This window comes from Accipiter gentilis, chromosome 8 (assembly GCF_929443795.1).
Source record: "Accipiter gentilis chromosome 8, bAccGen1.1, whole genome shotgun sequence".
In the NCBI taxonomy this organism is placed as follows: Eukaryota; Metazoa; Chordata; class Aves; order Accipitriformes; family Accipitridae; genus Astur; species Astur gentilis.
In genome coordinates, this window is record NC_064887.1 from 35,651,500 (window position 1) to 35,873,110 (window position 221,611).

Sequence of the window (221,611 nt, forward strand, 5' to 3'; positions counted from 1 at the left end):
TGATGATGATGCTGAGTTTATTTTGACCTGTCTGAGATGACGGCCTTGCCGCTTCCCCTGCGCTTTTGAGCTGTGACCCAAGTGATGTGAAAAGTGATGGTGGTGGGGTTTGGGGTTTTTTTTTGGGGGGGGGTTGAGGGGGTTGTCTCTTCTCTGGGGGGGGGGGGGGGTCCCCATGCCGTTTGACACCCAACCCCAGAAGATCCTCAGGTGGCTGCTCTGCGGCTGAGCGGGGGGATTACATCTCCAAAGAGGGACATAATCGCGAGGGGTTTTGGGGAGGAGATGCCAAGGGCGGACGGGGGGTCGGGTGCTGAGCCCCTGCAGGTCTCTGTGCTTGGGGGCGATGCTGAGCTGCGTGGAAGGGCATGAATCCTCCCCCAAATGGCTTCAGTGCCCTTATGCTCTGCCCTGAATCCCAGCGGCACCCTTGCCCCGAGGGTTTGCTGCAAGAGCCCTGGCTTGGAGGCACCGATCAGCCCAACCGCAGCTCTTGGCCCAAAAACGAGGGGTTCGGAGCAAAGAAGGTACCAACTTTATTTCGACCGTGGACCACGGACCTTGTTGAGGACGGGCTCTCGCAGCCTGGCCCTGAGCCCTGGCTGCACAGCGGCACTGGGAAGGATGAGGGTCAAAGGATGAGATGTAGCAACTCCCCAGCCGTGTTGGGACAGATTTTGGGGCTCCAGGGTGGGGTTCAGTGAGAAGCGTTGAGGAAGATGCTCGTTGGCATTGCTCTTAAAACTGTTTCCCTGCTCCCCACCACCTCCTAAAAAACTGAGCTTTTCACATCACTGAACGCGTTAGGGTTTGGGGTGTTATTTTTAATCCCAAGGTTTCCTGGAGTCCTTTTGTTTTCGTACACCTTTATTATTATTATTATTATTATTAAGATGATGTAAATCAGACATTGCCGGGGGGGGTTGGTTTTGTCGGTTTGCTTTTTTTGTTCTTGCAAAGCCCTTACTATCCCTTGTAAAGATGATCCAGTTGTTCTGAGTTGCTTTTTCTTTTCTATTCCCCCCCATCTTTTTTTTCTCTTCCTAATGGATTCCAAATATAAAAAAAAAAAAAAAGAAAAACCCTAAAAAAAAAAAAAGACTCTCTGTTCCGACCTGGTTTTGAAACTTTAAGCTTTTCTGCTTCTGTAAAGAAAAAAAAGGCCTCTGTCTTTCTGATCCCAATTGAGACTTTTATGTTCTATGACGATACTAACAAGGTGTAGGTTTTACAGTTTCCTGATTTGTACTGGTAATGCATATTCCAAATAAATAGTTTCTTTTGTTGCAAAAAAAAAAAAAAAAAAAAAAAAAAAACCTGAAACCAAACCTGGCGTATTTTTTGGGAGGAAAAAAAGGAAAATGAGATACCCTGAGGGTTTCCCCCATGAGGATGTAGGGGGCAAGAAGGGTTTGGGGTGCATTGGGGGGGGGGGGGCGGGGGGGAGTGAAGGCAATAGGCTGATGCTGGGACCTGCTCCTGGTGGCGTGAGCTTGGGAGCCGGGGGGATGTGATGCGGGGGTGATGCCTGATACGCAGCATCCCCACGGCTCCCGGTGCCTGTCCCCATGCCTCAGTTTCCCTGGACACACGGATTTGTCCATGCGAAAAACATTTTCAATCTTTCATTTTCATTGCTTGTTCGCTGCTTTTTTGGACTTTTTAGTGCACTTCTTTCCAAAAAAGCTAGTATGGGGATTTTTCTTTTATCACACCCAGGATGGGGCGGGGCTGGGGAGCAGGGGAAGGGTTGGTGGTTTCTTGTGTTTTCCTGGGGATTTTAGTTTAAAAAAAAAAATCTTTTTTTTTTTTTTTAAATGTTTCTGAGCAAAAAGTAATTTTAAATTTAAAAATAATTTGCAATTTAAAAAAGAGCCTGTGCGTGGGATGAAAACCAGGACAGCTCTGCCACATCCCCAGAGATGGAGGTATTAGATGAAAAAGGGGGCAGCAGGAGAGGGTGGCTGCGATTCTGGAGCTGGAGAAAGGCGGGCAGGATCCCTGCCACAAACCCCTCAGACACCCCACAGGGACCAAAGCGGAGGGAAAGAAACCCCCGGGGCGGCAGCACAGGGATGCTGGAGCTTGCCTGGAGCTGCCGCCCCGCTCCCCCATGGATTTCTTGTCAATGATTATTCAATCTCCAGCCTGACCTTTCTCTTCTAAATAACACGGCAATATCAGCGCAGGCCAGCCTCCAGCTCCGGCTGCAAATTAACTGTATCGCTCTCCGGCAGGAGACCCGAGGAGCCCCCCGGCCGCCACGCTGCCAGACCGCCCCAGGAATTATCTCCCTCCACCGGTGCTTTCCTAATACCAGTTTAAATATCATCTTGCTCCCAGCTGTTTAATTCTAATAAATGTTCATCCTGGCTCCAAACAGAGAAATGCTAAGTCTCACCGGGCCCCGATGAGCAAATCGCCCCAGAAAGGCAGGTGGCAGGAGGTGATGCTGGGAGGAGATGGGATGGGATGCTCTCCGGGCTGGGGGGGTTCCTGGCGCGCATCCTTTGGGTGCCGGGCTGGGTTTGACCATGTCGCACCTCTCCCAGCTCAAGTCTTCTCCTGCCCCCTGCCCCCTCCCCCCCCCCCCCTCCCAAAAAAAGACGATTCTAAGGTGGGAAGAGGGCACATGCAGCCTCCCAGAGCAGTTGGGGGACTGGTGGAGGAGCCGTGCTGGGTGCAGCAGCATCCCTCCCTCGTTGGCTGCTGGTGCCCAAAAGAGAAACCAAATCCACTCAAACCAAACTGGATTGTTTGCATTTGCCTTGCTTTCATCTCCTTCCCCGTCTCCGCATCCACACCTTTTCCTTCTGCTGGTGCTGCCCATCCTTTTCCCCCTTCCACTCAGTTACTATCAATGGGATTTTTATATTTTTTTTTTCCCCATTTGGGCAACAAAGTTCAGCCCTGGGCAAGAGCAAACTGAGGGCAGGGTCCTGCACTTTTTTCCATTTCATACTATAACACTTTAGGCCAAGAAGTGGAAAAAAAGACATGGTGTGCACCAGGCCCCACGGATGCCCACGGCAGAAGCTGCAAAAGGCTTTCAGCGAGCGGAACCCCACGGCTTGGTGGCATTCGGATGCCCTGGGATGCGCCAGGTCCCCTCCCCCGGGGCATGTCCTGACCCACGCAATGCCTCTTGCAGCTTTTTCTCCCCATGGGCAGCTGCCAGCATCTCCCCAAGCCCTGCCTGCCGGGCCGGGGTCCCCCCCACCCTCCCTGCCTGCTCCCACCCATCCCCATTCCCAGAGCTCCAGCCAAGATCCACCACCATCACCTAGGCAAACCGCTGGCATGCGAGGGCTGGCGAAGCACACCCCAGTTAATAATAATCCTTCCAAACTAACCGAGGGGTTGGGAGGCATTAAAGTTATAGTTTGCAGTAAAGCCCCCGTCCGTTTGCTGGAGAGTTTAATATACGGCAGGAAGTTTCGCCTATAAAAGGCGAGGGTTATGTTTTTCTCCAGTTCACCAGGAGTCTATAACTTACGACCTCCATAAATGTGAGTGGGTCTCGCAAGTCAGCCCATCAGTCTTTGGAGTAATTCTGCTTTGTAGTAAAATATTTTACTGTGCCTTGGATGCAGGCAAGCCCCCCCCACCTCCCTGCCGGGTGGGCAGGGGGGTGCTGCCCGTCCCTGGGTCCCCCCTCTGCCTGCACCATGGAAGATAGTGTGGAGGGGTGATGCTGCCCATCCTTTGGGCATGGTGGGTGTAGGAGCCTAGAAAATAAAATAACATAGAATAAAATAAAATAAAATAAAATAAAATAAAAACTACCATGCCCACGGGCATGAGCTATTGGGAATGTGTGCTACACCTTTTAATTATTGCTAATGAGGTAGAGTTTTAATAGCTTTATAGTGGAATTGCAGCATCCTTCTGTGCGCTGGCTGTTCAAGGTGCCGATGCGGCAGCGCTGCTCTGGGGGCTGCGTGGGAAGGGGGAACCTCAGGACTGTGGTGCGGGGTGCTCGGTGCCGGGAGAGGAAGAGGATGGAGAAGAAGGAGCCCAGAGGAGGGGGCAGATGGATGGGCACTGGCTCAGCATGGCCACAGGTGATGGCAGGGCTGGACCGAGACCAAGTGGAAGAAATATATATCCAAAAAAAAAAAAAAGAAAAAAAGAGGAATGTCATCACCTCCTTGCCAGGTCTCCCATTCTGTGGGCCACCAAAATGCTTCGTTCACCCCCAAAATCAACCCCGTTTGCCTGCAGCCGTCGCTGGCCCCAGGGCAGGGCAGCTGAGAGGCGCTGGGAGAGCCCAGCTAATTAAAAATGGAAATGAACGACGGGGCCCCAGGGCTGCTGTCGCCTTGCAAAGGTGCAAATTACAAGAGGGGTTTATTGGCAGCTTCTCATTCAGCGGCGAGTCCCCATCGGCCCGCGGCCACCGGCCTCGCAGGACGGGCAGCCCCTGCCTGCCCCGCTGCAGCCTCCCGGCAGCTGGAAGAGGTTTTTGTCTTTCTTCTGCTTGAAGCAACCTCCAGAGCAGCAGGGAAAAGGTGGTAGAAGAAAGGCCAGGAGAAAATAAAGATTATTTAAAAAAAAAAAAAAGTTTCCCTGATTTTTGGTTTGGTTTTTTTCTTCTTTGTTTTCTTCCCAGTCCTTTGTGGGAAAACAATTCTGCAAAATTAAAAGAGAAAAGAAACATAATCAGAGGCAAATTCTAAAGCAAATTACAGAGGGACTAAAGTAGCCCAGTCCCCCCCGCTGCCAGCAGCACCAGCCATGCTTGAGCCCAGACCAGAAATAACTGCTCCATCCATCACTGCATGGCTTGGTGGCATTGGCCCCTAAATATTCAATATATGCTTGGAAACACTGCCCTAGCTCGACCCATAAAATCCAAGCTGCAATGCAACTAGCACAGAGAAGAAACTAAGGCCAGTGGCTTTGGGGTGACCCACGCAGGCTACGTCCACGGCAAGACCCCGACCGAAGCGGGTCCCCCTGTTCCTTCCAGAAATGTGCAGGTTTTGCCCAATTCTCTTGGGTTTTGGGGTGATTTGGAAGCAGTGGGCGGCGATGGCAGGGACTGCTGCAGCGTTTGCCGAGGGCCGCGCCAGCGATTCTCCCACTCGCTGACTCAGCTCCAGCGCGGCTCCCTCATCCTGCTGCTAATTAGGCTCCAGCCTCTCATCTTGTTAATAAACTTCCAGTTCATTTGCATACAAAAAAAAAAAATAGAGAGAGAGAGTGAAAGCAAGCAGCTCGTTTTACCTTCAACATGTGGCTAATGCTTATTAAAATATTTAACCTTTTATTACGATGCAGAAGCATCTGTTCAGGCTGGCCCGGCGCAGGCAGGTGCGGTACAGCACCAATCCTGCCCGCCAGCGTCTCCCAGGCAGCTGCCCAACAGTGAGACAATGCTGCTATAAGGGACACCCTATGGAGGCTCCCCACCAGTGCACAGCTATTGCAAGCCCACGGGGTGATGGGAAGATGCTGCAAAATACAGGGAATTTCAGCTCCTGAACAAAAACTGTGTCCGTGGTTTGCAGCGCTTCCGGAGCCTGACAGGGGCATTAAGTGGGTAAATCCCATCGAGCTGCCTCAAAACTTGTCCTGTGGGCCATGTGCAGCCATTGCACATAATGTCTTTCCCAGCTGAACAAAAAGGGGCATGCTAGCGAGATCCTGCTCCTATAGAGTCCCCTCTGCTATCAAGACCCCTTCTCCTAATGAGACACACACCCCCCCCCAAGCAAGACCCCCTGTCCAGGGGCTGCATTTCGGCATCAGACCCCCCACCCCGGGTGCTGGACCCTCACGCCCCAGCAGCCCCAGGAAAAGCACCGACACCACCAGGGCAGAGCCCAGCATCGCAGGTGCGAGCAGGATTGAAGGTGAAGCTGCCATCCCAGCTGCGACCACGCAGGTTATTTGCTGACGATTAATTAACCCGGGACTAAGAGGTTTGCGAGGGAAGCGGGGAGCGCTGCCTGGAGCCCGGCCAGCACGGGGCTGGCGCTGAGACGGAGGGTTCGCCGCCGCTGCCAGCTGCCCGGTGCCGAGCAGGGGTCTCCAATAAATCACCTCCGCTTCCAGCGTGGCTGGGCTTGTGGAAAAGTCTGCTGTGCAAAAAGGCTGGCAGCTACACAGCTGTGACCTCTGTATGAAATAGAAGACATAAATATAATCATCCATATAATGTATTTACACACATATGTGGGTGTATGTATATAGGTAGAAGTGTCTTGGCAGTGTGCTAGCTCGGAGGACCTGGGACTTGTAATCCCGGTGAGCCCAAGCGATGCATTTCATGCTGGGCAAAACCAGGAGGGGACAGTCGTGCAAATGAAGGTGCCACCACCACAGAGCTCCTCCGAGCTCCAAGCCGTCCTGCAGCAGGTTCAACAGCCACCACGGCCGGTGCCACTGGTGCTGGGGGGCTGATGACATGCCGTGGGACACCCTGCTGCCAGCAGTGTCACCCCTCAGAGGCGAGGTTCCTCCCTGCGCGGTGCATGTCACGATAGCATCGGTGCTCTGCGACGTCGCTGGTGGCACAACCTGGTGCGGAGGAGCACGGGGACGAGCCCTGCTGCTGCTGCCAGATGAGGGGTTTGATGGGGGGACATGGTGGGCTCGGAAAGGCTGCGGCTGAGCATTTTTACTCACACGCCAGAGGAAATGGAGAGGGACAGGCACAATTCTGAGCCACGTAAACCTCGGGCTAGTTCCTCCATCCCTCTGATTACAGGCAGCGGCAGCAGCTGAGGAGTTTGCAGGATGTCGGGTCTTTGTGCTCGCTGCGGTGCACTGAGAGGAGATGGCCCCGTGTGTCCCAAGGACATGGCCGTCACCTCTGGATAGCCACGATGCTCCTCTGATCCTCATACGGAGCTTGAGCACACAACGTGTTTTTGAAGCTCTTCCCCATCAGCTGAGTGACCCCTCTGGGGTCACCCAGCGTTTGGCAGCACTTCCCTGTGTGGGGCGATCCAGCCATGCTAGCCCTACCCACCCACCCACCCACAATTGTTCCTGTGGCTCAAGACCCACTTTGCTCCCGATCAGAGGAAAAGGTGTTTGAGGAACCTCCCTGGCTCACTGTGAAGCAAAGTTAATTAAGCTCTTTTTGGTATATTAGTGGAGGCAGCCTTATTAGAGATATTTGGCACTAATGATATCCATGTATTCCACTCCCATGGAAAACTACATTTAAATAAATGGATATACAGTTCAGCTGCTACCATGTCTTCAACCAGCATTTCCCTCACATTATACAAACTTAACTGGCTCTGAAGTCTGTTTTTTTGGTTTTTGTTTTTTTGACATTTGCTGACAGCCCACACCCTCCCTTCATTTAGCCCTGGCCCCTTGCTCCTGCCCAGCTCTCCGTGGGGAGCTGAATGTGAGGATGATGGTGCTTCCCCAGCTCTCGCACACACCCCCCAACACCTCACCAAAGTGAATTTGGGCCAGTTTAAAGGCAGAGATGAAAAACCCAGCCGGGCAGTCATTTCTGCTTGTCTACAGGTGGTTTTTCACCATGGCATGAGGGTGCCCTCGAGTACCTTCACTCCCGGGGTGAGAGGCAGCACGAGGACATCACCCGCGCGGCTGGGGGTCCCAGAGCCGTGCTCTGACCACACTGGTGTTTCAGGCTCTGAGGATACAGCCGGCAGATCCTGACCCACGGCCTCAGGGTGAGAGAGCGCCTTGGCTCACTCCCCCAGGTCGTTGGTGCTGTCACCTTAGCCTTGATCCCTAGTTATTATAAGCAGGTTTCTTGCTAAGCTCTGGCTGCCAGGCAGGGGCTGGAAAATGACGCTTTGCAGGGATGTATCCAAACTCCGATATTAGACCGGGTACCGGCACCTCGCAGCGGCTAAGCGCTGACAACAACATCGCCCCTGCCTCCTTTCAGACACCTGAAAGCTTGACGTGCGCTGGAAGGGGAAAAAAAAACCCAAACAAACAAAACACCCTGGCCAGGGGCTGGTGAGGAGGTTTTGAAGCTGATCACGGCGGAAGGCTTGTGGGGAGCATCCTGGGAGGCTCCCGCTGCGCCAGGCCAGGTGGAGGGGTGCCCACGGGTGTACCTGTCTCGGGCGATCAGGGCTTCGGCCTGTCTGCCGCACGTCCTCTGAAGGTCATGGGGGCTGTCCCTGTCCTCGGGCTCTCTCCCGGCTGTGCAGACGCTGCCTTTTGTTGGGAGGTAATAGCTGGTGTGTGACTGCAGCAATAACTCTTCCTCCCTTGCTGCGCTTCTCGGCGGGATGGCTGCGGCCAGGGCTGCTTCTCTGGGAGGCTGATCCGGGTGTCCCAGCAGCGTGGCCGTCTCGCCTGGCTTTCTCTAAGCCATTCCTGCTGATGGAGGGCAGGGACATTCTGCCCCATCCTGCCAGAGCGGCGGTGGGGGGGGGGGAGAGATGCTGCACCCAGCAGCAGAGCAGTGGGAAGCAGCTGGAAATGGGAGCACCGAGCCAAATGCAAACCGGGACCACGCTGGTGCTGCTGCGAAGTGGAGAAGCAGCCTGTGTCCTGCTGTGGCGTATGGGAACGAGGGCGTCAGGAAAGGGCACCTTGCACTGTGCCACTCTCATTGCAGCAGAGCCCGCCAACCTGTGCAACCTCTTGCATCAGCGAGGTGGGGTTTCATCCGGGTCTCCCCTTCAACTCTTGGTTGGTGTCAACCAGCCCAAGCACAGCAGCGTCCTGGCCAGGGCGCAGGAGGGTACGGATGCCCAAAGGGACGGGTTGGTGTCACCATGGCTGTCACAGGAGCTGTGCATCCGAAACTCACCTTCACATCTTGGTTTATCACACGTGGGCTACCGCCATCAGCATGAGCCCTCCCAACCCACGCCAGCATGAAGCTTCAATGCCAAAGGAAATCTTTTCCAGGGGTCCTGGGAAGAGCCAACGCTGTCAGCTGCAGCACTGTCTGCACCGGTCCTGAGGTGGCAGGATGATTTTCTGGCCACAAAGCCCCATGACCACTGCCACCACTCCCACGCTGGGCACCTGCATCTCCAGCAGCAGCCCAGACCCTTGGCAGTGGGACGGCCCCTCTCCCTGCCCTTTGATCCCCCCACTGCTGACAGCTTCCCCGAGGATGTTTTGTTGGCGGTGTCACCCTTGACCATTAGTTCTTCACGCATGAGTATAACGTGACATCTCTGATGCAGTGCCGCCAGCAGCCGGCGACTTCAGGGAGCAATTAAAGCCGAATGAGTCACTGCGGGCAAGAGCATCTTTGACCGCACATCTCCACCATCTTCCCAGCCTCACACCACCCTGTCTCCCCAAACTGCCCCAAAATGCCTTTTCCCCACCTCTTGGGTTGAGGCAGCCAGAGGAAAAGTCTGTAGGATGGGCAAGATGGATTCAGTGGGTCAGGAGCCAGGTCCGGCATCAGCACAAGGTGATCCATCCCCAGGCACGGGGCTTCGGGGGCGTCCCGGCTCTGTCTCGGGGACCATGGCATCCTGGTGGGCTTGATCAAGATCTTCCCCGCTCCTGCTCACGTGACGTCATTATTTTAAGACCAGGGAGGCCAAGGCAGTGGGTTTTTTATGCGATTAGCTGCCGAGATGAACGTTAATTAGTTTTCAATTTCCATAAAGTACCCCACTGACAGAAAGATTAGTTAAACCTGCTCACGGCTGTGGAGGATCACTCAGAAATTAGGAAAGGGTGGAGGAGGTGAAAGGGAGCAGGTAAGGGAGGGAGGGTGGAAAAGGGGCTTCAAAGCATGTCGCCGAGCTTTGCAGGGCAGGGAAAAGCAGCAGGACTCCTCCAGCTGCCCACGTGCAACATCAGGGGTATAGATATGTGATGAGAGGAGGGGAAAAATGAAATCTAGAGATATTTCTGGGGCCAGACCCCACAGAAAAGGTGTGCTGCTCCGCCAGGTCTCTGCTCATCCCTGCCTTGTCCCCTGAGCCACCTCACTGGGCAATAGCACCCAGGGCAAACACAGCCCCCAAACTCTGCGGATGGGGCGGTCGTGTTTTGATGCTTTTGTGCGTTTTCCCCACTTCACAAAACTCCCTCCAAAGTAACACCCCCCCTCTGTGTGAGCCGGTGCAACCCGGGGGTGCTGCGGATCTGCCACGTGATGGCCGTGGAAGTGAATTGCAAATGACATTTCATTAACGGCTTGAATAAAGCTGTTTTCCCTCTTTTCTGCTATGCCCAAAAGCGACGGTAATCTTTCGCACAAAGTGCTCTTCAAACCCCAAACTAATCCAACCGAGCTGGGCCGGGGGGGGGCTTTTCTGGGAGAGGGTTTGACCCCTGCATCCTCTCCTCAACAACACCTGGCTTTTGGGACAGAGCGATGCTTCTTGCAAAGGGGAGGAAAATAGTGGCTGAAGAGGGGCAGACGCACAAGGAGGGGGTGTCCATGCCCCAGAGCAGGGCAGGAGGATGCCCAAATGCTTGTGGGGCAGATTTGGGCTCCTAAAAGGGAGGGAGAGCAGCTCACCTTGGGAAAAGGTATTTAATGCTCGGGGCAGCCCAGCAAAGCGCAGCGGAGGAGCAGCCACGTGCTGTCGGGTCGTAAGCCTGGGATGTTCAGCACATGTTTGATGCCGGAGCCTGAGCGCAGCTGAGTGGGGACGTCGAGGCATCGGCAAACCCAGCCAGGATCGCAGCACACCTCTTCCCCGCTGCCAGCTTCAGATCCACAGCACCCCCGGGTTACACCGGCTCACACGGAGTGGGGTGTTACTTCGGAGGGAGTTTTGCGAAGGGGGGGGGGGGGGGGGGGAAATGCACAAAACCTGCTTCGATGGGAAGCAGCAAGCGCCAGCGTTTCCCAGGCTGCAGATCCCAGGCTGCATGGCCCTTCGTCAGGGCCGTGCCCAGCCAGCCGGGGGGTGTCGGGCAGCGGGAGGGAGGGACGGGGCCGCTGTGCCCTTGGAGAGCACGGCACGCAGCTGGGCACCGCGCGGCGTCCCTGCCACGGCCCCTTCCAAAGCCAGCTGAGACCCCGGGCGCCTGCTCGGCACGCCGCGGCGGGGGGAGCGCTCCCCCAGCCAGTGTCCCATGGCACCCACCCAAAGCACCCCCCCAATCACCCATGATGGGGGTCCCTAAAGCCACGACCGTGATTTTTTTCCCCCCATGCGGCTGCAGGGACCCCACTCCGCGACCCACGAGGCCAGGCGGGGGCCAGGGCCCCTGTCAGGGCGAGCGGCTGCCGTCCCCGCTCCCGCCTTTGACGTTATTCGGCTGGACAGAGGGATGTCTGGGCGAATCATTTTCAACGCTTTTCCATATTCATAATGGGCTAAATATAGGGGAGCAAAGTGGGACCTGGCGGGCAAAGCCCTCCCCGTGGTCAGAGCCGATGACTTCTCCGCCGAGATGAAATGCCAGCGTCAGCCCTGCCGCGGCCCCGGGGGGCACGGGGAACCGTACCCCGCCAGCCCCCCGACCAAGACGCAGTTGTTCGGGTTGTTTTTTGTTGGGTTTTTTTTGTTGTGGTTTTTTTTTTTTTTTTTAGCTCCCAGTGGTCAAATTCAAAATCACGTTTTCAGCCAGTCGAGGGACTCAGCAGAGCAGCCCGGGAGGGGGTCTGCCGGCCCCAGCATCCCCTGCCCTCCCCCCAGCCCTCTTCTTCATTAAGCGAGAAGGTTAATGATTTCAATTAGGGAGAAGGCAAGCAGCTAAATGAGTATAAATAAAGCTTTTTCTGAGCCGTGGCAGGGAATGGGCAGGAAGGGTGTGGGGGGAATGAGAGCTCATGGGACTGGTGTGGGGCTCCCATGGGAAAATAACCACAGCAGGAGAAAATGCCGCCCGTCCCGTCAAGCCAGGCCCTTCGCTGGCCCCAGGTTGATGCGCTTAAAAAACCACTAATGACTTTTGCCCCCACACCTACCCTCCTGCAGTTCCCTGAGGAATAGTCTCCGTCAGTGGGACCCTGGCTTTCCTCCAGCCCCAGCAGAGCCCCACTTACTCACTGGCCCCAGCAGTCCTGAGCCATGCCCATAGCTGAAGCTGTCCTCGGCTTGATTCACACTGAGAAAAAAATACTGCAGAATGTTAAAGACAGTCCCATGTTATGGAAAAAGGTCCTGGCTCCCCACTCTTTCACAGGGCCCTCACAGGTCTAGCAAAACTAGCACTTACTGTACGCAGAAAAGACCGTGAATAATATCGAGCCCGGCAAATAGTATTTGTGGTATTCTGGATAACTTCTAAATAAAGTTTATTCACCAGTCAATCTGCTGGTCTCCCTCACCAAGGTGTCCCTGCCTGTTTGTGGTGAGGCATGGAAAGGCGAGCCCTGGGCAGAGCATCCCAGTGGGGTCCCCACGGCGGGAGTCCTGGGGGCTGCCCCTCCTTGTCCCCACCATGTTAACCACCACCGTTGGTTTTCTGGTTTGACAACAGCTCCCATGCCAGTTATTTTTTTCAGCAGGTACCTGCAAGCCTGCAACATCTGTTCGGTGCGATGGCTCCTGGGGACAGAGGGAAAGCCCAGGCTGCAGTGAAGGTGTGCGGCTAAGTCCTAGGTAGTCATGGACAGGGGTGCAATTTTGGGAAGCAGGTGTAATTTATTGCCCTGCTGTGATTTTGCGATTCAGTGTGAGACGAAGTGAGAAAAAAAAAGGAGGGGGTTTCTGTTCTGGGGTTTGAATTAGCATATTTTGGGGCATCTGGTGTTTGAACAGCAAAGTGTGTCCCTTCCAGCACAAATAGATCAGCTCCTGCGTAGGACTGGCTTAGCAGAAACCTCAGAGCTTATGCTTAATATGAGCAGTTTCACTGAATGCAAAGCAAGAAAGGTATAGGAGGTTGTAAGTGCAAGTATGCGTGTGGCTCCTTCATGCCAGAGCTCAGAAACACAGGCACAAATGCCTGAACCTGCTAGAAACAGCCCGTCAGTCCCTTGAGAGGTTTGGTGCAGGTAGGTCTGCTGGTGTCTCAGGGATCCCAGAGCACCTCTGCTTTTTTTAAGCCAACCAGCACTATACCAGCAGTGGATTGCTCCTGGCATAGAGGTGGAGAAAACCCCGGATTTGGCTCACCAGCAGGGATGGGAATGGGTTGTCAGGCTGGCATTGGCCACTGAGGCATTTGCAGGGCTGTGGGACGGTGGCGGCAAGAGGACGGTGGTGCTGCCCAGCTGCTGCGATGACAAGTCATGCCCTCAACAACCTCCAGCACATTTTTCCCTTCTGAGAAACTCAGCAGTATCTTTTCTCTGAAAAAAAATTTATTCTGTGGCTCATGGAAAAGGTAAGATAAGGCACAGCCCCCACACTTGAATAGATATGTGGCTATTTTAATAGATGAGGCAATAAATAAACCCAGTAGAGATTTTTCAAGTTTTCATTCATTTTTGATGGAGAGAAATTATTCCTTTTCCTCCATAAATATAAAAAAAAAGTTCTTACTAGGGAGCTGGGAGCTCCCAGCACAATTTCCAGGTCCCCCAGCTTCACCCCATGGCACCCAAAGTGCCTTTTAAAGCCCTGGCTCTGGGAACTGAGGGCTTAGGTGAGAGTAACTTGCATTAGAAATCAACCACGACAAAGTTTCCAGCTGTCTGGTGGAAGATGAAAGCCAAGCACCCTAAAAGCCCCAACCCTGGGAGGAGTTATTTTAATTATGTTGATTCATTTACAGCATGCACTCTTTAAAAATAAGCTTTTTAAGCCGATCCCCTGATTTTGGAAAGGCTGAGTTCGGCAGCACGGGGTGGCCATGCCTGTCTCCTCTTTTAAGTGTCAAACACAGACACATCTCAAGAGGCTTAGGGAAAGCAGCTCCCTTCTCTGCTGCGCTGCCAGCAAGAACCTTCTCGGTGCTGGCCGCGGCACAGCAGAGTCCTGAAACTCAGCCCCGGACCTCCAAAATGCCTTTCAGTTCACCTCTGAGATACATTTAGTAACTCGCCTTAATATTGATGCCCTCCATACACATCGCTGCTGAAGGACTCTCGGCCTTGACCAGCATAATTATATGTTCAATATTAACGGTCTTCATCCGTCAAAGCTCGCCAGCGTGTGCCTGTCCTCATCCTGTGGGGCTGGGCGAGTGCTTCACTGTCCCCAAATGCCACCCACCACCCCTCGGCAAACCCTCTGGAGAAGAATCCAAGGATGGTTTTGAGCTCAACTTCCAGCACTGCTTTAGGGGTTAGACCAAAACAGAAGAAGGTGCCAGCCCCTCCATTCAGAAACGCTCATTTCTCTTGACTTGTTACCTTCCTACCTGATGGACCAAGGAAGCACCAAGGTGGCTGCTGGCTTTGGCCAGACCAAACAAGACTGATACTTGATGGCCAGAAGACCTGACCAAAGAGGACGATGCAGCTAAGGACCTGCAGCCATACCTCAAGTGGCATCAGGAAAAGACAAGGAGCCCTTCTTGATGTGGCATCCTGCAGGCTTGGGAGACCTTTGAGGAGCTGCAGATGGCCCCAGCCATGGAACCCCAATTTATTCTTCCCCAATACCTTCAGCTCCATGAGACCTCGCTTGTTTTGAGACACACTTGCTAAGCCTGGGCAAGGGCTGGGCTATGTGGTGGCCACAGAGAGGGGCCCAAGAGCATTCCCTCCATCTCGTGCATGAGCCCCTCACGTTGCACAGAGTGAGTTGTGCCAGTGATCTTGTCCAGGGAAGTCACGCCATTACCATCAGCAAATCACAGCCAGACCAGTGGCACGAGCATCCCCTGTGCCAGCTGGGACCCCAACCCACTGCAGAAGCTCCAGGGCAGGCTCCAGGCAGGGGCTGCCATACCTGGCACAGCAGTCTCCATGGGGATGGCAAAGCGAGATAAAAAGGGTTTTTTTTCTAGTTGATCCTTTACGCTATTAGGGCCTTTTCCTCTGGGTAAGCATGAAGTCTGCCTCTTTCCTGGCTGTTATTAAAAGTCAGGGCTAAAATCCCTTTGGGAGTGGGGAAGGCAGATAATCCCCGCTCCTCTTGACCTTCTTTCCCTCCTCACTTTGCAAGGTTATTGCAACTCCCCAGCAGTAGCTGCTCTACATGATATACTCCTTCCCCTCAAAAAAAATTAAAAAAAAAAAAAAAAAAAGATATTTGCACCCCACAGGAGCCTTTCAGCTAGAGGGGTCCCTGTAGCCAGAGCCAACTGCTCCCCGAAGTGCTTCATCACCCAGCCAGCGTGCTTATTCCTCACCCCTCCATAAACAGCAGCTACAGAGTCAGCTGACAATATGCATCTTAAACTTGCTAGAAGGGCAAAAGAGGGGGGGAAAAGAATAAGGGGGGGGGGGGGGGAATATTGCCTTAAACCACCAAATTTCTATCCTATTCCTCCTCTGCAGGATAAACAGCTAAAAGCAGTTTACTCTTCTCTTCTCCAGTGTCACAGACATCTGTCCCCAGGGCTGAGAAGCCGCACGATGAATTCCAGCAGCGGAGGGGATTTTTTGCCTCTGCTTTTAAAAAGCCCCCAAACTACAGGGTTTACACCAAGAAAGCGCTGACGCAGCCTTCGCTGCCACAGCTCTCACCATGCGGGGGACGCGGGCTGGGGAGAGGAGCCACGCAGGGAAGGGAGAGCTGTGGATGACCAACCTCCTGCGTTGGGATATATGCCTTCAGCGGCAAGGCTGATCACTTATATCGAGGCTGATTTAGGGCTGGGGCTGTGGAAATCCCAGGGCTGTTGTTGGGCGGGTTGTGCGTGGCTCCAGCTACCTCTAGTGGAAAGCAGACAGAAGCGGCCACCCTCGGCTGCACAACTTCCACATCAAGGGCTTGATTTACTCCAAGGGGCTTTGCATCCACCTACTCGGAAGTCTTACGGCAATATATAGCCGCAAGAAACACTTCAACCCATCGGTCTCAGCCCAAACGTAGATGTAGGTGACTAAGTCTAGCAATTGTCCTGATTTTGGGTGGCCTTTCTCTTCCAGAAAGGCCAGGACTTGCTTATCCCACATGGTTGGGCTGGGCGCAGAAGCTCCACGTTGTTTAAGACCTCGGTGAGCTGCTCCCGACAGCCCCAGCATCTGGGGCATCCCCTCAGCAGAGCAGCCAGGGGTTTTTGCGAGACCACAAGCAGGAGCAGAGGCCCGCTTTCCCACTACGTGGCATGGGTGACTCGGGCCCCTGAGGTCTGGCAGGGCTCTGTGACATCCCTGTAAGGACACCCAGCAAGGCTGGGCGCAGAAGGACGAGCATCTTCCTCCAAGCATGCTGTGCCATCACCAGCCACTGAGACACGCTCTCAATTAGCATTGCAACCTGGATATAAATTAGGAAAAACAGTGCTCGGTAGAGGAGCCTTCACTATCACCATTGCAATAAACACACTCTCCCTGCGAAAGTGCACAGTTGCAAAGAGCTGACAAAAACATAAGGGATGAGCACAACCAGCTTTCATCTGCTAGCAAAGTGCTTCGGTGGCATATCTGTGCCCAGGGGAGAGGCCTCTCCACTGGATTTTCTAAGTGTAACCCCATGAAGACCAAAATCATTTATTGTTCCCTTCCAGCCTCAAAAACTATTGTATTTTCCACGTGCGTTAAAGTGATTTTATTTCAAAAAAAGAGTTACTTAGTCACATGAATCCAGGAGCTAGCGCTTTTCAAAGGGTCCCCAAACTGACGGCCCTTAACAACAACAAAGCAGCAAGAAAACAGCTACAGTCCAAGCAGGGGCCCCGCTCCTTGACTCCCTAACACCACACAGTCCCACACCCAGAAACAACTGCTGTAAAGTACACACAGCTTTTAAAATTATGGCTACAGCCTATAAAGAAACAGAAACATTTTTCAGTACCTCCAGCAAGCTCTGGCCTCGCAACCTTGGGGTCTGCCTGGGAGACACCTCTTGCAATAAGCCTGGGGCAGGCAGATGGAAGGAGTGGCAGCTAGTTGCACCCGAACCAGAAACAACCTTTTTCATGGTCTTCTTTGCACTGTCACCCAAATGCAAGGGGAGGAAGCAATGTCATCTCCCCCCAGTTTCCAAAGTCCCTGAAAACAGTTGCAAAAAATGGTTAACAAGCTCTAAGTGTTAGGGACAAGTGGGGCTGATGGGAAGGATTAGACATTAATGAGAGCCATCTTCCAAAGCATCCATCACTCCGCTTTCACGAGTTTCTTAATGTGGTGGGAACTCTGCCATGGCTGGATTCCTTTTATTTAAAGCAGAGATAAAAAGCTGGAGAGGTATTAATATTAATTAAGAGACAGACATTTGCAGAAACTTTCTTTACCCCACGTCACACCCAGCTCTCAGTCCCACTTCAGGGAACAACCAGATTTTTTCCAGAAAGAACTAAATTGTTCTGCAGAATTTATGAGGCTTTGTCACTTCTGCTGGGACTTTTATCCCACAGGGCAGGAAGCAAACGCTGCACCAGATGAAAGCTGCTCGCAACCCAATTCTCTGTCCTGGGGTGTGTTGCAAATGTTTCCATTTTTCTTGAAATTCCCTGTGGAACTTCTGAAACGGGGAAAAAAATCCTGCCCTGATGCTGAAATAAGGTCTTAATTTTTGAGAAGCAAGAAAATAAAAAAGTCGGAGGGAAACGACTTTGGTTTGCACGCTTGCCTGGGGAGATGTGGCGAGGGGGAGCTCCAGGCATGGGGTAGGCGCTGCTCGATGGAGCCCTGCAGTGGTGGTGGGGACATGTCTGGTGGGACCTCCATTCTGGGGTAGGGTATGGACCAGGAGGACACGTGCAGGAGGTTTCCCATCGCAATGTGGCGCTTGGTCCTTTGCAAGTCACCCCACGGTCCTCGCTGGCTGCAGGAGCGTCAATTCCCAAGCCCCTGGGACACCACGGTTTTAATTGATGGGTGGCAGAGCCACCCAGCGCTGGTCTGCAGGCTTCACTTTTCGCTGCCGTTTGTCTCTTTAGGTTTTTGTCAAACCCTGTCCTTGATCTGTGCAAAACGGACTTCTCAGCCAAACGCTGTCTCAGGCAGCCATCTCCAGATGACAGCGAGTAAACTGATGAGCTGCAGTTGGGAATTGTTTAAATGAAATGATGCCCTGGAAGCACCCAGGCAGACGTGCCATACCTGCGCCACTGATAACAGATGGGGGAAAGCGAGAACCAGGAGATGCTGCTTCTCCATGAGAGCACCACGAGCCCCAGGTTACCCCTCCTGATTTTCTGTATCCAGCTTGAAAGAAGAGGGAAAGCAGAAGGCAACTGCTGCAGTTAGCACAGGCTCTTCTCTCCATGGGTGTCCATGGGGCTGTGGGGGTGTCCTCTATGTAACCAGGTTTGCCAAATCTGGAGGCAATCCATGCAAAATCCATTGCAAGGGAGAATTAGGCTAGAAAGTGGGTAGCATCACCGTCTCCTTCCCTGCAAGTGTGGTCAGACAGACACTCCTACTTGGTGTGACCCCTCCTGAGAGGCACTTGAGGCTGCAGGACCCCAAGGCAAGCACGAATTAGCGCCAAGAGAGCCACAGAGCAAGGTGGCCAAGACAGGAATGAGCTGCCCTATAAAAACTGTCCCATTGCTTTAAAAAAAAAAAAGTGAGAGAGCTCATTATTTAAGCAAGCTGAGGATTTTAGGTGAAAAGCCTGCTGGATGCTCTAAGGCAGAGCTAGCCCCTATATTAATTAAAGGGGTTGGAATAGGGGCGACACTGGGGGAGAAGCAAAGGCAGAACAAGGTGGTGTGAAACAGGGAAACTGAGGCACACAGGCCTGCTTCACCCTGGGCTAACCAGGGTTAGTATCCCCCACCCTGCTCGCGTTCACATTTAAGGGATGAGAGAGCAGGAATGCCAACATTGTGGGAGACCTGCCTGTTAAACATGATGGGCAAATCCTGCCCAGGCACATCCCCATTCCTGATGCCCCCAGCAAGGACCAGCAGAGCCCAAGAGGACAGGAGCCCCCTGCACAGGGAGAAGTTGCTTCAGGCTGGTAGAGGTCCCCCCTTTCCTCTTGTCCCTCAGCCGGGGACCACACACCCCAGGAGCAGGCAGAGGAGCAGGGATACATCGCTGCCTAATTTTACCCTGCTGCCTCCTTGGTTGCCTTGAGCGCAGCTTCAGAAATAAAAATTGGGGGGTGGTGGGGAACAAAACCCAAAACCCCTGACTTTGTAACCTTCTGGAAAACTTTTCACTGCTGAAACAATGCATGCATGGAAGAGATCAAGAGCAATAAATAAAAATAACTGGCTCAACAGGGCTGGGGGGGGGGGGGGGGGCGGGGGCTCGAATTTGCAGCCGGAGAAAACCTAATTATATGGTCAGAGATGAAGCAAAGGGCTGTGGGTTGGTGGGGCTCCTGGCAAGGCAAGGACATGGCCCCAGGCCCTGTCCTCCCTGTCCTACAACCCATCTGTCGTTCGGGTCTCGGCCACGAGATGGAGGCTTCTGCCCGCAGAGAGGAGCGGAGACAGCCCCCGCAGAGGCCCCAGAGGTCCCCAGCCAGTTGTGGGGTCCCCAGCCACTGTCCCCATCTCCTGGGGACACGCCGGGGCTACCCCGGCACTGCGGTGCTATGGGGATGGATTGGGACCCAAAGCATCCCCGAAGGCGACTGCTGCATCCTTGTCCTCTGTCCCCCAAGCCAGGCCGCCACCACCACTGGGGTTTGCTGCAAAATCTAGTTGTTTGACTCTGTGGAAAGCTGGAGCAAACAGATAGGAGGGGGCTTCTTACTCCCTCCCCAGCACTGTTGCCCCCCCCCCCCAGGAACAGGCCAGGCAGGCAAAGGAAGCTGGTGTGGCCAACCCCCCTGTGAGATGCTCCTGGCTGGGGGAGAATTGTCAGGAGTTTCAGCAAGATATTCCCAGGAAAAAAGAAGGAAAACAAAAAAAAAAAAAGAAGGTTTCAGCAAAACTGTGACACTCCCCACTTGGGATTTTTTTCAGCTGGCTAGCAGGGAAATTGGGAATAAGCAGTCTGGGTGGGTGCTTGCTATTCCTGTGCCTTTTTGGTGAGCCAAATTGGAACAGCAATGCCTGGCTTCTGCCATGCATGCCGAAGCAAACAGAAAAACACCCCCAAAATCCCATTTTTCTCAACATGTTTCTGCAAAAAAAAAAAAAAGGGCCTGCTCCCTGTATTATTTAGAAGTTGCAGGTTTTCCCAGGGGGAGGGGAATCCCCTTTCCTGTCTGCCTGAACCCCTTGCAGCTGCAAGCACAGACCCCGTGTCTCCTTGTCCCCTGGGGTGCAGGCGAGGTGCCTGGGTCTTGGGGTGCCCAGTTTCCTATGGATGCTCGAGCCGGGATGGGATTGTGGGGGTGTTTTTCTGTTTGCTTCGGCATGCGTGGCAGAAGCCAGGCATTGCTGCTCCAATTTGGCTCACCAAAGAGGCACAGGAATAGCAAGCACCCACCCATTCTGCTTTTTCCCCAATTTCCCTGCTAGCCAGGGAAATGGGAAGGCATCCCATTGATTTATAGGGTAGCGACATTCTTGCAAGGGTAAGAACAAAGCGCCCTGCCTTTCCAACCTCTTCCCTGCAGTGGCCAAAATCCGACGGCATTAACACTTGCTGGTGGCCTGACCCATCATCCCGCCATCCCATGGATGGGACAATGTGGCATAAAGGGACAGCGTGGGGACAAACGCCCATTGCCACCCTGGCGGGGCCACCGCCCCCTTCACCTGGGGCAGGCTGCCGTCACGGCCCTGTGGCGGAGGTGATTAATTAGCAGTGCAGCGGCAACGAACATGTGTCGGCCTCCACATCTGCCCCTCGACAGCAGGGCGCCATAAGCGAGGTGTCACCGCTTTCCCGCTCACCTCCTTCCCCGACGTAATCGGCTGCGACATCCGCACCAGCTGCTCCAAGAGGCAAAAATGCCGGCCGGTCCCTGCCCAGCACCCTAACCATGGGCAGCCCCTGCCACGGCAGTACATGGGTGCCTGGAATTGGGTCCCCGTGGTCAGGGGCAGCCTACGTGTCCCTCCCATCAGGTCCCTAAAACAAAGCAGGAGAGGACCAGAGCCGGGTGAGCAGCAGCCATTCCATACCCTGGTTTGCCAACCTTTGGATGTCAGAGGAGTTTGGTAACACACTGGTTTCTCATGCTGCATTAGTGATTAATACAAACGTTAATAGCATGCTGAGGGTGATTGGTTCAGCAAAGTCATTTGCAGCTGCTGTTAGATAGGGTGGGATGATGAAAAGTATTTGGAGCCTTTCAGCCAGTGCTCTGCAGGCAGAGGGATGGCCAGCACACACCGCGCTGGTAACTAGCATGCACAAAGACAGGGCTTTTTATCCTTAAGAAATTTTTAAGGAGCTGATGGGATAAGTCCTGCCTTTGTTATCCCCATGCGAGTTCCTTTGTGGGATGCACCAAGATCTCACCACTCCTGGTCATTCCCTGTGAAATCCCATCCTTCCCCCAGCTGACTCAAAGTGGGAAAACTCCCTGTTAAGCATCATTCCCCAGTTTCCCAAGTCAGGTCTCAGGAAGGGCTTCCCACAAGCTCCGCAAGCAAGGCAGCCACCGGTCCCTGGCTCAGCCTCCCCATCAGGAGCCCTCCCCACTGCAGAAGCCTTCATCACATCCCTCTCCTTTGCCTGCCTATTTTCACAAAACTTGTAGGAACTTAATTATCTTTGAGACTTCTCCCCCTGTCAAAACAGGCTGCAACGGGCCAGAAACCTTCAAGAGATAATAAAGGGGATGGACAGGCGGTGAGCACGGGAGCACCGTCTCCTCCGCAAGCAAGGTCAAAACTATACCTCCCTCCCACCCAAGCCCTGGGCCAAACCCAAGCGCGAGGGCAGGGTGATCCCTTCCTCCCCGACTCACCGCTCCCGTAGCCACAAGTGGGAATTGGGAGGACGAAGAGGCGAGAGATGCTGGTGCCGGCCGTCAAGCAGCGGGCCAGTAATAACCTCATTATGAGGCTGGAGATACTAGGGGCGGGGGGAAGAGGGGGCAGATGCCGTCCTTCTGCCGCCCGTGCACCACCGGCAGCTTGTGGAGCCAGTAAGTTGTCAGCCCGTCTCCTGCCTCTCACCTTGCTTCTCATTAGCTCCCTGCCGTGCTGCTGCACGGGCAGATGGGGCAGGTCCCGCGTCCGCCTGCCACCGCCGTGGCGGGGGGGTGCTGGGGAGCACCGGCTTCTTTGCTGCTCCCTGCCATGTCCCCTTGCTGTCCCGCTGCAGGGCAGAGATGCTCTCCCCGGGGCTGGGTGGGAGCACGGCTGGTCCACATCACATTTCCCAGGTTGCAGACGGGGGGCTGCACTCACCAGCTGCCTGGCCGACGCGATTCCACCGCGTCCTGACGTGCGATCTTTCTGCCGGGAGGGCAAGCTGGAAGCAGGAAAGCTCTCGCAGCTCTGTGCGATGCAACAGCCTCGGTGGTCCTTGTGGGGCCAAGATGCTCGAGGCGCCCGGGCAGCTTCACAGCATAAGGCAGCCAAGCCCATGCCCTAGGATGAGGGGACATCCCACTGCGAGACAGCCTCGTGCTGTACTTCGGGTGTCCAGGGTGTTGAGCGCAACAAGTCACCTTAGGGAGCGAGGGTGCTCTTGGGGACCCCCAATCCCCATCACCTGCAGGATGCATTCCCTGCCAGAGCAAGGCAGAGACATCCTCCAGCAACAGGAGCCAGAGCTCTGGGGTACTGCCTGGGCAGCCCCAAAGTCAGGAGGGGGACCAAGAGAAACACCAGCAAGGACAAAGCCAGAAAGGACAAGCACAAGCAGAGGGAAAGGGCTGTGAGGCTGGTTGATCTTTTCCTCCTAGATCCCATCTCCAGGAAAGGGGCTTCTGCACAGCACCCCAGTGTCCCACACACCTCCTATCTTTCCAGGGTGAGAGACACATCTCCTGGGGACATTGCCTGTGCTTTCCACAAGAACCAAGCAAAGAAAAAAGCCCCTGCATTTGTCCGTAGTGAGCAAGGCTTCCAGGCTGGATGGATATTCCCAGCCAGAGATGTGTTAGCTCTCTCTTGAGAGTAAGGGCTCCCCCCATTTCATACCAAAGTATCAAATTGTTTAGCATCTCCAGCAGGCCAGATCCAACAGGATCATCGCCAGTTGTGGTGGTTTCTGCTCCCCGCTTCCTATGGGGTCACTGTTCAGGGCTTTGGCTCCCAACACCCCAGCATAACCCACTGCAGCGGTTCTACCAAGGTGACAGTGCAAGACCCCCAGGCCCATGTGCCACAGGAAGGAGAACCTGCAAAAAGCATGGGCGTTGTGTCCAAACCTAAGCACCCCGTGGTGCTTCTTCACTGCCATTGAGGACTTGCTTTGGTGATCTGAAGGAAGATCCCTGCGCAGCCCCTGGGCAGGAGGGAGCTGCAGGAGGGTAATGGTGGAGCCACGTCACCATGGGGAGAGATGATCCCATGATCCCATGTATTCCTCTAATCCAAGTGCCTAAAGCCTGAGCAATTTTATCATGCTCAGGTTATTCAGCCACCCTGATACCATCTTTGGTCTTGGCTACACAGCACCACCTGGATCAGAAGGGCCAAAATACTGAATTTAGGTGTTGAAAGGAGGATGGGGGGGACCCCTCCACACCCTTGCACTTCGCCTGCCTTCCCACCTTTTCCTGTGGCCAGCTTTTTCTGCCAGTCTTTACCAGAAAGGTCCAGCTCTTTTTCTAACCACAACAATTTCTCCCTCCCCATGGGGGATCTGCGTGCTGCTCCTGCTGCAGCGACCCGCACAGCCCAGCACAGCTTCTCCGGGCTCCTGCATCCCTCCCAGCCATGCTGGGGGCTGACCCTGCTCTTGCTGCAACCACAGTGGTGGCCACAGAACTGAGAGTGGTGCCCCAAAATAGGCATCCTCAAGCTAACACTTGTCTAAAGCAGCATCCGAGTTCACCAAGGATGAGCCCTCCCAGTTGTTCTAAAGCAAACCAGGACACGTCTGCAGCAAAACCACAGCAGCCCCAACAGCAGCCATCTGCCAAGGCGTGACCGTTCATGTCAGGAGAGAACCTGGCCGTGGAAGTGTTGGGCTTTTTTTCCTGACCTTATCGTGCACTCAGATAAAACCAGGGAGCCTTATTTGGAGGAGGGGCACAAATGCCCCCTTGGTGCCCTCCAATTCCCTCACATCCAGCCCGCAAAGCCAGCTCAGCCCTGCCAGCCCCTCATGTCTCACAAGCCACTGCAGGGACACCCCAACCACCAGCAGAGCTGAGAAAACACCTCTGCCCCAGAGCCACCATATTTATTGAGGTCCTCAACCCCACGGGGGGGGGGGGGGGGGAGGGAAATGGGGGGCAGCAAGCCCTGGCTCAGTCCAAGGGCCAGAACCCCAAATAAGCAGCATTTCCATGCTAATTGGGGCAGAATGAGGCTTTTTTCCTCCTTTTGTCCACCCAGGCTGCAATGCAAGGCTTTAAAGGCATGCGGTACCTGTGCGAAGTGGAGGGGGTAGGGGTGTGTGTGCAAGCGTACAGAGCTATTAATTAAAATTGCTCAGTCAGATGCTATAGAGAGATTAGTTGTCACATTGTGTTAATGGCAAGCTTGGCAACGCCGCGAGAAGGGGCAGGACTGCCCGCCGTCCCCTCAGCTGTTCAAGTGCCACGTTTATACCCAGCCAGAATGACTAATTGGCAGGTTTTGTCAAACAGAAGCCCCCTTGTTATTGGGAAGAGATTGGTGCCTTAATGAAGGAGAGGGAGGAAGGGGGCACACGGGTACCGAGCTGCCGCAGCCACCTCCAAGGCACAGGTCCCACAGGGAGGGACAGCAGCAGTCCCATCCTCACGGCAAAGGGACATCAGGAGGCTGGAAAAAGCCCAGAGCCATGGGATGGCTCAGCACCGGGTTCTTCACCAGTGCTGCAAACCCATGATCATCCCCACAGCTGGGCCCCAACGAAGTGGAAATGTCTTCCTATGACCCCCAAACCGCAGGGGATGAGCACAGTGCCAGGACACCCTCCCTCTGCAGTTCACCCTCCTCAGCAGGGAGCAGATTCTCTTTCATTGGTTTCATTCCCTGCCTCCTTTTTCTTGCTACAAGGAGGAAGGGAGCACGGAAAAAGGCTTGGAGAAGCTCCCAAATGGCAGCTCCAGGAGGGCATTGCAGTCTCGGTTGCTGGAGGATGCTCGGTGCAGGCTGGGCAAGCACAGAGCCTGCCCTGCCTTGCATAAGAGCATGGGGTAAGAGGCCCTTGGTGCCTGCTCTAGCTGTCATTTCTCCCCTTCTTCCCTACTGAGGTCCCCCTCCAAATTTCTACACCCAAAATTAATTCCTCTTTGTCATGGGAAGAGCTCCTAATCTGGGCCCTCTGTCCTCTTCCTACCAGCTACAGAGAAGTGCTGAGCTCTGTGCCTGAGCACAGCCCCTAGCAAAGCTTTTAGTGAACGCAGATGTTGGTGAAGCAGAAAAGCACAGAGATATTTAGTATTGGCACCGCAACCTTCAAAAGGCTTAGCTACAGTGGACAATGTTTCTGCCCTCTGATGGCCAGCCCTACCCCATAGGAGTAGGAACCAGAGGAAAACACCCTTCTCCCCATTTTGTAGAGGAAGGAAACTCAGATGTGGAGCCACAAAGCTCTACAGGTGTCCAGCACCTGTAGATTTATGTGCCTTGAGATCTTGTCCTAGTCGAATTGACAAGGTATCCCTTGGAAAAGTGATGGGTGGAAAACTAAGATACAGCATGACTGTACCACCAAGGCCAGGGGCTTGCCTAGATGTCCTCATCCAGGTGTTTGCATGAGGTTTTCAATCTGGTGATCAGCCCATTTAGCCTAACCAACCTACATACCACAGGTCACCATCAACACCATTTGCTCCCTGAAGCCTGGAGGCCAAATTTGGGTAGGATGATACTGTGGCTGGAGATGCAAAGATGCCCACAGCACTGGTGTCATTCACGCCTTCAAACAGCCTGGCCCTAAACAGTTTTTAGGAGGTCACTACATAATGCCTATACACAGTCCTACAAGCCATCTCCCTCAGCCCCAGGGTCTACTTGCAGATGACCAATCCACCTGGTGTGTTATTCCTTAGCACTGCTCCAAGACAGTTCACAACAGAATACATACCGTCTCCATGTACTTCCCCCTGCTGCTAGTTTCCTATTTTAGTATTTTCTAACTTTACCATTTCACAAATCCTTACTAAGCAAATTTCTATGAGTTGCTCATTGCCCATCAGCAGAGACAGTAAGGGAATGTGTCCTGAAGACTTTGCTTCCTTTGAAACTCAGACTTCTGCAGACTTAATCTTTTGTTCCCAAGATATCATACCGACCTGACTAGACCCAAGCAAGGAAAGCATTGCGTTGGACTAGAAAAACCAGTGCCAGACCCAAACTTTTCTTTTGTGCTCTGCTTTTGACCAGTTTAAGTCATGCACTGCCATCTCCCATGCAGCAGTTACCTGTCACAGAAGACACTTTGTTCATGTATTTGAGGCCAAGTTCTAATCACTGAATGTAATAGGGCAAGATGAGTGATAGATTGACACAATTAATTTCTATGTTCCCGCTAGTAACATTGATTTTGGGGCATTCAGTCTTTACAAGTCACTGAACGCAAGGGAAAACCTGGCTCTGATCTTTTCAGTAAAGGTCAAAAGGGTGCTCAGATCTTTGTATGGGAGCTCAACTGTTCAAATGCCCTTCAGGGTTTTGAAGTCTGCCCCCCTCATGAATCTAGGAATTGCCTCTGATTGCATTTGCTGAGGAAGGACCCGCTGAGAAGGTCATGTGGACACATCTGTGGTGCTACTTGAACACTCAAAACTTTCCCGAGCCTGTCCATTTACAGAGCACATGCAGAGGTCAAGTTCCACTCTGTTGATATTCTAAAGACTGGCTCTAGCACTCAGTCCTTTTTCATCTTGATCTGACCGGGGGCTGATGGTGACCAGCTCTCCGATTTGTTCCCACTGTAATAGCCCTTACACTGCCCCACCAGCTCTCACTAGCAGAATGTCTATCTACCCTTACCATCCCAACCCAACTGGAAGGACACAGGTCTCGTGAGAGCAGTCATGAACAATCAGTTAGTGGATGCATGGGAGATGGGTCCCACCCGGCCTTTACACTGCTGAAAGATGCTCAGAAATGAACCAGTGAGGAGGAATCTATTCTAGCCCTGCTTATGGCAACACTGGTTATGTCCTGGCTGAAGGTTTGGGGCCTCCAGTTTGGGATCTAGCCTGATTTGTCTCCAGGCAGAGAACTCCACAGTCCTGTGATGTTCAGTGAGAGAGTAGCAAATGTAAAATTCTGTTAAAGCAGCCTGTGAAGACTGGTTTCATGGTTCATGCCAGGGAAGCATATCCCAGCTTCAAAGAAACTGAGGACAGAGAAACTACTAAGGTCCACACAGTTTACAGCCTCAGCCCCTCTGAGGCAAACTCAGATGTCTGATGTACCCTCCCCACACGCAGTCTTTGTGACCTGTATTTCTCCAACCCTCCTTTCTGTGAGCCCAGCATGGAGTCTTATTAGGAGAGCCCCAATCCCAAACAGGTGACCCACCACCATCTCCTTTCCCAAATCTCTATCTAGTTTCTCAGACCCCCACTGCCCTCTCAGCCTGTTAGGTGTGTGCCTTATTTGCAGCCATTTTCCCACATCTCATTTTTTACACAAACATCTCTCTTTTGAGACAGAACAGCTTCTCAAAGATGCATTTTCTTCTTAGTGTAGACATGCATGCAGATGCATGCCCACCACGCTACTCCACCACGCTACTTTTTGAAAGCAAGGACCCCAAGTGGGGAAAACAGAGTGCTTTAAACACACTAGAAGGTTAAATCCAGTAACAAATGGAGAAACAGGTAATTTTCAAATCCAGCCTGGATCTCTTCTTGGAGCGTTCAGCACAAGCTGCTGGGCTCACCAATCTGCCAGCCAAGAATGTTCCGTGACTCCATATCCCCCCAGACCTTTCTCTGTCCCCAGGCTGCCCAGTTCTGCCCCATCCTTTCCTCTCCACCCCTCCTCCATGCCCTGCTGTCAAACAATGCCTGTCCTAAGAAAACCACCCCACAAGCAGGTGAGCGACTGCAACAAAGCAGCCCTGCTATGCACGGCATCCCCGCTCGTGAGCCAAGCCGGGAGATTCACCTGTGCGGCCCAGACAGTGAAGAATTGTTTGGAGCAAAACACTGTGCAATCAAGTGGAGATAGCAGAGGCAATGGGGTCAGGCAGGCTGCCTGGGGCATCTTTCATCTCCGACTTCAGGAGGTGGGGTGTAAAGTGCGCACTGGCCAGGCCCAAGGTAGGCTCAAAGGCAGCCTTGTTCTGCCAGCTATCTGCCATCTCTCTGATGTCACACGTTTCATTTGGGCAGCTCACTTCAAAGGCCCCCTTCTCGTGCTCGCTCCCTCCCTCCCCTCGCCCCTTTCTCTCTTCTGGTTTTGAATTTTGCTATTGGAGGGATAATAGCACAGCTTTCCAAAAAGCATTTTGCCGTACAAAAAAAAAAAACCCAAAACCTCAAAGATGCTTTAAGGAGCAGCTGCTCAAGTTAACCCAGTTCAAGCAGGGCAAGGCTGGGACAGCCACTGGGAAACCAAGATCTCACTCTCCTTCCCTTTCAAGCTCTCCACAAGCAACAGCAAATCTAGGCCTATCCTGGCTCCCCCAGCACCCCAAATCCTCCTCCACTGACAAGGGGCTCCCCATGTATCTGCATCCACCATGCATTTGCTACTGTGACCTCAGTGTCCTGGCTCCTGCCAGCCACGCATGCAGCCCCAAGCAGAGGTCCCGTTTTCCCTAGAGTTTCTAGGGCAACAGTAAACCCCTCCTTGAACCATATCAAACACCACCTCGGCATACCCATTGCAGCAGGGTACGCAGCATCCACCTCTACAGCACTTGCTGGGTGCCTCGAGGCACGTCCTGCAGGCAGAAGGCCAAAATATCAGCCATGATGTGTTGGCCATGCCAAGACAAGACATCTTGCTCAGCTGCAGCCTCTTGTTGAACAACTGTATCTCTGCCAAGCTACACAAACTTGTCCAATGCTGCACAAGAGAAAGATGGCATTTCAAAAGGCTAATAAGACTCTGGATGAAAGTTGCCTACTGGGAGAATGTGCATCCCAGTATGTGAAACTTAAAGAGCAGAACGTATTCAGATACAGTCAGAAAGACCCTGGCCAAAAGCCATTTCCAGTTTTTGTCCTAAGCATGCAAAAACTCCTAGGCCTTCAATTAAGTACTAGGTGACTTCTGGGTTTTGAGTTTAGGGAGTTTGACAAAGGCAGTTTCAAGCTTTTTTTCCACAACTGGAAGCTACGCAGTATTGCAAACACCTTTCTGCACATACCACGTTTCTAGAAGCTGGGGATTTAGAAGGTGAAAAAAAGCTGTGGAAGGTGTGCTGGTACCCAGCAGAGGCCCAGGAATGCTGGAAAGAAGCTGTCTGAGTTGCACCACCATACAGTTACCCACATCAGCACACCCACCGCCACGCACCACCCCCTTCACATGGCAGCCACTTCACCACATGGACATTTGACAGCTATTCCTTGGCTCACCTCTACACTGATGTTTCAGTTTCAGTGCCTGTAGTGGGAAAAGGTGCATCCAAATTCAAAAGAAAGATGCAAAATTCAGTATAAGGAAGAAAAGGAAAAAAATAAAATAAAAAAATCACACCTCCTCCAGACCCACCAGCCTGATGACCCTTTCTGGGGTGCCTGGACTACAGGCCATGACTTCTCTACTTCAAACCAAGCCTGCCTGAAGGGCAGCTAACAGCTTGTCTCACTTGAGCGATGCTCTGATCCTAGCCATCAGACTGCACAGGCGGCAGCCCCCGAGGGTCCCCCCCAAATCACCTTGGCTTTTGCTTGCACCCCGACACCCTCCTTTGGACAGGCAGGAGCCAAGATTTGCTGCTGCCCCTCCTCTGCCTGAAGGCTGCTGGGGGACCTCCAGCCCTGAGCCCCCTCTCAGCAGGGCCTCACCCCATGGGGAAAAGGGATACAATTTGCATCAAGGAAGCAGTTTTGAGGCCTTTGGGAATATAATGTCAGAAATCCCTAGAGGTCATTTCTTAATGCTGACAGCTCAGAGAGGCAGAACTACCCTGTGTAAGCAGCAGCCTTTGCTCCCCAACCCAAGCATCCACAGGAGGATTTAAGGGACTCGCAGAACTTACTGGCAGGTATTAAAAGTTCACTGGGGCTGTAATAGCAATCTGTCAGCCTGCTGCTAATCCGTCTTGACAGAAACTTTGTAAGAAGCTGAAGCGTGTTAAATAGTCCTGGAGTTTAAGCAGAGCAAATGCAAGGAGGGTGGTTTAAAGCAAAGGCTGTTTTCCTTGGACCTCTGACCAAAAGCCCAAGGGCCAGCTCAGGGTTTGACTCTCTAAACGCCTTCTCTCCTGGAAGAGAAAAAGGAAAGACACCTTTAGAAAGCACCATCACCCAGACGGCACCGAGGAACACCCTGAGCACCCGATGGGCTCTCCTGCGGGCAGCTGGTGCACAGGCAGTGGTGCACAATAGCGGCTCTGTGCGCTCGCCCGCGCCCCGGGAGGTGGGGGACAGCACACCAGAGGGGTGCTCGCAGGGACCATCTGATGCACCTGCGCTCACCTTGGAGTCAAGAATGCAAATAATTCACATCTGCAAATCCTGGGAAACCCATTAGCGCTGAAACTGGATCCCTTCACCCCGCAAGGGAAGTTTGCCCAAGTCCGCACGCCACTGCGGTTTTGAGGACGGTTTTATCGGCTGGTTATCACAGAGCCCTCAGTCTGGGCTGCGTCATGCAGGTGGTGTGTCAAGAGCAGTATTTTGTGTCCTCCAATCCACGGATGTTAACAGACAGGACAACCAGGTGCACCCTTCCAGGAAAAGCAGCTCAGCGGGTCTCTCCCAGGACAGCCAGCCTGCTGCATGAATGGCACACCAGTTACCCACCAGTATGCAGCACGCCAAAAACACAGCTCAGAATAATAGGACTGCAACCTGCCTGGGACTGAAGGACAGCTTACCATCACGCTCTGACATAAAGGTGAGGCTTCCAGGTGCACTGTAGGTTTTATTAGGGACCAGCAGCTGAGATGCTGCTCCAGTGGGTTCCTGCACCAGCAGGACTGCAAACACATTGCAGGAGCAAGTTTGTGTGTGTTGGCACTGCTCTGAATATTCCCCGCAGTTGGTTTGCTCCGGAGCAGATGGCAAAGTTTCATCACCATCTCTATATTTCACTGCTCTATTTCCCATGGACTTCCCAAGCCCTTTTGCCTTCTAGCTAAGGGTCCTGCTCCCTCACTGAAGCATCCCACGCAACAGAAAGCCCCACCAGAAACAGTTATCATTAGGGTGACTCAAGACATCTACCCAGAAAGAAGCTTGCACACTGTTAAGCTCTCAGTGAGAGCCTCCTGAGGACTCTTTCAGCTTCACGTTCACTAGACCTTGCTGCCAAGAGAGGGGTGGAGGGCAAGACCTTCTGCTAGAAAGAAGAGCAAAGGACTTTCTCTTAATGACCCTGCCAAGACGCCAGCCACCTGGATCGGGGGCCAATAAATAACAGCATATCTCTGACCCATTTTGGCCAGGTATCCCAACAGAGGGAAAGAATGAGCCAGTAGTAGTAATGCTCCAGCACATCAAGTGTACTCATGGGTCTCAGCTCAGCTGAGCAAAACCCATGGGGTTCCTCAGGCAGAGAAACCTGTTGGCCAGAAGGACTCTGTAGCAGCCCAGCTACTGGGAAGCCTGATCTTCCATGGCTTTGTGCATCCCTTTGGTGGGCAGCCACAACCCCTGCCTCACACCTCAGCTGCAGATGTGACATGGGTAGCTGTGGTCACCAATGCAATTCCTGAAGTCCAGCAAGGGCAGTGCTCAGAATGAAGTCTCCCCACAAAGGGCAAGAGAAGTAGTGGACAGATTTATAGACCTCTTCAGCATCCCTTTATGCAAGACCCACAGAAACCTATTTTTTAACTTATCAAAATTGGCAGAGATTAAACAACTGCCCCAAAAATCATTTTGGCAAGGAGGTGACAGGCCAGGCACTTGCATAAGCCTTGTCTAAGCAGAAAAGCAAGGTAGAAACATTTGCTGAGAAAGAAAGAAGAGCCACCACCAGCCTTGCTGGGAATGCAGAGTGGGACCTGTAATAGCAGCTAAAAAAGGGAGTACATGTCCTGGGGAGTTGGGAGCTGTGGTATAGCACAGGAAACTCAACACAGCATTAAGATGTCAGCAAGAAAGGGTAGATGCAGACCAAGTAATCTGCTATAAAGCCCTTAGATGCAGGGACCCCACTGACTTATTCCTTAGGAAGCACCTTGAAAAAATCCCAGAGGAATACACAAACTGGCATTATCATTTTTTTCCAAGCCCTGCTTCCCCCCCCCAAGCACGTTGTCATCGTCTTCGCAGAGTTGCTCCCAAGTAACCAGATCCCCCCCAGCCACAAAGCACCTACTGTATTCGTCCTGATGCTATCGGGGGGGGGGGGGGGGGGGGGGGGATGCTGGCTGGGTGCATGCGGTCAGGCAGCACCTAAGCTCGGGTGGCCCAGGGCTGTGGGATGAAACAAGACTCTTCCTCCTCCCCCAGCACTCCACAGCTTTGAGGCCATCACAGGGAGGGCTGAAAATGCAGCATCTTCTCTGCTTATTCATATTTCATGGGGAAGCTCTTCCCTGCCAGCTCCAGCCCTGGCTAATACACTCTCCACCAGGCGCTTCTGTCAATCCCTTCACAAAAGCCAGCACTGCCGCAAACATTTGTTAGCTCCTCACAAGCTCCTGGCTGGAGGTGAGCTGGTCATACTAACAGCAGATTTTTATTTCAAGGAAAGGAAAAAATAAGCAAGTTGGGGAAACAGCTGTTAAACTGCAGGAATAATCAATTAGGAGGCAATTTCATCATCTTGAATAAGCTTACTTGCACTTAAAAGCTTTCTGAACTAAGTGATTAGCCTCTAATTGATGGGAACCGTAAAGCCCAGGAAAGAGGCAAAGCAGCTCAGTTTGTACAACCATTTCTGGGGTATGGCATGGGCTATGGGTCCCACCACCGCTGCCCAAAACACTGCAGTGCCTTTGAGGATAGCATCTGCCTTTGGGCTTCTTCCTGGGTCTAACTCCTTGACAAAGACTCACTGATACTTTTCTCTGGTTTCAGTGTCCCTTCCCCATCTCACACTCCCAGGTAACCCAGTGTGACATGGGAAAGACACTGGTCAAACACCAGCCATGCTGTTCTCCCTCCCTGCCACTGGCTGCAGCAGCCTGACCATGCTCAGCCAGCTGGTGCTGAGAATTGGCCCCATTTCTCATACCTTAAATTTGAGGATCAAAACAGGTTTTCAGATGATTGACAATGCCTCTCCTTAGGCCTCCTGGTCACCCATGGTGGGGCTGCTCTTTTTGTCTTAAGAGGGAAGTGACTGCCTCATCTTCCCCAAGCACCCTGGTCCCACCCGCAGCTAACATCCCCCCTTTTTAGATGATCTGCTCTGCCACATTTACTGCCCTTTAACCACTGTGTCCTGCCTGAGCTTCTCACCCTGTCTCCAGCTCTCCCACCCCAGCCTTTGTTGAAGAGCTCCCTGCAAAGGCAGTCTTCGCCCCATGGGATGAGGCTTCACGTTCCCCAGCCCCCCAGGTCTTCTGCTGGCAGCACTGGGATGTCACCGCTCCTTCCTCACTCCTCCACCTACTCCAGGAGGAGACAGAGCAGCCAACAGTCAGTTATAGCTTCTGGCAGGCTCCAGCTAATCCTTTTGGAAGAGTTTCACCAGTCTCCTCTTCCCAAACTCCTCAGGGGCTCTCCAGTTACTTCCCAAATACCTACATGCACTCACTTGGCTGCAGAGCCAAACCCTCCAACCCTGGGACACCAGCTCAAGGTTGTCAGGACAACATAATCAGCCACCCAAGGCACAAGCCTTACACTACATCTCTAGTTCCATGATCTCATGCTATATTTTCCATACGGTCCCTGCCTCCTTCAGCAAATGGGTGGTTGCTCACTGTTTCCCATCTCCTCCTCACTTGCTGTGCGCAGCCTCAGGGCCCTCCGTGCTCACATATTATTTTGAGCTTGTGTTGAGCACAGACTTGTTTCCTCGCAGATGCTCTCAGGAAAGCACAGAGAAGCCCGAGGCTCCATGGATACCTCCTCTCACAGCCCCTCCTCTCCAAAGCAGATATTATTGCATCCATACCGCAAGGAACAGAGGCAAGAGGAGAGCCAGAGCTGCTGGGGGCCAGCCAGTTTCAGAGCACTGATCCAAGATACCAAAGCTCAGCTCTCCAGAGCACTAATCCTGCCCAGGCTCTTTAAGAGTCCTAAATAAGAACGGTCAGAAAAGGGTCATTAGCTCTTCACCCCACTTGAAGCCACCAGGTTGGTAAGGACCCCAGGGTACTGCTTGCTGGGGTTCACCACCCAGCTCCCATCTCTGTGCCACAGGGCCTGCCTGCCTCCTGCCACAGGTATACTTTGCCCTGTAGACCATGATTCAATCCACCAAGCATCCCTCTGAATGAGCCCCCTGTTCTCAGGGTCATCAGAGGAGAAATCTGATCTCCCCTCTGAAGCAGCAGCTCAGAGGGCCCGAGGCGGTGGGAATCTGCTGTTCTTCACCGAAAGTGCTGTCAGTATTTGATCACTTGGAGTGTTTTGACATGGTTCGCAGTTGGATATGCTCGTCCTCAGTCTGTGAACTTATACACGTCAACCAAGCAAGCACATGCCAGCCTCCACATCACTGTCTAGGAGGTCTACAGCTGACAAGATAACCTTTTCATGACCAACACATTGCCACTCAGAGGAATGGAGACAAGAATTTGGTCTGATCTCCAACAAGATAAGAAGCTATTATTTACCATTTTTACACCTGAAGAACTTCTAAACCTTTTCCTGCCTTGCCATTGCAAGCCTTTACCATTTCATAAAGCTTTCTTTAAAAATGAACTTTCCATGCGTACGATGGGCAGCAGAAGAAAAGACTTAGCAAATGCAAGTCACAGATTTGGACAGCTGGTGTTACCTGGGATCTTGCTCACAGACCTACCATAAGGCCACGGCACTCATCCTCGGTGGTTTGAGCCCTATCATGTGTCACAAGACAAGCGTTTTCTAATGATGGGTGACATTTTGGGCCCAGAACAGCATCAGTGTAGATACCAGACATCTGGCAAATGATTTCACTCTGGAAATGTGACAGAAACAACCAAAGCTTTGGTCTTTTCCCACCAGAAAAGCAGCATTTACTACCTCCCATGCCCAGTTCCAGGGAAAGACCCTGCCTGTGGATTCCCTGGGATTCGTGCCCTCTCCACCTCAGATGTGCAGAAAGATGACCCGCTGATGTGAGTACATCAACTCTCCCGTAGGATCTTTTCGTCTATCAGTGCATGCCCACATCACACAAGAGAGCAGCCCCCAAACTCCCTGTGCAGCAAGGGGCTGGGGAAGTGGCTGCGCACTGGGATTCACACATGGGCCTCCTCACTGCACCAAGCTCTTCTTTGCTAGGAAGCTGTCCGCTCTGGGGTCTCCTGGTGCTTACATCTCAGCTGGCAGGAGCCAGCACAGCTCCACTGACTTGTTACATGCTGAGCCAGGCCATTTTGAGCAAGGCAAGGATCCAACCCTTCAACTGGAGGTGGTTTTCCTAGACAGCATTTGCTACCAAGGTGACATGCTTCCAGGAGGATTGCTTGCTCCAGCTCCTATATCTGCACACTACAAGGTTCCCACAAATAACTAAAAATACCATCAAGATTTAAATCTCCAGGTGCAAGCCCAGCCAATACCATTTTGAGTTTCACTCCAGTCTGCATTTGCCACAAGCTCCCGTACCATCCATTCACAAAGAGCAAGTTAATTAACATAATATCACTCAGAGCTAGCTCGTTCCTGGCTATCAGTATCATCTAATCAGTGTCCTCAACTGAAAAGTAATCTCTGACTCGATCTTTCCTTGGCCACCGAGCAGTGCCTGAACAGAAGGGGCTTTGTTTTGAGTCGCTAGAGACACGAAGGTCAGCTCCCAACCTTTTCCTGGCATTGCCCTTGCCTTGGAGAGCAAAGTAGAGCTTGTTTTCATGTCAGACCTTGTTCTTTTCTTCCTGGTTTTGACAAGAAGATATCATTTGTCCTAGGGAGTCGCTCCCCAAGCTGAAAGTGGGCTTAGACATGGAGCACAATATGGCAAAGAAGCACCATGAAAGTACATCCCATGGGAGGGGGCCAGTCCTGAACATAACAAGCCCACCACCCAGGGACATCCAACAACCCACCTGGCCTGACAAGAAGTCATCTGCCATGCAGCGACTCCATCACCTGCAGAAGATAAGGCCCAGCCAGTTTTGCTTTGGCAGGATCCATCCACACCCTGAAGTAAGGCACAACAGAATATGAAATCCAGATGACAGGAGGACCCACATTTGCTACTGCATTGCACAATTGCAAGCTGGACTTCTGTTCAGGTTGTCAAGCACACAGGCCAACTTGCAGAAGGAAGACAGGTTTAAGATCATGAATTCTGCTCATTTTACTAGACAAAGATCCACCCCTCCCACAATACTGATCCTTCCCCAAAATTACATACTATATATAATAATTTTATACATACACACACCACATTGAAATACTGTTATTAGAGCATGCCATTACATTTTTGCAAGATTTTAAAAGTAGGCAACTAGTCTTTATGACATGGGTTTTATGGGTGTTATTTTGGGGGAAGCAATTTGGTTAAGTGTAAATTGATAGTTAGGCTGATAGAAAGCCAGACTGATGTAGGTGAACATTTTTCAAATATAAGATAGCTGTGGGTGGGGAAGACAACCCTTTTATCTTTAAAAGATTAAAAAAACCCCTTTAAACATGATGCTTTAAGGAGCATCCAAGTGAGGGGAATTTTTAAGGCAATTTTAATAACCATTAATGAAAACATCCATTTTTCTATTGCAAGCTTGAGTGGTGTTAACCCAGCCATTACCTACAGCTGGATCCTACAAATCAGACTCATGCTGGCTTCATGGGTCACAGCAGTTCCTCCACACCACACATACTCCACCTCCCGCAGACCTGCCCCCTTCCCACAAGCAAAGGGCATTTCCACCTCCAGCCCCAGTGACCATCAGCCTCTCCCCAGCCCAGATCCCCTCTGCTCCCCTAGCACCAGCCAGCATTTCTCCAAGACCACCAAGCTCAGTGACAGAGAAATCTCAAGCCATAACTTCCCCAACCTGTCCATACCAGGACAGGTCCAACCCTTTTCCCTGCTGCTGTGGAGCCCTCCTGTGCCAAAATCCCAAGCTAAAAGATAGGATTTTGCCTTTTCACGGCATCCACCCAGAAGTTGGGTTTGGAGACAACCAGATAAAAAAATTATGCTTAGCTAGCATTAAAAATACTAGTACTTATAACAGGTATCACCCTTGTGCTTTGCAAGAGTAAAGTACACACAAATACCACAGTCTCTACAAAGAAATTCCCCAACACATAATTCTCTTGTAGAAAGAGCGAGGGCTTTAGAAACACAGCAAAATTAGCGCACAAGCACCTACCCTGCTGTCCTTCACAAGATCATCTCAAATCAGGCCAGGCAGCTTCCTAGGGCACATCTTGCCACCTCCTCCCAAACTCAGGCAACCTGTGAATCCTGCTTTTACAGGGTTTTGCCCTCCCTCCTGCAACACCTTCACCTGGTGACTCACTAATTACATCCCAAATGAGCAAGCAGGCACAGATGAGATACTTCTACTGGAAGAGAAGACCTTGCAGCTCAGTACAGCTTATTTAATTCTCTATGGAAAGCCTTTTCCATGTTAGTCATTTCTCCAGTCTTCTTTATGTGCTTTTTCAGCTCACGTTTGAGGTGACAGAGGCCAGACAGGGCTCAGAGATGTTTTGTAATCAAAATGTTATTGACCAGAGAAAATAGAGCCTGTGCAGTGATTAAAAATAAATCTTCATTTTGGGGAGCAAGGGGAAACACTCAGCTGCAGGATGACCAAGAACACAGTCCCGAACAGTTTGGGTCAGGCTGGCTGCCCAGCACCCTGTCCCAAGACATGATTGGGTGACTGGAACAAACTGGACACTGCTGGGCTGGGGCTGCTGGGGGGTGTTGCAGCAGTTGCTATTCATAGGGTCAGGTGCCATGCTCTTCTGTCCTGAAATAGAGCAAAACCTCAAACCAACCCAAGAAATCCAGGCTGTTCCTAGGAAACTACAACTTGCAAAATAAAAATCGCAAGTTTTCTTCACACAGTCACACTATTTTAGATATTTTTTTTCCTGCAGGTTGGACTTGGAAAACATTTTATAGCACAGGAACAGCAGAGCAGTGACCGATGAAGGGCAGGACGGAGAACACCTTATATTGAACATCTCAGACAATGAGTTGTGGATCCCCATCCCCAATTTGGTGGCATCAGCACATATTCATGGAACCTCTCCATGTCAGGGAGCTGTGATGAGAGCAACTCCTATTGGGAAATACCCACCCGCGTCTTTTAGGCAGTCCTAACATGGAGTTGCCCATGGCTCTGCCATGGAGGGTTGGAGTTCATGGTGAAGTGATAGTCCAGGTGAGAACACTTTTGGGGTAACCTGGCCTGCAGAAATGCTTTCCCACTCCTGGAGCCCCCTGGCCCTGGAGGAGTACAAAAGCCTCCCAGCCATGCTTTGTTCAGTGAGCTGAGATGGCAACCAGGGATGTGAAGGTACAAATGAGGTCTGCAGGGCATTTTAAGCCAAGAGTTCACACGTTCAGGAAAATGTTTTGCTAGTAACCTGGCTGTCCTGGCTTCTCCAGCTCTCCTTCAATGCTAAGAGCATAGAAACACTTTGGGCAAATGTAAACATGAAGCAGAGTTTTCTGGTGGTACAAACACACATGAGCCCATGCAGAGAGCTGGCAAACATACAAACCAGTTTCCTTTTTCTCTTTTTCCCCATCCTTTCTACAGGATCCCTCCTTGTTGTAAAGAAGGTTGCCTGGTGTCTGGCCTCCCTTCTTCTTTCGTCATTTTGGCTGGGAGTCATCTCCGCTGTCTGCAGATGTCTACAAGTTGGTTGTTCACAGCTGAGCTAGTCCTGCACAGTCCTGTTATGCTCAGTGGAGAGCCCTAGCAAGCCCCTCACTGCCACCTCAGGTGGGACCAGAGATAGATGTGTCACCTTCCAGATCCACCCATCTCTGTCTGCTGGCCACGAAGGACTCTCAAGGGCCAGTTTAAGTCTCAGACAAGAGAATATTTTGTATCGAAAACCCAAGGACCAGAAGCTTCCCCCACAGTATCGCTATACCTTACCCAACACCTTGCTGACTTTGGAGAGGATTCAAACCCTTCCCTCTCTGAGTCAAGGGGACACCCCACACAAGAAAAGACCAGGCTTTTTTTTTTTTTTTTTCCAGAGATTTTTTTGTCTTTTTAATTTCATCTTGGTACGCGATTTCTGACAGTGTGTCAGCATCTCCCGCTGGGTCAGCCATCTCCGGACCCTGCTACATTCAGTGTCAGATCGTATGGTGGCAATGAGCCAGTGTTTTGAGCCTCACAGTCACTTGCATGTCTTTACAGGTTGTCGCTTACATCATTTGTGAACAGCAGCACAAAAGGACACAACGCATGAAAACGAGAGTGGGGATGAGGTGAGGGTCAGCGAAAGGCTCGACCCTAAGGAGAATTTTCCCCAGGTTCCCATGGCTTCTGCAGGGATGAACCCAAGCGTGGGGTGGGAAATGCAGGGCTCTCCCTCCTTTCTCCTTCACCCAAGGGGTGGCGATACGGGCTGCGGTGTTTTCCAGAGCCAGGACAGCAGTTCACACTGGTCTAGCACCCGTATTTGAGAGTACAGGACGGGGTCCCTGGTGGAGGCAGGCTGGGTCCTGCTGTGGGAAGGAGAGAGGTGATGCAGAGAAGCATGGCTGAGCCCCGACGGGCTGGGATGTCCACCAGCTCCAGCAGCGTTGTCCACCCTGCACCGACCTCCTGCACGTGTCCAGCGGTGGGGACAGGACCTGGCCACCGTGCTGTCCCCATCGATCTGCTGGCAGAGAAGCAGGTCCCTGGAGCCACCCCTGCATTTGGTTTCAACCGCACCTCAAAACCAGTGGGGCAACCTGAGAGCACCAAAAATAACCAACCCCAAAACCCAAACGTGTTGCCTGAAATGAACTGATGTTCCTTCCCTGCCACTGGGCTTTTGCAACCTAAACATAACGTTTATAAAAAGTAAATTATTTCATCTTATAACTTAAGTGCATTGAGTATTTCCTTAAATATGGTTCACGCTGAAAATAAAGTTACTTTTGCTGTACAGTAAATTTCTGATAGACTTAGAAATAAACTTTGTTGATACAATCTGGCAGGTGTGGCTGTGTAGTACACCACCCACAGCCACACGGCTTTGCACACACACACGTGCGTGCCCACACACACACACATACACACACAGCCCTGTCCTCGGGGACAGGGACAATGTTAGGGGTTTCTAGCTTTCTATAATCGCATGGGAACATCTATCTTAAAAGTCCCTGTGTTTAAACAGCAAGCGCTCAAGCTGGTCAAGGGAACAGAGGGAAAACCCCACAGTGAAATTTTCCCCGTGCTTCCCCAAAGCGTTGTCAGCTTTTCAAATTTCAAAACCGGGCTGATGCTGTGGGCTGTCCCCGTGAAGATCAGCAGTTTGTTCTTTCTGACACTCCGACCGAAGGCGGCGCGGAGGGGATACGGCACCGGGATGCTCCCACGGGAAGGGTTTCCCCCTCCCCCTGCCGCAAGGAGAAATTTGGTTCCCTGCTTGAAATTTGAAAATCCACCAGCCAGCTGCAAAAACCACTCCTGTCCCTAATCCTAGGCTCCTAAGAGAAACATGAAACTATGCAACCCATAACTTAACTCGCTCCTTGGGAATCCCAAGCTACAACATATTGTTTGACAGCATCCCAGCAGTGTCGCTTCCCCCTCCCTCCCAACCCCGGGGGCTCTGCAGCCCCTCCTGGGACAGCGCGGCAGCTGCCCCGTGCCGGGGACCACGCCATGCTCAGGAGGTGAAGTAGGAGTTCTGCATGGAGTAGAGGTGGTCGATGGGGTTCCCCACTCGTGCCTGGAGTGGCCCCGCGTCCGCTGTGGCAAGGAAGCAGTCGCCCAGGTTGCTCAGTGAGGTATCATCGCTATCCAAGTCGTGGAAGAGGGGCTCGGCACCTTGGGAAGCAGGGAAGGAGCAGAAGGGCTTCAGAGCCTGCTTTCTCCTCCAGCACCTTGACAGTCCCTGGTACCCCGAGCTTTTGCAGTGTAAGGATTTAGGGGTGAGGGGACCGCCACCTTCCCAGAAATCACTGCATCCCCCACACGTGCCCCTGCCACGCAGCCCACCCCCCACAGCCCAGCATCTCTTTGAAGGAGAGAAGGCAAAAGGCAAACCTCAGAGCCTTACCATAGGGGTGCATGTGGTCTCCGGGCATCTGCGGTGGGGTGAGCCCTTGTCGGAAGGGGTCGGAGCCGTAGACGCTTTGCTCCATGCCCAGCAGCTGCTGGGGTGGGGGCAGAGCAGTGTAGGGGTTCAGCATCCCCTCCAGACCCACGCTGCCACCGCCGTTCGCCTGGGCTGGAAGAGAAGAGCAAATCGGTGGTGCAGTCTGGCTGCTGCTTTTTGGGGGGCCCAGCTCCCTTGGGAAGCCTGGAGAGGGCTGGGAAATAGGGAGACCTTGAGTGAGGGGCGAGTGGGGTGCGAGAGGGGTACCTGAGCTCAGGCGCTGTGTGTTTTGCTGATCCTGCTGCTGCTGCTGCTGCCTCCTGGCAAGCTTCTTCATCTAGGTGAGAAGAAGGGGTAAAACCAGGGTGAAATCCTCCCCTGGCGAAAGCGAGGAGGCAGAGGACCCCCAGCACTGGCCGCTGGTGGGGGGCTACCCTTTGTACCCACCTTTGCTCGCTGGTTCTGGAACCAGACCTGCACTACGCGGACGCTCAGTCCCGTCTCGGCTGCCAGCGTCTCCCGTACCTTGAAGAGAGGAATGACAGCGGCACCTCAGCCCACTCAGCTTTTCAGGGGGACTTTAAGAGGGGGCAGAGCAGCCAGGGCAAGTGTTTGCCCAGCATCCAGGACATCCCAGGGGCTGGAGGCAGCTGAGCATGGGGGTTTCTCCCCATACCTTCCTGCAGGGCTTGGAAGAGACCTCAAACGATGCCTTGAATGCCCTCCGCTGCTGCGTGGTCAGGATCGTCCGGGGTCTCTTGGGCCGCTTGTGATCCTTCCCATCCTCAGCGCCCTTCCCCGAGGCTTGGCCCATTTTGCAGATGCTGTCCTCATCATCACTTTTGCCTAAGGGGGGTGAAAAAAACCCACAGGTCCTTTACAGACAACGGGCAGCACACATTGTTTTCCAGCATGTCCAAAATAATCTGGGGGACTTAAAACAAGCTGGTGTTGGTGGGGATCTTCTTGTGAATGTGTGTGTGAGGAGCTGAGGTTTGGGGCTGGCTGCCCCATGGCAGCTCAGAGAGGGGGAGAGGTGCTGTGGTTCATAGTTTGGGGCTGCTCAGCCAGCAGATGTGCTTTTGGTTCTTCTTTTCCCCAACAGTCGGAGCAGCTGCAATGTGAAACCCTGGGACATCTGATTTTCCCTCCATCAGACCCAAATGCTTGCCTGCTCCACAGGGATTTCCTCCCAGACCACAGCTGGGGACACATCTGGACAGAGACACACAGGTCGCATCCACGTGAGGGGACACGGAGGACCACTGTGCCCTGGAGCTGTCCCCCAGCCCAGCTGGTGACCAGGCATCTGGTCCCTCTGCCCAGACAGCCCAGGCTGGGGGAGGTCAGGGTGAGCAGAGATGCTCAGAGATGGCAACGCATTAGCCAAGATCTCGCAACCCCCTCCTGATTTGCCCTACTATGGAGGTCAACTCCATTTAGAGCACAGACATTTAATCACAAATACAAGGGGTGCCTTTTCACCTATATTTCCCCCCTTCCATCGAGTTTGAAATCTCCCTGGACAGAAGCCCAGGCTGCTTCAAGCTTCACCCCTCGGGTACTCGCTGCAGTGTGCTGCTCTGTTGCGTTCCCAGGCACTGGTGCGTATCTCCCTACTGCTCTCCACCGCTCAGGACCACAGGGCCTCCACGCAGGAGCTGCTCCGGGAAAGCAGGCACCACTGCCCTGCCTCTTACCAGCCCTCCTCATTTACTGCATCGCCACCGTTTTGATGACCTCGCTTGCTCTGCTCGCGTGGGAGGGCTGTAATGCAGGTTTGACAGCACAGGTCCTTCCCTCTCATGAGCCGTAAATCACTTACAGCCTTTTCCAGAAAGTTCCTCCACTATCCGTTTGGGAATTGATAATGGAGCTGAGGTGCCGGTTTGATGCAGACCCAGGCTGCAAGGCGGTGCTTGGCCCAAGCTGCCGTGTCTCCGGGAGATGGGGATGTACCAAGGGGGTTGTGAGTCTGGCTCAGAGCAATTCATGGCAAAAGCAGGTCAGGTCAAACCCCATGGCAAGAGCTAATCATGGATCACACACATCAGAAAAATGTACATCCAACGGCAGCCCAGCTGGGAATGGGGAAAGACAGGAGCAGATCTCTGGGGCGAGGGGAGGCAATGATCCCAGCAGAGGAGCGAGGATGCTCTCAGGTACCAGTTACCTCTTCCCTCCACACTGCTGGGCTCTCTCCTGGGCTCACCAGCTGATATGGAGACCTTCCCTGTGTTGAGGGCTGGCAGGGCTGGGACAGGGAGATATCTTCACACTGGCAGTCCCCAAACAGCCCAGAGTTGGGTGCTGACCCCGGGAGCCAGAGCCTCGCTGCTGCTGCGAGCTCCCCACTTGCTCATGGCACATCCCCGGCATGCCCACAGCAGCAGCGGCAATGAGAAAGACAAACTGCTGTTTTCTTGCATGTCCCGACGCGAGGGATGTAGTAATGCAGCAGGTCTGAGAGCCCCCGCGCTGGGAAACCTCCGGGTGTGGAGTCTCTGATGGCTAATGGGGCTGAGCAGCCGCTGCCACTGCCTCCTTCTCAGTGCCAGCACAAGCAGGGTCTCTGCTCTGCTGAGCTGCCTGCTTTCCTGAAACCTGAAGAGTTTAATTTTGATAGAAGGGTAGCGATTTTTACAAATATTGGGAGGAGGAATGGCAACCAATGGAGACATTTCGGTGCCTGAACCCCTTTGCACCATAACACGAGGTCAGTGCCCCAATCCCCTCCAGTTTGGGAGGGGCAGAGCCTGGCAGCAGGGAGCCAGAGGCTCATCGACTCCAACAAGCAAATGATGCTCAAAACCCATGCCAAGGGGAAAAACCCACTTGGAGCAGCCCCTCTGAGCCCTCCCCCCCCCCAACACCTGCTCCCCAAATCCCTCCCAGTGTCAAAGGGAAAGAAGGAAAAGCGAAGCCGGATTTGGTGGGGTATTACTTTTAATTAACTCTCCCTTTCAAGCCTTTCCCCACCAAGGAGGGGGGAGAAATTAATGAGTGTCTGGGGCTGCCCCTGACGTCACCTGGGAAGGGGCCGGTGCGATGGATATTGTGCGGCGTGCCCTCGGTCCGACCCGCCGAGCCCGCATCCCGCCGCCGGGGCCAGGACATTCCTCGCTCGGGAGGATTTAGGGAGAGGAGAAACGTTAGGACGCTTTTAATTGGAAAGCGGGGTCCTCTTTCAGAGGGGCTTGTTTACTTAGGCTGGGCGGCGGAGGCTCGGGGGAGGCAGTAATTGAAGCGAGGGTTTGGGAGATTACAGACAACATATGGCTCGCTTTTTATCTGCGCTTTCTCATAAAGTGGCCTTTGGTGCGCGGCGGCCGGGGGGAGGGAGGGCGGGGGGCTTCAAAGCAGCGAGGGGGGGACAGGAGAGAGGCTGGACAAGCACATCGTATGCTGCTGGTGAATGGCATCCAGGAGCAGTGCCGGAGCAGGGACCCCCCTTCTGCATCCCCCAGAGTGGTGGTGGGGTCCCCACGGGAGATGCAGCGGGAGGGGGCAAAGCCGCACCACACTGAGCATCCATGTGGGGTGTGTACCTGGGCTGGTCCCCTCCGTGCCGATGTCCCCAAAGCCATGAGACATCCTGAGACAAACTGTTGGTGGTCACCAAAACCAGGCAGGGACGGCAGTAGGGCTAAGCTATGGAGTCTGGGGGAAGATGGGAAGCGCTGGGACCCCCCCAGGCCAAGGGCTGCCAGGGGTCCCCGGGGGCTTCGGGTTGGGTTTTCGACCAGCCAAGGGGTTGCCAAGCCCTTTTGACTCCCACACTGTCCCTTCTTGCATCCCTCGGGTCTCAGCTGGAGTTTCCACTCAAGTATTTGCCCTGGAGGTTTTTGCTAGTTGAAGCTCTCGGTTTGGCTGGAGCCCCTGGCAGCGGGGCTGGACCATGGGCCGATGAGTCGCTGGGGAGGAAAAGCTCCCCAACCTTTCCCAAACTGCCCTTTTCCCCCACTAGGAATAAACCCAAAGCGTTGTGGCCAATTCACTTATTTTCCTGCATGACGTCTCCTCATTGGTTCCTATTTTAACTGAAAGAGTCTGTACATCCCAGAAGGAAAAAATAATAATTCTTCAATCAATTAAGGACTTTCCCAGGGCTGAGGCAAGAGCCAGCGCCAGCGTGCCGGATCCTGCACTTTCCTGCCTCTCCAGCTCCTCCAGCTTTGGACCATCACTCACCAGCTCCCTTCAGCCACCTCCTCCCATGGCCTCACTCTTATTTTTTAAATATCATCACCATTATTTGGGGGGGAGGATTTTTTTCTTTTGAGTGAGTGGGGCTGTAGAGCTCGGACAGAGCCAGCCTCAGGCAGTGCTGCAAAGCAGCCAGCCTCTCGCTGCAGAGGAGCACGATATTAAAGAGAAACACAGGCTTTGGGCAATTTTTGCTCCATTCCCACTGAAACCACCCCTGTACCCCCATGCACCTTCTCCCAGAGGCAGCATCGCCTGCGCCCGGTGGTAAGCACCAGGCTTTGCCATGTCCGTGACCTGCCCCGCTTCACACCTTAACAACCCCCTCCTAAAAGGGCTCGTAATGCTGATTTCTTTTTTTTTTTTTTTTTTTTTTAATCCAGTGCTTTGCTCTAGCAGGGAAAAGACAGGGTCCTCCCAGCTTGCCGGCAGGCCTTTCCAGAGCCCGGCATTTCGAAGGTAAATCTTTCCCTCCACAAAGCAGGTTTTTTTCCCCTGATGATGGTTTTTAAGAGGAGCTGAGTGACCGAGGCGCATGGCGTGGGGCCATGCAGCCTCAGGAGGAGCAGGGCTCTGTGGGGACGGCGTTAACACGAGGATTTCTGCTAGCAGATCATTTCCACCCCTCCCCCGGCCCCCATTGCTGGGTTTTCTTACTAAATTTGTCTTCCTGGGAAACATTCAGATTTTATTTGCATTGACTGTAGATACATATTTTAATGCTGATCCGATGCTCTGGGCAACCTAACCTGGCAGTGACACCCTGGCTGGAGCAAGATGCCAGCCCCCTGCCCACCTCCAGCTGTGGTGCCATCACTTCTGCAGCCCCCCCCCTTGGCTCTGCGCTGTCCCCACAGCGTCACCATGGTCTGCAGTCTGGCTCCAGCCATCAACTGCCTGGGAAGCTGCTGGGGACACAAGATTTGCAGGGCCCCTGCTGCCAGGTCATGTTTTAGCCCCATGCCTCAGTTTCCCCTCGGTATTAAAAAGGGTGGCCACAGCAGAAGGAGCTCACTCCTTGTGCTCAGCCTTTCCAGAGTCCCAGGTGGGGACGGTAAGGCACAGAGTAGGAACACAGATGGTTTAGCCCAAGGTAGTCAGTGGGATGCTTGGGACCGTAATTTTTTTTTAGGAAAAACCTCTCATTTCCCCAGGCAAAGAGGTGGGAGATGTCACCTTCGGCCAGCACTGCTCTCCCTTCCGTGCCTCGGGAGGGTGTACACCCCTTGGGGTGGGGTGTGGGTGTCCTGCACAGGCCAGGAGCACACACCCTTACAGAAATGAGCCTAATGAGACGGGATGGTCCCCAGAGCATCCTCCAGCCCCACAGCCCCTCCGCTGCCGAGGTCCCCGCTCACGCCCTTGCCACCGAGGTGGGAGAGACTCTGGCTGGAGGATGCAACAGTGCTGATAGAGCTTTCCCCTTTGGACCACGGGGCAGAGGTTCAGGGCAGCGAGCCCAAACCTCGCCTCCAGACCCCACCACGCTCAAGGGGGCCTCGGAGCGGGACCAGCCAGGGAGACGCTGGGCGCGGGCGGCCCCTTACCAGAATCCGACAGAGCCGGGCTCACCAAGCTCAGCAGCTCCCGCTCCTTCTCGTAGTCGCCCTTACAGAGGAGCTGCCCCTCCTTCAGCACAAACTCGTCGCCCTTCTGCAGGCGCCGCTCGCAGACGCAGCAGCAGAAGCAGCGCAGGTGGTAGACGCTCTTCTGGGCACGCATCACCAGCTCGCTGGGTGCGATGGCCTCCAGGCACCCGGCGCACTTCACCGCGAAGAGCCTGGGGGAGTAAGAGGAGATCCCGCTGGGACGCCCGGCAGCACTGCGGCTGCACCCGGCGGGTGGTGTGGCGTTGGGGACAAGGGATGGGGCACCCGTGGTGGGCAGACGGGCATCGGCACAGGATCGCTGCGTCACCCCGTTGGTGCTTTGATTGTGTTGAGGGGCTGGGCGCCAGGGTGCTGGCACCCTGCAGCGACACGGCACGCGCTGCAAGCTTGCCCTCTGCCAATGGCGGATGCTGCCTTTGGGTCAACTTTGGCATTTTTGGTTGACCTGTTACCAGGTGCTTACCATGAATGCAGTCAAAGGACAGAGACCCAACGTCCGGACGCTCCCGGTGAAAAGCAAACAGGTGTCAAACCCAACAGTCCAGCTACCACCACCACAAGGCATGGGACACCCCACATCTACATGAGCATTATCAGGCCAACCCTACATTGTTCACCTGTCTCCGGCTCACACCCAGATGTAAGGAGATGCTGGAGACAGCAATGGGAGCCAGCGAGCTCATCCATGTCTCTCAACAAGCACCTGCAGAAAGCATCTGCGCAGTCGGTCACCCCCAAACCACCCCGTCCCTCTGGCCTAGGTCAGCGGAACAGCCCCGTTTCTGCTTGCAAACACATCAGGCATGTCTAACATATCATAACAATCTCCATGGCAGCAAGTTTTGGATTAAGGCTGGTGACAGACTGAAGACTTGATGTGTCAAAAGGAAAAGAAAAAGCTCAGCTTGTTCTTTGACATTGATGTGACAGTGTTTGAGGCAGCCCTAATTGTACAGTTCCCAGGTTTCAACACACTGGCTTTATACTTAAAAACCAATAATAATAATAATGACAGAAATAACACTTTAGGTTGAAGCAGAGCTTTTCTTGCTCTGAATTTAAATGTCCCTACCGAGAAGCTCAGTATGATCAGTGATTTAAAGTTGGGGAAACTGAGGCGAGCAGAGTGGGGGTGACAGCATCAGTGTTGGCTTGGGAGGACTTGGAGGCACCTGGAGCTAAACCCTAGGCTGGTTGTTTTAAGTGAACGGGATGTTTCCCTCAGTAGAGATGTTTGAAGGTACCAAACCAGAACCTCTTTGCCACCCCCAGATATCTGTGGTTTTGGCTTGAGCCCCACAAAGAAAAAAAATCACTGTTTACCCAGCCTTGTCCTAAATATCTGTGGGAACTGGACTTTATTAGTCCTGTCTTGATGACTTTGGCCCAGAAAGAGAAGTCAGAAGTCAGCACACATCCTGCAGAGGTTATCTCCGAGCATCACCCATGTCCTAGCCCGGGGATGCCCCAGGGACCCGCATGGGGAGCACTGCACCCAGCCTTCCACTGGCCCCACATAATTCCCACCTCCATGGTCCCTGTCCCATGTGTCATCTCTAGGGGAGACCTGCGGGACCAGGGGGCTGGCTGGCTGGGGAGGAGAAGGGCAGCCCTGCAGCCACCAGCTGGCTTTCAATCCTTTCTCTTTATTTGGCTGTTATAAGAAAACACATAGGGAATGAAAAGTGCTGAGTCAGCCCCATTCCGACAAGGAGAGGACCAGACGTATGCAAAGCCCTCACAGCAAAACCATCAGAAAATGGGGATAATTTTAAAAAGTTTTTGTGATGAGCTCGATAGCCCATAAAACAAGGAGACGGGGGGCAGAGCAAAGCACATGCGGGTCTGTGCCCCAGAGGTAGCTCCCAAGGCAAAGGCATCCCTAACACCAGAGATGCTGCTGAACAAAAGCTCCCCAGCAGCGAAGGGGCATGCATCTTGCTGCAGCCCATGTGCAGCCTCTGAAATCCCCGCCAGGCTTCATTTCACCTTTTCATTTCACCGCTTTAGTTGCCCAATAGCCGATAAACAAGATGGTCAGCTGTGCAAACCGCCGGAGGGGGACAGGCAGGCTCTGCCGCGTAGGCAGCGAGCCCGGGAGAGTCTGCAGCAGCTGGTCACATCTGTGCCCGTCTCTTCAGAGATCAGGGCTTGCCTGCGTGGAGCCAGCAAGCCCTGGCAAGGCGGCACATCCCACCGGTGCGAGGAGGGCAGATATGTGCAGGAGCAGAGGATAACGCCTGCCTCCCCACGCCGACGGGCAAGGTTGGCCATAGAGCGTCACTTCCCGGTGCCCCGCTTCATGGCTGTTGAGCGCCGAGCTCTGGAGGGAAACAGCTGCCCGCCAGATGTGCACACAGCTGGCAGGGTGCCAGGGCGCACTGCCACCCTGCCAGCGGTGCCTGCCAGCCTTTGGGGCTGGGTGTCGAGGGCTCGAAGGGTTGGGAATGGAGCCGCCAAATGTACCCTGATTATTGGTGTCGGCTCCCTCCCACTTTAGGGTCCTCACACGGACGCTTCATGCCGGCACGTGGGCTATGCCCGCTCCCTCCCAGGTTTTCCCAAAACGGTGGCAGCAAGCACAGGGATGTGGTGCAGTGCTCTCCCTGTGCCAGCCAAATCCTTAGTGGGCTCAGCAAATTGTACCATCCCCCAAGAAGTAGGAAAGGGGTGTTATAAAGCTTTTATAAAACACTATTGCCACTACAGAAAGTGGAAAATCATCAAATAAAAGGTGGAGGTTAGGGAGTTTATAATTCCAGATAATGCCATTAGTAGCTTTTATTTTTGTACATTCAGCTTTAATTTCCAAGGTTTACATACAACTGTCTGTCTCCTCTAAGATGTATGTATTCCCAACATCCCTGTGACTGCCCTGGGAGGACAGGGATGTATATTCCCTTGAAAGCATCCCTTCTGAAGGGTCATTTTTTTCTTGTTCCAGCTCTGAGAAATGCAGGCTTGTGTTAATATTTCTGTAGTCATTTCGTCTTTAATTATGTCTCTTTTATGACAAAGTGGAGGCGATTTGTATTCATCTGGTAACACATTCTCATTCTGTTTAAATGAAGTTTAAGCCCTACCTGTTGGGATTACTAACTGCTCTCAGTAATAAAATATTGATAAGCTATTACGTTACTGCTATGTAATCTTCACAAATGAATGTGCCCAAAATCTCTATTTCCAGGGCACTGATTAGAGAGCCATAAACCTTTTGTCAATTAGGCACAGCAGCACCAACCGAGCGATGGATGTTTCTAAGCCCAAAGCGTGTTGCAAAACAGGAAGGTGTGAGATTTAGGTAAATAGCTGCCTAATATTAGACACTTAAAGCCGTACGCAGGTCGCTGAATAGATGACTTTACTTCCAAACTGCTGAGTCCCCAACAGCTTCCACTGATGGATGCCAGACGGACCAAGCATCTTTCACTGCCCAATGCAGGAGTTCCCCATCCCTGGGCAACATGAGATGCAGAGAAATTCCCATAAAACCTCTTCCACAGTACAAAACCGTAAAGAGCTCCTTATAAACCCACAATAAACCCAGATCTTAGGCACTAAAAGGTCAGAGGCATAAAAACTGCAGCATACCACAGGTAGTAATGGGGAGAGAGCAAAGGGCATGGCTGGTGTCCCAGATCCCTACAGCCCTGGACCAGCCCTGGACAGTACCAGCTCCCCTACAGGGACTGGGGAGGAAGAGCATGCACAGATAACCCCCACACACAAATAACCTCATGCATGGATAACTCCACACATGGATAATCCCACTCAGAAATAATCCCATATAGGGGTAGTCCCACAAAGGATAACTCCAGCATGCACACCCCCTGCAAGGCTAACCCAGCTGAAACACCCCTGGTCAGCCTGAGATGGGGCTGAAGGAAAATTTTCTTCCAGTGCCAGATCTAGCAATTAATTTAACATTTTTTGCCCGAGTAAGACACACAAGCCTGGATCCAGAGACGTTTTCTTCCACCTCTGGGATCTCCAGCTCTGGGCCCAGCTCCCTCCTGCTGCAAGCAGCAGGCTGCAGAGCAAATGCCATCTTTTCTCCTCTCTCTGCCTCTTTGTGCCTCTCTGCAGCTGCAAAGGGGACTTTGAGATTACATTTCTCTACAGGAGGCTGCACAGAAGAGAAGAAGGACAGGCTCTGCCTGGGGACTTCAACAGGTTTTAAACCAAGAACAAATTACCAACCCCTAAATTGCAATGGGAGTGCCTTCATTTTGGCCATCCTAGGGATGCTGTGGGCTTTAGTTCTCGGTAGATTTCATTTTTTTCCCCTCTGTAGCCTGGGGCTCAAAAGCTAAATCAGGCCTGGCTGGCAGCCTTTGGGTTTGTTTAACCACATATGAAGCTGGCAGGCGTGGGGCAGGGCACCGGACAGGGTGACTCTGTGATGCTCGGTGGAAACCCGGCCTGCCACGGGCAGCTCAGTAAAAGCCACATCGAAGCACCGACAGTGAATATTTGTAAATGAAAACTAACCCACCCAGCTTCAGAAGAATTAGAACAAAAATATGGTGATGGAAGCCATTTTTATCACGACACACAACCTTTTGTTTCTGATCTTAAAAACGATCCTGTCCCTGTATTGATTAATATGCATTAAAGTATTTTTTTTTAAGTTTTGGTCCCTTTTGTGACAATCCAGTTTTGAAACAGAAAGGTGGTAGTGGTGGGTTTCAAGAAAAATCTGGAAACAAAATATTTTGTCATTTCCCAAACTGCAACATTTCTGCTGGAAGACCCCCAAGCGAGCTAGCCGGCGTTACAGACATCCCCCCTTCCCCCGGGACACAGCCCCACTTCTCCGCGCAAATCCTCTTCCTCGAGAAAGCGGTCCCACACCTCTGCTTTGGGGTTTCCCATCCGCCCGGCATTGCTGAAACCTAGAAATTTCGACACGTGGCCAAAGCCACCGCTGGGGTGGCACGTCCTATCCCTGGGTCATTGATGGAGGGGGAGCGGCACGGGCAGCCCGGGTTTCCCATCGGAGCTCCCATCCACTCTTTCTCCCTTTATTTTGAGGTGACAGGCTGAAAGGGGCTGTGATTGACGGGCGCTTCCCGGCTGCTGTCTGTCTGCGTGCGCCGCATACAAACACGGCCCTTCGAAGCCTCCCCGGGGAGGGGGCGGCGGGTCAGGGACGCCGATATTAAATACTGACGGACAAATCTCAAACGCCGCGCAGAGGCTTGGTTCGGGCGGCGTGTAAGGCAAGGCAGCTCTGCCAGGCGGAGGGATGCTTTCCTCCCCGCCTGCGCCAGCCTGCCCCGGGGATGTGGTGAGAGGGGCAGGGGCAGTCCCTGAGTGACCCCGCGGGCTCGTGGCCGTGGGCTGGGACGGGGACCGTCGGCACCGGTTCCTACGAAGCAGTGCAGCGCTGCCCTGCTCGCCTCCCTGCCCACAGCAGATGTATCCGCAGGGATGCTGGGTTTTCCAGCGCCTCGGTGCAGAGACCTGACCAACTCATCTCCCGCTCTCACCACGGCCCAGGAGGAGACTGAGCAGACCCCGACAGACTCATCGGGGGTGCAGGGAGCTCCAGCCCGGCCACGCTCACAGCCATCCCCAACTGATGTGTCTCTGGAAAAGCAAAGCCGTGAACCCCTCCGGAGCCGTGACCTTGGCATGGGGATGAGCTGATGGCCACGCACGGCATGAGGGGCGCGGGAGGAGGCTGGCGGCGGCGAGCCGCAGGGCTCTGCGGGGAGCGAGGACGCCGGATTGAGTTGTCTTGGCACTGGGTCATCTCCTCACTCACTGTCACTCATCGGAAGGCGGGGGGGGGGATGGCAGCACCGAGTCCTCGACGGGCTGGCAGTGGAAAAATGCCAGTTGCTGTCAACCCTGCACCCATGGCTTGGGAACGAGTCGCTGTCCTCCTGCTGCTGGGCTCATGTCACCCCTCGTGGGGCACGGACCACTGCCAGGAAGGAAGGATCACGGATGCACCCCCCCACCCTGTGCGCGGTGCCCACGAGGGCACCCCCCGGCCGCGGCCATGGGGGGACCACGCGGACCCTCGGCCCCGGCAGGAGTGGTGCCGAGGCCATGGGAGCGACTAGGAAAAGGCTGAGTCCATCTCAGTGCTGCGTAGAGCAGGCTGGCACGTCCTGGGGATGGGGAGAGCTTTTCGGAGGGCAACCCGGCACCAGCAATCCCGGGGACCTACAAACCCACCCCAGGTCTCCGGGCTCCCAGGCTGACAGAAGAAAGCACCCTCAGCCACCCCCAAGCTCTCCGGTGGGACCGAGAAGGGATGTTTTCCCTGGGGCTGTTCTCCTGACCCTTCCCCAGCTCCCGGCTCCCTCCCCCCGAGGCGGACAAGTGTTCGCTTTACTGCCTGGCAACGGGGCCGGGGCTAAGCTTGCTAAAATATGAGTGTTTTTTGGCTGGAGTACCAGAAGGCTGCAGTCCTACAGAGAGAAAAAAATTGAGCACTCCATGCCATGGCTCCAGAAAGGGGGAGAATTAGGTTTCACACCGAGCAGGCTGGACCATGGCATTCTTTAGTTAATGCTTAACAAACGCCCAAACAAAAGCAGCCAACTTCGCTGCATGTTTGTAAAATGTATTCTCAGCAGATTCGGGTTTATTGGAGAATTCACTCGCTTTGCAGCAAGTGGCGTTTTCCCCTTTTTTTTTTTTTTTTTTTAATTTCCCTTCTCCTCCCTCCCCCCAGCTCAAGCCCTTCTCATTCCTGCTGCCTGAATGCGTCTTCCGATGCTTCAAGGGGACATGGCAACCGGGCTGAGATGGGCTTATTTCATCCCGGGGGCTGATGTGAGCTCGTCTCCGCGGCCCCGGGGTGCGAGCCCTCCCCGGGGCCCAGCCAAGCCACTGCTGGCAACCGGGGACGGGGATTCCAAAAAGCCAACCTTGGCCTTTTTCAAACCCACCCCTGAGCGGTTGGCTGGTGGCTGTGTTCTCCGAGAGGCTGGGGAAAGCGAGGAAGGGAGGTGAAGCCTGAAAGTCCTGCTTTTCACCTTTCTTCACCTTTCTTCACCTAACCCAGCTCTCACAGGGTCCAAACCCGATGGTCCTTCCCCATCCAGCATCCTGCTCTGCCATGCGTCCCAGCCCTGCACACCTCCCGGCCTTGGAGAGCCCGTCACAGCGGTAGATGCCAACAAGCACAGCTTGCTTTCAAATGCAGAGCCGCTGTCAGGTACAGCCGGGCATGGAGAAGGGAGACTGGGGTGCAGAGGAGGGGGACAGCCCTGTCCAGGGACTCCAGAGGCTTTGGAAGGGCTAAATTGGAGGGTGCATGCATGGGCATCCTGCAGGAACATCCCTAAATGAGCTCCTGCCCTGATGCTCACTGGCACCTAAGCAGGTCCCACATCCCCTCCCGGGACCTGGTGCCACGGCAGAGGACACCAGTGAGGAGGGACATGCTGGGGAGGTGGGGGCAAAGAGGAAAGAGGGGCAGCAGAGGAGGAGGGCATTGGCACTGGGCTGTTTAACCCTCCTTCTGCTACACGTGAATCATCCGAGCTTTCCCAGGAAAGGGCACCTTCATCCCTGCCTCCTGGATGAGGTCCAAAAGCGGTTACTTAACACACCCTGGACCCTCCAGAGACCACGCCGTGACACGCAGGGGCACTGCTAGAATGAGAGGGTTAAATAAACAGACAAACGAAGCCTTCCAAGCAAACAGCCGCTGCCAAAATACACTAGCAACCCTCAGGCCTTCTCTACACCAAAATAAAAGGTCAAGCAAGTGCATGGCTTCTAAGGCTGCTTTAAGTTGCTCTATTTCTGATCAAGGACATACTAATAAGACTTTCACCAACAAGGTCCTATAGGAGCTGACGGCTCTGGGTCTCCTCCAGGCTCTCAGGGAGTCTGAGAAAAATCCACTACTGACTTCAGGAGCAGCCAGAAAGCAACCTCCTGGGCAAGGCCAGAAGAACAAGACCAAAATGCTGCTTTTCCTCTCCACTTCCCCAAAGGCTGCTGCTTTTTGTGTCCCCCTCCCTCCATAACAGCATGTAGCATTGGGCAGGGAGCTGGCCCCACCACAGCACTGATCGAGCATCTGGTTTTGGAGGCAGAAGGGACACAGGTGGAAGGGAGAGAGGCACACACAACGCTGTGTCCAAGCCCAAACACCATCCCAATGGAGACGACCCAAGGATTGATCCTCTCCAGCCCACGGCACGGCAGTTCCGCATCCCGGCCGATGCATCTCCCACCAAGCTGAATTTCGAGCAGCGACCCCCTCCCCCCCCACCGTGCCCTCAAGAAAACAAGGATAATTGAAAAACCACAATATCACTAGTCAAATTTAATATTGAGAGTGAGTGAGCGGGAGCCAGAGGTCAGAATTAATTACACCCCACCATATTTCAGCACGCTGCTGCGGCTCCGTGTCCTTTCCTTGGGGAGCAGCGCTTCCACAGAGAGGTCGACAGACATTATTAGAAAGGACTGATTTAAACGTACCCCCAGGAGCTTTTCAGCTTGTCTCTTCAGAGCCTTTGTTTGTACTGAGATTAATGGGGAGGCAAATGATGGAAAAGCAAAGTCACCAGGAGCAAGAGGATGTGCCATCGCCACCACCACCCGTATTTGGCTGGCTTTGTAAGCGGGGCAGGAATAACTAGGAAAAAGGAAATGCTGTTCTTGTCTTTCGTTTTGTGGGTACAACGTGATGATCTTGAAACCTTTTTTTTTTTTTTTTTTTTTGCTTTCCAAGAAACGGGAATCCTGGCTAAAAAATCCTGTGGGCTGGTTTTCCTATCCCCTCGAGGATTTTACACACCCACTGGTTTTTCGACATGCTGTACCACCGTGGGGGAAGGAACAATTTTCATTCTGTTCCAGCTTAGGGTACCCCCTCTTGCAAGTCATTGTATTTGCGTCTGAATCTTTTGTAAACCTCCCGTGATGGAAAATGAAAACAGAAACAAAACCAAAAATTAAAATCTTTCTATTTTCCATTCCAAATTTCAAAAGGAGGGTTACAAAAAACAAAAGAAAGGAAAAGAAAGAGCGTTGATATCAAGCTGAGAAACCTCCTTCCTCAGGGACAGCCAGCATTTGACCGGTCCCAGCCCTGACCAACCTGACCCAGTGTCCAAGCCAGCCCCGCTCCCAGCAGAGGAGCGATGCCGTACTGTGATGCCGTAAATTTACAACCACCTTGTACCAACAGGTTCACAAAGGGATCAGGAAAATCCAGGGGACCAAGTCCACCCCCAGCCTGGTCCCACAGGTCTGACCTCATGCTCAGGACGACCCAAATCCCCAACTGCCCAGGGCCACAGGGGCTCCCTTGGCTTGTGGGGGGCTTTCCTGGAGCATCACCACTGAGGGCAGTGTGCGTGGATGTGCGCTGGGTCCAGCCCCGACTCTGAGGCTCCTGGCTGCTCTTGAGTCTCCTAGGCTACAATCAAGGCTTGCATTTTCCTTTATTAAACAGAAAACCTATGTTCCCCCCAAGGGCTCGCTGAGCATCCGGGGACGGGGCCGCGGGAGCCGCCGTTTCCCAGGCGTTTAAAATTCACGGGGCGTTCGTGCCGACGTGCCAACGCGGCAAACTCTCATTAGGAGGCGGCCAATATCCTGTCGAGCTTCCCGGTGCTCCAGCAGCTATAAAAATCGCTCGGCTGTATAAAAACTAAACAGAGTAAACTAAGCCGGACATAGAGACCAGCTGCTTTGGTCCGGCTCGGCAAACACGAGATCCACAGGAGCACACCGGGCGCTGCCAGCGGGGAGATAGCAGTCTCCCGGCTGGGTTATTTTTTGCCTTATCTTTTATTTCCATGCGCCCCAGCTCACCCTCATGTGGGGTTTTGCATAAATATCATCTGCGCGTGTTGTCAAGTTGTTGGGATGGGGTTGGGTTTTTTTTTTCAAAAGCATTTCCACAATGGGAAGCAGCTGTTGTGGTTAACAGGCTGCTCCGGAGCAAAAGCTGTGCTGCACATCGAGATATCTCAAAAGAGGCATCCTTCATTCATAGCTCCGTGCACTAGAGAGCACTATAACATGTGTTTCGATGAAGTTTGTTAACTACTCGCCTAAACAAGCGCGCTGGAAATGCCAGAGGAATATGCTCTGGAATGAATGGAAATATGCATCTAAAAAGACATTAAATTTAAGCCATCTTTCCCCCCCCCCCGCTCGGCTGAGCTCATGTTGCAGCTCTCTTTTAGCGTGTGCTCTCAGGCTGGGGTTTCGGGAGAAACAAATGCTCGGGGCACATTTTGCAACCTCAGCGGCACCCGAGACAGGGCTGCAATAACAGATGACGGTGCGCGGAGGGGGTTTCTCGTGCCATCGGTGGTCCAGGGACACATCGGCAGAGGCAGCCCAGCAATGGGCAGCCAGGACGGGCAGCTCACCCACAGTGATCCCGGCAAGCGACCTGCTCCCAAATGACATCTCATGCGTGGAGAAGCAGAGCTGCTCTGCCTTTTGTGGGTCTGAGCATCAGCTCCCCAGAGGTCTTGAGCATCCTAGAGGAGTTCAGTCTCATAATAAACAGGGATAAAACCTTGGGAAAATTTGATGTGTTTAAAATTCACTTCCTTCTCTAGAGCTTTTTCCTCTTCAGTCTGGGGAAGTCTGGGAGGGAAGTCTACGTTTTCAGCCAACAGTCTCTTGAAAATTCAGTATTACACCAATGGAATCCAAACCTCCTTTTGATTTCTGTGTAGCAACTACATTTCATGTTGGCTTCAGTAGCCACAAATGCCCCCCAAAAAGGCTCTGATTGATGCCACTAAACAAGAAGCAGTCTCAGATCCTGACATTAATTAGAGGGGTCAGTATCCGTCACAGGGGGAAGATGCTCAGAAGGCTCCAAACTGACCTGAAGGTGCTCAGCACCACAGCTGGTTGAGAGTTTTCCCATAGAATAATTTCCCTTCCTTCTACTTGCTCTATTTTATATGTATGTATACACACACACGTGCGCACACGTGTGTATATACATTATATGGGTTTTTTCTGAAAAATCTTTGTTTTCCACAGAGTTTTTTCAATTCAGACACAAACCCAAGGGCACCTCTCTGGTTCAAGTCACTTGGGTACCGAAAGGCTGCACCCAGGGATGCTGAGCAACCTGCAAAAGAGGGACCCTGGCACTCTGCTCCTGCTTGGCAAAAGCCCTGGCTGGATCCCATCTCACCACTCCCTATCCAAAACATTTTTCTGGAGCTTTTTGATCTGAAAAAAAATCTCTTTTTTTTTTTTTTTTCCTTAACCATTTTGATTTTCACACCAAGGCATACCAAGGCTGAGCACTGACACACTGGGATTTCCTTCCAGACACAAACCATTGATGCTCTGCCCCACAGCACTGCTCACATCCCACAGCACCCACAGCCCTCCTGGTGTGCTCCCATCACTGGGGCACCGGAGAAGGCTGAGCGGGGATGTGGGACCAAGGAGCAGAGACCCCTACAAGGGGGGACAAGGGTGCAGGGACAGCCCTGTCCCCTGTGGCACCACCGAGCTCGTGCTGTGGTTGTGGTTGCAGGGGTGCGGGGTCGGTGCCCAGCTTGCCGAGCTACCTCAGACAGGTTCCAGCGGGGCCGAGGCACCAGGATGAGCTTTTGATGGATTAGACGGTAAAAGCAAACATGCTTTCTCTAGGAAACAGGCTCCTGCCGCTCGTCTGCTCAGGGTTATCGCAGTGTCGGGGGCCGCAGCCCTTCCCAGCAGCCTCCGGCAGCCGTAGAGGCAGGATATTACTTTGTTGCTTATTCATTTTATTGCTTCTCCTTTCTAAATATTTGCTTGGCAGGGAAAGGATTCCCTTTACACAGTATCTGTTTTTACAGGTCAATTGAATTTCTGGCACTCTCAATCCCTCTTTCCTTCCAATTGCATTTGCAAAACAAATATTGATTGTACCAATTAGCTGCGAACCCCTCGTGGAAGATGGCTCAACGCCTTCAGCTGGAAGAAGGCTCTCCTGGCCCCAAAGCATGTGCTAGTAGACGGAGCCGGTGGGGACGGGAGCCCACAGAGCGGCAATGTCAGGGCAGGGCTCTGCAAACCCCCAACAGGACCCTCCGGAAGACAACAGCAAAAATGATGTTGCTAAACTTTCCGGCTAGAAGGCAACATCTTTGAGGGGTATTAAATTAAAGCTGGGTTGTCCCCTCACACCTGAGACAAGTGTAAACTACCCCATGCCTACCATTCACTCTGGAACCTAATGACTGCAAACAAGGGAGACCACAAATGCCACCAGCAGCAATAACAAATGTGGCCAGGTAGTAGGTTAGATCCATTAATTCCCAAAGCCATCCATCCCCAGCAGAAGTCTCATTTATTTCACTGAAACACTAAATGCACCAGCTAATTGGGGCAGGGGTGGGGTAAGAAAGACACCTCCCTTCTGCTACTTAGGTGCTGGGGTGTCCCTTCTAGTTCTACTCTTTTGCCTGGTGTGTGATAAGCAAGTGGCTTTGGGCAGCAGCGTGGACACGCTTCTCCTGCCTGTCCCAGCAATATCTGCTCTCCGGAAAAGCTGGCAGATGCCTTTTTTTTTTAAGGGAGGGACTAGACCCTGATGATAAAGGAGTACACGCTGGGGTGCTCAGCCACAGAGCAAAGGACTGCGATGACACCTTCTTGCAAAATCACATCCTTTAAATAAAAAGAATTAAAAAATAAATTAATTAATTTAAAAAAGAAGGTTTTCCCCCAAAATGTCTTTAGGGTTTGCCTGTGCAGTGCCGGGTTTTTCTGAGCTGCCTCACTAAAAGCAAGGGGCACGTCCAACCCAAGCACCACGTCACACTTTTTCACACTGATTTCATTGCTCTGGGTTTTATTTGTGGTTTCCTTGGGAGGTTTTGTCAAAATCCTCACTGCCACAGGGAGAAAGGAAAGACGTCTTGGTGGAAAAATCAGTCAGTGCTAAAAACTTGCTGTGTTTTGCTCCAACGCAGTCTAAATAACTTTTAAAAGAACAAATGAGATCACTGAATCGCACAGCGGTGCGAGTCACGGTGGGGATCCTTCAGCCCGCACGTGGAGAGCCGCACCAGCCTTTGGTGGCTCTGATCCGCCCCCGGCTGCCGCTGGGACCTGGGTCCCCGGTACGGGCTGGGACGGTGACGCCAGCTCTGGTGTCACTCCGGCAGGAGCTGTGACACAGCCCCGCAGCTCCCAACCTGCCGGATTGCCACTGGCGACGTATTCGGAGCACACTGTTAAATGTGTCCTGCCCGTGTCAAAAGTCACAGCCCAAGGCAAAGGCGCAGGGGGTTAGCAAGGCGGGGGGCAGGGGGGATGGCTACTGGATTAGCCACCGAGGCGGGAGTCCCCGTCCGCAGCCTGCTGGGGCCGGGACGTGGACCACCCTGCTGCAAAAGCGCAGGATTGATGCTGGGCACAGCTAGCGGCTGGTCCAGCCCAGAGAGGACTCCCAAGCTGCAGGAGATGCCCAGCCTGGGAAGAGCTTCTCTTTCCAGCTCTCAACTTCAAAACGATGCTGCAAATCCCAGAAAGCAGAGACAGTCCACAGGCCCCTCGATATCCCCTGCAGCCTAGGGAAGGTGAATTGCCCAGCCTGGGAGTGTAGGATTGGCCCAGCATTCAGGAGAAATGCTTTTTCCCCGCAAATGTGGGATTTTTTTTCCCCCCCCACATTTCTCTAAATCACAGCCAGGGGAACTGAGGTTCCCCCTGCAGCGCTGGGGTAAAATGAGACAAAAAACCAAAGCGGTCACCCTCCCATAACCAGACCCGTGGTGCAGGGTCTGGTACCCACGGGGATGTCAGGTCCCCCCTGCAAGCTGAGCTAAAGCCAGGACAGAGATGTCGATACAGAAGATGTTGATATATAAGCTGTCGATATATAAGCCAGTCCCATCTGATGACAGCATGCACACATCCAGCGTCCCGGGGTGGAGGGTGGGAAGCAGATGCCTGGTTAGAGAAAGGAGGGACCAGCCACGAACTGCTCACGCTCCTCTGCAGCTTGGACAAGTACGAGGCTGTTTGGCTGCGTGTTTTGGGCTCAGGCCCATCTCTCTGGTTTAAAGCAATTGAACTGAGCCCAAAGGCTCATTAAGTCGGTCTGCCTGGAGCTGGTTCTGCCGCCAGGACATTTCATCCCAACGTGAAGTCAATGTTCCTCTTTGCAGCTACAAGGGATTTGGGGCGAGAGGAGGCAGCCCCCGTGGCCAGGGCAGCAGTGCCAGCTCCCGGCATTTCACCTGAAATGGGTGACAGTGGGTGCTGGAGGCCCCACGCCCACGACTTGGGATTGGGTGAGAATCCCACTTTTTCACTATTTCCCTATTGCCTCCTCCCATTTTAAACTGAAAACCCTGGGCTGCATCAGGAATGGGAGCTCTCAGGCTGGCAAGTCCTACGAGCTTGAGCGGGCAAAGGCAAAGAGTCCAGTATTTATCCTCAATTCATGTCAAGTGACATGATGGGAAAACCAAGGTCAAGAGCATTAATTTATTTTGCCAGCCTGTCTCCTGGACATGCAAGGCAGAGGCAGCCTGAAACCCCCCCTCTCACATCAAGCAACACGTGTGTCCATTCCCTCCCAGTGACATCCCTAAGAAGACGTCACCGTGCCACCTCCCAGCCTTGCTGAACCCTCTAAAGGTCAGCACTGAAGGCATGTCCACCACATATGGTTATTAGTTCTCCATGGGTCTGTCCATCCCTCCACTACAGCTGGGTGAACAATTCACAGCGCATAAATTTATCTAGCAGATCTCAGCCCACGTGCTGTTTGCTAACAGTCTGTAGAGAAGCTATATTTTATCCCTTTGGGTTTCTTGGCCAGCATTCAAGCTCCTGACCCTGATTTATTCGCAATCGGTCAAGAGCCACATTTCATCTCCATAGGCCACGTCTGCACAGAGCTATTTGAAGCACGTGGCTCGATGTCCCGCAGCAGCGCCGGGGCACCTCACCGTAAAGCCGGGGCCCCGGTTCTTTGCGGGACCTCCAAGAGGTAACCGGGGGGGGTTGTGTTCAAAAATAGGCTCTGCGGGGGCAAACTTTGCCTGACGAAAGCAGAGTGGCCAGAACAAACCGCACCTTTTCTGTGCACGAAGGCGATGAGAGCTCCAGATGCCGGCCAAGGCTGGCTCGCTGCCTGTCCCCCATCCCATCTCACCATCTCTTTGCCTACCTCTCTGGCTATTTATAGTCATGGAAGACCTTTGCACAACGCCTGAGCAGCCAGAGGGTTGAGTGTATAGGCGGGATGGTAAATGCCGCTCTTTAAATTTCCAAAGTCCTTTTCCTTCTGCCTCCCAAGGGGGGTGCCATGGAGAGCCAGGCACGCACCCTGCCTTTGAGATGAGACCTTAGGACCAGTCGGAAAATGCCTCTCAGAGCTACAGCCATCGCCAACCCAACCCTGGGTGTTTCACAAACCATCCTATGCTGAATCTCAGCAAGTCTTTACTAGGGGAGCAATCACACTCACGCAGATGTGAGCATCCTTCTGTGAAGCCAAACCAGATAAAATAATCAAGACGATGGGAGAAGTACAGAGTAATCTGCAGAATTCAGAGAAAAAGAGTAATGTGAAGGATCAGGGCTAGTATCAGCCCTATTTGACATCTTCATTGGCATTTGCAATTAGGGACTAATTAGCATGTTAATAACATTAGCAGAAGATAATAAACTAGAGAGGATAGAACCGAGCAAAACAATCTGAAGGGGACCCTGGAGAGATTAAAAAAAAAAAAAAAAAAAAAAACACAAAAGAAATTCAGCTTGGAAAAACACAGCTTCTGCAGTCCAGGGGAAAAACATCCGGAGCAGATGCTGCAGCAGGAGGAGGAAGGCAAGAGCAGGGAAGCGGAAAGTGGCTCGGCGCGGGAGCAGCGTGCCGGGCAGGCGAAGGAGGCCAGCCCACTGCCTCCCCTGCAAGCCAGGTCACGGGTCTTGCCCATGAGCAGCTCAGCAAGTGGGGCAGTCCGCAAGGTTTCACCGGGAGAGTTGAAGAAGGACAAGTACCGCACACTGGCAATCCACAGGGCATCCTGCTGGGGTGGGGTAGTGCCTTGTAGGAAAAAATGATAGCTCAAGTGGAACTGTTAAATGCAACTGGACTTCATCTGGAGCCATGTCTCCCTGCCTGGGCTTGGGAAGCCCCATCACACGAACATCTCCCCTCTAAGCAGCGGCTACGTCCCTGGTTCCTGGGTGGATCAGCCACATACGGGAAGGGGAGAGGTGGCAGAGGGCTGCCACCTTCACCCCGGACGGGCAAGGCAGAGGGACAGCAGTTGGTACACAGAGATAACGGCTGTGTTTGTGCTACTAGGAGACCCCCACTCCCCGGTTGTACACAGAAGTAATTTGTCCTCCTCTGCAGAGCCTCACGCTGCTGCCTTCACTCACAGCATGCCGTGTATCCACCAGCACAAAGTCCCCCCATGTCTCCTCCATTACACGAGCCCCTGGACTGCTTGGAGAAAGCTGCGCCATCACTGTCTTACGGCACACGGGACGACACAGGGACCCTGAGGGTGGGACACCTTGTCAGTCCTAGTCCTGGTATCACTGCTAATCTACACTTAATAATAAGGTAGATAGAATTGTTTTCTTGTAAGAAAATCCTATAATAACTCAAATGACCAAAATGGGGTAACCTGACTGCCTTTCTTAAGGGGATCCTAGAGGACTTGTACCTCCTGGTGCAAACCAGGTGGCTGCAAAACCAGGCAGGACGCAAGTGCTCATGGGGGGAGGCTGGTGGGGCTGCAGCTGCTCTCATACTGCTCTGGGAGCCCCAAGCAAGACAGATGAAATGGCACGAAACACCCCTTCAGCAGGAATCCTAACCTTGCAATTACAGGGGCGGGAGGGACTTTGCCCATCCCCATGCTGTACAGGGTGAACAGAAGAGCTCGGAAAGGCTCACCTGATCTCTGCAGCTCTGCTTCACCAATGGCTCTTTCTGCCAAATAATAAACAGCAGCCGGCAGGATCGCAAGGAAAGGGTTGGGCTCATTAAAAGCACCCTTCGTCCTAAGACACAACTGCTCCTTAGCCTCTCAGCTGGAGCCCTACACTCCCAAACCCTGGTGTTCCCCAGCTTAGCATCCTTGGGAGTCGCTGTCTCCTCTCGCAGTGCCTGATAATTCAGGCGGACCAAGCAGGACCCGAGTCACTGTCATTTGTCCCCACCACCTGGGGAAATGGAAAGTCACGCCAGCCACGTCACCGTGTCTCCTCCAAATGGCTGCTGTCAACCATGATGCCTGAGCACTCCAGCCCTTCCCTGGACCATTCGGAGGGTTTAAAAATGCAACCAATTCAAGGGAAACCCAAAATCACCCAAAGGGAGATTAAAGCGGTTCCTGATGCACAAGTATCTGGAGGCAGGCAGGGAGGAGGGGAGAGGCTTTCCTGTGATTTGTGGGCTGTTCTCGGGCTGTCCTTGCTGCCAGGTCTTGGGCAATTTGATGACTTTTGTTGCAAACTGGAAGAACGGGAGACATATGCGAAGGAGGAAATTTGCATTCCTCTCGCCTAAGAAATCCCTTCTCACTTTCCCCCAAATCGCACATACACCCAACCTCAGCCTCTCCGGGCTGGCTTGGACACCGGCTCCCCTCCCACACCCAGATGACCTACTCATCCAGAAATGGCCAGGGCCCACAGCCGGGGCGTTATCCTCTCCTCCTTTCCTTCCCTGCCCGTGTCCTGCCTGCACAGCCCTGCCAGCAGCCAGGACAGGCGGGGGGACACTTCACCCTCCGCTGCAGAGAGGTGGAAAACATCAGATAAAAACAGCCTCTCCCAGCAGCATCGGTGCAAAGGGGAGCCCAAGCCTCCAAAACACACCCCAGCTCCTCCACAAGCTGCATCCCACGTACCTCCATACCTCCTCTTGCAGAGATGTCCCTGGTGGCTTGTAAATGTGGATGTTGTATTTCTCTGCCCCTTATTTCCCAGAAAAAAAATTCATACTGGGTACTCCCTGCCTCTGGGACCAGTAGTCCCCAAAGCCAGACAGGGATGTGACCCACCAGGCAGGGGTAGTGGACATGGCAATGGATGTGGCACACCAGGCCACCATGCCTTCGTTTCTACAGCATCTCCCCTCCCTCAGGTACCTCCTCTGTCCCTGGAAGTCCTCTGCAGGATGCAGAGATGGGAAAGGACTCGCACAAAGCTGAAACACCAAGGTAACGTCACCTCAAGCCACGAGGCCGTGTATTTGCAGACAGAAAGCCAAAGCCTGCCCGAGAGCCTCAGCCTGCTCGAGTCCGCTATGAAAGCCTGTGGGGAAGGTATGCACGAGGAGGAAAACCGTCTGAGCACAAAGAGAGTTCCAGTCAAAGCAATACAGAGCCCCTGGTTAGGGAACCAACTGCTGAGAGATTCTGCCTGCTTACTTCCACAGCGTGTTACCACTGAAGCCTAATGACATCACCTGCCAACCTGCTGAACACCTTCTGAGCTGATGCCTCCCGGGGCGGTTAAGGCAAAGAGTGACCTGCATGTCACCAGCATGGAAAGGTGCCTCCAAGCCACCTCCTGAGAGGGAGAAAGCAGGGGACTCATTTCATTGCAGTGCAAAACAGCCTCTCCATCCTAGTGGCCATTGCAAGGTGCTTCCCAACTCTACCTGCATATCGCCAGATAAGGCTGAGTAAAACTGACGTCCAGAAGAAAACTCTGTCCCCCAGGGCTGGCCGTGCCGCTCTGGGGAGTTTCTCACTGGTGAAAAGGTGAAGCCGAGACCTTGCATGAAAACTGTGGGGAGAAACCCAGCAGCGCTGGGTTAAGCAAGACCCTGCAATCTGGCCGCGGGGTGTTCGCCTGTGCAATCTTGGCTTTGCAATGGGTTCGCAGGTCCATTAAACAAAGTGAGACAGAAAATTGGACGCCAGTGCCTGCTCCGTGGAGCGAGAGCCGCCCTGCTCCAAGCCCATCCTGCTGGGGCCTCCTGATTTTCTTCTCTCCCCTTTCTAAAGGAGAGCAAAGACAAACCCCAAGCTCAGACCCAGATCAAACACAACCTCACACGTGTTCAAGGGGAACAACCAGCACTGGAGTGGTAGGAACGAAGCACGGTCCTTGCATGGACCTTTCCACCCCCATTTCCACACCCAGCTGGATTTAGGGCTTCTCGGCTGGGGTGGGACACTTCTGGGCAAGAGGAGAAAAGGCTCTGGGGTGGATCCTGCCATTTCCTATTCCAGGAAGGCCAGAGCCCTTTGAACTCCGTCCTGCTGGAGAGAGTGAAACGTGGAGATACAAAAACACACACCCCAACTCTAATCTAGGTTTAGCCCTTCTCTGGCATCAAGCACTGTCATCCTGAAAACATCACCGACGCGTGCATGTGCCAGGCGGCCCCACAAGCCGGATGTAATCTGCTATGGCGACGTTAATGGACAGCCGAATATCAGCCACTAGATTTGATGTTTTATGCACCAGCACCTTGCCCCAGGCAGCCAGCAAGACTATTATTAGGGCTTGAGGCAGCCTGGCCACTGACTGCTTTCCCTGCAAGCACTGCCCCATGAAAGGATGTGCAACTCCCACCACAGTACACCTCATTGCATAGATATTGGATTTGGGAAATACTTTTTTGCCACAGGCGAAACTTCTTTTTTTTTTTTCCCATGCCTGCCCTTTCAAATGAGAGTGGTTTAACACCGTTTGCTGAGCTCCCCAGCAATTTGTGGCACGCACCATCTCCAAAAGTCTGGGGAAAACCCAACACGTGCCCCAGATGGTAAAAGCAGGTCTGTCACCAAAAGCCACTGGCATCCCTAAAGGTCACCCAACCCCATCCCTCCGGTGCAGGGGGAGCCTGAGGAAGAGCAAACCAGCAGAGGTAGCAAGCAAATGAAAGGTGTTGCTGGAGGGGGGAGGGAGCAAACAGCCCCACACGCCAGCATCTACCTGTGAAATAGCTCAGCAGGCCCATGCATGGGCTGGGGAGTTGGTGAGGAGGGGCTGGGGCCCCCTAGAAACCTGCAAACAGCTTTAGGACAGCTCATGGCAGGAGCGAAGAGACGGACGTATACATGAAAGCAAGACAGGACACCACCTCCCTTGCTATAGCAGCTAAAAGTCCTCCTGAAGCAGCTCCCTGAGCTGCGGTGAGCTCAGCGGAGGCATAGGACCACCCAAGACACCCACGCCAAAGGCTGCAAGGTGCCCCGGTGCTGCTGCGATGGGTGCTGGATGCAACGGGCATCCACAACCCAGCGCAAACAGCCCTGTCCTGGGCTGCTCCTCCAGAAACCATAACAGGGCCCTGTTTTGCTCCCTAACGTCACTCGTTATTGCAGCGCGTAAAACAAACCCTTTGATAATCTCATTTTCCAGGTTGTAAAGTCACTCGTCAGTCACTGGGATAAGGACGCATGGTGGCCTCGCCTCACCAGGCCATGTTTCTAATGATCTCAAGATCCTCAATGGGGAATCGTGCCCGGTTTCTGCGAACTATTATCTAGTCTAATTCCCTCCATCCCATTACTTAAGGATTTACAACACACAATCTCCCCTGAAATGGTTTCTGGTAAATTCTTTGAAAGCTCTTCTGGTCCTCACATCATCGTCAGGGTCAGCCATGCATTAACGGCAAAGCATTTATGCGCCGGGTAACTCGTTCCCCAGCAAGCGAGTTTGTTTATGCTTTTTAAATTCAGGAAGCAATTAATAGTTGCCACAAATGCAACGTGCTTCTCTTGGTTGAGGGCCATAAAACCCTGACTCGCCTTGGGGAATTCGGATGCCTCCATCTCAGCAGACACCTTCCACGAGTGTGGTGGTTGCAAGGTAAATCCTAATGCTGAATAACTGATGCTAGGAAACCTTTGTGCACTTGCTAACCCAGAGAGATGCGACTCCAGCTTCCCCAGCCAGCTCGAGGTGACTGTTTCAGGGAACAGCACTGCCAACGTCAAGAAGTCAAACAAATGCAAGACCTGAGCGTCTTCCAGCTTTCCCTGGAGCCAGAGAGCTAGAAGTGCTCCCTACTGAAAGGTAGGGGAAGACTTCATTGAATCCCCTGACTCCGGGACCTGGAGGTTTAAAAAACAAAAAAACCCAGATAATGCTGTGGATGAAGCCACGCTCCCAGCAGAACCTGTAGATCGGAGACCATCATCCTCCACTCACACTGAAAAACTGCAGCACCTGGAAAGCAGAGGCAGAAGCATCTGCCCCACGGTGCTTCCTCCTCCCCGACCAGGACAAACATCTCTCAGGGAGAGAGGATCTACTCACTGCCTCCCACTAAAAACATCGGCGGCTGCAGAGCTCCCCAGGTTTTAGGAGACAAGATCCCTTTCCATGCTGGCCCCCTCAAAGCCATCAGAAAGCAATGATTTCCAGGCTTACCCCTCTGCGCTAGACTTCAACCAGCTGCAGACAGGCCCGTGCATATCCTCTTCCTAATCCTTCACGCATGATCCCTAGACAGTCCCTGGCTTTTATTATTTTCTGGCAGGAGAGAGCACCACGTTAACCCCCGTGTGCAGGCTGCAGGCTGAGCATCTCTCAGCACATCCCAACTTGGGTCCAACTTATAAATGAAACGTTCGTGTAACAAGAGAACTGGTGAGGGCCAATTGCCCATTAATATTTTAAACCCCCACTAATTCTTATTTAACGACCTGTCCGAAAAGTCCCTTCTAATTGCCTGATACAGTGATGGGCCTAAAATATTTATTTATTGATAAAGACCGTGGGAGACTCTTCCCATGGGGACGGCCGTGCTTTCCCACGAGGGGCTGGAAGCCAAGGGACAGAGCAGGCAGCAGCATCACTGTGCTGGTTGTCCATCGAGACAAAGACCCTGCGCACCTCACCTCTGCCAGCAAACCCTTCTCTGCACAGCAGTTCCCCCAGCTTCAGGGATACAAGATGAAGTCCTTACTGTGAGGTATTTCAAGGCACTGAGAGCAAGGGAATATTGTCTGTATGTCTGCTGGAAGGTCCTGTCCTTAGCGTTATTCTGTAAAACTCTCAGGGGACGGAGCTGCACCTGATGCACAGTCTCTGGCTAAGGGACAGTGGTTTCCAGATGTGGAGACAGCGTGTGGGTGGCACACAAGAAACCCTCACGGGGCTGCAGGACAGACGCCGGCATGGTTTGCATCCCAGAGCCACGCTGGATCCTGGGAGCAAAGGGAGATCCTGAGATGTGTGCTGCAGCCTCACCGGCTGGGAGCAAAACAACCTCCACTTCCAAGCCTGAGCTCCCGAGGCACCCGAAGCTTTACCCAGGAGGGAGCAGAGAGCCCCGCGAGATGGCTCAGTAGCCCGGTGAGGCTGCAGCCAGGAGCTGCCCCTCCAGCCCTGAGCTCAGCACTGACCTTGAAATGCAGGGCGGGCGGCTGCCATCGCCGGCATCATATGATCCGTTACAAAACACGATGGGCTCTACTTAGAGGTTACACGCCGCAGGACAAATTTAACACCCGAGAGCATTCCCGATCCCACTGGAAGAATTCCTGGCAGGGGCTCAGTAATCGCCCACTACTGTAAGTGGCCAAGTGCCATTGCATCGGTTCGGCTCCAGACACACGAGGACCTCGTTCCTTATTTCTGACGAGAGAGACGCTTCAGCTGATGGATGACACCACGCAAGATGATGAATCCCCCAGCGGCGGGTGGCCCTTGAAGTAGAGTACAGGGAATCTGGAAAAGTTGCTGTTCCCAAAAGCCTTCACTTGTTTGAGAAAAGTATTTAAGGACTGCAATTAAAAAGTTGCACTGAAGACAGCCTGGCTGTGCAGCTAGGAGGTCCATGAAGAGATCCTTAGGGAGAATGATGTTCTGGTGGACATCAGAAGAACAAGCAGATAGAATGGAGGCGTCCTCAAAGGATGCCCAGTCCACAGAGGCCAATGCCTGGGGACTTCCCAGCCCAGCCATGAGAAAGAAAAGGTCAACACCAGGAGAAATTGTCCCTGCTGCCATCCTGCTGGCTGCACACTGGCTCTTCCAGAGCCATGCTGGCTATTTTCAGAGGTGGAATGGGTGGATGCTACTCTGAAGTGGAGCCCGGGAAAGGCACAGTGCAGGCAGGGTGGGAGAGCCTCTCCCAGCAGCAGATCTGGTCCCAGCTCAGCAGTGAGCCAGACCCTGCCGCTCCCTCCTCCTCCTCCTCTCCTTCCCTTTCCTTTCGACTGGCCCCAGCCCCGCATTTCTGGAGCGGCAAGAGTCAGCTCTGCCGATGCTGCTGAGGGGCCCCGAGCCAGCTCTGGCTATAACCTCAGGATGAAAACATCAGCTCTGAAACACAGCAACGGGAAAAACAGACAGATGGACACGTGTGCACACATGAGGACTCCTGCAATCAGGAGGGCTCCCACATTAGCAGCGGGGTTTGCCATAATGGGCAATTTGGGGTACCTGCTTTGATCCACAGGCTCTGATTTCAGGGAAGGGGGATGCTGTGCTTGGTTAGGGTAGGCTGACAGTGAGCAGGATGGACAGTGTTTCCTCCCAGTCCCTGTGAACACAAACGCAGGACCTGCTGCTCCTGGTCCAGTTTGCCCTCCAGCCTACCCGGCACCGTCCCGGCCACAGTGGTTACGGGAGGAGACCATTGCTGTGACAGGCTGGTGGGATGCTCAGAGCGGGACTGCACCGGGTCAGGCTGCAGCTGCAGGACCAGGTTGGGAGCCCCAGCGCGGAGGTGATGGAGCCAGGTCAGACCAGTGACAAGACGACAAAAAACGTCGTCGGGCCAGCAGCTATTTTTATCTGTAAGGACCAACACTTAATACTCTTCTATCTCCCACAAAATGTCACTTGAGCTTCAGCAGAAAGTTTACACCACTCACAGACAAGGGCTGAAACCTGAGCACGTAATCCCTGCTCCAGTCAAAAGTTTTAGTGGGATTCGCAGTGTCTGGACAGGGGAAGATGAGAAAAAAAAAAACCTTTCCCCTGAGAATTGATGGCTGGGGCAGAGAAGAGACAGGACAGGCAGTTCCCCTCCTGGCACCATGTCCCTCTGCAGGGCACAGGGGACTTTGTAAGCCCTGGAGCTACATCGTGGCCTCCCCACAAGCTCAACCAGACTTTAGCTACCCTAAGAGGGTCTTCAGAAGAGAGAGGAAGGGGAAAAGAGAGGAGTTCACCACCCACTCACTAAATGCCATAGGTTGGACAGAGCCCACAGGAGGGTTTTGCGGCAGGTCGGGGCAGGACACCCCATTGAGGTATCATTGCCACCCCTCTTGGCAATTCTCCCCTCTCCATTGAGCAGCTCTAATTACTTCAAACACCATCTTCCCACCCCACCCCCCTCTTTGCTCCCAACCCCTTCCCTCTCACCATGAAGCCCAGACCCAGACATGCCCGGGGCGTGAGGAACGGAGGCTTCCCTCACTTAATAAAGCCAAGGTAGAGCAACGCTGTTATTAACAGCAGCCTGCCCCCCCTGCTCCTTGCTGATGGTGGGAATATTGCACCGGTAATCCCAGGGGAATGCCCCTGCACTGCCCTGACAGTGGATGCAATAACACAGCCCCTCCGGGCCCTGGTGCTGCCCCCTTTATATTGCGGTGGGTGTAAATGCCAGTGGGGTCCTCGCCCAGGTCCCCCCTTACATCACAAGCAGTGTTTAGTATCAGGGATGGATGGATGGATGGAAGCCCCCTCCCTTGTCAGGTGCAGGATAGCTCAGATTTAGGACAGCATCCTCGGGAGGCTCTTCCCAGTGAGGGGCAAAAAAGTAGGGAACAAAAAGCTCCAGGCTGGGACTGAGCCATGGTAAAACACGTTGTGACACAGAGATGTCCGGTAAGCTCAGAAAATTAGGGTACCTGCTTAAGGGCTTGCATAGAAAAGTATAGGAGGTGAATTTTGCTAGGGAGAGAAGGCATGAGCTCACGTGTGCCTTGGAGCTCATGAAAGGGGCAGGGTGAGGGTTTCCCAGCAGGATGTGCAGCAACTTGGTGCAAGCAAATAATGGATGTTGATGGGGAAAACCAGCTCCACTAGACCCAGAAATCCTCTCTTACAACAAGGAGTGGGCTAAAAACCCTGGGGAATATACTGCATAGGCAAAACCCACATTCCTGAGATGGCCGAGAAGTGATCACATCTATCTCCCTCCATCTCCCATTGCTAAGATCCATTTCTGAAGCATCATCAGCCAAGAAACTTCAGTTGATTGGATGTGGTTAAAGCAAACAGACACACACAAAAAATCTTATAGCTGAAACTTAAATGGTCTCCACAAACATCTTGCATGTTTTCAAGGACACTGAGGAAATACACAGTTTTCCCCTCTTTTTGTGGACTTAAAAAAAATGCCCCAAGGGAAAAAGTCATTTAGAACTACTTAGGAAACACAAAGCATAAAAAGCCTATAATTATTTCTCTGCCAAGGGCTTGTCAGTTTGAAAATCCCCGCTCTTGAACCACTAATCCTTATGGAAAAAAAAAATGCAGCTTCGGCAAGACGCATTGTCGGTTGACTTTTGCTGCACTTTTCCAACACGAAGGCACTAAAGAAGAAGATGTAGATTTGGGTTCCGCTGCATTAGCATCTTTCACCAACAATATGCCCAATGCACTTCCCCAGCCAACCAAGGAAACCTGCAAAGCATCACCCCGAGGTGAGGCCAGCGGCTGCTCTGCAGGCCTCAGGCCAGGGAGGGAAGGACCAAAGTTGATGTTTACCTGAAACAGGCAAAAATAAATCGGTTCGAGGTGGGGTTATATTTATTTCAAAAGCCAAGGATTCAGGGAGTTCCTGAGATTTTTGTTACGTTTTTGGAAATAGCATAAAGACATTATTGGCAGGGGAATTGCACTTTCTCTGGAGGATGGGGATGGGCCCTCCCAGCAGAGCAGGGTGGATTTGGGCTCTCTGGTTTAGCAGCCAGATTCATCACTTCATGTTACCCTGCCTGGATAAGGACGGGTGGCATCAGCGCCTCCAAACTTGGATGGCCGTGGAGAAACAGTCCCATGAAAGCTAGTTGTGTCCCTATACATAGCCCAGCATCAAAGCATTGACCACATTTCTTGCATCTTCAGTCCAGCCATAAAGAGCTACAGTTTCACCACGAGGCAAGAGGAGGAGAAAGGTGAAGTGCTGGGAGCGGGCAGGAGCCCAGTGTGCTCAGCCAGAAGTCATTCCTGCTGCAAACCCTTACCATGAAACTAAAAATGGGATCTGGCGAAGATTCACAGTGCAGCACATCTGGGGAGAGAGCGCTTCTCCCTCAGCCCCGCACCAGCCAACTGTTCAGGGTCTCGGCTCCACGTCTCAGCTGGCCAAAAAAAAGGTGCAAAAGTGAGTTTGGTGCTGCAAAGGAAACTCCCATCAAGACCCTGCCAAGGGCACAGACGCTTTGGCTCTTGCTAGGTCCCAGTCAGAGACTGCCAGCGCGGGCACGCCGGCAACCCTCCCCAGCCCGGAGCGTCTCTGGCGGGCACTGGGAGAAGCGTGTTACACCAGACAGAGCGGGTGAGCCACCCAGATCCTGCTGCACCCTGGCACCCATCCATCAGCGCTGCCCGGGTTTGGAGCTGCAGAGCAGAGGGCATCCATCACACACAAATCCTGCACAGCTGGGGCCAGAAAATCTCGTCCTTGCCACGGGTGGTTTTCCCCCTGCCAAGGGTAAATGCCTCACTTGGACCTACTTTCCCCATGCATGGCCCTTCACCCATCTCTGATGTCTTCTCCCATTACTTTCTCCTAATCCATCTTCCTAACAGCACCTCCCATCAACATGAGTTTTAATGTCCTCAAGGTAATGCATGCAGGAAGCCTCTCCTCCTTTCTGGTCAACCCTCCTTCCTAGGGCCAGAGTTGAAACAAGCTCAGACTCAAGAGCCAACCTACAAGACTTTAAGCTTCATTAAACTTTTAAGCCAGTCCGCTGAGGTTGCTCTTTCAGCCTTTCATAATTACAGATGCAGAAGGAAGGAGCAACATTCACCTGAGTAGGCATCAAGAAGATTCAAAGACTTAATGGCTTTCCTAACCAAGCTCCCATGTCCACATAGCTGTTTAAAAGGATCTGCTCAATAGCACTCCAGCGCTCTGCCCAGCAGCGGAGATGCTGAGATATACATAATTCAGTATTTCAGTTCCCCATCACCAACTGAGCTGGCCACCCATTTGGCACAAACAAGACTCAAGACACACGAACCTGGGCCATCCTACCACACCAGAGACCGCAGGTGCCCAAGCCAAGAGGATGGTTAGGCTCAGGGACACAGTTCAGGTGAGCAAGGTGCTCTCAGCTCTCCCTGCAGCCAAGATCTGGCATTCAGCAGCTCCATTGAGCAATTCAGACCTTGGCTTGGCTGAACCATGTGCTCCAGAGGAGCCTCTTCCTCCCCTTTAACCCTTGCAGGACCTACAGAAAGTGGCCTGCAAGCAGAGACGAGACTGTCGCCCCATTCTCACCACCCAGCGCAGGGCTGGGGTCCTGCACACCCGACACACAGGCAGCACAGCTGCGGTTGCCTCCTCTCCTGTTGCCTGGACGGTCCTTTCCAAGACCAGAAACGTAAAAGATGCCCCAGAAGTGTGTTGTAGGGCAGTCCCAATCCAGGCTTAACACAGAAGTCATTGGGCAAGAGTTTTGGGGTTGTGCCTTGACAAATGTCCACCCCCACTACCAGCACCCGTGAATTTATTTATCCAATGGCAGCAAAATCACCCCTGTGGAGGCAATCACAAACATGTGCCCATTTCCCCCTCCTCTCGTTTAGATACGTTACTGCAGAGGTTAGGATCATTTTGTTTAGCTAAGACACTGTTTTCCAGGAATAAAGACTTAACAGGGCCAGCAAATGCCGAGCAGAAATTCTGACAATGAAAGCATCCCTACGTTTTTACGACAGTGGGAAGAAATGACAACACTGACTCTTTCAAATAAGAAAAATGCTGCAGCCGAGAACTGCCTTCAGGTCCCTTAACCTATTTCTCTCCCAGTTTTTCCTGCCAAATGCTCACCTAAGCTTTCAATAGCAAAGAGAAAATTCCTGCCTCCCTCTTCCTGCTTAGTCACCTTGGGCGATGCTACACAGTGAAAAATCTACTTATAATGTGGCCTGGCTGGCCCCAGGCAGGGAAGGAGCCCTGAGTACACACAGGCTCCAGGTTCAACCAAGGAGCTCCGCAGCACAAAACCAGAGGAGAGGATACACGTCCCAAAGAGATGAATCACATCCAAACGGTGGATTTTCTGGGAATCGCCCTTGCCTATTCTTGTGCTTTTAAGACCCCACTTTGCTCCATTGCAGGGCAGGGGACCTTGCCCAGAGGGATTTCGGGGGCTCACTGCCCCACCGCGATGGTGGTTATCATTCCAGAGGAACAGACGTACTGGGGAGGGAGATTTTGCACGGTGGCGGTGGAGGCGGAGGACAATGGGCTGAGGAGCAATGGTCGCGTGAAAAGGGATTTGTTCCGCTGTCAAGGACAGAAAGCTCTCCCTAAGAACAGCGTTAGGAAATGAAGCCCACAAGGGAAGGAGAGGGGTAGGGAGTGGCAAGAGACAATGTACAGACAACGGCGACAGGGAGACAGCTGGGAAGGATCAATGCCGAGCCCCGATGGGCTCCCAGAGCACGAGTACCGGCCGAGGAAGCCTCCTCCAATGTGCTCTGCCCTTCGAGGCATTTGCCCCGAGGAAGAGCAGGATGCCTCCGGGCAGGGCGAACCTTTCATCTGCAGCCATGGAGCCCCAGTGACCCTCGAATGAGGGGAAGCATCGCAGCTTGCCGGGATGTGCTGGGATACGGAGGAGAGCAGTTCTCCTACCGATTCGTGCCTCCTCCTATCAATTCATGCCTTAATCCTACTGATTCGTGCCTAGGAGAAGCTGGTATCTCTGCAACACAAGCTCTCGGTCACCTTCGGTCAAAGGTAGCCCAGGGTGGAAAACACAAAAGGAGGAATGATGTAAAAATTAGGCAAATCTGGAGAGAGACTGAGAATTCGTGCTTGGTGTTCAAAGTCGCCTAGCAAGATGCTCAAAGCACTTATGATGATGATTGAAGCCTTTTTTAGCTGGATTCATATTTCTAGCTCCATTTCACGGGTGAAGGAGCCAAGTCTCAGCTCTTTCTCCTGCATACAACCAAGGCCCATCATACCTGGAGGAGGCACTAATGCAGGAGACCTGAACCCAAAACAGGATCTTATTCATGGGCATGGGAAACGCTCTTACTGAAAACAGGTAGGTGCATGCAAGCACACAGTACAATATGAGAAAAATTGTTTGCATTGAATACAACATGGTTTCACCTCTGTATTGAGAAACACACATACCACCTTCCTGAAAACTCAAATCTTTGTGGGAGAAAACACCACTTTCAGATAGCCAGCCTACAAAACATGGGGCACCTGAAGGTTCCCTGACAAGCTGAAGAAATTGGTCTTTTGTTAATAAGATCCCAGCAAAACAGATAAGCAAGAAGACAGAGCCATCTGATAGAAAACCCCCCAAATAAACAGAGACCGGTGCCACCAGCCCGATGCTGTGCCCTGCTGCCAGCACAGCCCTGGCACAGCACAGCCTGACCCACACCTTTTGCAAAAGCTTCAGGATCTGGCTGTTCGTAAATATTTGGGGTGGGAAGCCAGGGATTACAGAACCCCTCTCCTGGGCAACCAAGGTTTGATGATCTTCAAACAAACAAACAAACAAAAAAAACCCCACAACAAAAACCCAAACCTCAAACAGAGCTGCAATGAGATGCCTGCCGGTTTCACAGAGACGCACGAGACAACCCGGGTGCATCCATTGCCCCCAAGGACCCACAGCCCCAGGAGAAGACACCCGGGGACCAGCTGGCTTCCTTCTGCCCAGGCAGGATTCCTTCCAGGTTAAAAGTATTGAGGAACAAAATTGAAGTTAGAGACTAGCATAACTGTGGCTATAGGCTTTCACACACACACCTGCACGGTGTTGGCCACATCAGGGAGCACCATTAGTCCCCCACATCTCTCCTTCTGAAATCTCTTAGAAACACCCAGAAATACAGATTTGTCATGAAAACACATTTATGGAAAAAAAAAAATATTATTTTGGGTCAACCCCAGTATTTCACCCTAATAAAATCCAAATATTTTCTCCCTACTTAAGCTATCCTTTACTCCTATTACAGAGGAGATGCTTTGTTAAATCACAGGCAGAGGCACAGTCCTCCAGCCCAGGCCCCTCATCCCCATGCCAGTGTCAGCGTCCCCAGCCCACGTTTGCGTCCGCAGAGGGCAGGAGCCAGAGACAAAATGGAGCACAAAGGGACAAAGAGCATCTTGAGAAGAAAAACAGCTGGGACATGGGATGTGTTGAGTAGCCCTCCTTGGCTGCACACCACAGGGTTCACCAGAATTGGGGAACCATGAATCCAGACCCAAACCTCATTCAAACCATCGGGTCTCCCCCCTGCACAGCCAGAAGCAGGACTTGCACCCCTGTGAGCAGAAGAGGAGACCAAGCCTCACCCCCAAAGTCCCTTCTCCCCCTCCAAGGCAGAGGGTGTTTCGGGGACCCCCGCCCACACCCCGAGGCAATCGTGCAGTATCAGAGTCAGAAACTGCCGCAGATTTGGGTACATCGAGGCCACCCCACTGCTGCCAGCAGGGATGGAGGCAGCCAGCGGAGCTCAGCATCCCCGGCTGCAGGCAAATCCTGCCCACACGCTGGCCAGCCGTCGGCACAGCTAACATCTGAGACCACCACCCTCTCCGAAACCGGCTGGGGGTGACCACAGCATGGGGTTTAGACCCTGCCGGAAATCTCCCCGAGGAAGGACCAAGCAAGAAACCAAATTGTGGGCTCTCTTAAATCCACAGCTCGGAAAATCCCTCCCTGCGCCTGGTGGCTGCGAGCAGGTGAAGAACCGGCGAGGCGAGGGCTGGCGAGCTGGGGCAGGAGAGGACCCCAGCTGTCTCTCCAGCTGGTAGAGACAAAATTCTCATCAAACTGAAACAAACCCCCCTTTCTTTCCCTAGCTGATTTCTTTTTGGTGCCTTCATCAGGATTGCAAAGATCTGAAGCAGTTTGCCCAGCTCCAAGCGCCCCGTCAGGGACTGATCAGGGAGCGCTGTGCCACGGGGGAGAAAGAAAGAAAAAGGAAAAAAAAAATTTAAAATCATTGTAGGTCTGAAATAAGATGGCAGAAACCATGGAGGGTCCCAAGGATGCTCAGGTCCCAGGTCTGCCAGCACCAACCCGCAGCCTCCAGGGTCCCACTGCCAATGAGCAGGAGAAAGGGTGACCCCAAAGCCACCCCTGTCCCCACCATGGAGGGACAGATGACGAGTATATTCGGCTGCCTCGCTCCCAAGCTGCCGAACGCCGCTCCCATCCTGGCCTTTCTATGAAACATTAATTGTAAGACACAAATTTAATTAAGGGCGGGGGAAGGGGCAAGATGCCAAATCTCTCCACTCACTTTGGAAAGAGAGACCCCCGCAAGCAGCGCACAGGAGGATGGGAGACAGCAGAGATGGGGGCAAGGCATATTTTGCTTGCCTCGCTTTTCCAGCTTGGATCCCGCAGCAGCCTCCGTAATGCCTCTCTCATCACCTCATCCCACTGCTTCCCTGCTTTCCCCCACTACTGGCATAACAAGGCAACTTACTAACAAAAAACAAAGGACCGGTGCCTGGTCCCAGCCTGGCAATACCCACCATGTCATCCCTGGTGGGGATAAGGCCAAATTCAGCTGCTCCAGAGCCACGCTCATCCCAGCCCACAAAGCGTCAGCACATTTCCTCCGGGAGCCGCGGGAAAGGGAATGAGGACAGAGAGGGGTTTGCTACGGGAGATGAGGTGCTGGGTGGGGTTGGAGAGCAGGCAAAAAGGATAGGAAGTGCTAGAAGATTGAGGAATGGGAAAAGAGAGACCGATGAGAGGGACATCATGCCTCAGAGGTGCCATGTGCTCTGCAACCCCATCCAGGCCTGCCTGGCCGTCCCCAGTGCCTGGCCAGCTGGAGAAACCCAATTTAGCACCATCCTCTCCATAGGATGCCCTACAAGAAGGGAAAAGGACCTCCAGGGGGCATGTTGCATTGTAGCTGGGCTGACCCGTGGCTCTCTGGAGGGACCGTTCTCTCCCATCAGCCACAAGAAGAGCAAAAAGTCCCATTTCTCCAGGAGAAAGAAGGCAAAGGACTGAATTGCCAGCACAAACCCCCAGACCATAGGAAATCTCCGGCCAGTGGGCTGCCTTAAAGCGTTCAGCATCAGCATCACCTTATTCATTCAATCCGTTTGGGATTATCCCCCTCGCAAGCCTTCCGGGCTGGGGAAGCAGCGCCAGGGTTTGCAGCTAATTGCGCAATTACATTCATTACCCACGTTAAGCAAGATAAACAGCCACCATGCTTCAAACCTCTTCCCCCTCTCTCCTCCACGGCGGCAGCTGCCAGACGAGCCTCCAGCGGGCGAGAGGAGGCTGTGCTGCTCTGAGCCGGGCAGATCCCACCTTCCCCCTGGGCAGAGCCAGCCGCAGTCTGCTGGGACCACGCTGCTGGGGATTCAGGCTCATCCCCCATATGAAGATGCTGGGTGTGATTTTAAAACCCAACACCAATAGGTTTCTTCACACGTGTTTTCTTTTGTGCATGTTCGGAGCTTAGAAGGATTTTTTTTTTTCCCCCCTTCGCAGCCAGATGCGCCTCCTCGTTTTAATTCACGGAGACGGCACCCACACAACCCCACGACTCCGGGAGCAGGGGATTTCAGAGCCAAGCAGGAGGAGCTTTGCAACGGCGCAAAAGCTGGCAACGGCACAGAGCCGTCAAGCCGTGCGAAGACAGGGCGAGCATCACACAACTGCCTCCCTCGGCCGGGGAGCCCGGCACGGCGGCGGTGGCTCAGGGGCCGCGGCCGCCCCTCCGCTGCCGGCGCCCACATGCCAGGCCTGCTCCGAGATGTGCTGGCCATCTGCTCCTGCCAGCCGGGGCTGGGGCCGGGGCTCTGCGCCGCGGCTGGGGACGTGCCAAGCCGTCCCGCCGTCGCCACGCTCCCCAGCTGCGCCCCCCGTCACGACCGCACCGCTGTCGGGGCTCCCGGCCCCCAGAACCGGCCGGAGGGGTTTCTGCGTGCCGCCGGCATCGCCCACGGTGGGGCTTGGGGATGGGGATGGCCCCGCAGCTCCAGGTCCTCCCTACGGCTCTGGCTCGGCTTGGCCTGTGCAAACCCACCGTGAAACACCCCTGGGCAAGTGGGGCTCAGCCATTCCCACCCTCATGTGGATTTTAAGCCTCCAGAGCAGCCCATCACTTCCAGCACACCTCCCCACTTATGGCCAGGTTTGACATTGCCCCCCCCCCCCCCCCGCCACCGCCTCAAATCTGCCACCACAAAAAGCTCATCCCCCTGGTCACCAACACGGGGGCCCCGCAGCCGGGGGGCGTCCCCAGGGCCGCTCTGCAGTCGGGGAGCCGGCCAGGGCGAAGCCTGAACCTTGTCATAGTTGAGACTTATCAGGTTTGGACAAGCGCCGGGGGCTGCCGCGGGATTCAGGATGTTCTGTAACGAACGTCCTCTGCCCCAAATAGATGCTGTCCCAGGGGCACGGGCTCAAGAGGTCTCTCCCCAGGAGCTGTCCCCGCCAGAGCTGGGGAAACTGGTCCAAGAGTGACCCCCAGCCCCCCAAGTGCCTGGCCAGCATCGCTGTCCAAACTGCCCATGGGTCCCAAGCCGCAGCTCTGGGCACCCCAAATTGATGCCAAGACCTGGCCCAGCATCCCTGGTCTTTAATCCGTTGCTCTCCAGGTCCTCTCCCAAGGTCTTCCTCTTTATGAAAGACAAAGAAATGCAAAACATGTGTTTTAATAAATGATTCCTCAATTTCTAGAGTCCAGCAAGTCAGATGCTTGCTTAAAACTGTCCGTAACACTTTCCATGGGTGTATTTATAACTAAAGGCATAACTCTGCCATCTCACGCTCTGTCATTAACCCTCTGCAGCCTTGTTATAAATGCAGCTCAAACAGAGAGCGAAGATACATGTCAGAAAATACTGCACCTACTCATCTCTGGTAAAACATCCCAACAGTCACCATCTGGAAAAGAAATCCCTTCTTTCAATTAGAAAAAAACAAAACAAAACAAAAACAAAAACACACCAACACAAAAAACACCAACATCACGACACTGGCAGGTAGGATCCCAACCCCTTCCGACACCCGCAGCACTGGTGTTTCGCACATCGACAGCCCAGTCCTCCGTGCCGACAGAGAGGTCGACGGAGCCCAGCTCTGCTGGCGCGACCACCGATGCCGCAGGGAGGATCGGCCGCTTTACACCATCACGCTGAGCAAGGAGTGTCAGTCACCCGCGATAATTAACCAGCTATCGGCTCGAGATAATTAGCTCAGTCCAAGAGCAGCAGCTCTTCCCCTGTGCGTTTCACACCGAAAGCCCCGATATCGGCACGGCAGGCACAGTGCTCCTGCACCCGGGGAAAACGCTCAGCCTGGAGACAGGACAGGCAGTTTGGGGAAAGAAAGAGGGGTTTCTGTTAAATAGAGAGCCATGCGTAAAACTCAGCAGAGCCCAAAGGGAACAGCTCTTTGGGACTCTGCTCTGCATCCTCGCTGTCCCCAGGTAAGGGGTCGCAGCGGCGGCATGGCAGAGAGCCCCACCAGGGTGATGGAGGAGCAGGGACATAGACCTGCAGCCCCGTGCCAAAAAAAAAAAAAAAAAAAAAAAAATAAAATTCAAGGGGACAACACTGTGATAGCAAGGGGCAGGAGGGTGCAGGAGGGGAAGAGGCCGGTAGCGGTTCAGGGCTAAAACCATCACACCTCAGGGAAACCGCCTACTGCAGAGCCCGCTCCCCAGCTCAGGCAAAAGTCACCAACACAAACGCAGCTGGGAAATAACCAAGATAAACGGTGCCACTGCCAGAGCCTAGGAAATATTTGTGACTCTTTTTTGTTTTGGTTTTTTTTTCTCTGCCATCATCCTTGTCCATCCCGACAGCGAGATGGGCACAGCAAGAAGCCAACGGCGGCACCAATTTCTTTCACGGCCAAGAGGCATAGGAGGAGGGTTTCAGGTTGGAGGCAGCTTCCACAGCTCAGAAGCTGCAGTTAAATGCTCAGAGAGTAAAACCCACATGTGCTGCAAGCTGGAAAGGCATTTCTGCAGTAATATTCACCCCAATTTCCCCTTAACGCTCCAAACGGAGGCACTGATAAAGCAGAAAATGCAAATTAAAATGCGTTGGAAACATACGGTAATCAGTAGCCAAATTTTTATGGACAAACAAGCAGTGCACCCAATCTCAACAAATTTTTGCCTAAAAAATAAAAAGCCCATAACGCAGCTCTCTCCTTTCCACTCTCGCAGCAGCTAATTCTTCCGCTCTTTCGTAAACATTTGAAAACAAGGTCACGCGCACAAATTCTGCTTTCAATTTGCCTTGTATCCATAGTGATTAAACTCAGACCCACAATACGGGACTTAAAGAAAAAAACTTTAAAAAGGCCCGGAGCAGAGCTAGCCTCCGGCATGCTCGCCAACCCACCGAAGGCCGGGACGAGAGCATCGCCGACGACCATTTTTTCATATAACGGCGACCTGGGAATTAAATCGCGGGGCTCCAGCAGCCATGCTATCGCCATAGCGAGGGATCCGTCCCCCCATCTACACCGTCCTCAAGAAACAACCAGCCCGGAGGCAACACAAATTTAACGGCTCCAAAAGCCAGCCAGGGAGTAGAGTCCGGCAGGGACGGCAAGAGTGGGATGAGCAGGAAAAAACGAAAGCAGCTGCAGGAGAGGAAAGACTCAACAGCCTTCTCCCCATTCCCACTGGAAAGGTTTTTCTTTAAAAAAAGAAAAACAATTTTCTCATTGTCTTTTCCCCCCCAAGCCCCACACTTGCCAAAGGGGAAGCATCAGGGCTGGAAGCTTTAACCACCTACATTCAGATTTCCTGCTGTCACAGCCCCAAGCACAGGCAAAGCCTCCGGTGTGCGATTGCAAACGCTCCGAATTCAGCAGGGCCTTCCCTGGTCCCTGCCGAGTGCCTCAGTTTCCCTGTTCAAGCAGGGTGAGCAATAGCATCGCCCTGCCTGTGGGAATATTAGGAAAATAGCCCCATCCAGGACCAGGTCAGGGAGGACATAACATTCCTCTTGCAGACGCTCAGTAGGAAAATAAAGCTAGAGGAGACGGGAAAACGCTTGGCCCCATCCCTCCACAGCCCTGGGGTTACCAGGGGTCTCACAGGCTCCCAGCAAAAGGCTCCTAAATTCCCAAGGCGCAACCCGAGCACAACGAAACCCCTCTACAAAGGGGAGAACCGGGGTGCGACAAGGCTGCGGGGAAGAAGCGCGACTCACCACCCAGCAACAGTAAGGCTGACGCCTTTTGGGACACGCGGGGCAGGGGAAGCAGGGAGCTGCGGGGGGACGCCAAGCCCCCCGACCCTCCGTGCTTTTGGCAGGGCACTGGGGCTTTGCAGGAGGTGGGAGAGGAGCGAGGGGGGGCTCACCGAAGGGTCAGGAGGACACTTACTTCTCGTAGTCCAGCTTGCAGTAGAGCTTCTTGTCGCGGTAGAAGCAGGTGGTCTGCAGGGGCTCCTTGCAGGACGCGCACTGGACGCACTGCTCATGCCACAGGCTGTCGTTCAAGCGCAGCAGGAACCGGTCCGAAATAACTCGCTGGCACCCTTCGCACACCGACTTGGGGGTCGCGGCTCTGCCTGTGGGAAAGGACCCGGGGGCAGGGGTGGGTGGAGGGAGACGTGGATGGGGAGACGGGACCGGCCGAGGGATGGACAGAGGATCCCGCTGCTCTCGCTTTCCCCGTGTAGGCTGGAGGGGCCGGGGGCGTGCGGGGCGCTGCGCCGGGATTCGGGGGGCACCCGTGCCATAGGGGAGCTCCGGGGGGAGGACATCGCCCCCAATTTCGTTCCTCTTGGAAAGGCGGCGGCGGAGCCGCGGCTCGGAAAAAGGGCGATTGTTCGCAACCGGTATTAAAACGAAGGAAAAAAAATTTAAATCAATTTTTTATCGTTCGATACGAAGGAAAGGCCTTCGTTGCGCTCGGGGCGGGTGGGGGGGTGGCACGCACAATTGAATGCGATCGCGGAACGAAACGGGAGCGGGGAAGGCGGGCGCCGGGGGCACTCCCCGGCCGAAGGGAGCGGCGCGGCGCCGGGCAGGAACGAGCCGGGGGAAAAGCTGCCCCCGGGCCCCCCCAAACCCCCTGTGCCCATCGCTGGGGGTCAGCCCGGCCGTACCCCACCCTGGGGGGGGAGGGCAAGCGGGGTGCCCCGACTTACCCAGCAGGGAGGAGAAGGGGGCCGCTGGGTCCAGGGCGCTCTGCAAACTCTCCTCCATCTTCAGCCCGTCCAGCATGGTGGGGAGCCGGACCGGGCGAGGGGGCCGCGCCGCCCGCCTGCCAAACACAGCCCGGACACGCCGCGCTCAGCCCGGCCGCCGGCTCTCCCCGCCGCCCCCGGCCAGGGCTTCCCCGCCCCGGCTGCCCGCCCGCTCCCGGGGCGCCCGGCTCCCCTCCTCCCTCCCTGCCGCCGAGCGGGAGAACACCCCCCCCAGACCCCGGACCCCCTGCTCCGGCTTCGCAGCCGCTGCCCCGGGGTGTGTGTGTGTGGGGGGGGGGGGGGGGGGTGTCCCCAGCGTCCCCCACCAGCGCCGCGGCCCCGACGTGGCGACGCGGCCGGGGCCGGGGCCCCCCGCGGCAGCGGGACGGGAGGATGCGGGGCTGCCGTCGGCGGGGCTCGGCCGCTTACCTGGGGCGGCCCGGGCGACGCCTTCCTGCGGGGAACCGGCGGGACGGGCGTCCGCAGTCACCGCTCCGGGGGGGTCCTGCGGCGGCTCCTCTGCCTCCCCGGGCTGACCTCCCCCGGGTTCCCCGCCGCCGGAGCTGCCCTGGGTGGGGAGAGAACCGCGGCGTCCCGGACGGCTCCGGAGCGGAGCGCACCAACCTGCGGGGAAGCGCCCGTCCGACTGCTGCCAAGGCACATTTCCTGGAGCTGATACCTCCCTGCCCGACCCCCACCCCCTGCCCTCCCCTCTCCACCCCACTCGAAATAAGTTTCCTCCCCGCTCTCCTGCCTGGCTCCAGGCACCGGCCCCGCCACGCCTCGAGGGGCCGGCGGCCCTTCCCGGCTCCGGGGGGCACGGCCGGGCCGCCCCGCGGGGCGCCGGGGCAGCCCCGGCTCCGCTCCCGGGCTTTTTTTTTTTTTTTTTTTTTTTTTTCCTTTTCTTCGAAAGCAAACCAAAAAGAAGACAAGGGGGGGGGGGGGGGGGGAACAAAACCACACAAACAACCAACAACAAAAAACCAAACAAGGTGGAGGGTGGTGCCCCGCCACCGCGGCTCTCCCGGTAGTGAAACCGGCTGGAAATCAGCTCCCCCTTCCAGGAGAAGCCCAGGCCGGGAGTTTTGGGGGGGAAAGCCGGTTTCCAGCTCGGGGGGAGGCAGCGGCCGGGGCGGGATGCGCTCCCCGGTGGGGATGAGCTCCCCGGCGCTGCGCATCGCCCCGGGCGCCTCGCTCCCCAGTATTTAAGGAAAATGAGCGCTGGGAAGGGAGGGGAAAAAAAAACCAAACCAAAAACCAAAACAACCCAAACCAAAACACCACCACCAAAGCCGGAGAGCTGTCCCGGAGGGCTCGTCGCCGGTAATCGCTGGCGCCGAGCAGGGCCCGGTCCGCTACGGGCGCCGGTACCGCGGAGCCGCGGGGGGAGGCGGCCCCGGGGAAGCGCCGCTCCGGCTCCGCCAAACCGCATCGGTTTCGGGGAGGGGAAACCCTCGGAGAAAAGATCCCGCCTGACCGGGGAAGCTGAAACTTGGAGTCTTCCCGCAGCCCCGGCGATTTCCCGTCCCGCCCGGCTCTCCCCTTTTCTCCTGCCTGGGGGCGGGGGCGGGGGGATCGCTATTTTTCGGGGAATTTCACGGGCCCCGCAAGGCCCGGAGCTACGGCCGCGTACCTGCCGCTGCCGGAGCGGCCTGGGCAGCGGGGCCGCGGCTTCCACCCGCACGGAGGAGGGCTGGGTCCCCCCTCTCCGGCTGGGAAGGGGGGCGGGGGAACGGCTGCAGAGCTGCGAGGGACCCACTCCAGGCTCGTGGAAGACGGGAGGATTTTAGGAGCCTCACCTCCTGCGTTCACCGGTGACCTTGGCACCAGGGGCAGGAGCGCTCCCAGTCTCTCCGTGGGGCATCCTCGTCACCAAGCGTTCCCCACGCCCAAATGACGTGGGTGATGCAGGGACCAAGGTCACGTCCTTTGGGAGCTCGTAGGAAGGAGAGAGGCCGCAGGTTAGCATGGGTGGATCATCACCGTGCCAAAATCCCACAGGGGAGGGAAATGGGGTCCTGGGATGGCCCCACTGTATCCCAGTATAACTACACTGGGAGCTTGGGCATGAAAGCATCGGTACCATTGCACAGGTCAGCGTGGAACAGCTCCGATCCCTCACATCCAGGAAGGCTGAGCTGCAGCAGGGAGGCTCTGATGCCTCTGTCTTTGCCTCTCCTGAAGGTTTCTGAGCAGCTCCAGCTAAGTTTCTGGGTAGCCAGATCTACTGGAGCCACATTGCAAAGACGCCAGCCCAGCAAGGAGTGCAGCATGACCAGGGGCTCCAGGCACCGCGTGCCGCTCTTCCTCCCTGTGCAAACCAGCACAGCCGTCCCGTCCCATCCCACCGCAGCTGCAGAGCTGTGCAGGGCAGTAGATTTTCCTTACACAGCCAGGGGTCAACCCCACGGGGTGAGAATGCCATCCTTCAGCACTGCTAAAGACTGTGGCCCTGTACAGGGCACCTTGCTTATATACTCAGACTGCCCATCCGATTTGGTCTGATCAGAGATGCAGGAACAGCTGGGAGGGAAGTCATTCCCCCCTGGACGTTATCACCCTGTGGCGTTCCCCCTCCTCTTCCTCTCCAGGCAAGGAGGGATCTGGAGATGGCCTTACCTTGCAGCTCTCGTGCACAACTCCCAGCTCAGTCTATGAAACATCAGGCTTGAGGGATGGGTCCCGTGTGTAACACCAAGGGGGCTGCAGCAGGGTGTTGCTGCCTGTGATTTACACACATCCACCAGTTCCCACACAGATGACAGGTACTGGAGCACACCCGGTCTCCTGCAAAGGATGGTCACCAGGTGAACCAGTAAAATATGCAAGAAACACGCTCCAAACCCCCTCACTCCCAAAGCACACTTTCACCTTGGGCAGTGGCCCTACAAAAGATGGGGGGAGTATTTCAGCCAGCTCACTGAAGCCTCTCAAGGCCAGGGTTTCCATGATTAGCTCACCCAGGGCTGAATTAGGTGCAGCAGCCCACAGCATCAGCAGCTGAAGAGAATTAAACCAGAGGAGAAGCAGGACTAGGCTTCCTCCTTCTAGCTGTAGGGTCTGCAGGCAGCCAAGTGTTACAAAAACTGGGTGGTCTGGGAAAAACAGCATTAAACAGAAGCTGCATACCAAATTAACAAGCCCACAGCATTGGAAGAAGGGCCGCATATCTCCCCCAGCCATCTCCCCATTGGGGTTGCCCAGCTCTCCTGTTTTGTGCCAAGGAGCTTGAGTGGACCAGCAGGCCCCTACCGCTCACTGTTGGAAGGAGATCGGAGCACTCGGCTCCAAGAGCGGGTAGCCACAGTCACAGCAACAGACATAGCTCCAGACAGCAGGGAGCCAGATCCCTCCTCCAACATCACCTTAACTCTGCCCAGCGAAGCAGACACAGAACCATGGAGGATCAGGGAGGGCTGGACCCAGAGGCAGGCACACAGGAGACCGAGGAAGAGGGTGGGTTTGAGTTGTGCTTCCCTACACAGGCTCCAGCCACTTCCCTTGGGACAGGACTCACCGGGCCACCCAGCCAGCATCATCACGGTGCCTTTAATGCCCGAAGCGAGCTCAACCCAGAAGACAAAGCCCTGCCCACCACCCAGAGACATCCCTCTATACCACTTACCCCTATAAAGAACACACCACCCTCTCCTTTTTGCCACCCTCACAGCCCTTTATAGGCATCAGCTGCTGCACACCCAGCTGGGCTGATCAGCCCTGGTGGACAGGCAAGCCAGAAATCAGCCCACAGCCACAATGCTCTCAAATATCCCTGGGGTGACAGAATCATCTCCCTTTACCGCTGAAATCCCCCCAACCAAGCCTGTCTCAGGTACAGCTAGTTGCCCAGAGGGCACAGGGAGAGAGATGAGAGAGGTATGGGATGGCAGCACTGGCCTTGTCTAGGTGTAGGTTGGTCCTTGTCCACTAATGCTGACAAACACCTGGGGATTTATCAGGGTTTCTCTGTCTTTGCATCATGCTTTCCACCACAATGCACTTTGCCATGAAATAAAAGCCATCATCCCCTGAAAGAAGATACACACGTTGCTTCCCACTGCCACTATCAGCTCTGAGGAGCGCCACATGCCTCCTCATTAGTGTCTTTCCTCCTCTTCCTCCTCCCTGTGCCCTCTGGTCCTCCAGGAGGTACCAAGTCAGCACAGCTGCCCCAGCTTCCCACCTGGGCCTTTGATGGGACAGCGGGGAGCTGGGAGGGACAGAAAGGGGATGAGCAGAGAAGCCAGGCAGCAAAGAGAGCATCTCAGGGGAGCTCAGGTGTGATGGTGAAGGCTGTCCAGCGCCCAGCCCAGACAAGAGGTCCTCAACAAAAAGCCACTGGTGGTGGCACTCAGTTCAGAGTCACACCGTCAGGGTCTGTAAGTCATCCCAGGCCTATAGGACATGCCTTTGAATCACTAAATTCAGCAGGGAGCCCAGAGCTGAACTGAATGCAAACCAGCTCAAACCTTTATAGCTTGGGGTTTATTTTCTTCTATTCCCAATCCAGAACCACTGTTGTTGAACTTCAGCAGAAACTGAAGCAGCCACTACAGAACCCAAACAAAGAGAGGGCAGGAAAACACACCTGCTTGATTTCTGAGTGAGAAACAACTCCAGCTTAGCGCAAGCAGTGGAGATTAAGGGGTTTTTAATTTTCCAAGGTCCTCATCGTAAGTGGCTAAACCCACTATTTTTTGAAGTTCCCCCCCCCCCCCCCCATGGTGCACTACAGAGTGAGCAGCACAGAATTAACAAATGCTTTGAAACATTTGGCCTGTGCACTAAAATAAAGCTTGTCCATGGTGGGGGGACCTGCTGCTAGTTCAGAAAGCTCATGAGATGTGATGTGTGGTAGAAAAGACAATATGACACTTTGCCTTGGGCCAGTCATTCCCAGAGCCTGTTATTTATTATTCCTAGAGCAAAGGAAAAAATGTCAGAGCTTAATCTGAGGCTAGGAGGGTTTATCATGGGGAAACCAATGACTGGATCTTCAGACGAAGTGGTGGCAAGACGCAGCAACTGGAATCCAGCAAGAGCAAAATTCAGGAGATAGGAGAAGCCAGGTTTCAGTAGGAAGGGTGGGTAGCTGGACCCTGTTATGCCCGAATTGTGGAGGCACTATCATGACATATGTCTGCAAGGAAAAATGACCACATTGGAAGGGACTTAAACTTTGGTATTTCTTGATTTTTGAGTTCTTCAGTGCTATTTATGAATTCTTTGTGCAGCTACAACCCCACACAAGCTGGGGCTGAATGTATGTGCAAGGACAGAAGTTTTCTTTGGCTTATCCGTGATTGCGATTGCTACTGTTTTACGAAAACTAGGTTTTCGCAGGGCTGCAGATTGGGTAAGCTCTAGCCGTGCCAAGCTGCTGTTCTGCAGCAATTCATCCTGAAGGAAAACCACACCAGTAAGTTATTACTAACTGCTGTGGGATTTGGTCCTCAGGGTGTCCATAGAGAGTCCCCACCACGTTTTGCGAGGCTAGGGGAAGCACTGCTCTTGGGCAGCGTTTTGACACCGTTGTAGAGAAGCCCACAACATGAATGAGGAATCTGAGGGTTAGGACCAAATTCAGGAGATTACATCAAACCTCAGGTTCTCAATGATTACAGAGAGAGCCAAACTCTGTGTCTCATGGTCTCACTGCCCTACCAGGCACAGGGTGGGGGAGTGTGTGGTGGGCTATGCATTAAGCAGATGATCAAGCACAGAAAATTTTCAAAAAGCCCACTAGTCATCTGGAGAAAGAGGACAAGCCCAGCTTGAAGTGCAACCTGGAGACTTTGTGGTCCAGAACCCAGAGACCACCTTTACCCAGCGTCTCGAGGAAGACTGCCAAGAGTAGGGTTATCCACGAGCCACAAATGTCCACTTTGAGACTTCCTGCCCCAGTCTCAGTTATTGTTTCCCATCACTTCCAACTTCAAGAAGTGACTGTTCATATTGCAGGCGGTGGTCTGGATTTGCTCACAGGCAGTGGACCGAGATCAGCATCAAGACAGTCGAGGTGAATCGCTCATGGGACTTAGCAAGCTCTACTTGCCCTGACTGCAGTGGCACGTGCAAGGTCACCTGGGCTACATGCTGGATCCCACTCTTCTATCCAGTTTATTTTTCTCTGTCGTCCCTGTGTTGAGCTGTTCTGTCCCTGTGAAGTATCAGGGACTCTGAATCCCTCATTGTGGACTCAAATTAAGCCATCAAGCGGCACCGTGCTGTCTACATTAAACCCCATCAGAGTGGGCTGAGCATGGCCCAGAGCACTTTTGGATGTCTTGACCAAATTAAACTCCAACCTTGCAGCTCCATGTAAACGCTTATGATCACAGCTGCAACACCTGTACGCTGAGGAGAGCCTGTTTGCTCCTGAAAGAGACAGCACTATTGCTGTGGAACCATCCTGCCCTCTCCGGCTGGCTCAGCCCGCTGTACTGCAGCAGCTCACCCCAGAGCCAAAGCACACTCCGAGTTACCACTAAGTCCTACAGGGCTCCAAAATAGCACTCGGACACCATCTTAACAAGAGGTCTGCTGCAAGCATGAGGACCCTCAAGATTTCCTCTATGTATTTCAGCAAACAGCCATTAACAGCACATGGTCTATCTTCAGACAGCGGCATCAGCTCCTGCAGCCCTTCTCTCACTAAGCCTGCTAATGCCAACCAACCTCCTTGATTTAAACCATCAAACCTGAGAGCAAGGAGGTCAAGAGAAACTCAGGGCTTTACAATCAGAAAAGAAACCCAACCCAGCTAGCTGGGCACCAGCTCTTAGAAGCCCACAGCTCAGAGGGGGAAGCCTGTAGCAGCCGAGGCTGGAGGTAACCTCTTGCTTTGTCTAACCAGCAGCATGGTGTGAGTATCATCCCAGAACAGTCTGCATGCAGTGTCTCGAACTCTAGCAAAGGACAATGAGCAGGCTGAATATTTCCTGTCTTTAAACACTTGCCTTTTAATGGAAAATCACCTTTTCAATTAAAAGTATCCTCTTGGCCAGCGCTTTTCACCTCTTTTGAAATTCTCCTTGTTTTTTCAGTGTCACCAGGAAAAAAAAAAGGACAATTTAAAAAAATCAGAGTTTTCATAATTTGGGGGTTTTGTTTCTTTTTCCTGCTCTTTTGATTCTCTTTTTCCTTCTCACAATGAAATACTGGAGAATAAATCATGTCCCCGTGTGGGAGTTTTAACAAAATGTTTCATTTTTATCCTTCTTTCTTTCCTGTTGTCACTACTCTTTTCCCTCGAACTTCCCCGAGTCGCCGAGCGGCAGCGTTGCAATCTGTCACGCGGACAGACGAGGCACGGCTGCATCTCACCGCACTGTCTGCTGAGAGGGTCAGAAGGGGCAGATCACTTAACACTACACCTGTTTTATGAATAATAATACAGACAGTTTTGCTGGGTTCCTGGGAGGACATTTTCCCACCAGGATAAGCTCCGCATATTGAACAAATTAATGTCTTTAACTCATTTGACTCTGGTTAGCTCAGTTGCAATGGGAAGCTCCAGCAGTGCCATTTGAGCAGGAGAAAGACCAAGCAGACCTTTGAGGCAGGTTTATTAGAATGTCTTGTGCTTTCCTTCTCTGCAAGTTCCACTTATGGAGGTATGAGATTATAAATTTGGGGTTGAAGAGCCTGTTTCTAGTGCAAAAATACAGAGAGAAAAAAAAATGAAGCCTGAGAACAGGATCCATGAAGCATCAGAAAAATGAAAATTATCCATGGGCACACCAGGTTTGGGTCACCCCAAAATACTCCATCTGGACCAAAATGAAGCACTTTGGTTCTTCCCTCCCTGGCTAGACTGGCTCAGAAAATAAAAAGCACATTAAGAAGTCACTTTTTAAATTACTTTAAAAATCTAAAGAACTCAGAGTCCAAGAGTTTCTTTTTAAGATGGTGGAACGAAATGTTCCGATTCAAAGCAGCAAGTTTCTCCAGGTCTCTCCTTAGCAGGAGCAAGGAGCAAAAATACCCGTCCTCTCTTGGCCAGAGGACTGTGCCCATCAGCACAAGCAGCGATATCCCGAGTGATGTTCCTGCCCAAAAGTCTCAGGAGGGTGTCCCTCAGCCCCATCCCAAGCCAGACATGTGACCGCAGCAAAAGAGGACACGGCTCTGCCAGCTCCAATCAGTGCCTCTCATATTCTTTTATTTGTTTTGTTGGCTTTTATTGAGAGTGAAAAAATAATTTAAAGCAATTATCTGTACAGGGGGGCAGGGGAATGGTTAGCTGGTCAGAGGATCTGTGACCCCCCACAGCCAGGCCAGGGAGGGGAGGGTTAGAGGGGGTGATTTACAGCTGTACAAAACACGACAATCCCACCGAGGAGGAGCGGAGGGTGGAGGACATCTCTCAAGCTCTTGCAGGCTCAGAGCAGAGGGGTAGGAGGCTGTGCAGGGGCACGGGGGGCCAGGGTCTGGCCAGAGAGAAGCCAGACCCTCAAGTGACCTGCAGGGGTGTCTCCAGCATCTCCATGAGGAAGGTGTCAATGGGGGTGTCCCCGATCAGTTTAAAGAAGAAGAGGTGCTCCAGGCACTTCAGCCCGATGGACCGCAGCGCCGGCAGGCGCAGGAGGAGTTTGGCAAACCTGGAAGAGAGCAGAGTCAGAGGCATGCAGGAGGCACTGGCTGCCCCCTCCCACGTGTTTCCAAGCCTGCGCCAGGTGCTTGGGAGAGCAGAACCCCAATTCTCCCCCAAAATGCCTTAGGGAGTTCTCTGCCTTAGATTCCCCTATGCTTTCAAAATAAGCATTTTTCTTTGAATGTGCGGAAGGAATATGTCTCTCTTCAAAACAGAATTTAGCATTTTTAAAACCTAAAAAAAAAAGGTCCAGATTCTCTCTCCAAGACTTGAACTAGTGACTTACATGTCCATGGTGCCATTTAAATCCTTCTTGAAACCGCCTTCAAAAATCCCCAGCCTCCTGAGAGGGTACGCAACCCCTCGGCACTGCCTCTGCCAACCCCTGCCTCCTGCTTTGAGGCGCAGCTGCAGGGGGGGGATGCAGCTGGCAGCCTGCCTCCCCCTCCCCACGTCCCGCTTGCAGCGTTCTGCGCTCCCATCTAGAGCCAAAAATAGCAGAAGATGCTGTGGGTGCATCGCTCGGCTGGTGGCGATGGGGACAGATCCAGCGTTTTGAGAGCTCGACCAGCAGAGGGTAGGATTGGATTTGAAAAGCAAGAAAATTGCATCTCGCCGGCACCCTAAAGGCTGAGAGGACAGTGTTGCAGGAGCTGGGCTGCTCAGGCAGTTTTGGCTGCTGTCCTGCCCTTGCTTTGAGGGTGGCTCAGGCAGAGCTAGAACAGACACCCCTGCCTCAGGCTCCTCTTTCCAGGGTGGGTACTGTGCTGCTCCGAGCTGCCTGCCTTGCCTGGGGACACTCACCGCCCTGGCTGCTCCGGGTACTTCTGCTTCGTGTAGGCTTCCAGTGTGGCATAGACCTTCTCCCTCAGCGACTCCACTTCTGAGGGGCTGGACAAACCCTTGGCGTCTGGACGAGGGAGAGAATACAGGTAGGGGAAAAAAGTCACTGCAGAGGGGACCCTTCCACTGCCAGCAGAGTGACTGCACGCACGGGCGGGAGAGGACTTGGGGTCTCTTTAATCAAGCACCCAGGGACTGAGACAAATCTGTCTGCAGTCCTAATGCTCACTGCCACAGCCCTCTTGCCCGTGACCTGCTGTGGCCCAGAGGGCAAGCGTGTCACCTGGGACTGCCCCAGGCCTCAGACTTACCCGGGTTAAACAGGACAATGGCTCGCAGGCACCCCAGCTCCGACTTATCCATCTGCATGTCTTTCATTTTGGACACCAGCTCTGTCAAAACTCTGCATGTGGGGGACATGGGTGGGCAGACAATCAGAGACAGGTACAGACGGCAAGGCTGGAGGTTGAAAAACATCTGGGACAAGCGCTGGGAATAGCCCAATTCCTCTCTGCAGGAAGAGGCAGCTTTGAGGGACAGCCATGCCACACACTGCTCGTCTACGCGTGTATCAGCAGCATCCAAGGACCTGAGCATCAAACTCGCTCCCGTTCTCACTTTGCTCAGCACACAGCTTCTGTGCTGTTCGGACTACGGAGAGCAATTTGCCCTCACTTGAGGAAAACCACGTGGGTTTTTCTCCGCATTTCACCGTGCAAAAAATGGGCACTGCCCTTGCACATGCCAGGCAGGGAGCAGGCATGGCATGGACAGTGCATGTGCAGTTGTCATATGAGCAAGTTGGGGTTTAAGGCTTTGCCAGCTAAAGCTCTTGCTGATCAGTATTAGCTCTAGATCCAGTTACAGCTAACTCTTGAGAGAAGGCAGAGAAGCATTCCTCCCCCTGCACACCCAACCAAAGATCTGCTTCTGCAGCTACAAATCCCTTTCCAAAGTGCCTTCACCCCATTCTTGGTTTTTAAGCCAGCCAAGTGTCTCCTCCTCATTCTAAGCTAGTTCTGCCCCAAATCACCATGGGTTTGCTCTAGTTCTCACTAAGGACACGTTTCCCATTCAGAGGGGAACTAGGGGATGACAGAAAGAGGCCACATACCTGTCAAAGATGGAGCCCACACCAGCACTGTGAGCGCTGCTGCGGTGCACATGCAAGCCCGTGGCCAGAAGGATACCGTCTTGCACTGACACAGAGCGGTGGGAGAAAGAGGCAATGAGCAGCTCATTCCAGCCTGCAAGAGGAGGTGGACAGGACACAAGAGGCAGTTCAGCAAAAAATCAGCTCCACATGGAGCAGGAGATCTGGTTTCTTCCTGCTGGCTTCAGACTCAGCTTACAGTAGAGATGGGACCCCAGGTACCAACTGCACCCTTGCCAACGCTGCAAGGGGTGGTAAACTCTGACCAGCAGCAAGGAAGGTGCAGAAAAAGACTCAAAGGAGGAGGGGAAAAATAAAATAAAATAAAATATGCTGGGTTTTCCTCCTAAGAAAAACATATTCCTTGCATCAGCAACCCCTGTACATCATTTTGCATATTGCACACTAACGTGCCCCACACATAGTAAGTTCTGCAGTTATAGGAATTGCATTAACAAGTCACATTTATTCTCCCTCCCTCAACCCTCCTACAAGTCTGCACGAAGAGGGGAACAAACAACAGATTCCACTGCCCCATCCACAACCTCTGCCAACCGCTCATCATGGCTTGGGATGGGTTGCTTGCCCTGTGACAGCAGGAATGGATCAGCTCAGGATTTCACATTCACCATCCAGCCTGGCTGGCACAGCACACAGCCCAGAGAAGGGATGGGGTACCAGGAATAGCCCCGAAGGCCCCAAGTTGGGGATATTACCTGCCCGGAGGAGAATGACTTGGTCTTCCAGTGTCAGGTCGGAGAAGTGGGGGATTCGCTTGGCCCACTCAACGAGTGTGAAGAGCTGCTTGTCAGCTGCATGGCATATGTTGGTGACAGGGTCATTTGTCTAATTAAAAGTGATATCAAAAGGAAAAGAGCAGAGGAAAAGAGGAGAGTTTGTCAGTGAAAAATCTTTGATAATCACCATCTGCGCTGCACGCAGTATCGGATCAAGTTAACAACACTCAGAGCCACAAGTAAAATGACCAAATTGCCAATAAACTCAGCTGTGGGAAAAGAAGATATTTATTACTACTATCCCCTCTACAACCAGCCAAATCATCTGGTTGCTAGACTTTTCCATTCGCTTGCTGTTCTTTGCAAAGCAAGCCTTGCATTGCAGGCTGCAGTCCTGCTCCCAGAGCTATCTAAAAGCCATCAAGCAGCCTCTGAACGGGCATGAGCAGCAGTTTTATCCAAACCAGTAAAACCACAGCAGTAAACCTGCTATGCCCAGCTCCATTCCAGTCTTGGTCACTGGGGCAGACAAGCAGTGTCCAGGGCTGTGCAACTGTGGAAGCCAGCACAGGGCTCAGACTCTCCAGTATCCAGCTATTGCCCTATATACTCATTGAAACCAATGGGAACTGGAAAAAAATGCTAGGAAAATAACGTATAGGCTGTTTCCTAATTGTCATTCAGAGTAGCTTCAAAAGAAAGATTGCTGGTGATTTTTAGTCGGTGCGAAGCAAAACCCCCTTGCAAAATGCTAGCCATTCACGTGGGGTTTATCTTTTCAAATCGCACCTCAAAGGCTCTCATCTCAAGCTGCAAGTGATGTTAGTGGCCCTTACTGAGCTCTCTGTGTTCACGTCGCTGTACGCCTCCGTCTTGGGTTCGACTGCCAGCTCAGCTTCCAGGATCCTCTCCACCGGCATGTCCTCGCTGCCACTGCTTGTGGATTCAGCTTCATTCTCGCTACGCTCCCTGCTCCTCTGCCTCTCCTCCTGCACAGCTGCAGGACAGAAACACAGCTCTTTACATCTACAGCAATACTTACCCGCTTGTAGTGGGTCCCCTTTCCTCTGGAAGAAGGGATATTTCAGATATCCATCCCCCAAAAAAACTGTGGGATTGCTGTAGACCAGTGGCCTCCAAATTTGACAAAAGGTTGTGATTTCCTAGGTATGAAGCTCCAGAATAGAGGAAAGAGGAATTGATACCTCCAGGTGGCAGCCTGGAATCGGCTGTTACTAGATGCTGGAGGAGGCAGGAGGGACCCAGCATCCAGACACTGAGGTTTGCTGTGCTGGCGAAGTGCTTCAAACCGTCCTACAGCAGCCAGAGCATCCAGCAGCAGGGCTAGATGGTCCCTCGCTCCCAGCTGGATCCGCACACACTGCCTATCTCATTCCTGAGCAAAAGATTACCCAGCCCTGGTGTCACCTCTCCCTCCACCATCTCTCTTCCCAACCCTCTCCACTAGAAAGCAGTTCCTAGCACCTCTGAATGCCCCAATGTCTTCACTCTCTTCTCCCATCTCTATACATTTTCCAAAGTATCTCCTGACTGAAGGAACAGAATCACTGAAATTCTCTCCAGATCTCGGCTATTAACTCCCAGGGCTGCTGGGTGTGTGGAGGACAGGTCAGTGTGGGACATATATACGTGGTATGCCAAGCCTTGTGCTCAAGAGAAGTCCTGGGTGCACATTTTTGTTGGAGAAATCCCAAAGGGAAATAAGAAAATCCTGCTTAAAAAAAAAAAAAAAAAGTGACCAGCAGGGGTCATTATCAGTTTAGCTCATTGCTGGGGAGAAATGTCCCCAAACTACAGCCCTGCTAGCATCACTCCCCTGTGTGAGCACACAGCACCAGGCAGGGGCCAAAAATGCCCTGTAAGCCCTAAGGGACAGGTAGGCAGCCGGCCTGGTTTCAAAGAACACCCTGTACTGAGCTGCAGGCAGTTACACACCCAAAATGAAGGTTCAGTGGGGGAGAAGCTGGCTGCAAAGCTGGCCCCTGCCATGCAGACATTGGTGCTTCAGTATTCAACAGCTTAACGGCTTCCCTACCTTTTAGCTAAGCACCAGGTTACTTAGGTCACTATCCAGAGGTGTGGAAAAACCACCAAGGCCAAGGGATAAAAGGTCCTTTAAGAGGAGAGGGGACCTGCATAAACACCAGGGGACACCAAGGAAAGGACCAGCTCAGCAAGCCCACAGCTCACAGCAAGCCTGCACAAGATTTTCATCCCTATTTTCTCAATTACGGAAGTGCTGCTGGAAGAAGGGTGTGACAAGTTTTAGGTCAGTTACTTGGAATAGGAGATTTCTTTCCCATTTGTCTTTATTGCGTTGGTGTACACAGTGGTGTCAGGAAATAAGCCCTTGCATCAGCCTTGCCTTACCCTGGCTTATGTTAGGGTGCTTTCAGGGGAAGGGCCAAACCACAGGAGGTTCCTCGGCACTGAGACTCCTGACCACTTTGCAATGCTCAGCACTTCCCTGCGTTTCTCTCAGCTGGTTCGATGTGCTTCCCAGCACTGCCCAGCTGCTGGGGAACTGGCAGCACCCAAGGAGATGGCTCAGTGGGGCATCCAGTCCGGCGCTGGCAAGGGAGGGCAACACAGGACGCATATATGTGCCAGCCAGCTGGAGGAAGCATTTGTCCTCTTTAGGGTAATGGACAGGAAGAAACCAGGGAAGTGTTTCTAAAGTCATCAAAATCTTAGCTGAAGAAAGAGCATGCCAAGGAAATATCAGTCCCATCACTCAGCCCCCAGACTCATCCAGCATTCCTTGTTCAAGCTGCAATCTGTCCCCAGTTTCTGCAGCTCCTGGAAAGCTCCTGTGTTTATTGCAGCCAAACCTCTGCAGGATCCACCAAGATTCTGCGGTTTAAATTTTCATGTTCTGCAAAGGGAAGTTATGTTGACACCCTGGTCCTCTGAATCACTTTGCACCCAGCTGGAAAGGAGAGCTGTGCCTGGGATTAGGTTTTTGATTCAAGCTCGGCATTTCGCAGTCCTCCGCTGCCCTGAGCGGTTGAGGCAGCACAGCACTGATGATGCTACAGGGAACAGGATGAGGCTCAGCCTCTGCCCAGTGTTACAGCTTCTTCCCCAGGCTCTGGGCTGCACATTCTGAGCTCCCACACAAGGACTGACTTGCGTTCTCTGCAGGGGGACAGTGTGGCCTCCAAAAAGGGACAGCTACACTGCCTGTTAGCATTCAACGCTGGAGGCAGCACAGTTATTTTATCTTGGAAAAAAGCAGCTTAATACTGTGCTAGTTGTCATTACCTGACCTTGCATCTGCCAGGATAATTTGGGAGACAATCCAGCTCAGCAGTCCTTGCTCCACCAAGGAGGGAGCAGCTAGCTGCAGGGGGCAGAGGTGGACAGATAAACACCCATACCATTAGGCTTGCCTTTCCATGTGTCCTGGTTTCAGCTGGGATAGAGTTAATTTTCCTTCTAGTAGCTGGTATAGTGTTATGTCTTTGATTCAGCATGAGAAGAATGTTGATAACACTGGTGTTTTCGGTTGTTGCCAAGTAGTGTTTATACAAAGTCAAGAATTTTTCAGCTTCTGATGCCCAGCCAGCGAGAAGGCTGGAGGGGCACAAGAAGTTGGGAGGGGACACAGCCAGGGCAGCTGACCCAAACTGGCCAAAGTGGTGAGCAACTGCATTGTGCATCACTTGTTTTGTATATTCCAATCCTTTTATTATTGTTGTCATTTTATTATTGTTACTATTATCATTATTAGTTTCTTCCTTTCTGTTCTATTAAACTGTTCTCATCTCAACCCGTGAGTTTTACCTTTTTTCCCTTCCGATTCTCTCGCCCATCCCACTGGGTGAGTGAGCAGCCGTGTGGTGCTTAGTTGCTGGCTGGGGTTAAACCACGACACACCACACACCAGAGGCTCACACGGTGGTGGCTTTTACAAAGACCTTCATACTCTCTAGAGTTGCGTGGGGGAGAGGCAGGGCTACAGGGCACACTGCAGACACGTCACCCTCAGCAGCTCCTGGAGGCTTCCTTCAAGTCAGTGCAAAATCCCTCTAAGTCCAATTGCCTCAGGTCAGATCCTTGCTCCAGATCAACACCTTAGATGGTTTGGGCCAGAAACAGAGTCCTTCAGGGGTTGCAGTAAATGAATGTGGAGTATGGAGGAGGCTGCATGAACTGCTTCCATACAGCGCTCTCCTGCAGCACAAACACCAGAGGATGTGAGCTGTACCAGAGCTCATCTCCAAAGGTGAGGTTATGAGTGAAAATGACAGAGAACTATAAAATAAAAAGATAGAAATAAGTTATTCACCCTTATCTTCCAGTGCAAGAATTAGGTGGTGACAAATGAAGACAGTAAGCTGAAAACAAAAAAGGAGGTTGCTCTTCACGCAGGAGACAAGCAGGCTGCAAGAGGTTTACAGGAGAGTCCAAGGCGTCCAGGCCACTAAGGACCACTAACTAAAGGCAAGCATGGGTCAAAATCAGTTAATAGGTTCAATAGTCACCAGTATGTGTGTTTAGGTGGGATGGGAAGAAAAATACAACGTAATAGCTTCCCCAGCAGCCTTGTTTCCTTTACAAAACGAGGTCAAAACCACCCTGAAGCTGTCAGGGTGGGTTTTTGGAATGCTCCAGCCTTGGAGGGCCACCGAGAGCCAGATTTACCCTATATGAATGCAAGGAAAATTTCTACAAGCCCGTTCCTTCCACTAGCCTGCACATACCTTCCCTCTTCATCCCCATTGCGAGGCACTTCTGATAGCGGCAGTACTGGCAGCGGTTGCGTTGGCGCTTGTCTATGAGGCAGTCCTTGTTGTCGCGGCAAGTGTAGATCAGGTCCTTCCGGATCGTCCTCTTGAAGAAGCCTTTGCAGCCCTCACAGCTGTATACCCCATAGTGCTTCCCTGGGGAGGCAAGGGGAGGCCATCAACAGGCAGGCAGGCATCTGCCCTTCCCTTCAGCATGGAGGAGCTCAAACCAATCCCAAAGGTGAAAAAACTGGCTGCAGGGTAACACCTTAGCAGGCCTGACTTGGCTTTAGTGGCTCTTCACAGCAATAGTGACCAGCAGCAGTCAAACTATAGGACTACTGCTTTCCTGTGATAAGGAGGGACCGCATCCCAGGGGAAGGACATGGAGTCACATCTAGCTGCAGTGCAAGTGCAGAAAAGCCATAGGTAGCAAGTGGGGTGCACTGATATAGAGGGGGTCTGCAATGCCCAGCCAGGCTGCAGGTCTCTGGGGTAGGAGGAAAAAAAACAGGCACAGCCAAAGCCCAGCTAATACAAAGCACAGGTAAGTAAGAGCACAAGCGATTCTGGTAAATTTACCTTTGATAAACAGGGAAAAAATGTAAAATCAGATTATACACATAAGGGAGAAGAGCACGGCTTTTAGTTTTGCTCTCTTTTGGGCACAGCGCAACTAATCTGCAAAACAGACAGCCTGCCCTTGGGTAAGCCAGACCCAGCTACGAATCCTGCAATGCCAGTATGGCCCCAGTGAGCTTCCACAGTGTTCACTCTTGCACAAGCCTTGCTTCAGAGCATCAGGGGAGTTTTCATTACACAAAGCCTTCCCCAAGAAAAAAAAAAAACTCCTACCTGAGGACCTGTCCCCACAGATGGCACAGATGTGTTTGGCTAAGGAACCTGGGCTTGTGGATGGATAATTCATGTTCCCGATCCCCGGGAGACCCGGCAAGGGCTTTACATCCTCCAAGCTGTTGACATTGTTCAGGACGTTGAGCTGCAGAAGCAGAAACCACAAGACAGGTTAGAGAGACTCACACCTCAATGAAACCATCCCCAAATTGAGCTGACCCCTCCCTTGATGCTCCTGCTGGGCTCGTCCCACAAGCTTATCCCCTGCAACTCCACGGGGCTGCCATGGGCAGAGAGACATCCTCTGGTGAATCCAGCTGGAGGAGTTTAAGCAGATGCCTGGTAGCAGAATTGCCTCTCACCCTGCCCTGATGCTGTAACCAAAGCCAGGACTAAGCAGAGCTGGAAAAGGGCAGACAGCAACCCTCAGCTGCTCACTTACAGCCTCCAAGCGACAAGGCTGGTGGGATCCTGTCCGCGTCATTAGAGGATGCTGATCACTGGCTGCTTGCGGCCTCGAGCACTAACAGCTTAGTAAGGAAGAGCTTTGCAGCCAGACAATTTGTTGCAATTAAACCTGCACTGCTGCATGGCTAGGGAAGCTGTAATGATTTAAAAAAAAAAAAAAAAAAAGCGTTGAGTCTCATGATATGCAAATCTGCATAAACACATGAAAACATGGCCATCTTGGTCTCTCCCTGGGACTTAGGTTCCCAAATGCTATCACAGGCTGGAAAACGGAGCAGATTTGGGGTTGCCAGATTTAAAAAAAAAAAAAAAAAAACCAACAAAAAACCAGAACAGGCTGAGCATCTAAAAATCAGCTGCAGTGAGATGCAGGCAAACGGCCTAGACCCCCCAGCTGAGATTCCCAGGAGCTGCTCATGGTTGCTGCAAGTTAAAGGTTACAAACTGACATCGATTAGAGACCAAAGCCTGACGTTGCCCAGGGCTTCGGTTTATTGCTGTTTGCTTTCGAGCTGTTGTTGGCAGGGCAGTGAGGATTAAGGGCCATTGAACATGTTTTGTCAAAAGCTGTCTGGGCAGACCAATGTCTCTCCAAAAACACTATCAAATCATCTTTCCCGTTGCCATACTTTGAGGGCTGGGGATGGTTTCTTCCTCATTGAGCTTGTTTTTAACAGTCACCCCAATTTATCACCTAAAGTTCTTCTTTCCAGCAAGAAGGCAGAAGCAGGGATAGATAACAAGGCTTTGGATGAAAATCCAGCTACAGCCTTCATTACAGTCTCCATAACTTCTAAACCACTAGATTTCACGCATGCTGTTGCAAGTTCTCCATTTGCTCCAAGAAATTTCCCATTTCCCGTGAAAAAGTATAATAATTTCCACAGGAAGTTTCAGCAAACAACAAGAAGGGTTCATCCCATTGGGATTTTTGGACATGTCATTAGAAAAATAAACAGGTGAAGCCTGTTTTCATCTTCCCTCATCACTGTCCCTTCATTTTCAAAGCTTCAAAGGTCTGATGACATTGAAAATATGAATTATCCACCAAAAATTACCACATTAGGAGCCAGGTTATTTTGCCCCACTGGAAAATAAAAGTGTATTGGGAAAAATTGCACAGAGGAACAGAGGTCCGCTCTCCCCAGCAGAGACCCAAGCCCAGGCACTGGCAGCTGTAAATCCTCATGCTTCAAAATCTGAACTTGGTCCTAGGAAAGGAGAAATCAACCCCTTCCTCCCCACAAGTGTCCAGCCACCTTTTTTACCCTAAAACTTCTTCTTGGCAAGATGCTGAGCCAGGAGGAACTTTTTATGTTTTAAAATGTTACTCAGAGCTCAGGTACCACCTTTTCTTTCTTTCTGGCTGCACTTTGAGACAATAACAGAGAGGAAGGGTGTATGGGGGATGGGGGGGAAACGGGGCAGTTTTAGCCATCAGTGTCCTTGGAGCTTGACTCTTGCAGGTTAAGTGCAATCATGTATGATATCTGGGACAACTCCTTGAACCCAAATCCATTAGCTGCCTCCCTGCCGAATCCCCAAGGCCCAGCTGTCTCCTTGCATTAGAGGCAACACAAACGAAGCCCGCTCCTCGGAGCTGGGAACTTGGCACAGTGCCTGGATTGGGGAAACCGCTTCCCCGACCATCCCCAACCCCAAAGGAAAGGCTCCCATGCAGCCAGTGTTGCCACCAGCTCCACCACCATGAAGTCCTTGCCCTGGACGCCACAGGCACAAATATCATCAGGTCGATGGGGAACGGTTGGGTGGTGCGAGGGGAGGAAGGATGCTCACTGCAGACAGCCCAGGCCCACGCAGGAGTTGAGGATGTTGGTGAAAGGCAAGCCAAACCTGCCAAATTACCCTTATACTCTCTCAGAGCTCTTCGGGGCTTCCACATACCATCCTCTCCAGCCTTGGTGGCAAGTGCTAGGAAGAGCTTCAGACGGACCATGGAGTAGCACTGGGGTATGGGGCAGACAGGGCTCAGGGACCACCTCCGCGCTGCTGCCTCAGCAGGAGCCATGAGGCTCTTGAGCACTCCCTACACCTTCAGGTCCCACTAATAAAACGCAAAGTCTTGTTAACAAAAGGCAGAATTTCCACTACTTTCTGGACTCCCAGAACATTTCAGCACACTATCAAAATTCCACACTGCCACCTCGGTCCCAGCCATGCCAGAGGTGGTGTCAGGCTCTTGGGCCAGCGAGTCCCTGTCCCTGCCCCACAGAGCCACTCTGGAAGGCTCCCAGCTCATCCACGGCTCTGGGGAAGCACCAACCTTAATGCCTGGGTCTTCCCCCTGTCTGGAGGGGAAATCTCAGGACCTGAGTGAGCTCAGGCAGTAAGGACGGGAGCGCTTCATTTTTCTACAGGCAAAGTTTATATGCAACACGGAGTATGTGGCTGGCATTTAGCATTAACATTTGTCTCTCTCCAGAAAGTCTGTCTCCTTTCCAAATAAACAAAGCAGATATCCTTTTGCAGGAAGAAGGGGAATGCTTCACACGATGCAGCCCTTGGCTATCCCAATTATTTCCACATACACACTGCAATAGATGCAGTGGAGAAGAACTAGACTTCACCCATAGTGAGAACAAACTTGGGAATTAGCTCTCTCCTCTTATTGTGCAGGGTATTTTGAAATATATACAGGTGTCTTCTCTATGTCTGTGCCAGGATGATATAGGCAGAAAGATTCACATGCTGGAAATTGTTCTTTATAGCTGATCTCCTTAAGTGGCCAAAACACACCAGACTCCCCACCAGCCAACCCACTCCCCCAGGTTTTGGGACTTTACCCAGACCGAACACCGCGAATTGTAGCCAAGCAAGTGTGCACATCTGCCTACCTGCGGACTGGCGTGTGTCACAAAATTCATGCCTGGGGCTGAGGACAGAGCAACGGGGTGCGAGCCGATGGAGGACGCAATGACCCTGTATGGCGAGCCTAGCGCGTTCACCGGAGACCCGATCGCGTTCATGGGGGACGGCAGTGCCCGGGAGGCGTTTGCAGGGGCCTCGAGGTAGTTGTGGTGCCCCTCCACTGAATTTCCCGTGGAAAGGCTTGACGATGGGCTCACAGATGTGGAGCTGGCGTGAACAGGGGAATCTATGGGGAGAAGCAGAAAGATTAAATGCACTATGAGCGAGGCTGGCTGTACAGCAATCAGCTGCCCAGCCTCGGTCATGTCAGCTTAGGTGCTAGCCAAGGCTCAAAGCCAAAGCCAATCAGCAAACATGCCTTATGCTATAAAGGTAAACAGCAAAACATTGGTTATGGTAGGAGAAATAGAGTTACGTACAGCAACAAAACATATTATGAAGATAATACTTAATAATCAAATCTTCCTTCACTGCTTTGGTGCCTCAGCTGACTTGAAAGAAGGCACTGGTGCCTGCTTGCCTCAGGCTGGTTTTCTCTGAACTATTCCCTGAGGTCCCATTTCTTTTGTCCAAGCCGACTCTAGAGACAGCGCACATCTGAAACCATGAAATCCCCACCAACAAGACTAGAAACCCTAAACGGTCCCCGTGCCTTATGAAGCACCTTCGCTCCTGTGATGGCTTGGGCATCATGCTCAGGCGGCTTCTCTTCCCCTTCCCACCCACTTCCCTCTCCACCGTGCTGTTTCATGTGTTCCTCCAGCTCTCAAATCATGATGCCAGCATCTTCAGAAGGAGCTGGAGCAATGCAGGACAGAAACTGCCCATGACATGCTAGCAATGCAGATGACAGGACAAGCCACCCACAAAATATTTTGTCCATTACTTTTCCTCGCTTAGTACAAGACAGAGCAGAAACTGTGGCCACACAGACGTACCTGGGCAGACAGTCTCACAGCCACAAGGAAAGAGGGTTTCCTCCTTCCACACTAAAGAGCTCCAGTGCACATTGCCAAACTGAGCCTCACGGTAGCCCCGTAAGATCAATCTGCCCCTGAAACCCGCTGGGGAAAAGGTAGCATAGAAAAGCAATATAACCTTGATCATTGCCTCTTCAGGGCAGTCTCTGAGGTTGAACACGTCGCCCAGGGCCTAAACGCTGTCTTCTATAAGACCAGTCTCAAATATTCAGAGGGTATCTGGGCATCAAATGCCCACTAGTCCTGAAGGGTTATGTATCTAGCTGTATTTTAAGGATTTATATGACCTTCTCTCCCTCCCCTAGGATTTACCAACCCCAGTTAGCATTAGCTGTTGTTAACATTTCAATGAACCATTGTTTCTCTGATGGTTTTTCAACACAGGAGATCATTCCCCGGAGTAGCAAGGCAGAGATGTTGTGTGGGAAGGTCACACAGTTGGTTTTCCATGGCTGGCACAGAGGATGCTTGTTCCCATTGCATTTGCAAGTAAGGCAGCGCTTTGGCGTTTTGTTTGGTTTTTTTCCTCCTTTTAACATTATTGCAAAGTTATTTACGTGACAGTGTTTGTTATTTTACCTGAAGTAACAATCAAATCTGATTCAAAGGGAAGATGCACAATAAAGACGGGAAAAGGTCAGCTTGCTGAATAACATTAAAGACATTTGTCAGAGTCAAGGAGGACTCGATCCGCTGTTATCAACCCACTTCAGACTTAATTCTGCAGAGAGAGGGGGAGAAAAGGTCTTTGTCAATTCTTGCTTTGGCTTTTTGGATCAATTCTCCCAGTGGGAAAGCGATGTGCGGCAAGAGGAAGCCGGCTCAATGACAACAGCAGAAGCCTTGGAGGCAGCAAGGCGGTCTGGAGGCAGAGCCAGGGCTCCTGCCTGCTGCTGGAGAGAGTCACCCCACATCCCCCTGCCACCATCACGGAGACACGCAGCCTGGTTTCTGTTAGTAGACAGCAAAATCCCTACCTCGTAATGGCTTCCAAGCGCAAAAGACTTTCGCCCCAGAGACAGCTGCCAGGAGAGCCTTTAGCAGTGGACAGAAGCTGTGCTGTTTGCCTGGCCCCTGCCTTACCCAAGCGCTCAGCTCACCGAGGTACCTGGGTTGTCTCCTGGCACTTAAAAGGACCATCATGACTTGTGCCATTATCGGCTTCAGAGAAAAGCAAATGCATTTTTCATCACCTGCGAGTAGTCTGGTACCATAGCATGCAGTCCTCTCCAGCATCTGTAGCACAGACTTACAAAGAAATTGTGTTTATGCCTCTTTAAACAACTAGATAAACAACATTGCCTTTGAGGAACATTCAGCTTGGAAAATAAGCCACTGAAGTGGAGATTGGGCAGAAATCTATCACAGCAGGACAGCTAAGGAGAAGAATGATTCTTCATCCTTTTCCATTAACACAGAAAAGGGCATATTTTGAAACTATCATGCAGAAGATTTAAACCAATAAGAAAAGACTCCCAGGAGAGTTACTTAACTGTTTGCATTTACACCAGACCTTACAGAAACACTGTCACTACTAAGTTTCTCCATTAGAAAGGCTCCAAGTTTCGTAAGGACCCAGAGCAAGGCTTTCACCCAAGGAGACTGCTGGCCAGGGCAAGCCCTGTGGTGTGCTTGTGTCCATGCCAAGAGGCAACTGTTCAAGGGCTATGGCCAGGGGAATCCCTTAGTTCCCAGGGCAGGACCAAAGGTCAAAGCCAGGAAGCCTGGAGGGCTTGTGCCTACCTCTCTTACCCCAGCAGTGAGACACCAAAGAGGAAGCATGAATGCATGAAGGAGTGTTTGCTGGTAGAGATGGATGGATAAATGAAAATATCTACTGGAGAGCACTGAGGTGTGTCGTGGTTTAACCCCAGCCAGCAGCTAAGCACCACACAGCTGCTCACTCACTCCCCCCACCTGAGTGGGATGGGAGAGAGCATTGGAAGGAAAAAGGTAAAACTCGTGGGTTGAGATAAGAACGGTTTAATAGAACAGAAAGGAAGAAACTAAAAATGATAATAGTAACAATATTAAAATGACAACAATAATAAAAGGATTGGAATATACAAAACAAGTGATGCACGATGCAATTGCTCGCCACTCGCCGACCAATGCCCAGTTAGTTCCCAAGCAGCGATTCCCCCCCAGGCCAACTCCCCCAGTTTATATACTGGACATGATGTCCCATGGTATGGAATACCCCTTCGGCCAGTTTGGGTCAGCTGCCCTGGCTGTGTCCCCTCCCAACTTCTTGTGCCCCTCCAGCCTTCTTGTTTTCTGGGCATGAGAAGCTGAAAAATCCTTGACTTAGTCTAAACACTACTTAGCAACAACTGAAAACCTCAGTGTGTTATCAACATTCTTCTCATGCTGAATCCAAGACATAACACTATACCAGCTACTAGAAAGAAAATTAACCCTATTGCAGCCAAAACCAGGACAAGGTGCAAAGCCAGGTTCTGCCAGGGCCTGACAACACAAAGCACAGTTAACATGCTTGTTTCCACAGTGCCTGACCACGCTGCCCTGCCAAGGCTGTGACAAATCTGTTGGTCAAAACTATCAGTGTTAACTTTTCATTTACAAACAATTTTATCCATCCATTATAAACTGTAATACAAACACCATTTAGAAAAGCAGAGACAAAACAAAACAAACAAACAAATAACAAAAAAAAAGCAAAGCACTCCTGCAAGGTGGTCCAAACTTTGACTTCTAGTCCCTCCCTGCGATGAGTTTGCCAAGTCAATCCCTGAGGGAGCAGAAATGCACCCTCCCACACCTGGGGAAATACTCCTCTCAGCTTCTCATTTTCAGACTGGAGTGCTCCAAGAGAGATACAAGATGTGACTGCTACCAGGTTATCAGCCTGCGCAAGGAACGATTTGCACCGCTGGCAGAAGGTGTGCAGGAAGAGCCACGCTAAAGCATCCTTGACACTGGGGTTGCTTATTCCCTAAGCTGAGTACCCTCCAAGTTGTTTCATCAGCCCAAAGGAGCCAGGGTGGCTTGGACAATGCAGACAGAGATTGCAAGCCTGGTTCATTTTGGTTGAAAATGATTAAACGAAATGATCTGCAGGAAAATACCGACGGTCCACATCCCACGTCCGAACAGAAAGCGACCAGAAAGGCCTTGAGCTCGCAGGGATGGCACGGCTTTCCTCGAGGTATTTTCTCCCATCATTCAGGGGACAAACAGAAGCGTCAGGATGGAAGCAGAGCGGGGCCAGCGAGGAGCTGCTCTGCGGTAGGGAAGCAGCTCTGGGACAGAGCAGGGGGGACTGGGGAGACAGGACTCACGCCACCCACAGCTGGCCACCTCTGCCTCTCCAGCAGCATTCGGCACAGGTGACATTTACGCAGGCCAAAGCGGGCCTGGAGTCTGTCCATCAGGTAATGCGAGGTGACAAGCAACGCCGGGGATTCAGCCAGCTGTGGCGGGGCCCCACAGAGCGGAGGGCAGCCCTGCGTCAGGAGCCGAGGGCTCTGTGCCTGGCACAGCCCCTGCCCGTGAGCGCCGAATGCGGCCCCCAGAGCGGCCAGGTCCCCCACGTCTGCTGGGGAGGACCAGCTGAGACCCTCCATCAAGCATCTGGGCTTGCTACTGCTTTCAACCACCGACTCCAGATTCAAGACCAGCTTATTTCTGATCCACCAATGAGGCTGTTTACGTCCTTTTTCCCTATCTCCCTCATCCACATTAATGCTCGGACAGGTAGTTTCCTGAAGAGACGTTCAGGGAAGCCTGATACCATATTTATTTCTCTCCTGGAGAAGCAGGGGAAGAGAGGACAGGCAGGAACTGCCCTGTGCGGATTCTCTGATGTCTCCACTGCAAACACGCAGCGTCCCGAGAACCCAGTGCCTCTATCAACCCTCCACAAGCTTTCTTGTACAGAAACTCACGCACTCCAGCCTTCTCTTTGTAGGAAGCAAAGTTTACAAAGAAGAAACTTGCTTCCGAGTGCTTCGCTGTTTCAAACTGCCTCTGCGAATGTATCACATCACTTGCTGCAGACAGCAGCTGTGGGTTGGGAGCGTACACACAGATCCTGTTGCTTTAGCATTCAGAATAAGGATCATATCCAACGTCAGCATAGACAACTCTGCTGACATTAGAAAACAATGAGGGAAGACCCTAAGAACCACTCGGTTCTCTGCATTTTGAAAACAGTGCCCTTGAGGACATAAGCAAGTGTTAAATTCACCCACCAGCGACTGAAGCCGAGCAAGGACACAAAGCTTTGATACTCCACTTCCACCTGTGTTTTACCTCCACTTTAGCAAAATCCTAGTCCAAGGATGGCAAACTTGCACGAATAGCCTCATAAAATCAGGAATAGAAGAACACCATCCACATCACAGCAGATGCGTAGGTGTCCGACAGATGCACCTGCAGAGCACAAAACTCCCAGTCCACCACACCAATGCTAAACAGCCAGGTCTGGGCTAACACAGCTAAATTGGTCTAAGGACCAATGCTAGCTTGATAAAGCCAGCTTGGATACCTCTGTGCTGTGAGCACTTCACAGGTAAAGCTGGGGCAGGTGGGGAGGCAAAGGCTACCTGCAAGAGTGTGCAAGCGACCCCAAATGCTTCAGCAAAAGCAGTAGGAAGAGAAGTGTCCAGGCTGCAACCAATAAAGCTATCTTGATTTTCACCTAAATAATGGCAGGAAACACCAGTCTCAGCAACTACATTTGAGCAGAAAGTGGAACGAGAACGCACAGAGACCAGAAACATCCAAGCCCTACATACGCTGTCTATTTAACCAACATGCGTTGCAAGTTTGTTTTGATTCATACCCTTTCAGCTCTAACACCTAGCAAAGCCTTGAGAGGAAAGCTATCTGTGTTACACACTGGGGTTTTTCTTCAACTAAGGCCTAAAGCAATCCTACCTCCTGAGACCTGCAGATCCCTGGCAAGCCTAGAGATGATGATACTTTCAACCTTCACAGTTTTGTTTTTAATGTCAGAGAGAATCAAAAGCTGGAGTTGTTCAAATAACAAAAACCACGCTTGTGCTTCTGAGGCCTCAGATATACACAGAAAGGATTCATTTCCTTGGCATGAACAATTAAAGGTGCAAGTTGCCCTGCCTGACACACGACTAGCAAAACTTTGCAGATACTTCATCCTCCGCAGATCAGAAAGCACCAAGAAGTGGGAAGAGACATGCAGAGAAGGGCTGATTTCAGCAGAGGAGCACAGGCGTGCGTGGGAGGTACAGCTTGGCAGGCAACTTGTCCTTGGGGACGACCTTCAAGGGAAAATACCTGTGAGAAACACTCCTGAAACTGGATGCAGTTATGTAGCAGGGAACCCATGTTAACTGGAATCAAAGTTTTGCTGCTATGACTGCAGAAGTAGTTTTTATTTAATACATGGAAGATAAACTGAAAAACTATTCCCTTTCTGGTGATATTTTTAACTGTCCAAGCAGATTTCCACAGGCAGTACAGATTGCCATGCTAATATCCTACAGAAAGGTTATTGTTTTTGTCTTGCTTTTAAGGTCCAGTAACCTTTGTGCTTCCATCTCCCTACTCAACTCTGAGTCAATAAATAATGCAGCGTCCTCCTGACGGTAAACATCATGGAGGAGAAAAAAATTTTTGGAGGTGTGCTGGCACATACATGAGCAGGGGCTTCTGCGACAGGGAACTGCACAGGGCGGGAGAAAGTTTCCCTCAGCTCTCCAGGTGGGGGGAAAAGCTGCTCCTTCTCCTCTCAGGTAATGCTCCTGTGCCGCCCTTGCAAACAGGGGCCACCCAAAACCTGACCCACAAGAAGCCGTGGGCTGAAAGCACACGAGACTTTCACCTGCCCTGGTGCAGTCTCAGCATCAGATGCTATTTTGAGATCTTGGTCTGCTTTGACTGAAATTGGACAGTGGGTCAATAGTTTAATATGTCCAAGGACATTGGACAAAACGTACCTGCAGTGCAACCACATATTCTCCTCTCTGGGAAGCCAAGCGAAGGAGGAGGGAAGGAAGGAGCAAAATCCACAGAAACTACACAGGCTTTGCCATGACTTTGACAGCAGCCATGCATTACAGGGTAACTTTATGACTATGGTGATCGTGCCAACCAAAGACTCCTTTAGCAACTGCTTGTCAGGTAATTAAAATAAAGACTGCAAGGCAAATGTACTCACCCTAACAAGGTATCACATCCCCCCGGGTGACCAAAGTAACACACAAGAGTTGGATAAAGTTTCTCATCTCCAAAGAAATAACAGTTGTTGAATTTGAGGCCTGAAGGGTTTTTCATGACTGTCTGATCAGATTTCCCACTGAAAAAACATGCACAAATTCCTACAGTGGTCTTTAAACTCCTGGAGAGACTACAGGTCCCCATCAAAAAGGATCCCACCAGCTGCAGGATCTGTGGCTGCCCCAGGCAATTGCAGGCAATTTAAAAAAAACAAAACAAAACAAAAAAAACCAAAAAAAAACCCCAAAACCCCAAACAAAAAACCCCCACCAAACAATAAAAATAAATAAAATACAAAAATCTGCATTGCTTTGGCTGCAGGAGTTGCCCAGTCACTGGATTCTCTCACACCTTTGCTGGGCCAAAGAGCCCTCTTCCATCTTCTCATATGCAGTTACAGGCACAGACATGGCAAGCTGTGACACCCAAGGAAAAAAGCATCCTGCAGGTCACAAAACCTGGGACCATCACAGGTGAAAAAGGTGCCCACCAGCCAGGCAGCAGCCCCACTGCAGGCGCAACCTGGGTTTTCCTCCCCCTATCCCCCAAACGACCTGGCCTAACCCTGCTTTGCTTGGGAGAGCTGACAAGATTGCAGCCGGAGGTGGTGTGGCCACAGGCCAAGTTACATGAGTACTAATAAAAGAGACTTTGTGGAGGAGCCAAGTTAGTTCTTGTCCCCAACCAACTGCCAGAGAGTGCTCAAAGAGAGAGGACAGCCAGCACAGCATCTTTCCTTGCCCTGGGAGCTGGGGTCCGGATGAAATGCATCCTTCTGGAGAATAAAAAACACATTTTGAAGCCCTTTCCTTGCTCCTATAGCCCAGGCTGTGAAGGCAAATCCATCTACCTTAGTGCAAGTCTCCTGCCTTAGATGTCTAAGGGTCACTCATCTGAACACTTTCCCTGCTAGTCTACAAACTCGTCTGTAATACTTTAGTGTCTGACTGTCCTTTTGTCATCTCAAATCATCTGCTTATTACCAATTTGTGTATGTACATTCTCAGCCAAATTCGATGGTGTAATTCAGACATTTAAGATCAAAGTGACAGTTATACACACTGTCAGAAACATGTACCTTATTTTTAACCTGAATGCAGATAAAATTAAGTTAAAGCATATGTGACAGTTACTTGAATGCAAGAAAGAAGACAGCAAATACAGTTTGGGGGTTTTTTTTTGCTTTTTTTTCTTTGCTCTTATGCTCAAAATGAAGCCCAGAATTTCAGAGCTAAAGGAAATCCGAATATGATGATAAAATCTAGACACACTGAACAGCAGCAGCCACATCACCTTAACTGTGCCCTCCAGCAACATGGTGCAAGAATATTGAATGCAACAAGCTGACAGCCTAGTGTGGACACTGCCCTTTTCCACCGCCCTGATGTCCCCCTTCATGGTGCCAGCACAGGCAGGACCAGGAACAGTTTCATAGCTATTTTAAAGGAGGGGGGAGCAGCAAAGACATATTGCAGGCCTGATGGAGATCCAGGTTGCCTTCCTGGGCTTTGCGGCCAGGACCCCAAGGCAGTGGGGAGCTGCCACACACTCCCTCTCATCGATGGTCACCATGATCTTGCCCTGCTTCATCCCTCTCAAAGCCTGACTGTCCTCTCGCACAGCTCGTGGGCCCTAAAGTTGTCTGGCCAAAGCAGCAACTGCCTTCTCAAACAGCCAGAAATCCCTCTGTGCAGACCCAACAACCCAAGGAGAGACAGCCCCTACACCACCCGCAGGCCCCCAGCCCCACCAACCTGGATGGAAGCATGGAAGCCCTCCGGCTTTGAGGGGGGTGTAGATGTGAGTGGTAACCTGCAGGACTAGAGCGTCCAGGGAGCACAGGCCAGGCCAGAGCAGCTGTTTTAAAGCAGCCCAAACAAAACTTGGGCAATGCTTTTGCGTCTCTGTCAGCAGTTCACCTGCAGAAGACACCTCTGTTTTTCTAAACCAAGTGAGAAGCAGGTTAAAACACCAGTTAAACATACTTTTCAATGAAAGTTAAAGTCCCAATATACTGAACTGTTGGTGGGCTGGAGAATAGTTCCTTTGCCTTTACTGGTGGAGCAGAAACACCTCTGCTCCTACTACCAATTTCTTTTCCTAGAAATCTCCCAAAGGCTATGCTGAGTGCTGTGACCCCTGTTTCTACAGGGATCTGTGCCTGGTTCCTATGAAGATGAGTCTGAATGTCACTTTTCTTTCGCTTCCTTGTAAATTTGTAATACTCCACAAATTAAACACAAACAACACTTCCATTGTTTTACTCTTATTGCAGCAATAGGAGAGAGTTTGGCTTGTCTTTGCTTGTTCCTTAAAACCACCAGTGAGCAATAGATTCTTCCAGCAAGTCGTCTCTTTTCTGCAGAAACTGCCTAAAAAGGTATTTTGGAAAGTCAAGCGCTTGTGAAACTTGGGGATGACTTGATGCAATACCAATGACTTTTCTGGAGTTGGACAATTACCAGAGGTGAGCATCTGGTGCAAGAGGGAGGGAAAAAAAAAAAAAGATACACGTAGCAGGAACATCCCACGTGCAATTCAATGCCTGCACAAACCTCTTCTCTAGCAGAGAAATAAAAGGTTGATGTATACAGCCTGGGGGCCTCCAGAGCAAGTTCTGGAGGCATTTACCCTCCCTGAAGGGCTGGGAACAACTCAAGGGGTTTTCCAGAGATACTAAGACTTTGCACATTCATAAACAATAATGCACTTTAACTTCCCTGGAGCAGCATCAATATTTTGTCAACAGCCGATACGTGGGTGCTCCCAGCTCCTCGCAGCCAAGCACTCCAACCTGCCCGCTCCCTGCCTCGGCTGGGGAGCACCCTACAGCTCCTCAACCCATTCCCCTTACACATCCCCCCCGTTAGGGCAAGAGGGGAATAACTTCAGATAAAAATAATGAGCGAGCCCCAGTAATTGCAAAGCCCATTTCCCAAGAGCAGTTCTGGTTTCTGCAACTGGGGCTCTCTCACAGCTGGCGTGCGCGGGGGTATTGCAGCTCACAGCCACGCAGACGCAGCCCTTCACAGACAGCTATCTCACTGTGCAGCCTCATTTGGCTAATCTGACACAGCTTCACGCGATTATGGTGGTATCTGTGTCACAAGGGCAGGAGACAGCCACCAGGCAAGGAAAGAGCCCTCTCTAGATTTTCTTGGGGGCTGTTTTATGTTTTAAAAGGAATTTTTTCCTCCAACAACTTAATAAAAATGCAATTAGAAAGATAATTACTTGGTTTGATCCTATTCTTTCAACGCATAGACTCAGTCCATCACACGCAAACACACACATGCATCTCTCAAATGCCATACACACTAAACTTCAGAGCAAAGAGTCGCGGTTTGACTCAAGTCTGCATAATTTCAGGCAGCTTGGTTTGGCTGTGCTGAAGTTCACAGCACATATAATCACAGGAGAGCTTCAATCACAAGCACACAGGCAATGTAGGTTACAGCCACAAACGAGCTAGGTTAAACGTGTTTTTAAATTCCCTTTACCCACCCACCCCCCATACTCCTACTGTGGGATCAGTTCCTCCACCTAACCCAGAAGGCACAGATTGCAAACGCGAGTAAAATACTTACTGCCAAAGCCCGCAGGAAACTTAATGAAGTGAGGATAATTCCCATACATGTTTAATCTTCAGTTCATCTCTTGCCTTTCTAAACACAACTGCCTCCTCTAACTTCAAAGCCGCCCGGAGTGCCGTGCAACCCGCTGGGGTCGGGACATGGCTCTGCAGGAGCAGGGGCTCTCGGAAGGTGCCGGGGCAGCTGCCTTCTCCCGTGGCCTCATCCTTGCTTCAGGCCGACGGCAGCTGCTCGCCAGGATGAGACATGCTCTTGTTCTCCGCCGCTCAGGGCTGGCTCCCGTGCTCAGCTGTCTCGGCTCCCTGCGAATTCACGGCAGACCGGCCGGGTAGCATAATCGCCCAGATAAGACGCCGATCAATGCATGACGACTCCGGTATAGATCAGAATATTGGGAGGAGGGGGGGGGGGGGGGGGGGGGGAGGTTAAGTTGTTTAGGGGAGGAGCATCGTGGGGAAGGAGGGGGGTGCTTTGCTTTTCCACCAGTGAAGACTCAATGCAGTTTATTAGTTATACTAGCCCCAGCCATGTGGAGGTGTTTTCCAGACACGCAAAGGACCAACCCTCGCCCAGAGGGGCCGGTGCCCTGATGATGGGCTGGCTGGCTGACAGGGCAGCAGCACACGTGCAACCATCCCAGCGCTTTGGGGCGAGGGATGTGCAGGGCAGGGAGCTCCACGCTCCCATCCCGCACCGAGCTTGCCTCGGCTGCGCTCCTGGCATCGAGTCGTGGCCCCTGCGGTGCTCGTCCGTGGTCTCCCCTAGGAAACGCAGCCAGGGCTGAGGAGGACCAGGACCTTACTGGGGCTAGTGGTGTCGGAAGCTCAACTCCCCTCCCCAACCCCCCTGAAAGCAGTCCAGAAGACACCCAAACCACCCCAAAAAAGCATCATTAGCCGGTTACTGTGTGGAAATATTGGCTGTGGAACCACATATTCTGTGGAGGAATGAGGTGGGGACATGGGACAGAGCCCCAGGGGCTCAATCCACACCACACAGTCAGTAAAGCATTGACAGCTATGGCAGCAGAATGCAGTAAGCTTCACAGACAGTCCCATGCCTACAGCCACAACTTCAATTTAAAGCCCAGCCACCCTGACAGTGAAGTACTGCAGGAAATAGGTAGAAATAAGCAGAAACAAGCAGCCAGTTGCCAGATCGGGGCAAAGCCACATGCAGTTTCCAGCACTGCCTCCTCCAGTGACTGCTAGTCTGAAGGGGGAGCAGCCCCAGTTCCCTGCCTGGCAAGCCCCCCGCACAGCTGCTGCAGTTTTGGGGAGAGGCAGGGATGCAGGCAATAGCACAGCCCACTGTTTCTGGTTTCTGATCTGGGTGACCTCTGATGAAGTCACCTCGAAGGAATGGAGAAGGAAGGAATTTTGCCTGAGGTCGTAAAGCCATCGGAGACCAAGGTCTGCACTGACTGTGTGTTGGAGGAGGAGGTGGGCTGCAGCCCTGCTGTTGGCACCAGCCACGTGGCAGAGAAAGGGGGCACAGGGCTAGCAAGGGGCTCTGCCTTCCCAGGAAAACCGTGAATCACCCCCACGTACGGGATGGGGAGCATGCCATGCAAGTCGTGAGACAAAAAGAGGGAAGCACAGCAGATTAGGGGGTTTGGCATCCTTCAAGGGCCCGCTGGCCTTGGCCCCTTTCAGGTCACCTGAGGGCCCATGCTGCCCTTTGGCATTAAGCACGGTACAAGGGGAAGGCATGCGATATACCAGCACAGAGCTGTTCACAGCATCCAGCCCCAGCTCACGCAAATGCTGACTGAGATGCTGTCAGCCCCGAGGTATTGCGTGTGCAGGAGAAGGAAAGGTTACTCTTGTTTCTTCCTTCACTCTCAGACACTGCCATACTCATTTCTCTCTAGCCAGAGAGTTTAAGCGAGGAAAGGGGTTTTTCCCTCCCTCATATTAATAACTTTTAAATTATTTTTAAAAGGTGATTTGGCTTCCTCCCATTTCTGCTCTGCAGCTGTGTGCGAGGACCTGGTAATGTGCAGTATCAGGAGGATACCATGACATGGACGCACAGCTCTTCATGGGTAGCAGGTACATCAGATCAGCTCCAGTACTTGGGAGTTTACCTGGGAATGGGAACCTAACACTTGGGAGTGCATCTCCACGTAGCAGAATGAATGGATAACCAGACTGCTGTCAGGAACAGGGAGACTTGCAGGCAATAGTACCAGCATTCTGCATAGCCCATTAGCTGTACCCCAGGTATACATGCACTGTTTTTCCCTCACAGTTAAAAAAAAAAAAAAAAACAAAAAAAAAAATCAGTATTCAGAGTAGGTTCTACTGAGGCAAAAAACCCAAGTAACTGCAGTCTTGCAGGGGGAATACAAACAGAAGAGATCACTCGTGTATTTTCTATCTGGCCACCTTTCACATCTCATTTGTTTTATTGCACAAACATTAATGGCACTGCAGAACTGTTTCAGAGAAGGAGAAGCAGCTGAGCGGCATGCTTACACACCCCGCTCGCAAGCCACAAGTTTTGAGCTCCAGGGAAGGGAGACCAGAGGGTTCGATATCCAGCACAAGAGCATTAACAGCAGGAACTGATTGCGGTGCTACGTCCTGTCCCTCTCCGTGTTCAGCTGAGCTTGTGTCCTCCCCTGCCACCACCCCAACATACCACAAGGACATCCCCAGCAAACGTCCTCAGCAAGGCCCAGTCCTCCTCCAAGTGTTGACAGCTACATCCCGGTGCAGGAGCCGTAGGCACACCTCCTGTTTCGGTGGGTGCTGCCCCACACTCACCTGGCCATGGTCTCACACACCCATGGGTGCCTCCAAAACAGTCTTCACCCTGCACTAATCAAAGGGGCAGCAGGTCACTGGCAACCACAGGGGTTTCTAACCTGTAAGCAAAGTTTGCTATTTCAGGATAATGCTGGCTTTGCCTCCAGTGCTGTCCGTTAACAGCCACACTTGGGGATGCCCCAAGGTCCTGTAGGCAGAGACCCAGAGCGCTGTGGAGGAGCTGGCTGCAAGGTGGCTTGTTTCAGTCCTTGGATAGAAAATTGAATTTCTCAGCAGGGCAAGTTTTTTTTCTCTGTGACAAGACTGAAAGAAACATTTTCCAATCAAAAACCCCAACAAACAATCTGCTTCCAAAAGAAGTGATTTTCACACACGCACACCCTCAATAAGATCCAAGACTGCCACAGAAGAGAGGGACTTTGTACAGCCCCACGCGCAGTCTGTCAGAGGGAAGTTTCTCTGATCCGGTTCAGGGAAAAGCTCTGGCATGACGGGAAGCCTGCCTGTCCAGCATCCACCCAGAGACCTTTCCCATCATCCCGCAGAGATGCACTGGGGCCATCTACCCCGAGTTCCCGAGTGCCCCCCGGCACTCAGAATTAAGCTACTTGTTTCAAGACAAATCCACTCTTGCTCAGCAGTTTTGCTTCCACCTGCCTGAGTCACACCTCACTACCATCCCAGCCTGGCTTGTCCCTTCCCTCAGGCTGGACGAGAGGGCTGTGCCCACAAGCTGTGGGCAGAGCAGGAGCAGAGCCGGCTGCACGGCCAGTTCAGCCCCAGCAGCACTGGGACTGGGAGGTGTGAGCAACGAAGCGGCTTTGCGTTTTAAGCACCAACCGTGCTGAGATTTAGTAGAACCATTAATTCTTACCAACCACACAGGATCTCAGCAGCTTTAATTCCATGCTAATGAAGTTTTAGTAGGGAATTATTTTTATTGATCTGCCCAGAGCAAAGAGCCTGATTTTAGACCAGCTCTGCCAGCACCCTCTTCCCCATCCCTTTTTTCTTTCTTCCAGCTTAGAAGAAAGGGGAGAGGAAAGAAGACAAAACAGCTCTGAGCTCCTTAAAAAGGTTGGCAGTCCCAAGCAGTAAGTGGATTACTTTATTGATTTTTAGCAGATCTGGGTTAGTGAGTGCTTAGTGCTGCAGAACACATGTACATGATAAGCAACTCCAAGGAAAGCCCTCCAGGCACTTTCCTCCAGCAAAGCAAGCATCAGGCAATTCATTTAGGGGACCACCATGGGGTTCGGGGTACAGAGAAGCTCCAGCCCCTGTACCCAAATCAGTCTGTAACAGACTCCGGGAGCCAACCCAGTCTCTCTTAAGAAGTACTGCAGGACCACACAGAGGCAGCCCCTCAATTTCTACTAGAAATTGCACAATTCACTGCTTCAAATTATTGAATGCTTTTTATTCTGCCTGCCCCGCGCCCCCCCCCCCCCCGCCTTGTTACATAAAAGGAGAAGACATTATGACTGCCACTGTTATTTTAGGATGGAAAACCATTGCCATGTTGCACCCAGATGGGACTCGGTGCTGCTGACTGCGATCCAGCAGCCACACCTTGGGGGGCATCAGTCAGAGTGGGACTTCCGATAAAGCGGTGCTGATTCAAGCTGAGATGCTAACATCGCATTGGGGTGCCCGACTCGCTCACCTGCCCATTAGCTTTCCAAGGCCATTGTACCGCAGCCAATATTTCAGCAGTGTGTTGGAATAGCATCTCAAAGACCTCCCAGTACTACTTCACCAAGCCTTTTGAGTTGATGGTCTCTGGAGCCAGACCCCAAACACGTGAAGGCTTAAAGCAGAATAATCTTATCCCACCCTGCCCCAGAACCAGGAAAGCTAGAGATTAAATATGGTCCCTTTTCCTTGCACATTGGATTGCGCCACGAAAACCGCAAATATGACCAAGAATCCCAACAGTCCCCCATTCCATCTCTGTTTAATGGTAGAGGCATTCTACGGTCATGCATGTGGCAACAGCATATGCAAATATAAAGGTTGTAGCCCTCATAAGCCCACAGCTGCACGTGCATCTTCCTCCTGACACACCGCTTCAGAGCTACAGAGTCCCAGAGAAAACTCACTGCCCACGGGGTGCTGGCATTAGAGCTGGGGCTCCCTTTACGTGGCTAGTGAGGTGCAACAGTGGCTACCAGGCTGAGTGCCACAGGAGCCAAAATGCCTGTTCCCCTCCCTGCTTGCCTCCAAGGGAGGCCACACAGGTACCAGGTGACATGCTCAGGGCCAAACAGGAAGGCAGTGGCAGAGCAGGGACTTGAAACTAGGTTTCTCCAGGCTAACTGGTGGTCTGACCCAACCTCATCTAGCTGCTGTACTGGTTGGCATTGGCCTGGGGCAGGCAAAAGTCACCAAAAGCAAGGTGCCCCCTATGATTCCCTGGGGATGGAGGGGAAGGGAGCTACTGCATCAGCCCTTCCCCCCCCAGCCCTGCCTTTTCTCACCACTGTCTCTTGTAGAGCAATAACCACAGACACCAAGCTAATGAAATTAGCCCCAGAGCCCCCACCAGGCTAATGCAATTACCACCAGCAGCATATTCAAACAGCAACACCACAAACACACCTGTAGTAACACAGCCTGCCCTCTCCTTCTCCCCAGGCCTTCCCCATCTCTCCCCGAGCCCCACGGCTGCCACCTGATGTGGGTCCCCTCCCCAGGGTCTGGAGGGCATGGGCCACCATCCCCAGCACCAGACTACCCCAGGGAGGGCACTGCCTACCTTGCAGAAAGCACCATCCCATGCAGCCAAGAGCAGCCTCTGAGGGCAGATAATTCCCAGTCTGTTTAAACCTTGGGAGACCTTCAATTACCAGCACCATAATGAGGCCCTCGACACTAATCAGCAGTGTCACCAAATCCTCTTACACCTGCCTAAGCACCTCCAGCAGCTTTGCTGGTTGCAGGGCCCAGCTGCCCACTCCTACAGGGAATTACCTCCCCAGGCAGGCACCAGTGGTGGCACAAGCATTTTGACACAGGTGCAGGTGAGACACTCCTAGGCACTGGTGCCAGATGACAAGAGATACAGAGAAAGGCATCTGCCCAGCCCAAAGGGCACCCCGGACCAAGCCCACACTGGAGATGCACTGGAGCAGGCAAACACCGCAAAGTTACTAGAAGAGAATTTTTTATGCTAATGCTCCCTATCTGAGATGCAAAGGGCAGGTTTACATCTGTCCATTTCTGAATATGAAGTGTCATCTATACCATCAAGCCAAGCTTATTCTCTAGGATGCTCCAAGAAACTTTTCAGCCCCTAACTGCAGATGGCAGGTGACCCCCATCTTGCTCCGCTCCTCTGCGCTGGCACTCATTCACAGGGCGACAGGCAGCTCCCTCCGCACATCCGTTCTGACTCACGCTTTCTGCTCCAACAATGCACTTTTTAATATCATGCGAGGAGCAAAAACAACAGGTCCACTATAATGCCGAGATATCCTGAGGCAGAAAATCCATTTGGAGCCCAGCTAGAGAGAGTCAAGTCAATTAGACACTTTCTGGGGCGTCAAGCTGCCAACAATCCCGGCCTTTGTAACAGCAAAGAATCACTGCCTATGTGCTTCCCAGCGACTCCCCCTTGCCAGAGCAGAAAGGTCAGCAGCAGTAGCGTCATGGAAAAGCATGCAGCAGAGTATTCCTGGGAAGGTGGATCCAAAAAAGTAGTCATTTGGACCCTCTGGAAAATACTTTTTTTTGTCAAAAGCATCCCTTGCTTTGGGTTGGGTTTGCAGGGAATAAGCAAGCCCATAATACAGGAGATTTGGGCTACACCACACGGAGGTTTGGGCATGCATTGTATCAAGAAGCAATGGCTGGGTCAACAGAGTGCTAACTCAGGATTTGGGAGCTCATGGCTCCCTGCCTGCTTTCAGACCAGTCACTCCACCTTTTTAGCTTTGCTGGAATAAAGATCATGGAGACAAAAAAGGAACCTCAATACTGCAACTGGGAGAGTCATACATCCCTCTGCACTTCAAGCTAAGCACCTGACTTCTCTTGTCAGTGGTGCAAGGCAGAAAACTGGGCTATAAAACCAGGATTCCAGGTTGGATGAGAACTGAATGAAGCTAAGATTTCTACAGGTAAGTGCTGAAGTCATTCAGATCCAAAGGCAGGTCTCTGACCAAAAGGCACTCATGTCCAGAGGAGATTTTGGTGGGAAATGAACACTCAGCTCTTAAAGTCCACTTTGACATGTTATTTGGTGTTCAGCAAGGGGCTTTCAAAGGAGAGGTGAAGAAAAGGTTCACTTGATACCTCCTTGATTCCACACTGCAAGCAAACTTTCCAGAGTGCCAGAGGACCTACGGGTTGTCATTTAAATGCAAGCCCCTCTTTAACACTGCTGTACACATGATGTGAAGCTGGGATTTCTGCAAAATGCTTCAAAACAGCTAGGTTACCTTCCTTCAAAGAAAACTACACTCTCAAGACCAATATGCCCTCCTCTCCTGAAAAATAGTTCTCAGGGAAACTTTAGAAGACACAGTCCATGCAACTACCCGCAATTTTGCTGTTTTCCCACAACGACCATTTCTCAGAGGAAATATTTCAACAGAAATGGTTCCTTGACCAGGTTAAGCCTGCATTATTGCTTGTAGGGACAGGGATTCTAAAAAAAACCCCACAATCCCTCAGTAACAAAATACCTACAGATTTTCGGGGCTTCTCCGATTACCCAGAAACAAATTACCTAAGTGAAACTTGGTCCCCCCACCTATCTCTGCAGAACTCCTGCAAAACTTTCCAAAAGCCTTTTTTTCTTTTTTTTTTTTTCCCCCTGGATCCTGCTCCATACTTCATTCTCTTTTGCTGACAAACCTGGATTTTTGTGAGCAGACTATGTTCCCCTCCTTGGCAAGGGCTTGAGCTGGGTGGCACACAGCTGATGGGGGACAGGCCAGCCACAATGAGGTGTCTGCTGGACCGTGCATTTGTTGATGGCCACCAGAGCTCAGCACAGGGTGGGGAAGGTCTTGTCACAGCACTGCCCTGCACAAGGCCACAAAGGGCTCCCCCCTGCATCCCCCCCAGCAGATGCCACAGCCTCCTGTGCAGCTGGGGGCTTTGATTGCTACTCTCGCTCTGTGCATCCCCACGTTCGTGCTTTTGCATTTCCTCCTGCTTCAGCAAGTGCAAAACTCCAGAGACAACCTGTCAATCTCCATCACATCTGGCTGCCTCAGATGATCTATTTATACCAGACAGGCAAATGTGGCTATCTTGGAGTTCAAGGTAACAGGGGTTATTTCTGCTCCGAGTAGCTACTTTCTCAGGGGAGGAAGGCTTGGAGGCATCCAAGAGGAACAGCTTCACATCGGGGGCTAGCACCAATACCTTCATGGCTGAAGGCACAGTAGCCATCACCAGCCACAGCCCAGTCCGGTCCCCAAGGTCCCAGCCACAACAGCCAGGCCCCAAAAGCCCAGAAGGATGATATCTATCCTAAGACACCTCATCCCGGGCCCCTCTGTATCCTGACATGGAATAGGAGAGATCAGCATGGACCTTTGGATTTCTAACCATGCTCTCGCTAAGTAAGCAAGGCCACAGCTTCAAGCTTGCTCACACTGTTGTTTTTTTTCCACGGAGCACTGCCTGGATTAAGTGCAAGCATCTGACTGCACACTGTCACATTAATGCCATAGCAAGGGCTCCGGCTTTCATTGAATCACTCCTGTCTCTCCTGCACTTTTACATCTACAATACAATCTGCTCTCTGGCACCCACTGAATCCAATCCAGGATAAAGTCTGCCTTATCAAGTTGGCCCATTAGTATAATTTTAAAAGATCTGAAGGAGGAGAAGGCATTTACACCAGATTAGCACTTTGTGCCACATGGCCACAGAGCTTTTGATCTGGACCAAGGGCCCAAAAGCCACATCTACCATATTGCTGAGGTGCAGCTTCAGTCAGCACTTCTCAGCCAGCTGTCTTCATAGTTTAGCTGTTGCTCCAGTCAATGAGGCACTTTCTATAAGCCTTGGTGGGATGGTGGGTGGGCAGCTGCTCCCTTCCTAGGATGCTCGCAGCTCCTCAGTAGCCAGGCAGCTCACCTGGACCCCACCTCCACTTCACTTCTGCAGATCCCACTGGCTCATTAACCCTTTTCCAGTAGATTTCAGCCTATTCATTGGATCCCCTAAGAGCAGGGAAGGAAGTAAAATACCACTAAAACCCAAGCGTGTCTGCATGAAAGAGGGAGAGGCACGTTTTTCAAAGCTCTGCTGTTTCCTCTAAAGCACAAAGATCTCATCTGTCTCTGTAATGACATGATCTTCCTGGGGATGGCTCTCCTGAGCTCCACTGAGTTTCAAGCAAGTCTTGGAACAAGTTTCCATAGCTCCAAACACTCTGATCCAGCAACCCTGCCCTAGCACTATTACCACAGCAGCCCTGCACACTGCGAGCCCCCAGCTCGCACCTATAATGCCTCTGAGTCACCACGGGGGAGAAACACACACAAAAAAAGCCCCCCAAACAATAAACCAGACCACATCTTTGCCCAGAGACACACCACGTTCAATGCTATGCTGCAGAGACGTGCCTGTGCAGCCTCTCCACAAATACTGGATCCAGAGACACAGCCCAGGTGTAGCAACTGGAAGAAATTAAGCACAACCAAGTCTTGCTACCCAAGCACAAGGCACAAAACGAATTTAAGATGAGCTGAAGCCCAAAGATACCCTTCATTAATCAGCAGTAAAAAAAGACAGGAGAAGGGTGATACAAAGACCTCAGCTCAGCCCTCACTGCCTCTGCCTCCATTGGTGGCTCAGACAACTCCACTTTTGATAGTCTAGGTCCATCCCCTAAGCCATGCTGACTTCCACTTCACTGAAAACCAACAGGTTCATTTTGCAGTCATCTCGCTATAGATCCAACCAACACCAGTTCAAGACTCGGCCAGCCTGGTCTGTTTGACATTCAGGGGACCAAGCCACCTCTTTGCCTTGCCCAGACAGATACACACACCTCTCATCTGTTCTAGTGGCTGTCCTACCCCTGGGACTCGCCTTCCAATGGCAGCTGAAGGGAGACCAACACAACATGAAACTCGGCCAAAATGTTCTCCCACGAGATTGGTTCCTCCTAATGCTTCCCTGCAGAAACTGTTTAAAACCCTTCGCCTCCCTGTGCAGGTGAGGGGCAGGTAAGGAGCCAGCTACAGTGAGCATCCTTTTCCTCATCAATGCCCTCCATTGCCTTTCAAACGTATTCTCCCCTCAAAAGCCACATGCTCCCCTCTACCAAATGGAAAATCCACTAGTGTTTAAAGCCATGGGAGCATGACAAAAATCCCTGTGCCCCAAAGAAAGGAACAGCCCTGGATTAAGACAAGCAGACCACACCACACAGAGCCAAGACAGCACAGCAGCAAGGAGCAAGCATGTGAAGAATTTTCAGGGATGTGGAATGACATTTGCTGGCACTGTCAAATATCTGCTCTCTGCCCCCCAACCTCTTCCCAATAGAAAGAGAGAGAAAGAAGTGAGCACCTGCCCACAGCCACATGTTTTGGCCCTGTCCTTTCAAGCCTCTGAGCAGAAGGAGCAGCCTCTGCACAGCAGAAGCAGAGACAGGGCCTGGGATGATGCGGGCACAGCAATGCATGCCTGAGTACTGGCACTGCACTGATGTATACTGACTTAAGTCAGCTTATTAAAGCAAGCCCTGAAGATCCCAGAGCAGCTTCTCCAACACAGAGCTATCTCCTCTGCTAGCTGGACGTATCTTAGTTGCAAAATCTAGAGCCCAGTCCCTTCTTGGTCATAAGCTTCCCAGACCAGCAGCACAGCCCCAAAGGCTAATCTATTCCAGTAAATTCACCAGCTCCAGGGAATGGTCCCAGGTACTGTCCTGCTGGTTGTAAAAACAGTCCCTGGCACTTTCCATCAGATAATTCCCAAGCACAGTATGGGAGTCAGCACAGGCTAAGGGTTGTTCCCACAGGGAACTTTAGACATTTAAGAGCTAAGCCATACCCACACATATCAGTCTCTGCTGGCTCATTTCATTAATGAGGCTTTTAAGTCATACCTATCCACTAAATCCTGAAGCCCTGGAACCTAAAATCCAGGGCAGCAAAGACCCAACGCTTCAAGCATCCCAGAAACTGGGCAAGTCACAGCCCTCAGTGCCCCAAGTACTTCTCTGAATCCCCCTGGACATCTGTGCCAGGTGGGAAGCTTTCCAGGAAGGCTGCTCCCCCAAGACCTGGCTATTTCAAGCTCCTGCAAGCAGAGCAGACCCAGGAGACGCATTTCCATGCCATGCTTTGGCACAAATAACCTCTAACCTAGGATAACACAGCAGCAAGGGAAGATGAGTATTGATGAACCCTTGGTCAGGTGAAAGGGAAGAGCTAAAACAGTCAAGGGCCTCAGCTGACACCAACAGACACAGCTCTGACAAACTCATCCCATTTGCAATACCCTAGAGCTGCTCCAGTGCCTCTTTCTGGCTGGAAACCAAGCTATCAGTGCAGGCTGGCTCCCCAGACGCCAAGCAAACAGACCCCAAAGCACCATTTGTCAGGGCTCTCCACCTCTCCTGGTCCTCTAGGAAGATGCACCTTTCTGTGCATTCCCATCACCTCCAGGCAAGAATCTCCCCCATCACCCGTAACCCTCATTGGAGAAGAGCCCTGCTTATGTCTCTGCTGAGCACCTTGCACAGCTGTTCCCTTGGAGCAGCCACGTTCCCGGCCTTTGTAACAAGTCAGCAATAAGAAAAAGGTCATTTACGTCCATCACTGTGTATGTGGCAGTGAACAGGGCCAGGGCTGCCAGAGAACAGCCAGACAAGGGCCAGCCAGCGCTCTGCAGGGACGTCTGTGCAGATATCACTACAGATTTTGGGGGCAGCCAGTCCTAGACCCACACAGTTATCGCTGATGGAAGGTGCAGAACAGTTTGGGGCAAAGGCACCAACAGTTTGGGGGAGGCACCTGCTGGAGGAAGGACACTCGAGCGCACTCTGCTCCTACCTCCCCTGAAAGCATGTACCATTTGCAAGATGGACCTTTGTCCTGGCTCTGTCTGGCTGCTTTTTACACCTACTGGATGCTCTCACCTAGCCCATACAGCTCCAGCCTACCCCAAGTCCAAGTCCCAGCCTACACACAGGGTGTAAAAAACCAAATCACCAAACAAACGAACAAAAAATAAAACTCAAGAGACCCAAGTTCAAACCCCAGCATCACTGTTTTGGCCTGATGAGGAAGGCAGCAAGGATGCTTGATGCGAGATATGATGTGACCACTCCCTGCCATCCCAGGCTCTAAAGGGCACTTGGCTCCCCAGCCACCGGCCCCATCCCCAGCTGAGCAAGCAGAGCTGCCCCTGGGGCACCGGCAGCCCTGTGCGTGCAGCCAGAGACGGATGGCTCCCCGGTTAGCACATCAGCCCTCCCCACGGGCTGACTCTCTGCATGAGCTATCTGTCGGGGCAGGGATCATTGCCCAGCACAGAAACAGAGCTGAGCTATTCCCAGCTCCCCTCGCACCATGGGTCGGCCGGGCTTAGACCCGCACGTGTGATGTGGAGGCAAGGCTGGCCAGGGCTGCTGGGTGGGACAGGCGGTTTTTCATCTCAAGTGCCCAAAATGCTGCTACAACTGCGGATGGAGCCCGTGCTGCCCAGGTGGTGACCTGCCAGGGGACAGGTCCACAAATGCATCCCCTTCTCCCTCAGCAGGACTCGGTGCCCTGTTTCCCCACCGAGAGCATTTGGAGGGGGAAGTATTCACCTGCTCCAGGGTCGCTCCTCACTTCTGTGGCCATATATCTCTAAGAAAACCCATCCTAGAGTATGTGGCAAACCCAGCCTGCCTGCAAGCTGCCATCCCCCAAATGCAACCCCATTGCCTGGCTTGAAAACCTGCCCCAAGCGCCCTGCTGTCCCCTCCTTGCCTCATGTATGCCTTTAACAGTTTGCTGGATTACCCATTGCAACTAAAATAACAAAGCTACAAAAGAAGAGGGCAAACAAACGCGATATTCTGCAGCAATTAGGGCTAAACAGGGGAAAGGGGAGCAGGGAATGAATGGACAATGGGGAGGGCAGGGACGCGGCAGCCCAGGCCCTGGCAGGCTGGGCACGAACTGTCCTCGGGAGGCCGGGTCCGAGCCAGGGAGCAGCGAGCTGTATGTAAGGAAACGCAGGGAGATGAAAAGGGTTATTTAAACAAGCACCGGGCAGTCCCCACGGGGCCTCCCTGTCCACTGGGCTTCATCACAAAGTGTCCAGGGAAGAGCGGCTCCTGCCTTCCCCCCCTCACCGAGTCCTTTCAGGTGGCGGGGGGACGCTGGCAAGCTGCGGTGGGTTCGCTTAGAAAGGAAGGAATCCATTAATCTCCCTGGTAATTACTGCCACATATGGATTTGCACAATTACACTCCGTTAATTGGTTATTACAGGCAAGCCAGACTGATTGGGCAGAACGGCTGGGCTTTAACCCCTTCACTGTCCCCAGGGCCAGCCAGACACCAAGGCAGCCTTCCTCCCAAAACACTGCTGTATCCTCCTGTAACCTTGCTGGGACCAGCAAGCATGGCCCCCAGCACCCAGCCCAAGGTATCTTTGTTCTCATGCCTTCCTTTCAGCTGGGGATCCCAAGGAGATGGACCCGAGGGGAAGAAGTGAGCCTGCACCTCAAAACGGCCAAACTCCCCAGCCGATTTCATCTGCTCTGGGTTTGCAGCAGACGCACCACATACTCCCCAGGGTGCCGAGGGACTGCAAACTCAGATCTTGTTTGTTTTTAGAAGGAGACCCAGATTCCTTGTGCACTTCGACTTTGTGCCCTCAAGCCCAGCAGGGTTGGTGCCAACAAGAGGAGAATCCACCCCCAAGTCTCTCTCGGTCTCTGAACACAGCTTCTCCAACTAGATTTGCAGTGTAAGGCTTCTCTTCCTCAAAGCACTGAAAACAGAGGCTTTACTCTAGTAATAAATATATAGAGAGAACCACAGTCATGTAGGCTATGCCAAAAACTACAGATAAAGCACTTGCAAAGCTCCGGCCAGCAGAGCACTTCTGCCAGTTGGGTGTGGATGCAGCCTGGCCTCCCCACACCACAGCCACCACCTCTGACACCCCTCACAGGTAACGGGCCATCCAAGACCCAACCCCAAAATGTCTCATTCAGGATCCAACAACGTTTCTGGAGAAAGCTCAGAAGAGGCAGGCCAAGGCAAGAGCGATTTCTGCCAGAATCACGTCGAAAGCTTCCTGTTAAAAAAGCCATAACAAGAAAGCAAACAAGAGCATTGCAGAAAACCCACAGGGCAGCAGGGCCCATCCGAGGAGAGAGCTGTGCTCAGCAGCCACCGACATCAAGGAAGGAGCAGGCGTTAGCATCCTGGCACATCAGAGCCACCACACTGCTGTTTGGCTTTTTCAGGCTCATGCCTATGTGATGCTCCTCCACAGGAGAGGGCACAGAGAAACCTACTCCAGACACCTCATGGCACCCAGATAGAGAAGACCTTACACGTTGTTGCTTTCAGCGCACAGCAACGTACCGCTACACCACACTGTGCCTCCCCATCCTGGCACATCCAGTTTTGCTCTCATTTACTGCATTATTGCAGTTTCCCAGAGACTTCCTCTCTGCCCTTACTGTGACACATGTGGATGAGCCTTGAGACAGAACCCTGCTGCCCCATCCTCTCCCTTTCCCAAAGGCAGCCCAGCACCCCTCCCCAGAGAGGCAGCACCCACTTGGCAATAAGAGATGGCTCAGCACAAGCAAGAGACTTAAAGGAAGAGCGGAGCAAAGCCAGGCATTGCACAAGGCACACTGTGAGAACTTTCAACTCAACTTCTGAGTCACCTCAGCAAGCTACTGCAACAGAACCAAGGAGAGAAACCAAGCAGGATCACAGCAAGAAAAGAAAAAAACCTCCAAACCACCCTCTAACCTCATACTCCAGGTAAAAAAACCCTTGGGCAGCCTGCTTTCAGGTTTCAGCTGAAGTAGGTCAAGAGGACACTCAAAACACCTGCAAGAAACACCTACCCACCCTTTCCCCTACTGCTATCACTGCAGTAATGCCCACTACAACACTCTTGGTCTAGCCTAGGAGAAACCCCCTCCTCATCAGCTAATTAAAGGGCTTTTACTGTCCCCTCTCTGCTGCAAGGAGTAGGCCCAGCAATAAAAGTCTTCTCCCTAGAAGATCACTGGAGTTACATGAAAGTTGCAGTAGGATTTGTTCCTATTGTTTCAGTCACCTGTGATTTCCCAGCTCCCTGAATACAATACAGAAAATTTTTTCTCATGCAAAAGCCAGCTCCAAGCTCACTGTCTGAAGGGGACCATCTCGTCCATTGTAAAGGCAGCATCTCCCAGCTCCCTGCAAGTGTTTTCAAGCATGCGTGAGCTTGTCTTTGAAGAAGACAAAGGCAAGCTGGCCCTGCACCCATGAAAGGTTGCTGATCCCTCCTGTAAACCAATTGCCTCCGCAATGTTCGGAATGAATCTTCAGAGCTGTCAAAGGGAAGATTGGGCAGAACCTGCAACCGTGCTTAAAAAGGTCAGCTGGGAAAAGTCAGCATGGGAAGGATGCTTGCTTTATTGACAGATGCAGAGTGGAAGGGGCTAACCTGTGAGGACCTGCAAGCTGGTTTTGGCAGCACACGCTACACTTCAACTCTGGGCTCCGTTGGCTGCAGCTGGTGACAAATCCTGTGCAGATCACTTCCAGACGACAGAATCTGTGGACTAAGCCTGAAACTGAGACTGGGGCTGAGCACCAGGCAGAGCTCTTGTGTGCCCTTCCTTCATCCTGAAGGATGAGAGGAGTAAGCTGGTGGGATGGGTGCCTTTCTGGCTCTCATGACCCAGGATCAGCTTTTTAGATCTCTGAGACTAGAGCATAATTTTCTCTCTGTCTTTTACTTGCATGCACACCTATTTGTCCAGGTTTCTGTAAGAAACAGAGCTGTGAGCATCCAAGCATTTGCTGGCAGTTTCTCATGTGTAAGGTGAATCAACCCAGTAAAAAGCCAGGGAATCTTCCAAAACTGATGGAATTTGACCCAAACTCCCCTCACCCTGGGAGCACTTTAGAATCCAGGTATGTTGAGTGTTTGGCATACTTGTAAAAATAAATAAATAGAATTTTTAAAAAATTGCAACAATTCCTCAATGTCCTCATTATAACATGAGTTCTGCCAGCGTGGAAATATACCAAGGATGTCTTACAGCCATGCATCACCTCCCCATTTGTGTGACGCTACAGAAACCCTGCTAGAATTGCACAGGGTTCATGCAAGGAGCTGTACACCAGCGCTATCACCAGGCACAAGCCTAGGTGGCTTTTCCAAAATGTTTTCAAGTTCCTGCCTAGCTCTCAGTCCTGCCTTTTGCCCAAGTCCCTTTCCCCTTAGCCTGCTCAAGGGAAGGATTTAAACCCACAAGCTCTTTGCGTGCCTCACAGCTGGTCTGAGCCCAGACGGCAGGACAGATTTACCAGCCCCTTGCCATGCTCAGAGCTGGTACCAACTCAGTGAGTCCTGGACCACACCAGCAAGTGTGCTTTTGGGGCAGACATTAGTAGTAGGAGGTGATAACGGGCCCTGCTGTGCCCCACAGGCTGCCACCACGCACCAAGGACAGTCATGGTCTGTGTAGCCGAGGGAAGCGAGGCAGAGAAGGGGAAAGCAACTTCACTGCAAGCCCAAGCCAGAGCCAGCAAATGCCTGCCCACTGCCTGCTACCTTGTCATCTCAGCGTGCTGCCTGCCCGTTTGGACTCGGTTAACATCTCCTGCCCTCTCTGCAGTCCCTCCAGTCCTCGATCTGCCTAAGACGGGTGGGTTTCGATTCCCAGGGTTTGGCCCCTAGTGTAAAGGTTACTTTGCATCCAACTGGATCAATTCCAGCGTTGTGCCACTGGTTTACCTGATATACAGGAATCAGACAAATAGTGTATCTGCTGATGCTAATTAAACTTGATATTGATGTGGATATCTGACGTATTTACTAAGAAAGCAGCAAGAGAAGTTGTTGGTTTAAATGTTATGTGACTTGGAAATATATAAAGGCAAGTAAACATATTCCTTTTGGTCAGAATATTGTTATACATGTATTGCAAAGAGGCTCATACGCAGCAGAGGTAGTGAAACACACTGGGTCAGGTCAAAACACAAACGAGGTTCAAAGGGATCTGAAATTAATTACACCGTTATGGCATTTTCCCAGCGGAATTCTCTCTCTCTGTACATACCCATGCACGTATTTAATATATTTGACAAAATCACTATTTATCCAGGGAGAGCTTCAGTTTTTGGAGAAGCACCACTTCGTTAAAAGTATTAGTCTTGACTGGCTTTACATGTAACTTCCACCTGTCCTTTAGTGACCTTTATGAGCTGACCCCCAGAACTCCTTTAGTATAAGCCATCGCAGCCCTCACCCATAAATACAGTATCGCCTTCCACACCCTAAACACTCTTCTTTCCCTCTGTTGCAGGAGGAAAGCACAGACTCACAGAAAACAGGTCTGGAAGAGACCTGGCAAGCTCATCTCACCCATCTTCCTGCCCCAAATCAGACCAGAGACCTTTGGGGACAGAGCTGCCACCTCTATCCCCAGCCCATCTGTCCCATCACATTGCCACCACTCCTGTTACATAGCTTTTCCCAGCATCTAAACTGAGCCTCCCCTCCTGCAGTGGAGAGTGCAGCACAGCACTTCGAGGGTTTCTTTCCAAAACCTGCACCTGAATTAAACTCCCATAAAGGCTCCGCTCAGTTGGCACCTATTGCTATAGGAGTAGCGTGCCCAGGAGGCTGGGCAAACCCCACGGCTCTCAGCAATGGCCACAGTGGTGTCCCACCACCCCTCCACGCCGCTGCCCAACCCACAGCTGAGCCCGCGCTGCTGCCCAGCACCGCCAATTCGTGTGGGGTCAGGGCAAGGACTTACAGAAGTGAGGGAAGGAGCCCGTCTCCAGGGGATAAGGAGCCTGCATGCCCGGCTGCATTTCCAACCTGCGTTCTGTCTCTTTAGCAGACTCAACCATGAAGGGAGGGTTTGCAGCCAGCTCTCTCAGCTGCGCTGGGCTGTTGGAGAAAGAAAGGAGTGTTTACACCTTATGGAGCAGCATCCTCACGATCTGTCCTAAGTTACAAATTTACCTCCCAGACCTTGACCGGGGCTGGGGTTTCCTGTGTTTGCTCTTTGGGCTCCTGTCTCTTTGGAAAGCGGGAGATGTTGCAATGCCGGGGGGAGGGCTGGCTGCACAGGCTGCCTAGGAAAAGCCCTGCAACCCAAAGGAGTTGGTCCAAAGTGGCTCTGCTGAGAAAGTGTCTTCTGGAGGAGATTTCTTTTCTAACCCCAGCTCCTAAAGGAACGAAACCAAGCAAACAACCACCATCGTGTCTGAGCATCTCTCTCAGTTCTGCTTTCCTCCTTCTCTCTGCCAGTTGGTCTTTTTTGTCTCATCTGCAAGCCTACCCACTCTGTCTGATAACAAACTTTGCCATCGAGAAGGTGGTAGTGTTAGCCACATCACCACCGGACTCCAGTAGAGACCAGGCATAGCTGGCTTTCCCCTCGTCAAAGCTGTCGGAGGACTGTGGGGGCAGGTGACAAGGGAGCAATGTCCTGTACGCATTCCTGGGCAGCATCATTAGCTGCTTGCAGGTGACCTGGACAGACCGTTGTCTCCAGAAGGCTTTCAGAAGACAACCAGCCTGCACTGTGACCAGTTTTTCTTGTGCTGAAGTTAGAGCCCCTGGCTTTGTCCCTGAGCTTGCTTATCTTTGTTAAACTCTTGAATTGCACATGGGCGTCTGCCTGCGTCTTCCCTCTGTGTTTGGATTTTGCCAGTCCTGATGGAGAAGAGCTACAAGCAAACAACATTCCTCTCCCCTGTCTGCACTGATAATCTTGGGATCGCCTCTCCTCTGCGCACCCCTTCAGGCTGTGTCAACATCGTCGCGGTTGTGGAGGGCAGGATTGCTCTGACTTCACTGCCCCGTCCCGTACACTGTGTGCTGCCCAGCCCAGCACAACCGCACAAAGAATATTCCTCTGGGATGTGAGTCAGACCTGCTGGGGGGTTTTAACCACCTCCCTCTCCTAGACTTCTTCACATTTACAGCAACAAAAAATGCAGGTCCCAGAGTGAAGAGTGATCTCAAGACTTCTCCTTCCAGAGACTTTCAGAAATTGCAGCCTCTGCACTGCCGTAACCCCTTCAGATCAGCAGAGAGAGCCTTGCTAAAGCCAAGGTGGGCCACACAGCCCCTTCCTCCTAAGTGCCAACCACCGAGACATCTCCCACAGGAGAAACAGCCGCAGGGACTCCAGGCAGGCAGAGCTGGCAAGGGTGCTGAATTGCTGGTTTGATTTTTCTTGCACTTTTAGGAAATTCTTAATCTGAAATTGCAACAAATTCCTCAGATTCAAGTTCTCATGGAGCTGAACCTCCCCTGCAGGGTAGTCTGGATTGGAGCCAGGAGGTGAGAAGAGAGGCATGGAAAGATAAGATACCCTGTGGCATCAGCTCTGGGCGTCTTTAGGAGCCACAGAAATTCAGTGTGCTCTGTCTGCTGTCTCTTCTCCCTACAAGCATTGCTCCTTTTACATCCTTACACTGCTGTGGGTAAGACGGATCCAAACTCCTCCTTTTTTTTTTTTTTTTTTTTTTTTTTTTTTTTTTTTTTTTTTTTTTTTTTTTTTTTTTTTTTTTTTTTTTTACCCAGGAAGGGCTGCCGAGCAGTCAGGTCACTAGTCAGGGACTCAGATCCTCTCGAACCTGCCACTGACCTTTCAGATCCACTCAGGTTTGCCTCCCCAGTTCCCACAGCAGTGAGATTTGGGTGCCCTGGGCTGTGGTGCTTGGATCCCTCTTGCTATCCCTTTCCCTTTCTCAGACCTAAGATACTACAGCAGCTGCCAGAGCATGGAGCCACTCCAGAAATGAATCTCCAGTGTTAGGTGGCACAGCTTTAATTACGTGACAGGAGCCAGAAGAAAGGCTATGAAACACTGCTCTTTCAAAATCTTAAACCTCCACTTGGAGCACTTTGTGTGGCTACGAGCACAAGTAGCAGGACATGAACTCTGCAGGCACACAAAGGAGCTGATTCAATGTCCTGTTGATACAGCCTAGCAAAATAAGCTAACGATGGACAGGATTGCAGGTTTTCATATGTGAGGGAAGGATTTACAGTGATACCAAAGGAATTATTTCAGCCCCACAGTGACAATACCCACCCACTTCCTTATTATATTTTCTTGATCTTGCCCTAAATACATGTGGCTGGAGGAAATGATGCATAAATTACTAACAAGTTAATTTCTTGCTCCAACACAGACTCACAACAGCCCTTTGATGGGGAACCAGGAAAGACAATGTGTGAAAGGATAAAGGCAATGAGACAAGCTTGGATGTAATAATCCCATGTGAATGATTATTGCTGCAACTAATGTAATCTAATAATGAAGAATTTACGCCAGATGTCCCCCAGAATATGCCAGGCAGACTCGGGATTCAGCAGTGGATCCATTTCTAAGGAAACCTTGTTAGGAGGAAAAAAAATGCTGTTGTCTGTTCATCAAATGAGAGGCTGTAGACCTTTATACTCGGAGTCGCAACAAAAGCATGGCTTGCAAAGCTTCCTGGGAGTGTGTTCATTAGGCCTGATTGCCAGTTTGTTTTCAGGTGCAGTTTAAGATGCTGGGTTTGGCCTATAAAGCTCCTAACAGTCTAGGAGCAGCCCATTTCAGAAGCTGCTCCTTGCCCCAAGCCAGGGCTACCACCAGGATTCCCTGTATCTCCCTAGGGCAGAGAGAGAGCTGTGAGGAGGGCAATCTCCAGGACAGGTGAAGGAAGAGTGGAGAACACCTCCTTTTTTTATTTTCAACTTGCATCCCTTCAGGTCTCACAAGGATATCCTAGACCAGAGCTCCATCCCCATCCTGGGGCATGATGCACCCCATATACCCCCTTTCCTTCTCACAAGCTGTAGCATATGGGGACACCATGTAGCAAGGAAAAGGAAAACAGAGAGCTCTGCACCAGAGGTGTATCACGGCACACCCAGGCTGCTGCAAGATGAAATCACCTTCACCTTGGTTCATGCGCTTTAGAAGCCCATTCTGCAGCAGGCAGGTTGAGCACAGGCCTGGAGGAGCGCTTCTGGCCATCCAGGTCTTCATGAAGACCTGAACTAGACCAAATTTGTTGCCCAAAGAGCAGACCAGAGTTGGGATGATTTGTTATTTCAGATCCAGCATTGAGCGAATGCTCTTCTAGCCCAGGTATGAGGACAGCACTACCAATGGGCACTGATTTCCAGGGCATGTTAGGCAATCGGCCAAACCGGAGACCTGACATCCAACAGTTCCTCTTCATTCAAAAACCCACAAGCTAAGTTTACAAAACAGGCACAAACCACACTTTTGCCCTCCCTCCTTTCCTCTGCTGCTAATTCATCACCTCTTTGAAGGTATTTCATACAGGGGACTCCAAACACCTATTCTGGTCGTGCTTTGGGGTTTGAACTGCTGTTCTTAATGCCTCCTTACTAACCACTGTTATTTAAGTAGCTCTGATGGTAAGAAGGGGGAAGGGAAGCTTTAGCAAGACCCAGATCCACTAAAACACAAACCACTACAGTCAACTGGAAAGATTTGTTTAAGCCCCATTAACTTAATTGGGACTTAACATCTTGTTCATTCGTTGTTTTTGCAGAAGACCCAGCGATCTCGACAGTGAACCTGTGTGACTCCAGTACTGAGTCATGGGCATGGAACATGGTTTGATTGTGTCAAAATCACAGCCGCGGTGCTTCTCCCATGATCCTCCTTTGTCAGCTAGTTTGATAGCGTAGGCTGCTTGTCTATGTTGAAATCTGTTTCACGGGGGCTCTTTGATCTGTGCCTGTGTGCTGCTGTTTTGTTCTACCAGGCACACAGCTGCTGCAAAGGACTTTGCAAACAATAATACATAGCTGCACTTAGGACTTGCAAACCCTGATTTTAGTCAGTTTGTATGTCAGATGTCACCATGCCTAGAAACAACTTACAAACAGGACCAAAGATCAGGCCTAATTTTAGTAAGCCTTTGGGCTTTGCATCCCCTGACTGTGCTTGCTTTGATGAAACATGATCATAGGATGAAAGAAAGCAAAAACCCAGCTGGCACCTGCTGGGAGGGCAGGGAGAGAGAATCTGGCAGACAGGAGGTTCCTACAGAGATTGCCAACACTACTACATGTCTGTTTTGCTTTTTGGGCAGCATGGTGAATCCAAAGGTAATAAACATTTGGCTTGGCTGGCCAGACAAGATGTGCCCACATCAGATACTGCACTCTCCCTCCTCACTCGCTAGCATCTCTGCAGCTCTCAAGGCAGCTCCTTCTGCTGTGCTTCAAGTCTCCATCCCCTGAGCTTCAGAGAGGATCCAGGCTCTGCTGGAGTGAAACACATATGTGGGAATAGCTGCTCCCTTACAAAGAGCAGGCTGGCCGGCTGGGCTGCTCTATACCAGACATCTGGACAACTGATTTCAAATTTCAGTTTGCAGCACAACACAAGGATTGTTGTTAGAGGACATCTTTGAACCTCATGAAACTTTGAGGTATCTGTAGTATTTTTAGGACAAGTTTTATTTACAATTCAGTGCCGTGAAAAGACAAATATTTAACTAAACAGGGAGTGACTTTGTTCTCCAAATACTTTCAGTGCGGAAGAGTGACTCTGCAGTGAAAAAAAACTTGCTGTTGTCTTGAGCATCGAGAGGTTAGTAAAGATTCTCGACTACCCTTTCTCTTGGTTTGAAGTCCTGAATGAAGGACTGCAGCCCAGCTGTGCTCTGTCACCAAAGAGCATTTAGCGTGTTCTCTTTTCGCCAGTCAGGATGCAATTTCTTTCTATAAATATCTAGTGGTTTTACTGTGCCATTGAACATGCAGGTGAGCTGGCTCAATACATTTATCAGCCGACCACCTGCAGCCTCGATGACTCATTGCCCCTGCAGCAAGTAACATCTCTGATGGAGGACAGGCAGACAAGTCAAACCGCTGGGCTGTAACAACCCTCCCTAGCTTACAAAACCCATTCCTCACCCCCACTCTCTCTCCAGAGAAGCCTACAGCACCTCTTTAGAGGGGTGGGCTGTACATCTAGGTACGAGGACCTGCACCCTGGGCCCACCAGCTGGATTTTAGGGAGGTGGTCTGGCCTGCTGGGCCCCTTCTGGGAAGGAAGGTGCTGCTGATAGCATAATTAGCATGGCTGCACTCTATCGCAGGGACCGGTGCTTGCCTGCACTGGAAACAACACGCTAGGCAAACATACAGACCTTTGTGGAAGCTACAGCAATTAGGTTAATTAAGAGCTGGGGTGGTCCCATATGTTTTCTGATCTGTTGTTTTTTAGGTCTCCTATTGCACCTGCTCCCACAGCATCCAAACACCCTGAAGGCTTAGATTTTCCCAGTCCAGACATGGGGACAGAAGGACGGCTGTCCCAGATCAGAGCAAAGGCCTGTTTGGCCTCATATCCAGCAGCAGAGAGAGAGGGCAGGAGGATAAGAATGTTGTCATTCCCCTGGTACAGGTCCTCTGCTCTCCCTAGGGAAGTCCCAAAGCTCTTCTCTAAGGAGTTCAGTATCGTTGTGACACCATCCCTGGAGGTATTAAAAGACGTGTAGATGTGGCGCTTCGGGACGTGGTTTAGTAGGACTTGGCAATGTTAAGTTTACGGTTGGACTAAATGATCTTAAAGGTCTTTTCCAACGTAAATGATTCTATGATTCTGTTTTAGACAGAAGGTAGAGGCATGAATTTCCCAGACTTAGCTGTCAGCAGTGCTGGGGAATTAAATCAAGCGCTCATTTTTCCAGGCCACAAGCTCAGTGCTAGAAGAGCAAATAGCCCCAGCTTGGGATTTCCGAAGCAGCCAAAGAGATTCAGACACCAAATCAACCCCACTGTCCGGGACTTGTGCACCCAAATCCCCGGGGTTGCTTGGAGCATCCCTGCAGACATGGAGTGCCACTGCACCGGGAGCCACCCAGGCTCCTCTCAGAGAGCCTCTGCTTTTTGCACGAGGTGCACAGCACCAACTTCCACCTGCAGTATCACTCACAGCCTGGGACAGGGGTTTGGACTAGGCAACTTCTCAGGGCTCCTCAAATGCCATTTCCTAAGATCCTCTGACAAGTTCTTTCCTCAGGTGAAAGCTCAAGGAGAAACCTGCTCTTCAGGGTTAGCTTTGCTCATTGCAAAGGCCAGGGGAGCCCATGTTCCCCAAACTCCTTCAAGACAGATGGTTCATCCTTGCACAGGGCATTTCTCTGAGGCAGAATCACTTTCTGGAGCTACACTTCAGTGCTGACATGAAAGCAGAGAGTATCCGTCTGCTGTTCGCAACCACTGCCATTTCCACCGCTCATGCAGGAACATGAATAAAGCGCTTTTAAAGTCCACAGAGTCTCCATCACCAATTTCTGTCACCAAAAGGCTGACCTGCAAGACTTGCTCCCGCTTAGTAGACAGGGAAGGATGTTGCAAAGGGTCATTCACCATTTAACGGGCTGAGAACCAAAATCTGCCGTGTGTGTGTGCAGGGAAACAGGAAGCAAAAGTGACAAAAGCATTGACTGACCCATTGTGTGTGTGCACGTGGGCGCGCGCGTGTGTGCGCGTGTTATTAGCTTCGTCTGGCAGCATTTGAAACACTTTTGCCAGCACCTAAAGGAACCGCTTCTGAATTTAATGCGGCCAAACTGAATGAATTGCAGCCTGGAGACAAGGGTGATCTGTATCTGACTTCTTTTCAGTGCTTACATGACTTGAGTAAGTCTTGATTGTAAGTAATTAGTTACTTTACAAGAAGATTTTCCTGTCCAGTATGTTTTCAAAATCCAGATTTTAAACTCAATCTTAGGAAAGGCATGAATTTTCTAATGTCCTGAGTGCTCTCCTCCCAGCACGTCAGCTAGGATTTTATACCAGAAGTGAAACCCTCTACTCAGGCAGGGCAAATTAAACAGGGCACTGAATATTCCTAAAGAGCGAGCTAGTAGAGGGAAAAGAAAATGAACCAGATTGATCTGTACTGACCTCAGCAGTTATATCCAGCTGCCCCATTTCAAAAGAGCAGCGAGACAAATGCATTCAGGTGAAGAGCTGGCCTTTCTTTAGTGCAGATAAACCACCTCCCTGAGCAAACGCTGCATGTCTGAGTAGTGCGTGCAAAAATCACTGTGGCTTTACCAATTGCCCACGCAATGCAAACTGCCACTCTTCCCTCCGAGGGCACATGGCGAGGGTCTCTCACCTCTACCCCAAGCCCTGTACCCACCAAAAAAACCAGGAAGAAGAGCGCAAGTGGCAGGCGAGAAGGGCCGTGCAAAACAGAGATGGAGCTGTTCTTCCCTCCAGGAAAGGAGGAAGAGCAGTGGAGAACGTGGGCTGTCTCCCTGCTCCTGCCTGCATGACTCCATGATGACTACTTCATCGCTGTCAAGTGCTTCAGCCAAATCCTCTGCCTTTAGCTGCAAGAGGTTACTGACACTGGTGAGTTTTTCTCCACAAGTGCCTTTGACAGTGGAAGAACCTCCGATACATCTGGTTGTTTGCAGGGGTTGTGTTGGTCAAAAGTGATTTGCTGTGAAGCAACAAAGATCTCTGTTCTGACAATGACCCAGCAGTTCCTAACTCATCTGCAGAGCTTTCCTCTGCTGCCTTTGAAGGCCGTGCAGATCAGACTCCAGCCTGGGAACAGCCCCGTGACACAGACACCATATCCTGCTCTCCACCCAGGGACCAACCTGGGGTTCCTGGTACCAGCTGAGGCAAGGGAGGAGGAGGAAATAGTGAGGACTGGAGAAGGTCTTTTCTATCTTAGGATGGGGCTTTCTAGGACAACTCCCACTGTCTTTCTGCTCAAACTGTATCACTTCCCCATGGGGTATCTTGGTTGTTCGTGTGAAGCCAGCATTTCACCATGTCTGATTTTTATGTTATCTGGATTGTTTGCACTGACACAAGATAAGGTGAAACAGGAACGCCGCTGTTTCTTGCAGCGTGGGCTGCACTATATTTTCCTCTTGGTTTAGGCCAGGCTAGGCTTGATTTCCCAAGATCCCAAAGTGAATACATCCTGCCTGACTGCAGCCCCTCCTTTCCCAGAAATCATCCTGTGGAATAAGCCCTGAACAAAGTGTTTCCTGTCTCCCCTTTAACCCTTTTCCTTCCACCCAAGCTCTCTGACCCAAGGCTTGCTCCAGAAGGTATGGATTCAATGTGATTCACTCTTCCTGCCCACTCAGAGGCTGTCAAAAGCCCAAAATGACAGCACTGGAGTGCCAGAAGCAAGCAAGTCACCTGCAATTTCACACCTGCCATCACTGCTTTCATGGCAGCTGGCGAGGCGAGAAGTTGATGAAGGTCCCACTTGGCCCAGGCTGAAAGTCAAAGCAACTGTTGGGCTTTTCAGGGAATGTCCTTCCCTGAAGTAGGAATGCAGGTAGAAAACCTGCTGGCAGCTGCCCGGGGGCATCTGCTGCCTTGCTGAGGAGGCATTTGTGCTTTTTGCACACTGTCCTGTTCTTCGCAGCAGCTTTCCTGAGCTGGAAAAAGCATTGGCCATCATCAGCTGTGGAAACACTTTCTGGGCTGCGGATTTCTTTCTCACCACTGGAGCCACAGCTGAACTATGTTGGCCAAGTCAGCCTCCCTTCTAGGTGAGATTTAATAGTGCCAGGTGAGTAGCAATAACCATCCAGCAGGTTTTGACTCCGCTGGTCAAATCTAACCTGCAATTTTTCTTGTTTCTCCCTAAACATGTGCATGAGAGAGGCTGTAAACCAGGCTAGGGAGCTCCATAGTACAACTGTGCAAATGCTATGACAGGCTGGGCTCTGATGCCTGCTTTCCTGCCCTCCACCAAGCTTCCACTGCCCACTACCAACAGGAGGATGGCCTGCCTGTCCATGGGCAAGCCCATGCTGTATTTCTCATTTGATGTGAGTTATGGCTCCTAGGGAGCAGCGATGTTGTGGACCTTTATGTCCCTGACCAAGAACTCACCATAGCAACTCGCTCCTTTAGGTCTATGGGCTGAAGATCCCTCACCAAATACCCACCACCAGCCACATACTAGCAGCATGCTCAAGCCAAGAGGAGGGAGCCAGCCCCCTGCAAGAACCGGAGGAATCCAAACAGGACTAAGACTCAGGAGAGAAACCAGACTCACAGAGGTTTAAGTATTTTGCATTGCACAGACATTGTATGTTGCAGTCTGGCCTCCTGGCCCTAATATCCTCTGACAGCTCCCAGAGCAGGAGCTGAGCAGGTTAGTGATTTGATCACAACACCAACTCCTGTGGGAGCTGCTGCTTTAAAGTCCCTGCTGCCAGTCCTCAGCAAAGCACGCAAGGACCTGCAAAGATGTGCAGTCTCCAGACCCTGTAGCAATGACTTATCTTCGTGAATGAAGAACTGCTGGCCAAATGCTGGGTCCAGTTCAACCCCTGAAAACTGGAGCTATGGAAGGCAACTTCAGCCAGGGCCTGGTAAATGACTTCCTGTTTGATGGCTAATTGCTTATGAAAACAGAAGGCACAAACCCCATCTGGGCAGGTCTTACACTGTCCGTATCATCAAGGGCCACCGAAACACCCACCCCAAATCAAACACTACCTGTCTGTTTGAGACTTTAAGTGAAATTTTGTTTCTAAGTCCCCTTCTGTCAGACTACAGATGTAAAAAGCTAAAGCCACCCAGGTAGCTCGGTTCATCAGGAATGTGTTAAGTTATGCCACAAAAACCATCCCCTTGCCAAGCAGCAAACACGCAGAGCTGTGAAAGGACATGCGTGCCTCCCAGTTAATGTCACCTTCACAGCTTCCATAGGTCACGGCACAAGCAGGTATCTGCTCCGAAATAAGATGCCAAGCAAAACACGGACCCCATTCTGAACAATGCCACAGGCCCAGGGACAGCTGAGGAATTTAAGGGAAATGGAACAACAGAAAATAAGGAAAGCCCCTCCAGAAAAGACCCTGCGGCCCTTCGGTGGTCACACAGCACTGCACCATATAGAGGAGCGATATAAGGGAGTTGCTAAATGACTGCCTGCCAGCCAGCATTCCCATGGCCATTCTTGCCAGCATGCAGAAGAGCTGTGTTCACAGACACCGGTACAGAGACACATCTACTGCAAATAAACCAACCTCCTGAAGATCCTAAGGACCTGGACACACCATGTCATCCTAACTGGTAATTCATATCCTGAAGCAGGAAAAAAGTGCCAGGAGAGGACCAAGTATCAAGCAACCTGGACGGGCACAGGCTAGGGTTTTGCCTGCGCCCTGGACTAACATTAATTATGAGGGTAGACATAACCTGTAAGTCACTGCAAGGAAGGAGATCCCCTTCAGGGAGTCTTTGTCTGGCCTAGGGGATATATGGAGAGATAGAGGACTGATCCCACCCAAATGTGGTCTCGCTCCTGCTGCCTCTAGAAGTCACAAGGGATGAAGCCTTGGGAGAAAGAGAAGGGGTAATTTTATAGTCTCTTTTCTGGCAATAAAGCCCCTGTAAGATCCCAGGGAAAGCTGCTAGAAGCACCATCTCTGGTCAGGAAAGGAGAAGCTGGGCTGCCCTGACTGCAGCAGGGTAGGAACCATGCTGGCCTGAGCAAGTCTCTCCAGAGGATGCTATGGGGCCATGCATATAGAGGACAACAACAAGGACAGGCTGGGGGACCCATGTGGTGGTTTAGCTCTCAAAACAGCTCCTGCAGGGATTCAGAGCAGGGCGTTTCAGGCTAATCTCTACGTCCCCTCAGGGAACCTAAAGGATTACTGCTCTACATCTGCTCACATGGTTGGGCCCCACCTTGTCAAGGCGGGGGAAGCGCTGACAGCCGCTCTCAGTTCTTTAATCGGTTTGGGATAAACAGCAATGGGCCCTGTCCACTGTGGCACAGCACCTCTTAATTGACTCCCTTGCTCACAGGCCTGATGGCTTCTCGAGCTTTGCCTAGGGCAGGAATGCATCTCATGGTTTATAATCAAGGCCTGGCTCCTGGCAGCAGCTACAGAGAGCCACAGCTTCCTTGGCTATGTCAGGGGTTGGGGAAGGGTGGCCACAGGAGTGTCTGGCCATCACTGGAATCTAGCCAGTACTAGCCCATGGGAGACTCTTTGGTTCCAGCCCAAGCCAGGGTGGGAGCAAAGGTCCATAGACAGCAGCCATCACTAGTCTCCAGAGCTGTGCTTTCACCTATTAGTCCATGGTCTCCCGCGCTCAGCTAACTTCCCAGCAGAAACGGCTGCAAAAGACCTGTATAGGCTGAGGGGTTCGTGGTGTTAACTATGCACCAAGATCACCTACTTGCTTCTCTTTCTGCCCTCCTCGCCCTCCTGAGCATACCTCTCGCAAAGCTCACTGCTGGTCCAGGCACCTGCATTACAAGGACACGTCGCTGAGCCTTCCTACTTCCTTTCAGAACTGGGAATGCTGGTTTGGGGTCCAGCTTTGGCTGTGCTAGTTCCCAGGCAGTCAGTGCCATCTGCTGGCTTCTCTTTCCTTGACTGCTATGAAAATGGACAGCTAAATAAGGGACAGCCTTGCTATTTAGCCAGTCTTCCCCCAGCCCCTCCAGTTCTCCTGATGAAGCTGTATCTAAGGGCTGACCTAAATCATTTAGATGATGTACATTTCCAAAAAGGGAGCATTACATTAAAACATTCTATTAAATACTGTTACAAATAGGACAATACGTATCAGATTCTATGTCAGAGATTTTTAATTTATGATTATAACTTAAACATAACTTAAGAAAGACTTTCTCATTTGAAGTCCTTTAACAGCATAATAAATCATACTTGCAATACATATACACAAATCTCAGGCTTCCATTTTATTTGTAAATCATATGCAGGCATGAAATCCTTACAAACACCTCTGAATTATTTTAAAATTACCTGGGCCCAGATCAATGGCCACAGACCTACTCAGGAACAAGTATTTTACAATACATTTACAGTTAATAGCACAGAAATCTCCACAGTAAAAAATGCACAATTAAATATTTATGTATACACCTGTATTACAGTGCATAATCCCACAGGGATAACATCATTTCAGATCTACTTGCTGCATTCAGAAACCAGAGTACCTAGTATATGCACTATGATTCCCTAGTGCTATTACCAAAAAAAAAAAAAAAGAAAAAAAAAGGGGAAAGGGGGAGAAAGGGGGGAGAAAGGGGGGAGAAAGGGGGGAGAAAGGGGGGAGAAAGAAAAAAGAAAAAAAAAAAGAAAAAGAAAGAGTTTAAAGTTGCTAAGCTTTCTGAGACATGCAGCAGAAACCCTAATAATGGCCTGTATCATTACAGGCCTATTTATGGACTAGGACATCCTCTTAAAATAAACTGACTTTGACAACAAACCAGATCAATGGTTTCAAAGCTATTCAATGAATATTTTTTCATCCCAATTACTCTGTTTCTACAAGTATAACCCATACGACTCCAGAGAAGACATCTCCAGCAGTGTAGTAAGTGATGTGAAATAATGCATGTCTTCACCTCACCTAGGTACCTTTGAGTAGACCAGAGGAGAAACCAGCCTCCTCTTTAGGCAGCAGCTTACTATTTGCTCACCATCTGGACAAGAGATGGCAAGCTCCCAGTTATGATAACTACATGACTGAATGTAGACAGTATTTTGCCAGAAGGCCAGAGTTTTACTCTGTGCTTGTCTTCAATGGAAATACCAGACAGCTTGAATTCAAAATTTCTGAACAATACACAAGGTCAATCATCTTGTCAGCAAGCGGTAAAAACATCTGGACAGCTGCTGATTTGCATGCAGTTTCATTCTCCAGAAATCTCTGAGACGTAAGTAAAGAAGGCTTCAATTCCTGCAGAGAGAATGAAATTCCTCTATAAATTGGAAAGTTGGCATGGATTTGTATTTGCTCTCATTTCAGAGGAACTTTGTATGCAGCAGGTAGCAAAAATGCACAAAAGTGTTCCTAATACTATATGCAGCTGGACAGAATGCTAAGCACAATCATCCTTAAGAAGCTGAATAACCATTTCTAAAGCAATAAATCCATCAGTCTTGTTAAGAACTTTCATGCAATGCCAAGATGCCTATTAGGTACCCCAAAGCACATATTACTATTTCAGCAATTGTATAGCAATTAACAGCTCTCCTTGTGTGATTAAAAGGAAGAGAATTTGTGAGTGCAGCTATCTCATGTGCTTACCTGAAACACCCAGAGTTAGACATTCTGGCCAGCACTTTGGAAACTACCTTCAGTGGTTAGGCTTTGGCAGCTACTATAAAAAAACAGAAATGAAAAATACCTTCATGACAACTGGCTTATATCAAAAGGATTTTAGCAAAGTGATTGCAGTGTTTTTCATGGTGGTTTTTTTTTTTTTTTTTGAGATGGAACTTACCTGGAAGGAGTAAATTTCTTTGCTGCAAGAAGAATAAGAAAAGATATTAGCATTTCAAGATGAAAGCCCCATCATGCAAAATTTTTCTTCTACTAAAACCCCTCTCATTTCTGAATATCTGATAAAAAGCCATTATCTAGCAATAAATCTCACAGGCAGTTATTACTATGTTGTCATTAGCCCCATCTCAAATACCCATTCACTTTCTCTGGTAGTAATTACCAATAAATAAAATGTTGCTTTTTTCTTCTAATTCTTGTTTTCTAAATATTAATTTTTTTACTATTTTTTGTTTTAAAATGTTCATCCAAAAGCCAAACATGGCATGTATGCAGGCTTCTTGAAAATAATTTTGAAATTTCTTTAAGTATGGGAATTTTCATTTTTTCAAAAAGCGAGGTATTGGGGTTTGGAGGGGTGTTTTTGCCCTCCCCTGAAAATTTTTCAGGAAGGTAAATAAAACCAGTGGGCCCACTCCAATTGCTCACCTTTTCTTCGGAAACGTCTTGCAAGCCAAAGGAGGAATGATGCCGTGGACAACAGAGAGGCACTTGTGGCTGCTATGCCCACAGAGACATAGCTGACTTGTTCAGAAGCTGTGAGGATGAAAAAATTTCAGTGAGATCAAGAGTCATGTGTGGTCTTTGAAGCCCTCTCTACTTCTTCCTTTATCTTGTACTTTTCAAGAGGAACCAGAATTGCAGCTTGTAACCCTTAAGTTTTCTCTTGCTGAGACAGGACACATTCTGTACACAAGGTAAAAAGCTGCATACTAAAAATTATCCCACCCATTGACAAAGCAATGGCAAGGCAACAAGCTAGCTATACCAGGGTCTGTCTAACCTCCAGCCTCACATGACACTTTATGCTCATCTTTTATTTTTCATGTTTAAGTTCATATTTTAATTCTCACTGTCTTCCTCTTTGAGCAATCCTGTTGAGACCAATTAAATTATTCAAGGTTCTAAGTTCTGCTCAAGCAAATAAAGTGGAGTTGAGCTTTTAGAACCTCAAGCAAAAGCATTTCAGGCAGGGCAAGGATGTTCCCACTAAGGACAGTGACAGAGCTCTTAATGCCTTGAATGGGAAGGCAAGACAAAGACTTCTGACCTGTAAAATTACAGCCTTTGACAGAAAAGCTCTGTGAGGTCTTTTGGCCAAGGAGTTCACCCAAGAAACTATCACACCAAATTAACAAATCTATAAACTTTTCCACTGAGAAACAGACTTATGGATGCGGATTTCACCACAAGGTTCTGTTTCTCCAGAAAAGCTTTTTTTCTTTATTCATATGGAAAAAGCTCAACATGAGAAATATTTTAATTAAAACCCAAACAAAACAACCCAAGATCAGGTTGCAGCTTTTGGTTTTGGATAAGAAATCAACATTTTTCACCAAGACCTTTTAGGAATTTTCCCCTCTTCTATTTTCAAAAAAAATACGGAGCGATTTTGTTGGGCTTTTTAATTCATGGACTTCACTAGAAGTTCTAGCTCACTGTTGGTGTTACATCTTCCACCCTTCTATACCTCATTTGACTAGAAACCCAGGGCCACCTCTCTGTGGCTAGTCACAGGTAAAATACCTTCACATGTGGGCAGACCAGCACTCCAGTTTCCTGAAAGATTGCACTCAAGAACATGAGAACCATTGAGCGTCCATCCTTCTAGACAGCTGAAGTGGCAGGCTGTGTTGTACGTGAAGTTCCCAGCACCATGTGAGCAATCCATAGAGCTTTTCTCAGGAGAGCTCAGTGGTTCACACTGTACAACTGAAATACAGAAAGAAATGGTTAAGAGTCATTAAGGACTTTCCTGTCTTTGGCCCTGTTTTTTGCACTAGTACATGTACCCTGTTTTTTCAAATTCATTTGGCTTTGGGATGGGAGCAGTTCACAGAGCTGTGAGCAAGCATTTCTAAGGCAGGGCAAATCACAGCTGAAAACATGAGACAGCACAGAGTTTAGTTTGGAGCCAGGACCCTGTAGGAATACGGATTTCAGTGTGTTCTCCAGTGACAAGAAAACTGTATTTGCCAATGCAGTAAATCCTACCTTTGCATTTTGGCACTGGCTCTGACCACTGTCCCTGTGCCGTGCACTCAATGCTGGATGGGCCATCCAGAACGTAGCCCTCGCTGCAGCGGAAATCGCAACGCGAGCGATAGGTGAGATCTGCAGGACCATGGTCACAGGTCACAAAGCCTTCTTCTGGCCAGGTTACAGCCTCACATCTCACAGCTGCAACACACAGATCATAACAGAAATCAGCACAGATGCCTCAGGAATTCAACACACCAAGGGCTCAGGTGAGCAGGATAAGGAAAGGTACCTGCACAGGAAGGCTGCTGCCTGTCCCAGGCCCCAGAAGACCCACACTGCAGTGTGGCTGGTCCTGTCAGGGCAAATCCTTCCTCACAGGTGAACTCACAGGTGGCACCCCAGGTGAGCTCCACGGAGGGATGGGAGCAGTTCACAGAACCATGAGCAGGCATTTCTAAGGCAGGACAGGTCACAGCTGAAAAACATTAAGAAACAGCACAGAGCTTAGCTTGGAGTAGGTCAAGATAAACACTCTTTTTTGAGCTGACAAGAGGAGTGCCCTGCCTGGAGCTGTCCCCTACAAAGCCATAGTACTTCCCTTCAGACCTAGGAGTGTCTCAGGAAACACAGCTTTCAGCATGTTGCACAGTGCAGCCAGAACCCCTAAACATGCACCTAAAGCATGCAAGCTATCATGAGACGGGCTGCAGGTTATACTCCACAAGTGCACTGCATAAACAAACACTGGCTCCCATTTGGGATGTAGGGCTTCTGTCAGAACACTCCACTTCAAAAGCCTGTTATCATCTGTGTTGGGGACACAGTTCCTGAGTATTGCTTGTCACCCTGCACTGCTGTTTCCTCTTTAATACAACAGGCTAAATGATCTCTGTCTTGAGATCTGCTTATGCAAAGTGCTATAAACATGCTGGGGATGACTGTTACTCCTTGACTACAGTTGAATGAGAAAGTCTCTTGAGAGTATTCGAGCTACTCTAAGCTTTAATTGATTATTTCCAATGCAGTAAATCTTACCTTTGCATTTTGGCACTGGCTCTGACCACTGTCCCTGTGCCGTGCACTCAATGCTGGATGGGCCATCCAGAACGTAGCCCTCGCTGCAGCGGAAATCGCAACGCGAGCGATAGGTGAGATCTGCAGGACCATGGTCACAGGTCACAAAGCCTTCTTCTGGCCAGGTTACAGCCTCACACCTCACAGCTGCAACACACAGATCATAACAGAAATCAGCACAGATGCCTCAGGAATTCAACACACCAATGCTGACAGCCCCAAGTGCTCAGGTGAGCAGGATAAGGAAAGGTACCTGCACAGGATGGCTGCTGCCTGTCCCAGGCCCCAGAAGACCCACACTGCAGTGTGGCTGGTCCTGTCAGGGCAAATCCTTCCTCACAGGTGAACTCACAGGTGGCACCCCAGGTGAGCTCCACGGAGGGATGGGAGCAGTTCACAGAACCATGAGCAGGCATTTCTAAGGCAGGACAGGTCACAGCTGAAAAGCATTAAGAAACACACAGAGCTTAGCTTGCAATAAACCATAAAAAGTTTTTTTCTTTCCTGAAACTTAGCAACATATTGGCTAAATGGAAGCAGCTTTAAAAAGGAGATCTACTATGCTGCCATTTCAGAAAGCAGATAGGAGTGGAAAGTCTCAAAATGGAAGACTGACTCTTAAGGCAAGGCTGCAAATTCATCTGCAGCTCATGACAGCAACTAGTTACAATCCAAAATTTTCCCATTTTGACTGCTGCTTGGTGATGTTTGATGCTTTTATTTGCTTCAAACAGTAGCTTATTCTAAGCTGAACACCTCAAAAATAATTCCTGCAGTCAGGACTAACTGGCCTGTTGTGAGCAGTCTCAAAGCTAGGTCATCTCCATCCCTTGTTCCCCACTAAGCGGTGGAAAAGTCTTTCCCTACAAGGAAATCTAGACCAGGGCCAGAACGTTCATCCTGCCTATTTCATCTCTTCAGGAGCAAAAAGACCTGTGTGCTGCAATAAAATAGCACCTTTACCACATAACTAATTACAAAGGAATGGGACAGAACTTCAATTTGTACCTACTAACAGAGCAGCACTCAATTTTAGAGCTATGTATAATGTAGAAAGCTCACCTATCATGCTTGAGAAGCTCACCTTTGCATGCTGCAAGGGGGGCAGACCAGTCCCCAGAAGAGGTACAGTATACAGATTCCAATGCAGTCAGTTCATAGCCTTCCTCACACTGAACTGTGCAGGATGAGTTGTAGCTGAAGTTCTCCAATGGATGGTTGCACTGGAGGCTCCCATGATCAGGTTTCTTTAGTGGATCACAACTCTTAACTTCAAAGAAACACAAGAACATACACAGTCAGTCTCATTGGCTGAGCAGGTGAATCAACAAGCCAAACTGAACACTAGCTAGCATGAATATTGCCCTGGTTGAAAAGCAGGATGGAGTAATCTTACCAAACTCGCATTCAGGCCCATAGAATCCAGGGTTACAATGGCAAGTGTGATTGTTAATAGTCTCTATGCATTCTCCACGGCCACTGCAGAGAGATGGGTTGCAAGAAGCTGGGGGGGGGGGAAGAAAAAAATACAGCAAATTATAAAAGAATCATCAATTGCCACTAATGAAACCTGGCTACCACTTTGTTTATCTTTGTGGCACTCATCAAGCACTTTATATAGCAAAACAAACTGGAAATTCCATGACCACTTGTTCTCAGGTAGATAGTAGCAATATTTAAAATGCAAAAGGAACAATATACCGTGGGTGTGCTGGTTTTGGCTGGGATAGAGTTAATGGTCTTCACAGTATGGGGCTATGTTTTGGATTTGAGCTGAAAACAGTGTTGATAACAGAAGGATGTTTTAGTTACTGCTGAGCAGTGCTTACACAGAGTCAAGGCCTTTTCTGCTTCTCACCCCACCCCACCAGCAAGTAGGCTGGGGGTGCACAAGAAGCTGGAAGGGGAAACAGCTGGGACAGCTGACCCCAACTGACCAAAGGGATATTCCAGACTATATGATGTCATACTCAGTATATAAAGCTGGGGGAAGAAGGAACGGGGGATGCTTGAAGTTATGGTGCTTGTCTTCCCAAATAACCGTTACACGTGATGGAGCCCTGCTTTCCTGGAGATGGCTGAACACCTGCCTGCTCATGAGAAGTAGTGATGAATTCCTTGTTTTGCTTTGCTTGCATGTGCGGCTTTTCTTCAGCTATTAAACTGTCTTTCAGCCCACAAGTTTTCTCACTTTTACCCTTCTGATTCTCTCCCCCATCTCATAGTGAGGGAGGTGAGTGAGCAGCTGCAACTAAGCAACTGAGGTGCTTAGTTGCCAGCTGGGGTTAAACCACAACAGTGGGGTAGGTAGAAATCCTCAACAGGTACATTCTTCATTAACTCACCACAGCTCTAATTTGGCTGATATTTCACTTGCATTTGTGTTTTGACCTAGCCTTAGCCACCTCTTACACAAAGTGTCTATCTAATCCAGTGGTCTATAGTCAGCAGGCAGACGCCTCCAAAAGGGCAATTCTTATCTAGCTGAGACACCCACTTGAGAGTGGAATGAAAGTCACCACCTGGAAGAGCCTGCTTCCCTCCACTGATTATAGAGAAGGCCTGGTGATTGCGCATTTTAGCTCCCAGATGTATAATATTCTGGGAGCTAAAAGGTAACTGAGATCGATCCAGCTCTTGGAACAAGAAAAACCTTAGCCCTGTAAGTAAGGATAAGCGTACAAGTGCTTACAGGGTCAGGTAGTTAATATGTAAGACTACGTTAACCAACTCATCCCACCCACCATCTCATCTCCACAGGGTCACTTTATCACATTCATACCTGTGTAGCACAAGGCGACCTTCTTTTTTTCACACTGTTCATCATTCCATTTGCCGTCATCCTTCCCTCTTTTGATGTAGATTTCAACACAGTCCTCATTGTTCCCTTTGCCATTTGGCTCACCTGAAGCCCAGTTTTCTGCCTCTTCTGTTAGTTCTTTGTTAGTTCCAATCCAGGTCCATACCTCATTAATTTTTCTGATTCCAATCCAGTAGTAACCCGGATTGAAGGGTAAGAAGTTATTGAGATAGTTGATTTCGTCCTTATTCTGAATGGCAACCATATTAGTATACCTCTTTTTGCACCACAGCTCTGCTTCCCTGTAGGTCATATTTGTGTCTGAATAATGGTATGTCCAACAATTCACGCCCTGCAGTATTGTAAGTCCTAGAATGAAAAGATGTCAAAAAGTTGGTGTCTGACTTTTTCCCTCCTCTCTCTAGGAGTGGATATATAAAGCTCTATAAATATTGCAAACTTGCCAATATTTGAAACTGCTTTAAAAGTAGTGGCAATTATTTTATAAACAATCAACTGGCAAGCTTCAAAACAGGCATGTCAGCATCAAGTGCAGGGACTTCAGCCTGTGAAACTACATCTGATCACACAAGGCTTTGCAGACTTCATAGCAAACTACAGGAGCCAATTATGTATTTGACAGGCAAGCAGGGAAACAGAGAAATACACACTTACCATAAGCAAGAAGAGATAGGAACCACAAGCAAATCATGTTTGAGAGTTTTCTCTTCTCTTTATCTTTTAAGTGGATGGCTATGAGAGATCAAAGGAACACATCTGTAAAGAACAAATACTGACTTTTTACAATTCAATAAAAAATATTGTCTATGCAATCTTTTCTACATACTTTTAAACAATTATTCTGAAGATTTAAGATTCCCATTTTTAAGAAATTATTCATTTTCTAACAGTTTTTAATATCAAGATAGCATTTAAATGTAAACAGCTTTTAAAGAACACTGACACAGAATTCTATCTGTCCAGTTTTCCTTTAGCTGAGCAATTAAACAGAATAACACTCTCCATTTATACTCACAGGTTGTAGTTGTGGTGGCTGGGTGGCAAAAGTCCTCCGCGATATTTCTCAGCGACTGATTACTGTTGCTAAGTTGCTGAATACGGACTTGAAGATTAAGCTCAGCTCCAAGTGTCTGGACTGTGTAATCCCCTGCCTTTACTACGGCCTTTTATTCTCTCAGCTGGCCTGTCCTCCACGAGACGGGAAATTTCTTGTGGAAAAAAATTTCTTGGAAAATCCCGGGATCTGACCCTCCCACACATTAAGCCTGACACTTCTCCTTGCCAGATAAACCCTCCCACAAAGACACACTGTGCTGACAAACTGCCAAGTGCTACATTACATAGTTTTACTGACAGAAACACACAATTCCAGGATATGAGGAAGGAGCAAGATGGTTAGCTTGAGTTAGTTGCATGAATAAGCAGATTCCAACTTTTTACCTAGCATAATGTTTTGCAGCAAGGAGGTGCTGGTTCTTTTGGGATCTCAGTAAGAAAGGCACCGACACTCAAAGCTGGATAACTAAATTTTAGTAAGAGATGGAAACTGCAGCATTGGGCAAGCCCTTCCTTGTGGATCACAGCATGCTGTGCAGAGTTCTCATTTGTGGTAAGGTTTGCCAGCCCAGAATTGCTAGTATTCTTCTAGAGTCTTGCTCACAATACAGATTCATCAGTCATTTGTAGCAGTCAAGCTTGGAATGCAGACTTAACTTTGAAGAGTCCCTTGGACCGTGTGCTCCAATATCCCTACCTCAATAGAGTTACAATTCTTGAACAGGTGCATATAATATTTCAGGTGGACAAGACAATACACTAGTCTCATACTGAATTCATGCACATTTATTGTATATACACTAATTAATTATACTACTGCATAGAGCAGTCACATGGTGTCCATGGTACAGAGACACGTGCCTGAGTAATCATGGATACTTTGCTATAGTGGGTTAGTAAGCAGTCATAGGCTATTCAAAATGCAGCTGCATACGTGAGAAGGCAGGAGACATGAGGATCACTGATTCCTTGCACAGTAGTCTTCTGGCTGCACCACTCCACTCTTCTCATGCATACCTTCACATGTATGCCACTTCAGTGATAAGGTAAGTGACTTGCCACACGACGTATAGAAGTAGTTCTGGATATTCTCGCTTAAGTATCCTTCTCATCTCTGTTACAGGAGGTCTCACAAGTACTGTTGAGGGCTGCAGGTAAGGAACGGACAACACGAGTAATAGACACATTAGCTCAGTTCTCAACCCTGTGCAAAGACATGACACTAGAACCTTGTCACAGAGTCCACATTCCCCAGCAGTCCCAACCCTGGTCGATACAAAGTGGTATTCCCTTGCCCTGATGAGCTACGTCACCCCATCCCTTGTTCCGTGTCCACTCAAGCAGTTATTATGGAGGCTCCACCAGACAGTCCAGTTGCCAAACTGGTATTCCAGGCATAAAGATTCACCATTATGGGTGAGGTTTAACAAGACTAGCCATGCAAAGGACTCAACAAGGGTTGTCAGTGACAGGAGGACACAGGGTAGCACCCACTTCATATCTGTAAAGCATAGTTAAAGTTTATAGAGCGCATGTTGGAGCTCTTATTTTAGAGCCTCAGCCTGTTCTTACAGAATAAAAACCAGCAGCTCCTGGATTCCAAGCTAAGGTCTCAGCTGGCATCAATTCCCAATTTTTTAACAAAAAAATATTTTTCAAGTAGCCATACTTTAATACATCTTTGCCCATCAAAGGAATCCATCACAGAAAAAAGGCTAGAATAATGAGTATATTCTAAATCAGCCTCAATTACTATCAAAATATGAGTTTACTAGAAATGGCAACAAAGTCCTAGAAAGCATGTCAAAGTCAGTTATTGAATAGAGTGAGGATGAAAAACAACATACTGAATATTTCTAGAGAGAGGAAGGCTTCCTAGCAGGTGTGGCCTAGCAAAGCTAGAAATACAAACAAACTATCAAGAAACTCTGGAAAGTTGAGGTTAACTCTTGGCTATGTCACAGACTCATTCTGCAAGCCCAGGCCTGGGCCAGCCTTTCTTAGAAAACCAGACTTCCAGAGACTTCCAGGTAGCATCGGATCAGGACCGTTATTTCTTTAGCCTCAGCTGTTCATCTATAAATTGGGAGTGAAAACATTTCCTGTCTGCCAACCTTTCTCTGTCTGTGTTCTTCAGATTGTAAACCCTCCTAACAGAGGCTGGTACTTTTAATGCACCTGTACAGTACATCATGCAGCAGGGCCTAATTTTGCAGGGGTTCTGTAAACATTATCCTAAAACAAACTAATGATAATTAGTTTTGATAGGGCAGCCTTATTTTTTTTCTAAAACATTGATCAGCTGTTATAATTGTATACACAGAAAAATTATAGACAACTCTGGAACAGTTTATATCCTCTCTGGAGCCAGGAGGCAGAAAATCCTACAACTTTTCCTGGAGATTCACTTTTTCAAATTGTTTTATGAGCTTCCTACTGGTAAGTGCTCATCCTCGTCATGGCAGAAGCTCTGAAGTTGAGTGGAGGAAACTTTATCAGAATTGCTTTGCCAGTGGAATCTCCGGAGGAAGGAAGAGAGTATTTCACAGTTTACAATAGTCTTCCTTCACAAGGGCTGTCTGAGACCTCTTGTCTGCAGCAGATAGATAAAACAACACAAAAAAAACCCCAAACACCAAAGCCTAAAAGCAATATGCCTGTAAAAACTCCAGCCGAAAAACCAAAGACTGGCTCTTTTAGTTGGCAGTATTCCCTTACACATCACTGACATGGGGCTCCTCTTGGTTTTTCCCAGGGAATTCTGCCATCCACCAATTCATTTTAATCACCTTTTAATATAATGGAAGATGAATACAAATGCAAAATTTTCAGAAAAAAAGAAAGGCTGAAAAGCATTTTCAAAAGCACACAACTGAGAGGTTAAAATATCTTTATTAAAAGTCAAGGCACTTAAAAACTTCAACCCTTTTGTTCAGAAAGACTGGGATTCCTGTGAGCTAAAGCTCATACTGGATCCTAAGTTACATAGTTATTTCAGGAAAAAGACCTCTGATGCAGTTACTTAAATTGAACTGCAGATCTTCAAGATAGAAATGCCATCCAGCCTGCTTCTTAGCTGGTTTCCACGTTACTGATTTATTCTTTTCTTATTTTTATTTCACATTTGTGCTTTTTTGTGCTTTTGCCAATTGATTTGGGAATATAAGAGCCTTGTTTCTTGTACAGTACTAAGCTGAGTGCAGTTGTCCACCCTCCTCTCATGCCACATGAGCACAGACATAGTTCTTTAATCCAATTCCTCTCTGCCAGAAAAACAGGAGACTCTAAACCTAAATCAAGTCAAATTTTTAGAAATGCTGAACACTTCTTATTCTTATACACTCTAGACATTCATTTTCACAAGTGAAAGCCCAGCTTTTTACAAGTGAATAGGAATACTCCAGATGACCTCTTTTCCCTTACAAGCAGAGGTGCCTAACAAGGATTATCTAGCAGCAACTAATTTTCCAGTTGGAAGGTTTACTTGATAGGCCACTATGAGACATGATAGGTAAGAAAAGGCTATATAAACACATTAGGAGTAAGAATAACAAAAACCAGTCAGGTCTGATATTTGAAGGAGGACAGCAATTGACAGAGGACATGTCAAATGACATTTCTTTCTATACAGAGAAAAGTTAACAGATACTCACTGTAATGCATTGGGAAAAGAGGACAGGTCAGAGTAAGGAAAGACTGGAGTGAAGACTATTTAGGTTAGTTACAGCCAATCAAGTTACTGTTTAAGGATCCAAACCCTCAGTAATTACCTTTGAGAGTATGGGGACAGGTGCCAGAGGGCTGATGGAAAGCAAATACTGCCTCTCTGTATCTAAGAAAGGAAGATCAAGGTCATTAGAAGCCAGGCCTTCCATATGAACACCTAGAAAAGATACTAGAACCATACCAAAAAAATTCTGAAAGAAAACAGTTGAAAAATCAGCAGAGGGCTACTAAGCGGTCAAGAACAGCTGACATTGATATGATTGATTTATTCTTGGCAGATCAATCTAGTTTGTACTTCAAGGCTGAGTAACAAAGAAACAATAGCATGCTGTAGTTTGCTATAATTAAGACTTCTAATGCTGTCCCATGAGACATTCTTGTAAGCAAACAAGTGAAATAGTGCTTAGCTGAAATCACCATAAAATGAGCATGCAAGAGATGTAACCAGTACTCAAAGGGCATTTTTTCAAAGATCACTGTCAGTCCGAGAGAACTATACAAATGAGCCCTGCAAGGGCTTATCTTGAACTAACCTGAGCTAATTAAAGTTGGATGGCAAATTATCATCTAACACGCTTAGAAAATTTGCAGATGACACCAGGCTTTGAGGAATTGCAGGAGTTCCAAAGGACCAATGTAGGACTCAAAGATTTGGATAAATTAGAGACGTGATCCAAAATAAATGAGGACAAATCAACAATGGTCTTAATCTAAAAAAAAAACCCAACCAACCAAACAAAAAAAACCAAAACCAAAAACCAAACCCCCAAAACCCACACAAAACCAAAATACAACAACATGGAAACAAACTGGGGAACTGCTGGCTAGGGAGGAGAATTGTAGAAAAGGAACTAGGAGTTATAGCAGATCACAGATTCAATATGGGTTAATGATTTGTTGTCACTTTTAAAAATAGGAAATGCTGATCTGATATGTATTAAAAGGAATGTTTTAGTTAAGACAAAATTTGCAATTATTCCATCCAATCTGCCATTGCCAAATCTCATCTGGTGTACTGCACCTAACCTTAAGTACTGCAATTTTAGAAAGCTACAGGCAGACAAAATACAATCAAATCCCAAGCAACACAGTCAATACATTATTTAGAACGAGATCAAAGTTTTATTCTTTTTTGGAAAAGATACTAGGACCATCTCTTACAATCTTGAAACCCTGCACTATTTTCTTAATAAAACCAAAAAAAAATTTAAGATTTACTAATTTTATTTCTTATGAACACCCTCATTTTGTTTGCTTCCCTGAAAACGTATGAATGCTTGTCTGACTTGTAAGTGATCGAATCTTCCGAACTATCAGCTCTCCACAGATCACAGTTCAAGTAACACATGCTCAGAAAATATGGCTTATGTGCAAACACCCAAGGCATTTAACTGTTTTATTCCCACCCAACTGTAGAAAAGCATGATAGAGGAAAGAAATCTATACAATCTTCTAAAACTTAAAAGGTATTTTAGAGTACTTAGGAGGCATGTGATCAACAACTCTTTATGTCCACTTGGTGCATAACAAGTAGTGGTTGGATTGATTTGCAGTGACAAAGTTTTAAAGGAAATTTTTCTAAATAAGGAGGCCATGAAACACTAGAACAGAAGTTTTGTAGAGTCTAGCTTTCTGTTGGAGATTTTTAAGTCTTGGTTTGAGAAACATTTGTCAATATCTTTATCAGTAGCTTATGACAGTGGGATGCAGTGGGAAATAATTTTAGATTATCTAAAATCCTCTGTTGAACTTGCCAAATTCCCCAAAATAAGACAAATACAGGATATGGTGGGATCTCAGGTAACCAGAAGATACACATGTATGTATGTACACATAGAAGGAGACAGAGATTCATCTTCCATGTCTTTTTAAAAGAATGGTTCTTTACCTACATTATAAGATTGCATCTGCATTTACATATTTCTATCTCTTTCTTTTTAAATATTTTAATGATACTTTTATGGCAACAGGCAAAAAAAGATAATTAAGTATCTCTGAGTAATCCAGTTCTAGGAGCTATATTTGTCATTCTTAAATTATAACACTTTGTAAGTATTTATGTCAAAATAGTTTGTACAACAGACATTTATCCCATGGAAAAGAGCTGTAAAACTACTTGAAATTCTGAAGTCATGGAAAAAACTCCAGCTTCACCCACAGTAACACTCAGTAGAAGAAGAGTAAGAGCTTTAGCCAGCCTTGAGGGGAAAAGGAGTTCTGGTGCCAGTAGTGAAGGTGTTTCCTGTTTGGAGACAAGCTTGAAACACTAATTCTTTAAAAATTCAGACACAAAAGGTCTAAGGCACAAGTTTTCCCCAAGGTCTAGATGGGAAGAAAAGATAATTTCCAAAAACATACTCATCCCTCAGCCTCTGTGTCTCATTAAGTATGAATAAGGTAGGCAATACAACTGCTACAAGAAGCTGGAATTTCTCAGGCTGCCTAAGACAGTCTCCTCTCTGTCTGCAGTGAAACCACAGGAGCCAGAAAATCTTATCTCCACTTCTTATTTCGGGAACTCTCTGATGTGACTCACACTGCTCAATTTCCTCCAAACAGGCAAAAATACACATTCAAGAATCTAACTGAGGCCAGGGGTCACTTGCACTGGCAAGATGTGATGCAGTGCATTGAAACATGAAACAGAACAAAGGAGCAGAAGAAACAAGTCACACCTTGAGTTAAGATAAAAGCAGGCTGGTCTTAAGATTGTGCATACCTGGCTGCCTGCAGTTGCAGGTGAAACTGATCCCATGCAGAACTTGATTATTTATAATTCTACTGTTGGAAATCATGGCAGAGAAGCTCTTGGAGCCTTGCCACCCTTCATGCATGTATAAGAAAGAATAACTATATAACCCATGCATAGACCCAGCACTGTTGATTTTACTGCCCAGGTCTGTTCCATAGTCCCTTGTCCTGGTTTCAGCTGGGATAGAGTTAATTGTCTTCCTTGTAGCTGGTACAGTGCTATGTTTTGAGTTTAGTATGAGAAGAATGTTGATAACACACTGATGTTTTCAGTTGTTGCTAAGTAATGTTTAGTCTAAAGTCAAGGATTTTTCAGCTTCTGATGCCCAGCCAGCGAGAAGGCTGGAGGGGCACAAGAAGTTGGCACAGGACACAGCCAGGACAGCTGACCCAAAGTGGCCAACGGGGTATTCCATACCATGGGACATCCCATCTAGTATAGAAACTGGGGGCAGTGGGGTAGGGGCATCGCTACTCAGGGACTAACTGGGCATTGATTGGTGGGTGGTGAGCAATTGCACTGTGCATCATTGGTATATTCCAATCCTTTTATTATTACTGTTGTCATTTTATTATTATCATTACTAGTTTCTTCTTTTCTGTTCTATTAAACCATTCTTATCTCAACCCACAAGTTTTACTTCTTTTCCCGATTTTCTCCCCCACCCAGTGAGTGGTGGGGGGGAAGTGAGTGAGCAGCTGTGTGGTGCTTAGTTGCTGTCTGGGGTTAAACCTCGACAGTCCCATACTCTCAGCAGGTGAGATGTCACAGATGTGACACTGATGGGGATGCTGGCTGAGGAAGAGAACAATTATGGCTTTTGGCAAATGAGAGAAGTGAGAGGAAGTTTTAGGATTAGGAGATTAAGTAGGTGGTTGGTTCTGTAAAAGTGGTCATCGTGAGAAATGTTTTTTGTTTTGCAAATTCTTCGCATAGCTTCTGCCTAGCTCTTTTCCCAGAGAACACTGTTTTGACCTATCAGATAGCATGTGAACTATCAGTAGCACTGGAGTGGTGACATGACCTTCCATTGTCCATTTGCAGTATTATGAGGGAGAGACTACAAAAAAAGGATGAAGAGGGCAGTAGTTTCACGTCCTTACTAATACATCTCACCATTAGTTTATGAACTCCAAGCTTCATGTCTGTTCTTTTTAGTGCTTAAGTGAGTTTCAAGTAAATAATTTTTATACCTGGACACAGTATTTAATATGTTTGAGTCCGTAACTAAAGCAATGTTCAACAACAGGTTTTTAATCATTAAATACAGCATCCTATAACTTCAATATTGCAATTTCTCAGGTTTCTCCATAAGCTTTAGGCCCAAATTGCCCACTCCAGGAGCTGTACTGTTCTAGGAAGAAATGTCTGCTAAGCAAGCTTCAGAGAAGGCCGATACAGATATTTTAGTCCTTATTTTTTTTAGTGGGAAACAAGCAGTAAAGAAACTCAAGTGTTATCTGCAGCAGAGCATAGAGAGACACATTTTTGAAGGATCTAGAAGTTTTGGATCATGTACCTTAAAGGTGCTTTGGGTGATACTGACCTCTATTTAAAGCCAAGCCCCAGAGACTGTCATCACTGTCTGATGCCATTTATAAAACCAAACAGCAGAAAGGTCCATCACCAAAGCTACTGGCATTCTGTGGAATGAGATCTTATCACTTGGTATTTGAAATCTTCAAAGCAGAAGACCAAAGTACAAGGAACAATTGCACAGCACTGAGAAGTAAAACCTGAGCCATTAACACCCAGCAAAAGCATATCATTCATACTACTCATGACTTTTCTCAGTCAGTAGACCACAAGAGAACATCAGTTCTTGAATTGAGTACTCTTTCAGGAGCACTCTAGCCACTCCAACACAAGTTTGCCACAACCATACCATCCATGAATTACTGCAAGAAAGAAGTTTACTTCTATCAGCTGGATAAGCAATTGCTTTTTTAGGAAAGGTATGTTTTACATAAGATCATCAGTGGAGGATACTTCAATTGACACATATAGTAGTTGTTTCAAAAAGAAATTCATCACTGACATTGAAAGCAGTGGTGTTAAATTGTTCAATTTTATCATTTCCCAGGCAAAAAACCAACACCACAAGGCTTTTTAAAGTCCAGTTAACTGGTGTCAGGATCATTAGGACTCTCCTTATTTCCTGGGCCCGAAAGCACTACTGTAATACTTTAACTTTCCAGTGAAAATTTTGCTCTTCCACAACTTCTGGATTTCTTGGCTCATTAGGAAGGGTGAGTCTGCCACCTACTCTGAAATTGCTGCACTTTCATATTTGAGCCTAAAAAGGAGTCCACAAAGTCATTTTTCTCAAACGTAAAGCATGTACCCCACACCACACAGCCCCTTGATAGCCCTTCACCAAAAGGGTTGTCAAGCACTGGAACAGGCTGCCCAGGGAAGTGGTTGAGTCACCATCTCTGGGGATATTTAGGTGTTTAGGGACATGGTTTAGTGGTGGACTTGGCAGTGTTAGGTTTACAGATGGACTCTATGATCTTAAGGCTCTTTTCCAACCTAAATAATTGATTCTGTATTTATCCTTCCTGGTGCATATTAGTTGGGCTTTTTCCTCTCATCTGTCAACAGGCATTTACTCATCTTTTGTAGTCACACATGATTGTAACCAGTAGCAGAGTCTGGTTATTTAGGCCACAGAATTAATAATTAGCTAAGATTACTTTTATAATAGGTATTGGATCAGCAGGAAGTGAAGGGATTCTCATTTATCATCTATAAAATAATATTAGAACTGCATGCAACATTCTTATTTGAAGCAGTTAAGAGTCCAGTTTATTTGTACTTCTTCTAAGCAACAAAATCCCCACAATGTTAGACTGGGTACATAAACTACAAAGGAGAAGCTACCCTACTGTCAAAACAGAATGAAAGATCCAGATTTATGCCTACCTGAAGGTAAGTAAATTAGGACTGCAGTTGCTTTATACCCTCTAGAGTCAAAGGCATAAGTAGTTTATCTAAAGGTTAAGTCAAAGGAGATCCATTCTCTCTCTTCACTAAAACAAGAGCAAATACATTTGCTTAGAAGCTTAAAGTAATGGGAAAAGAATTTGGAATAAAACTGACAGTATTATAATTTTTCATCTCTTACTCAGTTGTGCCATTAGCTTCTGAAAATACAAAATAAAAGTTAAACCACCAGTTCTATGGGTTTGCTTCTATCCTCTAAGGCAGGATTCAATTTTCTTCCTCTGAAATAAACAGTGTACATGCCCTTTTAAAGGCACTTCCCTCACTTACTAGGGTATGTAATTTACTAATGTGGAGTAACAAGAATACATTCCTATGTATACCAAGCACTACTCCCTGACCTTGGCACTAACTGAATGCCAGCATTTGGGAAAGCAGTTCTTTGTTCTTTTGCTCTGGATATGATGTCCCTTCTCCCAGAACAGAATCATTGCTATAGCTAAACCAGCCCACAGGCACGAATATTAGTAGTTCACCACAAGAAATAAAAATAATCTACCTTTTCCCTTCAATCTATATCCAGAATTCTGCAAGTAAGACTTCATACAATTACATTCTCCATTCATCTTTTCTTCTTCATTCTGAGTTTTTCCTGAGGAACAGCAAACCCAACACCGTGACTAAGGATGGACACCATTTCCCTGCCGGGTACCTCCAGCCCTAAAACCACCATTCAAAATACCTTTATATCTCTGCTCCATTAATGCAAATGCATGAGTTTAACTTGAAGAAAAGCAGCTGCAGCTAAAAGGCCCTTATATTCAGGATGTTATATATCCCACATAAATGAGCTCTGATCAATTAAACAACTCGCACTGTTCATCTCTACAGGCCACAAAGTAACAGCTGGGTCTCTGGAATCATCACCTGCACATGATGCTTTCATCATGCCCCCGACATATGCTGTAAGGCATGGACACTAAGGGCAGGGAGGGACAACCAAAGGACAGCAGAGCCCTGAAAACAAACCTAGCAGACTGGTTTCACTGACCAAGGGGATTCGGGGGGGGGGGGGGGGGGGAGGGAAGCATGTGTTCAGTAGTTCAAAGACTAGCAATCCTGTGGCAGACAGGTCATTCAGAAGGAGAGTTAGGAGAATGACACCTCCTGGTAGGAAACTCTAGAGTGCTCAAAGAGTAGAAATATTTCATGAAATGCCCTCTAAAGAAATACCTTTCCAGGTGGCTATTAGAAATTTGTGTTTAAGTCTGGGGAAGAAGCAACAGCTAGGAAGGCTTAGAAAGCATGTGATGGGCTCTTTTTAAGTATCAGAAAAGTAAAGAAGGTGATCAGAAGTTTTCTGTATATAAAGGGATAAAGTTGGTACAAAAACCCAAATGGATACAAACTATCTGCGAGTAAAGGTAGACTGGAAATTAGGAGGGAGTTTCTAGCCAGCAGAGCAATGAGGTTATAAAATTGCCTTCTATAATGTAGACTGGAAATTAGGAGGGAGTTTCTAGCCAGCAGAGCAATGAGGTTATAAAATTGCCTTCTATGAGTAGCAGGACAAACCCCTTTGTTTTCATGCAGATCTTGGTCAGTTTCTGAAAGGGATCATGTGAGAGCTTTATTCATGAAAGCAAGGTATAAAGGACCTAGCGGAGGTCCTTTACACTCCTGCATGCTGGAGGTTGGCTTGGATTCTTAACCTTCAGTGCACAAACAAAGCCTCTGGCTTCTGAACTGACTATACATATACAGATCCAAAGGAGGTTAATACCAAGAGAGATAATGTTATTATCCTGCATTTGTTCTGGCTTCTTTGCTAATCTGAGGAGCTGCTAATCAACAGCTGTTGAAGAAAAAAAATCTCCATCCAAAGCCTATTAAAATGAGTGGGCCAAGCAGAAAAGCAGACCTGTGATCTTTGATGTCCATGATAGTCATAATCTACAACAATGTATTTCATTTGCACCAGCGTTTCAGGCATTCCTCTGCTCAGCTCAAGGGTGTACTCTCACTCTGGGATAAAAAAAACATTTGCAAGTACAGCTGAAAATTAACCCTCATTTTATTTTCTCTCTTGTGTGAGAGTTAACACATGATGGAAATTACCTACTTCAAAATTCTTTTCTTAATATTTTCCTGCAATACAACAACGGGCCAAACATATCCTTACATTTTGTGCTCTGCTGTCAAAGAGCTCAATAAAAGGAAAAATTCATGTAGCTGGACTTCAAACCAATTGTTTCCTTTTTCCTGACTCTGATAACCCGGATTGGCCTAATGGCTTGAGAGAATCCAGTGATGAGCTTCACTGCAGCACAATGTATATTTAACACGTTCGCATAATACTAATATTCCTTTTCTAGTCACTTGCTGTTCAGAGGCTAAATAGCAAAATAAATATGAGGATGTTTTGACATTAAGATACTCCTGGCTCACAGTTTTTTTGCCTATTCTCAAAGGAAATGTTACACTTGATCTTGAACTGCAATCCAGTTTCTTCCTTTTAAGATGTCATGCAAGTTAACTAGTGTAGTCTGGGCACTGAAAGCAAGCTAGAAATAGCAGGTTTGAGACCTGCACAATAAATTGATGCGGGGTTTTGGCAGGATAAGCCAGTTGGATCTGAACTCTGTGTTTCTGCAGCCAGATGACTTCTGCTACCTGAACTTGTTCAACTACAACTAGCTTTGATATCTCCACATACAGCAACAGTACAGCCTCACCTTCTTTCCCCCATCCCTCATTTCAATCCAAATTGATTAAAAAAGTGACAGTTGTCATTAGTCAATAACAATTTCTCAAAAATTCTACTCAAGGCCAAATTAGCTTTTAACCACAGATCACAAAATCTCATGAGCCATGCACAAGGGCTAACCCATTTGGGCTTTCAACCCAGGCTTTTTCAGGGATCCTTTCTGTCACCAAGTTACTTGGAAAGGGAAACCAGTGTGTTTTCTTCATAACTATCAGTTCCTGTGTATTAAACTTTTCCACTTAGTGACTTCAGCTGAAGGCTGTAAACCACAGAACATAATGCAGGGGAATGGAGTCAATCTCAGATACTCAATCTATCTGAATGTTGCAGTGTGAGTCAAAACATAATGTAGTCTCAAAGCTGGACTCCTTGACATCTAGCTCAGAAAAGGAGTTGAAATGCTGTATGTAGTGCTTTGCCTGAATTTTAAAAGTAGGTTCATGACTCAAGTCTGATTGATTGACAAATACTGTTACTGACCACACAGAATTGATCTGGAGAAATGGGGGAAGAAGCTATGAACCTTCTACCCACAAGGATTCTTTTTTGTGAAGATCTAATCTTTGCATGCATGAAAACATTTAAGTGGGAAGTCCATTTACACATTCATAAGCACATACACCTAAAGTAAAAACCAAACAAACCCCACCTTGCTCTGCTAGCACCTATGCCTCAGGAACTCCTAGGGACCTATCACTTGACATAACTACAGTATTGTATCTGTTTTATTGCAGATATTCTATGTATGCTTTAGCTGGACTGCCAATACGTAGGAAGAAAATGCAACCGCATTTATATTATTCATCTGTGCTTTGCTCATAACACATTTAGCTACTGATTTGATAATTTTAAATTTTTTTCAGCATGCCTTTAGTGCATTCTTCTGCTGTTAGTTTGATACTGGCACATAACTGGATTCCTTAAACTGTATTCAAAATCCGTATTTGCCGAAAAACTAGCATTTAACATACTTATGTAATGATCCATGTACTTCAAGTGACAGTTTCAAATTTTTTTTTTTTTTCAGAAGAAAACCCTAATCTGAAGTGTAGTTTGAGCTACTGAGTGGTATAAGGCTAGAGGATATAAAGACTTAAGATAAAGTAACTCTATTTTGTTGTGTCAAGCTACTGCTTACATCTAGTAATCACTCCAGAGCTAATTTTTAAGGGCACTGCACTCACAAGTGGATTTGAAGGTTATTTGAAGACCATTTGTCCACCTCAGTAGCCAAAAAAATATGAAACTCTGGGAAAAAGATTCAAAAAGAATGCTCAGTATCCATACACACTTCCTGAACAGGGCAATTTTTCTTGGTGGATGGGGGCATGTAATAGGGAAGAAAAATGTTTCTGGAAAGTTACTGTAAAAAGATACAAACACCACAGCCTTAATGCTACCACAAAGCCCAGTTGAAATGCAGTTAAGTGTGACAACAAGAATGTATTTGTCCCCTATCAGCAGTTTCCATCACCCAAATATTTCACTTGATACACAGGAACCCATTCCCTCAGCACGAACATGCACAGTGTCTCTGTTCTCCACATATTTTCATCAAACCTGTATGAATCTAGCAATACTGATAGCTCTATCATGATCTCAAATTGAGTTGACTTTTATTAACACTTTCAACAGTTTTTAAACAGAAAAAGCGTATTCACAGGACCCTCTTGTAAGGGATGCAAGAGCGAACACAAGGCTATTATCTGCTTTATCCCTTTCAAGACACTCGGGAAGGTAAAAATGTTACAGATAGTGGGACATCTCATACCTTTATGAAAATGAACCAGGGTAGCTACAACAGTTATACCCAGCTATCACACCATGTCACATGAACCACAGTTTTTGTTGCTTCTTTTTAATCTCTCTGATTGCTGGAATATGTAGAGAAGTTTGACCAAGTTCAGATGCACTAGCTCACCATTAACTTGGTTAGGTATCCCAGATTCAGCCTAACCACACATTCTGTTACACCAACAGTTCAATCCACTCCAACATACATTGCAATATTGACACAACCCAAGCCAATATAGGCATAGGTGCATTTTACAAGGCCATGTGGATTAAAACAATCTGATGATAGGAAGGGCATAAACAACAGCAGTGCAACTTTATAGTCATTTGGGTCCAGTCCAAAGCCTGCAAACCCTAACAGAAAACAAGTCCCATATGTAACACAGAAGAGGAAAAAATGCTGGCAACATTTACCCTTATGGTCTGCCTACAAGTACTCAAGAAATACATCGACTAGCCTATCTTAACTTTCATCACATTGGTTCACTGTTACCTAATTTGAGATATTTAGAATACTTTTCCTCAGAACAGTGGTTTTTAGGTCATCACTGTGAAGAGACAAGATGTCACTTGGCCAAATTAACAAAAAAAACCCCTTCATTTTTCAGAAAATAGTGCCAAACTCACTGCCACAGTTAGATATGAGTAATCCTATTACAAAAGGAAAGTTCCTACATGCAGTATAATTGGAGGCAGGCTGTCTCTGGTCGGAGACCCTTGTTGCCCCATGCCATCCTCTTTGTACTCCTGAGGCCCACAAAGTGACGCACTAACAATTGTTGCCAACAGCAGGGGATTTCTGTCTTCAGCCTAAAAGCCAATAGGAAGCTCCTATACCTCAGCATGGCATAGGAAACTACTTTCGGATAAAGGGGGTGCTTAGGAAGACAAAAGCATCAAGGAGAAGACGACAAAGTTCCACTCTGCCTATTACTAAGTTGCATACTTACCTGGTCAAACTCATGTCAGGTCAAGCCAGACACCTGCTCTCCTTGTTGAGGACAAAGTCCTTTCAAGTTTAGCTTCTGTCTGAGGCATGCTGCAAGTATTTCCTTTGCCATCCTTGCCCTTGCTCATCAGTGTTACCATTGTTTGTTGCTAGCTTCTTCTGTGCATCATAACTGAAATGGGGCAATAAAGTTTTTCAGAGCTGTAGCCACACAACAGGTTTCTATACTCAAGGGAATGAAGTATCCTATACCAGTTAAAAATAAAAAGGCAAGGTTCATTCAAACAAGCAAGCTCCATAAAACCTTCTTAATGCTAAAGCTTCAAGAAGAAATAAATAAGAGCATCAGATACTAGACTAGATTAGTAGACAAAATAATTAAAGAAAAGGCTATATACACAAAAAGTATCAAAACAATAATGGACATTTTAGACTGCTTAAAAGAAACTTAAAAGAACTAACACTACAGCAATCCTACAGGCCTTTACTACTGAGCTGAACAAAGTAAGCTTCAGCAACCACCTGAACTCCACAGCACTCTCTCAGCCTTATAATCCTAGAGGGCACCTTACCCAGACACAGATTTTATCACTTTCCCTGCCTGCCTTGGCAAATCCAGAACAGTTGAGATGGTAGGCTTGGTTTCTACTTAAAGCCCTTCTCACCTCTTCATCTCCTAAGATGCAGTTAGCAGAAATTTGGCTTGCCTTAGTAGGGCTCTGGTTTCTTCACAGTGATTGTACTACTCTGTGCCTAAAAAGATAACTGTCAACAGTATCTAAAATAATGAAATATTTCAAATTTTTATTAAGATTTAGAACAGCTAATAAAGTAGTTTAGTAAATAACTTTAATTATGATGCAATAAATCACAAAACAAATTTTAATTAAAATATTACATTTATCTTGTTAAAAATCTTTAAATACTGTATTTAGATGACACATACTCTTCTATTTTACTGACTTTTTCATGCATTACATCTTAGTTTATATGTCTGTATTCAAGCACTGTTCTTATGTCAGAGCTGGAGAAATTCATGTCAACAATGATTTACTATTGGTACGTATTAATAGAACAGCTCAGTTAAAAATGACCTACAATATAACACTTAAGACGTGGCTATGCTGCAACTCCTTCGTGGAAATGTTCTGGAACTTTAAAATAAATCTTTGTCTAAAATGTGAATATTCCCTCTTTTTGAAGTAAGCATGTGATACAAGACCACGCTCTGATTTCAACACTGCAAGGTAACAATTCTTTTTCTTCCAGTTAATACTATAGACTCAATTTTCAATAAGCTGGTGTATCTTGTTCATGCTAGACATCTGTGACTTCACGACGGATCTGCCTGGACCTTGCTGAACTCATCAAGTGGAACCCATAAAATAAGGGGAACAGGAGGTAAACTCGTATCTCTTATTTTACAGATATTAAGAGTAACCTACAGATTCTCAGTGTTAAGCTCTCCCTGTCTATGACCCTCTCCCCCCGGTATAAACGCCTTGCCCTGCAACGGACCCGTGACGGCGGCTGCCCACCGCAAGACCCCCGCTCTGGGAGCTGGGGGAGAGGAGGCACGGCAGCTGAGGACGGGGCGCAGGGACGAGGGCACCCCTAAGGCCTGGACCGGCAACTCGAAGGAGTAACCGCAGGCCTGTCACCGTCCGCTCTCTCGCAGCCTGTGAGGAGAAACGGCCCCACGGCCTCAGCCCGCCCGGCCCGGGAACCCGCTCGCCTCACGACGAACCCGCTGGGCGGCAGCGGCTGCCCCGCCCCCGGGCGCGAGCGCCGCCTTCCCGCCAACCGCGGAGGACGGGGGGGGGGGGGGGTGGTGGTGGTGGCGGCGCGTCGCGGTCACCTCACGGGCTGGCGGTACCGCCATGGCGGCGGTGCGGGACGTAGAGATCGACCCCGAGGGCACGTTCAAGTACATCTTGGTGCGCCTGCAGCGCCCGGGCGGCGAGGAGCGGCGGGACATAGTCCGTGGCACCAAGGCGGCCGAGTTCCACAGTGGGTGACGGGTCGGGCCTGGGGCTGGGGAAGCGACCGTTAGCGGGCCCACTCCCCCCCACCCCCGGCAGCGTCCGTGAGGTGTGGGCCGTGGCCGCCAGTTCCCAGGCGAATCTGAGGCGGAGGGGGGAGTCCCTGGTGTCAGTGGGCATAGCTCAGAAACCCCCTCCCACCACCTTCCCCCCCCCCCCCAATAGGTGCCTCATACGAATATGAAAAGTGGGTCAATACTTCTGTCAGATGTCATTTCCAAACCTGATAAACCTCATTTAGGAAAATGTGATGTGTTAACTTAAGGTTGTCTATTTCAGTTTTTTTTACTTAATTAGAGCTGTGTAATTTCTATGTTTGTCAAGAGAAACCTCCCTCCTTTGCAGATGAAGGAAGGGAACTGGAGGAAAATGAGCAGAAAGTAGCCCAAAAGAAGAGTTCTAGAGTCTTTGGTGCTTAGTGCATATTCTAATGCCTCTAACCGTTCTCTTTGTGCAGATCATATATTTGAAAAAGTAAATCCTGAGATGGAAAAGCTGGGATATGAGTGCAAGTGCCTTGGAGGAGGGAAAATTGATCATAATAGCAAAGACAAGAAAATTAGGGTATTTGGGCTTTCTACAGTAAGTGCATCTCTTGTATTTCTTCAGATCCTTTTGTCACTGATGTTCTGGGATTTTTATTTTATAGTATGGTGGCTTATGGCAATTTGAATCATAGTGTAAACATTAACTGGAAAACTTGCCGGGCTCATTTGTGAGATAGATTAGAAAAACACTAGTTTTAAGGGCAGGACACCAAAGCAAAAATAATAGATAACTTAATGCTGAGTAATACCAACATTAAGTTACAATCCTGACTAAAAATGGAAGTTAGCATCTCTTGACTCAGAATCTTTTAATCTTACTGCTAGAGCAGGGATAGCCCATTTGTAGCCACAGGGTCTTGATCCAGCTATTGTGTGATCTTTATTTGCTAATAAAAACGTTGGTTGGCAGTGACCAGCTAAATTGTGAATGTTGTTCAGTGTATGTGTTGGGTGAGAAGAGTTTAGGTGTGGTGAATTTTTAGTAGGTGAATATGTAGTTTCACATAAATGCATTTTGTGGGAAGAAAAGTAACTTCCAAGAATATGGAAACTAGAGAATTTTTGTTACCTGTCACTGTTCTGTGTAGGTTCAGATTCTTTATGAAAGTCTAAATAAGTGGTAATGATTTCTTGAATTTAGGGAACATGCTATAGTCTGTTTCTGGTGTTGCTCTGCGAGGAAGCCTAGCTACTTCTGTAGTACTACTGTGAGTAAAGATACTAGGCTTCTAATGTAGACAAGAAGAAAATAATTCTATTAAGTTAATTTAATTTTTTATAGAAAGTGATTGTTACTTCAAATCTGCTTACCTTAGGCAGTGAAGGTTGGGCCTTGAATGTGTTAAGTGTTTTTAAATGTTAGTGCTACTTTTGTTCCAAGATGACTCTTGCCACCTGGAATCATAAGAAAAAAAGAAGAACTCTTTAGGATTTGTATGGGGTGGAAAGGCAGTGTATAATGCTTATTCTACTAAATTCTTGTGATTGTAGGCATAACTGCATTTTTAGATGAGGCTTGACACTTGTATATAAATTTGGCTGCCAATTTAGTGTTAGAGGCAGTGGTCAACTCTTGCTTTGTAATACAATGTCTATGGAAAATACCTTGTTTCTCTGCTTTTGGTACCTTGATGCTTGCAGATGAGCACCATGTAAAAGCAGAGTTTTATTACCATGAGGGCTCCTGTCAGATAGAGAGGTTCAGAAGACCTCAGTAGCAGGTCAGAAGTTAGTATATTAATTACATGGGTTTAATGCTTCTCTTTACCTGGAGATTTGTTGTCAGACTCTAAACCAGAACTGTCTTGGTGTTTTATGAAAACCAGAGAAATAGCCATTGGCTTTTTTTGAAGTAGATGCTGTGCTATTATTTGCAAAGCTGGATGGGGTCTTCAAAGTGACTACCAAGGCAAGAGTGATCTGTAGGTGTGTTGCTTTACAACTGACAGTATAAACCTGCGGTTTTTCTGACATAACTATATTATCTGGTATTTTTTAAAAGTTTGCATTTTATTATGCATCAATAATTTTAACCTGTGCAGTTTAAATGCTGGTTTACTTAAGCTGTTACTTCTGGGGCAGAGTCAGTGATGAATAAAGGTACATGTCTTGTTTGCTAATGCAATCTTGAGCTCTTTTTTTCAGTCTTCCAAGTTAAGTTTCATGTGAAATATTACTGGAAAAAGAAAGTAACCTGTAAATCACAGGTTTTTATCAAACTGTTGTGCAGTAAAGGCTTTTTGACAGGGAAAAACTTACTTGTAGTTCTGAAATAAATCAAGATAATAACTCCAGTCATATAAGACAATAATGGAAAGGCACCTTCTACCACAACTGTCTTAAATTTCTAACACTGTGATCAGTGATTTAAATGAGGGTTAAAAATCACATGGGTTATCTGACCTTGCCTTAGTTTGGAGTTGCAGTGGCTGAAGAGGACAGATATTTAAAATTATGCCATTACCAGCTAAGGCAAGATTGCAAATAAATAAAACATGAAGACTTGTGATTTCTTTAGTGTCTATAATAGTACTCAGATGTTCACACGTGTGGTGACTTACTTCCTTGTCTTCCACTGAGCTGAATCAGGTCTTTTTATGCTCATATGTTAAAGTGGGTCAGTGCAATTCCTGTGGCTTAAAAGAACATTCAGTAAATATGGTGGCTGAGGGGTTGGGAACATTTTAAAACAAGCTTCCTGCTGGAGAAATCATGTGAAAAATGCACCCTCTATTACTTGAGATAGGTTAACCCCATCTCATTTTTCTACAACTTGGGTTGGGGAAATTAGAGAGGACAATAGAAAAATAAAATATGACACTGCAAGAATAACTCTTTTAGAACCTGTATTTGATTTGTATGTAAATTATCAAATTGTAAGTGGGTAATTTGTGTTGTCAAGAACTGAATGGTTCTGTGGACTTCCTTTCTGTACATATTTCTCTAATAAGCACTTGTTCTTTCTTGCAGGGCTATGGAAAAGCAGATCATTCGGTGACTGTAGAGTTACTGAAAAAAGTGTATACAGATTATGAAATTACATGGTCAGATGACAAGAAATAAATGGCTACCTATGAACACAACAAGCATTTCAAAACTGGTAACTCTGTGAGCTGTACTCTGATAAATAAAATTGCATGTCTTCTATGGATGTTACCATAAATCTGGAGTAACTGGACTCTGCTGTAATTTATAATATGGGTAGTAATCCCCAGATTTATCTTATTTTTTTTGTGCAGAATCTGCAGTTCTAAGCCTTTTTCCTCTCCTTTTGATGTGCCATCTAATTAAACACTCCCACATGATCTTACCTCCAGTTTGTTTTCATCCAGTCCTGGCTCACTGATATATTGTAGGCTACATCAGGATTTTGCCATCAACTTAAACACCACAGGACCAAACCTGTTCCCTGGTCTTTTGACAGCAGTGTTTTCTGTTTTCTTTATTTTCTATTGCTCTTTAGGCTTTTCGACTTTCTTATCCACATTTACAAGAATCAGGGGGGAGGGGAGGATTGACCGTTACAGTTCTTCACCAATGATTTAAGTCTTCAATTTACTCCATGGTTTTGAAAATTCAGTATTTGTGTTCCACACAAGTAATGATCTTTTGTGTCCCTGTAAGATCCTTCCCTATAGCAGATTAATGGCAATGTCAAATTCTGACAATACTTGTTTCAGTCTGATTCCCCTGTACTACTTTTATTCCCCATGAGTATAGTGATGCTTTTTCCTTTTTCTTTAGCAATAATTATCTTATGGGTAGCTACCTCCCAGCCAGACCCAGGACACCTAGGCAGTGTCTGAATTAACTTACAGTACCTGCTTCCTCCTGTTGTGGCAGGATGTTGCCCTTCATTTGTTGTGAAGTTACTTGCTACAATTTTCACTCTCTTGTTTCCTGCCAGTCTTCCCTCGAATGCTGTTGTGGATTTCAAGGTAGTACCTTTTGTTCTTATGCTTACATTGTTGACCTGCAGTATTGAAGAGCTATTTCTATATAAATCCTGGTTCTTCCCTGTGCTGTGGCTCCTACTGCACTTATCTACCAGTATCTGGTGGTATATGGTGGCTTTTTCTTTTCAGTGTGCATGTGACTCTTAAAGTAGAAACAGTATGAAATTTGAGAGGCTTTAGTCCAGTTTCTGTCACAAAAAAGTCCTGCTGTTAGTGTAATAAGGCAGTAACTATCCATCTTATGTCACCCTTCTGTATTTTTGTTTTGATTGGCTAGGTGGAGAAGGATTTCCTCTTCTCATCCTCAGATCTTTCAGTCCATTCCTTATTAGAAGAGTTCCAGGTATCTCCATCCCAGTAATCACCTGGGAGCAGGATTTCTTGAACCTGGTGCTGCCAGTCTCTTGGTTGGCACCTGCTTCCCTCTATGTGCAGCCTTCACTTCCCCTCCAGCGCCTCTATGAGCTTTTGCATCTGCTTTTGTGCTTCTCTGTATGCTTTTGTACAATAGTCATCTGGCTGCACCACTCCAAATGCCATGATAACATTGATTGCAGGTTTGATGTTTTTATTTTTTTTTAAACAAGATTTTGATTTCAGAATGTGATTAAGTGCCTGCATACCTAGTAACCAAGAATAGCGTACAGGTCAATAATCTGCAAATTGGGTGCTTCCCACTTTGATTTTCCTCATGGGTTTTTTCCCCTAAGCTTTAGTAAAATAACTGTAACGGATGTCATTTAATTGGTGCCAGTATACAAAACTGATTTTTATTTTTTTTTAATCACCTCATTTCCCAAAACTAGCAAATAGCCTTCAAAGGGAAGTCAACAGTTAAGGATAGCTCCTGCTAAAACAAACAAGCTTTCTCATTTAATTTCCTGAGATGTTTTACGACTGATTTTAATGTTTCCCTCCACAGTACTTACGGGAAAGACATAATTTAGACCGGATTTCTTATTGTGATGACTGTTTCAGAAAGCAAGGGGATGGGACGAGGGGAGAAAAGGGGTGATGATTTGGAATGAGCTGATAGTTACCACCTGACTTCTATCTTTGTTTCTTCAGACAAGAAATTGGGCCTGATGGTAAGCATTTATTGTGTCATCAAAAAAATACTTTGAGGGTCCTCCCAATTATGTTATTTTCTAGTGCAATGTCATTTGGGAAAATGCTAATTTCCCTAGCTATTAAGTAATATGTACAAGTGTTACAAGTGAGTGAAAGATTTTTATTCCAGAACATGAAGAGAAACAGGAAACTAGTCACTAGGGTGGTGGTGATTTGGCAAGTAGAGAAAGCCTTAATGTAGATTAGGGAAACTAGTGATATTTCATGTTGAAACACCAACAGAACAGCCAGCCTACAAAACTAAACGTTGAATTCTGCTTCCTCTCAGCAGGTATCTGCTGAATTTGAAGAACAGAATATAACTCATCTGGAATTATGGAAGTCCCAATGCTAGTTTTTCCGATTTCACCCAAGAAAAACATCCTTTATAAATTCTCATCTGTAATTCTGAAATGGGAGCTTAATTATAATGTGTGGGGTTTCTTGTTTTGCAGGTGTGCAGTTACTGTGAGATTGTGGCTCTAGCAGTCTTCACTTGAAAGTCCTAAAAAATCCGATTCTGTATTTGCATGAAAACAGAGCTATCTTTGAGCAATGCAAGAATAAAATGAGTATGGTGAGCAAAGGAGTAGTATATTAAACCCAAGACAGCAAGTTTGATTGTGGAATACTTTCAAGAGGAAGCATTATGGTAGAAGATGTAAGTGCCTTCTTTATTTGTCAAAAAGTACATGAGATTGAATATGGTTAAGAACAACATTGTCATAGTGGTCAACACTTCTTATTGCTTCAGGTACTGTTCTCCAAAATGGCACTTAGTAGGTGTAGAACAAGCTATTCGGTCACTGTGCAAGCCATGATTTCTCTTATGACTGAGGTTCGAAATATGGCAAGCGGTTGTCACTTTGTTTCCAACTTCCCAGTTTTGACAAAAAAGAACTGCTAACAGTACTTTGTTGATCTACTGAAGCTAAAACTTCCTTTTGTTCTTCAATCTGTAGTTAGCAGTTGTCTATCATCAGTAAGTTTCAGAGCTGATGCAGAAAAAAATCTGAAGTGCAATCACAGCCTTGGCACAACTGACTGCTTTTCCCTCTCTCTCTCTCTCTCTCTCTCTCCCCTATACAAAAGCAACTTCAGTAGTTTCTAAATCATCCCTTTAAAATAGTCTACTTAGAATTGTTTTTGAAACAACAGTAGTTAAGGGTCTTCTGTAAAGTACAGGAAATCCTCTATGACTCTCTCTTAATAGCAACATGGTCAAAATGAGAATCTTGTAGTTGACTTTCATAGCCTTCAATGACAGGATCTTAATGCAATAATTAAAGTTACTTAGGTCACTGCTGTAGTTTCTTTCCATCCCCTCAGACTATTGTCCTTTTCTCCTCTACATTGTGTATCCTTGCATCTAGTTTATTGCAGTGGTTGACTGTCTCTAAGTTTTTATTTCTGCAAGGGCACCCAATGAATTACTGCTGCAATAGAGCAGTGCGTGATGATAAGTAGTAGCTTTGATGTACTTGTTAAGAGTTGTGTAAGAGCTTTTTGTCCAGTTTTGGTTAAGACAGAACATGCAGTGGCTTTTTTTTTCTGTCACTTGGTGATATCAAGCACTCAGGACCAGGTTTTGTAGTTCTTTGGGTTTGTATGCATTTTTGGTAAGGTAATTTCTTAACATCACTATCTTCAGCCTAGGACACAGGAGTGACTTTTAGACAGGCTTTTCTGAATGTTTGCTGCCCTGCCAAACTGCTGAAAAGACTGAAGAGGTGTGAGTGTTCAGTAGTACCCTCAGCAAGTTTTGAAAGTGGGTCATAGCATATAAGCAGTTTAATTTCTGGAAAAATATTTAAAAAAAAAAAACCACAACCAAAACAACCCCCAGCCCAGTACAGCACTCTCGTTAGTAATCTGCTATAATAGCACAGTTCATCTTCTTTCCCACTTGTCACCTAAAGCTCAGTTCTGTCATCCTCCAGTTTTCTGGATTGCATTTGTAGGTTTATTGGTTGGTTGTTTTAAGGATTCTTCTTTCAACTCAGCTTCTAAAGCATAAATCAGCTTTACTAATTTCTAAAAACTGTATGGGTATTTCCAGTTACTTGCTGAAATTTTCTTAGGAGTGATGTCAAAATCTGAATGAAAATTTACAGACCACACTAGTAAATATTCTCTGGTACACTACTTCCAAGGCTTGAATAAAAGTGTGTATTACATACAGAAATGTTACAAAGATTTCCAAGATTGCTAGCAGAATTGAACACCAGTGATAAATAAAATTGCATCCCCCTCTGGTGGCAAAGCAGCAGAGCACACAGGTACGCAGTCGATTCTGAAATCTGTTGCTGCAGTTAAACCATCTTCAAGTTGGGAGCCTAACCCTTGAGAACCACTTGTTGTGCTATGTTAGGATGCTAAATGATCTTGTTCAAGCTGCACTCAGCAGCCACTACAGTTCTGGCACTGCCAGAGAATGTGAGAGGGGGACTGGGGACAGTGACTTGCTTCATTTTTAATTACATATAAATGACAATAGGCATAAACAGATGTTGGTTTAAGCGGAACTCTGTATTTCTATGCAAAACCAGAATCAGAAGAGTCCTTCACTTCTAGTCAGACATGAGAATTTGTCAAACACTTCAGTAATGAGCATCCAGAATAAATCAACATAGGAAAAAAAGCAAAAAGAGATATAAGGACTAAAACATTGTGTCTTTATGATATTTTTTGAAGGACCAGTGGTTAAATTTAACTGGAATCTTTAAAGGCCATTTCCATAATACATCGCTGCAGTCCTTTATCAATTGTTTTAACTATGCTGGTCCTAAACACACTTCTCTCTTCAATGAATTTCTCAAAGAGGTAGATACCACCGCCAACCCCAAAATAATGTGCTTTGCTTGCCAAATACACACGGCCATTTTTATCCAAGAGCTGAGCCAGGGTATCGTGCAAAGCACTGTAGTAGTCAGGATTATAGATGGTCTCAGAGGTGAGAATTATATCATACTTTGAAAAGGGTTTGTTGCTGCTTAACAGGAGCCGGCTGACTTCAGACCACTCCCCAGAGAAAAACCTGCATTTGGTGAGCACATCAGGTAAGCATTCTGCATTCCTGGGCCTCTTTGAAGGAGGCTTGCTAGTTGTTCTGTTGTCTCCACTGCCCATCCTGCTGCCTTTGTTTGTACAGTTAGCCAGTGCGTTAGGCAAGGTTATTTCATCAATCACTGTGCTGTTGTAGTCCTGAAAATGGACTTTTTCAGCTTTACCCCTTAAAGCAACTATTCCCAGCAGTCCAGCCCCGCAGCCAAGATCCAATACAGTCTTGTTGGTAAACTGTATTTTGGCCTCAGAAAAGTAGTCTATGAGATCAAAGGTGCATTCCCAGATTTTCAGTCCCCCCTCATAGACTCCTGGGATGAGGTCAGAGTGAGAAGAAACGCTTTTGGACACTATGCCTTCTCTGTCGGCCCCATCCAAACACATCATTTCCACTACAGACATCTTGATGTAATACAGGCCTGATACTGTTTCCATCACTTTATTTTCCAATACTTTGTCGAGATCTTCGGGTATGCTGTGCTCTTTGGCAGCTTTAAAGCAGAACTTTGTCTTTGACAGCATTTCCTCTTGGTTCTTCTCAGCTCTCAGCCTTGGGCTGGGGTCTGCTGCTGTATCAGGGGTTTGCTTGCTTTTTTCTATGGAGTCCTGCTTGCATTTTGGAAAGCACATCTTGTCATGAGCCTCTGGTTCATTGCTTTCATTTTCATCAATACAAAAATTAAATCGAAAAGCCATTTTCAGGAATAACAGTAAAAAAAAAAAAAGTCAGCTTGATTTATTACAGCCAGTAACACTCATCTAAGAGTGATGCTGATAAAAAATTTTATTTTTATTTTTTTTTTTAGAGGATGTTTTTATGTAGTTATCGCTACGGCGAAGAGTGCTTTGCATGTAGGATATCAGATGTTTTGCCCATTAACCGGAAGAATTGCTTCTGGAAATAGAGTAAATAGTTTTACATATCATTAGTTGCTAAACATTAGCACAAACAAACCGTGTAATTGTAGCATCCTAATTTTCATTAAAAAACTCCCACCCAACCACCTTCTAAACATTTTAATTCACGATAAGACAGTGTTACAAGTGACCACATCTCTCACGTAATGTACGTACGTGCAGGGAAATTAGGGTAGCTACTTATTCCGGTAAAACTCGCCTTTCAAACCACGCAAAACCAACGCGCACGGAGGCTGTTAAGGCCCAGCTTCCCTTCCCCTGCGCCCCAGCTAGAAGCACACAGGCCGGGCAAGGGGATCCAGTCCCGCTTTACCCTCCCCGGTGCCCGTACGGACCACCCGTTACCGGTCGCGCTCACCCTCCGCTTCTCTCACGTGGAGCGCCTGCCCCTTCCGCTTCGTTAAGCGCATGCGCGCCCCGCGGAGAAAAAGGGGCGCGGAGGCTGCTGGGATAGTGGAGGTAACTTTTTCCCGCCGCTGCCCGGCCGTGAGGTGAACAGAGCCGGAGCCATGTCCCAAACAGATCCCGAGCTGCTCCTGCAAGAGCTGGGAGGTTGGGACTGGGACCTCTGCCGCCGGGAGCTGCCCGCCGTCCTGCCCCGGCTTCTTATATCCTTCCCGGGAGGGCGGTTCGGCTGCTGGGTGGCTGTGGGGAGGCACCCCGAAATGGGGGGGGTGTGTGTGTGTGTGTGTGTGGGTGTGTGTTCCTCCTTCAGCATTGCACTGTTCAAGCAAATAAATCCGTGGGAGGGGAAGCGGGGCAACTTTTGTAAGGGGCTGACAAAGGACGGAAAAGCTGGGTGCCGGGTATTTCACTGGAAATGAGTACAGCCTTTCGCTGAAATAAAAGATTGACGGTAGAAAATAGCGTGTGGTTCATTTAACGCCCCCCCAACCAACCAGACAAAAAAAATCCAAGACTTGCTCTCCCAATACATTGTAGAAATGCTTGTGCTGATTGTGCGGGTACTGAGGTTTATCTGCCTGCATTGGTTATGGAGCATCCCTGCCAATTTCATGTGATGGATGAATTGTACAGGGGAGAGTGTGAGAGAAGTCACTGTGATTTCTGCAGATGCGTTAAAGATAAACTTTATGGCAGAACGAGCTTGAGTTTCTTTAACATTTTTACTCTATGTATCAAGAGTCTGAAGACTGGACTGAGCATATTCGTAAGTAGTGACCAAGAGGTGCCTCTTCTTCCTATGGATCATTGTATTGCAATTGCATTATAAATTCTGCACTTCTTAAAAATACTTATGCTGTAACTAGTGACTTTCACAGTCTTCAGCAATCCTGCTGGACTTTGCACATTACACAGATTGCATGTTGAATAAGCTTCATAAAAGCCCATAAAGAAGCTATGCATGTAAGGCTGCTTTTTCCTTCCCACTACTTCTGATTTTTAGGTACTTGAAAGAAGGGTGCTTTTCATCTTGTATTTTATTGTCTTTTTGGCCATTATCTTACAGTTGGCAAAACTCTTGTAATACGTGATAGCGATAAGAAAATAAGGCTGATACGTAACTGTTGAGGTGTCTTGCTAACATTAACTGTTAAGTTGCATATTAGCATCAATGAGCACATTAAATGTGCAACTACTTGCAGTTTGGAATATGGAAAATTCTAGTTCCCTGGGCAAACAATTGTGCTCAACCTTCAACTAAGTGTAGTCAGGTGTGGTGCTATTATTGATGGGTTTATGCATGTTGGAGCTTTTATTGTTACTTGATTTTTCAGATAATGCCTATGTGGCAAATGTTATGTTGCCTCTCAAAATCAAATACCTGATCTATTTCTGCTTGATGCAGTTCTTTGTTTCATCTGGTAGGTTGCTACATATTTCTGATAATCACACCTTGTTTTTCTGTAATGTTTAAATGTCTTGCTTTCCAGGTGTTTTGAGGATCCTGACTGAAATGTTTTTGCCGCATATCAGCCTTGCAGATTTGGAACAAACTTTTTTCTCAAAAGTATTACCTAAGGTATGACAGTTTCAATTAAGTATCGAATTTTCAGTCAGTCCAGTGCCAAAACATGCTTAGAATGCAGTGATTCTTTTTTGAGGTCACACAATATAATTATTGTTTTGGATACAAAACTTGAAATTAAAATTTTACCCTTTAAAAGTTTTAACAGTTTTGTGTTGGATTGTTTCTGTGATTGTTCCCATTCTTTATAGTGAGGAGAGGATGGAAGATACAATGTTCTGCTTTCTATAGTCAGTAATGGAATTGTCTTTTATTTCTTTTTGAGAAGATTGGGCTTTTTATAAAATGGCTAAGTTTGAGAATTTTTACAGAGGTAGCCTCTCAGGACAAATAAACTGAAGAACCCAATACTCATATATCATTAATAAATGTTGTGAAAATTGTGAATAAACTTTTAGACCATACTGGCTTAACGTATGTTCTCTTTTTTTGATTATATGATGGAGAATTTTGTGCTGTAGTTGTATTAAAATTCTTCATTGCTTGCATTTTAACTGAAGTAAAGCAGTGCCAAATTACTTATTTGAGGCCTCAGCTTCTACATTTTAAGAAGCCAGTAGAAATGGCCACTTGATTTCCATTTCCTTTATTTTAAGTCCTGTGCCAAATTTTGGAGATTACAAGAAAAATGCCTCATAACAGGCATATCCTGAACAAAGTTTACTGTACCATACCAGTTTATGTAGTATCCTGCATGTGCCTGGAAGACCTCATGTTTTTGCAGTCTCAGCAGTAACACTATCAAATAAGCAAGGACCTCAACCAAAGTAGAAATTACTGTTATTTGTATGTCATAGACTTCTTTTTTTTAATGTATTCAAAATGTTAACGATCATTCTCCAACAAGAAAACCCACATTTCCAAAGACAAAATGAAAAACCGTTTAAAATGATGTGGTTTTAACCAAGTAAAAATCTTTGGTAGAATGAGGTATATATTTAAAGTGAATTAGCGGGGAAGATTGTTTTACTAACAGATTTTAGAAAAAGTAACAGCTACTATAGCTTCTGTCTATAATTTGGGAAATCATAAGATAGTTTTTGCTTCTTGATATATTATGCTTTATGATTCAAATGCTAGAAAGCGTTGTTTTTCTCCTGTGAGTTATCTCAGTAGCCCATTACTCCATGCCAAGGAAGCAAGCAAATATAGAATGGTGTTACTATTTGCCTGTGTATGTTTATAAATAAAATATTTAAGTTTTGTTTTGTTCTGACAGACTCTACAGTTATTTGATAACTTGATGTATGAATTATCCAGTGAGGCCAAAGGATTAACCAGCCAGAATACAGAGTTATGCAGCACTGTCAGGAATCTTCTACAGGCAAGTCCTGTGTTTACATTATTCTTTCAATTTACTTGAACAATTAAGAGATTTTTAGAATATTTTTGCCAGCTACATGTTAACCAGGTATAATTTGATCTTCATTTGCAGTGAAGTTCAATTAACATTTTGTGAATGATTTGATCTAGCATGTGATGCTAATCCTATAATTTTTTAAAAAGTCAAATTCTGCTTAAGTTCCTAATGCTAATGGAATGTGATTCTCCATATTTAATGAGTGAATCTGGCACCTGTTTATACAGTCACTTAATTCTGAGTTTTAATTTTTTTTCTAATTGAGAACAGTAGTCAAAAGAAATATGAAGCTTTCAAAGAGTATATGGTATTGGAGAAAAGCTCTGGAATTGCTTGATATTATTTTATGGAGCTTCATTCATCTTTTAACAAACTACTTATTTATGCAAATAGCAGTGAAGTTTAAATGCCATAAAAATCTAGGTGCAATTCAGCTAAGAAAAGATGCTTTTGAAATTATTGCAGGAGTGAAAAACATTGATTGTTGTTGTTTATTCTTGCTTTAAGACTATGGTGCAACTGCTGGAAACACTGACTGGTTGTGTACGATACATCTGCACACTGCAAGAGTGTGTGCCTCTGGAGAGTATCCGCACCCTTCCATCCTCAGTTCTTTATGTAATAAAGAACACGTTTACACACTGCAAGGTCGGTTTGTCTTAGGAGAAAAATTCTTATACTGGTTGGCTTTTAGGAAACACTCATTTTGTAAGAAGATCCTATTTTGAAATAATGTTGTCAAATTATATTTTTTTAATTTAAATTTAGTTGTTAAATAGTTTACAGAATGTACTTAGTGCACAAGTACAAAGATGATTTTTCAGCTGTCTGCACAGCAAATCGGACCTGGTAGTGAGAGGCACAGACTGTGCTATTTCCATATTTTCCATCAGTGTCAATGGAATATTTTGCTTATGAATGTAGGCTCTCTGTGACATTTGTGCACTTCTGATAGCTGCGGCATTTTCAGAGCTACAAATGATTGCCAAAATGGTGCTACTTACCTTATTTCTATGCAAGTTCCAAAGTGGATTGAAAGTTGAGAATAGGGTCTTTATGTTGGTTATGATGAGTAAAGTGTATCAGTTTCAGATCTGGATTTTCAGATGGAACAGTAATTCCCTCTAGAGCAGTGAGAAAAAAAAAAAAAAAAAGAGGAGGTTATCATAAGGACACAATAGCTTTTGGTTGGCCTTCATTTTCACCTTTCAATTTGTCTTTCTTGTGGGATTGTTTACATCAGTTTTCCATGTCAAGACTCAAACTTGGGTGCCATACCTTTATCTAAAAATTATAATTTGAAAGTATTGGGAAATATTTGGAATGCTGCTTCCTTTGTTGCTAACATTGTACTGTTTTATTCAGAAATATGAACTTAGGTTCATACATTGAGGCCTAATCCAAAGCCCACTAAATTCTCTAGAGCCAGGCAGACTTCATTAGTTGTTGATGATGCTGCAGGTGAACAGCATTTTATATTTAGCAAATGGGTTGGTAGCAGAAGCTACAGATCTGGCTGTGTATTCACTTAAAGTAGGTATGTCTATGCCTTGTTCTTTTTTCCAGTGTATGACAACGCTCTCAGTATTTTCAGCATGTGAAAAATCAGGTTGTAATTCCTTAACTTTTTTTTTTAAAACCTCTTCTACCCTATTTCCTACAGGATAGTGAATCAGTGTACTGTGGGCATCTGCACTTGATTTCTGACCTCCTACAAGCTATGTTCAAGGAAACTTACTCTCTTCAGAAGCAGCTGATGGAACTACTCGATATGATTTCCATGGGCTCTGCTTCTACTGAAGATAATATCACAGATATGGTGTCAGGTATATGTGGATCTAACTTTTTTTAGTCTTGCTCAGTCTTTTTTTCTATAGAGAGTCGTCTGAATTTTTAAAACAGGGTTCTGAGCATCTTTGGTTCCTGCTGTCTTGAGCAGCCTTTCAGAAGACAGCATTTTGAAGTTTGAAATATTTCTATTTTTCTCCTGAAACATTCTCTGTGGGATGGGGCATGCTGTGTAGGCTTGTAAGAAAGGGGCAGCACTGAGCCATTTTCCTGATTCAGTGTCAAGCAGTGGTATTCTGTAGTGCTTGTGATTGCTGCTGTTTTCCTAGGAGAGTAGCATAGCTGTGAATTCATGAATCTGATTTAACTCAGCTGTTGCTGTTGTTATTTCCTTGTTAGTAATCCACACTGTGTTGGAGATATGCTCTGTCATTTCCAGTATGGATCATGCTCTTCACGCCAATACATGGAAGTTCATAATCAAGTATGTCATTTAACTCTTTGGATTTTATTGTAATACAAACAGACTGTAATTTTAAATAACCACTGTTTCAATAGCTTTATGTTCAGAGTTTCAAATAAAATTGAGATTGCAGAATTCAATTTAGCTATTTAGCTAGTAAGTAAATTTAGAAATTTAATTTAGAAATTTACCTAGTAAGTAGTATTAAAGGCACTGTCAGTGAAGGTAGTCAGGAATCGTTCATGAAAGTAAGAGAAGCTTGACTTTGTATTACGATGCAAAATAAAATTTGAAACACTGTTGCCTAAATAAATAATCTTAAGAGGTCTAACCTGCAATTTTGTAGGTGTTTTTGGCTTGAGTTGTGCTGTCTTGTGCTTTCATCCTGCCTCTCCTCTGTGTTTCAGTTGTGGCTATGAAGAGGGTTGTTCTCTCTAAATTTTGGGTTTCAGTGTACATAGATATTGCACCAATTAGTGTTGTATAAGAGCCTAAATAGAAGAATTAGTTATTTGGATTTGTACTCACTCATTGCATGATCACTTCTGACAATTAAATATCTGATTCCTGTCTTTTAGGCAAAGCCTGAAGCATCATTCTCTGCTGCAGTGCCGTCTGAAACACAGTGACATCCTCAGTGGCCTGTGCAAGGACACTCTTCTTTCTTTTCACTCCTGTTTGCAACTGGCTGAGCAAATGAAGATGTCAGACATACAGGTGAATTAAAAAGCTCCCAAAGCTGCTGTTGAACTTGAGGAGGATAAATTCTTTGTGCTGTATTATTGCTTGGAGTGGTTTGGGGTTTGGTTTGTGGTTGTTTTGGGGTTTTTGTTTGTTTGTTTTTTAATTCATGTGGTAGGCAGAATTCCTTGTTCTTTTGAAACCACCTGAAAATGAGGCCCATAACTTTGTTTAGATTGGGGATGTTTCAGTGAGGCACTGAAAATTTGTTTCCACCATACTCTATGGGAATTCTATTTATTTCCTAAACTGACAATATCGTAAGCTCAATCAAAAGATAGCATTTCAACTCTGAATTTTGCTATAAAAATGTTGAGGCATACTGAAAATTTTTAAAGTTTTTCCCCCATAGCTGCAGAGTCTGTAGAGAATCAAGTTTGAAATAGGTTTTGAACATTGTTAGCAATCTAACTTTTTTATCGTAATTACTCTGTATCTTAAGTTTTAGAACTGTTTTTTTTGGACAGGAGGGCACTGACCTCAGGCTGTTCCAGAAGACAGTCAAACTGTGCAGGTTCTTTGCTAATTCCCTTGTACACTACTCCAAGGTAGGTTTTAATACTTGAATTCTTTTTCATTTAAAATACTTGAATGTTAGTATTAAATTTAAGCCTCTAGTCTGCAAATGGAATAATTTTATACTGCATAATATCTTAATTTATGACTATACCATATGGGTGGTATAATTAACATCCACCCATAACCTTCTTGTAGTTTTTCCACCCGTATATACTCACAAGCCTAAGCAGGATTACTGCTGTGATTTAACTGAAAGGCAAACAAGAATAATAAGCTGTTACAAGCAATGTCACTGAGGAGTTGGTAGGAGAGGTCCAGTCCTTACAGGCAGCCTTGAGTCAATGCAATATTAACTTTATCTGGAAGAATTAAGCAGATGACACCAATTGCCAAGTTTTCAGAATTGTTGCTCGTTTTAACAATTGAAAATGGTGTGGCATTAATACGAAGAAATGCCCACGCACTGTTGTTAGCCCTGACACTAACTTCCTGTTCTTTTCCTGGCCCTTTCATTTTGTTGCTGTTTTTTATTTTTCTCATTATTAAGATACTGTAAATCTACCCATTTTAAGAATGTATGTGAAAAAATTTTGCTTTCTAGGAACAGCAGTAACAGTGTGTTCTGCATCTGTTCTGTCCCATGGGGTAAAAGCAGGGAGATGATTTGTTATTGTTGTTGATTTTTTTTTTTTTTTTTTTTGGCACAAAATGAATAGTATTGCAACAGGATGAAACAGCCTTACAGCACATATGAGACCACTTCAGATTTTTGCAGCTCTCTATGGTTATTACAACTGTACTTACCAATTTTTTTAAATAAGCCTATAAAAGTAATTGAATGTATATACATATACATATGTATATTTAACTATACAAATGTAAATTAATTGTATATACAAAATATATACATGTAGTGTAATTAATCTTAGGAATACTTTGTTTACTCTTTGCTTTGCACTTGCTTTGTGATGTGGATTATTAGAACTTAACCAATTTTTGCAGTGTGGTACTTTACACACCAATATAGCAGAACAGAAAGAAAGTGTATTTAATCATGTATTTTATATTAAAAGTACCATTCAACATTAATGGCTTTTGCAGGAATTTCTTTCTTTCTTCTCTGATTCATGTTCTCAGTTACATCAGCTCTTTCTTCAGATATACAGGTAAGTGAAGTGCAAATAATTGATTATTGATAGCATCTTAATAACATCTCCGTATTGCATTCTTAAAGTTACAGGTATTTTGAGATGTAAAAATAGAGTTCTTGTTCCGGAGCTGTTGCTTTCTTTTTTCATGCACAGAAATCTAAAATATTTTTTTAGTAAATTGGGCATTTTTGTGTGATGCTAGTTACCTTAACCTCATTCTTGATCAGTGCTGCGAGTGTCCAATACTGACAAACCACTAACTTTGTTGCAATTACTTATGTCAATGTTTCTTAACAAGTTTTGTGTAGAATATGCAGATTGATTGTCTGGGACACTGGGTCTATCTATGCAAGTTCATTTGAAAATTCTTGTTCCTAATATCAAAATTCCTGAAGGTACGATTTGCCCTTCGGTCACCTTGCGATGAAGCAGTTAGGCAGTTAAAACAGAGCAACCCAGCAGTGTACCTTCCACTTTGAAATAAATGGTAGCATGCTGTTATTCAAATTGTGCAGAGTCAAGGCAATTCAGAATTACCATTCCCTAATAATTCCTTTCTGTTTCATATATAAATAAACAGCCATACGCTCTTTTTTTTTTTTCCTGTCTTAAATTCTAGTGAAAGAAAAAATCCAAGACTAAACACAGGTGTCAGCAGCAACATTTGATAGATTGTTTCTACTTTAAGACAAAGCGTGGAAACATTTGTCCTAAAGGGAGAGAGGATCAGAAACAGAGTATGGAATTTTTCATAGCTTTACTGTTGTGTTTATATTCTTGTGAAATCTCACAAAAGGACTCTAGTTCTCCCGGAAGCAAACATTTTTTTAATGTTATGCTTGTAAAGCATAACAGCCTGCAAGCAGCTTATCATTTTTCTTTCAAAAGTTTTGTTCCATTTGCTGCAATAGTGGGGAAAGAATAGGCGAAAGTGGACTTTATAATAGAGGGCTGATTTCAGCCATTCTTTTGGAATTGAAACCAGGTTCTGTGGCGAGATTCGTGCATGACTTCACTACATGTTTCACTGCAAGACCGAGTGGATATTTTTTTACAAGTTTCCTCTTCTAACTTCACTTACCTTGTAGATCTTTCTCAAGTGGAAGGTTGTAAACTTTTATTCACTCAGCAAAACTGAGCAGGATTTTTGTGTAGGAAGGTAGCGTTTTAACAGTCACTTTATAAGCTGCAAGAGTAGGTGGTTTTCATTTCATGATCTCTTTTGCTTTATTCTTATATCACTTCTTTCTTTTATTGCCTGGGTTTTTTTGTCTTCAAAGAAATTGTGGTACCCTTTTATTAGTATCATGTGTTAAATTAGTGCTGTCACATTTATGACTGTCAAATTGTGTATACAGGTGTTCTCTTGGCTTTTTGTTGCTTAACTTTTTTTGTGATTCAGTATATTTCTTCTTATATATGTTATGTATTTTACATGCATTTTCCTTGAACTTGTAAGGTTTTCTTTCAACGTTTAGTAAACTATTGGATTGTGATGCTTAGTTTAAAGGCTGAATGCAGAGTTGTAATTCTCAGGCTATAATAGGCTATATTCTAAAATGGGGAACCTTTTCTGTCTTTTATTTCACAATAACAAGGAAATAATCAATTTACCTTTTTGTAGTTCTTTTGAAAAGTGATGTTACTGAAAATGCTACTGAGAATATTTTTTTTTTTGATTTTTTTTTTTTTTTTTTTTTTTGTATCCCCTCAGCAAATTTCCTCCCAGTCTCTATGCTCCAGAGATCTTAGAAGTTCATCGAGATGAAATATCTCGGGTTTTCCTTGTGGCTCTGGACCCTCTCATCAACCAGCTTCTTCCCTTTAGCCCTTTTATGGAGCAAGTGTTAAGTGAAAAGTTAGGTGGGTTTAAAATACAGCTACCACTGCTATAGTACAATGTAAGCATCTCTAAGGGATCAGGATTGATGTTTTGACTTTCTGGACCACAAGCAATGTTCTGTACTGCTTGTCTGTAATTCATTTGTAAGTACTATGATGTAGCCAGTTGCATGCTAACTTAGATGAATTATGTAACAGATAGTTCATGTTGCTGTTGAATGCATCTTTTCTGAAGTACTCGCAATAATTCCAATATTAATCTGATTAAGAGAAATCCTATCAATTCTGCTGTTTTCAATAATTTCAATCCACATTTGTTACAAACTTTCAAAGTAGGCTGACATTTTTCTGCTATTCTGTTGGTGGGGGAAGGCAGCTATTTTTTCCCAAATTAAGTATTTTCTGTGAAAAGTAGAATGCCTTCAAACTGGAAAATGATCAGCTTTTTGTTATATCATGCCCCTGTCCCCAATTTCTGCCCTCACCAACATGTCATAATTCTGAGATAGCTGCCTGACTTCTTTCCCACATGTGTACTCTGGCCTCGTGGTTATCCTGACACACTTAGAAGAAAACTTTGTTTTCAGTGTTTGAGGCATCCAGGGCTTTCAAGCAGACTGGAAGCATGAGGCATCCAGATTGTAACTCCTTTGTAGCATCTTGCAGTGACAGTTCAGAACTGGAATATTAGATTTTACCTGATACAGTCATTGCATTTATTTTTCACATCAAACACAATGTTCATGATGAAATGTTCCTTTTTTCCCAGCTGTTTCTATAAGTGATTTTTTGATTGTTTTGACTGGGAATTTCTGTGTTTCACCAGTTGTTCATTGTTTGTCACTTGCTTAAAAGGCAGTTTACACACATGAGATATTTACCAGGACAGTCAGCATCACATGTAAAAAACCCACTTCTACAGGTCTCCCGCCTGAGCAGCAGCTGCCCCAGTGTCTCATCCTGATTACCATAATGGACAAGCTGTCCTCTCAGCCTGAAGAAGTGCAAACTCTCTGGAACACAGGAAAAAGGTACTAAAAAGGTTTTTGTTATAGTTCTTCCCCACAGCAAACAGTCTATACGGGCAAACAGCTCAGCAGCTGGGGTTTCCCTTGCAACCAAGTTGTAAAATTTGTCAGACTCTATGGATTTACATCGTTACGGTGAGAAAAACCGGATCTGACGTTCAGTGCTTCAGGAGTGAAGGATACAGAGCCAGAGATGTCTGTTTTTTCAGGAAAGGAATGGTATTTAGAGTACTTCCAGGATAAGAAGAGAGATATGTATGTAATTTGTGGATACTTAAGTAAGTTAAAATCTTGCATTTTTATGCCTGAACCCTCTAATAATCACATGAATTTGTAAAAGAGGAAGGTAGTCAGGAACATAAATCTAGTGTAAAAGCACTGAAGTTATTGCTACTGTTTCTGGTCAAAGACAAAGATTCTGTAGTACAGGTGTTGGTTGCAGGATTTGCATATCTGTAACCCAACAGTTTTTAATTTTATTTTTTTTTCTCCCCCCTTCTTTGTTTTTCTTTTACCCTTGCAGCCTGTCTTTGTTTTCAGCTCTCTTCTTCAGTTTCCAGCAATGTGCTGGCGAGCTTTCTCTCCCTGTTTGTTTGCCAGAGGTGATCAGTACAGGACAGCCAGCAGTTCCCATCACCCTTTATCACTATGTCTGTGTCCACCTGTGCTCCTTCATTGCTTCGACACTCCCATCACACTTTCCTCAGCTGGTAAGATTGTTTTTTGCTTATCATCTCTTCAGCTGTTGTGATGCATAGGTGCTCTTTAAAAAAATGAGTTCTTTCTAATGATCTAGCTCTAAAGAGATGCTTAGCTATGAAGTGGTTCTGTAGAAAGCAGCCATGATAGAGTTACGTGACTGGAGTTCACTTATACAGCAAATGTCACTTGTGGGAAAGGGGAAGATAAAGCTGCATACAAGTTCTTGAGAAACTCAGTGGTTGTTGTCCTCTTTGGGAGGGGGGGAGGTCAAGTTGTTCTAAAAGTTCAGTGCTTTCTTTTATGCAGCATTCAATTTGTATTAAATTTACCTGGTTTTGTTAGTCTATACAATGAAGTAATAAAGTGGCATTTAATATTTAGAGTAGATTACATTGTTGCGATTCCAGCTAAGAACATACCATAAAATGGTAATAAGCAAGTTTTTCTACTTCAGAGGAGTATTCTGGGTTTTGATTAATGTTATATAATGTTTGAAAAGCTTTTCACTTTTTACCGCACATAGACAAAAGAACCTCTAGATAAATGTAAACCTTTATAAAGTTAAGAGCTGTCATAAAAATTACAACCCTAATTTAGGTTTGTTTTTTTCTGAATGCTACATTCCTCATTCAGGTAAAATTTGTGTTCATAACAGAGGAAAAGGTTTTATTCTGTTTTTGGTAAGCTGCCAATAAAGCTGGCAAGAAAATTGGCAATACATTGGTTTAGAAAAAAAATAATTTTTTTTCATAAAAGTTGCCTTGCGAAGAAGGAATGAACATGATGAATGTTTTGAAAAGTGAAGGATCCTCAGCCCATTGAAATGAATGTACATGTACATTGAAAGTGTGGAAAACTAAACATTTAGCTGCTTGCTTGATGGTGTAGCTGAATATAGAGTATGAAAATGAGTTCTTAAAACATTTTAAATTGGATAAGCTGAAAATCTTATTAGGTTTTATGTTAATTAGTGGAGTAAAAATAGTAGGCCTGAAGTCTGTTTCTGCATGAATTTACATATATATTTTCTCCTTAGGAGTATGCTCTGCTGGATGCTGTGCTGAGTTCTAGTATGATAACATCTCTGCTAGCAATGGACTCGTGGTGCTTCCTTGCCCGGTAAGATGTTTTTATTACAGGTCAAGCAGGATTTTCACAGATCCAGTTAGTTCTGTTGTTGTACATAATTCCTTGAGAGAGATTTTTTTAAAGACAAAATTATGCCAGAATTGGATTCTTTTCAGATACAGAGCATGTTTTGAAACTTAGGAGCAGAAATGGCTTAGCCAGTTTTACATTCATGCAAGTAAGGGGAACATACCTTTTCTATTATTTAATAATTGTTTTCTGGAATGGTTCTCTCAAGTAAGTTGTGTCTGTGCATATCAAGTTTAAATAGTTAAAGGAAATGGCCATCTCTCAGACAAGATTTGTAATATTTAGTCTATAAAAGAGTATGAAGTACAGACTCACAATCTTCTGTCTCTCACATTCCAGCTATGGAACAGCTGAACTGTGCGCTCACCATGTTGTTGTGATTGCCCACTTGGTAAGAACCAGTGATATTTGCAATTTGGCACCAGTTTTAATCCTAGTTCTACTGGCAAACTTTCTAAATGACCAAAGACAGGAATTTAATTTTTTTCCAAATCCAAATGGAGACTATTTTAATTCTTCAAATTGGGTTACTAATTAGCAAAAGCAGTACCGTGAAAATATATAATATGCCTAGTATTTCCAACATGTCCTGCATTGTTTTATTTAAAGAGTTACTGCTGTGATCCCACATAGCAATTCTCAGAACATTCTGTATATAATTCATTTGCTGAGTGGTGATTTTTTTCCTTAATTTAATTAGATGCATTACCCTTTTATCCTAATTCAGATAAAGTCTTGGCCCAGTGACTGTTACCAGGTCTCTGCCTTGGGTGTTCTACTGAGGCGTATGCTGTTCTTGATGGCTCCAGATCATCAGGCAAGTATAGCACCAGCACTTTTTGTCTTTAGTAGAAGAGATCTGAATCAGTAGCCTGTGTTAAAATATCCTCTTTCACTTCTTCAGAAATGATAAGATGTGGGTGCTTGCTTGCTGTACTTGATATTGTACTTCTTATTACTTTGTTGTAGTAGATCCTAATTTATGCAGATGTGCTCTTTAAAACAAGAAAGGCACATACACCTTTCCAAGAGTGATTTTACTGAACAGCAATGAAGTCTGTCCTTTGATTAAGGATGAAAACGACACATCTCCCAGATTTGCTGAAACTGTATGTCCTGTCATTGCATCTGCAACTGGTATTCATGAGTGTTCTCATGTCACCAGATATAAAGAGAACTATCCTTCCCTGTCAGTGCCTCCCTCTATACCTCAGAGAGGCTAAAGCTCTTTCTTCTACTTGCTAGGGCCATTGTTTCAAGCAGCTGAAAGAATAAGTTGCTTAATCATTCTGATGTCCTATATGTGACAAGGGAGATGGCAGTTCTAGAAGGTTATATAAATAGTTGATTTTACTTAAATGAAAGGTTTTACGCAATTTTTTTCATGTGATATTTCTAAAGCAAATTAGTAGTGCATTTTGGTTTCTCACCTTTCTGAGAGATTACCATTTAGTTCTTATTAACTTTTCTTTGCAGGTAGAATTTGCTCATAAGTTTCATCCAGAAGAAGTGGAGAACTTGGCTGTATGGCAGCACATATCCCTCAAGGCCCTGAATCCTGATCTTAGGAAACAAGTGGCCTGTCAGCTCTGTGTGGCAGGGCTCGCACAGTGCAGGCAATGGCTGAACAGCAGGTGTGCTTTGGGAGAGCTCCGACCTGTGGTAAAGGAGATTTCATTCTCTTTGTAAAAATGTGTGAACTCTGGATTTCCAAGCTATAAGGATTCTGTTGCTGTCACCTCAATTCTATTCTGTGCGTTGCACAGATTTTTTTCCATGCCTAATTGGCATATGCATGAGCAAGAACTCTCATTTTAATGTTTTCTTCTAGTACACAGCACCATAGGACCCTCTACTCTGAGGGTGACAGTGGGGGTCTTGTGTTTACAAGTTATTCTGGTGATTGTTTGCTCTCTGGGTGAGCAGATGTATTTTTCTTTAGAATTTCTGATTTATACTATGTCATACAATTACTTTTAAGTCTTAAAGTTCTGGCTGTTTTTATGTGGCATCAAATCTGAAAGATGCTCGCTCGTCTCTTTGGCGAAGGAGTGTGAGAAAACAGAGGCTTCCACATGAAGGATCTGCTGCCAACTTTCACCTGCCAATGCAGCTAATGACTACAGCAGCGTGTGAAACTCGCAGAAGTAACGGATGGTTTCCTTGCTTTGGAAGCTTTATTGGCCAGTGGCCTGGTGGATTAGCTGTACTGTACAGCTGACAAAGCACACTGGGCTTCTTGCCATCTTGTATCATTTTAGATGTTTAATATGAGCCTGGGGTTTTGGTTTGTTTTACATGTAGGTTTCTTTGGTTTTACTTAGACATTTTTTCCTACTAGAATACTGCCCTTTCTGTCCTGCTGGTTGCCTGCAATTTTGCTGGTGATGCTCTGGAGGCAGAACTTCAGGCATCTGTCTTGGGAGTGCTTGGTCAGTTCTGGGCTTTTCTCCAGGCTAAGCAGGTAAGGGAGTTTGCAGCTGCAATAGTGAAAGCACCATGTCTTTGAGAGGATAGTGCTGTTTCATCATGTGTTTGTTACTAAGTTGTTTTACCTCGATTGGACCATTTCTGTAAAGCACAGTGTAACTGTGCTGCCCATCTGCTGTCAGCTGGTTTATGTAATTAGGCAGGCACCTGCTCTGTGGAGTTTCACTTTTCCTGAATGTTACATATATGGCTTCTTGTTACTCCATCTTTTACTCAGTGTAGGATTCAGACTTGCTTAAGGAGAAGTCTGAAATACCTCATTTTGATTCATACCAGTTACAAATTTGGCCTATTTTAAATGTTCGTTAGCATGTGAACAAAACTTGTGGTGATTTAATTTGCACATAGCTTAGCACATGAAAACCCAATGAGCCAGTAACCTTCCTCCCATATTTGAGAACAAGGGGGTAAGGTGATTCCCTTGCGACTGTGTACCTGTTCATGTCTGCAGTTGCAGTAAAGGAAAAGGATTGTCATGGTTCTTACTCCAGATTAAAAAAGGAAGTTTGAGAGTGGGGGTGAAGAAGAGCCAACAACGTGTCCCTTCAGAGCTCTCTTCCAACCTCAGCCATTCTGTGAAGACATTTAGCAACTGGGAAGTGCAAAGAAATAGTTCAAATAACCTTTAGCTGCTTATTTTAGTGAGTAGAAGGAGGAGATGAGGGATAAGAAATATTCTTAATAAAAATCAAAGTAAAGGGTCTTGTAAAATATGACTACCTAGAAATATTGATATGACTATTTTAATACTTTCTTCTGCTGCTTATGATGTGTTGGTTTATGTGTGTGAAGTTAGGCTAAGAATTTTGGAACGCTACTGTAGCTTTAAATTCTTTCTTAAGTAGTTATTCTATAAGATAAAATGCAGTGTTACTACTATCTTGTGATTTGTTGAAGGTCTCAGATGAGCCATGTCTCCAGCAGACACTGTGTTTATTGCTTCACCTTTTGGAATTTTTTATCCAAGCATTAGATGCTCAACTGATTACTCAGGTAAAAAAAACAAAATAAAACCTTCTTATGAATAATTTACTTCATGAAAACCAAGTTCTCTGTGATTTACTGAATCTCCAATGAGTTATTTCATGGTCTGGCCTTCTCTTAACACATGGAGGGTCCTAATTTTATTTCTTCCTTTATTACTTTCCTGGTCTTTAAACCAAGTATATGGCACTCCGGTTAACAGTGCTTTTGAGAATCCCATTACTGTGTAAGGTAATTGAGATACATGGATATGCTATAGAGCATGTGCATTTCTTTCTAAAATGCACACTGCAGCTTTTTCCTAGCCAGTTTTATTCAAGGTGTAGCATGCTTCCTTTTGTTTTCAGTCCAGTTTTCTAAAATCAATGTCCTCAGATTTAGACAGAACAGTTTTCACCTGCAAACTGTTTGATGTAGCTTTGCTGGGGTTTGTTTTCTGCAGGTATTTGCACTGCAGTCTTCCCTTTTCCAATTGGATCCCCCAGATCATGTTCGTCTAGCAATGGTGGATTTTCTCTCTTCTGTGGGAAAGGTGTTTATACCACAAGAAGCACAGGTAAATATAATTGTGGCCTTAGTGAAATAGTCTTCAGTCTTTTGATGAAAAGATATGCTATTTATTTAAATATAAAGTTAAAGGATCAAGTTCATTAAATACAAACAGGAGTGCCAGGGCATAATCATCTTGGAGAATTATTAATGGTCTATGGCAGTTTTATTTTTCATTGAGACATGCTGAGTGCATGCAAAATGCTTGGTTTATTCATTTGCTTGTTGCTTCTCACCAGTTAGAAAGCACTGATATTTGAACCTCCAAGAAGAAAGAACAGAACATGTCACCTCCTTTAGAGTGTGGGGTTTTTTCTTTTTTTTTTTTTTTCCAGACAGGGCAGTAACACTCTTGCATTTCACAAACCTGTCCCTTGACCTTAGAGCGATTCTTTAATAATAAATCATGATGGTAAGATATGCACAACTAACTCTGTGGAACTGATAGATATTTGTTCCTCTTTCAGAGGCAAGTTGTACCCCAGTTGTCGTGTTTGTTTGCTTCGCTGCTAGCTGACCAGACCTGGCTGATTCATCAGCACGCGTTGGAGGCATTCACACATTTTGCAGAGGTAAGCATAGCAGAACTCTGGATGCATGTATTTGGCACTGTTAACTTACATTGTACAGAAATTCTTCTGTCTTAAATGTTTGCTGCTCTTCACTGACTGATTTGGATCTCAGTATTACAGATGCTATTGCATATCAAAAGTAATGAGGGCTAATGAGTTGTAAGTTATGTCAGGAGCTGGAAGTGAAGGAAGATTAAGCATTGGTTGCAACAGAGAAGGGACTGTCACAGAAACATTTTTTTACTTTGTTTATTCCTTTGTTAATATGAATGTACTAAACAATTATTACTCAACAATTTTGACAGGAAACAAGCCATGAAGATGTTGTTCCTCAGTGCCTTAATTCTGAAGAAACTAAGAACAAAGTTGTTAGTTTTCTGGCTAAGGTATGTATGTTATTGAACCATTTTACTGCTTTCTTAGTTGATGTACACATCCATTATAAGCAGTACGCGGTCTATGTTGACACCTGCATTATCTGTATGGTGATTAAATAAGTAAGTTTCAAATAAATTGTTCTGTTAACTGGGATCTGGTTGAACTTTTCTACTTGCTTTAATCAGCAGAATTAACAACTGCCATTCCTATGGATGCTGCTCTTAGAGTAACTCCCAACTTTGCTTTAAATGCTTTGCTTTTCCCTCCTAGAACAAAATAAATGGTTAAATGGCACAATTATTGTTCTAAGCAGAGAAGTTACCTATTAAAAGACAAGGATTTCATCATTTGGTTTGTGTAATTTCCTTTCCTGTTTCTCTTGGATCAGTTCCTGAAAGCTAAATGGATATGCATGAAACACCTTAGTCCTTTTTGTGTGTTAGAAAAAATTTTTTAAGAGCAGATGGCTATGCATGCAGAACATAGACAAGGGGAAAAGGGGGGGGTGTTTATCATGCTGTAACCTAATGCAGGGCTATCTGGATGAGCAGTTTTTGACAAGCAGATAATTAGCAGAAGAACTGATAGTCAGTCATGCTACACCAAAGTTGTAGATAACTTCAATCTCTTGCTCAGAAGAGTGTATGAGAAACTAGATTCACTTTGAACAGCACATCAAGATCTCTCCGCCCTCGCCTTTGTTCTGGCATATAAATTGAGCCTATGAAGGTTGGTAATGCTGCCTTGATTTAATTACCTCTCCTGTGGCTTTCTCCCTAGACAAGGCAAGTAGAAGAGACAACAGAAGCACGAACAGAACGTGTGAAGCAAGAAAGGATTACCTGCAGTGCACAGCTTATGAAAATGGATGGAGAACTGGAGTCAACAGGAGAGGTATGTGCACTGCTTTAAATGATCTATCTGGGCTCTATTGTCGATTTCAGTCAGTTCTGGGAAGTATCTAAAGAGGTTCAAGATGGTCTTGCTGTCCTCCCATGTTCTAAGAAAAAAAGGTTGTGTGCATTCCTGCCCCTTAATACTGTACCTGAATGCTCTGTACTGCCTGCCAGCCAGCAAGAACTCGCACAAGGCAAGGGAGTCTTTTGCAGCTCTTCTCCATCAGGGGTTTTCTTGCATTTGGATGAAGACTGATCATTTATGTAGAGCATTATAAATGATGTCTCATGTTTACTTAAATCTGCAGCCTCTGGCAAAAAGAGCATGTCGCCCACCCTCTGAGGAGCAGTATAAGTCAGCAGTAGGCATGATGGAGGGGGCAGTGGAGGCTGTGAAGCTGCTGCTCCGGAAAGGGTCACCCCCTGCTTGGCTTGCAGTGAAACTGGAGGCTCTACATACAGCTATAGCTGTCCTCAGAGACAGTGTACGGTAAGGTGCTCAGCAGGTTTTAGAGACAATAAACAGCTCAGCTCCCTGTTCTGAGGGAAGAGATGCCTTTGTACCATGACTGCTGGAGAAGAAAAAACTGACACGGGATGCTCTACTGTACTGCTGGGTCTCAGTTAATGTGCCAAAATGAACTGAGGTGTGAGATGTTGGCCCATCTTTCATAATAACTGGGTGGAAGGACTGATAATTTAATGGACACTGTTGTGCATGAGCTGTCCTTATGTATATTGCAAATGTAGAGCTTGCTCTTCTAAGCTACTGCATGGACTGCATGGTGATAAACATTTCATGAGATTGTATTTTGAATACTAAGATGTTTGAATCTGTTGTACAAGTAACAGTTACCTTTGTTCCTGTCACGTACAGGTGACCAGAGTAGGCGTTTTTATCTTATTTTTAAAATACACTCAAAAATAACAATTTAAGGCTCTATACTGTTCTCTGAACATACCTCTGCTGCTGGTTCCACTCCATGCATATCTTTTAAAAATAATCTTTACTGGTCACAGTTAAGAGCAGAAAGAATGCAGTGCTTAAGCAGTTTATGTTCAGTGGTCCTTCATTGCACGGTTCCTAGCACCTCTTATGCTATCCACTGACAGAACTATATAAACAGAAATAAATAAGTTGAGTAAACTATACATTCATCTTAAAATCATCTCAGCTAAAAATTAAAAGGAGCCATTTCTAAGAGCTTTACTTTTCTGAAAAATAAAAAAAAAAAAGGCACATTAACCAAGGAACTCTGTGACTTTCATTTATTGTCATCAGTTTTTCAGAGCAGGGATGAGTTCTGGAACAATTGCTTACACCGCTCTTGGCCTCCAGTAGCACATCAGGACCAACACACTCATCACGCCATTCTTCTTTCCGGTAGCAGTGGCACGTACCACGGCTGGGCATATTGCTTGAGTGCAGGCCTCACCCCTGCAGTTTTTGGCACAGATTGGAAAGGAGCATCCATTGCAAGAGATCGGGCCCCGCGGGATCTTGCTGGCTGCTCCAGCAAGTGCCTGCCTTCTGGCAAAAGCAGTGCTGAGGTACTTATCCATTGTATTGGGGAAGCAGCAACTTCTCTTACAGAATCCAACACACCATAAATTGCCTTTGTCTCTTTCAGTCCCATTACCAGTTAGTATCATCTTCCCAGTTCAACTCCTCTTCTTCACCCCAGCCTGCAGCTTCAGCCTAGAATCACGTAAAATTACCAACATTAAGGCATGTGTACTGTACTTCTGTACTTAGCACAGCCACAGGAGCCAGGCAGTAGCCTTTGTAGCTTGTGATGGCAGAGCAAGAAAGACATTCATCCAGAATGCCGAATTTGACAATTCAAAAATGAAGTGTCAGTATTTGCAGCTATCTTGTTTCCTTTTGTAGTTAAAAGGTCTTTACCTTAAAGACAAGAGCAAACTAAGAGTCCTTTTTTTCCTAAAATTGAAGCAAGAACCACTTTCCATTAAGAACAGGATGCTATAAACTAGATGATTTCTTTCCCCCTAGGAAAGAGCTGTTGTCCTGTTCTATTCTAACACTATGAGTTTGGTCTCACCCATCCACTGACGCAGCTTTTCTACTACACAGCACTGACTGCACTACAGCGCATGAATCCCTCCCCAAATGGGGTTGTTATCACAACAGTGTGCCATTTTCAAATATCATAAACAACTTCAGTTTACATCCAAGGCTCCTCTCCCCATGCTACCTGCTACCCCTGTGGTAGCTCTCTTGAGACTGAATTAGCAAAACAACTTGAAATCAACACCTATTCCCTAATGGAGTTATGTGTTCAGGGGGCAGTGTTGGGAGTGCTGCCTCCCCTCCTAGGAAACAGAAGCAGTCTCTGGAGTCTCTGTGATGGGGCTAGAGGGATTTACCTGCTTACCTAAAAAGGCAATTTTATAACTCCTATGGTTCATCTGAAATGGAGAAATGTCTCAGCTATTATTTCATGAAAACAAAGCACCCAAAAGCTTTACTCCACAATCCAGGCTTCTGGTTTCCTGATCTGTTATTTAGAATGCTATTAGGTTTTCCCAGAAGAGCCAGGAGCAACAGTCCTGAGCATCCTCTGTGCTTAAAAGCCCCCTTCAGTTTGTGCATGGAGCCATGCCTGTTCAGCAGACAGGATCCAGCCTTGTTTTACCTGTCCAACAAACCAAGACTCTCCCTAATGTAGCATAGGGTCCTTGCATCCAGGATACAGCAGCACACATTAAAAGCTAGAGTTAAAACTCCTTAGTCAGTGCCTTTAGTAGTGTACAAGTCCACTCCCTCACTGTTTCTTAACACAGCTCTCTTGCTGCTGTAGTAACGGCCCACTGAATTACCTGGTGCCTGGTAAGATGCATCATTCAGGGCTCAGCATCTTGTATTCACATGTAAAGACTCAACTGTACAGTTGTATGCTGCTGATACTTCCTCAGGTTATCCACCATCTGATTAAGGAGCCAACTGGTGCTACAACAGCGTGTTGTGCTATGTACATGCTTTTAGGATCCTCTCAAGTGTGCAGTCATTTAAACCCCACTACCTATAGCTTCTTACCTCAATAAGATCAGCTGCTGCAAATTTGGATGAAAACAGCACATTCTGGGAGGCACCTTCTCTGCTGGATACTACACCAGAGTGACTGGGAACAACCGCTTCTGTCCTCGCTTCAGGTAAAATCAAGATAGCTGAAGAAGGTTTAATGTCTGGGATCATGTCAGCAAACCAGTCCAGCTCAGGGTCTTGCGTGGGTTTCCTCTTCACTTTGATCGTGAATTCTTCTCCTAGGCCAGACTCCGATGAAGACTTCAACCTTTCCTGAAAGGTCATTTTTGGCAGCACAGTTTCTCCTAGTTGTTCCTGGTCATCCCACTTGTCATTGCTCCAGCTGTTCCCAGGGCAGGACTTTGCAGGGGGACTCAGTCTGAGGCTTTTGAATTCTTTGCTTAGTTGATGGGTACCTGGCAGAGGCCTTGGCATTTCAACTGCATCAGCCTGTGTCACAGTGAGGCAGTTTCCTGATGACAATTCAGGACTAGGACTGCTGGGCTCAAAGTCATCCCATGGCTTCTCATCTACATCACGTTCAGCAAAATAAGGTCTCACGTTGTCCTGCAGCTCTCGGGGCTGAATTTGAATGTTCACAGTTTTCTCAGTCTCTAGCTCTTCTGGCTCACTCCAGTCTGGCCACTCCTCTGCTGGCTTTTCAGAGGTAGTCAAAGAGCTCCTGCTGTTCCCTAGCATATTAATGCTTCCAGGCATTCCATTCAGGAGGGACTGAGTGTCATGCTCACCTATAGAAGACAAAGGTGTTACATACTCATTGCAAGAGAGCAAGTGTAGAGACAGAGTTTTGCCTAAACCTCCTTGACATCACAGGTGGCACCTGGCATGGAAATAAGCTAGTAATGCTGACTGAAAGATGCTTCAGTGCTAAGCTCCTCTTGTATTAGAAAGCACGGCCACCTTCCTGCTTGCAATGGAGGGGTATTCATCTCAAAGCCCTGGGGCAATAAAAGCTGACTGCTGATAAGCAATAGGTGACTGAAAAAAAGGCAATGAAAGTAAACTGAGTCCACTTCTGAGGCCAGAGAATGAGCTGACCTATAAATCCAGTGTATCAGCCAAGCTGTGAGAGGAGTGAAAAAGCACAGCAGAGAACCTGCCATAAGGAAACAGAAATTCAAGGCCAGCCAGCCAGCAGTCTGTGTATATCATGATTCCCAAATAACTATTCCCTAGGAAGTCAAGGGTCAACACTCCCCTTCCTTCACTGTTACCTTCCTTGGTTCACTGAATCTTTCAGATCAGCACACGGGGAAAATTAACATCTTTTCAAGCAACACTTCATTTGTAGAACACTTGATTTCTAAAAAAGGAAGAGCTAGGGCTAAGTTTTACCTGTCTTTAAAGCCAGTGGATTGTCTTGTTGCACAGAAAGCTTCTTGACAGGTACCTTTCCAGTGATGGGAAACACACTAGAATTGATCTTCAAGGGCCGACAGGTTTGATTTCTCTGATTGCTTGCAACATGACTGGGGGAGTCTGCAGCGATAAAAGAAAAGGACGGACACCAGGTCCACAAGGTGTATTGTCAGTCTTAGCTGAAACTGCCCGCAGCATTGCAATGGTCTTATTTACAACACTGACAAGCAATACTGAATGAAGACTAGTGCAGCAATCCAACAGCTGCACCTTTTGAGCTGTATATAACACAATACTCCTCTGTTCCTGCCATCTGCAGCTCTTGCCAGTACAAAGTTTGGGCAACTGTAAATAGTCAGTTTCTGCTGATACGTTCTTTCAAGAAATACACAATGAACAAACTGATTATGATCAGCACACATGCTTAAAAAATGCTGTGTGCCACCTGGCTGGATCCAAACCCCAGCTTCTGTACTGCACGGCATCACAAATTCCCTGTTTACCTGCCTCTCACACAAAAGCACAGCACTCACTGATAGTCACAACAATTCAAAGCATAAGCAAACTCATGCAACTACACAAACCCTCTTTTATGCTTGGACATGAGCAAACCAGCTTACAGGAACAAGAGTCTCTACCCTGAAGGCTGTATGACAGCCTCCCTTGTACCACACCCAAGGTGAGGTGGGGTGGTTGGCAGTCAAGGCCACACTTTGAAGCTGCACAAGGCAGGTTTGTTTCCCTGGGCCAGTGATGATAGCTTGGCAAGCACCTAGTTCCACTTCATTTTTGGGAGTTGTGGCAGTGATTCACCAGCACCGGCCTCAGCTGTGTGAGGCACTGTTGCCACCACCCCCAGAACAGCATGGCTTGGGCCAAGGCTGCATCTGCTTCCACTGCCTGCCGTGCCTGCCCAGGCTAGGGGTTACCAGCACAGCCAGAGACACAGGGCCTGCAGCACAGGAAAGGACTGCAACTAGCACACAGAACCCACCCCCTCCCCAAAGCGCCCTTGATAAAAGGTACATCCTTTTAGGGGCTTAAGCAAACAGCTTATTAAGCCTCACATGTTCAGCCTCTAGTACTGGTTTTTGCAAGTCATCACACTGTTGAGGACAAAAGGGGTTTTTTTGTCATTTGTCAATAGTTAAATCAGGTCTAATTTTAAATATCTTCTGAAAAATAAACCTGGTTTTAGCATGCAATCCAAAGGGGTTTATTTACTATAGTCTACTAAATCAATAATGTAAAGAAAAATAATGCAACAAGCCATCCACAGATTTTAATAAAGGGTGGTAGCTCTCAGTACACACACCATCAGGAAGAAAACATTTATACTTAAATTGAGCTCTATCATGCATTTCATTTGGTATCTATGTGTCTAAAGTAGAACAAATGCTGATTCTTCCCTCCAGTTATAAGCATTCTTAGTTTCAATATCCAGAAAAGCTTTCTCTTGGTACACTTGGTTCCAAGTTATCTAGCAGGTGCAGGGACTACTGTCTTCATTTGGATTAGCTGAAAAGCCTCCTGAGAGCTGAGAAAATAGGGAAGTTCGTATTCCTTTTCCAATCTATGAATAGAAATTCAGGGAAGAGGATGAGATTTACTATTTTTAAAAACATGAAGGACAGAGGGAATATTAAACAACTATCTGGATAAGTACGCAAGTCCTTTAGAAGGGCAATATGGTTTTTCCACCAAACACACACACTTAACAAATCTCCTTTACTTACAGAGATTCTTAAAGGAAGAAGAGATTTAAGTTTTTTTCCATATATTTCCTACATTTAAAATACTTTCACATAACTCTTCTTCTGATATCAATTCTGTATCTGCAAACAGTACCTAATTTAGAATTGAAGTTTAGCTGCAAATTAGCTTTTTTTCAATTAACCTGTCAACAGCAACAGATTAATCATCCAAGAAATTCTGCCTATGTTGCTTGGACAGAATGGGCAAGAATCCTGAGAGCACTCTGACCATATAATTTACCTTCAGGGGAGAGATCAGCAGTTTTCATGAAACTTGGCGCAGAGCTTTTGAAAATCTTCGTTCTTTCTCCACCTACAACTACTTCAGGTCCAAGCAGGGAGACGAGAACTGCTAAGCTGTGCAGTGTTATCGCAACAATAGAGTCACTGGTATCTCGAAGGCCCAGCAATACCTACACCAAGAACATAACAACATTACCAAGAACAGAAAATTCTGCTTTTTCACTTCTTTCCCCTTTAAATGTTATATTTGCAGCACATTTCATTCCTACGATCTCCCACAGCTCTCAGTAGATACTGGACATTATTCTGTAGCATAAAATCAGCCTACCACTTTGTGTTACAAGCTAAAGAGAGTGGCTGATCCCAGTGCCTGGCGAGCACTGTACCCGAACTCCAAGGCACCCTGAGCTTAGACAGATCACTCCTCCAATCTTGACAACTGTGGTGTGAAACAGAAACACGGTCTCTTGTTGGGAGGCTGCCAGTCAAGGCCAACAGGTATCAGCACAAGTGGTGTGCGTGACAGAGGGCATTGGAACAAAACTAGTACTCCAGATCAGGATGGGGTGTAAGGGTTTGGGCTTGTATAGAAGGAGGTTGCAAACTGTTTGTGGCAGCACTATGAGATTCTAACTTTGAGCTAAGAACCAACCCGAGCAGCAGAAATCGCATATTCTAGGAAATACTGCGTATTGCTGTCCTTAACCTGTGGCAATATGATGTTTTTCAACTCCTCCCGAGAGAACAGTTCTGCATAGGCATGAATGTGAGACAGCAACACCATTCGAACGTGCTCCTCGTGAACCTCAAATAGCTTCAGCAGCACAGGAATGACATGCGTTTGGAACAAGGCTGGCGACAGGAGGCAGCTGGTCTGGCTTTCTCCAGTTTGCTCTAGGGAAGAGACGTGAAGATGGGAAAAGCCTGCTTCAACAAGGGACAGCCCAGCCAAAATTTACTCGCTGAGAAACCATCACAGCTGAGATCTACAGTGTCACCCCACTGCCAGGTCTGATTCTTTGTCAGCTGCCAACACAGCTTGCCTGGGACATCAGAGATGGGAGGGAGGAGAGGCAGCAGTGCCAGTGGCTGTTGCTTAACAGCAATGGCTCTTGAACACTGAAGGTCAAACTGTCACAAGACAGGTATTACTTGGCTGAAACACCAGTAGCTATTTAGGAAAAACTTTAAAGAGATGGAGGCAAACAGCAGAGACAAAGATAGTTGGGCATCCAGCAAGACATGCTGAACACCTCTTGCAGAGGAAAGGAGAAGAGACTGAGCACCCTTACAGGAGAATGAGTGCAGTGGCAGAAGAGAAAAGGGGAAGCAGGGTAGGGGAAAGGCAAGAAGGGGACATACACAGTGAGCCACTGGGAAAGCCAGGGTGGGAGGCTGGGGTGACATGTAAACCTGGGGAAGAGCCCAGGCAATTCCTAATTCTCCTCCCAGTATCAGCAGAGCAGTGGAAAGTACTGCAAACAGGACATAAGGACACATAACTGTCCTTTCTGGTTCTGTATGTTACAGTATTTGTTCTGGTTAAACACCACTATTCCCCTGATTCAATGGAATGACCACTCTGAATTAATTCCCAACTTGTCAGTAATAATTGCAAAGAGAGAAACTATTGAAAGGTCACCTTTCTTTGGACCCAGCAGATGAGGAAGAAAACTCTTGACAGCTACAGGTTCTGCAAACACAAGCTGATTGAGTAGAAGAGGCACCAGCCGTGATGCTATCAGCTCCTCTGACAAGCCAGCCACCCTGTCCAGCAGGAATCTGCGTTCCAGGAGAGAAAGATTAGTATCAAGACAGCCTTCCATGCATTTATGACTGTTTCCCTTAATATCGCTTTCCCCTCTTTTTGTGTCTGCCTCATCTCCTAGAGACAGCATCCCATCATAGCCTCTCACTCTGCATGCACTCTAACCTAGAAGGACAAGGCTCTGCTCCTGCCTGAGGCTTTCAGGCAAGGGTAACACAAAACAGGAGACAGAGACACATCCTGTAAAACCCCACACCCGGATCACAGGCTGTCACAAGCACATCCAGAAGCACCACCGCACCTTCAGCTGGCACATGAAGACTTCCCCCTCTGAGAAGCTGCCCACTGCTGTGGCATCAAACTGCCTCAGGGCTGGTATCTCCCATGAAGTGCTATGGCGTTAAAACTGCAGAATAGATTTGTCCTCTCAACCCACAGCCTGGTGCATGGCAAGAATTTTCTTACTGCTTGAGAAAAGGCTGTTGTATCCACCACACAAGGGAATTCTCCCTTGCAAAAAGGGAATCACATTTTGAAACCACTTCTAAGACATTTTAGAGGTGGCCAGGGTACAGGCTGGGTTTATTTAAGTCACAGAGTTTGATTTTTTGCAACTGCTCTTCCTTGTAGGATTTTAATTTTTAAAATATCAGTAACAGTTACTGCTTTTCTCTAGGCTTGGAGGAGACTAAGAACAATAGTGCACATGCTGTGAAAGCCCCTCTGCCTCATAAAAGGGGCAACACTGCCATATCTTTAAGAAAATTATTCACTCCCTCACTCAGTAAATACTGCTGTTAGAGACAGTAGGAACCATTCTGAATGCTCCTGCTAAGATCCCCTTTCTCCTCCACTTAGTCTCAAACTAGTGCAATCAAACTAGTGTTACTGCTGATGGTGATGACAGAAGTATAAAACAGGCAGGAAAAATAGCTCTGTAGGAACACCCAGGCTCTTTTATATGGAAGAAGAAAGAAAAATTCACCTTCTCCCTTTTTCAGGCCCAGATAATGCCATGACTACATGGAAGCTTCTCTTAGAGAAAACTTCTTGGGGACCATGACAATAGGATTTCCTGCAGATGCTGCACTACTGCAGCTGAGACAACCACTACAGACAACAGCTCTGCCCTAACAGGGCTAGCACCACAAGGTTAATTCACACAACTTGTCTTACTGAAATCTCTCTTATTAGCAGTTTACAAGATCTGCCTAAATGGAAAAAAAATTGCAGCCTCAAGAGGTGCCTGGAGCTAGATTTCCCTTGTTAGCAAAGTTGCAACTAAAATAAAGCTACTTCTAAGAACAAGGCAAGGGAAAGATTCTTTTTTTCCAGCACATTAAAAGAAGGGCTCTGATATTTTAAAGCATTTTGAAACTGGGCAGATAGCCTTTGTGTAAAGCAACAGGACCCCAGGACAGCTCCAGTGAGGAGCTGTTCAACAGAGCTTGAGTAGACGACCTGTTAGGCCATGCTCCCTCCTCTACTGCAACACTACAGCACATGAATGGGGTTTCCAAATGATTCCTGGTTAGCCGTGGTGCGGTGGGAGATGGGACACTGCTGCTAAAGTGGGTGGAAGAGAACCAGAATAATTTAACTTCTGCTAGTAACATCAACATTATGCCCCACAAAGTGCAATAACTCAATTAGAACATGAACAATGGAAACATTCTTTCCTTTTCATATTCCTGTACTCCTGGGAAAGCTTCTGTTCTTGGCCCTGCAGGAGTTCAACCCAGCTGCTAGCAAGCAGATGTGATTCAGAAAAGCAGCCCTTAAGCGATGTATGTCACTACAGTCCAGTTTGACTGATTCTCCAGTGACAGCAATTGGTCTAGCAGGTAAAACCACTGCTGCCCATACAGCTGTGCACAGCGTCACTCCAGAGGCTGGCAAGTATCAGAATGATGCAGAGCCCAGCAGGTACCGCTCCTCCCAAACACCAAACCATTCACAAGAAATTGGGAAAGGAGGGAGTGAAGAGTTTCCTCTTTGATGCTTTCATTACGTTGGCTGGAGTACCCAAAATATTACAAAGCAAACAATGTTGGACCAAAGCAATCAAAATCTGCCACCTGAGGAACTACCTCTCCAGCCACTAGCCTTCCCAGGTCCCCCCACAATCCCATTCATCAGAAGTATTTCTGAAATAAGAAGCTTCCAGATCATAGTTCCTTCACTTACTTGAAAAATTCAGTTTTTTCCTCCTCAGACTTTAGTGTTAAGGTCTTCAGAAAATTCACAACTTCCAGAAAATCATTCCTAAGCACAAAAACGTAGGCTGTCAAGTGTGATCCTCATTGATGCTTAAAACCACCAACACACAACTAAGAGATTGCAAATCACCATCTTTCATTTATCAGAGAGAACTAGACAGAGGGATACGAGTCAAAAGCCAGTGGGCCAAGAACGCCAGCACAGAGATGTGACCAGTTACCCGAAAGCTGCATCTGCACAGTGCTGCACTTTGAAGTCAGCAGTTCACGTGGAGACCTGGGGCAACATGGCATCAGCCAGCTCTGACCACGTTACCAGGGCAATGAGGAGAACCAAGTGCCACCTTTCACTAATGCCACCACCCAGAGAAAGACTCAGGTGACAGCAGACACAGCTCTTTGTGGATTATCTTGGAGCCTGCTTTGCTCCAGTGGTATCACTAATGGTTGTATTTTCTAGAGCATTTCCCACCAACTCCCACAAGCTTAGGGAGGTCCAACTGACTGTGTGTGACTAACGGGCACACTTCCGTCACCACTGCTAGCACAGCACCTCATTTGGAAGGCTGATAATGCTTTCTTAATTTAAGAAGCTTTTGTCAAAGATCCCTGTAAGAGGTAGGGATTAAGTCTGCACTTCCCATCTGATAAGTAACACACCTTCAGAAAATCAACACATTTGCAACACAGAAATAAGCAGTACCAAGACATACCAAGAGAGGCAGGATATTCCTTTCCTTACCTGAAGAACTCATGAGACACTAAACTGGACAGTGGTGGACGACACTTTGGATCTGGATTCAGCAGTGTACAGTGCAAGGTTTGCTGAAAGCTGGAGAGAATATCTGCTGAAACTGAAATCCAGAGCACCTACAGTTAGATTTCTCTCTCAACACTGAACAAGCAATGTTCAGGAGTCCTCCACCCTCCCCAAAACTTATTTTTAGCTCTATTTGATAGCAAACTTGCTCATATCTGACCCTAAAAGGGAAAACAGCGTTTCCATTTCTCTTCCTAAGCTGCTTGGCTATTGGGGCACCAAGGACTGCTACTGTCCTCCCAGGAAGCTTCCTGCTCCCCCTCTGCCAGAAGGCAGCAGCCCCCGCTCTGCTGTGGTACACAACATCCATGTGCCCATGTCCATAACCCTTGATGAAGGCAGCTGGTGGGGCAGGAGCAAGCAAACCTCTGACTACTGCAGAGCACGTTTGGGAGTGCTCGTGTTACACGGGCTGGTGACCTGCAGCCACATCTGACCATGTTCGAATGCAGCAAAAGGGGAATACAGGAGAAGCTGAGGTCTGCATTTAACTTAGCAAACACAAAGAACAACAATGGCCACCAAACCTGTAGCAAATCTGCCAGCTGCAACAAAAGGCAAATAGCTCGACACACGCAAGGAATAAGCTAGAGAGGCCTGTCGATAGCAAAATAAACTTGTGTCGTTCTTTACCGTGATCATTTAGGACTGTCAGGAGATTTTCAACCATTGTTCCAAATGCGTAGGCATCCCTTGCGTGCCCATAGCTGCTGGGCAGAATTTTGAAATCTGCAGACTGAAAGTAAACCCCAAAAGATCAGTAAAGCAGGAGTTTATTAAATACTTGGTAGTTTCCATGAGTTTCTATTCCCACCCCCCCCCAGCATATACACTCTCCAATTTTTTTATAGCATCAAAGCTCCACTGAGTATCCTACAAGTAGAATATTATGCTAAAAAAACCTCCACGGGGGAATTTATAACCCAAAGGAGCAACTACATCACGATGAAATGATTCCCTGATGAATGCACGCAGCAATTACAGGTCAACACCTTTCAGCATTTCTATGGAAACAGGTGATAATTAGAGAAAGAGCACTCTTTTAGCATAAGCAACTCATAGGATGCTTAATGGATAGGAAGTGACTAACAAGTGAAAAAACAGGCTGTTAAGGAGAGCTACACAACCATGTGACCACAGTGATCTGGGCATTCTCAGCAACTACTCTGTAATTTTTGCAAAGCTTTGGTGATTTAGAAGCACTAAAGCTGCAACGCAAAGTGTTTGAAAAATAGTATAAGAACCTGCTGTCCCATCACTCCTCATTCAGAATTTCACATCCTTGTGCCCAACACCATTCCCAAACCAGGGATGGGACAGAAGGGGGAATAAAGGAAGCGAATAAACCTCAGATGTTATCCAATAACCACTTTCTCCCATTGAGGCATAAGAAAATAAAACATGTGAATGAAAACTATTTCCCGAACATTGCACTTCTATTTGTTGCCAGCAAGAAGTTCCTCCAGCAAGCGATGTTACTCACCATCTCCTCACAAGGGATGCATGACTGGTCTCGTACTGACTTGACATGACAGAGGAACTGGAAGGAGAAGAGGGGAGACATGAGCTGCCTCGATTGCTTATCTGTGCCAAGCAGCAGAGGTAGGGTCTCCCCACAGGCCAGGGCTGAGTGTGTGGCAGGAGGTATGCCCCTGCCCCTTCAGCTGGCACCGAGGGCAGGCTGTGCTTTGCTCTGCCCAGAGGGGAAGCACAAATGGACCAGGTATGAAGCACCAAGCTGACAGAAAGCAATTTCAGGGCATCACGGCCAACTCATCCCTTTAGTCCTCAGTCCTACCGTCCCGCATGATCCATCTGGACGGGGAAAGGATTTCATGAGCTTTAGCAGTGAGGTTTTACAGCCATGCTCTTTGCATTGTTGTGCACCACCATGCACACCAGTTGCGTGTCTGCCTCATCACTTCTGAAAGGTGATACACGCCAGGGACATTCAATACAGTTTGGGAAGGATTTGTGGATCCTCTGGGAGAAAAGGCAATATACATTTACGACACAGTGCCAGGCTGCAGCAATGACTCTGCACAGCACGCAGCAGAAATGAAACCAGGCATTTTTGTGCTAAGACCAGTAACAAGCAATGAAGATGCCAGCAGCAAAACCTAAGGAGTCATTTAAATCATTTTCCTTATTGATTCATCTCAACCTGGATCTTCCTGCTTCACACTAAAGCTTTTTTTTCCAGTTTGTTAAATCAGTGCAGAGGAGCAAAGATTTCTCGCTCTCCCCGGTCTTAACCTACCCTGCAGCCAGCAGCTTTTTGGCTAATGAGGAATTAGTTTCTGTTTGTGTAGATGTTGTAGTTTATAGTTACAGCGTCCCTAGAGCAAAGATTCAGGTCAGAGCTGTAAGTAAGCCAACATGCTTAATAGTAAATTCAGATAACTGGAAGGACTTGTGCCTTCACATCCATAGATAGCCAGCTTCAGCAGGCCAGGAGCCCTCTCCCAGGCATCCGAGGGTGCACTTTGCTTGGCTCTTACCTCTGGGGTGGCTTCATTGAAGTTACAGACTGTTTCCATTCCTCCCAGCTTCCAGTGCCCATCCTCACTTACAAACACAGATGATAAACAGACATTGTTATGCGTTAGGTTTCCCTAAAACAGAAAAAAGAAAAAAAAAGGATAACAGACTTGGGGATAGATGAAGATGTAAAATCTTAATCAGCACTAATTACGTGCTGCAAGCAGCTGAGGAGAAGCTGCCAAAAAGCACACAATTCTAAAGGTCCTTTGGGATTTTATAGGTGACTAGCAGGTATCAGGCAGAAGGGCTGGGGTTTTAGAGTAAACAATGCTCCAGTTGTCAGATCCCTTGCAATGCAACTGTAAATGCAAAGAAGACTTCCAACTATGAACACAAAGCCCAAAAGCTACAGTCTGAGCTGAGATTTAACTGCAGTCCTGGACAAACACACAGTGCCAAAACACGAGAGCGGTGACACCAATCTCTTGCCACATGGCAACATGTAAATGAATGCCAACATGAAGGCTGAGCAATCCCATTTCACTAAAGTAAGAAGCATTGCAAGCAGATGCCAATTCACGAATTGAGAACCGCTCCCTTACTTCCAAAACCCACAGCATTTTCAGTCACCCTTCCTCCTACAAAGCAGCCAATGATTTTAGCAGTTTCAGCCTCAAAGAACTGCGGGATGTGTGTTCGTCTTTTTGTGAAGAACCAGGAATGAGACAGTCATCCAGGCAAGCCCAGATACAACGCTCTCCTGTCACATTTCATCTGGCTCCCACCAAAGCCTGATGATTGCTGCAGGCAGTACCTACCCTGTCATGGAGGAAGATGAGCGCCAGCAACACGTCGTAGATTCCTGCGCAGATTTCTGCAGAAGAGAGCATCTCCAGGACCATCTCCAAAGGCTTCACACGTTCTGTAACCAGGTGGATTCCATTTGCTTCCACAGTACAAGAGAGGAAGCGCAGAAGGCAAGGGTGGCGCAAGGTTTTCAGGTGCTTCCAAAAACAAAGACATCTGTTAAATCTCATCCAAGGTGTCTCTTTTGGCTGCAGAGCTTAGCCTTGTACTTCTAGCCATGTTTTCTGCTTGCACTTAGAGAGCCCCTACCTGCTCCTCAGCAAGCACTGAGCACACTCAATCACTTATTACAGAACTTTTATAATACATCTAGATACAAAGCCTTACACAGAATAAAGACAGTATTTTGGGTAGGATCCACCCAAGAAAGACCCTCTGACTTATATCTGCAGGAAGAGACCAGTACTCTGCAACATAATGCAGGTATTGCTATCTGAACATCGCTTCCCACCACTGCTCGCATTGTGCAGTGCACGACGAGCTTCACAGCTGCAGATCCCCTTTTCTCCCCTGAACAGCAGCTGTCTGCAGCCAGGGTCAACTTTGACCTTTTCTCCTGCCCTTACTCCCCAAAGGGTTTGACCCTCATTAACTGATTCCCACCCGTCCAAGAAAAAGGAGGGACAGCTCTGACAAGTCTGTCCCAGGCATACTCTCTACAGTACCTTGGCAGCTTTATTAACCTTATCTTCATTCTCTCGCTTGTACACAAAGACCGAAGCAAGTTTGCCATCTTGCAGCACAGCTGGGTAAATTGTGTGTCCAGTTGGCAGTGCGAACGGTGGCTCTTCTAGTGTGTAGCTCTTTAAAGCGCTGTTCTCCGAGCCCATCACTTACAGAGTTCGGCCGTTGTAGAGGTTCCCTTTTGATGACAAACAGGCCTTTGGGTGGAGGAAGATTTTCAGACAGATTTAGTTCCAGCGGGCACCATCCAGCTCACCTTCAGATCATTTTCTGCAAAGCATGAAACAGCCATGAAGAACCTCCTCCTGCCAGTATCCTCTCCTTCAGTTTAAGGACAAGAATAAAATCCCCATTATTTATTTTGTGAAGGAAACCAGATGTCCACAAAATGGTTCCGATCAACAAGCAAGCAGCTCTCCAGCTGTGGAGCCAGGACTGCGCTGACATCTGTGTCAGCATCACCGCCAGACATCACCAGCTCTGACACACAGATGAACAGACAGTACAGCGTCCACAACTAGTCCTTGAACTGGCTACCAAACCAAGAATCCACCAAAACCAGGTTCCACCAATACCCGCAGTCATGCAGACACTTACTCCAGAGGTTTAATTCAGATTAAGCACCGTCAGCAGTAAGGAACTGTGATTGTCACCGCCTTAGGGCACAAGGAGCCCTTGGCCTTCCTAAAAGCAGGCATTCCTCAATTCTCCAAGCAACAGTGAAGCTATAGTCAGGTAACCTCCATCAGTGGCATGCTTTTCACCCCTGGATTACCTTCTCTCCATCTGACAAATATTCCATCTGCCTGCCAACCCTTCCTTCTTCCCACAGCCTCTTTCAGGAAGAGGCTGACACAGATTTTTATGCTGCTTCCTCACATACAAAACTGGTAAAACAAACACGCTGATTACAGAGGCTCTTTTAGAAAACACTGACCGAGCATATGCTCTGTAATCAGGCTTGTGATCGCAGGCTATGGGCGAGACCCCAAATACTGGTCTGTATACAGAAGTTAGCAAACAATCTTTAGTAATAAGAGAAGGAGAGAGCAAAACCTCAGTTGTCAGGAAAAGTGGGGAAAAAGAACTGCCCACCCCCAAGCATTTTTTTGCAACTGGAGAATCACTTTATGGCGGTTGTTTCAAGCCATGACCCGAGACTTCAGGAAGGTAACAACGCAGGAGTCTCTCAGTTCCCCAGTAGAGCTGTTCCAGCAAAGCTGCTGCTCTGGCCCCTCTCCCGCTTCTCTAGTTCAAGCCCCCACAGGAGCTCCAAGGTCAGCAGTGCTGGAGGCCTTTTGGAGAGTGCTGGTCTGTTAGGGTTTCCTGGCTTCTCTTCACTGCTTCAGTTAAGAATTAATTATATAAATGATTGCCTCCCTCCCCTTTCCCCAAAGTGTCCTATATTTAAACATGTTATGATCTGATGTTTTTACTAAATGTAAATATGCCAACTGCACAACCCCCTAGTCAACAAAAGCACTGGGAAGGAGCAGAATGCTCCCTTTTTAATAGACTTCACACAAATCCTTGCTCACGTATCACTTAATTACCTTTGTTAGCCAACTTCTGTAACAAACAGGTAGCTACCACTCTAGATGTGCTTCTTACTGGGAGGAATGAACCCTATGAACACATTAGATATGGGAACCAGAACACATTACTGCTCTTAACTGTTTGATGTGAACAGACCTTAACCCTCCAGATTATACAACCACTACAGCCTGAAATTGTAGGTTTTGGGGTTGTTGGGTTTTGGTTTTTTTTTTAACTTGAGCTTCTGTGTCCTGATCCACCTAAAATCTAAAGCTGAATTAACTACAGAACATGCAACTTCCTCTCATTCTCTCCCCTCTAGTGTCAGGGATGGGTGTGCACCTTTTCAGTACTGATTCCTTTAATGTGACCTTTATAAAATAAAGAGAAAGGTATAGAAGTCTAAACTGCAGCTTCCCAGCACGACACAGAGGGGCTGGCAGGTAAAAAGGAAACACAATGCAGCAGTTAAACACATTTCTAAAATTGACTTTCTTGTGAATTCTTTGGCACAAAAGGATTCACACTGCCCCAAGGTGAAGGGCTTCCTCTCCAGCTGGTCCCTGGGAGCTCTGCTCTGGCTCTCCTCAGGTTAACCTTCCATACCTGTGTGTGCAACCACACTGGCTGCTCCTCCTGGGCACAGCTGAGTGCTTTTATCTGCACTCTTTGCTCTTTTCAGTTTTGCTTTGGTTGCTAGCACTGCTTTAATTATTTCTCAGTCAGATTTTGCATAGGACAGCTCAAAGTATCTGAGCTGACCTAGTGCTTCATGTTCTTCCAAACACATATGGACATATTCACCAGTTACAAATTTGGCTGCAGAGACACACACAGTTCAGAAATACTGTAACATCAGAGTAATTCAAATAACTGCTATCTACTCAAGCGCCACTGTATGACAGCCAGCTCCAAACAAGCATCCCCCACTCCAGGTAACTGCCTCTCAGGAGGAGCCCAGCAACTCTCAGTATCAAACACCAAGCACCTTCAAGCGAGCAGCTTCCAACAACCAAGCAGCAAGAACAGTCTGCAGAATCACGAGCCACACTTTTCAGGAACGCATCAGCTCTGCAAAACTATCAGTTGGTTTCTTTTCTTTTTCACAGCACTTCAAAACACGTTGGCTACTGAAACTCCAGCAGGCAAAAGCATTTGTGAAGATGTATGCCTGGGTGTGGCCAAAGCCCATGGAAGAATTCTTCTGATGCTAAAATAAACTGTCAGTCACACAACTACACTGCATAAGGACCACATATGCTTTGTGGGTTGAGAGCATTACCCACATTAGAACCCTTTAATGTCTTGTTTTCAATAAACTGTAAACACAAACACTAGATGTAACACACAGTGCACCCTGAAATGGAAAGGAGCCCAGCAGCGAAAGACAGAGGGACCGGTAGTTAAGAACAATTTGGGTTTGCTACCATAAACAGTGTTAAGAGTTGGAATTTCAATTTAGCTTCTTTCTGGAGTGATAACACCTGGTGTATGAGGTATCCACCTGAAACACACACACACACACTAAGCCCTGTCACTCCACAGCTGAGAGCGAGGCGGTTCACGGCTTTTCGCTTGTGCTGCCCGCCGACTCCCCTGAGCCTCCTGGAAGCCGCCGTCAGAGGTGATGGGAGCTTTGCTCCCAAAGCCAGAGGTTTCCCAACACGGCAATTGCAAACGTCCAGCGGGCACCTTGCGCAGGCAGGAGGACGATCAATAGGCAACGGCCTCTCTGGGAAAGGAAGCGTGGTTTTACTGCACCTTCTGAAGGACGGTTCAGCCCTGGGCACGGGGAAAGAGCACGCACTTTAACGCGGAGAGCTCCCCGAGGGACACCAGCGTTAAGACCAGCTGCCGGGAACAACGCCGCTGCCTACAGCGCACTCAAAACAACTACAGTCACCAAGGCGACATCTGCCCCCCACCCCCCCACCCCCTCAGAAAACCGAGCTTTTGCCCCGGCCGCATACCCTACTGCGAGTTACCAACACCCGCAAGGGGGGCGGGCAGCGTCACCCTTTTCCGAGCCGGCCGCCAGGACCCGTCCTGAGCGAGGCCGGAGGCACCGGCTGCAGCACCAGCAGCCGACCCGGCCGGCCCAGGCGGGGGGCTGAGTGCCCGCGTCCCGGCTCCACGGCCCCGGCCGCCACGCCGCGTCCCGCAGGGCACCGCCGGGGAGAGGCCGGGCACTAGCCCGGGCGCCGGGGAAGACGGGGCCACCGCCGGCGCCCTGGGGCGGGTGGCGGAGCGGAGCCCCGGTCGTCCCCGTTCACCGCCTCCACAGCCGCCCCAGCCCCTCATCAACCGCCTCCGCCATTAGCCCCTGCCACCTTCCACTACCTGCCTCCGCCATCGGCCCCTGTCACCCCCCGCTACCTCCCCCCACCCCGAACGCCCCCTCCCCACCTGCTCCCCGCCGGCCCGGGGTGGGGAGGCGGGGGTGGGGGGGGAGAGGTGCCGCCTCGGCCCCGCCGGCCGCTCCCTCCCTCACAGCGCGGCCGCCGACTCGCGCTTCCGGCAGCGGCCCCCCCCCCCTCGAGTCGGGCGGGCGGAGCGCCGCCACCTAGCCTTGCGCGCCCCCTGGCGGCGGGCGGGTCCGGGCGAAACGGGCGGGAGGACGGTCCTCTCGCGCGAGGCGGAGGCCGCCATTTTGGTTGTGGGCGAGTCTGCCGCCCTCAGGCCGCCCCCGCTCCGTTAGCGGCGGCGAGCCCTCCCTCGGCCCGCGTCTGCCGGCACCCCCCCCTCAGCCCCTCGGGAATCGGCGCAGCAACCGAATTCCCACCGGCGGGAGCCGCAGCCCACCCCTGCGCGCAGCCTGTGGCTGGGGTCGGCCCCGCCGCTCCTGCCTGCGCTGCGGTCCAGGCCCCACAGCAGCGGCCGGGCTGTGCCCCCCCGCCAGCCCCATCCTCCGTTTCTGCCGCTCGGTGCCTCCGGCGCGGTGGGCAGGACGGACCCTGCGCCTGAACCTCCTTTGCTGTGTGGAAAGGAGCCGTGCTGCCTGTGATTTATGGGTCTCGGGCGTTCGGGGAGTCGTTGTCTCCTTCCTTTGAACGCAGGGCGGCCTCCTGTCCCCCGGCGGCGTGCAGGGAGCCAATTTCCTTCCACAGTTTCCCCGCTCAGCCCCCGCGCCACGGCTACAGGGAGGGAATCCAGCAATAGCTTCCCGACCAGCCTAAAAAAAGGGCGGGCGACAGGGTGAAAACTGCGTACGCGAGGCAGGTGGTCTGTCTCACACACCGCCCCGCACCATCGCCCCGATTCGCTTTCGTGGTGTAACTCGTGCATCATAAGGAGATCTATTTAATGCCATTAAAACTAATTGCTCTCTGTGCTGCGGAGTAAAGTGACTCCGGGGAGAGATTTCACATGAGTTTCTTGGACAGCAGAACGAACGTTGAAAGGAATTACTATAGTGCAGTGGGAGGTCTGGGCTTTTCACACGCTATTTTCATATTGCCAATGTTATTCCAGTTTCACGCAGCGCCAGGGCATTAGGATGTGGTTTGCTCAGTCACTTTGAACCTAACGCTTAGAGTGAGCAGGGCCCAGCAGCACACCCCATACCCGTGGCCATGTCTAGACAAAGATTTAATGGCAATGGCAGTGTGTTTTAACAAAGGTGGTCTAAGCCTTGCTAACTACTTGGTTTTCTTTAGTAACCCAACTCCACCAGTTTAGCCTGCATTAAATTTTGTCCTGTCAAATCTGGCATGAACTTTGTAGAGTGTATTCTTCAGCAATACACTTTTCCCCCCCTTCCTAGCAAAGCCTTCCAGTCCATGCCCAGAGCGTGGACCATGCAGATGCTCCCACCAACAAGGTCCACTGCCCAGTGGCTCGGTTATGCTGGAGTCCCTCCAGCACAACAAAGCCACAGGTATCTAGACAGAAAAAGGGATCCGCTCAGATCCACAGCCAAACTCTGTTCAATTGAACTTCACGATCTGTTTAGGCAAGCAAAGAGGAAGACTTTCTTCTACGACTGTGCACTGGGAGGTCTATAAGCTGGCATGTCAGGGTGAACAAAGGGGCAGAGTGCTAGGAGAAGTCCACTCCACTGGCAGCGCGATGATCCGAGTCTTTTTAAATAAAGCAGAAAGATGATGGGAGGAGGAGGAGGGTGCAGGGAAGTAGAATGGGTCATACGTGGTGTGTGAGGCAAAGTATGTCACATATTGACATAATGTACACAGGAACAGAAACTAAAATGAAGTTCAGATATGCCCCCTCCCTCTTTCAAAGGCAGGAAAGAGCTGAAGTCTTTGGCGCAAATGGAACAGTCATGCCAAAAGACCCTGGCCCCAAAGTGCAAAACAGGGGGAACTGGGGACATTCCTCACCACAGTTTATTCAATGGCTTAAGTGTGGATTTGTATGTCCTCTGGGGAAAGGCAGAAGAGTGGAAGAGCTTAACAACTGTAGGTAAAGACAAAAAATTATTAATAAGCAACAACTGATTTCAACTGACAGCACTTAGCTCCAGCTTCGGGCTGTGGTGCAATGCACATGGCTCTCAAGAAAAGAAAAGCAAACTGTGCCTGCTCTGCATCATTTACAGTGTATTTACTTTGCAGGACTGCCTCTGTGGAGAAGCACTCCTTCCTTTTATCTGCTTTTCCAGTGCGAGTCCATTGTTGCATACAAACTGAAAAAGTAGTGAGGCGCGCACCCTGCTCAGGGCCCTATTGTGCTAGGTGCTGTACAAACACACGAGCTGGGCTTCTGTCCTTCAAGTTTTGCAATCTGACTTTCCTAAGAACAGCCAACATATGCTCCTCCAGAGAGTAACGCAGGACCTAACGAGGTAGGTGTGAACCCCCTTCCTTCTCTTTCAAGGGCAGAAGAACAACGAGTAGACAGGGAACTAGCAGGATTACAGACCTCTTAGCAAGTGCCTCATTAGGTTTGTAACTGATTAAGTCAACTGGGCAAGAAAGGATTGGCAGAGTGGAGACACAGAAAGCTAGTAACTGTAGAACAGGATGGAGCAAAAAGCCCATCTATGGAATAGAGCCTGTTAAGGTCTAGAAGGACAGCTGGGGAGTGTTGTCCAGCAGTCTCTGGTGCAGTCACTGTCTGCACTGTATGAACGTTCCCCAGCTTTTCCACTTCCAGGCCACAGGGCCTTCAGAAAAGGCAGAGCAAAGAAACAGGGATGGGGTGGTGGTGCTCCTGGCACTGCAGCCGATAATGTCCTTACGAATGATGTCCTCCTGCCATGTAGTCATGTTAGTTACAACGACATTACAGTAGCTTTTTGCTGCTAAGGGTATTTCTCAAGTACTCAATTTCTTAATAAACATAAGTGGGTTTCTCTTTTTAGGGGGCAGGGACCCCAACATACCAACTCCAGAAAAGTCTGTTTCTAGACTGATTGCAAACGTCACCACCTTCTACCTGTGAACTACGTGCAATGCAGTGCTGTCTTCTACCGCCTGCACAGGCGGGCAGCTCCAGTTTCTCTCTCGTCACCTCAGAGCTCTCTCCTTAACCTCATTAAAAAAAAAAAAAGAGCAGATCACAACAACTTTACGGGTTGACAGCTGCAACGTAAGTTGTACTAGTAAGTCAGCTTCACTGTATTTTATTTTTCTTGAGGATGGCTATGGAAGGAATGAAGGTTGTAGCTATTCTCAGCCTTCTCCCATGAAGAGCAGACAGCTGAGCTTACCAGTGGTGTATTACAGGAATTCCATTAAAGAACCTGCCAGAGGGGCTTGAAATCTCTTGTGGCTAAATAGAGCTTGTCCTACTTACTCCAGAAGAAGATACATCTTGTTCCTGTTTCATTTAATCCAGAGTGGATTAAATTAAACAGAATCATGGCAGTTTTATTTCAGAATTAAATGCACATGTTAAACTGTTACCAGACAGCTCCACGCACAGACCAATATTTAAAAGACTTGGAATCAGGTCCTTCATAAGCTCTCTAGGCCAAGGATATTTGTTTACTTTTGCTTTTCCCCACCCTCTGTTGCCCTAGCAAGCTCCTCAGTACTAGCGTGGTACAAATAATAATTTAAAACAAGATCTTAGGCTGCTGCATTAAGTAGATTGCTCACGGAAATGATACTGTACATCTGCAGAAAGCCTGAATAATAGCTAACAGACCTATGAACTTCTCAGCCTATGCTTATTTCATTGTGCTATTAACTTTACAGCCTAATTATATCTAAAACACCTGCCTAACCAAACTCATTGATTAATTAGCAGCAGACTGGGAAATCCATGATACTTCTGGATGGTTAGGGATTGCTGCTGTAGGGAAAGAAAAGAGGAGCCATACAAAGTCGGGGAGAGAAACCAGGAAAAGGAGGCAAGGACAAAAGTTGTAGAAGTTGCTAAAAGCAAGCAGATCCC

At 48.5% G+C, this 221,611-nt stretch overlaps 6 protein-coding genes across 15 annotated transcripts; 2 read left to right on the forward strand and 4 right to left on the reverse strand.

Moving 5' to 3' along the window:
• Positions 1-40,849: 40,849 nt before the first annotated feature.
• Positions 40,850-85,118, reverse strand: LMX1A (LIM homeobox transcription factor 1 alpha). The gene is made up of 9 exons (XM_049808881.1): positions 84,854-85,118; positions 84,386-84,501; positions 83,617-83,803; positions 47,093-47,325; positions 42,016-42,185; positions 41,787-41,864; positions 41,607-41,676; positions 41,301-41,471; positions 40,850-41,068 (listed from the first exon to the last, which is right to left on the reverse strand). Exons 2-9 carry the CDS (start codon positions 84,459-84,461, stop codon positions 40,908-40,910), a joined length of 1,146 nt encoding a protein of 381 aa, XP_049664838.1. The 5' UTR covers positions 84,462-84,501; positions 84,854-85,118; the 3' UTR covers positions 40,850-40,907.
• A 7,445-nt stretch (positions 85,119-92,563) lies between these two features.
• RXRG (retinoid X receptor gamma) lies at positions 92,564-133,387 on the reverse strand. 3 transcript variants are annotated; one of them, XM_049808887.1, is made up of 10 exons: positions 121,044-121,113; positions 104,683-104,942; positions 101,360-101,504; positions 100,481-100,660; positions 96,590-96,750; positions 95,733-95,862; positions 94,978-95,110; positions 94,175-94,266; positions 93,825-93,930; positions 92,564-93,027 (listed from the first exon to the last, which is right to left on the reverse strand). In XM_049808887.1, the coding sequence occupies exons 1-10, from the start codon at positions 121,063-121,065 to the stop codon at positions 92,880-92,882; spliced, it is 1,377 nt and encodes a 458-aa protein (XP_049664844.1). In that variant the 5' UTR covers positions 121,066-121,113; the 3' UTR covers positions 92,564-92,879. The 3 variants fall into 3 exon arrangements, with proteins under 3 accessions (XP_049664844.1, XP_049664843.1, XP_049664845.1); XM_049808886.1 differs by lacking the exon at positions 121,044-121,113 and adding an exon at positions 115,506-116,014; XM_049808888.1 differs by lacking the exon at positions 121,044-121,113 and adding an exon at positions 133,262-133,387 and having other exon boundaries at positions 92,909-93,930.
• An 11,701-nt stretch (positions 133,388-145,088) lies between these two features.
• On the reverse strand, positions 145,089-155,254 carry SELE (selectin E). 3 transcript variants are annotated; one of them, XM_049808655.1, is made up of 14 exons: positions 153,729-155,254; positions 153,368-153,445; positions 152,675-153,061; positions 151,289-151,396; positions 150,977-151,162; positions 150,146-150,331; positions 149,854-150,039; positions 149,108-149,293; positions 148,831-149,016; positions 148,363-148,548; positions 147,265-147,372; positions 146,777-146,798; positions 146,581-146,650; positions 145,089-146,229 (listed from the first exon to the last, which is right to left on the reverse strand). In XM_049808655.1, exons 2-13 carry the CDS (start codon positions 153,402-153,404, stop codon positions 146,596-146,598), a joined length of 1,833 nt encoding a protein of 610 aa, XP_049664612.1. In that variant the 5' UTR covers positions 153,405-153,445; positions 153,729-155,254; the 3' UTR covers positions 145,089-146,229; positions 146,581-146,595. The 3 variants fall into 3 exon arrangements, with proteins under 3 accessions (XP_049664612.1, XP_049664610.1, XP_049664611.1); XM_049808653.1 differs by having other exon boundaries at positions 146,581-146,653; positions 153,729-155,251; XM_049808654.1 differs by having other exon boundaries at positions 146,581-146,653; positions 153,368-153,469; positions 153,729-155,251.
• Positions 155,255-170,519: 15,265 nt separating this feature from the next.
• LOC126042351 (14 kDa phosphohistidine phosphatase-like) lies at positions 170,520-175,757 on the forward strand. Of its 2 annotated transcripts, XM_049809349.1 has the most exons (4): positions 170,520-170,713; positions 171,203-171,327; positions 173,763-173,892; positions 175,671-175,757. In XM_049809349.1, exons 1-3 carry the CDS (start codon positions 170,584-170,586, stop codon positions 173,853-173,855), a joined length of 348 nt encoding a protein of 115 aa, XP_049665306.1. In that variant the 5' UTR covers positions 170,520-170,583; the 3' UTR covers positions 173,856-173,892; positions 175,671-175,757. The 2 variants fall into 2 exon arrangements, with proteins under 2 accessions (XP_049665306.1, XP_049665307.1); XM_049809350.1 differs by lacking the exon at positions 175,671-175,757 and having other exon boundaries at positions 173,763-173,972.
• A 672-nt stretch (positions 175,758-176,429) lies between these two features.
• FIRRM (FIGNL1 interacting regulator of recombination and mitosis) lies at positions 176,430-199,659 on the forward strand. 5 transcript variants are annotated; one of them, XM_049809305.1, is made up of 26 exons: positions 176,437-176,523; positions 178,862-178,917; positions 180,220-180,447; positions 180,971-181,010; positions 181,735-181,823; positions 183,049-183,153; positions 183,697-183,837; positions 184,853-185,015; positions 185,377-185,461; positions 186,019-186,157; positions 186,649-186,729; positions 187,802-187,866; positions 189,566-189,714; positions 190,616-190,724; positions 191,245-191,431; positions 192,460-192,542; positions 192,921-192,972; positions 193,309-193,402; positions 194,062-194,243; positions 194,923-195,045; positions 195,969-196,064; positions 196,498-196,611; positions 197,072-197,176; positions 197,482-197,562; positions 198,335-198,448; positions 198,759-199,659. In XM_049809305.1, the coding sequence occupies exons 3-26, from the start codon at positions 180,349-180,351 to the stop codon at positions 198,942-198,944; spliced, it is 2,682 nt and encodes an 893-aa protein (XP_049665262.1). In that variant the 5' UTR covers positions 176,437-176,523; positions 178,862-178,917; positions 180,220-180,348; the 3' UTR covers positions 198,945-199,659. The 5 variants fall into 5 exon arrangements, with proteins under 5 accessions (XP_049665264.1, XP_049665267.1, XP_049665265.1 ...); XM_049809307.1 differs by lacking the exon at positions 180,220-180,447 and having other exon boundaries at positions 176,430-176,519; positions 178,839-178,917; positions 180,984-181,010; XM_049809308.1 differs by lacking the exon at positions 180,220-180,447 and having other exon boundaries at positions 176,436-176,519; positions 178,859-178,917; positions 180,984-181,010.
• Positions 199,660-199,701: 42 nt separating this feature from the next.
• On the reverse strand, positions 199,702-217,774 carry SCYL3 (SCY1 like pseudokinase 3). The gene is made up of 14 exons (XM_049809318.1): positions 217,658-217,774; positions 213,697-213,985; positions 212,983-213,168; positions 212,182-212,295; positions 211,164-211,220; positions 210,314-210,416; positions 209,603-209,714; positions 208,829-208,906; positions 206,516-206,655; positions 205,580-205,767; positions 204,872-205,043; positions 202,853-202,996; positions 201,509-202,245; positions 199,702-200,149 (listed from the first exon to the last, which is right to left on the reverse strand). Exons 2-14 carry the CDS (start codon positions 213,859-213,861, stop codon positions 200,087-200,089), a joined length of 2,259 nt encoding a protein of 752 aa, XP_049665275.1. The 5' UTR covers positions 213,862-213,985; positions 217,658-217,774; the 3' UTR covers positions 199,702-200,086.
• Between the last annotated feature and the right edge of the window lie 3,837 nt (positions 217,775-221,611).

Coding starts and splice junctions, on each gene's coding strand:
- FIRRM (XM_049809305.1), top strand. CDS start 180,349: ATGTCCCAAACAGATCCCGAGCTGCTCCTGCAAGAGCTGGGAGGTTGG. Junction 183,154..183,696: donor CTGTCAGGAATCTTCTACAG/GCAAGTCCTGTG, acceptor TCTTGCTTTAAG/ACTATGGTGCAACTGCTGGA. Junction 197,177..197,481: donor CATTCACACATTTTGCAGAG/GTAAGCATAGCA, acceptor CAATTTTGACAG/GAAACAAGCCATGAAGATGT.
- SELE (XM_049808653.1), bottom strand. CDS start 153,404: ATGATTTGCTTGTGGTTCCTATCTCTTCTTGCTTATG. Junction 150,040..150,145: donor GCAGCAGCCATCCTGTGCAG/GTACCTTTCCTT, acceptor TGTGTGTTGCAG/CTGTGAGGTGTGAGGCTGTA. Junction 146,654..146,776: donor AAGAAATTTACTCCTTCCAG/GTAAGTTCCATC, acceptor GTTTTTTTATAG/TAGCTGCCAAAGCCTAACCA.
- RXRG (XM_049808886.1), bottom strand. CDS start 115,554: ATGTATGGGAATTATCCTCACTTCATTAAGTTTCCTGCGGGCTTTGGC. Junction 100,661..101,359: donor CTGTGGGGACAGGTCCTCAG/GTAGGAGTTTTT, acceptor TTGCCTCCCCAG/GGAAGCACTATGGGGTATAC. Junction 93,931..94,174: donor CATTGTCCTGTTTAACCCGG/GTAAGTCTGAGG, acceptor TCCCTCGTCCAG/ACGCCAAGGGTTTGTCCAGC.
- LOC126042351 (XM_049809349.1), top strand. CDS start 170,584: ATGGCGGCGGTGCGGGACGTAGAGATCGACCCCGAGGGCACGTTCAAG. Junction 170,714..171,202: donor CAAGGCGGCCGAGTTCCACA/GTGGGTGACGGG, acceptor CTCTTTGTGCAG/ATCATATATTTGAAAAAGTA. Junction 171,328..173,762: donor GGGTATTTGGGCTTTCTACA/GTAAGTGCATCT, acceptor TCTTTCTTGCAG/GGCTATGGAAAAGCAGATCA.
- LMX1A (XM_049808881.1), bottom strand. CDS start 84,461: ATGCTGGACGGGCTGAAGATGGAGGAGAGTTTGCAGAGCGCCCTGGAC. Junction 47,326..83,616: donor TGCAAGCTGGACTACGAGAA/GTAAGTGTCCTC, acceptor TTACTCCCCCAG/GCTCTTCGCGGTGAAGTGCG. Junction 41,677..41,786: donor TCCAGAACCAGCGAGCAAAG/GTGGGTACAAAG, acceptor CTTCTCACCTAG/ATGAAGAAGCTTGCCAGGAG.
- SCYL3 (XM_049809318.1), bottom strand. CDS start 213,861: ATGGGCTCGGAGAACAGCGCTTTAAAGAGCTACACACTAGAAGAGCCA. Junction 212,296..212,982: donor TCATCTTCCTCCATGACAGG/GTAGGTACTGCC, acceptor TTTCTGTTTTAG/GGAAACCTAACGCATAACAA. Junction 205,768..206,515: donor TCTGCTGGGTCCAAAGAAAG/GTGACCTTTCAA, acceptor TCTCTTCCCTAG/AGCAAACTGGAGAAAGCCAG.